General features: G+C 42.3%; 2 protein-coding genes across 11 annotated transcripts; both read right to left on the bottom strand.

The window, feature by feature from the left end:
• Window positions 1-27,063: 27,063 nt before the first annotated feature.
• PARVA (parvin alpha) lies at window positions 27,064-90,148 on the bottom strand. 5 transcript variants are annotated; one of them, XM_032112484.1, is made up of 13 exons: window positions 89,864-90,148; window positions 51,213-51,302; window positions 51,043-51,113; window positions 50,324-50,426; window positions 48,285-48,425; window positions 46,213-46,328; window positions 40,772-40,830; window positions 39,929-39,948; window positions 38,647-38,708; window positions 37,893-37,961; window positions 36,062-36,163; window positions 35,215-35,287; window positions 27,064-31,900 (listed from the first exon to the last, which is right to left on the bottom strand). In XM_032112484.1, the coding sequence occupies exons 1-13, from the start codon at window positions 89,997-89,999 to the stop codon at window positions 31,824-31,826; spliced, it is 1,119 nt and encodes a 372-aa protein (XP_031968375.1). In that variant the 5' UTR covers window positions 90,000-90,148; the 3' UTR covers window positions 27,064-31,823. The 5 variants fall into 5 exon arrangements, with proteins under 5 accessions (XP_031968375.1, XP_031968379.1, XP_031968378.1 ...); XM_032112488.1 differs by lacking the exon at window positions 89,864-90,148 and adding an exon at window positions 79,886-79,910; XM_032112487.1 differs by lacking the exon at window positions 89,864-90,148 and adding an exon at window positions 73,146-73,176.
• Window positions 90,149-97,588: 7,440 nt separating this feature from the next.
• MICAL2 (microtubule associated monooxygenase, calponin and LIM domain containing 2) lies at window positions 97,589-215,645 on the bottom strand. 6 transcript variants are annotated; one of them, XM_032111132.1, is made up of 36 exons: window positions 204,520-204,707; window positions 191,777-192,134; window positions 173,997-174,204; window positions 173,238-173,354; window positions 172,143-172,244; window positions 170,164-170,319; window positions 169,126-169,226; window positions 167,264-167,521; window positions 166,331-166,446; window positions 165,143-165,269; window positions 164,863-164,953; window positions 164,624-164,771; window positions 161,996-162,195; window positions 161,402-161,514; window positions 158,272-158,343; window positions 157,549-157,698; window positions 156,326-156,430; window positions 154,886-155,104; window positions 154,575-154,676; window positions 153,851-153,979; window positions 148,208-148,306; window positions 147,711-147,791; window positions 146,159-146,345; window positions 145,015-145,103; window positions 144,590-144,689; window positions 127,676-127,868; window positions 124,520-124,692; window positions 123,395-123,469; window positions 119,393-119,490; window positions 116,355-117,684; window positions 109,881-109,975; window positions 107,905-107,997; window positions 106,491-106,584; window positions 101,024-101,123; window positions 99,752-99,825; window positions 97,589-98,868 (listed from the first exon to the last, which is right to left on the bottom strand). In XM_032111132.1, exons 2-36 carry the CDS (start codon window positions 192,038-192,040, stop codon window positions 98,684-98,686), a joined length of 5,844 nt encoding a protein of 1,947 aa, XP_031967023.1. In that variant the 5' UTR covers window positions 192,041-192,134; window positions 204,520-204,707; the 3' UTR covers window positions 97,589-98,683. The 6 variants fall into 6 exon arrangements, 5 of the variants coding, with proteins under 5 accessions (XP_031967023.1, XP_031967024.1, XP_031967025.1 ...); XM_032111133.1 differs by lacking the exons at window positions 147,711-147,791; window positions 148,208-148,306; window positions 204,520-204,707 and adding an exon at window positions 215,557-215,645; XM_032111134.1 differs by lacking the exons at window positions 147,711-147,791; window positions 148,208-148,306; window positions 153,851-153,979; ... (2 more) ...; window positions 156,326-156,430; window positions 204,520-204,707 and adding an exon at window positions 215,557-215,645.
• Window positions 215,646-243,725: the final 28,080 nt, after the last annotated feature.

The following is a 243,725-nucleotide window of genomic DNA, read 5'->3' as shown; positions in this document are numbered from 1 at the left end:
TGTTTATTGATGAATGGCTTCTCCAGGCACACAGGTGCGCTGAGAATTACAAAAGCTGGAGAAAACAAAGGGACATGGGGACAAGCCCAGGCAGGGGCATTTCCTGGGGACAAATGCTTATCTCAGCTAGAAAGGAGACATACAAGTGGGGAATATGGGAAAATGTGTTAAGAAAGGGAAAGAATGAGATTCAAGAGACAGACGCCAATAAAAGGACTTCAGGGAGAGAGATTCGGGAAAGAGAAAAGACAGAGAAATTAGGAGAGAAAGTGGGAGAAATTTTTGAGACTACAGACAGAAGACAGGAAAAATGAAAAAAAGTTTAAAAAAGGGTGATAAAAATGGAGAAAGGAAAAGCAGAAAAAGAAAAAGAATTGATGGGGCAGAAAGAACAGCTGAAAGGAAACCAGCTGGGAGAGCAAGGGAGACTGTAGTTTAGGAAAAGAAAAAATAGGAAGTAGTAGAAACAGGAGACAGCAGTGAGGAAAGGGAATTAACTTCACCTTGAAAGGAGTAAGGTAAGGAAGGATAGAAAGAGCAAGCAAAAGAATTAGAGAATAAAGGTCTGCAGTAAAATCAAGTCTTGCATTTGTCAGAGAAATACTATTTAGAGTGCAAGTCCTATTGAGTCTGGGGCAGAGGCAAGTGTGAACACACTTAGAGATAAGGTGGAGGCTGGGCTGTGCTTTACCTACAGAAACCACTTTTGTCTTTATTAATGAGACCGCTGATAGCAGGGGGCACTAGGTACAGGGACCATGGCTTACACATTTCAGCTCAGCCACCCAAAACCAGATGGTGCCTTTAAGTCTCCAAGAGATGAAACAGCACCCAAAGATACAGGGTTAACAGAATTCCTTGCTTACTCTAGGAATAAGTGAACTCTCATCTGTTTAGAGAGCACTGGCAGATGAAAACAAGACGGACTTTGCAAATTCTAGATCCAGAGCCCATTTTGGACTTGGAATGAACCTCAAAGCTCAACAACACTTGGAATCAGTGTTTTGGTTACAAACACTGAAAGAATTTTAAAACTTTGTATTTGGATTGCAGTTCAGATTAGGAAAACCGCTAATCCCAGGAAATGCTTAAAGCAGTGCATAGATTAGGGTTAATCTATAGTGTGCAAAGAATTAAATATCCAGATCAATGTGCTGCTGAACATGCCAACAAAAAAATGCTGTGGGGATGCTGTAATGTAACGGAACAGAGCTCTCCATATTACAAATCCAGCTGCTGAGCTTTGTAAAGCAGCAGACAGCGTAAAGAATGAAAACAAATAACAATTTAATAATGAATTACAATAACTGAGTCGAGAGGAAGCCAGGACATGAACCACAGCCTCAGAGCCCAACTGAGTTAAAATAGTACAGAGAGTGGAAATGTATAATTTCAGACAATCCTGGGTGCTTATTTCTAAAGGTGAACTCAGAGCTTTTTAAAATGACACGACCAGAGTCCAGGGCTGTGTATTTCTCCCACTGATGAAATCACAAACACCAAAATGGTGTGGCTCTCGTCCTGCTTTAGAGCAAACAATATAGGCACAGCAGCCTATTCCTTCTCCTGACAGCAATAATTCCTAGTGCCACTGATTGAAATTAATTGCTATCAAAACCACTGGTGTGGTTGGGCTTTAATAAATGTATTTTGCACTACAAATTTTGTGATGTTCCCATCATTTTGTGCTGGCAGAAAAAAAAATGGAGAAAACAATTCCCATTCAAATTCCCAAAGTATCTATTTGATTCATAAAAATATCAGGTTTTTGAGCATTTCTCAGCCTGCTTAATATGCAAATGGCATAATTTGTTCTCTCCCTTCACTTTGGCCCAGATTTCTAATGGTGTTTAGATGCTCGATGTTAGGTGCAGGTATTTTTAGTCCTCTTCAGTATCTAAGTACCTAAGTTATTTTGGTTTCAATGGAGTTTAGGTGGGTACCTCTTCTGGGAATTCTTCATGCTTATCTAGACACATGAATAATAATAATAATAATAATAATACAAATAGCAATAAAAATAACAGTAACAATAATAATGAAAGACACCTTAATGTTTATCTTAACCACCAAAGTACCGTTAGAGGCTTCCTTTGGCTCATGCTTGAAATCTACATCCAAAGAATATTTCAAAGCACTTAAAAGCACCATCTGCTGCGAGATTGGTTGCCCAAGGTCGTTCCCAAGCGTCCACTTATCTCACCAAAATGACTCCACAGGTGACTTCTGCAGGCAGAGGCATTCTGCCATCTCAAGAAATGGAAGATGTTTCACTAGAGAAAGCGCCAGGCAGCTTCACAGGGACATGATGCGATCCTGTCACACCAAGAGCAGCAGATACAGACTTCCCTGGCTGCCGCTTCACCTAGTCCCTGGAAAGCCACATGCTAAGGGAGAGCTTGCCATACATGAGGAAAGGCTACCAAAACCAGTGAACCACAAGTGACAGTGTCTAAAGTGAAAACAAGCTGTCCCAGACATGGAAGAATTGTTTAACAGCCCTTACCCACACAAAACCCACAGTGTCACTGGAAGTTCTGATAAATACAAACCCAAACTTCATGCGCGTGGCAGGGGTACCCAATATGTGAGCAAGGCAGGTAGGACAGATTGGCACACTAAAGGCCCAACTAGAATACAGTTATCCTTATTTTGCACTGATTTTTCCATTTCTCCACTCATAATGCATGCAGAATCACACATGTTAAATAAAATTTAGAGAAAACAGAAGCGAGAAGGTCTGAGCTCTGCAGAGGCGTTAAGGGCAATGTTGCTAAGAGGGAAGAAGTCAGAAGATATCTGTCCTCTTGTCACACACTCTTCTATGTCATCCGCATAATGAGACTTGCAAAAAGTACCTGAGTTTCTCCTGCTGCATTATTTTCTCTTTTCTTCTGCTCTAATAGAATACACACCAGTTCCAGCCACCTGCAAAGCTCAGGGTTTGTTCAGAACAGAGCAGGGGAGCTGAGAGAGCACAGCACCAGTTCTCAGGCAGCACAAACCCAGTAGGATTCAATCTTTCTATTTTTGAATGGGAAAAGGGGGGGGGGTTGGAAAGAAAGGGACTCTTACAAGACTACATTCCTATTTCCCATTAAACTTGACTTTTTAGATGTTCAAATGAGTATAAAAGGAAATCTAAAGAGAGGTAATGCATTCCTTAGTGCGACTAATCCTTGAAGGCCAGGTTTACATGGTTTTTTGGTAGGAAAATTATGAAGACTAATTTGGAGTTGATTGGTAATGAAAGAAGAAAAAATTTCCAAAAGTTGCTGGGAAACCCTAATGGTGTATGGGTATGTAGTTAGATGGGCTCAGTTCACAGGGATGAGAACCACTGAACCAAGTTTCTGGAATGGCTATTACAGAATTTGTAGTAGTAAATATCACCATGTAAATCCCGACCTTTCCTCATCCTTCCCAGGGGGAACCACAAATGCTTTTCATCTAGCCGGTATTTCGGAAGACAGTTTAGAGACAGGGGTAAGAAAGAGCCAGCTGAAGATGTAGGAGCCACTGAGGCTGGGTGGTGCTCTACCCCATCAGAATAGGATCCCCACTTCTCATTTCAGCATCAGACTGTCTCTTCTCTCACTGCTTTTTCTGTCGTGTTCCAGAAATGACAAACACTAACTGGACTGACAGTGTTAAATGAAATTAAAACAACTGTTTAATGCATTTAAAATTCAGAGTTTTGCAGCTTTGCAAGCTCCAGTGGATATAGTGGCTGCTATGAAGCTTAATCCTGATTGCAAATGCTCTCTTTGTTCTGGCTTTGTTGCTCCTATGCTCATGGTGTGTTACATCCCATCGAGAGCCAGTCAGGACACACTGCCAGTGCTTGGAGTGATCCATGCAAGTGGAGGACCCTCCCAAACCAGGGTCCTGCAGGAGGAGCAACGCCTCCCAAACGTGGGGGAATAGCTGTCCAGTCTTCATGGCCAGGTTTTGTCAGAAGGAGGCCAGGGACGAGCACGAGTCCCACTGGTCAGTAAATGCTCCCAGCCTGGGGCCGTGTGCTCTGCCCACAGTGGTGTCACAGGTTCGTGGGACACACACACCTGTGAGTCACAGGGCCTGTAAATGCTCATTAAAGAGCTGGGTAGAAGTGTCAAACAATGAGATGATGTAATGGACAAATGTTTATCACAAACATAGAGAATCCTGACCTCATTTCACATGTGATTTCATCTTAGCTGACCTCACAAGCCCAGTTACTCTACCACCTGCACAGCCTTGTCTGTTTTATGCTTCTTTTACCCTCTAGATCCTGAGGAAATGAATTAATTTGTTATTTTTCATAATCAGTCCCAGATGGATGATAACTGTCAGCATTTTCCAATTACATAACAGTTATCATTTTCAAAGCACTTTATACACATTGAGCAGTTGATCCTCACACCACCCCTGTGCCCTAAGCATTAGAATTTCCTTTTTACCAACTGAAAAATGTAGTGGGAGGTCAGAGCAATCCTCACAGTAGCTAAGGTAACAGCAAATCTCTGTACCATCCAAATACACCTGTAGCACCTCAGAATTTCCTAATGCAAGCACATACACCACACTGCCCTCGAGTAGTTCTTTTTTCTTTCTTATTTGCATATAAAAATCCTCTCTGGTAGTTCTTCCAACTTTTTGGTGTCTGGTAGAGTTGAAGAGCCAAGCTCCCAACCTGTTCCCAAGTCAGCTTCCAAAGTATTCTAAATGAGAACAGCTTCTTTGTGCCCTAAGATATTTTATCCCACATGTATTCCAGGTACAATCAATAGTTTTAAAAAGTTATCTTTCTAATTTATTCACTTACTACGAGGTCACAGAGTCATCTAAATTCCTTGTGGGTACAGAACTGAGGTTCACTGAAAATCAGGCCCCAGCTGAGCTTTAGTGAATTTTTAAAGTAAGCAATTAAACGGCTTGTAAAAGAGAGGTATTTCCAAACTGACATCAGTAACTCTTGGAAAGAACTGAAACTCAGAAGGGCTGTGTTCTCAGCTGCAGCAGAGCATTCAGCACGTTAAACTCCTTCCAAGCACATACAAAGGGAAGTAGTTTGATTTACTAATAATAATGGCCTTACATACATAGCTGTAGGCAAGTGAAGGCGTTTGAGTCACTTTTAACAGCCAAAGGCAAGTAAAGAAGAAACCCTGGGTAGTAGTTAGACAAAATTAGAAGCCTGTAACCCCTTCCTTGGGCACTGTTTCCTCCTCTAATCTTACTAATCCTCCTCTTGTCCATACTAGCAATGAGTAGTGGTACCTGGCTGAACTCTGCCTGAACACCACCACCTGCCACCCCTCAGCACAAAAAGGTTCTGTGAGCCAGCCCACTGCTTGTTTGAGTCATTCACACAAAAAAATCACCTGAATAAAACCTTAACAAAAGCACCATTTTTTCATGAGAATACTTCTTCCTTCACTCCTTTTTAAAATGTTTTCTCTGTACTGGCCTAAGTGACCCCAGACGTGATGCTCTTAAGGATAAACCTCCCCTACACTCAGTGTTGCAACCTTGACTGACGCATTTGCTTTCGTGTTTGACAATGCTTGGGAAAAGGCAGGTGCCTGAGAACGAGACTCAGCACAGGCAAATTAGAGGTACCAGTACCAGCTAAAAGGGAAATCCGTAGGAAACCAGTTAGAGGTCTGCCTTCTGTCAGCACAGACACTTGTTCGCCATAACAGGAGCTGCTCTCCTGCTGTGACTTGGACCCCAGTGGCCTCTGCTGAGGGTGGGTGTCTCTGCTCTGCTTTTCAAACTGGCAGATGGCCTCTGTGCTTTACAGAGAGGAAGAAGGGGACATTGCCATTCACTCCCTTGCAGCAAAATAGTTAAGCTTCAGTCCACTCAACACTGAAGGAAACTTAAGTTTAATGTCCTCCTCTGCCTGAGATAAATCCACTCCTCCAAACCTCATGGAGGGATCACTGCCTAGCAGGAGGCTGCTCTGTGAGACGATAGTAGGTTCTCCTTCAGAGATACTATTTGCATTTTACTGTGTTCCTTGCAGAAGAAAGCAGTGGGTTTCTTCTAGAATTCTCGGCAAGATTAGTGGATATTATATCTGTTAGTGGATATTTCCCTCCAAACCGGGAACTGAAATGGGAAATAATCTCCCCTTTCCATGAGACCAGGAGCATGGCCACCAGTGTACCTCTCAAAAAGGTAAGAGGGCTCCATCAGTTGTGTGGCCTCAGCATAGCCCAGGAAAAATTCACTTGTTGGCTTCATCTGGACGGGAATTAGACATTAATGTATCTCTGCATTGTAACTCCTGCTCATTCTGCTCCCTTTTGCAATAAAAGAATTAAAAGTTGAAAAAGGGCCAGAGGCAATGAGAAATCTAAAGCCAGTTGGAAGGAACAACTGCTCAGAAGGAGCACTCATTGACTTTACATTTTCAGTCCCTAGGCTGGACTCCTTCTGGCCATGTGTTACAGCAAAACAACAGGGAAAACAAACTTGCATGGGATCGAGTTGTTTTAGTAACACATCAATATAAACATCCTACATATGAAGCACTGCAATACCTCTTTGTTCTGTTTTCTTTTCTCTAGGTGACTGTTGTCTAACCTGCCTCATTAATTCAGGCCAGTGGAAAACAGTAAGTAAAAACTGTTTGTTTGAGACATGGGCTTGTTCTGCTGCCCAGGTTTGAAGGGTTTGTGGCTATTTCCCAACATCTCATGAGCATTGGCTCAGAAATGTGAGCCAGTTGCAGTGGCTTAGCAAGGCAATGCACATCAGCTGAACTATGGCTGCTCAGTTATGTCAGAGCTTTTCATGGCATCCATGTGAATCCTGCAAACAGGGTATAAATCTGGCATCCAGGCTGCAGGACTGGGGAGGGACTTCTATTTCTGCTTAATTTTTAATCTCCAAAAGCATGAAAAGATCAATTAAAGTGTGGCAAATGGATGACACATGCTGTGGTCTTCTACAGCACCACCATTAACAACTGATGGCTTATGTTATTGGTGAGGAGGGGAGTTAAGTGATTAAAAAGCTAATTTACGTCTCTTTCTTCAGCGTGTGACTCAAACCGGTTTTGCAATCAGTTACAGGTTAACTAGCCAGGGTTCGGCAGGGTGGGGCCTGCAGCAGATCGCAGAACTGGTTTATTCCATTCACAGCGCGAGAAAACATCCTTAAGAATAGGCATTCGAGAAGAAGACCAGATACCTTGCTGTCAATTACGGCGCGTCATGCAACAAAACAGATTTTCAGGCCCCTCAGCTCTGGGTGCCTCGCTGGCTGAGGCGCTGCAGCTGCAGAGCTGCTGTGCCCGCAGCCCGGGGCTGTGCTCGGGGCACGCCCTCACCTGCAGCCTCCTGTGTGTGCCAGTGCAGCGGGTTAATGCATCACCCATCACCCATCACCCATCACCCATCACCCATCACACTTCGTCCCGGCCAGCCGCCTCGGCACACGGGCACGGAGCAGGGCAGCGCGGGGCTGCTCCGCAAACTCGCGGCGTGCGGCTCTGGAGCTGCCTGGACATCCACAGGTGATTCCAGGTAGGGAAAGAAATGGAAAAGACCTGTCCTGTTTTCAGCAAAACCAGAGAGGGACTGCAGTCTCTTGTCTCCTGCAGGGCAGGGCAGGCAGAAACGCAGGAGATGAGCTGCAGATTTACCCGTACAGCTCCATGTGGATGTGGGATGTGCCGCACAACAGGTAAAGCTCTCCTTCGGTGCTAAACTGAGCAAGACGCAATGCACAAAGCACGGGGGAAAAAAATTAAATTACTTCAAAAATCTATTGTGTATGTGTTAAAATACATGCCAGATGGTTTCAGAATCTTGCACCCTCTCTTGTTATCAAGGCGGTTCTTTTTATTATGTCCAGACAATACAAATGTTGGCATTGTACGTACAACACTCTCAGAGAAAAGATGAAGTATGTGATCTACTTTTCTTTATGCAGCCAATAACATCATTGTACTTAGAAGTTCTTCCAGTCTATAACCTTAGAAATGCCATCAGAAACTGAGAACCCTGCTATCACTTGCATTAGTGGGCCTTTCATATTGCTCCAGCAATGTAAAAAGGTCCTAAATTTTAAGTTAAAAATGCACTTTATCTAATTTCACAGCTATCACAGAGTATTCTGAGTTGGATGGGACCCACAAGGATCATCGAGTTCAACTTTTATGTGTAACATTATCATATTTGAACGTTTGTTCTAGTGAGACACCAGAACAGCCTGACTGGTTGGCCAGAGGAGCTTCCCTCACGGGAAGTTTTTAGGAAGTTAGGATGTGCGTGTGCCAGGGTGGTCTGGGAGTATTTGATCCTACCTCAGTGCAGGGCTAGACTGAGTGATTTTCTGAAATCCCTCACAGGCCTACAGTTCTAAAGGTTTCTGGTTTCTTAAGAGACAATTTCTTTGTGTGTCAGTCAGCGCAGTCTGGTTTTATCCCCAGGATACTGATCCATATTTTTGCACAGGCTATCAGCTTCCCCACTGCAGTAGTGAAAGTTAAAAACTGCGTTCCTGAAATTGGCCCATTTCCTAACAACATACCAAAGAAAAGTACACGGAAAAGGTATCACACATCATCTAATTAAGATTGTTTCTTCTGTGTTTGCTACGGTGTTAACACATTTTCACTTCTTGCTCCCCCAAACGGTCCAGCCCAGCTGAGTTGTGAGCTGTGATTCTAAGGACATCCCACTATTGTGCTTTAAAAAAATGTAATTAAAGATTTCTCCTTTCATCTATAAATTCCCCAAAACTGTTTGAAGCCCTGCTCTGTCTACATGGCAGGCTGTTTTCTTTTTCTCAGAAGATGTCAGTTTTAAAATGAGGCTGCTGCCTTTGGTTCTGAGCACAGTAGCCCCTATTTGTTTCAAGCAACAACTGTTGGGAAGGCACCTTCGCAATGACTCTTAGTGAAACTCCAGATTTAACAGTGTTAACATCTAGTCCAAAATCAGTGAGATCAAGTTAAGTGTTAATCCACAGCTCTCCTGTCCCTTGCCCATGGAAGTGGGCAGTTTTAAACCAAAGGTGTTCAAATGTCCTCATGCTGCCCTACAGAAGAGGCATGAGAATACCCTCGCTGGAACCTACATTGCAGCAGAGAGAGCCAGGTGAGCAATGTGGCTTGGGAAATCCCTCAGTGGTGTCCCACAGAGCTGCTTTGCAGGGTAACCAGGCCATATGGTGGTCTGGGTTGCAGTATCAGGGACCTCTCAGTGCCAGTGTAGCCCAGCTCCCAAGTTTCGACATTGAAGAAGAAACTTCAGTTTGTGTGGGCATTACTGCCAGCCTTTTGTAATGCCACATTCGTGCTAGAGGCATCAGTCCCTAGGGAATCAGAGCAGAGCTGGCATTTCCCCTCCCTGGAAGGGAAGTGGAGCAGCCCTTGGTCAGAGCTGCACTCTGGGTGACTGAAGTAATGAGGTTCTGCAGTCCATAGCTTTTCACTGTGCATTTCCTCCCCAAAGAGACGCAGGCTGGTTTACTGCAATCACACACAAATAGTGCATTTCTTAGTGGTAGATACTAGAAAAAACCCCTCAGATAATTGTGGAATGCTCTGGTGGAACCTGAAGAATCGGTGGCTTTATTCATGGCTTTGGGACTAGCTGGAGGCTTGACTTCAAAGGAATCTTTTTAACCCCTTTGTGTTTCAGCTTCCCTCCACTGTAGAAGAGGGGTACTCACCTGCTCTGTGCTACTCTCATGCCGGCATGGGCCGAGCTCCTTCTGGGAGCAAGGCTGGCCAAGCCTACTGCTGGCCTCCCACACCTGTTCCCTGGACAACTGGACAGCTTCAGTTCCAGTGGCAGCCAGTACAAGACCTTTACCAGCATCCTATCCATGGAACAAGTATGTATTTTTATTGTTGTCATGACTGCAGCTGGCTGACAGAAATCCCATAAAGCCCGAGGCTGTAAAAAATAATAAAAACATTTAACATTACAACAAAGTTACTTCGATACTGTGTGCCAGGCTGGCATGGCCAGAAGTGAAGCATCACAAACACCAGCACTACTCATGCTCCTTCCACTCATGGAGAGGCTGAGGCCACTCTGGACAGATCCCTTGGTCCTGACACCACCTCAGCTCACACCTTCCCAGAGAAATCCTCAGCCAATCCTGCCCTTCCTCCACTCTCAACTCAGGCTACTTCAGTAGCTCAGAAGTGGCTCTGGGTTGTGCTGCTCAGCTCCAACTCAGAAACTGCACTTGGTGAGGCAAAAGATGCTTTGCCAAGACCTCATGCTCTGGACCCTCTGCCCGTGTAATGGCCATATCTGATCATTTCATGGAAGCCAAGGTCCTAATTTTTAAACTGCTGCTCTGCAGGTCATCATTAGAATTGATCTGCATGTCTTGTCTTGGGATTTTCTTTTACAGCATGTGAAGTATTATGAAAGTTAGCATTTTTCTAAGGCAATAAAATCTGCCTTTCAGAAAATTTATAATAAATATTTATGAAAAATAAATTAGGTAAAGTTTAGCTTATTTTAATTTTTATGACTCCTCTGGATGGCAGGACAGCTGTATTGGCTGCATAACATATTTTTTGGGGTTAGAAATATATAGCCATCTGTTCAGCTCATAACAAGTGTTAATAGGTATCTCAAGTTTCAGTTCAAGAAATAACCATCTTAATAAATAACGTAACAGCAAGGAACTTGGGTTAACTGATGGAGACCTAGCTGTAGCAGTAGTGCATCTGTTTGAGTTACTCATCACAGAAATATCCAGGTACAAAGTACTTGGCTAAATGGGACCCTTTGCTAAGAAGCATTAAAAAACTGCATTTCCTGGAAGTTTGTGACTGAGACTAAGAAAAAAGACCTGGCAAAAAGATTTCCAGCTTTATGTTGACACTTGGATACATTTTAGAGAGATGAGAGATTTTTACTAACCATTTACTTACCCAAGCTTCATCAATTTCTCCTAGGACTTGGTGGCACAGAGATGGCCCTTTAGAGAACTTCAGACCCAGTTGGAATTGCAGTTCAGACCCCTAACTCTAGTGAAAGAAAAAAGCCCTTGCAAAATACATGAGTTAAGACCACCATTAAATTAATCTCAAATCGTACAGCCCCTGTAGGACAATATCCTGCTTAAGTGGTCTCAGTGCAGACAGCAGTCAGCTCTGAACTTGTTCTGAAAGGTGAGTTAGCACTGGATGGTTGCACTGGATAACCTTGCACAGGTAAGCATGAAACAATAAAGTAAAAATGTGGTGTGGGGTTTTTTCTGTTTCAAAAGACTCTTTTTGCTGCACGGTAAAAAGAAGTGTAAAGAGCTGTAACTCCAGGTCTTTGGTTGCCAAGATGAAGAAAATGTCACTCTCAAGCAGATGGTGCTGCTGATGCAGAAGGTCAGGGACTTGGAAATTCATTTGAACAACCCATACCAAAAGCAAGGGAATGGTAGCAACAGTCCGTTATCATCTTTGAATATTAAAAACAGGGTTGAGGAATCACAGGAGAAAATGAAAGCCAGCCATCTTATCCTTAGATCAGCTGCAGAAAATATATTTAACTTCCTTAATAAGAACTAGAGGGAATCATTAGGCACCAAAAGAAATCCTGATCAGATCCTCAGACCTACGGATGCGGATCATACCTGAGTATGGGGAACCACAGAGGACACGGCGTCACTATAATGAATGGTCTTTACAGCATGTTTCATTGCAGGGATGCATTCCACTTCCCCAGCAACCAGCTGGGTGCTGGAGAGGGCTAAGTGCCCTGGTTGATGCTGCTCCTGGCTCAACCCTTAATTTTAGGACTGAGAAGAACACAGAGCAGCTGATACCTTCTCCCATCCCCAGACAGCTTCCAGCTCCAGCTCAGCAGACTGGTGAATTCCAGTCCCTTGTGGCTAGTGTGGGGCAGATGTGATACTGGAGAAGTCACAAGAATATGACTTTATGATTTCATAAAGTACCTTCACAGGAACTAATTAGGGGGTAAGTTATTAACGGAGAAACCACCAAGTTATGAATGAACTGTCAGTTGCTGTGCCAAGTAGCTTGCATCAGCAATTACAGTCCTAAATGTTCTGGGTAAAAGCACACTTAATAGGACCCTTTCACGGGCTGTGCAGTCTCTGTCACAGGAACAATTTAGTGGTTCCTTTGTTTGTGCCAGCCACAGAAGGGCCTGGAAGATCTGTGATCTCTATTCAACTTCTGTGACATGAATTTGCACCCATCTTATTCATTAACCACTGCCCTCCCCTCCCCCAACTTTTTAGCTCTCCTGCCTGGGGAGAAAATGTGATTCAAACATATTTTGAAACAGCAAGTTCTCCCTGAGTCTGCAGAGAGCCTAATAAGATGCTTGGGAATATAAACTGCCCTATTCATATTGATCATACCTTCATTGGTCTCACAACCATAGAACTGCTAATTTTTCAGCAACATACCAAAATTAATTGAATTCTTCATGTGGGCTTTGCCAGGGACACAGGACTTTACTCTTTTTTTTCTCTACTCTGCTGCAATCTCCCAGCAGCAGTTCTTATTGCAGTGGTTTTCCTAGAAGCAGGGATCTGTGGGATTGTGGTCCATCACTCCCACTCTCTGCATTCAGTCAGGCAGCTGCATAACTCACCTCTGGCTCAGCCCCTGGTGGTGTGGCCACACTGAGGTGACACCAGCAGCCCACACCAAAGTTACAGCTCCTGGCACCCACGCCATGCCTTTGGATCTTCAAGATTGCTTATAAATGGGTATCACCCTGTGACAACCTGCCAGGCCACCTATCTACAAGAGGCAAAATCAAACAGTGTGCTGTATTTTTTCATGCTCTGCTTATCCCTAGAATAGCTTGTAAAACTCCAAGCAGCTTTTAACAGTTGCACAGTACAACACAAGCATCGACAAGCTTTTGCAAACGCACGGCTCCGAACAGAAATAATTCTCACACAAATTGCCTGTCATAGCTCAGCAGCACACACAGAGTTGGAAAACTCCTGCAAACAGAAAGAGATGTGGCATCTGACTGGAAAGAACAACTTTCTATCTTATTTTAAAATGGAGTAAAAAAAAATTATCTTCCATTTTTATCTGTTCCTTAGTAAGAATCATATCAGAAAGAGAAATATTCATCGTAAAGTTTCCTAAGTAAGAAACTAGCTGTTGGTACAGTACTTCCTATGTGTTAGTATTCAAGTACTTCCAGATTATGATTAAAATATTATGAGCTGCTTTATGAGAACTGAAGTCATGTAAGGAGATTTATATAGGCTATTGCAACCTTCCTATCAACTGCAACTTTGCTTAAGGCTACTGTTTATGCTTTCAGAAAATACTGGAGATATCCAAGGTCTAAGGCACCAGAAAAAAGGAAAGGGAGACAAGCATCTGTCATGCTACATGGAAAATGAATCCTTCTGGCAACTCCTGCCCAGCCCTAGTTTAATATGGATTTACAATTAACATCATCAGTGAATCAAGCAGCATTGTAATTGTTTTTACAGCTATTCCAAAACTTTCTTCTGCACAGACATAACCTAATTCCAACTTAGTGAGACAGAACAGCTTGACACATTTGTTATCTAAAGACCACTTCAGCCAAAGAACATAATGAAAAAGCATGGGAACTTGACTCAGAAGCAAAGGATCTTCTTTAATATTGGTTCTGAAAATAAAAAAGCCTCTCCCCCTTACAACTCTCATTATTTCTTATTCTTGAAGGTCTAATTTTGCCCCAAGGACTGCTTCAATAATACATTCTCTTTGATAGGATTGCTTAATACTGCTCAGTCAAGTGGGATTAGAGCCTTCTGAGGGAAAGAACGTATTTCTTACTCATTTTCTTGACTAATTAGTAAAGATTACTTTGGGAAACCTTAGTTATAGATGTATCACTCCCCTCTTTTTCACAGTGGGGATTAACAAGCAGTGGGCTCTTGCCCAAGAGCAGTGACAGGCATTTCTGTGACACCAGAGCCTCGTGGAGTCAGCGCTGTGGCTGCTGTCTTCCTGTAGCAGCTCTGGTTTCATCCATGTCAGGAGCAAATCTGTTATTCCCTCTCACAGGCACACTCCCACTGACTTACCAGCACAGTATCTAAGGGTTCTACAAAGGGGCACTAACCAAGCATAACCCCTTCTGGAGTTGTGCCTCCAGCCAGTCTCCAGGGAGAATCAAATGAATTCTCATCTTATGTTGAGGGTAGGGAATATACTTGTGACCATAGCTCTGGAAGTAAAGTGACAGGAAGATGAGGTGGAAAGAGCAGACACAATGACAGAATCAGTTTCATGTCCTTTCTTCTCTGTGCTGTGGCCAGACATATCTCACTTGTGAGAATTAACCATGTTCCTCCAAGTTTCTTTCCTTAACTAAGTTTCACTCCTTAAACTCAATGAATTCGTACAGACACACACAGTAAATAAAAAGAACGTGCCTGAGTTTGTTCAGCTATGAAGTCTGAGAAGAAAACAAGGACTCTCACTTTGTGTGGTGCTTTGTTTTCACTGTGCTTTACACCATCAATACATTAAGGTATTGACACTTGAAATAATTTCCAATAAGGCTGAGACAAGACAAAATCAGACCCATGGATCTGAGTCTACAGTTCTCATTAAATCAAAAGCAGGACTGTTGTTGACATTTATGCTAAATAATGACTCAGACCTTAAAAATCCATGATGTTGACTTACATTTGTGATTTTTTTTTTTTTAATATACCCAACTGTATTTAGAGTTCTATGCATGGGTCCAAGAAGAAGACCCAACCATTGCATTTCCTACAGTTGATTTGCTGGAGTGTTTTTGTAATCCAGTAGATAAAACTGTCAGGGTGTGAGGCAGAAAAAGAGGCTTTAGGAAAAAAGCATGAGACAAAGCTGAGACGAACTTCCCAGCACAAGGAGAAAGGGGTTTTTCCTGTTCCTCAGCACCACTGCCCACCAGCTGAGCTGAGACAGCCACACTACAAACAGCCACCTCAGATATTTGGTTGAGCCATGGCACTACATGGCACTGCTCCTGACTTCCTCGGAAGGCTGTTGCTCTAAAATTTGTTGTCTGGCTTTCTGGGTGAACTGTGGATGTCAGACAGATGCTCAGAATTAAGAAGACAACACAGATCCTGCAAGAGGTATTAATCTTTTTTTCTGAGAGAGAAAAGTATTCTAGAACAAAACTCCCATTCTTTGTGGCACACTTCCACTCTGAATTTCTGAAGAAAGGATTTCTTCCTTTGTCTGGTCATTAGAAACACACTGACAAGTGGTCTTTTTGGTCTTTTTGTGTAGAACCACATGCACCAATCTAGGTAACATTAGGGTAACATGTTGGGAACTGTCACTTCCTTATGCCCAAACAGCATCGTTCACTTGCTGTCAGAGGTCAATAGATGAAAAAAAGAAAAGAAAAGAAGAAAAGAAAAGAAAAGAAAAGAAAAGAAAAGAAAAGAAAAGAAAAGAGAAAAGAGAAAAGAGAAAAAAGAAAAGAAAAGAAAAGAGAAAAGAGAAAAGAGAAAAAAGAAAAGAAAAGAAAAGAGAAAAGAGAAAAGAGAAAAAAGAAAAGAAAAGAAAAGAAAAGAAAAGAAAAGAAAAGAAAGAAAAGAGAAAAGAGAAAAGAGAAAAGAAAAAAGAAAAGAAAAGAAAAGAAAAAAGAAAAGAGAAAAGAAAAAAGAAAAGAAAAGAAAAGAAAAGAACCAAAAGAATCCAAGAACACAATTCTTAATGCACTGTCAGAGCTTCCACTTAGACAAGAGCAGTTGGGTCTATTACAGCAGGTGATGAAATCCATTTCTCTTCACTTGACAAAATGGGACCTGATCATAGGATTTAACTTCTTGTTTCTCTTTCTTGAAGAAGTTCTGCCCTGAAAAATGGTTTCTGAGCTTGACAACATTAGTACTTGCTTGACAGTATTTTGGGACTTTCACAAGGACCCCTCAACTAGAGCTGAGCTGTAAAAAAATCCTATTTTTCCCTGAATGTAGCAGAATGTGATGTGTTGCCATGTCCACCAACTGAAGACATGATTTTTCAACAGCTACAGGGATTGATGTAATACAGCTGTAACCATGAAGCTTCTGGAAAGCCTCCCTGACACTTTGAGAGAGGGGTTCTATGTCCAGATTTCTCTCTTAGGACTAAAACCACCACATCAGGCAGAAAGGAATCTGTGAAGAGCTTCCAAGTCTGAAAGATTGCAATGTAACATTTTACCTTCCCCCAAAATATCAGAGCTAGTCTGAAGAGACTGCTGTGTAAACCCCTCACTAACACACCTGCACAATGCAAAAGAACATCCAGCAGGGCCAATTTGGGAAACACTCCAGCACAGGGCGTGTGATGTCCCTGCAGGAGCCAGCACCAGGGGGAATGTGGCACGTTTGGCTCTGTTTGGTTGTACGCTCACCGTGGATCACGCGAGTGGCTCCGAGTTCGCTGCTGTGGAAGCACAGCTGGCATCTCTGAAGCTTCTGCTGAACTCTGCACAAAGGAAGAGGGCAGCCCCTTTTCCTGACGAGCACCCCGTTGTCATGAGGCTGCTGGGGTGTTGTGCAGGCTGCTGGCAACACCTGGGTCTCTGTGTGTGCGTGAACCAGGCTAACAGGAGTGGATCTGGGAGGAGGAGGAAAGGGCAAGGCTTTTGCTGAACATCCTGTGAAATTCCCAAGGAGTTAAAAGTTGGAAGATGTGGATTTTCATAGGGCTTGGCGTCCAAAGATGCTGAAGTAACAATCTAGAGGGCTATGAACAAACAAAAACCTAGCTCTTCAATGATATTTGGGCATCTAATTCCTATCAGTATTGACAGGCACTTGAAGGATGTAGAACAGCAGCTCAGATTTAATTAGGCCAGGAACCACCACAGTCCTATTGCTTCAAGCTTCTGCTTGACTCTGACTTGAAGCCAGACATTAAGGAATGCCTGACATTGGCAGTGAAGTGGGCATATCTGGAAAGTCCAAGAAAATCAGCCATGGTCTTGATGGAAACAGGGTGGCAGAGTAATGGAAGGAAATCACCTTATTGCTAGAGACATGGATCAATGCCTAAACTTCAGTATCTATTTCATTTCAGAAGTCATGAGCAGTCGTAACAGAAGAACAAAACCAATCAAAACCTTTTCAAAATGTTTCACTGATAATAATGTAACTGTCTGGTTCCTTGCTACAACCAGAAACAGATGTAAATAAGAATAGTAGTATGATAAATTGTTAATAAAGAGTGAAGTTAAAACAGTAATTAAAACCAAATCTCTATATAGCAATGTACATTTGGTTATTAATCTTGCTGGGATAACATTCCGGCTAGGAGGCAGTTAAACTTCTGTATTTTGAATTTGATCTTGTCTTGTCATGAAATGAATTTGAAAATTCTGTAGGTGGTATCTATTAAAAAACTTCCAGTCTGAAGCACATGATTAGCATAGGACACATGTTCTACATTGATATGCATGAAAGATTTTCTTTAAATCAGAGCACTTTAACAAGCAAATGTTCTCTACCCACACATTGGGAAGCAGGTCCTGTGGTCAGGTAGAGCACTCTGGGCTTTCTCACAGGGAAATTGTTCATGTGCATCACAACAGACTGCCATGCTTTAGGAAAACACAGCTCTGCCATGGTGTGTTCTAAATTACAGGCAGACCTCAAATGGTCTCCAGATGCCAACTCACCAGTTCAGATATCCCATCTGTCTGAATGTCTGTTGCATTTCTTCAGAAATTTGGGTACATAAAAAAAAGGTTTTTTTTGGTTGCCTCTCTTCTCCCTCTCACCCTCCTCCAACAATATCACCTCCTTTAGGATGTTAAGCCTACAAATGGCTTTGGGGGCAGCTTTTGCAAAGGAGTCCCATTTTGGATGCTGTTCTAACTCACCACAGGAAAAAAATAGTCTTTTCTCCTCCTCAGAAGAATGTAGTGTGCATTCTTAATTTTGCAATACAAAATCCATGATCCACAAACATCCCTAATGTAACTCTTCTGAAATTAATGACATGACCTCAAGAACTGGTTTGTCTGTTGATTTTAATACCAGAAAAGTGCCTCATCCAGCAAGAAAGCAGAAACTTAACACAAACTTTGGTGTGTTAGGCAGCCTCGTCACCACAGCTCTGTATTTGCTTTTGAATGGGTTTATTATCCATATCCATAACTTCTAAATCTGGATATTGCATTTGTTACTCAAAAAAAAAGAATTAGTTTTACTGCTCGAGACAGGGAGTGCTGAGACAGCTAAGTTCCAGCATATGTTAATAGTCTGACTGTCCTCATTTAAAGAGATATTCAGACTTCTAATAAAATCTTCGTTTTTAAAGGTTTCCTCGCCCAAAGTACACGTAACTACCATGTACCATTGCCATCTAGTGGAAAGGTAAGTAAGGACACAGGTTTTCTTGACTAATAGCTATCCACGATGATCACTGAGGATTATTTTAGCTAATTTGGGAAACCTCTAGAAAGTGTATTGCTGGAGTCCACACATATTTCAATGCCTGCCCTGCTCACAGGGAAATTGATACCTTCCCATTTTTCTTATCTTTTGTTGTGATAAAGAGAAGTGTTTGATTGCTGTTAGCCACCTACTGAAAAGAGGGGTTTTCTTCTGAAACAGAGGAAACTTAGCTTGTTTTCTTATCTTTGATTAAAAGTAACATTAAATAACTTAGCAGAAATACAGCATGTTAGTGGATACCCAGGGTCAATGAGGATGTATTTCAGGGACAACTGCTGTGAAAGGGGAGGTGGTGGAACAGCAGAAATAGAAATAACACTGCAGTAATGCAGTTTCTCCTTGGCTTGTCTAAAAGAATGGAATTAACGCCACTTTTTGCCATTAAAAGCATGCGGAAGTTTTGGGAAGGCTGGCAGATTAAGCAGTAAATTGAGGAGCTTCTATACAAAAACTCTAGTCAGGCTAGAAGACTCATTTCTTGTAGCCATTTGTTTAATGAGTTTACATCTGCTGTAACATTCAAAGAAGTCAGCAGAGCTCAAGTGTTTGACAGCTGCTCTTAAAAAACCCAAGGAGGGTGCACTTTGCTCATCTTCCTCACAGCCTTTAGATAAGGATGAGAAATGTTACAGAGATCCACTGGAAAGCCTCAAAGGCAAAATACACGATATCTAGTTTTACCAGATTCTTATCATTTACAGTTCACCCTAAAACTCCCACACATTTGTTTCTTAATGTCCCTCATGCTCCGTTAAACCTCACTACTGCAATGTTCCCATAGGAATGTGGCCACTTGCCAGACTCTCTCATGAACATTTCATTAATCTTCTTGGCTCTCATACAAACTACAAAACATTATTTGTTAGCAATTTAACTGTTTTGCTCCCAAATGTGCCAGAAATGTGATCCTTGCTATGCTTTCATTGAAGAATACAGGAGGATAATTACAGAGTAAATGAAAAGAGGTTTTTTACATTTAGCAAGATACAGTGCCAAGAAAGGTAAACTGATTATATCTTGTTTCTGGAATTAATTCTCATACTATCCTAGATGCAAAATCAATCTCAAATGTTAAGATCTAACTGAAACGTAGCAAAGCACATATTTAGATACAGTTTTATTTCATTGCATTACACAAATATCTCTGACTTTTTTGAATAATTCAGACCATACCATATAATCTACTTACTTCAAATAAAAAGAAAATATTATTTCTGTTTTCCGTAAGTCTGGCCTGACCTATGCCCAGTGGTGTTGAGAAAAGACAATTACTGGCTTTGCAGTAAGGAGGAAGAGTCTTGGAAAGCCTGCAAAGCTTTCCAAGCACACATGACTTGCTAAAGAGAAGGAAAGAAATTTAAAGGAGCTTCATCTTCTGCAGAGCAGGGGAATTAATTCTAGACATACAAATATACAACTTTTATTTCATAAAATGGGAAGCTTCAGAGTGGGATCAGTGGATAAAGCTGTCCTCAGGTGCATATGACACTGTTAACTAAAGCAGCAGGTTTGATCACTTAATTTCATCTGGGCTTAAAACCCAACAGTATCACAGACAGAAATGCAACTCAACTTCAAGTGAGAAGTGTAACATCTTCATTTCCTAACTTCCATAACCTTCATATGTGTAAACTCCATGGGGTTTGGTTTTTTTTTTTTTAACTAACCTATAAGAAATTCAGTTAATGCCTAAAATCCCATGTTCACTTTGTAACAATGGGACTGCTTTAAACAGTATATGTCCATGGCACTGAATGCACAGAAATGTGCATCAGCAAGGGAGGGGTGAAGAAAAGAGTGAATTGAGACTACACCCATTTAAATGGACAGGAACAGAGAATTAAAGGGAAGGGGAAGAACAATAGCACTTTTATAGGCCTTTTTGTTTCTCTTCTGACTTCTGTAAGTGCACACAAGAAACCAAAACATTTGGGAGGTATCCAAACACAGGCTCTTTTGAGGTTTTCCCAGCACATTTCTGATTTAATATTGTACTGTAATGTAATGGGCAGAGACACGGAGCCACACTCTTCATGGTGTGCAGGCACTAAACTTCAGTCTGTGTGAGCAGACACGTATTTGACCAGCACGGAATGAAGCAATGGCCACAGCCTGTTTGCTGGCTCAGAATTTGGATCTTTTCCTTGAAACAATCCTTAGGAGAAAAGAAGAAGGTATTGCAAATTATGTTGCAGGATGTGCTGGGTTGTGGCAAGAAGGGATTGTCACAGTTCTTTCAATCCTGCCTTTTAAAATTATAGCAGGAGGATGAGTGAAAGATTGTCTTCAGTGTGTCTATAGAACATGAGAGGCTGATGATAGAAATAAGAAGCTCTATCAGTTGTTACACGCAGCCAGATAAAGAAACCATTCAAAGCCCCTAATGTGGCCTGGAGAAAAGAAACAGGAATGACATAGTGTTTAAGAACAGTTTGGAAAGAACGGGGGTTTGGTGAAACAATGGCACGCCCAGCTGCATGATTTTGATGGTTTGATGTTGGGTTAAGCAACTGCCTTAACCAGGGAGAAGGGACAGATAGAAAATGAGGTAGGTGGTAAGGTACCAACAGATGAAGGGGGCTTGGGGAGCTGGGAATTTTTGAAGGGTTACAGTAGTTAGGAAAAATTTGGTACAAAGGCTCATACAAGATCTCAGGAGAGTCAGTCAAGCAGGAGATAACCAGTGGCACTGAGGAAAGTTGCTCTTAGATGGTGACGGGAGAGCTGCCGCAGCTCTTTTAGCCCTGCACCAAGAGCACTCACCTGCAGCACTGTGAGGGTTAAAAGCAGAGACAAGTCCACAAGACCTCTGTCCATATGCACAAGCCCAGGGACAAGCACATATGTAACTTGCCACTCGGAATGAGCACTCCCAGTTCAGCTTTCAACCGGTGGCAAAGCCCAGTCAGAGCAGTGAGATGCCAAATACAAATTTAGGCAAAGCTATGCTGCTGTACGCTCCTGAAAGCTGTAGGACCAGGAGTCAATAGAGTATAACTGACATAATTTCTTATTTTCATTTCATAGCTAAAAACAACTCCGGGGAACCCTGAGCACAGAGTCTTGCTCAACCCACACCATAATTGGGCTGGCTGACTGAACTAGCTGGTTGGCTAAAATTGTATTCTGATTAAATTGTAAGACTCTTTCTCCAAATGGCAAAGCTCTCCTCCCTGTAATTCCTGAGAGACCTATTGGAGAATTACAATCTAAAGAAGAAGAGAGTGCAGTGTCAGGCAGCCTCTGTTGTTCCCCTCAACAAGTTATAAATAAATATAGAATACTTACACTGCTCAGTACTAGAGAAAGCCAAGATCAAGGCCAAGTGTCACAGTCCTCCCTGAAAATAATTGCAGCATGCAATATAATCCTACATGATCCAGCAATATGTAGTCTAAATAGAAATGAACTGCATAGAACTGGATTGTGGGTGGTGGAATTGTACCAGACCTTGGGAATTTTATGTTAATTAAGAAATGCTGATTAATAGAGAATGGTAAGTTTTAATAAGCCAGTAATAAAAGAGAAATTGCGTTTAAATAACAGGCGTGTCTTGGTTCCTTGGAACAAATCTTCTGATTTTTAATTGGGAGAATTCACCTAGTGGAAAATTTTGTCTGACTTAAGACAGCAGTTTTCTGTTGGTGTTCCTGTGGTTTCATTCCCCATCCTAGAGGTCTGCCTGGGTAACTGAGCCATTGGGAAAGAAGGCTTAGAAGCAGCAGAAGTTAACGGTCTTGACACCAAAATTACTGGGTGAGGTCGTGTCACACTAGAGAAGAGAACAGAGGATCACAAGCCTCCTGGGGTTAAAGTGTTGGAGACCCAGCAGCACAAGATAGTTCAGCTTAAATTCCTGGAAGTGCTCAGAAGGCAAGTTACAGGCTTGCTAGGAAATATTTTAATAAAGGCACTGGGACTGCTGTGCCCAGCAAGATCCATCCTCTTTCTCACATCAGGGTACAAATACTTCTGCCTCCTTCTAGTAGCACAACCACACATAATGTCCTTAAGTTCAAAGCAAAGGAGAGCCCTGGATCTTTTCCATTACTGAGCATGCATGGTGATGGGAACATCCTGAGTTTTGATGCAGATTTCCTCGTACAAATATCCCCAAAGGAGGGAGAGCTGACTCAGAGTAACTTGCCCATTAGTGTCAAATCACCACATCATCCTCTGCACCCTGGTGCAGATCTACAATGCTTTCTAGATTATATAAAGGAGCTCTGTCCAATAAAGGGACATTATTGTAAGCATAAAAAAGGAATCCAGACAGGTTTGGTAATCCAACCTCAATCAGTGTTGGCATAAAAAATCCACTGTAGCAAAGGAAAAATTAAAAGCAAGGTCTAGTTATCAGCAATGGAATTTCAGAAGTTAATGCTCAAAACTTCCAACTGAGGAATACACGTCCCAGAAAAGCAGCATAACTGTTCACAGTATCAGTAGATAAATCTGTGCCCTAAATCTGCCTCCTACCACCTCGGTAACTTTCTAGAGTGATTGGGAAGTGCACATTGTAACAATTCACTGCCAAACTGCCCTTTCTTGCATGGGAGGACAGTGTCCTCCAAGCCAGAAAAATCTCTGGGTCTGGATGTGGAGCTCTGGCTAAATGAAGCTGAGTCTGCTACGTGCCCTTAATTTCCTTGCTTTGATGAAAGTGTTGATGTCACCACTTAGGCAACGAGAAGGTGAGTTAGGGCTTTATCAGGACTAACAGGCAGCAGGCAGAGCTGAAGGCAGATCTCCATTAAGTGCTCTAAGCCACTGGAATTAAACTGTGGGACTGCAGAGTCTGGGAAGTAGTGGTCCCCACGCAAGTTTTCATTTCAGAGCCCCTCAAACTAAGCCTCTCTTAAACCTGACCTTTTCCCTCCAGCTCTCCTCTCCATGCTACAGGTAACCTGGAACCTGCCAAAGTAGAAGCCTCACTTATTAGTCACCAGACAGATGGTGGCACACAGAGCATACTCCTGATTAATTTATCACTCTGGGTTAGTTTATGTCCAGCTGGCCCACCCTTCTTGTGTTATATAAGCATGCTGCAAACTATAAAGTGATCACAGAAAGATACCTTTCTCTCTCTTCCCCTCAGTCTCTCTGCTTTTATTCTGTGCTTGGTTCTTCAGAGATTGTGGTGGGGTGGGATGGCTCCACCAATATCTGAATGCCTGCTTCTCATTTGCCTTAAGAATCTCTAAAGTGTCATGAAGAAAGGTTAGTGATAAGTAAGATTCATGCTTTGATTTCTGTCAGGATTAGAGAGGGGTGGTTTTGTTTCCTTGTTTTTCTTTTGATTCTTTTAAAATTGTGTAAATACAATTAGTATCGCTTCTGTTTTGACAGTATTCTCAACTCAGTGGCTCAGGTTACCCTCCCTGCAATTTATATTTGAGGAGTTTATTTGATTTTAGTATTGCTTTATGAAGAGAAGGCACAATGACCCAATTAGAAATACGGATACTGACCAAATAATTCTTTACATGTTATCTTAAAAAAGAATGAAAGAAAATAAAAGTTTTCAGGCAGCAAAATTATGAAAATCACAATGGGAAATGCCACTTAAGACTATACTTCTACTGAAGTTCTAACCACCACAAACTTGTTTTCCATTTATCTGAATCAAGACAAGGAATATTTTCCCAAGGTATTAGAATTGTGAATTTCTTTTTTTTGTTCTTCCAGTTTGCAAGGCAAACAAACCAATCAGATTAATTACAATACTTCAACAGTCTGTCAAATAAAGCACTTCTGTCACTTACCTTTTAGGCTAGTGCATTCATGGGAATCTGTTTTTTGCAGCATTATCTCATAAAAATACACATGTAAGTTTAGCACAAACCATAAAAATGTGTTGTACACTTCAGCTAATCTAGTATCTTTCATTTCTAAGGAGGATTTGGGTGGAGGCCAAGTTAATTAAAACCAGAATAGAAATGTGTTCTATTCACATGAGTCATAAACCTCTGACTCACAATAGAGTCTGTGCAGCTAATGGGTTAATTTGTCCTGATAACAGAAAAAATTGAAGCTGGAGGTTATGACTGTTTGGAGTGAGTGCTGGTTTCAGACAGTAGATGCACAAGGTTTTTATGCAATTGAGAATACAGACCTGCTCTAATGATGTCCTTTCTGTCTATTCAACTGCTGTAACAAACAGTTCAGAAAGATCTGGAGGTACAGAAGGCTCAGAAACCCAGGACTGACGCCTTCAAAACTCTATTATTGTAACCATATGCACATGGACGTGTTTCAGCTACTGTCACATAGCGGGAAGCCTAAGTCACATGCAAGCAGCTTGTAACGCTGGCAATATTCCCCCAAGCTGGTGGCCCTGCAGCACTTCAAGGGGATTAATTCCTCCCCCAGCCACCTAGGAAAACCACACACTTACTTACCTCAGTGGCCCAGTGCTGAGCACCTACATCTTCACCACAGAAATGTGGAAATCTTTTAAGCTAACAGCCTTCTTACCTCCTCTGGTTCCTTTGCCCCTGGGGACTGGTACCCACGCCAGCCTCACAGGTCACCTTCTAGCTCCTGGTTTTTACACCACAACTTAAAGGCAGAAAGATACAGAAAGGGGAACTCCATTCCTAATCCACACCTATTGTTCCTATCATGAGATAGAGAAGTTCACAGCTCTTCTCCTGCATTCCTGCAGGACTGTGAGCCTTTCAAGACAAGGGCTGTGTCATCATATCATCATTCATGTATTCAGTGTATCATTATATATGTATTTTCTATACAAGTAGGAAACAGTCTGTGCTGTCTGCCACACCATGGCAATGCCAGAAGAAGAAGATGCTCCTCCTGTTTTCCCTCCCCAGCCCACGTGAGTAATACTGCCCCAGGCAGATTTTCTGCTCTTTGCCCAGAATGTAGGCACCAAGGTTGCACCAGCTTCCCCTGAAGCCATCTAAATTCATCCTTGGTTTTCAGTTGTAAAGTCCCCGGCATGGTCTGCCTGCATATGTTCAAAGCTGACCAGTCTCAATGGGACTGAGTAGTTCTGGTTTTAATCTGGCTAGGATCCAAAAATGAGACACAGCACTTAGTCCAGTGCTGTGCTCAGAGAAGCTCCCAAGAAACCTCCACTGGCTTTACAAAGTGCAGTGGTGTTTGCCATTCTCCTAAAACACAGCTTGGAGATGATAGGGTGCTCACCTTCCCACCAGAGCTCACCTAATGGCCAGAGGACAGGTAGGAAGCAGGGGAGGAAACTATTATTTGTTCTGCCTGAGGAAATGCAAACCTAACTCAGGCTGCAGGCTGTGTGGGGTAGGAATACCTTCTCTTGGGGCTGCTTTGACAGCAGGCCTGGCAGAGAGGAGTGAAAGCAAAAGCTCAGCAGGAACTTTGCACTGAAACAGAGATGAGTAATGTTAGTCTGTTTTCTCTTCAAAATGTGTTTGGGACCTTTAACACCTTTTGATTGACTGAAATATAGAAGCAGGCCTTACAGGAGGCCCAGAAGACACATTCTTCCCCCAGATCCCTTTCCACCTTTTAACAGCTCAATCACCAGCTATGCTCTCTCTTGCGCTCCCCTTCTGTCTCAGTTAATGTGGAGTTACTCTACACACTGAGTTGCAGCTAAGGTGTCAACAGTGCCCCTCCAATACTAAAAACACTGTTTCACCTTCATTTCATGCCTCAGGTTTCTAAAAAGGAGGAGGAATAACTCCCAACGGCTGCAGAAGGGTATTACACCCCAATCTTTTACCTTCTGTGTGAACAGTGATGAAAAAATTGAGGTAGGCAGGCCGTGACCTTCGTGTTGTACTGCAATGTTTGAAGAGCAGCAAGTCTACTTCACTCTTCAAGACAAAATCCATAAAATTCAGGACAAAAGCTCCAAGTGCATATGGTGGGGGTTAAGAATGTGGATCCTAAGCAGGCAGAATTACTTCTATCCAGCCCTGAGGAACAGACTGGGATTGAAGACTAGCCTTAAAACTCACCCTGTCTTTAGTGTTCCCTGTTGATCAGGCAGCTCTGCTTGGTGGTTTCAGCTTTACAAGCAGACCTAAAGATCAAACACCTGCTTCTGGATTCAGTCCAGTAATTCAGAGCTATAAATGTCGATCTGGAGCACTTTAGACATCTATATTTTGGACTGGTTCCAAGTTCTGCATTGAAGCTCCTGCATTAAAGGGTCACAAAAAAACCTAAGTTTATTAACAAAATAGATCTCAAAATCTTCCAAAATGCCATTATTTTCTGAAATGGACAATATAGTTTCAATCATTTTAATGTTTCACTAACATTTTGTTAGATTTGAAATTAACAAAATTGCCCAGCAGAGAATTGCATTCTATCCAGCTGCGATATCACCACTGAAGTGCTCATCACAGCAATGTTAAAAGTAAAGGTAGACTTTGCTACTTTGAGTCAAAGACTGCATTTTCCTGACCTGCTGCTGTTAATCATTTCAAACATATGTTTACATGATTGCTTTTGCCAACCCACTTTCAGCTGTCGCCAGCCCCCACAGAACATAATAATAAACACCTTGCACACCCACAAAGGGGTTACTGGGAAAGGGCCGGATGCATGGAGAGGTCTGGAAGTTTCCAGAACATAAAACACACAGCCTCCCTAATTTTTTGTCAGACAACTCATCCTTTGACCCAACAACAACATGCTGTGTTGATTTTCAGGTGCAAATTTTATTGTGGATCATAACAAAAGGTTTCAGAAAAAGCACAGGAAAAAAAATCAGCAAGAGTGTGTCTTTTACTTACAGAGTACATATATTCTGTGAAAGCTACTAACTCTGCAGTTGAAGGCAACGCAGCTTAATTTCAACTAATAATTATTTTCGGATACATGTTCAGCAAATTTTGAAAATATTCTTTCTTCTCAGTTAGTGTGATATTGAAATTGAGGACCAAATGTTTCAAGGACTCTAGCATTGTTGCAGAGTGCATGGTATTAAACTGTTAGACAGAAAGGAGAATCTCATTATTGCAGAAAGAAATAGTCACACAAAATATTTTCAAAATACATAAAACTAGCCCTTGTAAATGTTGAATGACCCAAAACCTCTTCGGAAAATCTGTGGATGCTGAGGTATGCCTAATTTTAACATTTTGGTGATGGTATCTCAATTTTTCATGTGACAAATCAAAATAAAATATCTTAATGCAAACTAATTGTAACTTTTTACAAAGGATTTCTTCAGTCTGTAATTGTACTTTGACTGTAAAGAGAAAGCCCACACTAATTCTTACAGTAAAATGACAGAAGTCTACTAGGTAATAGTGTAAAAATCTTGCAAGAGGTCTTCAAGGCACTGTTTTCTCTTTGGATGCTTGGCCATTGATGACAGTTGTTTTGGGAGGAAGACAAGAATAACAAAAACTAGACCTAAGGCTGGTATCTAGTATATTAAATACCATATATCTCTTTCTCAAATGAAATAAACTTCTAGAAGCCATTCTGCTTTACAACACTGTGGCTTGCAGTAAGGTGTCTGCTAAATTAATCTGAAACATGAATTTAAAACCAGAAAAAAAAGTAGGAACAAAAGTCAACCAAGTAGCATTTACCTCAGTCATCAAGGTCTGCTTGAATGCAACCATTCTCAAGCACTGCAACCCTCTGTAAAACAGAGGCTCTGTTGATTTCCTGCCACTGGTTCATATGGAGATGTGCCAGTGGGCAACTTTGTCCACAGTTCATTGAAGTGGATTAGGACCTTATCCAGCTCCTGCAGGTCCACTTGAATTCCTGAGCTGTGTAGCTGCAAGGGCTGCTATCCTCTGCAAGATGGAGATACTACTGACTAGGAAATGTAAAGAACTGGATATTCTACAGTCAGCTCATTTAACAGGAAACTTGGTTTGTCTGTACTCCATCAGAAATACAGTGCAATCCAATCCTGGGCTTTATGAGTGTGTCTTGGGTAAAATTATGCAAAGACTCCTTTTTACAGGGCCTGATCTTTATGGAAAATAACAGCCAGTCAGCTGAGAAAATCTGAAAGGAGCTGACCTCAAGACATTAGGATTTTAGGTAATTATTTTGACAACACCTTATTGACACACTATGAAAAATCTGTAGCTCCTCTTTAAAAAAAACCCAAACAATGTTTTGTGTGGTTGAAAGAGCACGCCAGGACCCATTAACAGGGAAAGGATGCCCATCTCCAGCCACAAAAGAAGCCTAGATACCATATTGCTGGATGCAATGGATGAATTAGAAGTCACACAAAATGGTTCTTTTGGTGGTTTCATAATGCCTCAGCAGCAGCAATGTTTACTGCTTGTTTGCTACTCAAGGCAGACCAAGAACTGGCCAGGTTTTGGTAGGCTCAGCTACCTGTGGGCCTTTATGTGACACAGCACAACAGACAGGCACATTGGTCTGGTGGATGGGATCCAAATACCACCACGAGATCTTCAGGCAGTGGCTTGGACTTACCCTACCTGGCTTTAGGATCCAGCCAAAGTGCTGAGATAGCAGTCTTGAGACCACAGGCTCTCTCTGGGACCTCTAGAGGAACTGGCCTCTCCAGGTGGCTGCTCGTGTCTTACATGAGCTAAATCGGGTACATTTAATCATTTAAAGTAATTATAAATAAACCTGGGATTGACAAAAATTTAAACAACTTCTATCTTGATATAAGAGTGAGGAAAATTCTGCTTTCAGCAGTACATCAGGGGGCACTGCTGTGTATCAAGAATAAAAGCAATGCAGGTGGCAGAATTTGGCCCAGATAACTTTTCCCTTCCCTGAAGGAAAGGGCTGGCCTACACCAACTGCTGAAAAGCAAACTGTCCACAGTAGTATTCTATATTTCTATAATATTCTGAATCAAAGCAATAAATATTAGATATAATCTCTATATTAGATTTCATATTTATCTGATAGCTATTTAAATCTACACTGTCAAAAATATAAGCAGTGACCCACTCCTACACGGCAGCATGTACTATTTGTGTGTAAGTGTTAAAACTATCACACAGATCTATATTTACATAGGACACCGTTGTCTATATAGCAGATTTTAATTTACATAAATTCTTACCATAGGATAGATAATCCTGTAAAGGTTGGATATTGTTTAAATGTTTCTACAGTTCTGCATAATTGCATTTCAGCATGAGGATTTAATCATTCTGTCTCAGTTTGTGTTTTTTAAGGGTGGAAATGGAGTCTGACAGATAAATCTCCAATAATGTTATACCAGTATCGCACAAGAAATACTTATTTTGAAGTCTAGGCAAAGAAAACAGTTTCACTGTTCACTTTATGCATATAAACCTCCTCTTTAAAGAAAATGCATTCATGAAAACAAAGGCAATCAAAATCTTTCGGCACTGTCGAAATGTAAAAGCTGAGCAGGGTCTGCAGAAAAAACATCATACATTTTTTAATTAGCTATGACAATTACTATTAGGTGTGCAAATGAAGAAGTTGCATGTTAAACATTAAAATAAGCTGAAATTGCTGCTGCTATATACATGAGAAGTTCCGTCTCAGTTTGCTCAAAAATGTTTGGTTAATTCCTATTGTTTAGCTTCTCAGATATTAAAGATACAATGAAAATGTTCATTCTCACTGAGGTCAAAATGTCCAGTTATTTCTCCCTGTAAAAGGCAAATAACTGTTGTTTTCTGTACCTCTAATTTCAGAAACTCATTTAAAAATACAGAGGTAAGAAAATATTTTAATAAAGATATTTAGAGTGCTTATAACAATCAGATAATTTCTGAGTTCAGAGAACATTCAGATACTGTCCTTTGGATTGAATACTGACTTCCCCTTGAAAAAGTTCATATTATTTCTCAGAAAAATAATTTTGTAGCCCCCCAGCAGAAGTCAGTATCACCTTACATTACAAACATTAGTTGGTGTTTACCAAGGACAAAGTAATTGCTGGAGTTCCCTCTGTGCTAATGTTGTACTGGAAAGCTCTACATAAAAAAAAAAAAAAGCCCTGGAAAACTGAAAACTATGTAATGCTTTACATCATAAGTAACATCCAGCTGCTATTGACTGTTCTTGCCAGCACTGCCTTTCTCCTGACGAAAGACTGAAGAACTGACATTGCTTTTCCTTTTACCTAAGCCAGCTCTGCCATCATTGGACGGCTGTTAACAACTCTCCCTCCTGCACTCCAAAGATTTCTGAAGAGTTATCTAGGAATCTCTGCCTAAGGATTTTTTTCCTGAGTGTGTAACCCAGGATCCCAAGAATTTGTGGCTGCAATGGAACGCTTTGTTTCGGAAGTGATCCAGGCAGTCTCTACCAGCTTCTTCTGGAAGCATAACTGGTGCTTGGTACCACTCTAAGGGAAGAATTAACTCCCATTTCCCTTTTGTGTCTTTGCTAAAGCTAAAACCAAACAGGTAACAGCTTAGAATTGGTGGTAATCAAATAAAAAAATCTTTGTAGACATGTAAAATCGCCAAATAACTTTACACTATAATGGAATCTTTGCAGATGGGAGTAGTTTTGACCATTTCTAGAAAATGAATCTCATTTTTTTGTCTTGAAGATTATGCAGCAAAATACATTCATCATAAAATCAACCAAAGGGACAGTTCTAAGTTCTGTTTAGCAACCAATCTAAACTTGCAATCTGATAATTCTGTGATTAAGCTGCCAAAATAAAAACAAGCCATTCTTCTACTTTCTAATACTATGTAATAATAGAAATATTATAGAAAAACTATATTATACAGGTGTCTCTTCCTGAAAAGCGTTCTTTGCAAAAAAGATCTCTGCCTTGAACAAAAAGAAGTGACAAGCTGCAAAGTGTACTTCTGTGGAATGCTCAATTGCATATATTGAAAGCAAAGTATCACATTTTAATAAGTCTGAAGGAATGAGTAGCCACTTCAGTTTGTACCCAGAAAATGAAAGCCTAATAATAGCACTGGAACTATATATTCATCAGGCTAAGTTTCTTCTTTTTAGCTGTCATGTGAACAGGTGTATTTAGCTGTTTCTCCCTATGCACATTCCTCACAATTAGAATGGAACTGTCTTATCATGCATAGAAAATATTCTTCCCCTTCCCAGATTAAAAAAAGATATATGTAAAAATTATTAAAGTACTCACTACAGAATATTCCTATGATTGGCTCCAAAGGCTGATTTGAATTTAACTTACAAAAGTTTTTTTATTGTTGCTTCACCTATAAAAAACAGTGAAGACAACCGAGACATGAATTCTCCCAGAATATACCCAAATACCTTCCTCCAAACCTTTTTTTCTTTATAAGTTGTACAGTTTTAAATCCACTATGAAAATAGTAATGCCAGAATAATCAATTAGAAGTTCTTCAGGTAAATGGTTTAGCTCCTTTCAGGATAGAGGTGCAGAGGAATACTGAGGAAAGATATGCTAGTTATGATGCTTTTTTTGTTAACACTCCTTTGTGACCCAAATCAATTCTTCACTCCACGTTCCTGTATTTGGAAAACAAATTGTACAGTACTCTCAGCGTAGACTTCAAGTCACAATTTACAATATCTAGAAAAAAGACAAGGGAAAACAAATTAGTAACTTTATTAGCTCCAAATGTTTTCCAGAAATAGTGTCTATTCTCTACTCCCTTCCCTTGCTCACATTAATGCCCACGAACATGAGATCACAAGGAAAGCAAAAAAGAGTAGAAATATCAATAAAATACAATTTTCAAACTGGCAACTCAAAACTTGGTGTTCTAACCACTTCTAGTCAGGGATACAAATAGCTACTGCTGCTGATGTTGAAATGCAACCAAGCTCAGATGCTCCTAAGTCAAAGAGTGCCCAGGATTACATATACTTATATGACTTCATCTTCAGTCAGTTGTGGCTGAAAAGTAATGATTTTGAAAAAAATCATCAGGCAGGAACCAATGGAACCTTCCTCTTATGTAAGAATTGTAGGACTTGGCACATTCTGAGCTGCAACATCCTTTACTAGGCCTAATTTCAGCAAGATAGCTAGAGGCAAGTTTAAATTTTCCAGAGGACCTAAAGAAGCTAGGTGTACAAGTGCTCCTCGAACAAACATCTGAAAATTCTTGGAGTTAGCTGACATTCATGGCTGAAATCAGTCCTCAGAAACCCAACATCTAAAGTAAAGGATTTATATGAAACAAAAAGCTAACGAATACCTTCTGTTTCAAAGAGCAGTTCTTGAGAAAGTCAATATTATTTCACAAGAAAACTATAAAACAAACTGACAAGTACTACTGCAGCACTCTACACTAGTGCTTCAAGGAATAGCCAATCTCAAACAGGGACTCAGAATTGCCCTCAGAAAGAGCAGAGGGGATTAGAATTGTCCTGTCTCTTTCTGTTGAATGCATTGGAACTCGAATTCCTAACTTTGGTTTTTGGAATTGGCCAAAACCTCCAAGTAAGTCCAGTAAATGGTGGATGTAATCATCATTAGCCATTATATTTATCTACACTGATGTTTCTCATAGATTGTGAAGGGGTCACACTTTGAATAATTAATCCAATCAAACCTATGCATGGTGTCCTGGCTACATGGCAAATTTACATCCGTGGACAAAGGGTGCAAACACTCAAGCCTAGATTTTATGCTGAGCCTATGCACGGTCATGAAACCACAGCCAGCATGGGTTTGTGGCTCTTTATAAATCAGATGAAAAATGCTTGGTATAAAACGAAGAGGAAATGCCAAAAGCTGCAGGAAGGGTGCATTGCACCCACAATATCCCGTTGCAATCTGCATTACTGTTTGCATGTAACGCCAGAAGTTTCCTCCTCCAGGCCAGCAGCAAGGTGCAGAACAACTTTTTTTCCAAATACAGAACTTCTATTAACAAAGAGGTAACTTTGTTAGGTCTTTGCAAAGATGCAAAGAGACTCCACCACCACCACAACAGAATTCCACAGAAGGGCTCAAAGTAAAAGAAGCATTCTCCCAAAGAAAGATGGGTTATTTCCATTGCTTCACAGGTTTGACCAACACGTGTAACATTTTACTGGTTGCAAGTTTCTAAAAGAGAAACTTGAGTTTGGCTTTGATGTACACATTCCAAGGAGTAATCTGAAAAAGCTCAAACTGCAAATGAATTCATTATAGACTCAGCAGATTAATGCTCCAGCCATTTTTAAAGTAAAAGGTCACGGAAAGCTTTTTAAGACCTTTTCAATTATATTGCAAATAACCCAAATAAACTGTTCACCCCATAAAAATCATCGGTTTTCATACTCATTTATTTAACTGCATTCTTTTTTTTTCCACTAAATATGTTTTTCATATTCTAAAGCACTTTTCAGCATATTTTTTCCTCAAGAACCTCAAAGAAACAGTGTAGGAATTTAAAGAGTATTTAGTGTACACATTTAGGGTAAGATCCTTTTCAATACTCTTTTGCTCACTGGAAATTTTAAGTACAGGCATTGTGCCCAATGTAACAACACATAAAACAGATGTGTTTTTCCATTCACATTGGGCAGGAAGTTTCATATTAAGCATTTCAATAATTGCACAAGAAATGTCTTATATATGCTGAAATATCCTTATGGCTTGATTTATACTGGAAAAATTAGCTGTCCCCTAGAGCAATAAATACCTGAAAAATTAAATGCCATAAGAATTTTAAACCTCCACAGGGAGTAAGGGATCACAGATACTCTGTGTTTTACTTGGATCCCTCGATTTCACTGTTTCCCCCTTCTCACTTTGACTATTTCAAACATAAAGGTTTGTGATACACTCACCAGCGGTTTAGTTAAGCATGACTGTGGATAAGAGTTCAAGCAATCAAAAGAAGCGGAAAAAATAGGCTGGGCAGGTCCAGGTTTAATGCACAGGCTCAATCCTGAGATGTACTATTTTGTGTGTGAGTGTCTCTGTGGCTGTTACAATCAGGAAGTTGGGAGGGATGGAAAAAATCCTGAATGGAGCAGAACCTGATTCAGCAATGAGTGCCTGAATCTCCAGGGAGTTCTTACTGTTAGAAGCAACACTCTGACATTAGCTTATGTCAACTCCTCAGGGAATGACAATCCAATATTGTGGCAGGAAGAGACTGTGAGCACCATATAATGTGAGTCTGAAATTGGTCTTGGAAGACACAGCCACGTTGATTATTATGGTAGGTAACCAGCAGGAGCCCAGATACCATTCTTGGTAGGAAGAGTGGAGCTGCACATCCAGCTCCTGCATGGTAAGAAGTGGTAACTTCTCACAGGAGGAGCTACAAGAAGTACCCATTAACCTGGTGAATCAAGGGTTCTGTCTCCAGCCCGAAAAGCTGGATTTAAACACTGTATGTATATGAACAAAGAGGAGTGGAATCCTGATACTGCTAAGGTCACCAGCAAAACCTTTATCCTCCCTGAAGCACATTCTATTTCCAGCCCCCAGCTCTATATCTAATTTAAGTATGCATGATTAGGTCCTGCACTCAAAGGCAGTTATGTGAACATTTGAAATTCTTCTTCCACAACATCTCCCTCTTTTTTGAAAAACTTGTAAATTACACTGGAACACTTGAAGTTTAGTATGAAAATGTGAGATGGAGGAAAATGAAGCAATTGGAGCAATTCACTTCTGCCAGTGACACCAATCACAACGGTGTTCTCTTTCTTTCAGGGAATATTGGAGTATTACTGCATATGTTTGGCCAATGAAGAAAGGAAGCATTGCAACATCTGAAAAAGTGCATTTAAAATACAGAGTTCCTTGGCCACTACAAAATGAACCTTGCCTTTTGCTGTTGGATTAATTTATAATCTTCATCTAGCCATACCATAACCTTGTAAGATCTGGACCCAACACAAATTTTGAAGCAGATACAAAAAAGGTAGAATAGGTACCTTCTGGTCTTGGCTTTGGTTTTTCCAATCCACCATCCTGCATGAGCTCAAACGCAAAAGATACATTGACGACCTAGCAATACAATGAAGGCAGTCACTGTTGTGAACTCTGTATAGTACAAATAGTCAAAACAAGACATATTTAAAGCTGCAGACCCAGATATTCAGAAGGAAAAAATAGTTAGGGCTCTGTATATCTGGTCCACGGAATCCAGACAATCCATTGTTTTGCTGTTTCTGAGTGATGGTGGTTTTAGAAATATAAAGGTAATTGAAAGTTAACATGAACTAACGTAACCCATAATAAAATTACTTACAGGTAAGAATACCCCACCTCCTGCAAGCTCAAAAATTGGAACATGATGGCCCCTGAAGTGCTCTTGTCTTGAACAGACAGATGAATTGCCTGGATAGCTACAGACACTGACGTAATGTTGGTCTTAAATTGACACACTGTACATATATGCCTTTATGTTTCCAAAACCCATTAAACCTTTCCAGCGTTAAATTCTTGGATTTTGGACACACAAAAAATCAGTTCTGTCATCAATGCTTGTGTGTAATCCTATATACATTAATGAACAGTAGGTCTTGTTCAATGACAGCACCACACAATGGCTGCCAAAATCTGTAACACTTGCTAACCACCCCATCATTAATACAATTTTCTGTTTTATTCTGGGTAAGTACTAATACTAATTTTTTAAAATACTTGGAAATGGTTACCAGTACAGTCCTTTCTTGATTTCAGCTATTAGCATCAAACTTATGTGGAAAAGTTGGTGTTATCCTTGTACAACTAGACATATTTATGTTTGTTTTTGACAGAAAAATGCAATCTAGTTACCTTTTGTTCAAAACTATCGGGAGTCAAGAAAAAGCTGTGCAGAGGAACAAAATAGCCTTCCAGGAGACCCATAAGCAGGACTAAGTACACTCCATCTGCAAACTGTGAAAAAAAAAGTTTCTCAGTACATTTTCTGAGAAATATCTCATTGCTCTTCTGATTGAACAAGGTATGTATTGTCTAATGCAGAACAGGCAACAAACTACTAAAAAAATATTTTAAATTGCAACTAAAAGATGCCATCCCACTTCTTTGATTTTATTTATTTAGTTAAATGCTATGTCTAATTTTAAGTGTCTGTAATTACAGTGGAAGGTATCAAATTGCTATAATATATGTTCATTTCTATCTGAAAAAACAGCGATGTCCATAAGAACGACATGGATCTCTTGGAGCGAGTCCAGAGGAGCGTGATGATGATGCTCAGAGGGCTGGAGCACCTCTCCTGTGGAGAGAGGCTGAGAGAGCTGGGGTTGTTCAGCCTGGAGAAGGTTCCAGGGAGACCTTGTAGCACCTTCCAGTACCCAAAAGGGGTACAAGGGAGCTGGAGAGAGACTTTTTACAAGGGCACAGAGTGACAGGACAAGGGGGAATGGCCTTAAGCTGAAGGAGGGCAGGTTTAGATTGGATATTAGGAAGAAATTCATTACTGTGAGAGCAGGGCACAGTGGAACAGCTTATGGATGCCCCATCCCTGGAACTAACCAAGGCTGGATGAGGCTCTGAACAACCTGGTCTTGTGGAAGGTGTCCCTGCAGGAGGGGTGGCACTGGATGATCTTTAAAGTCCCTTCCAACCCAAACCATTCCATGTTTCTGTGGTTTTGTCACAGGCCTCTCACTCCTACCCCAGCGGCACCAGGTCTATTAGCAACCCATCACCTTCCTGAGCTAGGTAATTTTCTTTTAATTGATGGAAATACAACCTCTCATCTTAGGGAATACTGTTTCAGATAAATGCTTAAGGAGTTTCCAGGTACATTTGAATAATGTTTTCCCCCAAAGTAAACAATGCAATAAGCAGAAATAGGGAATGCCCTTTTGAAAGCCTTTACACATTATTTCCATCCAAATCTTAATTTTATCTTTGAAAAACCTGTATCAGATTGGTAGGTGTTTAAATAAAGCAGAGATTCTTAATAACATGAATCAAGACATAAAATAAAGCCTGACTTGAAGACACCTGGGGATTTTTGACAGTGCAGATCCCATCCCTTCCTGCCTGATCCCGTAATTTTCTTATGATAACTGCTGCAATTGTTCACATGGGGAGGTATTAATACAGCAGGATTAAGCTTTTCTTTTAGCTTCTTTTCAGCCAATTTAGCAGACGAGAGCAAGAAAGAAGAGCATGTAGCACATTATTTCTGTGGTGCAATCAAGCCTGCAGCCCAGCTGTACAGCTGCCTATACACTTGAGTAGCTTTACTCTCCAGAATCCGTGAATTCTCCCTGAATAGAGCCATTGTAATCCCATGTGGCTGCGTGGCTGTGGAAAGGTGGGCAGGAAACAACTGCTCAGCCTGACGCTGGAGCAAACCAAGCGGACAGAATTCTTTCCGGACGAAAACAAGCAGGTTCTCCTTACAGCACTTGGCAGCACCCAGAACATAGCATTTGTTAATTAATTTTTAGGCTAATGAAAGTACAAAACTGTTATAGATGCTTAATTGGTAAGGACTTCTTCATAAAAACGTGTTTAGAAATGAAGGGTTTCCTCCTGAAATAACATCTTAGAGCTCATTCAATAAAATTTCTGGATAAAGCTGGGGACACAGTGCATAACGTAGTGCAGCTACCTCTCCCCTCTAAGAAAGGCTATAAAACTCTACCTGCGTGTCCAGTTCAGTCACCTCCAAATTCAGTTTATTCAGATGCTTGTTCACAAAGGTGATGAGAGTCTGAAATATGAAAACAGTGCAATGAAGGCCTATTCAGCAGGGCAGAAGTTCAACACCAGCAGTATGAACTCCACTCAGAAGAGAATTTGCATGAGTGAAGAGACTGCAACACAACCTCCAAGTTTTAAAACTGAAATGTGACATTAAAAATTGTTCTTATTTTTTACAAGAATGAAGAACAGAAATAAAATGAATGTGATATATATGTATATATATATATATATATAAAAAAATACATTGTTATAACACAGAAAACCCCCAAACTTATAGCAGACTATGGGGAAGTAGGCAATTGGACTCCACTCAAATCTGACAACAGCCAAAATACTCTAGGGTCAGACCTCTGGCAGCTGTAAACTGGATATCTCTTTGGCATCAGTACAGCCAATGTACCAGCTGGGTTCTACTCAACATACATTTTGTGAGAACTTTTCTGATGAAAACTTTGATAACTATACGTTGTTTCGTGTTCCAAAGTTAAGTTCATGCTGCTAAACATTAAATAAAAAGTAACACTACAATCATGACTTTGTGTATTTAAGCATAAAGCTTAATTGTATTTAATGTATGCAAAGCACGCCAGTTATACATTATATCCACACACACTCACCACATACACACAATCTGATACACACAAGCATGCACATGCACAAATTATGTATTTTAAAAATAAAAACCTTCCAACCTTTTTCACTACATTGAGCTTGTCTGGAGCATGGTCAAATAAAGTGTCGAATGCATCTCTTTCTGAAAAACATTCAGTGCCATTAATATACTGAGCAGCAGTTGTTCCAGTGCAGAATAAACACTTACTGAGACACATACTCATTTGAGACAACACAGTCAGCAAAATGTTTCAATATACTCTCTGTATTCCAAGTACCAAGTAGTTTGCATACTTCTCTCTTGCTGCAAGCTGCTAGTAACTTATTCTCTATTATTCACAAAAAAGCATCATTTTCAGGCAGGATCTGGATTACCTAAAGACTCTGTTTCTCAAAAATGAGGAAAGAATAGTATCTTTACGCATAAAATCTTAAACAGACACCTAAGTAACCAAATCATTTTCTGCAGAAGAACATGAATTTACATTAGTCACTACACCTACAGAGGATTTTCCCCATGGGCCACTGACTGCATTATTAAGCATCTCAAGCAGGGTTGTGGTTACACATTTGCAGTACAATCCTTTCTATAGATGCTTCCGGCCATTCTCATATGCAATTTAGGGCACTGTCAGCAGGACAGGCAACCTAAGGTAGCGTGACTGGAGTGCTACTGTAGTCACCTTCTGAAGGAAACAGGAAAATACATATAAAAGGCACCAAAGCCTTTTCTGAGCAATATCTGTTTTGACAATCACCTGAATGACAGCAAATGACTCAACAAATATTCATATTCCTCAATTTAAAAAATCCCCAAAAGCTAGAGTAGATCCAAAGGCATTTGTAGAAGGCAGACTTTGTACAAAGCAAGACTCAGGTGAGTGTTTTCTGTTGGCCAGGCACTTGGCTATTCCCAATCCTGGCAGTCAGACACACATGGCACAGGTCCTTGCATGGTGTGCAGGCCTGCTGAACAACGACTCAACATCTTTAAAGAATAAAGTAGGTAATGGATGTAAGAATATCAACACATTCACCAGCTGGTTCATGATAAGATACCACTTCACATCATGCTGGGAACTCATGACCATTAATACCACTGTTATGTTCTGGAGGTTAAACCACAAAGCACCTGCAAATTAACATGTGCTGAAAAGCAATGAAATGTGTTTAAAAGATGGGCAGAGTGATTTTAATGGTTTTTTCCCCTTTTATTAACTGCCACAACAGCCTGTGGTGCATATTTGCCAGGGCAATGTGAAATCCTCTACATTCTTGCAATTTGATCAAAGTGACCACCCACTGCAGAACTCATGTACACTTTGGCTGCCCCAGAAAGAGACAATAATCAAATGAACTTACCATGCCTGCCTGATAACGCCCTATGGAAAAAACAAAGGAAAAGAACAACACAGTTACATATCATTCACTTGCAGATATTGTGCTGCAAAAGAAAACAGCATACATGGTAAGATCTTCAGCTTGGTGAATACTGGAGTAGATTCATGGAATTAGGAAAACCTTCACCAAGTTACTCCAGCTGAGGATCTGGGTCAGTCTGGAGGCCATCAGTATCACATCTCTTGGCTTCACTAAAGTCTCACAGGAGGCCAGATCTCATACTCCCTACTTTGAACCTAATCAACACATCTTGCCTGAGTAAAGGCTTTTTCACGTTGATTTAGTGAAAACTTTTCCCTCTGCTTTGAAGATGCATCTACCACACCAACTACAATACAAATCCAGCCAAAACAAGACTTGGGCTGGGTTCTTAAGGACTGCAGCATTTTGCTCCAGTTGATCCTTCATATAACTACCACAAATAAATCCATACAGATTAATAGTAAGTCAACAGTGCAGCTTCTCTCCATTTAATTAGAAACCAGAATATTCTGCTAGTGTTCTCTTCTGGTTTGGAATAACTTTTCTCTTATAAAATGTTCAGTGAGATGGCACATACAAGGCTTACCTCATTTTACACCCCTAAAGTCCTGCTTTTAATTCCCCACCTCTCTATTTCTTCCCCCTTTTGTATTTTTAGATGCTTGTTTGCAGCTCTTGAAAAGGCTAAAATACAGTCACTGGCTGATGCATCATCTTCCCTGGAACCCCAATACTGAAATCTAAATATCAGCAAATGTTTGAATTTCTGAGACACATCTGTGTTCAATTACTGAACTGCTGGCCAAAGTGGTGTTGACATACTCAGTGTTACCAGTTATTTCCTCTTGGATTTGTCGAGACTGGAGGATTCCTTCTCGTTTCTGGAAAAAGTAAAAAAGTGACATTTTTCTCAGCAAATGCTTAGGGTACAGTAAAAATTTGTGATCTACAAACACAATTAGATAAGAAACCTGCAGAGTAAGAATTTTCCTTAAACAATTTTTCAGTAATATATTATTTTACCTTGCAAGTATTTCAGAGAACTCTTTTGTACATTAACAAGAAACCTGAAACTCCACCTGTAGAAGGAAGTATTTCTTTTCCTTTCTCCATTGTTCTTAATTTACTTTTCTTTTAAAGGCCCCAATTCAGCGAGACATTTGAAACACCCAAACACATATGTAAGTATTTTAGTAGAGGTATGTCTAGGTGTGCTGAATTAAGCCCTGTATTTCAATGAACAGCTTGGCAGATGGTGCCCATGCTTCTCTTTTGCAAAAATCTTGCTCCCAGGCTATTTGTTCTTTCTGCACTGTTCACACTCTATCTTTTTTTTTTGTCTCAGTGTTTCCTTTCTCTGCAGACAAAGAGCTCTACTGGCTTCTGACAAACCAAAATGGAGCTTCCATTCACATTCCCATCCTGCCTGAGCACTGACTCTGATGCTCTTCGGATGGGAGAAGCCCTTCGTTCCTGGTGCCTCTGTCCGGAGGCTGTGCCCAACGCAGCAGAAGCCAACTCCAATCACTGCTGTTTGAATCAGCTGCAAAATGAAGCACTTGAAGAGTTTGACATTGTTTCCAGTTTACTGATCACAGTCATCTGGGGCCCCTGTAAATACCACACATATGTTTTGCCTCTCTTTGTGTTCTCTCTGCCAATTCTGTTCTCTGGTATTACCAAAATTTTGCAGTACAGAAAGTGAAGTCCGGCAAATGCTGACAACTCCATTTAAAGTCTAGACATTAGGCAATTATTCATGATTCTTCACTCTCTGCCATACAAAGAAATGAGAAAAGTAGATTTATGCTGATCCTAGACTTGTCTTCTATGTGGAAAAGAGAAAAAGAAAATAACCTATTAGGAAAGTCCTTCATGGCATGTGAATTGGGGCTGCTGCTTTTTCCTGCCTTGGAGAAGACAGCACATCCCTACCTGAGGCAGTCCTCGGTGTATGATGTGCTGAGGAGCTAGCCAGGCTTGAGCCTATTCCTTCTACACTGCATTACTAAAATATATCAAAAATGTATTTATATCTGCAAGAAAAGCTGAACATGGCCCTCTGGGTCACTCTAGACTGGCACTTGGAGCAATCTGAACTGTCCTTTCAGCTAGATGACAGTTTCAGGGGGTTTCCATGATATATTTTAAAGTCCTGTTTCTAAATATCTTGCACACGGTAAAAAATGCATTCAGGGAGGACCTCTGAGCGTTTAAAAGAGGTGTTACACACTGAGAGAGGGGGCACAGAACAGCTGCAGAGGCATTTCCTGTCACACACCTTGAAAGTCTGAAGAAAAATGACATAATTTAGGGCTATCTTCACTTTCAGCTTGTGTAGACAGCAGTTAAGTGCTGTCTTCAGTACTAACTGAAGTAACTTCAAATTACAATCTAGTTCATACTAGCTCAACTTGGAATTCCACTCTGTTTGGGATTTTTGTTTATCTTTCCCTTTGCTGCAGGGTGAAAGAAAACTTTTATTTCCTCCTCATGATGACTCTGACATGCCAATGATGCCTTCTGCAGCAAGAGCCCTGCTGCTCTCATCTCCTGGAGGGGCTGAGCATCACAGCAATGCCATCTGTAGTTTTCAGTGACCAGTCTGGGGATATGGCAGCAGAAACAGGTTTCTAATGCTCTACACCTTCTCTCTGCAAGCACACAAAAACTGCCTGAAACATACTCCAGTACTGATATAAAAAATATTTCCCTTTTTGATAAACTGCAGCTAATATATTAAAATTAAAAAATCTGCACCTTGATCTTGTTGTTGATACAATAACAACAAAAACAAACAAAAAACCCAAACCAAAATTATGCCAAGCCCTAGTTTTGTGTCTGGCACCTGACCACGAACATTTTTGGGACTTCCACACTGCCCAAATACAACATGCATCCTCTGGACACTTATTTGACCTGCACATGTCAAGACAGACCTTCCTATACTTTCAATTTGTAAAAAGACTGGTGAATTCCCAACGGAATGGACCTTAAAACACTGGTCTAAGCACCTTCTCTGAAGGCTGCTCTCATACTTGCACTTTAAAAACTCTTCACCTCAAAACTGACCCTAACACTGATGTCACCTGTTGTGACCTGTTGTACTAGACAGAGAATGACACAATATTCCTAAAAATACAGAGAGGTGCTACTGAGGACTGAAAGACTGTCCAGCATGTTCCTTAAAGGCAACAGTGGCTAAAATTGAAACAACAAACTATAAAAATCAACATCAACTATTTGAAAGTCACTGTGAAAAGAGGCATGAATTAAGGTTCCCCATTAAAAAGAAAAGCTGGACATGCATTCCAGTGACAACAGAAGACCTTAGTGAACAGGCTTGGCATTTTCTTCCCTCACAGCTGAAAGACTTCACAGAAGGCCCTGAAGATATTCCTAATCACTTATCATTTAAAATTGGCAACTACCCTTAGAACAAAAAAAACCCCAAAAAACTGAAACTTGGGTAGTACATCTGGAAATAGAGATCTCTTCTTATCTCCTTTTGTGTCAGCATTTTTGTGTAACTGAGGGCCAACTACTTAATTTCCCCCACAAAGTCCCAGTCTGAAAAGCTTGCCATTATTTGGATGGCTTTTTGCCTATGCCTTGTTACAATCCATTGCACCTGGAGGATCATGTTTTATAATTGCCCCACCAAAGTGAAATGCTGAATTATTCCGGAGCTTGAAAGAACAAATATATTTGTCACACGTTCAGAGAAGACTTCTTGGGAACCTGGAGGCTGTGCTGCTCCAACACATTTCAGACCTTCCCAGGTAGTGGGACCAATGACCTCTGATTAAGGTTGTGATTTGCACACATCTAATCTCAGTAATTTCCTATCTTTGCCTAAGAGTAGTTTATGCACCCAAGAACTGCTGTCCCAGAACATGCTGAAGCCATTCTGGCTGCTCTGCCAATGCATTCTTACACTCTCTGACTTCCATCTCTTGGACACAAACAATCTGTCATCTAACTATTTGTGGATGGTATAAATACATAATTAAAAAAAAAAGGCAAATTGATGACAAGACCTAGCTCTCCAAAAAAGCTCTCAGTCATTTCAGCAGATACAATCAAACAAAGCCTGGGCTTTGTTCAAAGTTATTTATTCTACTGGTATGGCATGAAAAGAAAATAATATAACAGAGTAGCTACAAAAGGTCTAACTATCAGATTTTTTCCTAAATCAGCTTAAACCCAGATTTCATATTACTCTCGTTGCTAACAGCTTTTGTACAAAACAGCCAAAGGAAACAAGCTTCCATAAGAACTAGGCTGATTACCTGTTGGACATGAGCACATTTTTTGTTTCACAAATATCTTTTTTTCTATTGCAATAAACTACATCTAGCCAACACAGCAACCCTCACATTTTACGTGTTTCTATGCCTACCAAAATCATGAAATGAATTAAGGGAGTCTTCCTTAAAAGACTTCATAAAAGTACCTTGTTCTTTTACTTCTCTCTCTCCTGTTCCCTTTATCAAACCATACACAGCAGAATTTAAAAACAGCTACTGCATAGTCTGTTAAGCTTCCCTAGGCTTGATCTTTCTTTACAGAATGCATGAGTGTTTAGAACATGAGGTATGCAAGTCTGACCACTAAATTAGGCTTTAGGATCTGCTGATTGTTGATTAAAACCCTCATGAGTTCAAAGGGTACATGATGCATGATACAGAATCAGTCCCATGGGGCACAAAAGAGACTTAAAAATTAAGACTAAAACACCCAGCCACCATAAAATAAAAATGAGAAGTGTCTCAAACAATTACAGTAAATATACTGGCCCCCACCCTCTGTTGATAGGAACCACCAGAGCTCTGGAGTTTCACTGACTGGCTTTCCCAAGGTCAGGGTCTGCAGGACAAAATCTTCCTCAATATTACTTGGATTTTATTCTGGTGCAAACCACTGGCGCCTGAGCTACAGCTGTCTAACTAAGAGTGAGTCAGATTCTCCCGCTACTTATTGTTTCAAATTGGTTTATCTGTACCGACTTCAGCAGATTTGCTGTTGAACCACATTAGCCTGTTTAACAAGAGGACAATTACGCCCACTGATTTAAACTGGAAATTTGTCTGGAGGTATGGAATGACAGCAGAGGTTCTGATTCTTCATTTTAGGACTGTGTTGTTTTCCTCATTTAGTTTCTCATCATAAAGATGCCCTGCTCACTGTACTCCAGATTTCTTAAGCTGGTTTTGGTGGAACTTTGAGATAAACCAGTGTAAATAATACATTTATAATAGCCAAAGGAACTGTGTTTCTTTGACGCCTTAGACATATAAGTGCAGATTTTCAGGGATTCTCCTTCATGATCTGTAGAGAAACCCAGGAAGCAGAATCTGAGAATCAATGAGTCACTACCAGACATCAGAGATACATTTACCAGAGACTCTCCTTCATATTTCTCCCTAAGTTAAAAAACTTGTCCTATTTGAATTCTAGAAGAGAGAATGTTTACTTTCTCAGATCCGTCTTGCAGATTTTCAGCCACACAAAACTTGAGCAATAGCTCTTTCAACCCATTATTCCAGGGTAACATCAGTTAAAAGACATAAATAAAGACAGTTGCAGTGTGAAAAATAAAGGCAAAGTTAATTGGAGAGAAAGAAAAGCAGATTAAATGGGAAGAGGCCAAATAAGATAGAGCAAGCACAAGTTCAGCTGAAAGAAAAATGATGAACACAAAAACATGAAGAGTGAATGGATGAGGCTCTAATAAGGAGACTGACAAAAGATTCAGTTGATGGGGTTTTTTTTGCATGCTTTTGAGAAAACCAATACTGTAATCAGACTAAATTAGGATGCACAGGGCTGAAAAAGGATAGTTAGTCACCTAACATGAATCTGAATGTAATAAACAGTGACAATCCGTCATTCTGTGCCAAGCATGATTTGAATCTCTACACAAGTGAGAAAAGCGTCAAAAAATGGGGAAAACAATAATTCTAGAGATCATACGGGGTGATAAACACATTCCAACAATAATAATGTTTCATATATTTTTAATGTCACAGTCTGGCCACTTCACAATCAAAGTAAGATAGCGTGAGCCACAGCTGAATCTGGGAAAGCACTTGTGCCTTCTTCTGGTTGAAGCAGTGTCGGCAGGGAAGGTGCACGCGTGTTTCTTGTCAGCCAAAGAGACACATACATGCCCGCCCAGCCAGAAACTCCAGATACATTTTTCAAGAAACCCCTCAATCAACTTCACAACACTACCACGAGCTGTGTAAGGCCCCTCTTACCTGCACAACAACCACCTGAATGGACACATGATCAGGGAGTCGGATCGGTGCTCGAAAATACTGAGATAATGCAACCAGAAGATGAAGTATCGCTACGAGACTTTTAGCATGAACAGCTGAAATAGATATCAAAAGCACAAGTTACAAACTGCAAAGTAACTAGGGCACATATTTTTACTTCTCCTGAGGATGTAGGGATTATGGGATTCTTTTCCTCTTGCCACGTGGAGCCAGGGGGCACCTTTAAGGCACCTTATCTTTAGCGGTGTCCTGCAAGATGCGTCAGCACCAACGCGCTACTCTTTGCAACACGTCTGGATGCCACAGGCTTGTGGAGATGGAAATCTAAAGCTAATCCAAAAGGCAGATTTTATGTACAACAGTTTAAGCGCTGTCTCTGCATCCTCCTTGCCTCTCTTTTATTCCCTTTATTTCAATAAGGATTTATGGGCTATCAGAAAGATATTTTTGTACTCATAACATGCACTTACTCATTTTTAAGTGTCACAATGTCTGCAGGATGATAAACGAGCCTGTTTTGGCACAAGCCTTATGCAATAACTTACTAAACTCAATGACTCAAACATTCCTCATGAAGTTGTTCTAGTTCTGGTATTGAAGCTTTTTTGAAGCAGGTTTCATATACGGGTAGTTAACACTAACACAACTTACAAGATACCAAAAGACAAACTGTAGGAAATCTTTGATCAAGTATCAAACCATTGGCATGAAAGTGGATAATTTCCAATCCTTTTTACTGCCTTTCTTCTTCTTCTATTTTGTTTTTGCATTCCCCAGAGTAGTATTCCTAAAAGATCTTTGTTAGCTACACTGCAGTGCACTTACGTTTTTTGTACTTGAACTAATCATTAAGTACTACCTTACTTCACTGCTGAAACACGATCAGATTCACTAAAATATCCTTCTTCATTATCTTCCAGTGCAAGTCTCAGCTATGCCACAGAGATACACATGCATATAAAATGTGGCATTGCTGGCAAATGGTGCTGGAGTGCCAGTGGTCAGGGCTGAGGTGCTTCAGCAGAACACTACAAAGGTGCCTGTCTGCCTACCACTGGTGTGTGCTACAGCTGGGCCCAGCTGCTGCTCTCTATCTCTACTCCAGCTCTAAAACACATGTAAAACATTAAATTAAAACTAGAAGTTAAATTGTCAGGCAACTCCAAACACCCTGCCTCCAGCTGCATAACAGACAATGGAAAGAAAACTCGGGGGAGGTTGAAAAGAGAAGGGGGCAAAAAATTCAGCAGGACCACAGAAAGGGGAAAGTCAAAATGCCTAATGTTCACTCTTCCTCCCTCAAGATATTTCTCTCCTTCTCACTAATTTGTTGTGAATGCAACAGGATACAAAACTGCTCAGCACAAGACAGGTACAGGAGACAGGGAAAATGTGATGTACTGGTGAAGGTATTGAACAGCATGAAATGATTCTGAAAACCAAACTTAAAACAGATTAAGAGGCCTAATTTTCTAAAGCTGATAACCTGCTTTCTGCAATACACATCCACTGAAGTGTCTTGTGTTGGGCCACTGAAGGCATTTCTATTAGATACCACTATGTTCATTCTTAATATAATAAAACAGGAAAAAAATACAATAAAACTAGTCTTGAGAAGAGTTTTGTAATCAAAACTAGTGGTTCAGACTTAGCCTTAAATGATCAGAAACATGATTCATTTCTATGTTGCAAATTTCACACAGAGTTCTAGGACCTGACTCTCCTTCTGCCTATCCACTGCATTTCTGCAGGTACTTGCCTGTTTCAACAAACCAATTTGGCAACACAAAACTTAAGCTGGTATGCACATGGACCTCAGAGCAAAACCGCCACACTTGGACAGACTCTGAAAAGACACCTAACTGAACTGAAGGCTGAGCACCAGTAAAGAGGGTAGAGTGGCACATCTGGAAGTGCCCTTCAGAGCAGTTCCCACCATAAATCCCAGGTTTCAGCCCTCCCTCATCATTGGACATTTCAGATTTCCAGAGGGCACCTATGAACTCCCAGCTGTCAACAAATGAGAACAGTATAGCAAACACAAAACTTACAGTCAACATTCCACTTAATGCTTCTTGGAGGGAGTTTAAGGGTTTCATTGATCTTTTCAAGCACTGTCTGTAGCTTCTGTTTCTGAGCAATTTCAGACTGAGTAACTTCTGCAACATTCAGCTTCTCACTTTCAAGCTTCTCTGAAGAGATAGGAATAAAAATGGAGAAAAAACAATTTTGAGCTCCATGAACACAAAGACATTCCATACACCCAGAGGTACATTCAGGAGACATCAGACTTCCTAATTTTACATCAGTTGTTTTCCAGAGCCACTTTCTCTCCACACTTCTGAGCTCCTAAAGGTAAGTTCACATTTTCCCTTTAGTTACACATTGACAAGGGGAAGGCCAAGTATTGCTCTATGCCACACCACTGGCTAACAAATACTTGCTGCAATTCCTTTTAGGGAGCACCAGATGTGGAGGTAAGGCCCATTACTTCTATTGCTACTGGATAAAGGTTATTCTGCATGCAAGTGGCTTGTACAGCAGACCATCAAACCTAGGAAACAGACACCAACTTTAGGATTTATTCCACCAGTCTCCTCCAGCTTCTACCTCAGATGCAGGAGATAAAAATTTTACTTGGCCTACTAGTGATAAAACTGAGTGATTCCATATTTATAGAGGCAGAGGATGCATCAAAGAAAGACAAACAAGTTTTCATGAAAACAACTAAAACCTCAGGCAATTTCTCCCTATGAGAAAATTTGCAGTAGATTTTAAAATACTTTATGAATTAGTTTGTTACTAATTAGTACAGATTGCTGTGTATATACATACATGGCTTAGTGTTTACCCTAAGCAAAGAAAGCATAGCAGCTCCCAGCTGACAACATCAGAAACAAGATGCTTGGTCACTTACCAATTTACTTCTACAAAAGAGTATCTTGTCAAGAGATATCTTATTTGGTAAGAGCTGATCTTGTTCTCATCAAAGCCAACTATCTTCCCAAAGGGAGGGAGCCTAAACTACCAGCCTAAGAGACTGCTATCTCCTAATCCTGCTATATCCTAACCCGGCCTAACGGGCTGCTATCTCTATAGGTTTCTTAGGCCTCCTCAGAAGTCAGTTTGTGCATAGTCTCACCACAAGACCAAAGGTTTAGTAAGCAGAGACCTGATCCACAAGGAATTAAGGGTAATGGAAAAGATTCCCCTGAAATCACTAAATGCTGGATCAGTATATGCATATTTAGAGTCAGGCTGCATCTGACACACATTTTTGGAATGTTGGGTGAAGTCACTGGAGGCTTGCCCATGACAATCAAATTGCTCAGTCTGGGCATATCCAGTCCATCACAATACATTCAATAGCTTAACCATTCATAGAAGAGAATAGTCTGTGAAGTCTTTATTAGAAGTGCTCACATGATGTTTTAAGATTCATTTAGGATACTGGAAAGAAATTTACTGGAGACTTTATGAGCTGTAATAACTAAGAAAATGGCTTTCAAGCCAACAGTGTAAAAAGCACATGCCAACTCTGCATTAGCAGTTTCTTTTCTCTATCTGTTTCTCAGCTGAAGCTCAGTTTGCAGCCCACTGGGCACCATTACCTCAGTCATGTTAAAAGCCAGACATCAAACCAGAAAGAAATTCCAACTTTCCAGAGGAACCTTGCAAAGTGAATAAACTATAGTATGGAATGAGCAGAGATTAAAAACATCCACCGTGGTACTGAAAATGCCCTTGCCTTCAAACTGACTTTCCACTTGTAACATGGTGAAGTTTGTGCAGCCCATATGCAGATAATAAATTTAATTGGAGTGAATACTGCTGCCAAGATGAGAGTCCCCTCTCTCCAGCAGCCCAGGTAGGATTTGTGCTGTTCTCATCAACTGCAGAGCACCACACATTGCACTGCAGCTATGAGGACTGTGCATACAGCCCATTGCTCAGGGGTCTCATAACACATTGCTATTTTTGTATCACTTAGTGGCATAAATGTAAGATGATACCAAGGCTCCTGAGCAGGAACAAGAGATCCACTTATTGACAAAGTGCCTCAACAGCGTGCACGTGTATTTTTTCTTACCAAATAATTTCTGCAATACTTGTCCATCATACAGGTCTTCAGCCAAGTCTTTCACAATAATCCTCTCTCCTACCAACACATCATTAATCCAGTCAATTAATACCTATACGGGAAACACAAATTTGGCAGTATTATACACTATTCATTTGCAATTTAAAACACATGTCATTTTTCTTAGCAGAAAGAATACCAAAGCTGCAGTGGCTCAAAATACAGTCTGACATACCTTGAGGAGCAAACAGGAAAGACTCAGGAAGGACTCTTCTAAGGTGGCTGTGCCAATGCACCGCGAGGTCTAGACAAACACTAATTGACGCAGTGTCTTCTGGAGTGAAACCTTTCCCTTGCTTTTAGTAGCATTTTAACATCTTATTGTGAAGCAAAAGGTGCTGAAGTTGATCTTACAGAAGCATCCTGCTAAAGCTCTAATCCCAAGAATCACAAGGATGAGGGAAAGTCAGTGTGATCTTAAGACTGGGGGTGGGATGGTACTGAGACTCCGGACTCAGGACTTTAATAGAAATTCTTAAGTCTCCCTGTGCCACGTCTAGAGAAAGATACTGCAACAGATGACCTCCCCATTTCACTGGGATGTATGCACCACATGGTTCCAACTAATCAATATTTAACTCGTGCTTTGAAGTGTTCAAGTGAAAGAGGCAGGGATGGCATTAAAAAATAGTTCCACTTTCCTGAGAGGGTTTACATGCTTTCATTACCTTCATTAGTTCCTGTAATTTTGGATCATTTCTTGAATTTGGATCAACCATTGTTCGGACTTCATTTTCCTCTGGAAGGTTTAAAAGAAAAACATTAGAAGCTATCCCAGGCACACCACCTTATTTTACATCAGGCTTTCATGTTGAGGTGTAAAATTGTTCTGAATTACCTAGCATAGTGTCCTCGGGGTCTAGCTCAAATGGAATGGGACTGAGAGGTAAGTTAATGGCATTTATTCCTTCTTCCTGTAATTCAGACACTAGGAAATAAAAAAGAAAAACTTGGTCAAATTTCAATTTAATTTTACTTACAATTTCACTCTCACTAAAAGTAGCATTAATTGTCTTAATTTCTTTATAAGAACATGATTCTATTAGATAAGCCACTGGGTGTAATTACAGCAATAAAGGAAAGCTAACAAAAATGGGAGGTGCAGCCAACAAACCTTTACTTTTATGAGTACATTTTTCATGGATAATGGTGTTGGAACCAACGCAATTACCTGAAATCTTTTCCAGGATACGGCCCAGTGTCCTCAAATTTTTAAAGGGCTCACTTGCATTTTAATGGTCCTGACATTTTAACACTAATGAATCATTTTAGCTGAGGGAAATGGTTATTGTTCTCACTATGTCACCATGGCTCTGGAGATGCTACAAGTTTAGCTGCTTGAGAAGAGCTGGTCTGGCTGGGTACCCACACAGGAGTTACCAGAGTGAGGAACTATTCAGGACTGAAGGTGCAGCTGCAGCACACAGCGCATTCCATTGTCCAGGATGCTGATGTGTCTACACTGTCTAGCTAGGGCAGGCTCTAGGATGCTTCTGGCCTGTGTTCTTGGTCTTTCCTTAGCAGAAATCACAGCAGCAAGACACAGTGGAGGATGATAAACCCCCAGAAATATTGCCTTAGTGTGGAGTCCAGACATAGGCTGAGAAGGACAGACATAGGAATGGGGAAGTAATCCGATGTACTGAACCAGGAAAGGGGCTCGCTGTCTTGGCAATGTTGCTTTGACCACTCAATTTCCAGTGCACAAATCTTTAACAGAACTGGTTGTTAGCTCATCTATACCAATCAGAATTTAAACTTAAATAACTTAATCCAACAATCCTACATATGGCCTAAAGATTCAGGCAGCTGTCCACAACTTCTGACATGAACTGAAATATATGACTTATGTGCAGATGCAGATTCACCATCCAACTGTTCAGATTTACCAGCTGATGCTGTCCTCAGATTTTTCTGAAAATTACAGAGACAATTTGGTTTCTAAAAAAACAAAGAAGTACTCTAAAGATCATCTGTTTTGTCTCTGCCCTCATGGCTGCCTTGTAAGTTAGCTTTTGGAAGTTTTACCTCTGTGCCTTAACTTCCTCAGTGCAGTATGTATAGCTCAATTCACATGAACACTGTGATAATCAGTCAGTTGGTGTGATAACAGGACTTAGAAACTTCCAGGTATTTTCTACGCTTCATGAAATGTTTTGTGGTCTGCCAGATGAAATGTCTGTGCATGCTTCAAGAATCTGTGTAGCTGTATTCAAGCATCTATGTAAGACTCACAGCAATAATGGCTGCTAGAATGTTTATTACTTTTAACTGTACACAAATAACTGAAAAATCCACTACCTTCAACACTGAACCCATAACTTCACTCCATACACTCACCCTGCTTATGTGTCTGTAAAATACAAATACTGAGCAGCTCTAGAGAGTCATAAAACAATGCTGACAATAATAGTTCCCTCGATTGTTATATATTCTCTAAAACTAATGGCTGAAAGCAATGGACCAAATTAATCCCTCATGTAACTCCACTGAGTTCTGAGGAGTTACAGCAAGGATGAAGTTGGTCTAGCGTGTACAATCTCGGGAACTGCTTGCACTTAATGGCAATTGTTGGAAATGCTAGCACTCCTTAGAGAAAATCACTGTTGGTTTTATTAACCTCTTTGATTTTTTTTTTCAGGTTTTTTTTTTTTTAATTTTTATTTTGGTTCAAAATGGTTATGGGCATAAAAATGTCAGTGGGTAGAAAACTTCCATGTGGAGGTCCTTCTGCGCCAAAATGTTTTGCTCATGGAGGGCTTCCACACAAAGCTTCCTAGGCAGAAAATGTAGGGTTTTTTCACATCAGTCCCAAGGGGGAGTATAGAAAATAAAATCTATTCAAGCCAACTGCCTTCACTGAGCTCTCCTGTCTCAAAGGGCTGGATGCTCTGCTTGGGTGAGACACACTGGAGAAAGCAGTCCGCTCACTTTCCGAGTGAAGGACAGTAATGAAAGCTTTTGGTTCGTCCCTCCAGGGAGCAACCCACTGGCAGAGCTTGCTGACAATTCTCCAAGGAGACTGAGTGCACCTTTCAAGGTTGAAGGTTATGTAAGGAATTCTTTACAAGGCCCACTGAACCTCCCCATATCTATCCTCTAACGTGCACAACAGTCTACCTTTAATAACATGACCTCCATCACATTCTCAGAGAAAATAAGAGAAAGTAAACAAAACCCTGCCACATCTTTGCATGAAAAGGGAACATAAAATGCAAATAAAATAATAATAAATATACACGGGGAACTAAAACATTGATATGTACTCAAATGCAAGTGCTGTATTTACTGCACAGCAGGGACTAAGCTCTGCTTTCTGTACACTGCTGTAAGCACAGACATTTTGCACACCTGCCAGAGCCATTTGCAGAACCTACCCAACACACCTCTAGATGATCCAAAGATCCCAGAGGGATTCAGTTTTTAGAGAGGACAGCTCCTCTTCAGCCTCTTCATTCTGCAGTGCACAATCCCTGCCCCAGGTTGGTATTAGTCCCATAATAAAGACTCCTCCTGCCCTCCTGTCCCCCACAAGCAGAAAACATTATGGAGAAACCAGGAGCCTGACAGTATCTTTTTCATTTCTTTCCCAATACTGAAGAGCAAAGATTTAACTACAGATTAGTAATGTTACTAAATGGAGCAGGTAAGCACATGCATTATATCAAGCTGTATGTAAATTAAGAGAAAATGTATTATGAAGTACAGCCTCACTTTCTAAGAATTTCCACCAAAAGAAATACCATGACAGATCACTGCTATACACTTAGGTGTTTATAGAGCAACCACAAATATGTGATTGAGGTTAAGAGTTTGCATGCCACAGTTTCAGTAGAGAAGTCCATTTTTCAGCTCCTTTTCATTAATTTGCTTTAATTCATTTTCATGGAAATCACTTCAGCAACTTAGTATTTTAATAAAACGAAGGAACACAGTACTGGGGCAATTTTTGCAGCAGCTGAAATTAACATAAAATAATCTAATTTCTTGAAATACTTTGAGGAATGGCTTTGGAGCACCAGTAAGACCTGCACTTCGAGCCTTATAGCGTAAAGCCCAGGAAGGGAGGAGGGGATGGGATGTACCTGTAGCAGCTCATCTCTACCACACCAGCTGCCAGGAGACAGATCAGTGCACTGGGAGCTGTGGCAGCTCCTGGGAAGGACAGCATCCAGGGTTTTGTGCTGGACACAGGGCATGCCTGGCCACTGGACAAGCCCAGCAATTAGAGCTAAGGCCCCTTTGTGTTCTCACCCTCTGCTGTGACCCAGATATAGCCCAGTTCATCAGCTACCATGGGGCTTATGCTCATCGTGCTTATATTGGGAAGATTAAGGACTTCATCCCTTTGGACATGAGAGCAAAATCCAGACCTTCAGGGTTTTTTTTCAGTCACCATGCTGAATGGAACTGCAGGAATGCACTTTTAAAGCAAGACCCTTAAAAGCAACAGCTACATATGGGCCAGACAAATCTCTGTGGATTGGCAAAGTCAAAGTCCCAGTTTTAACTCTGGATGAGGAATGGACATTTCTGCTCAGACTTCTGATTCAGCTCCACGTGCCAAATTTCTTATGATGTAATCAAGTGCAACTCCACTGCTATCAGCTGTCAACAGACTTCCTCCCATCATGCCAGCACCAAATTTGGCCCCAGAGCTGGGGAGCCCGCGAGCCTGTATCAACAGCAACTACAGCAGCTATTTTAAGCTGGATGGAATTCTTACTGTTTTAGATGCTCTAGGATTACAAGGTCATAAACCTATGCTATCAAATCCAGGCGTGTGCTCCGAGCCAGCCCTGCCCTGTGATGTGTGCATCCAACTGCCATTGGAGCTGCACATCTGAGAGTGCAGTGCTGCCCATACGGTTTAAATTGCCTTAATTCCTCCACTACATGCAGCCTGTTGCTCCACATTGTATTTATTAGACAGTATCATCTGGGTTTTTTACTTGTTTATTTTGTGTGCTGAAGGCTTTTTGCTGCCCTATTTAGTATTCAGGGCTTAGAGTTATTCTGATTTGAATGAAACACATCTCATTATTTAACTGAGCTCGGCAATGCCACATCACCCAGTGCACTCTCTGTGGTTTAGATGTATTTTAGCATACCCATCTGAAGAATCATGAAACAAACACAGCAAGATGCAGTGTAAAACAGCCTCTCCTCTGAGTGCTACAGCCACATCTTCCCCATGTAACTGGTTCAGTACTTACAAAATTAAAATTACTCAAGTGCTACGACAGGAATGGATGAATTCTGAAAGTGTGGGATTAACTAGAACCAAACTATAAAGTTGGAGGAGCACAATGGCATGCTGCTTCTAATCTTGATCTTTCAAACCCAGAAGACTTAAATAGATGCACATACACCTACAGACATATATACATACATAACATTTATGCAGGTCTTTAATTGTCTTTCTTTCCCTAGCATGTGGGTTTTGCAGTCAAGGTCTTCACCATTTTTAAGGTTTCATGTACTTTGGGGTTGGGGTTTTTTATGTTTTGTTTTGGGTTTTTTGTGGAAGCTGAGATTTGCTGACATTCACATGGCTCCAAGAGTTTAAGCTTTCTATAAGAAAGTCATAATCTACTCGATATTTTAAACTGCTATGGTAGGCAGTAGCTTTACATGTCATGTCTCTATCTTAAGCTATTTTTTCCTGGAAAAAGCACCATTTGGAAGGTCAGCTGCAGACATCACGTTGCCAGAATAGCAGTAGACATTTGTATGTATGCCCACATTCAAACATGCATGCCCATGCTACATACATTTAGACATCCAGCCAGAAAAAACAGCCAGTTTAGAAGAATGCAGATTTTCAGTAAGAAATGTCTTTTTACTGCTCTTGTATAAGACATACACTCAATTAGAACTGAGCCAAATTTAGATTAATTGGGTTTTGGTTTCATATTCCCTTTATTGGGTGCAAATTTCTGGTAAATGCCCATGACCTCGATGGTTTCCTTTTGTAACCACTCGTGCACAACAGCAGCTTTAGTTCTTCTACTGACTTGATAGCCTGTAATGCAGACTTGAGTGTAAATGACTCTATCCACACAGATCTCAGTGGATTTATGCTGATTTATACCAGCTCACTGGCTCAGCATGATTCCTGTTCCCTCTCACATACTCCAGTTCTATAAACTGATATAATTCCAGTGGGGTAGTTCTGGGTTTGTACCGGTAAATGTGAAAACTGACCAAAACAACTTAAGATGGCTAGAGAATGAGAGAAAAAAACAGCAAAAATATTTTCAAAAAGTCATAGTTCGGGCTTTTATAAATGATACTATTTAGTCAAGCAAACTTATCTAATTGCTTTCTGGGCCACCTATCCAAAATGTTAATTTCTAATACCTGTGCATGTGCATTTTATAAGTCCACAAAGGGTAAAGAAAATACTAATCTAAAATAATACTGCCTAATTTTCTGGAATACATAATTCATTAAACATGGATTCTGGCAGCTCAGCTTTAACTCTGAAACAAAAGAAATCCACACAAAAGGCAATAAATCTGCATTACACATGGTACTAAAATGATCCAATGGATTTATAGATGTTTACAAGTTTGCAGAGTGTGACACAGCGTCCACCAGAAATTTGATACTCACAGCACAAAACATCATAAACATATGTCTGCAACTACAAAAGGGCCTTTTTATGTGGGGATCATTGTTAAAATTGTCTTCAGAACATAAACCTTAAGTTGTAAATGCTACTCCCCATTTATTCTCCAAGACATAACAAATGAGGGAAGAAAAGCAGAGATATGTTTGTAATTGAAAATGTGTCTCAGGAAATGATCTGTACAGGAACATCATTCTCATTCCATTAACTGCTGACTCCAAGCCAACCATTTGTAAAAGTAAATAAATATGCAAACTGGCTGACAACAATGTGCCTGCCTTTAATGTTTCTGCATTAGTACTCAGTCTCCAAAAAAGAATCTATTTTCTTTTCTCATTTCTCCATTAAACCAAACATGGCATGCACACAAAAGGAACAGGAGTAATACTGTTCACAAAAAAAGATGGGAGAAATGCTATGATTTGATTTTCATGTATGCAACACAAATTAAATGCCTTTTGCCTTGAACTTTCTTTAAAGTCCAAAGCCACTCTGAAGTACCTCAGTGACTAGTTTGCTGTTCCTTTCTTTCTTGCAATTAGCAGGGAAAAAACCCCTCCACAGACAGACAGATGTCTGGTCTGGGTAGGTAAAAAACAACAAATCAGGAAGCAAACTCAGTCCTTTTTTAAAAGAGTACATCTGATTCTCTTTCGCCATATCACAAGTAGCTTCATTAAGCCTTCCATGCTTTCACATTTCATTTGGGATGAAGGTTCGTTCTCAGAATTTCCCTGTAGTTTCTAAGAGGTAATAAGCAGCGAAGTGCCAAGCTAACACAGATGCCAGTCATTCCATTCATTCCTTCTACACATCCTCTCAACACATCTTTTAAAATACATAACCAGTATCTGCAGATGTTTTGAAAAACCTGTCACCCCACAGGAGTGTTTAAAACCCTACTGAAAAATCCCAAAAGGCAGTTTTGGGAACAAATACAGACAAGAGTTCAATTGATGCTGATTCTTATTCACACTGAAGAACAAACCATGCACATGAGAAAAGCTGTGACCATTCCAAGTTCTAATCAAAATGTGCTGTGTGGAATCTGATCCCAAAACAAACTCCAAAGACCCTCAGATACTTTGGTAGGGTCTTCGTGCAACAGACACATACAGGTTGTTAGCTGGTCTGCACGTGGCATCCCTACATGCAAAACACTTTATTGAAACAAATTCTGGGACAGCAAAATACTTTATGGAAACAAACCCTCTGACAGTTAGGATTTTCAACTTATTGAGGTATGTACTGAGAGATCTCTGAGCTGATTTCTTGAGGCATCTCAGAATTGCACAGAGAACGTGGGGCCATACAGAGACAGAAGGGAGAGCATCTGTATCCTCCTCAATGACACTGATATTTCTCAAGTTGTAACAAATCTGCAGGTAGCAATATCCAGAAGAGAGGCAGACAGACCTCTTGGTGTAAGTGGAGGCAATTGTTCCTCTTACACGCTCACCAGCTTGCTGCAATAAATTTTTCCAAACATTGTGGAGTGGAGAAGCAGATTTTATAGGGCTGACTTGCCTCATTTTGTGAATCACCAACCAGCTAAGAGCAGCTATTCCAACATCAACAAGAGGCGCTCATGCAGAGAAGACAAAACCAAGGATCTGTTCCAAGAAGTCTTTCCCAGCTCAACAAGTTCTAGCTATTCCTAAGAGAAAACCCAAAAATACTTCTTAGGAATGTGAGGGCACACTAGTGGCAAGCTGAGGATTTCCGGAATTTCTTGTTCTTTTCTTGTTTTCGAAGGAGAAAAAGTTAAGAGAGACCCACTGCATCTCAGTAATCTAGATGACCCCTTTTTCTTGAAAGAAATGGAAAAATGCCTACTTTTACTGGAAAGTTAAAGTTCCTTCTCAGAGACTGTAAACTGGTTTATGTCTCACACATGGCCCCCATTTTCAAACTGCAGTTCCTAGAACTACCTGTGTTTTGAGATAAGCATCTCATCATCTTCAGGAAAAGACTCTGTGACAGAGGATCAAAAGATTTGTAGTAAGAGGCCAAGCATTTCTGCATCCCAGAAGGAAAAAAAAACCAAAAAAGCTTCTCATGCTTCCAAGACTTTTCTTTAGTATCAAAGTCCACCAGGATGAAGTTTGGGGTTGACACCAAGGCTGGACAAGTAGCAAACACAAGAAAGGGGGGTAAGAGTCACCCAAAGAAATTAAAACAATAATGAATACAAATACGTAGATAAAATACTTATTTGCATAACTGGTAGTTTGCAGTCCATTCCTTGCTCCCTTGTCCATCAATCCTGAGCATCTAACCATGGTTCTCAGATTCAGGAGCAGCATTAACTTGCAACATCTAATTCTGTTTTCTCCCTGCTATGTTTAATATTTGTGCCTAACACACAGATGGTTTCTTAAAGTCTCTGCAATACGTCCTAGGGAACTGGAGTTTGTAGTCAAGGACAGAATCAGGATTTAATTTGGGAATTGGGATCTAAAGACAGGCCTTCAACATGGCAAAAATAGGCTGTGGCTTTGGCTGGATCAACAGAAACCCAGCTACATTCTGAAAGAAAAAGGGGTGGATTTGGTAAAAGTCAGCAAAATGAAACCTGAAAATGGAAGAAATATATCTTCCAGCATCCTGAAGACTAAACAGCCCTTCAGGGGTCTCTTGGCCAATGTGGAGGTTAACATGCATTTGACAGCAGACAAGCTTCAGGCTTTGACTGCTACAGCAAGGACCAGAGAAAAGGCAAACTTCCTTCCCCATCCTTATCTCCTATGAGTGTGCATTATCAAGATGCACATCTGATGTGTGGAAGCCCCTCTGCTTCCCAGCCATACAGCATTAAGGGCCAGTTCAGGGATGAAAAGGAACATATCAGGGCTGTCTGTGGAAATCCCTGGCTAGAGGAAGGACTTTGGTCAGCTGGCATAAATCACAGCATGGTGTGATCAATATTGTGGCTGTGCTAGCCTCCTAAAACACATTTACACAAAAGTGTAAGATGATGATGCAACACAGGACTTTGGTAGCACAAACTAGAAACTGTGTTTGGCTTAGGAAAGCAGAATTTGTTCTCAATTTGCACAGGAAAAAAATCAACACTCTCCAGCCTAGGTTCTCAAATCCCTCAATCAGAATTAATTAATTTAACAGAAAAAACCAGCAGTATCCTCATTCTGCAGCATAGAAAAAGGCACAATTCTAGTTTAAGGAATACATCTACATGTTTCCTTTCTGGAGACAAATTGCACTTGTAAAATGGAAGTCTGGCACTTCAAATACAGCCTTAAAAGCCTGTCTCTAATGTTACACTTAGCCTGACAGAGTGGACAGCAATACCTGTACCTCTTGCTTTCCAAACCCATGTCATGGCAAAGAAAACACCCTTCTTTCCATATAAACCAGTACCAATGATTTTCATCCAGCCCTGTGCCTTGCCTTTCACAGGCCCCACCTGGTACCCTCCGTGCATTCCTAATTTTGCTTATTTCCTTATAAAACTCAAGCAGCTGCTCCAACTTCCAAATGCCCTGTCTAAAACAAACCACCTCACTGAACTGTTCATCTGATCGTGGCGTTTCTGTCAGGACCAGCATTGTAAGGGTAAAGCCCCAGCTCTGAACTGCACGTGCACTGCCACTGTCTCTTCCAAGAGATCTCAAACAAGCTGGAATTTTGGAGCAGCACTTGCTACACCTGTCAAGAGCTGTCAGACAAGGGAAACACCCCTGTGGGAACTCCTACCTGTTAAATACATTTCCTGGGCTGCTGTCACTGCCAATATACCAATTTCATCATGAGGAACAATCACACCAACCATACCTGCAGCTGTATTTCCTACTTTGCAGGTGGACATACCTAAACCTGCAACTCAATCATCTAAGTAAATAACCTCAAATGGGTTTTACTTCATGGCACTAACACATCTGGAGTTTCCCATAAATAGTCTGCAGCCTTCAGCTTTGATGTCATAAATGAGTTTGTGTTACTGTTCCTCTTAGAAAGTGCATAGTATAATGAAGGTTTTATTTCAATAAGCATGAATAGTAAAATTTATCTACTGCATAACACATAGTCCATTTGAAAATTGCTATCCCAAGCATGTTTTTGACTACAAATGATAACTTGCACTGAGTGGAAATCAGCTGATAAAAAGCATTATTTTCACACTGGAGCCAGTGTTACACAAAGACTGAATTTGTACCAAGCTGAAGCTAATAGAAACACATAATCTTACGAAACATCACTAGGATGAAACAGCTAATTCTGTTTCATATTGCAGAAATATTTTCATGGAATAACATTAAATATTAAAAGACTGCTGTATTTTCTTCTTCTTTTACCCAGGAAAAACAAAGTCTGACAGGAGAAAGAAGAAAATAAACTCCCATTCTTATCTTCAAAATGTTACAAACCAAAAATAACTACCATTGTAAAAATACAGGATCAGAAAGCAATAACCAGAAAAGAAAAACAACCAGATGAGTCGGTCTAGTCTCCTACCTTTAGGGCAAAATGCTCCACAGCCCATCATAGGGTCACTGGGCCACCCTCATAGTGCATCCCAGGGGGAACTGCAGTCCTTGAGGTGTTCGAAGCTCCTGGCAGGCCCCTCTGCTGCTGCTCTTCAGAGGAGCTGTTTTAGCTTTAGAGCCTGTTTTCCAACAGAATGGTCCAAGCACATCACAACTCTCGGCTCAGAGCATCGCTTCAGAACAAGCGACTGACTGCCTATATAATTTAATATGATGCCACATGAGACTCATAGACCATCTGCAAAAGAAACTAAATCTGCTTTTTGCAGCTTGGTGAGTTGCGTTCTGAAGGCTGGGATGCAGTTTTGATTGTGTGCTTTTGTTATCAGTCATACAACTAAACAAAGTGCTCAAAGGGCAAGTGTAAAACACACATTTTTAGCGATCCCAGCCTGTTTCTGTTCTAGGTAACTTGTACCTTTTCCCCTTGTAACTGAATGAAGTCACAATTCCCCTCAAAGCATAGGAAAAGTCTATGCATAGACACTGCAACATTGGAAGGGAAGTGTCTTTTTCTTTTCCCTTTTTTTTTAAATTTTTATTTTTTAGTTGTTGTGAAACAAAGTCTGATCAACAGGAGTTACTTGAATCCTTTGAATCCTGTTGTCTGAATTGAGATGCACGTGTGCTATTGCCAAATATTACCAAATCCAGATCCTGATCACAGTATTCTTTTCTCTACAAATACTTCCCTACTGAAATAATTAGCAACACTCACATGGAACAAGGATTAAGCCCTGAAACAGGCAAAAGCATATAAAAAGCTAAAAAGTAGAGGAAGGGAGAGGTATGAGCCATCAAAAGAATAATAAACTACTGGTAAGAAATAAACTAGTTTTATGGTCTATGGGTCCTTCCAAAGGGGGACAGTAATGAAAATATAATCTAAAGCAATTACTTATTTGGGCTAAAAATCAAATTCTTATGAAGTTTTCTACAGACTAAAACTTTTCAGAAGCTGTAAAATGTCTAAGTGTTTGTTTCAACTTGGAGCAGGAGGAGGGAAGTGACACATCCCTGGCTCATTTCTAAGTCATGGAAAGTAGTTACCTTTCTAATTTCCAATGGAACTTCATTTAAAATACCAGTGCCAAAAGACAAGTATGGAGAATGGAGTGGTATTTATTGTCTAGGGTTATTCAGCTGTGCTACTCAACATTCCTCGCCAGGTTTCATATCAGATGTGATTCCTTGCAGAAGAAGACTCAGAGCTCTCATCAGTTTTCTCACACCACATTCTTTGCCAGTTCTAAGGAGTCTCTGATACACACTGGTCTGCAGCTTTTGGGTCATTCCAAAAAGCAGCTTTCCAGGCAACATTTCTACTTCATGCTGCACTCACAAGTGGTAATGGGGCTCCCCACTCTGACTCCTGGAGTCCCATTGCCTTCTGGCACCGAAAACCTGCATTGCTGGACTGCTGAATAACAGCATTCAATTACAGGACAATACTGAGCCGGCAGTTCTTTTACCAAGCTTTCCTTTTCTTAATTTCTGAATAGAATCATAAGTGTCCCAGATACTTTATTATGGCAATCCTGTTTGGGACACAAGTACAGCTAAAGGAAAACAATGCTTCACTTGAAATATCAAGAAGGAGGCTGAAAATTACTATATATTAAGAAAATTCACCAAGTCTGAAGCCACAGCTACCTGCATTATCAACTTATTTTATAATTGATTATTTATATCTGTTTATAAAGTGATTTTTTTTTCCATGCACAAAAGTAGTTATTTTACAAAAATAGTAAATGAAATTTGTTTCTTTCACGCTGAGTTTTTACACCTACAGAGGTAGACAAAAGATCATGCCCAGGTAATAGGTGAGGTTATAGCAGATTAGCTAAAGCAGAGCTCTTTTCTCAGAGGGTATAAAACGGCAAGAAGTTGACAACAGCAGGTCTGAAGTGCATAGCTTGGGGACCCAGTAGAGGAATTTCTACTCATTCTCTCTGTAATCCATTTTCACTTGCCACTAACATAAACTCAAGCTGGGCTTGATTTCTAATTCCTGTAATGTAACAACAACAACATCATCTTTCAAAAAGCCTGTGCACTTCCCCCTTCCCTTAGCAGAGATCACTGCAGGGAAAAATCCCAGCACATTGGTAAGATGCTTTGGGCCTAGAGTTTCCCAAACTGTTCCTAAGGGCTCATTTTCAACCCTGCAATTTTCAGCTTTGTAAAAACAGAAGTATAGCCAGGGAGGACTAAAGTCTTATTCAAAGCCATTTTGGCCATCAATACAGGAAACAATTCAAAGGCAACATGACACTAATAGCTTAATTTGTGAAAATGGATAAATACTGGATCTGCCACATAGCACATTAACCCATGTAACAAATAAATACAGAAATAGCACTGCAATACTTGGTTAAAAGGTTTTGGTTCACAGAGGAGGAAATTAAATTAAAGCATGTAATGTCAATTACTGTCATTTGTAATTTTATTTTGCTTCCCCAGAAACAATACAGATGCAGGATTCTAAAGTTACCTGCATGTTTGATGCAAATGGGATAAAATTATCTAGGTTCTGAGAAAATCCAGATAGTAGTAGGGAAAAAACCCACAGTTTTACCTAACCTCACTCACGGATCTTCTTCAAAGTGCTGGTCACATGAGGACTGACAAGCCTTCAATTTAAACATATAAGCCAACAACCTGGACCTGAAACAAGACTTTCATGTATAAAAAATTATGTTAAGTCATCAGAAAGGCTGGGAGGAGAGCAACAGCTTAATTCTCAGCTACTGCAAATGGACACAGCCTTACTAAAGCCAACAGAAGAGCATTGACTGATATCAGAAGAGAATTTGGCTTATTGTTTATACTGATTGATTCCAATTGGAAAATTACAGGGTCAGGTCCTTAATGTTTCTGTCTCCTTTGCTCTGCTCTGTGTAAAAGTGACAGAGACTAAAAGCCATGTGGAAGACTCCAAGCATCTCACCAGCACAGTAACAAACACTGCCAAATCTCATCAGTCCTTTTCCCCTTGGCCACATGAAATGCACTGCAGCATCAGCACTCAGTTCTGCTTTCACACAAACAGCTGTGCAGCAGTAGAGCTCAGTGCTGCACAGAAGCATCCTACCTATAGCATATTCTGCTGAAGTCAGGAAATAACAGCAAAAATGAATTAATTATACTTGGTGAAATAAATGCCAGACGTATTTCTACCCTGCAAACTATAATCTGAGCTACATCAGAATAAGCAGAAAATCTGCTGTAAAGACCTCCAAGCCATTTTCCTTTAAGTAGGAAAGGAAGGCAGGAAGCATCCTTCCTTTGAAAACCCATACTTTCCTCGATGGTGTAATGCTACAGTGAAATGATGATTAGAATTATAGGAAAGAGCTAACAAAAGAAAGACTAAATCAATCAGATGCTTTCTTTTGCCTCTAAATGATACACATAAATTGCGTCTATCAGGTTCCCCCAGGCTATTTCAGGAGCAAGCAGAACACAAAATGATGCAGATTCATTACAAAAAGTCTAAATCTAATCTACCTGAATTTAAAATGCCAGGAATCATGTAAATGGAAGAAGAGATGACAGACCTTGCATGTTATACATAAGCAGAAACAGCAGAAACAAGAGTCATATAAACTGGGAGTCACATAAAGTGCTCATTTACCAAGAAATTACAGGTTAGATCCCTGGCAGTGCCAACATCTACTGGTACACAAGTGCTGTGAGGAAAGAGGTGTCTCCAAACTGCCCTCAGGCCTTCCCTGCCCTCCAGAGGATGACATGAGCCTGGCACATGGGACTTCAGGGGTGGCACTGAGGGTATGGGTGACACTTAACCTCCCCTCCCCACTCACTAGGGCTACAATCCAAAAGTGAAGAATTGCAACACAGGCTGCGTGATGCAAAGGGAGAAGGTAGATACCAGAGTTATGTTTTTAGACATGCAAATCATCAAATGGTGTCCTTCCCAAATAACACAGGTGAATGTTACCAGAAGTCATTTAAAAAGGGGAATTCCAACTAGATCTAGGTGGCAAATGCAAGAAAATTAGACTACTGAAAAAATAAAATACCACTGACATGACCCAGTTCACCTATAACTGACAAATGGCTAAAAATATGTTGACAAGAACCTGAGGAATTCCAGCTCTCCCAGAATGTTACTATTATTTGCAATGCACCTTGCAAAGTCCAAGTGTTCCTAAACACAGGCAGGCCCATTGCCTTTTTCCCTAAACACACAGGAGAAAGAGAATGATGTTATACCTATAAATACACACACTTTTTTTATGCCTCATATCATAAACAAAATCTTTACTACAACCATACATGCACACAAAATCGGATCATTTGGAACACTCAATAATACAGCCTCTCTCTCCTAACAAGCCAGCCTCATTCCTTGCCATTAAATCAAGACACATTCAGGTCTAAAACCTTCACCTGGAGCCAGACTTCTTGACTTGCTATGTGCTGACATTTTAAACTGAATGCTGGAATAACTCTCCTCTCATTTTCTAAGCTATGCTGGATCAAAATCTAAACATCAGCAACGCTACTGAAAATACAGAAACAACTTCAAAGTCAACAGAATCTCAGCAGCATAAAACCAGTATGCAGATCAGACTTAGATCATAAGTCCTGCAGATTTCTCTCGTGGCACAAAAATATTACTCAGCAAAAGGCAACACAATTGATTAGCAGTGTTTACTCAGTGTTATGTCATTATTTCTCAAGTGGAAAAACTACAGTGTACCGACTTTCAGGGATGCACTAAACTGGCTCAAAGTTTGTGCAGGAGCAAGAGGAAAAACCCCTTGATTTATAGACCTGCACATTAACAAGTGCCTCTTTCTTGTTACCCTCTCTCTGCCTTCCATTTAGCGTTCCTGTTACTGGAGTTGGATTTCCTCTAGGCCTGGGCCCTATTCAGTGACTGCATTACTACCCCAATTCCACTTGAGATTCCATTTCCAGAATCCTGCCAAGCTGGCAATATGGTTCCTGAGAGACTACTTTCCCTGACATGCAGTAAGCTATTTATTGACACACCACTGTTCCCATTCAGTTCTGCACCTAAGCACTGAACTGGATAGCAGTTCCATATGTTGGATCTGTTACACTTCTCTGGAAAATTATATTACTTTGGGTAAATAAAAAGCTAAGAGCAGCAGGAAAAATATCATAAAAATGCAGCCGAATTTGTTTCATCCTGCCTCCATCAGCAAATTTGGTCTATGACCTCTGTATATGAGTCATGCAAGTGCTTTAAAACTTGCAGTGATTTATATTTTCAGGATAGGAAGTTCAAGGCTTATATTTCTGCTCCCCAACCATACATTATTTTCTTTATACACAATTTCTTGATAATTATCTATGAACTAAAATATATAGGCATCTTACTTTCCTACTTTGTGGTGCACATTAACCAAAACCATTCATCTCAACAACCAGTCTCTGGGTTCTTGGCAGAGGAGAGCTGAATGTGTAGGTTATTCCTGGAACCACACTAGGCTGATGCTCTCATCATAGTTTTAGTCATGGAAACAGGCTTCTACCAAGGCAGGCATTGTTTGTTAAAAAGGAAATTCCCAGAATATCTGTCAGAAAAAAGGAGTAGTAGGACACCACTTAAAAATGTAATATTTGCATGGGGCTGTTCATCAGAAGGCTTTAGTCTGTTCTACAAATCAAGTGATGCTTTTTGGAGCTTTGGGCTTGTGTCCTGCTGAGAAACCACTCTCTGTATTCACAGTCCCTCTGCAGCACAGCTTCACTCCTTGAGACTTATCTTTATAAAAGAGCAACAAGTTACCTTCAAGCTTTGAAGAGAACTAGCAAAAGAGCTGACCAGTTTCTCTAAGCATTATTAGCAGGGCTTTTGGATCCACAAACCTGTTTTTCCTGTGGTCTGTTTGGCGTTTACCACAACACTTGCAAGGTTACGAGGAATGGAGGAACGTCTCACTGCCTTGAAAGGGACAATTTGTTTCCTTTGTGATTCAGGCCCATAAGAACCACAATGCAGCCCTGGCCACATCTATGTTGACTTTACCATGTAGGGACCAACTCTGAATTGCTGCACTGGTGAGCTGCCACTGATTAAGCACTCTTTGCCTCATTCCTGTCAAATTTAACAGAGTCCCTTCATTGAATAAAGGTGTAAAAATCTGTCTTCACAGATAAATTCTTTGGGTCTCTGGGTCTTCAGCACTTGCCTCTGTAGGATATTTTATGACAGCAAAAGCAAAGTGTTTAGCTCATCAGTCTGAGGAGTTTGTGTGGCACTGGTGTTTATCCTGTTCGCTCTCTTGGACCGGTCCTGCCCAGGCAATGAAAACTTTTTCATCTTATTTCTCGAGAGTATTAAGAGAGATCAATAACTCTGCTTTATCTAATGGAAAATCTCTGGGGTCTTGTGAATCATGTTTTGGCAGCTTTATTTAGATGGAAATCTGTGCTCATCCCTGGGAAGTCTTGCTTTAAAACAATTTTCTGTAACATTCAGACTTCAGTTGATCTTTCAAATAATTTCTAGTCTGAATGAGTTAAAACACAGGTGAAGTTTCCCTGCTGAATGATCAGCTCAAGCACAAAACCTGACCTGACAGATCTGGATCAGTTTTAGAAGTCGGCTGCAAAATGTTACATCAGTGAGCAAGTTAATCCTAATCCAGGACCTGAAAGCTTCTGTTTTTCTTCAAATGTTTCCATTTTCATTAGTACTACAGGGCATGTCAGGCGAATCCTGCCCTTTGTTACTTGTGCAGCCCGATTGTAATTAAGCTAACAAGCCTGCTGTAGTACAGGATGGTGTCCAAACCCTTTTCATAGCTGTGGTTGCTCAGGAAGAAGAAAGCAAACCCTTAATTTGTCACTGAGGTAAGCATTTATCAACTGTGGGCACAAAGGAAGGTCAACACATCTCTGCTGTTTCAGAACTACAATGGCACTTTAAGCCTCCTGATACCACTTTGATGCAGACAATGGTCATTATCACTATTTCATGAATATGAAAACAGACACAAAGAAAAAAAAAGAGAATTTGCATGCAGCCTCAGAACAGAACAAGATTAGTGCTCAAGGGCTGCTGGCTCCCAGGCACAGGCTCAGAGCACTTCAGCAGCAGTTCCCCACACACATCACTCTCACCCAAATCCCTCCCCTCTCACCCACTTTCCTGATTAAAGCTGGTCACATCCTCCTCAACACTACTCTCACCTTGTCCATCTCCCCTTCCAAGGCCCGTGTTTGTTATCAGCATTCCAACCTCCCACTCTGGTGCTGCTCCTGCCACTTCCTCCCAACGGCTTTCCCCTTCTCCACCCTACAGCTGCAGGCATGGAGCCAGAGCTGTTATGTCCAAGTGATCTTGTTTTCCAGATCCCATGGATAGGTAAATGATGAAAAACAGTGCCCATGTTGCCAATCTAATTTATCCTATTTTGAATGCAGGTATTAAAAATATGAAAATTATTATTGACTCTCTCTTGTCCCACTTAGTGGCACCTTAGACTGACCGTTTGAACTTTGCCTTAGAAATCTGTTTTCCAATGTTAACTGCTGATTTTACATGACATCCTAGATTGAGTATTTCTCACCATAATCTCCAGCCTTCTCTGTTCTCTGTAAAACATTTCTTCCTGTCAATTTCTGAAAAGTCTTTAAACAATATTAGGAAGAGAATCTGATAGTCTACGCTTCTAGAAACCGGTGTAGGCAGAACCAAGTTTAAAAGCACTGCATAGGCAAAAGAAACTATTTCCTGGATCAATCAAAGCTTAGTGCAAGAAAGGGAAGATGTTGCCTTTAACAGTCAAAGGAATCTACCACCTTGTGAAAGGGCACCAGGCAGCCCAGCCGTGCTGAAGAACAAACAGAGGTTGTCAGTGCCTGGCCCCTCGCACGGCAAACCTGTTGGTTTATAATTACAGCTCCCTGCCCTGCCAGGGCAGGGGAAAGGCCAGGCCAGAGCCGTGCCCCACCACAGCAGCACCTGCATGCAAATGCGGCAGTATCAGCTTAGGGGCTCCGAAGGGAACCACTTGCCATAAGTAAATGCACTTTGACAGCAGCTCCTAATAAGAGGAAGGAAATGAGTGAGAGAAAGAAAAGTGATAGGAGACAAAAGGACTTTATAAACCAGGGCTTTATTGCTTTCATTTGTAGCATTTTCCCTTTGTTCTGTTGAGCCCTCCAATTCCAGATACTAAACAAAGGAGATACCTGTCTAAAAAAGTTTATTTCAACCTGAAACTGACTTGTAAGATGCTTCACTAATTCAACAGCCCATTATCAGGAGTAACAATGAGCTACCTCTAATTAATTTGGTGCAGCCTTTGCTTCTGATACCAATCAAATCAATATTAATGGGGAGTTTGTGCTCTCTCATTACAGCACAAAATGGGTACCAATCTTCTCATGAAGACTTTTGGACCATAAACTGTGTTTGAGGTCAGCGTAGTTGGCTTCTTCCCACACCCTTTTTTTTTCAACCAGGATGGAAAAACATATATAATGATGTGCTATTTAGTACCTGGATAAAAATCTACATTCAGGCTGTCCTACACTGAAAGACTGAAACCAGTTCAATATGAAGAAATCTCAGTCTAAGAAAATAAAGATTTTAGTAGCTCGCAGAGCTCAAATTAAACACTTAAATAGGTAACATTAGATATTTCTCATGCTGCCTCACATTTCTCTACTTATTTTTATCTGCAGGATCAGGCGCGTTAGAGAGGGAGGCCTGGTAAGAATTGCCTCAGCCATCATTCTTGGTTACTTACATCTGTGGTCAATTTTCCACACTTTCTTCCATAAAAGGTAAACGAGGCACTGTACTTGCAACAGGATAATCTAAACAATATGAACAATGTTACTGTTGAAGACCATCTGGCTCATCAAGCACAGCTCCAGACTTTTAACTCCTTGAATAAAGTGCGGAACCCCGCAGTGTATTTTTTTTTTCCCCCAAAATTCATTTTTAAAATGGTAAAAGTAGAGGTCCTGGAATCATGAGGGATTCAGGCAGGGAGAAAATTCAGTTTCTGGTTTTATCCTTTCTGTATCTTATGTATGTCGCAATCCAGGCTACAGACAAACACTCAGACGTCAAATTTTTCTACAAAAAAAAGCCCTCCGTGCACAACTGGTATGTGTGGGGTTGGCGTTTCAGAGGGGAGACAAGAGGGTTAAGTATTTCATAATTCACTTCAACCTAATGGCCTGATTCTACCACTTCTTAAAAGGTAATAAAAGTCAAAGAAGGGTCACCAGGAATTAGAGGAAAATCGGGGGGAGGGATAAGGGTGAATGCGACCAAAGAAGGCTTTTGCTAATTGTACACACAATTTCTTATCTGTAGACAAATTAGCAAGTGGCTGGTCCCTGGGAGAAAAATGTTAAAGCAGCGTAGGAACAAAATAACCTGGAAGAGGGCAAGCCAGTAGGGAGAAAGCAGTGATCCCGAAAGTCCAAAGAGCAAAGGAAGCACTGGAGCTGGCTGTGCTCTGGGCTCCAGAAGCCGGACCAAGCGTCTGTGCCTCAGTTTCCCCACCCACCCATTGCCAGGGGAATGGCAGCCCAGGGGAGCAGTGCCAGGATTCACCTCAGCGCCGCAAGGCGCTCTGGAATACAGAACGGCAGCAAGCTCATGGCTTACAGCAGGACAGCTCCACAGACATACAGGAGTTAAATATTCTTACTCCTCTAAAAGGCTACAGACTTCAAAACACACTTGTTTTTCAACTGAGCAACAGAAAGAATTGGATTTTGTCACGGGTCTTTGTTCAGTCTTCGCTCAGCTCTGTGATCTCTCAATTCTGTGATTTCTGTGCACTGAGCGGGTTAAAAAGCCCCGCAAGCGTTGGCTGTAACAGGACAGGGTTTTGGTCCTCAAGAGGGTTGTTATCCTCCAAAGAAGTTTTAATGGCATTATAAAAAAGAAAACAAAACAAAACAATAAAAACATCCAAAATAAAACCAAAAAACCCACAACCAACTGGTTGTTGAAATACTTCAATGCTTTTTATTTAATTTCTAAAAATATTTTTGGAAAGGAAAGCAAAGAAAATGAATTAGAGCATAGTTGGATTTTTTCTTTTTGTGTAAACATGAAAATTAATTCTCATATTCAGCGGTTCCTTGCTTTAAATTCTGCATCTTGCTTTAACTAGAAACATCACCCTATCTGGTTTCTAGGTAGAGCACACACAGGGCTGAACCTTCCCCTACAGTAAGTTCTTCCAGCCACTCCCAAAAACATGTGCCCACAACCCTTTTTCAAAGTCTACTCTAATTTAGATCTAATTTTCATTGAAGCTATTATATCATAAGCCCACTGCAATATGTACTGACATACATATGCTGAATTCTTAGCTTACAAAATCATTTTAACATGCAAGAAGGACTTTCTAAAAATTATTTTAAAGAAATAGTTTTTAATATATGCTCATGACTCATCAACTGAAAAAAAAGCAATGTTACAGTAAGCAAGATAGGTCAGGCAGTTTTATGATTAATGGGGTCAAAAAGTTAGAATTCATTTTTAAAACTTTGGTTGCTCACACTGAAACAATTAACCCTATCTACTGAGCACCAAGCCCCAAAAAACAATGCAAAATTTCAGAAAGAAGCAATACTATGTTACAAAACACTTTTGATGTGTGTTCCTCCACTTCAAAAACAGAGCAAAAGATTTCACCCATTTATCAAGAGATTTTCTGGGTGTAACTCTTCCAAAACAAATTTGGCTTTGAAGTATGAGATGTTAGAGTACAATGTGTAAAGTAGGCATGCCCTAATGGCTACTTTGCTGCAAAAGCATCCTGTTTTCTGCTGTACCAAATGAAAGTCCCTTTCCTCCTACTTAAGCTAATATTAGGACCTGAAAGATGAAAACAGAAGTCATTTGATCAACAAGGAATCTGCTGCCGAAACCTCCCGTACGTTAATGACAACAGCAGTTACAAAAGCGTCTGCCAATTATACTGTAGCTCTGAGAAAAATCATTCCTTTAAATTTATTTTGCTGCTAACTCGACTGAGTGCTCATGAGAGCGAGCATCAAATGCACTGTAAGCAGCTCCTGGATTTTAATTAAGAGCATTCCACAGGAATAATGCTAACACTTGCTGAGTGATAAACATATAAGCACTAATACTGTTCTGCAAAGCCTTAAATTACACGCTCCAGTACGTTGGATTTAAATCCTAGAAGACACTGGCACCAATTGCTGGGATTACAACTTTCAATTAAACCTAGAACTAAATTACTGGATTTCAAACCATTTCTTTAAGCCACGCCTGTCTGCTAAGCATTATACCACATTCACACTTAATAACCCTTAACATTTTTCATCAAGAAAGCTCAAAAGTTCTTCCAAATTTAATCCCCATCACCGCTCCATTTCACACATCTGGAAACTGAGGCACACAATAGTTAAATATCCCAAGCTAACACAGGAACCTGTGCCATGGCCACTGCTTTTGAAAGGGGCAACTGCACCTTGCTCCCAAACTTGTTGATCGTTCTCATTCCCACATGATCATCATCTCTTGTGCCAGTATTCCCATGGCCTTATGGTAAATTATGCCAGGGAAGAGCTTCAGATTAAAACTGAGGGGTAAAAGGAATGACATGCATACAAATTAACACACCTGAGTCTGTAGCCATTATTTATGAGGCACCTCTAGGTGGGCACCTTTCCAGACTTGGTAACTTGACTCAGCACAACAGAAGTCTACAGTTGCCTTTGAAAACCTCAGTCATGTTTCCATCTAATTGAAAAGTGATAAAAAAAGAAAGAAAAAAACCAAAATTATTTTTCCTCCTGATTCACGACTGTTCTCTATTTGAAAACGTGGTTCATTGCTTTTCTAAATAATGTTAGGCTTACTCAGACTAAATCTCACCAAGAAGCATTTGGCCAACTTCATATGAATTTCATATAGCAAAATACTCAAACTTTCTTAAAACCAAACGTCCATACTCTTGTCCACACCACAGCTGAAGAGCTGCAGGGATGCTGTGCATGGTGGAAAACTGTGACACAGGGGAGAGCTCTGCACCTGCACTTCCACACCCAGAGTGCTGTGCCCAGTTCTGGGCTCTCCAGTGCAAGAGACATGTGGAGTTTCTGCAGAGAGTCCAGTGAAGGGCCACAAAGGTGCTTAGTGACCTGGAGCATCTCTCATGAGACCCAAAGTCCCAAAGCTCTGGTGCACTCAGTGATTCTCCAACTCAGAAATGCTCAGAAGGTTCGACTATTGAGAGAACTGGAGAACAGGAGCACAGAACAGGACAAAGAATCGACTCAGCCATGTGTACCCTCAACTACTCTCTACATGCACAGACATCAAAAACTAATTCAAATTAAAGAAATCTAAGCCACATGAATATACACAAACACCTCACTCCTTTCCTGCACTCCTACAAAGAGTTAGATTCCTTTAGTATCCTGGTAAAAAGTAGTCTATTGCACAAATATGCTCTGGGCATAAGATCTGTCACTGATCAAAATTATTGAGAATGATTCTTTTATCTAATGTTTGATATATTTCATTAAGTACATTGAAATTCTTGTACACACCAGGAAGTAAACGGCCTGAGTATTTTGAGAAGTGTGAAACTAACATGTATCACTTCTGAGGAAAAAAATGATCCTCTCCTTTTCTAGCAGTTGTCATTACAAAAGCAGGTAGTTGCTGCAGATGAAATCCCTGAAACTGCACATTCTGGTCCATACTCTGTAGTAACTGCTTCGAAGCAAAAATAAAAACGCTTGGGTTGCTGCTTCTTGTGCAAAGTTTCCATGTCAGTAACAACAATGTATGTAACGCTTCTAAAGCCTGATGAACTCAGGAGGACTCTGCTAAACATAAAATCCCTTACAGTGCCTGGATGAAACAACTGAAGAAAACTGCTGCAGCTGCTTGTACCGTCTCTAGGTTTTGGCATTCATTATTTAAGTTCAGTGGAAACTGTTCAGCCTTGAAGTAGACTGACTCATGCACTTTAACTTCCAATTTCCTGCAAACAATCCATTAGTTTTTGGCAAGTTTCATAGTGCACAGTACTTCCCTGAAAAGGGCAGCTCCCAAACTCTTCTGATTTCAACAGCGTTTTTTGAGTTTGATGAAAGTAGAATTTGTACTCATGCCCTTACAAAACTGAGTGTGATCCCCACCTGAAGATGTCTGACACACTTACCAAAGGTACATGAATGACTTTGCTCAGAAAGATTCTCTCCAAATGTACTTGTTGGGACAAATCCTACTGGGCTGTACTATATGGGCATTTCTCAGAGAACACGAACTGACTTTAGACGTGCACTGTCAAGTTTTACCTGACAAGGAAAGCAAAAAAAAATATTTTCATACTACCTACACCTCCCCCAAAAGTACCCTACCTACTCCTACACTTCTCTGGTTTTATAGCAGCTGAAATGAGCTACTTGATAAGTAAATGCTAATTCTGTCATTTGTAGCTACAATGGTTTTAAAATTTATCATTCCCTTCAAATATTTTTTGTCCCCAAGTGGTATCTGAAATATGTCAGTAACTCAGAATGGAAAATAACTGTGGTATCTCAATCACCACCAGTTGGTAACTGTAGATAAATGTGGTCTAGTAAACAGTGACTAGTAAAATAATTCTTCTTCCATCCCCAGGATGCAATTATTTAAAAATGAGAAAAGAGATGAAAGCATCAACATAAGTACATGTGCCTACAGCTTTCAAAGTACTCAGTGGGATTCCAAATCTCCAGTTCAGCTGACACGGTAGAAGAGCTTTCCACACTAAAATTATTTTTTTTAATCTGTGCACCTTGCAGAGTGTGGTGCTGGAATCTTGTGTTTATCCACACTCTAAAAAAGCTACAGTAAACAGCAGCACAGATTTTCTCACCTCAGCATATCAAATCTCCATCTACACAAGGCAATCATAAATAGGTTGCACAGTTCTGTAGTTTTCATGTTCATTCAGGTCCTTAGCCCTCTCTCCAGGTACTGTCAGCAAGCACAATTTATTAACTGAGATCTGCAAAATACTCCACTCTTCACAAGAATTGACCCAATCTCATCCCAATGATTTCACTTAAGTGATACAACCACCAAATGGGCAGGGGCCACTAGGGGAAAGTTCACATGCAACAAACTAAACAAGAGGGTCTAGTGGCAAAAAAGTTTACAAAATTTAGAAGCAAACTCCAGGATGTTTTGAAAGGCTTGTTTAAAGTTTTTCAAAGTACATTGTGACTACCAGGGGATTACACATTGTGGGAACTTAAGTGGCTATGGCAGTGGAATTAAGCACCTAGACCCACTGTGTATTCGGGTGTTCAAAAGACACCTACCAGCAGCTCTGCAGGTGCCTGCACTCCAGCTGGGAAAGTCCAACAGGTATTTAATTCCCTGCTGCTGTACATGAACACTGACATAAACCTGACTCCAACAGCAGGTGCTTATTTCCCAGCTTCCTTTCCCAAGCTAGACTGGGCACAGGTATTCCACTATAAATAAGATGTATAAAGATGGCAGACCAAAGTTGTAATTATTTTTTTTACCTTTTTTTTTTTTTAATTACTGCTGAGGGTACCTTATTTTCTGCATAATTATGTGATGTTTCATAGCAATGCTAAGTTTGTATTAATTTCTTGGTAGGTGTGTTACTATTCTCCACCTCAGAAAGAACTCTTTCCTACCTTGCTGAAGCCCCTGGGATGTATCCCCGAAGACTGGTTAAATGTTCAAACAATTAGCATAATCCTAACCCTCTTCTTTCTTTCTTGTTTTTTTAATAGACTCTCATTTCCTCACTTTTAAATATGTGCAATTTCTTGCAGCTTTACTTAAGGTTCAATCTGACAGACCCATTCCCTCTTCCCACTACAATTCCAAGCCTTAACAGAGAATGTGCCTGATTTAGTCCTTAAGATCTGCTGTACTCTGACATGATCATGTATGCACCTCTTTGAGCACATGAATGGTTTCTTGACTTGTCTCCTTGACTTGCCTCCTTGCATGCTTATTGTTAAGCAGGGAATTAAGTGGTTTGTCAGACTGATCCCAAGTGCTTAGCATCTGAACAGCATGAAGTTTTACTCTGCTGAGTAAGAAAACATTTCCCAGAACTTCATCTCTCTATCCATGCTAACTGCCTACATACAACTCTACTTCCTTGACAAAAGAATAAAATTTACAGACATCCTTATCTCCCTGGGATAAGATATTTTTTAGTGAAACTGGAGACCAATGGTTTGAACCAGGGAAGCAAATGAAGCAGCGCTGGTACACTAGTCATCCAGGGGTTAAGCTAATTTGTTAGTGCCCTTGCTGTTTCTTGCTGTCAGCCACTGTGCATCCACTCTCTAAACTCTGAAAAGAACACTGACCTTTAATCTGTGGTATTAGTTCCTTTGACAAAATGGAAGATTATTTCTTTCTCCCACAAGCCTTCATGCGAAGCTTAGCCAGCTTCCATCTGGTCTGACTAATTAAATGTAAGTTAACATTAAGTTAAGAGCCAGCTCCAGCCCACAGACCTTCTATTCTGCAACAGCAGATTTATTAATTAGCTAAACTATTTGAGTATTTAATACCAATTTTTGATTACTTCTATTTTCTTCGCTGTCTCATGAAAACAGGGAAATGTTTTTGAAGATATCTTTGCATAATTTCAGTTCAGAAACACAAAACACCAAGACGTGCTAATAAGATTCTGAGCAGCCATAAACTGTCAGGTTTTTTTCTTCTGTATTTGACATGTTAATAAAATACCATCATAACAGTGTGAAGGATCTGCCTATTATGCACAAGATGTGGAATCACTGGAGCTGTACACTTTAAGCTGGCCCTGACCCACAATCTGGCCCTATATGTACTAAAACTACAACCAGTTGTTGTATTCCTTATTCAGTCAAAACCTTCTTTGACCCTAATGGGCGTTCTGTCTGAATGAAGAACAAAGGGATTAGATCTAATATGGGGAGCTACTAATTAGAATCATGCCCGCAGCTAACTTTTGATAAAATTCATTTGTAAAAATGAAAATACAAAGAATTTACTAAGTCCAAATGGTGCTTTGCACTGTTTTAACATTAACTCTGTGTAGGTCTGGTACCTAATCTATTTCACTGTATTTAACAGTAGATGTTAGAGAAGAAAACTATACACTTTTAAAATAAATAATACAGCAAATTTAGATTTATAAATTTGTTTTAACATCTCACATTACTTTGAGAAAGACTGTTATATCAGGTAAAACATTTTAACCTCTTAACCAAACCTTCTTTCTTTGGGATAGAGGCAAAGATCACATTAAGAAATGCTTTTTCTTCATATATTTATTTAATATAATGACTACTACTGTACATAAAGTATATTTAAAACTTCAAACCCCAGGAAATGTCTACCTAGCTCACATACAAAAAAAAAAACCAAACCCAAACAAAAAAACCCCCAAAGAAATCCGACCAATTAAAAGTCGTTTAATACAAAAACCGAAACTGTTTCAAGACATGCATCAGAGAGTTACAAACCAACAAAAACTGTGAATGGCACAAAGCTGTCTAATGGAGCAAGACTAAACACAGAAATGAGGAGACCACAGCTCCCTTCTACTTCTCTGCCTGCAGAAGATCACATGAGTGAATCAATTCACCTTTTCTGCCTCAATTGCCCCAAGCAGATGGTGCAGGCAGAACAAACGTTTTCCCTTTTCTGATCTCACCTTAAAATTCTCAGGTGTTTCAGTCAGATGAAGATGCTCTGTGTAAGGGCAGACTGTTAGGAGCTAATATTATGTTGGAAATAGAAATGGACAAGCAATTCACTTCTAAGAGACTCTGAAATCAAAAATGCTGTTTTATAGGGTGCAAGACCAACAACAGACAAAAAGCATTTCTGATTGTTTATAATATGGGGTTTTCTTATCAATTTATTCTGTTCTCTCATTTTAATGACCTGTTTCAAAAAAAACCAAACCAAAACCAAACCAAAAAACCCAAACCCTTTCTCATTAAGCTTTCAACCTCTGTCCCATCTTCTGCCTAGCTTACTTTACATTTGTGTTCTCACTGTACACACCAACTCTTGTTTATTTCCACAGCTTACCCAGGGAATGCTGTTCTACACAGAATTGTTACCTTTTACCCAGGCAAAAGCAGAATGTCTGATAAAATCCACTGGGGTAACTCCTTCAAAAATGAAATACAAGACCCAAAATGCAATCTAAATGTACTAGTCTGACTCTAAGGCTAGCCACGGGTTTCCTCTAAAGGCCATTAAGATTCAGCCCATTTTCAGAATACCAGACGTGCGCAGAGAACTGCTGAGCTCCATTCTGACACAGCAGTAGCTGATTCCTCTGAACTCATTGCTGGCACTTGGGCTGCTCACGCCAGCTTTCTTCGTGAACTGGAGCCACCTTGTGCCCTACAGAGCACCTGCACCCTGAGGTCTGCTTAGGAAAAACCGAGTTTACATGCTGGCATTTTGTGTATGAGACAACAACTAAAAAATACTTATTCGGCTTCTATATAAATCGTTTCATTTGGGAGTAACTGTTTGAAATCAGTTAAAGATAATTTATTTGTGGGTAACTATTTCAAGTCAGTTAAAAATGAACAAATTAATAAAGCCGCAAATCAACTGGATGCTGATTTTTTTTTTCCCAATTCAACCCACCACTGCAATAAGGTTTTACGAGTTATGCAAGACACTAAGTCACTTTGAACACTCGTGGTATAATGAGGAATACCACCACTATTTTCCAGTTTATTATGTGTTCTTATGTATGACTGAGAATTATAACAAAGCAGTGACAAGAATGCAAGACCATGAGCTGCTCTGCTGCATGTTTTACTTTGCAGTGAAACACTGAAGTCTCTTCCTCTGCAGTAATGAATTTGAGTGCACAGCATAAAAATGTTTAAAAATTCTGCAGTTCAGATTTGGCCTCTAGCCATAAAATTCAAATCCAGATTTCAAACATGCCTAAATTCAGAGTTGAATTTTTTTGGTCTCATTATAAAATAGGGGTCACATGAATCAAATAGGTCTGGACATACTTCCAGAGGCTACTGGGGCAAATTCTGACTCAGGGCCAAATCTACCATAGTCATGTTCTTTTGTTCTGACAGGATCAATATCAAATGTGTTGAGGGTACTGAGCCAATAGGTATTTCCTTTCCTTCCCAAAGCAAGAGTGATGTTCTTTATTCCAAGCACGTAGGACAGATGTGACCGCACCTTCTAATAAAATTAATACTTATCATTTAAACACATGAGACCTGACATTTCTTCTTAAGCCTGAAAGCATAGGCCACAAAAAACCCCAAACAAACCACAAAATCCAACCCCCTGAACTACATAGTTACAACAAAAAGTGTTCTGACCTTTTACCATTCTTCTTCTTCATGCACTCTGACGACAAGTTAGGCATATCATCTTTTGAATTCAGCTCTGCAATACATTATACTGCATTTACTCTGAGCACTCTGACACTCTGACATTATCATTATCTTCTTTTGTGCCCGACAGCAACTGCAGCTCCTATAATGCCATTATTGTAATTAAGAACAATCTGAACCATTGACAGCATTGCCTCGTTTGCTCTAGAATCCCCTGTGCATTAGTGTTCTTCTAAACCAATATTTCTCTATTAATAGTTTGCTACTTTAGAACTGCCTACGGTTAAAAAAAAAAAAAAATTAGGCCTCAGCCTAACTCAATGGCCAAAGAAAAAACTTGCTAAGAAAAAAATTAATGAAAGGCTGTGCACTGGCAAACCGTTACACTCTTCCTTACACTTGCTGAAAATGGATTCACACCCTGCCAACCTATTCAGGCCGTTACCCAGGTGAGGAAGCTAATTTTGGCTTCCTTCAAAAGGACCACCTGTACAGATACAAAAGAAAACATCTCTTCTCCCACTAAATGTACCCAAAGTACTTCTCTGTCTAAACTCTCCCTTTCATTAATCCAGCTCACAGTTGGATAAGCAGGGCACGGCAATTCAGACATTCTTGTCTGGGAAATTCTGACGTGAACTCCCAGCCCTGCAGCACACGTGCTCTGTAGGCTGCCTGCACCCCATCCATCTGTGTGCTAAGGGTGACACCTGCCTGTCCCTGAGCCAGGAACGTGGTCAGCCACAGCCCTGTGATCACCTAACACCCAGCCTTTCCCTACTGTAATTCCAGGGAAACAATCCACCGTGGGCTAAAGAACTGCAGGTGCAACTGGCAGGACAGGACTGACACATTAACATGGACCTCTTAGAATCCACAAAGCCTACGGCCAGGCCATCAGAAGCAACTTCAATTTTTCCTCTGCAATAAATGAGAAGCTGGAGTACCAAGTCCTAACAGAAAAGAACCCAGCAATCATTACGTGCATGCTGTCGGAAAAGGGAGCATCGCTGGTCACATGGAGTTTTATGTATTTTTAGTAGATGTGAACACAGGAAAGCACCCTATGAAAATGACCAAAGAAACGTGGCCAGTGGAAAAGAGCTGGTATCTCCCGAGGCAATTTAGATAGATGTAGTGGCAGAGTTTTTTTTCTTGTGAACACATATCCCATTAAAAAATTATGAACCTTATGCTAAAGAAACATTCAGGAAATTATAATGTTTAGGCTACTTTTGGAATTTTTTATTCTTTCAAAGCTTCTGCAGTATGAGATTGTATTTTCATGTCTGGGACATCACTCTACCACACCCTTCAGTCTCTGCCCAGAGCTGAGGAAGGGGAACAGTGCTCAGTGACAACTGTTGCATCCCCTCTCCTCCTAAAGTCCCTTTTTTCAAGTGGGATTTCATAGGTTTCACTATGAATAAAGGCTAATATCACCCATCACCGGGTCAGTGCTAGAGACTGCTCTACCACTCCACTGGAAGGGTAAAGAAAAGGAGCAGCTCTATGCTAAGCAGGAATCAGAGAAGCCAGGAGGACTTAACCATGACTACAACTACCAAGAATGACTCACAGAAATTCACACTCCAGGTGTTTTCTTTCACAAAAATAATTATCTAAGAAAAACGTATTGTCTACCATGGTACGCTATGTGCTGCTTGACACAAAGATCAATAAAAAGTCAGGAAGAGAAGTGCAAAGACTAAAAGGAAAGCAGTTTTGCTAAGTCATGACTTATGTCCTCTCTAATTTTGTATTAAAGCCACATAAATGATAAGAACATTTCATAGCACCACATGCAATTATTTCACATGGACTACTACAAAACTGAAAGGAAACCAGAGCATTTGGGAGACTGTAGAGCCTTGTTATTCAACCATGCAATTCTTTAATATTTTGAGTAAGATCACTGCTTGATGAACAGTGGCACAGTCTAGAGCCAGGTGCAGGATTTGGGTGAACAGATGGTGGCTAATCTTCCTAATACTGCTCTGCGAGTACAACTCACTCTTGACCAGTCACATCCCTGGTTTTTTTCTGGCCCTTGGCTTTCTCTGGCCTGAGCACAGCTTTTCAAGGGGTAGTTGCAGAGTAGGCTAAAGATTCACAAAAGGCTGTTGATCTGATTTTGCTTTTGGTCCAAGATATCTTTTGTTTCTATTTCAGTTTGGTCACTAAAGTGAATTAACTCACTGGGGCACTCAACACACACATACACACCCAATTCCAACAGGGACAAAGGTATTCAAGCCAAATAATGTTATCTATTAGTAAGTATTAGCACACCAAACAGAAAATGCATGATGATACATGCAGAGAGCACAGCTCTGAGTGCTTTGCTACTCAGTGCTCCAACTACAGCCACACACTCCAAAGCAGCACAGGAACTACTACGGGCTGGAGAAGGCACACAGAACACACGGAGAGCAAGCTACGCCTTCAGCCCCACCCCAGCCCCACATTTGGAAGAGCTGCAAGTGAAAATGTGAAGCACTGGAAAACATCCTGCCTTCCAGCTCATCCTCCCTCACAAAAAAATGAAACCACACTGCTTCCAGCGCAGCACTGACTGCACCACCTCAGCGGCAACTGTCCTTCCAGGATCATCTCCTTTTGGGTTGGCTGCAGTTTAGCTGATAAAACAGCTTAGGGATACAACATTATATTTGAATAGGAACTGGTGTGGGGAGGAAAAGGAAGAGGAAAGAAGAAGCAGATGGAAAAGCAACACAATTTTAGGTATACCTCAACCACTGGTTTTTTGAAGTTTCATTTCACAAAGAACTGTGTCCCTACAACTGCTGATTTCACCTTCAGCAACACCAGCATTTTGCTGAAAAAGACTGCAGAACTCTGGATTAAGTTATTAGGAAGCACTTGATCTTGGATACAGTGACATAACAAATAAACTGGACTGTCCTTAATCTCTGTGAGAAAGGCAGAGAGCCCAGTATTAAAGTATTTGGTCTGCTGGGAGGGCATCATTCAATGGTTGTGAAAGGCATGAAGAAAGAAAAATTAGGATACATCCCAGAGATCCTGTCCAAGGGAGATTTCCAGAGGCACAGACCTGTACTTACAGGAAGCTGCCTTTAAGGTGAGGGGTTTCAAAGATGTAGAGCCCACAAGCAGTAATCAAATCCAGTAAGAACTTTTCTCTCAGCCAGAACCTTGGTCCCTAGTCTTCTCTTACCTTCAGGGCAGATTCCTTCAAATGCTACAGGAAACATCAGAGTTCTAAAACCCCAGATTCCTGACAGCACACTCACTTCACTAAGGATGAAAACCTCATCCTCAGTTGAGTATCTCATATTTATTCTACAGCTTTACTTGGTTATATCCACATTCACTCTGCAAAGTGGATACGTGCTTTTATGAGGATGATATAAGGGAATGCATGTTTTAAATCTGGAGATGTAAAGAAAAAATTAGCACTGAAACAAAGGTGCATCAGTCTGAGCTGGTCTCTAGCTGGTTTGTTTTTTTTTTTTCTTTTCCATGGCTTCATCCTGTAATCTGAAAGCACTGGAGGCTCTTCAACCACTTGTTCAGTGCATGGTTAGTTTTAGCTGAAACCTCAGCTCAGAACACGAAGGAATTATTTAAATAGGAAAAACTCAGGAAATAAAAGGCATACTTCTGCAGCAGCTGACTTCCCCACGTAATTTAGGCTGCTTTTGCAAGTCAAATGCAAAGACGGAGTTCAGTGACTCTATTGCTGTCATGCAGGTAGTCAGAAAACAGTAGAATTCATGGCTGTTTTGGGTCAGAATAAGAGCTCAAAGCCCAAGGCCCTGGTCCCTGGTATAAATGCCTTCTTTACAATACAAACAGGGAAGGGCAAACCAACAGAATTTTGTATAAGTTTTGTAACAGCTTCATAATCCTAACAGATGCCACAAAAAGTATGATTTCTGAACACAAAATGTCTGTGAAGGCCTACGTGATTCATAAGCTGGCCACTGGAGACACTGGAGATTTTGTGCATTTACGATCCACCCAGACCCACTTTTAGCCCCCACCCCCCACTCCCTTTAAAAAACATTTCTGGCATCCAAAGCATCCCACAGCAATAAGTTTCAGAAATTAATCATGCACAGCCTGGCTCTGTGCATGCAGGGGTCCTCCGGCCTCCAGTGAGACAGCTCCACAGGCTCCTTTGCCTCATCTCTGACACAGATGAGGTTGGCAGTGCTGTGCCTTGTCAATACTGTCAGCACACTTCATATCCTGTGTGATCTAACCCTTTGCACCTGCTAGGAGGCACTCGCAGAAAGCAGGCAGGGATACACTCGGCTCTACCATGATGACTCTGGATATTGACTCAATAAGCTGTCTGGCAAAAAAGCTGCACCTGGGACTCACACGTTCCTGCAGATTTGATTGCTGTAGGTGAAACACATGGACCAAGCATAACTGGACTGGTTGAAACAATGAACTTTTTAGAATAATTTTAGGATTATCTTTTACTTTTGAGATTCAGAAACGCAGTCACAATATTTTCATGCCTTCGCCTGAACCAACTGGAGCCAGAGGCTATTAAAAAGAAGGGGGGTAAAAAATGCTCCATCCCGGCAGAGCTCGGCTCGACAGATGCCGAACAGCCTCAAGCAGGGCGGAGCTGTCATCTACATTTGTGCCCGGGAGCTGCATCTGCAGGGCGATCGCCATCCCATCCTGAGCAACAGTTGGGTGTTCAGCTACGCTTTCAGAGGCAATTATCTTCCTTCCCACCGAGCAATCCCTTCCTCCGCCGCCACACAGGCCTCCCCAGACATCCCCTGACAATTCGGCTTCAAAGCACGCAAACAAAACCCCGTGCTGTCCTCCTGAGGAGTTCCTCTCCCACTGCAGATGTGCTCAGAAGGCTTGAAGCAGTGAAATGACAACAAACAAAGCAAGTGGACCTCCCCTGTATTTTTCTGGTTTTCCACGTTCCTTCCACAGAACAAAAGTATTTTATCTACTTAACAGAACTTGCTCTAAGGCAATAATTACTTCAGTGGTGATGCTAACAGGTTCTGTCCAGCAGCAGCTCTGCAGCTGTCTTTAATGCGCCTGTGGCAGTACACCAGGGACACAGAAATATAGGGAAAAGATTATAAGCACATTCCAGTTGCTGTGCAGTGAGGTTCGTGGTAAAACACGTTCATGTCAGACAGCAAAACCGGCTGTTCAGCTACTCTGATGGCACTAGAAGGCCGAGGGGTGATGTACTGATAAGCTGCAGTGAAAGACAGAATGTGAAAAATATTGGTAAGAGTGACAATAAAGCCTTTCGCATGTCTTCCTTTTCGCAAGAGACACCACATGCCATCTCCTAAACACCAGTATGAAATTAGCATCCAGTGGTTCATTTTCATGCTACATTTTAATGCTACACATTAGCAAATATGATGGTAGGACACAGATCAGTTCTTCCCGCTTATGCTTTAAAATACCGCATCAGGGGAGAGCAGAAGAGAAGAAAAGCCTGCAGAGTGTTTCAGCCAGCCTAGAACCTCTCACACAAGAAACAGACAAGCACAAACATCTACTGACATAAAAACTAGTCATGTGCATTAGTTGTGCAGTAAGTTGCAGAAACAGGTCCAAAGAAAATGAGTCAATTAAATATTAGCAGAACACTTCTTGTATACCATGAAATAGATTTATTTCATATAGGAAAAGGCCCAGAGCAAGACCAAGGCATGATCTTTCTGTCAGTGAGTCACACAGCAAAACATTTTACTCAGGGATTCCAGAAAGACAAATGTTTTACTTAAAACACCTGAAAAGCTTTCATCACCCTACATTTACTGTTACGTTGTATTCTTAGATTTTTCCAATTTCATATTATTACATAAAATGCATGAAGTAAAGATTAAGAAAGTTAAGGTTATTATCAAAAACCACCAGAATCTACAGTATTTTACACTGTTAACATACTCTTCCCTGAGGCACTCAGAGAATACTGCCTACTGTGACCCCACATATGAAAATTAAATCAAAACAAGACATACAACACAAAAAGAAGAATCCTAAGTGGAGAATGGCAGAAAATTCATTCTTTCTCCTGCGCATCAACCCCAAATAAACTAAAGAGCAGTGAAATTATTAAAATTGATGTCACATCAATTGGGAAACTGACTGAGCCCATACAATTGCTCTCCACCAAATTCACGAGTCCAAGCTGTCTGTTTCCCATCTGCTCCTCTGCAATTTAAGCAATTCTGAACTTCACTCTCTGTTCCCAAATGTGTCACAGATTTATTAGCATGTCAGGGGCCAATTCTTTACATTCTCCACTAAGGTAAGCTATTAGGGGGAGCAAATTTTCTGTGTTTATAATTGCCAGCCCAGGAAAATTAAAGGAGGACAATCACACATGACCTTACTAAACCCACCATGAAAAATTCATTAGATAACACAACCCCCCACACACACAGTTACTTTTTTTAAAAGGCCATTCTGTTCTCTTCTTACATGTGTTTAAAGACAAGTTTAGTACACAGTACAGACTACTACAAGGAGCTTACAAAAAATCTAATTTGTGTGGGGTTTTTTTTGCTAATATGATGAGCTCCACCATACATCTGAACCCCTGACAGATAAGGACTGGGATCCTTCCCTAGCATATATGCGGTGGCCCAATCTTTAAATGCCTTTCAGCAATGAAGGGGGATGGAACCTTACTAAAATCTACAAATAACTTTTGCACACCACAGTTCAGTCTGCAGACAGGCCATCAAATATTCTAGTATTAGTTCACAATTCTCTCACCACCTAAAAAGCTGATTTAATTAATTCCAAACATACTTAATAATTTGTAATTTTGCTACCTTAACAGAACATATACACCATTTAAAGATGCAGCTGCAGATGCTCTCACAGGGAAGACTGAAGTACAATGTTCTCATCCTTGAATTACACCACTGGCAATGAGAGATTGTAAATGAAAACCAGACTAAGGCTCTACATGACAGATGACAACATAAACAAATCTGAGCTCTAAATTCCAGATTTTATCAAATATTCTCTAATATTTAATCTGTTTTCCATATTATCATATGTCTTCTGTTATGACTAATCCCTGCTTACATCATGTGTGATATCTCAAGTATCTCAGGTTACTCTTTGTTTTGGTCAATAACTCATGCTGTTATATTAGAGAACTCATTTCACTTCTCTAGACTGCCCTCACCTCTACCACTGGTGGACCTCTTACCATCGCCAAGAACATTGAAATTCATAAGCTAAGGTTTGCTATATTTTTTTTTATATATTTATACATATATATTAATGTCAATACTGAAATCCCATTTTATGTTGTATTATAAACTATTTTTGTGACATCTAAAACTACATAAACTTTACTCTCTTCATAAATTATCTGGATTACTCTTCATCATAATGTCACTTCAGATCCTAAAGGATTTTCATCCTTGGTATGGTGGAGCATTTTGGCAATAGCTCTATTGTTGTAATATATAAAAATGTAATTCTGACAATGATCAAAACGCCTGTTGCTGCCATAAATACAAAACTCACAGATGTGTAATCATGTATCACCTACAACAGTTAACTACACACATAGCAGAGACAGTACTGAAGTGGAACCAGCATCGTCCCTACAAGAGATAAAATATCTTTGCATTATTAAAACCCACCAGTTCTTAGCCCTTGTGGTAAAACACTGGAGTAAATCAGTAAGTTTCTGTCCTCTATGTAGCAGCCGAATTTACACCAACTGAAAGACATGGAAATTTCCAGTTGTCCCTCATTTATCCTGACTTATCCTGAACATTTTCCAATACATCCTTTGTGCTAACAGTTGAATAACCACATGCCCTCCTATGACCAAGACCCATCTCCATAGGAAACCTGCCACAGGTTGGTTAAAGCAGGAAAAAACCCCCAAAGAACAGAGCCTGGATGAACAAGCAATCTGACCTCTGAAATTCCCAGCTAGGCTTTAAAAACACCTGGAGCTCTACAAAAAAAAAATCAGCACAGCTTAAGACAGAACCTATGTGTGCCACAGCCAGCAAGGAAGAATGCTCGTTAATAGTTTGCAAACTTATATTTATTTTTAGTAGAGAAAAAATTAGGAAGTAAGAAGAGGACAGGCTTCACAGTAAGGCTGAAGCCATCAGAATGTGTTAAAACCAACAAATCAATAAACAGAAAGATAAGACAGAATACTATCAATCTCACCCCTACACAGACTTCCACCAGAGAAATGCCATAAACACACGCCCAAGTAAAAAGGATACTAAGGTGAATTTAAAACAATACTTGTTTGTCCATCAGTAAATAACGAAGTCCTTACTAAGTTAATAAGTAACCCCAAACTCTCTAAACCATTGTTATTTTTAGACAGAAAACTGGGAAACACAAAAGACAAGGACAATGCAGTTTCAAAATTTCAAATGGCTAGACAATGATAATCTGCAGGTGCAGATTTTAATCAATAAATGTAATACATTAAAGTAATTATAAGAAATATGATTTCACAGAATACATCTTTCTGTAAGATTACAAAGATTGTGGATAAAAGTAACTGCTGCCTCTAACAGTTTGCTGGAGATTTGTTGAGTTCAAACATCTGTCACTAAGGAAAATAGCATTTAATAGTAAAAACAATAATAACAACAATATAATGGACATAACCAAACTGCAACAAATAGGCTCACTTAAAGATCTCTAAACATACCTACAAAATGGACTCATCAAGGAAGAGTTACTAATAGTCACAAATACTCAAGCAGAATAATGTAAAAAACTTGGTAACTAATGACGTTTGTCATTCTTTACTATTTCATCAACATCTGATCCATCTGCAATGACCAGAAAAAGCCAAACAATGCGAGCATAATTGTGCAACATGGATTGAATTGAAAAGCAAGGCCATACATCACGGAATGATGATGTGATAGCTACAGAATGAGGGGCTGTACTCTCCCAAGTTGTGTCATCCTTGTTCACAGCACTGGTGCTACTCTGAAACACAGTGTGCCTGGCTTCAGTGCTGAGCACAGTACCCTTCTTCACAATTGCAAGCAATGAATGTTGCTTGAAAAACCGTTTTGAAACGACTGATACTTTGGCTCTATTTGCATCACATTTAAATTAAAATCAGCTGCGAAAACGATGGGTGGGCGAGGTTAAATTCCAATTCCCTGTCTCACGGGATTTCATACAGGCATATTCAGCGGGGGGTGGGTATTAATTCACGTGTACGGACAAAGACCCAGGCAACATGTTGTACACGTTTGGCGTTCTGTAAAGGTTCATTGTCGCAAGGCTAAAGTCTTTTGCTCAGCACCGGGACAACTGCGTTTCGAGCCCCTGAGGAACGATCACTGCTCTGAACATTACATCAGTCGTGCGCATTACGCAAGTTTCCCCGAGCGCTGTGTGCGGACCACACCGCACACCAACACAACGCGTTATGAGTCACGGAGAGCTGGAGCACCGGGTTTTTGGATGTCCGCACCGCAACTGCGGAGGCAAAACCTGCTGAGGGAAAATCCCCGTGCGCTCCCAGGCCTGCGGGGCCCGCCTGGCCCGCTGCGGGCAGCGCTCCTTCCCCGGCCGGGCCCGCACGGGGAGCAGCGCTGCCCGGCCCCGCACACAGGCTCCGCACACAGAGCTCGGGAGCGGCCCCGCACACAGGCTCCGCACACAGAGCTCGGGAGCGGCCCCGCACACAGAGCCCGCACACAGAGCCTGGGAGCGGCCCCGCACACAGAGCCCGGGAGCAGCCCGGGAGCGGCCCCGGAGCGGCGCCGGCGGAGCGGCGGGGCCGGGGCGGCTCCTCCCTCGCCGCTCGCCTGCCCACCCCACCCCGCACGTCCTTCCCCGCCAGCCCCTTCCTCCCGCTCCCCAGAGCCTTTTCCTCTCCTCCTGTCTCCTCCCTCCCTCCCCCCATAGTAAGGTAACTCCCAGGAAATATGCAAACCTGTTAATTTTTACCTTCTTTGGCTTTTTTCCTCCTGGCCAGCGTGCCGCCGAGCTTGCCCAGGAAGGAGTCATCCTTCTTTCTGGAGGGGGGAGATTTCGGGGTGGGGGATTTGGGGGAAGAAGGGGATTTCTGCGGGGAGGTTGCCATGCTGGGCCGGTCGCCGCCGGCGCTGGGGGACGGAGCAGACGGGTCCGAGGCCCCGGTGCCGTGGGAGGCTGTTCCCGGCTCTGAACGGAAGCGGAATTATTTCAAGCATTTGAGGCAGCTCCTGCTCCGCTCTCCCGGCTCTCCCGCTCCTTCCCTCCCTCCTCCCGCCCGCCCTCCCGCCGGGGAGGGCCCGCTCCCCTCGCACGGCTCCCGGTAGCCCCCGGGCGGTGCGAGAGCCGCGCTCCGCTGCCGGCTGGGGCACGCACCGCGTGTGGGGGCCCGGCCGTACCCGGGGGCGCGGGGCAGCGCCTCGCCCCGGGCTCCATCCTCCGCCCCTGCGGAGGAGCCAGGCGCTAACTGGGGCTGGGTGGGTAAGTGCCCCAGGGTGGGTGACCACGCAGAAGGGGGCCAGGTAACGTGGGTGCCGAAGGTCAAAGATAGACGTGGACACAGTGTCAGGGCTCACACAGCTCAGTTCATCCACAGCTACTCCGAGGTGAAGGCCCTGAAGGATAGGAGGGTCCCTGCTGCCAGCAGATGTTTCTACATCCTGTGCTCAGCACTGATAGAAAAATAGAATCGTGGTCAGGGTTGGAAGGGACCTTAAAGATCACCTAGTTCCAACATGGGCAGGGACACCTTCAATTAGACTTGATTGTTCAAAACCCCATCCAACCTGGCCTTGAACACTTCCAGGGATGGAGTGTCCAGAGCTTCTCTGGAGAGCTTGTTCCAGAGCCTCATCACCTTCCCAATAAAGAATTTCTTCCTAATATCTTGTCTAAACCTACACTTCTTCAGCTTAAGGCTGTTTCCCCTTGTCCTGTCACTACCTGCCCTTGCAAAAAGTCCCTCTCCAGCTTTCTTGTAACCACCATTTAGGTACTGGAAGGTGCTAGAAGGTCTCCCTGAAGCATTCTCCAGGCTGAACAACGCCAACTTTCTCAGCCTGTCTTCACAGGAGAGGTGCTGCAGCCCTCTGAGCACCTTGGTGGCCTCCTCTGGATGCGCTCCAACAAGTTCATCTCTCTCTTGTGTTGGGGCCCCCAGATCTGGACACACGAAAGAACTCATGAAGTAATAAAGTGTCACTGAATAGTTTGCTGCAAGTTAAAGTTCAAGCTTACTACATACATTTCAGTCTTGATAACATTTTGCAAAGCTCTTTTGCCTGCAGTTTTCAGCTATGTCTGTGGTGAGAAGCAGTGGGCATTGTCACATCCACTTCTACAAAACAAAACAACTGTTATAGTCAGACCAGTATAAAAAGCCTGTGGAAGGAAAGGTGACTTAACACGATAGATTGCCTATACCAATGCTGCTTTGATTTGCAGATGAGCAGCTTAAGGGAGAAGTATGTTTAAAACAGATAATTTGCTGTGACTGGTTCAGGAGGCATCCAGGACTGGAACAGCATTAATGTCATCTGGATGCACTACTTTCACTTACCACTTAATCACTTGATTAACAATTCAGGCAAAAAGCCACACACACTTCATGCAAATATCTAGCTATCCATTAGGCATAATAAGTGAAATGAAATTACCATGAGGATATTTCTAAATCAGCTAATAATTGTTGTGTTTTTACAAGCCGGTAACATTGGTTAGCTGATGAGGGGTAGACATCAATGCCTATTTGTTGCATGCAGTTAGTATGTGCCCTGGAGAAAAACTTTATTCATCCATCCTGCCATTGGTTATAAGCAGGAATGAGCCCAAGCCTCAGCACAATCCTTTCCTTAATGTTTGCTCTCTGGTTCATAGCACCAGTTACGTTTAAGCTTCTTGTCTACGAATTTCAGCCTGAATTTCACTTCTTATTCTCTTTTTACAGAAATGCTGCTTATACAGTCTATGTATTAGGAGATGAACAGTTTTGAATAATTTTTAAGAACATAATAAACGACAATTTCGAAAGAAGAAATACACACATCAAACCCTTTAAAAAATATGCCTGTAAATCTGTGGCATTTACAAACAGAGCAGTGACCCAACTAAATCTCCATTTGGAGCCAAATGACTATACTATATATGGATGTCAATATAGGATTTTGTGGGCATAGAAGAAGAGAGAGCACTTTGGCAAGCACGAGTGTGCTTGCCTTTGTACCCCTTTGTTTGTGGTAAATACAGAAGGAACAAGCCAGATACCTCCCAAAAAGCAATGGGTACTGGGCTGTGCAAATACAGCATAGTCAGAATTCAACATGCATTTGCCAAGTCCCTCACAAAATAGTTGAAAAGACCCAGAATCTTTCCTATTTCTCAACACTCAGTATATGTAAATTAATGATAAATACAGTATTAATTATTTAATAGCCTCATGAACTATGGTAGTTTCACGTCGCAAGGGGAAAAAATTAAATGAAACCATGTGTTTAAGATGAACTTTATCAGATCTGGAAACTCGAATACTGTGTGCTTTAAGTAATGCTGCTAAAGCAGCAGCCAGACCTTAAGTTTAGAGTTTTGATTTGGGGTTTTTTAATGGATTTCTTTCAGGATTTATGTGCAGTTCATTGTGTATAACATTATTGCAATGTTTTTCCAATTGTGATGTTTCTCTTTGAGGATAGTTACAACATTTTTCCCCTGTATCTTAAATTTAGAATTACGTATGCTACCTTTTTTTTTGTATTTATCTAGGAATATACCTGAACATATGGCCTTAAATTAATATTGCATTCATTACAAAAGGATTTATAGATAAACACAAGGTCTAAGTTATAGTAGCTTTGGGGATGGGGTTTGCTCTGCTTTGTATTTGACAATGGAACACTTCCAGGATCATGCTCCACAATCCCAGCACAGGACACAGCAGTCAGCAGGCTGCTGTTCAGGCTGGCCCTGCTGCACCTGGTATAGAGAAATCCAGAGCAGACCATGAGAGCTCTCACCACGTTCCCTGTCAGCGTCTTGTTCAGACAGATGAGCCAAACATTACATCAAATTAATTGTATCCTGCTCACATATGTACTCTTGCCAGGCAATAAAAGGTAGCTAAGTCCCCTCCCCACCACACTTCAAATATTTCTTGTTCACCTGCATATCTGTCCATGCACAGCTGGTTTTTATTTCTTTTAATATGAGGCTCAGAATGTTCAGGACCAGAGTTTTACTTTCCCAACAGAACAGAAGAGGCAAGGTATGTAATATCCCAACCACGGGCTAGGCTAGTAAGAAAGAGCAGCCAAGCTGGTTAAGACTGTGCAAGAAATCATTCACTTGCCTTAGAGTGTTCCCCTAGCATTTTTCTCCTAGGTGTAGCTCTGCTCCAGTCTTTTGACCATTTGGTCATTTAAAGAATGGAAGTGGAATTTTTAAAAGCGATTTATCAACTTACTGCTACTGCTTTGCTTGCCTACAGGAACACCCTTTGCTGACTTCAGGAAGAGGAGAACTAGACCAAAGTCTACACATTTTGTTTTCCTAAGTACCTGCAGTCAGCCCTGTACTATGCCAGCTCTGTGTGGTGAATTGCTCAATGTGCCCAGCCACCCCGAGTGATAAGTTAACAGCACAGTAAAGGAGCCTGCTGAGCAAAGAAGGTGTTTCCACACCATTTCAGCGTGGCTGCATTTTAACAGTAGAAAGCATCGTATCAGGGATAAAAGGGCTCCAGATTTTCATTGCCAGCATCACCTAAAACTCATGCTTGAGGATAAATTTGTTTCCAGCTCACAAGGTGAGAATAAGATTGGGCATATACATACGCCTGGATTTAATACACAGCTATGCTTTCTGCTTTAACTTCTTTGGTATAAGAATATTCTCTTTAAATAATATGACAAAATAACATAGTTTTATAAAAGTAACAGAGTATTTCCAACCAGATTGTTAAAAAGTACAATGAATTTTTATGGTACATTGAGGAGCAAAAAAGATAGACTAAGATGTGATGAGGAAAAATATGCATGAAAGACAAAAGATAACATGTTGTATACAGCCACAGAAATTAATAATTTAAAAGCTTCAAAGGAAAGAAAGTGGGTTTAAAACTTTTTGGTAAAAGGGGAACATCATCCTGGTATTCACCACCTGGCAACATGTTGTTACATCAATTAGTTATTTACAGAAACTGGGACAAGTGGACTTGCATTTACAACTGTCCTTCTTGAGACAGTTTTAGGAAAAAACCCCAATATGTGATTTTTTTTTTTCCTTACTAAGCTTCACTTGTACCCTTCATTTGGGCCTGTAGTTATGTACAGGTGTGTTACATGAATATTCCAGCAGGCACAGTACTGGCATGCAGGGCCATCAGGTCTCTTCATAGTTCATCAGAAGCAACAGAAGAAAGCACAATTTTTTCATAAATATCAGGCAAAGAGATTTGGGTGAAATCCAGCAAATACCTTGCCCATCATGAAGTATTTGCCAGGATCCAGGTTCATGAGATGTGGCTGCGATGAAAACTGCAGGGATAATATTTCCATGCTACCACGGCAAGCCCATTGTGCTAAACGATGCCAAAGTGTACGGTCCAGGCAAAACCCAGCAGGGACAGCTCTAAATCTTAACAGAAGCAAAGTTTTGAAAGATAAACAGAATCTCCAATCTGCTATGCCACATCCTGTTACTTGCTCAAGCAAGAAAGAAAACAGTGTATCTTTCTGGAAAAAGACTACTAAACTAATGTGAAAATCCTAGTTGAAATGCATTGGGCTACAAAGCGGAAGTTTCAAGGCACAAGACCTCTAAATTTGTTTCCTATGCCCAGAGAAACCTGGTCAAACACACTAAAAGTGAGTGAGGTGTCCCTTTACCTTGGAGGCAGATGGATCGGTCTTCATTCAAACAGTGGTTTACAAAATCATTTTCACAAACTTTTTATAGAATCACAGAACTGTTTAAGTTCGAAAAGACCTTTAAGATCAAGTCTAACCATTAACCCAGTACTGCCAAATCCACCACTAAACCATGTCCCTAAGCACCGAGTTTCTTTAGACCTGTGATCTTTTGAAGAGGGGACAAGGAGGGTGTGTGCATGCACTAGGATTAGAAGAACTTCAGTAAATTCCTGTGGTGGCATTTCTACCCTGCTCCTGGGCCAGAAAATTCCACAAGATGGAAGGGAAAGGTCATGACAGTAAAAGGAAAATCTCAGTTCAAAGATGCCAAAAATTACCTTGACCTCTGTAGAGAAGGAGCTGTCCATCTGTCCTGTGAGGAGGAGAGACCTATCAATCAGTTCAGAGTCATTGAGCAGGGAACAGTCATGCTGGCCCCAGTCTTGCTTATCCTTGTCTCTCCTCTGGGCAGCACATTGTCTTGCCCTGTAAGACTCTCCCACTGGTAGAAAGCAACAAAACACAGTGACCTGACAGAGGTAAAGTTAGTTGCATTTGAAAATTGACAATTATTTGAGAATTAAGATTTTGATCACCCTTTGATCAACACTTTTCCTTCGAGTCTTCAAGGAGCTGTTATAAATTGTGTGTCAAGCCTAAGGAAACCAGCTGGTGAATTCCTGGGTAAGCATGTGTGGAAGTTGTTGGTCTCATGGGGTTTGTAATCTTTTCTGTTAAAGGTGCCCCCTAACTTCAGAGTGTTGTTATTTCTGAACTACAAAAGGAATCTGTGTGTGATTTACTTACCAGTATATGAGCTAAGAAGATGATTTAATTTCTTACCTGTAGATCTTTCCTCATCACACATTATTACGCTGTAGGTGTCAGTGGAGAGAAATTTCTATGGAAATGATTCGGGGACTTCGAAGAGTGAGACAGAATTTTATTCTTTCCAATAGAAAATTTCTCACAACCAGCCCATTTAGACACAGTCAGTACAGTCCAGCACATCACATTATACCCCGAAATGATAGTGCCATGAACTTAAAAATGAACAAATCTATTACAAATTAGTGAGCCAAGTTACAGAAAAAGACTGAGCAGCAAGAAAACTCATAACCAAACCAGTGTTTAAATACATTTCTAATACAAGCCAACCATATGAAACTGACCTGTGAACAGTGCACATAGCTTCTCTTTTTTTAACCCCCTTCTGTACTCTCACAATACACAAAGACCTGCTTTAAATGACTTACGAGTTTATGATTTTCTAAATCACTTGCACAGTTTATTTTTGGATCTAATCTTGTGAGGTACTTAATATCAGGCAGGGTAACAGTAGCCTGACAGGTTTTTCCACCCAGGAGCAGACAGTTTTGGGTGGGGCATGTGTAACAACCACAGGGCATCCAGAAAAGTGTTTCTTTAGCCAAGATGATTTTGTGTGTCCATTAAGTTCTGATGGCCCTCAGCTTCTGTGGACTCTGATACTTCAGCTTTGGAGCTAAAGGGAAAGCACCCTTTGGAATTTGGTTTTATAGCTGAACAGGTATATGCTGTAAACTGAAATCTCAGGGCTTATTTGCAACAGCAACACAAATGTGAATAGACTTTTTAATTGTAAAATGAGGTGAAAAAACCAGTCTTTGATATAACTGGAGATTTCTGCAGAATTCCCCACCTGTGCAAAGCTTTAAGAATTTTGCTTTCAGACTTTTAAAAAATATCTTGAAAACATTATGACTCTCACAGAAAACTATGATAGATTTTCTAGACTGTCTTTTTCTACAGGACTTCATGAGGCAGTGATAAAACCCAGAATTTTTCTCCACAGAACTGGAAATACCAGCAGATCTCAACAGAGAAAATTAAAATATTTATTGCTTCTCTGCCTCTCCTACTTGTGTCAGTCTTAAGTAATAGATTTAGTTTAAAAAATCAATCACTGCAATCCATCATAGTAAAAATGTCATCTGAAGATCAGGTATGCTTAACCTATGAATGACAGGGGGAAAAAAGTCTGGTGGTTATTTTGGAACACATTTAAGGATTCTGCCCTATCTTCCCAGTATGATGAAAGACAAATTATATGTTAAAGCCCTGAATGCTGTGTTTTAAGGGTATCCCTTCAAGTTATGGTCACTGAGAACATTGTTTAAAATCTTAATTCATATTTTATTGCTAATTATTTACCAAACCTATAAAGCTGTCTACTCTACAATGCACAGCTTTGCTGTACACAGCTGTTAGAAATACACATTTATCAATCAAAATTAGAGACAACATCCAAACTGTAAAATGTAACCAGACACTCCTACCCTCTTTAAACAGTCTAATAAATAAATATGAATAAATACTGCAGAGCAATAGTATAAAGCTTGCACCAACAGAGGTATATTATTTATCTGTGGCCAATAGCAAAAACTTGCTTTTACCTTTAGAAAGGGTATTTCAAATTTCTTGCAAAACAGCAAAAAAACCCCAACCCTGAAGATAATTAATAAATTATTGTGACAGGATCCAGTGTGTCTGTTACTTTACCTGTACTCACCAAGAGGTTTTTCAGTTTAAAGCTTTTTTAACAGGAATGCTTCTCTCTTTGGCTGTACCATAGGCAGATGCTGCAAATTAGCACCATTCATGAAATAATGAGAACATCAAATCTCAGAGCACGAGGTAAAATGATATTCAGAAAGAAACAGTCTTTCAGTTTTTTTCAGTTTGAAAATCTAGTGCATCACACATACAGTTGGGAATGTTACCAATCTTAAATTGCAGAATTATCTCAGATTTAAGAAGGTACTTAAATTAGGAGAATTTCTGCACTGTTTTGCCAATATCTACAAATGCATGTACCAAAAGGATAGGAGATGGTCCCTTTAAGCAAAAAAAGTGCATATATTCTCAAGCAGCAAGATAAATGTAATTTAAACATAGCACAGTATTTTCTATCAAATGTTGATATTAAAAACTCAACATTTTTTGCAGTCATTTTAAGGGATTATTCTCGGGGAGGTCTTTAAATGCTATACCATTCATCACACTCAACAATACAACTTGAGATGTATGTTCTGAAGGAATTGTAAAGTCTGTCATAGTAAAGCTTGCCCTATAAATATCAATTGGGTGAATTACTATTTTAAAATTATCTTTTATCGTATTTTAAAGACTTTAATAATCTCTGATATACAGAAACTTCTTCGAGCATGTAACAGCTGAAACGATAGTCATCCCTTTGATAATCCCTTACCATTTTACAAAATGCAGGGATTTAACATTGCTTTAACTTCTTGTTCAAAAATACACAGTGCAATAAAACTTATAAATACCTGAAAAATTAATTTCTGACATTGCATTTACAGTAGTTTTAGTAAGTGCTTATATGTAGTCATTAGTCAAATGACTCTTCCTCCACCAGAAATAAAGACTAACACTATTTTTATGAGATGCTTGTTTTCTGACGTTTCTATAGTTGACCATGGCTTGGCTGTGCCAAAATATTAACAAAGCCACACAGAGATTCAGACAAACAGATGGAAAGTAAGGCTGTCTCAGGAATACTAAATGATGTCATCATGTTCCTCAGAAACTCTACTCTGAGCATTAAAATAAAATTCCAAGAGAATAATAGAGCTCTGATTTCCCTTTCACAGACCCTGGTGCCCATCAGACAGGCAAATTCAGTCCAGATCTGTATCCCAGTGATCCTTTGAGCTGACAGTGAAACGGCTGTCTCTGGTGTGAGCAAAAGAACGACTTTAAAGCTTTTGATAACAAAATGATGTGTTTCCCAAATAAGCTGATTTTAAATATGAATTCCTTCATTTGCCACAAGACTGTATCCCCGTGATAGGGAATACTGCTGAAAGGATGTTTATTCGCATGTGGCTGTTTAAATCCTGCTCAGATGATAACCTGTAGATAAGATAAAGCTTTCGAAGTGCTGGTCTTCTGCTCTTTCTTTCACTCTCTGCTCTTCTAAGGTACAGACGAGTCTGTCCCTTTCTTCAACAAGTTTCATCATCTCAGTAAAAATTTCATCCTCCTCATTCAGATCCATCTCATCTTTAAGGCTGTCTAAAAGATCACAAAAAAGAGGTTAAAAACGAGATCACTGTTTGCATTTTAACTGTTAGTGCACAGCTTGAATTAACATTATAGTCAATGACTATAATGAAGTCAATAGTAGTTAGTATTTTTCAAGTTAGAGTTCCGGGTTCAGGGAAATTTTCTCCTGGGTTTGGGCCATTTGAAGTTGACCACTAGGGCTCATAATGTCTAGGGTAGATCTTTTAACAAAAGTTAGACTGGAAGGGATAGGAAAAGCACTAGTTATTTATAAAAACTACTAAGCTGTAGTTTAAATTTAGTTTATAAGGTAAAAATCCCAACATGAAATGTAGTACCTGTAAGAAAATGGAAAGTATTTTTCAGAAAACGTACTGAAAGCTGCTGTCACTTGCAATCCACATGCCTAGAACACAGCAGGATATTTTGGGGTACTCAGTGCTATGGAGCCACTCTTCTCCCTGCATTCCTCCTCCCCATGCTCCCTTTTCAAATGCCACATGAAAGGACAAGCCCAAACTGTAATCCCAAATACCTCAAAGCAGTTCCAAAACACTGTGGTAACCAGCAATGCTACATAAGAGCAGATAACCTCCTTTGTTTAGGTGTCTGAAGAAGTTTCTTCCCATTGCTGCCCATCATCAGCTGGACATGGCTGCCTGGAGAGCACAATTAGTGTAATTACACGTGCAGTGCTTCTGATCCCGTTCAGTGTAGAACTGGGCAGGTCAGCTCAGCTGTCTTCACTAGGAGTCCGAGGAGATCTCACATTTTGCTGGCTGAGCTGCACTCAGAGGGAGCACAGGAGCCTTGGCCACCCTGGTCCTTTTTGGACAAGGGGTTGGCACGGTCTGTCCCTGCGGGCTGGAGCACACTGTCCCCTTTGACTTACCATCAATGGCCATTTTCTCTCTCAGCTTTTGTTCCAGCCTGCTTTGGTGGTCCTCCAGTTCTAGCTCTTGGGCTCTGGATGCAGCAAAAAATATGTTAAAGAAGAGGCTTTTTTCAGTGAAGACATACATGTTATTTCAATTACGAGATTCTGTGTTCTGCTTATCCAGTATTTTCTCCTCATGGGCTACCAAGGCTAAAAGGTTTGCCTGTGCCAACATCTCCGGAGCAGCTCCAGAAGTACCACTGCCACCTTTTACATTATGTATGGCATTAAACTCCCCCATACCCAGCAGTGCTTAAGGCTTTGAACCATCTGTGCTTTGTTGGTGGCACCCACAGTGTAACTCTGGATAGGGCTGAGCACTCCCACACGTGAGGGGCCTCACCAGGCCCTCTGCACAGGTCCTGAGGGAGAGGAATTAACACGTGAACACACCCAGACCACAACATTCTGTGTCCTGCGGTGCTAAAAGCAGCCCACTGTTGCTTTTTTAACTCCCGGTGTGAGAAGAAAGCATTGCTACCACAACACCCGATGACAAGGAGAGGGGCAAGAAAGGGTCGGCCCCCCGCAGCATCAGCACAGCCGGGGAGAAACTGGGGTGCAGCTGGAGCTCGTGGCTGGGCTGGGTGATATGGGAATGATAAATGGCAATGAGCAGCCTGCACAGGTGGGAAATCCAGGCGTGAGTAAGGACTGCTGAGGCTCCCATTGCCTTCCCACACTGCCCACAAACAGTGGAGAAAATACCCGAGAGTCACCTCGGCCTGTCTCCAGTGTGTTTGCAGGGAGGCGAGGTGAGGGAGCTACAGCAAACATTGTTTGCATCAACCACAACAGTGGCATCTGAGGTGGGGTTTATTTGCTTGTTGTGTTGCTGTACCTGCTTGTTTCATTGCTGTAGTGAATTTCTAGATCTTTTTTTCCTATGTCCAGTAAAACCAGATGAATTTGTCAGACTATTTTTCTTCCCAGGAGAAAGCACCCCAGTGTTCATTAGACCCATATTATGTGAAGGCAGAGGTCTCTGTGCCACACTGGTTCAGAGTATCATATAGGATTGAAATATTTGAACCACTGAGAGAGGGAAGGACGAGGAGGCCCCAGCTACAAATCTGTGTTCAAACAGGTTGTAGCTACTCTGGGTTTTATTCCACAACTGTCTGGAACTGCAGCACGCAGCAAGGTGTTCAGGTACATTGTGAGATGTGAGTACACTTTTTTCCTCTCCCCTCCCCATCTTTAATACTAATGCTTGTCCTTACTTACATAATCAGGAGGTCAGACTCATAACGCATTAATTTATTCTTCTCCATGACCAGCTCAAACCATTCATGTAGCATCTGATTTTCATCCTTTGTGCCTGAATCTGTGTAAAATAGGAGACTTCAGTGTGCTTTACCAGCTTTCTTTCCAATGCTTTTGCCAACTAAGTTCTCTTTCAGTAGTCCTCCTTGTAAGCCCACATTATTCAAATGGAGATGGTTTTGCTGTATGCAGCTTCCACCAGTAATGGCTGGGTACAACAAGTCTAACATTTTTTTGTCTCTTTTTTGTTGACTGTTGTGGCTAATTGCCGTTAAAGATGCACTGGATTTTAAAACACTTTTGTCTTAAAGATTTTCCTTTCAAATAATCACATAGACTTTAATGGGCACTATTTCTGTCTCTTAGCTCTGCCTTTGATAAGAGAGTTTTCTCTGTTGAAACTGGGCTTCAGAGCTGAGCTATGTCTAAGTGGATACTCCATTAACACAATCAGCCTTCAGGATGCACATGCTGGCAAGTATCAACTTAACCTCTGCTTCCAGTGGACATCAGACACACAACCAAATCCTCTTCAAATTTCCCTTCCCTTGTCAGCTGGCCTCTAAATCTGCAGCTGCTTTGAATGACAAATCTATGATTACTGGGTGGGTTTATAACACTTTGGGCTGGGGCATCACTGGTAGACAGTCTTCCTCCCAAAGAGCTCACAGCTTGACTCTGCCTTGCTGAAGAAAATGATGGATCTCTTTCATCAAGTGAGGACCTTTACTCTCCTAAAATACCATCTGTACAAAACTCTTTGGCAAGGAAGAACCCCTGGGTGTTTTCAAATGGCAAGTCAGAGAACATACGTATTTCTTTTCCTTGCTGTCCTTTGTAACATCCTCATGACCTCACATTTTCCATTCATTTTTTTCCCAAAACAAAGCCACCCCACCTCCCTTTGTTGCAGAATTACAGTGGCAGTGATGGCACTGCCAACACACCTCCCACTTCTGTTCTGCCCATCCACTGCCTGCTGCGACAAAATGGTGATCACTTGTAGGAAGCAAGTATCTTTCACTGCTCCAGGTTGAGGCAACAATCTAAGTGACACACTGGCACCTTCAGAAGCATAAAGCCAACAGCCAGCCCATGCTCCTGCCCCAGCACATGGTATTTGCACTCCCCACCACACATGGAAGCAGGGATGGCCAGACTTAGGATGCAGCAAAAGGAGTACGGCCAGCAGGCAGGGGAACCAGTTCTTTGCTCCTCAGTCCTTACACCACAGTGCTAGATAAACAACAATAAAATCCCCACAAACCAGCCTGGCTGTTTTCTATGGATGGAAGCTTATATGATTTCTCGTACTTTAAGAGGACTGCACCTGTATTTTATGTGACTCAGAGCACTGAAACTTAACCCAAAATGTCTCAGGTTCAAGCTCCAGAGACATCAATTACAAGAGTATCACTAAACTAGATTACCAAGGGGAGAGACAGACAGAGTCCTGGGCAGTTCAGCAGCGTTTCTGATGCCTTTCTTTCTTGTCATTTTGAAATGTGCTTTATTTTTTTGCCCCAGGTATTACCCTCTTGTCTCTACAACTTAAGCTGCCCCTCACTCTTAGGTCAGAGCCAGGATTTGACTCCACTCAAAAGCAGCAGTTTAAAGCCCATATCCTTGGGGCAGCAACGATGTCACCCAGTGAAGCCCTTTAGCCATCTTCCTGAGCCAAGAGAAATTGCTGGGTGTTTGGGATCACCAGCCCATTTGCATGCCTTCACCAGACACCATCATCCCAGGGAACCCAGGTCACCTCCTGCCAGCACCGGAGGAGTTACCTGGGCCCATGCTGGTGTGGGTGCAGTTCTGCAGTTTGTCATCAGGACTTGACCCCAACTGGAAATTACCATGAAACAGGAGGATAAAACAGCAGGAGGAGGCAGAGCAATCCCTCTTCAATTTCTGCCTGATTCCATTAAAACTTGGCAGTAATGGATGTGTTCCTGTGGGATCTTCCAGGTCAGCAAGCGGTGATAAAAAGTGTCTTCTCAGAGTGACTGCAGGAGCAGTCCTTGCTGGAACATGCCAGTTTCTTACAGATCCAGTTCAAGGATGCAGCATCAGTATTCAGAGCCTTAGGTCTTTGTATGCCACCATAAGAAGTTATCATCAAACTTTGATTTATTTTACTGTCAGTAAAAACACTGCAATCGCTGTTATGCATTAAGTGTGGCACAGACACAAACTGTTACTGTTCCATTTTTGTTGTTTCCTTGTTTAGGCACTTTTAACTTTTACTCTTTACACGCTAAAATCATTGTATCTCTAATAAAAGACTGTGTATTGTAGGTTGATTGAGGTAAGCAAAGATAACACACTTTGCAGAAGAACATTCATTTTTGCAAAATCCTCAGTGCAAGATGAAATAAAAGTAGCCCTTGTTTTGCCTCCTCCTCCATCCCACAGAACGCCCCCTAAGTGTTCCCAGGGGCATTTTTTCCCTGAGCTTTTCAAATGTTTGTTACTACCAATGTTAATTGTTATTTAAGTCTGATGGAGTGCTCAATGCCTTCCAAGGGCAGAACAAACCAAAGAAGCATTTTGCATAATGCAGTTCGACAGATCTTTCTAAAGGTTAGAGGGAAAACAGTTTGTGAGTTTGTTTTGTGTTGGCCTTTCCCTACAGCATTGCTAAAGCAAACCTTTCCTCCTGGTTTATCCAAGTCTCGTTTGACTGAGATCCATTTGAAAGTCAGACATTCTTCTAATTACATCATAGGTGTTTCTATTTTCATCACTTTGGAAGGAATTGTACAGGCTGTGGAGGAGTATTTACTGAACACTCCTCTCAAAACCTGAACCTTCTGTTCTCCGGATTGACGCTCCACTGTCCTTCCTTACAGTCACCACACAGTAAAGGGGTCTTGGCCAGTTTGCACCATTATAGGTACAGTTAAACCTCATATTCCTTACTTCTACAGGTTTACAACTGATTTCTTTTGACTATGTTGAAAATTCCAAGACACCTTGGATATGTTTTTTATGAAATCAAAAACTAGCTACAACATGTGCAGATATTTGTTCGCCTTCCGAAGCACCGAGACATTTCTTCATGTTCTCTCTCAACGCAGGTTTTCTTCTTTACCATCATTGTTCATGATTTGTTTAGTCAACTGAGCCATTATGCTAATTTCAGTGGAAAACGTGTTTTGAGATTTTTATTTCTGTATTTTCTTGTAGGCAGAAGCTCTCCATAAGCCTTCACAAATGTCAGTGGAAAACAAAGCAACGGTACATCAGTGATTTATTATTTGGTATTTTGAAGTGGAATAAAGGAAATAACGAGCATGAAAAATTACTCATTTTTCTCAGGTTTTTTGGGGTGTTTTTTGGGGTGTTTTTTGGGGGCCTTGTTGTTTTTTTTTTTTAATGCATGAATTGTTGTCACTACAATTAGAAGATCATCAAAACCTCATTTTGCTCATCAGTCTTCATGGCAGTTGTTTCGCACCCACGCATGTTCTCTTCTAATTCAGTTGAGGAGCTAATGAATAACTCCCCCTAACAAAGGGGCCATTCATCCCAGGCTTACAGAATTATTAGAGGAGAGTTACGTAAATGTCACTGAAGACTGGTGTTTGCAGGCCTGCCTCTAAATTTGGTTATTCACAACCTTTGCAGCTCAATATTATTGCTGAACTGTGATCGTTTTCTAATTACCTTAATAATACCTATTAAATCACTTGAATTGCATAAGCGCAGACCTGCTTAAATACAACTTAACCTAATAAACACTGGTCATTCATTAAACAATAATGCTCATTATTTTTAGGAAGCTTGAACAGAATATTAAACTCACCAATTCCTGCATCATTACACATTTGTTATTACAAGCAACAAAGCACTCACATTTTGTCTGGGAAACTCACAGCTTCGTGCTTTTGCAGCAGAAGAGTTATTGAGAGACAGTAACATCCTACGTTTCAGTATCTGCCCTATTTGTAACTGGCCACCTACACACAAACAATCAACAGGGAGAAAAAAACAGTACTTTCACCTTAATGAGGGCAATCCAATTACCAAGGATGGTAAGAGAATGAGAAGCATCGATCTCTTGGCTGACAGCCTTCTTTAGGAAATGCGATTGTCAAAACAGCAACAACAAGAAGTGGCTCTAGGCCATTTATCCTGGTATTCGGTGTCTATCCCAAGAGCTAGAAGATTCTTGTCCCTCTCTATTTTTGAGGTTTCCAAAAAACAACCACCTTTATACAAATCAGAAGAAAAAAGCTAACTCTCCAAATCCTCAAAGCATTTTTAGCAGACTTTCTCACGGGCAGTAAGGTGGGTGCTGTTTGATAAAGGGTTATGATTTCATTTAAGAAAAATAGATGCTAGCCTTTTAAATAAAATTTGGAATAGACTGACACGATCAATTCTAGGAAATTAGTTAATAAATATAAAAGGTTGGGCGAATGCTCTCTTGCCAAACTGATTAGTGCAGTGTCAGAATAGGGGTGAGAGCAGCTATGAAATATGGCATTAAAAAGGCCAGCATGTAGCGTTGGACTGGATTGCCTGGTTAAGACAACAACAAGATCAGGTGCCAAAATATATCTGGGTTTTCCGTGTTGTGCAACTGCCTGTCAGGAAAACACAAGGCTCAGTTTTCTAAAGTGGAGGTAAAGACATTTGCATTCAGGCTGTCAGTCCCTCCCGCACAGAACCCCCGCCCCCTCTGCAGTCCTTTACGTGCATGGTTCACACGCCCATCCCCATTTTGAGCCTGGCAGGAGCCCCAGGTGTCCTGTCCCTGTGCTTCACCCCGTGTGTGCTGGGGAGCAGTGCCAAGGCTGGGCCAGTGGCAGGATCCTACAACCCTCGGGGCTTGGGAGTGTCGGCTCAGGTGAGGGAAAACCTTGCCTCTGGCTGGGGCCAGGGTGACATCCCTGTCATCTTCTGCCCACTGGGTGAAAAGCTGTGCTGCTGGGATCTCTGTGTGTGCTTGCATGCTGCTGTTGCTATAGCATGGCCACTGGCTCTAATCATATTAATGGCATTTCACACTCCAGGAAAGTCATTAAGGACTCTGTTACTAGGCATGGGCTGCTGCTGGCTTGGTAACTGAGATACAGCTCCTGGAAACCTCACTGGTTCCCTCCACAAGATGAAATTAAGCTCAGGATGGGACTTAAAAAAAAAAAAGGGGGAGGTGAGGGGAAAAGTAAATTCAGGTTCAATAGCATTGTAAATCATTCCAAATCTGTGATAACCAACAGAAAATTTAAAGCCTTCAATGTAAAGGTACTTCAGCTAACAAAGAGTTTGAGAAAATGCTTAAAGAATTATTTTTGTCCTGCCAGTTATTGTTCCTTGTCAGATTTTGCATCAAACTATTTCCATGACAACCATTAAAACCCTCTGCTTTGAAACAGGTTGAAAAACCCACCACCAAACAAGCAAACACTGCTTTGTGTACCTGCTTCTCCTCTTAGTTCTCTCTCCAGTTCAACACCAAAAATCTCCAGAGCTCTTTGTCTTTCCTCCAGTTCTTCTAGTTGGCGCTGGACTGCCTGCAAAAATGTAATGATATAAAAGCTACAGACAGAGCTTCAAAATTCGGAGACAAAAGATGGTCTCAGTGCTTAGAGAAACAGCTTGGAAAGGTCTTGGAGGAGTCGTGGCTCTTGCCAACTCATGGAGTGTTCCAAGCACCTAAGCAATTTAAATATGCCACTAGATGTCAATCACAATTTTATGGGGGTATCACAGGTACCAAAAGAACCTCAGTTTTTTCTGAGTTTTAGCTCTCCCATTGTAAAAAAGAGATCGTAATGTTTCTCTGTCTCACAAGGCATAAAAAGTCAATGCTTTCATATTCAGAGACATACATTCTGAGATATTACATTGATAAAGCTCATATAAATAGGGAAGGTTTACAGCTAGAAAGCTCTGCTAGCTATTTTATTGTCCATGGGATTTTTTTGGTTTTCTTTCATATTTCACAAGCTTTTGACCCAGAAAGAAAAGGGTCTAATAGCTAAGATGTGACAATTCAGTGGCACTTCAGGAAGGATTTCTACATCCATTGTCCATTCCCTTTTAAATAAGATTTTCAGAGGTGTGGTGGGGATAAAAGGCATGAAACACCTTAAAAGGTTGAAATGTCAAAGACAGATGCTCAGCAGTTCCCATTTCAGGCTGTGTTAGGGCATTCCAAGCCAAGCCCTCAGCAACAGCCTAATACGAAAGATCAATCAAAAAGTTTGGACTTGATTGTCTCCACAAAGCAGTAAAATAAGAGTAGTCTGAGATCAAATTGTGCAGAAGTGCATTTACAAATCTTAAACTGTAATTGGGAATAATAACACGTCAGTAGAGTCCAGAGCTTTCCTAGCATTTTCTGAGGAGCAGGGCCTGTATAAAATGAAGTGACTTTCCATCATTAAGGAAAAATATGGTTCACTTTCATTGTTATGGCAGGGAGAGAACAAAAGCCATCACTGTATTTTTGTATCCTCCTGTAATACACAGAGGTAATCGCCGAGTTTCTTACATTCTGTGGGGTTGATGTTATTTCCCCTTTCTATCTCTTTCCCTCTTCAGTGTATTCTTATTGCCAGTCACTATTCCCTCTTGTTCTTCATCCACAATTACAAAATTATGATGATAATTATGATGATCTCCAGGGACTGACATGGATTTGTCACTCAGAGGGATGCAGGGCCCTGCCACATGCACTTTCCTGCCCCTGGTGGTTGGGGGGATTTCAGCACAGAAGGCAGTGAGCCACAGTGAGGACTGAGGGGAGATGCAGAGCCCATTTTGGATACCCCCATCCTCACGAGTCACTCTTGGGAGACAAAGGGGACATCTGCGAGCTACATTTTCACCTGTGCTTTGTGAAGCCTCTTCAGCTCCTCTTGTTTAATCAACTGCTTTGTCTCCTTCTCCAGCTTCCTTCTCCTTCTGAGAGCCCTTTTTGCCTACAAAAGACACAGAGAGAAAGAAAAAGGCAATCAAAGCAGAAGTATGCTATTGCAGCTTTCCTCCAGCCTCCCCCAGAATCACGGAGCCGCTGAGGTTAGGTCTGCCCCGATCCCCTGCCCAAAGCAGGGTGAGCTACTGCAGGGTGCTCGGGGCAAAAGGGAAACATTCCTGCAGGAACATTTACATGCATTTGCTATGTTGGCTTGAAATCCCTACAAGCTCTTAATGCAACCATAAGTGAGTGGGAAGTGTGTCAATAAAAAGTGTCCAAATGACAAAGCTGACTGTATATAGCATCCCACTGCACATGGCCACGCACAGGCTGGGGAAAGCACCAGTTTAAGGAAACTCAACCCATTTCCATTGCTATAGCTATAAAGTAGTAAAATTTACATCATGGGACAGTACCTGAAGCCCTGTGAAACCCTGCCCAGTGCTATTTCTGTGCTGCATTACAGAGATTTTTGCTTTTCCCCAGGGCACTTGTTGCTGCTGCCAGGAGAGCAGGACAGCACATACTGCAAGGCTGGTCAGGGAATCACCTGCCATTGCTCCAGCTTGCCTTTAACCTAAGCTATCCTGATGTGCTTCAAGGCTGTGGTGTTCCCATTTTTCAGGAGACAGCATACATGAGCACCATAGGCCAGACAATTAAAAAATTAACCAGCCAGGAAGTCACTAAAATTTTTCCCACCAAGTTTTGCCAGATACCAGTGGTGGTACTGGCAAAATAGCAGCCAGAACTGGCATGAAAAGGGATGGGTAGGAGGCAGCTGAAAGAAACACACTGAGTGGGGAATGTGCATCAGAACTGAATCACTGCTAATGCCCATGTGCAACAGCTGATCCTTCTCCCCCTTTCTGGCAGCTCCCCTGGAGCTCTGCCTTCTCCCTGCCTGGTCCTGCCCTCCCTGTGACTGCCTCAACTGCTGGGGGTTGCTTTTATCCAGTTTGCTCTCATGCCTCCCTTCTTTTCTCTATTTTATTTAAACCTTATTTAATTCACCATAACATGATCATACTATAGATTGGCTTTCCTGTAACAGGAAAGATGAATGAAGAATCCTGACATCTCAGTGCATCCTGACACAGGGCCACTGGTGACAAGTGCTGCTACACATTGCTGTGTTTTGGTTCCTCTGTTTCCATTCAAAGTCCCACTTAGCTTTCGTATTTTTCAGTGTTTTTCAGTACTTTGCTTTCCTTCCTCTTCCTCCCGCCCCCAAAGGCAACAAATCAAAAGGCCACCTCATACTGTTAACTCCGCTTACTGATATTCTCCACAGGAAAGAGAGAAACACAGTTCTGATGAGCTATTCAGACAAAAAAGCTGTGTTTCCTCACGTCAGAGCTGGGTATGGAGGGTTCAGGGTGCTGTAGCCCCCGGCTCCCACTCCTGCAGTCAGCTCTTTCAGGGTACAGGGCCTGAGTGTGATTTTGTGGCTCACACACTTGTGCTGATTAGGATAAACAGAGTGTTTTCCAGGCAACCTGCCTGCAGCACTTCTCAAATGAATCTGTATTCCCCCAAAGGAAATCTGCATCTGGTCTAATTTTTTCAATAGTTTGCTTGTTGGGCTACGTATTAAGGCCACTTAAGAATGAAGCTTCAAAGTGATTTCAGTGAAACATGTCTGTTTGTCAAATTAAGACCTCCTCTGTCAGCGCTGCTGTAACCTGGGGGAATTAAAGATCCAAAGAGGTAAAAGAAATGTTGATGTTCATCTGTCTTAATGTATTTTCTCTCCGTGACATGTAACCTCCAGCGTTCCGATCCCCACTTTGAGGAATTGCTGCGTGTTTTAGATCGGAATCATATGATGAATTCTAAATACAGCCCAGCTAAGGAAATACCTTTCTGTTTCCAAGTCAAGATTACCTTGTGTGTTAATGAAGGCTTGGATTCAAATTCCTCATCGGAGGATGAAGTAGAATACTCAGTAGCTTGGTTTCTGACAGATAGGTGTTCATGTCCTAAAATGCAGGAACAAAATTGTCAGTGAAGCAAAGAATACTGTTCTTTAACTTAGACACTTTGCACCTGCCCTGAGTTCTAATCAGCAGCACCTAGAGCAATTTGGAAATTCAGCTGACAGCACTAATTAAATTTTTGATCCCTGTCAAAAAATGTCTGGCTATATATTTTATTTTTTTTCTAGGTACTACAAACAAATAAATTAATTCCTTGAGCACTCTGCATGTAGCACGTTGTTCTGAATGCACTCAACATTCATTAAAATGTATATCTGAAGTTAGCCATATTACCCAAATGATTGTATAAGGCTCACTATACAGTGTAATTGAATGCACAAAGTCTGAGCCAGCTCTTAAACAAATTACCCTTATGTGGCTTGTAGCATCTGGCACCCATTTTTACTACATGACATCTGCTCAGTGTAAAATAGTTGGCGTCAGAATGTCTGGTCATATAAAAAAATCACAAATGTAATCAGAAGCAAATGGACTAAGAGAACAGGGCTTTATCACACAGCCTCATGCAACATAAATATTTCATTAATTATGTCTAAACAAACGTCACTTATTTTTCTGCTTTAGGAATATTATCACATCATTGGGCTGTTGATTAAAATGCCATAAGAAGCCAGGAAAATCCATACATCACAACAGTACACTCCATAAGGAAAACTCAAAGGCTGCCTTTGGAAGAAGCGTGCTTTCAGAATTACAAATTAAATTACATTTAATTGCAGCAATTTTATCACGCCTGTTTTTCCAGCATCTTGTTTCAACTGGGTGTAAATATTTGCATTTCTTCTTAATTTGTCTAATGCATAGCTTCATTCTCTTTGTTTCAGAAAATAAAACCGCTTTTGGAACATCTGTCTCTATGCTTCAACCTGCTACAGGGTTAATGGTTAACAGCTGGGCATCTTGGAAATGTACATTATTTAAAGCTCAGTGTTAGTTTTTCTTTGTATCTACAAGGTAACAGTTGGCTTTCTAGGTGCAAGCTGCATTCAGATTAAAATCACCTCCCCTTCTCCCAGTGTAAATGTTTCTTCTTTGCCTTGTTCTGGGTCCCACGGCTGAAGCAGGACTTTTGCCTCCAGCCCTAATTTAAACTCAGGATCCATGAAACATGTTCATCCCAGACAGTAAAGCAATAAAAGCAAATCCAAGTTAATTTGAGGCAGAAATTCTGAATATTTTTCTTTTCAGTCCTTGTGCTCAGTGAAGCTGCTAGCTCCGAGGGCTCAGAGCAGCAGACTTGGGTCCTGCCATCCTTTCTGGGATGCAGGTCCTTGAGCACGGAGGTGCAGTAGCGCTCCAGGTGGGTCTCCAGCCTCACAGGGGCCTCTGCTCCAGACCTGCCCAAGCTGCCAGCCCACACCTCCCTGCCTTGCAGTGCTTGGAGAAGGGACACAGCTCCTGCTCGGACCTGCCAAAGGCTGGTGGCTCACGAGTGCTGCAGCCACACCACTGCCACACGCTGCCCGTGCTCTGCACAGGACTGCTGCACTCCACCTCTGTCCCCGGCAGGGACAGTCAGACACAGCCCTCCCCAGGTGTGGGGGCATCAGCCACTGCTTCTTTTAATGAGGAAACTCACCCACCTTGCTTCTCCCTGTGCAACCAAAAGTTTGCAGTAACTACCCTGCGGTCTTGCCACTGGAGAAATCAAATTCCACAATATGCAAAGGGCAAACCTTGCAGCCCAGCAGAGCTGGAAACACAAGCAATTACACACTCCCTTTCTTCTCTCAGCTGTGCTGGGAATAAGTGACCACTTCCCCTGTCCGCCCCTTTGGGGGGGATATCAATAATTTAGGAGGCGTTACAAGGTCTGGAGGAGAAGCAGCCTGCTCCATCCAACACAAGGGCACCTGCTTCCTCCCTTGGGCGTGTGCCTCGGGAACTCTCTGCCTTTCTGGAACAGAGAGAGGGTCAGTGACCTCCCCAAAGGCTTCCAAGGGCCGTCTCATGAGCACAAGGAATCTGATGCCTGTGTACAGAATAGATTCACAGCATTCCCAGTCCTCCCAATGCCTCGCTGCTGTGGAGAGCCAGGTATTTGCACCTTGCTCTGCTGAGAAAAGCCATTCAGATTGCTCCAAAACACCTCGCCCTTTCAAGGGACCCCAATATCCAAATCCTGTTTTCTTCGGCTGTTTCTTTGTGAGAGAGACCAGAAATATGCTCTAAAGTGTACCCCAGATGCAAAGTTCAACCTCAAGGCAACAAAACCAAGACAAACAAACAACAAAAAGCCCCAAACCAAAACCCAAAAAACCCCTCAAACTAAACAGGGTGGGATAGGCAGAACTTAGCCAACAGCTGTGAGAATTTTGACAAAACAAACATAAAAACATTCAAACTTCGGGACTTTTACTGAGTCATTAAAATCTGAAACTTAGAACTGCAATACTAAAGTTAGATGATAATAATTTGCCTCCAAATATGCCAAGCCTTAAAGCTCAACCTGCTACAGAACTGATCTCAAAAAAGCAGGTTCTTTTCCAAATATTAACTCAAGTCTTCTAACCTTGGATTTTCACTTTCCAGGCATCTCATTCCTTCAGCTTGGGAGTTATTTATTATGTATTTCTTATTTCCTAAGTACTCTAGCATCTCCTAATTTCCCAATTAGCATATGTTATACTAGAGCTTTCCCTCCCCATGTAACAAGGCCTCGGATGAAAGTGCAATGCTTTTGAGAACCTCTTCTTTAACATGAACATCCAAGGTATTCATTTTCCCAGGAAACCTGAGGTCCTCTGAAAAACGAGGGAGGTGTCACATGAAGAAGCTTATAAGGTGATCCCTTGTGTTAGATGTGGGAGCACTACTGATTGTCCTGGAGGTTTCTAGGGGAAACGACCACTGGTGTCAATCTGCCTGTCACAGCTCACTTCCCTTTCTTTCCTCGGGTGTTTTTGTGTCATGGTAGTGACTGCAGCCTAAATACACACGATGTTTTGGAGCAGGAACTGTTTTGATAACATAATGCTATATTAATCTGTTGGCTTCCTCTGTAACTGTCCAAGACTGCATATTTTTATAAAGTCGTGGGAGTTAATCATGACCACTGTAAAAACTTCAGTGTTTTACAAAAGAGAGAGATAAAGTTACACATATCTCCAGGGGGACTGGTGTCCAAAACCAGATGGAAGCTGGCATGAGGTAGGAAATGAAAAGAATGTCCAGTAGAAATTCAGTAGAATGACCACTAGAAGGAGAGGACTTGGCTATTTGGTTTCACATCTTTGCTTCTCCACAGATTTCTCCTGTGGTCTTATGCATGCAATTCATCTTCTAGTGCCTCAGTTGCCCTTCTAAAATACAAAATCAGTGCAAGAGCAGTGTCCTCACTGAGCAGAACACTGCCAACACACAGACTTTCCGTGGCACAACGATGCAGCAATGGGAACCTGAAACATTTGTAGGCAATCCCTTCTCAGTCTAGGGGTGCACAAAATCAGCAAAGTGAGTTCATAGCACATTAAATTTTCTCATCAGCTGAATTGGTTATCCTGCTTAAAGTATCAGTAATTAAAATGGCACTTCGGCATTTTTTTGAATTTCAAAAGGGCAAGTAGGATTAGGGGGGGAACAGTTAGCCATGTAATTGAACAATTTTATTGATCAATTTTTTTTTAGTGAGGGAGTTTACTGCAGGTTGGAACACAAAGGAAGCATCAAAGGACAAAAGCCTTCAAGATATTTGTGCAGTAAATCAAAAATCTAGAACAGCACTTAGGAACCCCAGTGTGGTTATTTGTGGACAGCTGTATATTCTACAGGCAGGCTTTGGATTTATTTTTTTTAAAACCAGTCTCTCCCTGAAAAGTGTGCATGAACCCCTCTTAACTCAGTAAGCTTTGTCTTTGTCCCACACAAGTTGTCTGTTGGATCTCTGCACAGCCCCAAATTTCCAAGTGGCTCTGAGGACGAACTCTTATGAAACAGAGGGAAAGTGTTAGGCAGAAAGCCTTAAAATTAGGTCTGGATATCAGAAACTAGAATGACCCATATGGGAGGTGCAACTGCAGGTGTTAAGTTTGCAACAGGCAATCTGCTGCTAAGATGCTTCATTTTTCTGAAGATTGCTTCTTCCTGCTGAGCTTCAGCTGGGGGCTGAGCACGTGGCAGGAAAGGACAGGAAGACAGAACATATTAGATATCAGAAGTGGTTTCCAAATATTTGCCTACTCCCCAGGGGATTTCTCTGCCATGAGCTAGCCCAGGCTCATCTCAAGCCCATGGACTTTCATCACCCAGCTCATCCTCTGGATCCACAAGCCACTGAGGGAGAAAACAGCAGTGTGATGTAATACCAACCATACCTGCACAGAACAAGTTTGGCCCCAAACAGGATAGGAAAGCCCTACTGCAAGGAGCCAAGAGGAGTATTAGAAGGAGTCTCATTAAATTGGCTTCTGCAAGGTGCTGGGAGTAATTGTTTTTTTCATTAAAGAAATTTTCTGAAAGTTGTGGTAAATTTCAAGAGAGGAAAATAATAACAAGAAGTGTGGGCTAGAGCTTGTCATCACTTCATGACTAAAGTTTGCCAAGCCTGGGCCTCTGACAAGGGCCTGTATGAGACACAAATGCCATTTTTGAGAGCCAAGAAGGACTCAGCTCTTTACCAGTTTGATTTACTCAAATATGAATGTTTTAAAAACTTCTGAGAGCTACAATGTTGAAACACTGAAGATAACAGACTACTGGGCAAATGGCTAGATTAGAGCTTCATTTTCCTTTTTTTCCTAAACAGACTTTGCATTTCCTATATTTAATAAGTGTAATAATTTAATAATTACTCTTCTGGCTTGCACAGCAGAGGAATGCAACATGTTACACCTGCATGTTTTTCCAAAATATTCTCAACATCAATAAGGCATAGCATTATTCAAACCTTACAAGAATTTTTTTCCATATTAGTTGGAGCACAACATACCAATTATTGTAATGCATTTAGTTAAGAGCAAGTCAGGTTGGCTCAGCTGATGGGCAGTGATGAGGCACAGACTCTGAAAAGGCCTCCCATTTAAGACCACAGGGAGAAGTGTGAACTAGCAACTCTCTGTGGCTTCAGTGCAGTCCTTAGCATCTTCTGGCTCAGTGGGAATGCCTGGTTTTGTGAGTTGTTAGATAAAGGATGCTCCAAGAATCCAATCCGAAAATTCAGGAGCGACAGCAGGAGTTGTTCTATCAGTTTTAATGAGCTCCAGATCAAGTGGCTTACACACTCTATCTTCCCCACAGTGTGTGGCAGTTCTGAAGCAGAAGGGATGCAAAAGGATCTGGCAGCTCACTGGGAACATTACAGTGACTTTACGTTCTGCATACAGATTTTATTGCTGCTGTACAGCAGCAATTTTGGGGTTACAGTTTGGGCTGCAGTTTAATAAGGTAAGAAACAAACAGGTATGTTGACAAAACTCAGTAGTTATTTAGTTATATATGAGACTCTTTGCAGTGGAAAGATGGATCACAGAGAAAGACAGGTGGGTGCAGCCCTCATGCCTCATGTTTCATACCTGAATCTGTGCTGCACTTAATTCTTTCTGAGCCTATGCTCAGATTACTCAGATTGCTCTTGGTCTGACATCAATATTTCTTGGACTTGTCTGCAATTGTAATACCAACCTTGCTCTTGCAAGCAAACTTGAAAATTGATGCCTTTTAATCACTGCCCAGATAGACTCACAAATAGGTCAGAGGAGGTCAATAAGTTGCTCTCTCCTCTCAAATTAAAGGGGATATTAATGACACTGCAAAGCTCCCAAAAGTATGTCCACAGTTCAGTCACTCTGACAGCAGAGCTGAGGAGACACCTGCTGAGAAAGCACAAACAGAGCAAAGCTTCTTGCTGTTGCAACCACAGTGCTTCAGTCTCTGGTTCCTCACAGGAAGAAAAACAAATGTACCCTGCACGGCAGAAACTGGAGGTTTTGGTGCTCATCCTTCTGCTTGCCTGCTGTAGTCCTCTTTCCACCACTCAGTGTCACCACAGAAGCTGCTCTGCCCAGCATCCCTTGCTGGGATGCCTTGCTACCCTTTCCACCTCTTGAGTAGAATTCCCTGATCCAAATGTGTCTGAACAGCAGAGAGCAGCAAACCAAACTTGGGTCCAGTGAGCTGCATTCTGCTTGCAAATCCACTCTGCTTCTTTAAATCTGTAGCAACTCCTAAACTCTAGCCAAAAAATGTATTTATTAAGTGTCCTTAAGTAGAAAGTACCTAGAAATCAAATATAATGCACAATAGATATGTGCTTGCATGATCACGCACAGGTCTTCTGAAGGTTAAGTGCAATTACACAATAATAATAGTAATAATAATAATCATAACAGTAATAATAACAAAGTAATTCCACTCAGGTCCTCACCTGTGAAAGGATAACACAGCCTTTCTGGAGAATGGTCCTTCATGACAGGCAGAGATGACACCAAGGAATTCCGTTCCCTTTCAAGAGCTTTACTTCTCACTCTGTGGAAGAGTGACCCTTTTTGTGCAGAGTCATCCAGACTGTTCTTGAAGGAGTTCTTGGGCTCTGGAGATGAAAGAAGCGTGGACTTTTCCTTACAGATACACATCTCATCCATGGGAGCCCCTAGAGGACGGTCTTCAAAGGTAAACCTTTCTAGGAGTCCTGGGACTTCCTCCATCCTAGTGCAAACTGATTTCTGAGGTATATGGGTTGTCTTGGAAGGTCTGCAGGGTGTGAAGGATACCTCTTCCCTGTAATCCCTTAGAGATATCTCTTCAGAGCCAAAAGAAGAATGAGATGGATTTGAGAAAGGGCTCCCATCTCCTGAATATTTTCCTGCCCACTCCCTTACTTTAGGATCCTGTGACTGAGTGTTGTTGTTGTTCCTGTTCCTTTGGCTTAGGGAATACCCAGGAGTGCTGGGGAAGCTGAAGAAAACTTGTTCTGAAGAGGCTTTGACTTTGCTCTCTGAGTCCTGCTTTAGTCCTTCTGGAGTCAAGGTTAGAGGCTCCCAAATGGATCTTTTGATAGCATTGGCTATGAGCCTCAGTGGGGATTTTGGCTGGCCGGCTGCATGCTCCCTGGAAACCACATCTGGAATCCTCAGAGCATCCTTTGTGTCGGCTGACAAAGTTGGTGGAGCACCATCTGCAGATAAGAGAAGCCCAGGACAACGGGATTGTTTGAACACTTCTTTTGTCCAGCCAGCATCCTTCTTCTCCAGGGTCCACGGGGCTCTGTTGTTTCCATACCCTGGACTGCTCCCACCCAAGTCTGTCCTGTTTGAGCCACACAAGGGTTGCTGTTGACTACAAAGCCCCAGCCTCTTTTTTGCCTCCTTTAACTCTTGCTCAAGCTTTTCTTCTGGCTGCCTGGTATTTTTGCAGTTTTTCTCTTTCAAATCCAGAGATGACAGCACTTTTGTCTTCCTGTTAAAATCCTCTGGTTCAGAGGTAGATTTCTGTGGTTTTTCCATCCAGTCCCAGGCTGAGTGTGTCCCAATGTCACTATCTGTGTCTTCGGGCTCATAAAAATCAGCAGCTGGTGTCCCATTCCCAAGAGGGGTCCATGGAGAACCTGTGGTGCTGCCCTGGAAAGGACAGTGGGGAACAGAGTGATGTGTGTCTTCAGGCATCATCTCCCTGGCTGCTTCTTTTCTTTGAAATACTGGGCTGCAGGGTTTGGAATGTCCTCTTGTAATTTCTGGTGGCTTCTTGCAAGAAACCAACTGTGAAGTGCATGAAAAAAAATTACTATTTTAGGGATATAAAAATACTGCTTTGTGTAGCTTCTATTTCATAAAATACTTTAATCCATTTTAATCTTAATAGTAATGAACATAATATTTAATTTGTACACAAATACATATGTAAATGATAATGTAAGAAAAGCTTTTCCCCCTAAAGGACTAATATTTCTCTAGGAGTGGAAATCTAATACTACTGGAAATTTTAATAGTCTAAAAATAATGTTATCCATGCAGAGAATCTGTCATATCTTTATGAATTACCTTTAATATTTTCCTTAGAAAGAAACAGTCCTATCCCCAGGAAAACAGACAAGAGCAGATCTGCTCTATTCTCCTGTGTGTGTTCCAGTTGCATCACCTTAAGAGTTTTGAGCAAGCACAAGAGACCATTATCCATCCTCTCCAAATGTTTTTATAATATTGCATGTTTATGTAGCACAGGTAGGAATGAAAGAAGTGACCCAGAGAAGATTATAAAATGCAAAATGGTAGTTTTGAACAATTCAATTAGTTCCCTCTCATGATTATTTTTCCTTTGGTAAAGGTTTAAATTCATTACTCCAGCCACCAAAATCTTCTGCTGAAGATAGTAACAGGGATAAGTACCCATTTTATGTAGCCAGCAGACAAAACTAGAGTTCTTCATTCCGTCTTAAAAAAGAAGCATTTTATCATCAGTGCTGTGTGATAATGGATGGTGTGAAGATTGAATTCCTGCTTCCATTTATGTGCCAGATACCCAAATTCACATGGGTGAAGCCATTAATCTGACTTTTCATTTCCCAGAAGCATCAGAAGTAAGGCAATAATGATTCCACACCGTTTCACGCTTCTGTTTGATGACTAAAATTATTATTGGCCAGGACCTCAGATAGCAAAATGTAAGAAACACAATAAACAAATAAACACCCTCTTATTCCTCGCTTTTTAGAGTAAGAAAAAGGCCACTAAGCAGTGCTTGTAGAGCAGGAGCTGATGGAGTCCCCTCTCCTCATGCACAGCATGGCCAGGGAGCATTGCGCAGCTCTGCTCTCCTGGGACATTCCTTTCCTGGCCCCATTGTCCTGCACCGGATTTCAGCCACCACTGTGGATGTGGAAGAGCTGATTTTTTCCTAGCACAGGCCCTGAGGTCAAGCAATTCTAGCTATGTTTAACCCAAGGGTGAGGACAACTGTCCAGGGCATGGAGGATGTGGGCTGGTCCCTGCTCCACCTGGCTCCGGGAACCTGGGAACGTGCTGCCCTTTGCTCGGGATGGTCAGTCATGACTCCTCCTGCTGCAGTGCTGCGCTGATGGCAGGCCCACCCTTCCTCATCCTTAAAAAAACCCCAACATTAAAAAAACCCAGAAAACACCATGGAAATCCTAGGTCCTGAAGGACACAGAAGATGTTCCTGAGCAGTGGGAGATGTGAAGCCCTTTTCCATTCTGTGATTTTGTGACTGGTGCAACAGATTAGTGGCTAACTCCTCGTGTGATCAAGGCCTGAGTCTCTCAGCTGCTTGATTTGGGAATGATTACATCAAATCCAAGTCTCTTCCCTACTTGCAGCACAAGTATAACGCCAACCTCAGTGGTTACTGTGAGGACCAAAACTATCTAAGGGAGCAGAGACAGCCTGCTGAGAGCAGACATGCCCTATCAGCAGCTACAATCATTCTGCCCTGCACAGTTCTCCTTCCTACCTGTGTTTGGGAGTGCTCCTCTTCAGCACCACTCCGACAGCTGGCTGAGCTCTCCTTCCAGCGGAGCCCAGGTTTCTTGCTCGACAGTAGAGGAAAGCCTGCAAGAGACACAACTTTTACCCTCACATTGGTATTGACTTTGTCTTAAGTGAAGTCTGCAATTAAAGAACAAGAGTAGAAGATTAAACAGCCGCCTGGATAGAGTTAAACCTGAAGAACTAACCTACAACATGGAAGTTTATGGCCTCGCTCACATGTGTGTGTGCATGCTGTGCCAAACACATGTGGATATTTTCAGCAGTGGACCTGAACTGCTTCCACTTTTTGGCTGGATGTAGTGAAGCAGCTTTTGAGTTCCAGGAAACTTTCTGGAAAACCAACCCTCTTTAGAGGGCCTTTGGGCCTCAGAAGCACAGGCAGTCAAAACAACCTGTGACTTTTGAACTTTGGGTAATTCCAAGAAATGAAGGAAATGGATGACTTCTGAAAGGGCTGTCCATCAGAATGGGAAAAAAAATGAGAAATGCATCCACCTGCAGGCAGTAAGGACAGAAAAAATGCTGCAGTCTCCCAAGCAGGGACAACAGGCAGCATGATGGGGGCTCCCCTAGGACAGGCAAGGTAAATAATTGCTAAAGGAGGCAACTTGCACCTGAAGGAAGTCAGGAGAACTTTCCAATATTTGTGCCTGTGGGAATTTTGCATAATAAATAATCTTTGGACAAACAAAAGTATCCCTGATCCAAGATATTATCATGTCTAGCTATAACATGACAAGTATATTTCTAGCTCAATTATTAACTCCCAAACCCAAGCATTAGTTCTGAAATCCATGCAGGTTCCCAAAGCAAACTTTGGGTCTTCTACATAGGGATTAAAAGCTGCGTAAGGACAAAAGCAACACTCCAGAGAGAGAGAGGACAGCTCCTGCATGTGGGCTTCAACAAAGGCAAGCCAGGCAGGGAGGCCGAGTTTCCTTTCCTCTCAGTGTCTCACCTCTTCATACCCAATCTTGATGCAACTTGTCATGTTGGATCAAGACTAGAGGGACACACTCTGCTGGAGCCTGTTAAGGAACTCCTGCAGGGATGGCAACCAGGGGCTGACCTTTATATCCTGTAACTGAGTTACAGGAAAACATGGCAATCCACAGTTAGGATAAAAAAGCCACCACCACCACTTGCATAAATGAGCCAGGTGGGTTCAGCCTGATCCACTAAGGTCCTGAGCCTCCTGACACGAGCAAATGCCATGGTTCAGGACACTGAGGGGAAATGCAAGTGCTGCAGCAGCAACAGCCAGAACACTGATGAGGGCATAAAACCCCCAGCCCAGGAGTCTGCTTGTGCCCATGGGGAGAACTGCTTCCCACCCCAGCTCTCGTGGGCGTGCTCACAAGGACAGGGCCTGCGCATGGGAGAACATTGCTCCACACAAAGCCATAGCCCACCATCTGTCACAGGGAAAATGGTTTCATTCCCACCAAGATGCTGAACCTGTATTTTCAGCTTTGCTTTCAAAACAGGATTTTAGAAAAAAAAAAAAAGTTCCCTAGGGTACTATCATGATCTGCTTGGCCCAAATTCCCAAGATAAATTAAGAGCACGGCGTTCCCTGTGGCCGTGCGATGGGGATTAAAGGTTTTGAAAGGTAATATCCTGCTCTGAGCCTCGCAGCCAATACAGCCGTGACACTGATTTCCTCTCCTTGGCTGCCTACCCCGTGCTGTTTATGAAACATATGTGTTTGGGGAAATATGTCTGAAAAGGAGACAGATTTTTTTTCATGTGACTGATGATCATATGAATTCCTGTAATCAAATTGGATTAAATATAGAAACTATGACTTACAGTCTTCCTCCAGAGAGTAAAAAAAGCCTTTATTCTGCTCCCAGTGTGTGCTGACTGTGCTTTACACCTCATTTTGACAGCATACTGGAGGTTCAGGCAGACTCACGCAGCACATTGCTCCCCTCACAAAGGCTTTTAGCTCCCTCTAGAGCCCTTGAGGCACATGGAAGATTTTAACACCATGATGGGAAAATTAATTGGCAAACCATTAAGTGATGCCCTTGCTGAGAGCAAGCTGAAAATCAGTCAAAATTAAGAGTGACACCCCATCCAGTCTTCTCTGCTTTCCTTTCTCACAGTCTGTCTTACGCCGCGCTCAAACCTGGATCAAGCATCATTATTGATTGATCTTTTAAAAACTGAGATCAATTAAGGCAAGACTTTAAATCCAAGCCTTTGGTGGAGCCAAACTCTGATGTCTATGCCAATTCCCCCATGCTTTACAGTTCTCAAGAGGCAGAGCCAAGGCTGACACAGATGCCATGAGACTTTGAGGACAGTCTGTTCCACCTTCTCATCCTCGGCATGGGGGAGCCTTCCCCTGGGTGAGACACCCCATGCAGCCTCTCAGAGCATGGCAAAGCCTCATGGCTCAGATGTGCAGGGAATCCCAGGGAATGCAGCCCTGTCCTGCCTGTCTGCCTGCCACAGCTGCCTCTCCAGGGACAGACCCTCACAGGGGAGGAAGCTGAGCTTGGTGGGGGCCTCCTCTCAGGACCATGAAACAGCCCTGTGCATACTCTACTGAGATTTACTGAGTTATTCCAGATGTGAGGCACTGGAGGCCTCCCAGAGACTGTGGGTGGGTAGCGACAGTGCTCATGTGCACCTGACTTGAAGGCAAGGCTGATGCCAGGAAGAGGAAATGCATCTTATCTCATTGTTTGAGATATAAAAATTCATCCCACAGTAGGTACTTGCAAATAACCTCAAAGCTTTCTTCAGGCATTCAAAGCAAGCAAGCCGAAAAGCCTCTGCTTGAGCACTGGTCCCATAATGGGCACAGGGATCCTACTTGTTTCAGAAGCAGAGCCATAACTTCTCTGAAAGCAACTGGGACCCTAAACAGCAGCAGAAATCCCCCTCGTTGCAGAGGGCAGCTTAGGGCAGGGCTAAAGAGCAGCTGTCACCAGCATTCCCCAAAACCCACTGTCTCCATGCTCAGAAACCATGGCACTCGGTCACATGCGCAGATCCCGCCCTCCTGCTGCTGCACATCCATGTTTTACACTCCAGCCTGCCAACACCCCAGTCTCCCAGGTACAACTGCACTTCTGGCAGAGCTTTGAGGGGCTCTGGGATGCTGGTAAGCTCACCCAGCCCCATACTGGTGAGGCCAATCCCAGCAAGAACCTGCCAGTCCCTAGGGGCTGGGAGGAAAGCACGTGCACTTGCTGAGGAGCTGTGCCAAGGCAGGAGGGCAACACAGCCCCAAGCAGCAGGGGTGAAACCGAGGGTGGCTGTCTTGTTTGGGGACTCCAGCCTAGGAGAAAGGTTACCTGGATGCAGCCTCAGCTGGGAGGGGTGACCAGAAGTGAACAGAGCACAGATCCAACCTCTGTCAAAATCACTGCCCTCCTGTGTGATTCCCACAGGTCAGCCCAAACCAAGGGAAACTGCTAGAGGACAAGGATCACTAACACTTACTTTCACCAGCTCATCTCTTGGGATTGGCTTTCTCCCTTTCACCAACCCAGAAATATCACCTGGGGGTTTTTTTCCAACAGAAAAGAGGTGACAGAGCACCTGTGGAAGTGTGTCAACAGGCACCTCCAGGAGCATCTCTAATGAGTGACACCAGGTTAGAGCCAGCGTCCCACCTGATCAAAAGCAATCAGTGCAGGCAGGGCTAGAGACAAAATATGCAGCTCTGGGATAGGAGTGAGTGTTCTCATCTGGAGAATTAAAGTGGACACCACTTGCTGATGGGTATAGTTACACAGAGAACTGTGCATAGTCACACAGAAAGGGAATTTTTCTTTTGAGGGTAAGAAAATGGAAAAGAAACATTTGGTGTGTTTTAGATATCCGTTTTCTCAACTAGTGACACCAAAATATAAAAATCCTAAAGGAAAGGAGGGGAAACAGAAAACTAAAAAGGCAGGAAAACAGAATGAATAGAAAATACAATCACTTCTCAGGCTCTACTCACTCGTTTGGATTTTTCTCCTCCAATTCTGATACTTATTTAATGCCGTGGACTGAAAACTGTTGGCTCTCTGGAGTGCTGAGCAGAAACAGAAGGGACACAGGGTCAGCTAATGCAGCAAAAGCCAGAGGGCAGAAATGGAGCTGGGGAGAAAAGAAAAGCGGAGGAACAGAACCCCAAATCCCCGGCGGCGGGGGGTCAGCTTTCCAAGCAGCCTCCAGCCGGGAGAGGGCAGCGCGCACCCGCCGCGGGATACCGGGAGCAGCTCCCAGCGCGGAGCTCAGCGACCCTCGCACTTATCCCAAACCCACTCGGGGCTGGGGGCAGGAAAACGACCTCAGCAGCCAGGGATGGGGGACAGCGTGAAACTGGGGAAGAAAGAGGATAAAATTCTTTAGTGGCTACATGGAGTCACATGCTGCTGGGCACATTTTGGGGTCCGCTGCTGCCCTTTTGCCTTAAACAAGGACTCCATTATTCAAGAGTTGATTTAAATTGCTGTATGAAATTCCCTCTTTTCTGCTTGGATTAAAAATGCATATATGGCTGCGGGGGTAGTGGGAGATGGGAAGAAACGAGTGCTGGTGGCCTTTTATTTTCTGCAGAACCATTTCTTTGGCTGTTTTTAGCACATCTTTTAGTTCTGACCAGCTCCAGACAAGAGTTTCCATTTGAAGGCAGATTGTTCCCATACCTCTCCCCACCTCCCTACTAGCTATATCCTTTCCTCCCTGTGCTTTCACTGGATACAAAAACCTTAAGCAGCTACTTGCAGAAACATAAATTTTCCCAAGCAGAGCTCTCTAGTGATTCCCAGCATCACCCTTGCCTAGGCAGTGCTGCAGATACTGCATTGACTAATAACATCCTAACATTTTACCAGTGGGAAAACATTCACCCCACCCCTGCAAGCCAAGCACGAGGCACAACTCCTCCAGGTTATCCTGCACCACGGAAATGGTGCTTCAGTTACAGCACCAAAAAGGCAGAAACCCCCCCAAAAGACACTATTAACAGGCACAACCTGGCCACACTGCAGGGAAAAGCCTCCACTTTGAAACATCTCCCCCAGACCTGCCTGTCTCAGGAGAGGCTGCTGGAGCACCCCCAGGTCAGGATACTGCTTACCATCAGCCACTTTGGATGTTTTGGAGGTTTCCTCCGGCACCACAGGGCTCCTGATGAGCTGTGCCCACCTCTGGATGGGGCTGGAGCAGGCGGGGGGTTCCAGCAGCGAGGTCTGTCCTTCGCTCACCTCAGAGTTCGAGGAGTCACCGTTGAAATCAGACTCCAGCTCAGAGCTACAGGGGAAAAGGGCAAGATGGAAGTGGCACATTTCAGGGGGTGCAACAAGCACTGGCATCAGCACTGACAGCAGTGTGGGTGTTTCAGAGGAAGAGGTGTTTGGCACCCAGAGCTGATGTCCTCATTTTCCTGCTTTCATCACTGTTATTACAGACTGTAATTTGCTGTAGGCACTCCACAGCTGAGCTACCCCCATTCCCATCAGACTCTGGATTCACACCCAGAGCCACTACGTTCAGCACCTGGAATCAAAGTGCTGCTGAGAGGGACTTGGGGTGAAAGCCCTCACTGCTTGGTTAGCAAGGCCAGGCCCTTCTGCCTCCAAGGCTGTACAGCAGGATGAAGTAAGGGAAACAGCATTTGCAACGCTGTAATTGGCCTGGAAACAAGGTACGAGGGGCAAAACTCTACACTTTCCACATTTTTCCTGCAGATTTTTGAAAATAAGAGGAGAAAGGAGTCCGGAGGAGAGGCATGAGGAGAGCCATGGGCCCAGCAAGCAAGGCAGAGTCCAGAAGGTGGAGAAAATTGTAAGCATTAGTCTAGAGAGGGAGGATTGAGTGAAGCTACCTAAGCAGCCTTCAAATGTGCAAAAGGTGTCTGCAGGGATCAAGGATCCTCTTTTGCAGGAGCCACTGGGCCAGCCCATGCAACACTGAGCAGCACAGGGAGGCACCTGAGCTGATCACAGAGGCAGATTGTGGCATCCCCTTGTGTAAATGTAATTAAAAATACACCACACAAACACACGTGTGGATGACATGCACATCATGACCTTGCCTCGGGGCAGAGCAACTGTTTGAGGTGATTATTAGCCCTTTTTCTAATAATCAGGCCATTTCTTTCATCTCTGAAGTCCAGACTATGGGGAACAGACACCGTCAGCCCTTCTGATGTGACCACATTCCCACTGCCATGCATGAGTGCAGCAGGATCCCACTCAGCCTCTTTTAAATGCAAACAATACTGCCAACCTAATTCTTAGATTTACTGTGATGATTAATAGCTGTGCCTCAAAAAACGAGGAGCTCACAGCACGAGCAGTCCTGTTGGCGTGGCAGGAGAACGCTGCTTCGTGTTTATACAGCAGAAAGCAAAGTTTTGTTGGGACAGCCCAGGGCATAGCCCAGGAGGAAGAAGAGGTAAAGGGCGGGTGCAGACCCTATAAAGCCATGCATTTGGGTAGTACCCACCAGTCCTGTGTCCCAGCTTCACCCAGAACAAACCAGCAGTACTGGGAGGCCAGGGCAGGCAAGACAGCAGGGAAGGGAGCACCTCTCCAGGTGTGCTGCTCTCTTGGCAGGCTGCATCAGAGTGGCCATCCATTTCATGCTAAAACATGCTTTTTAAGCTGACTTTCAAGCAGTGTCAACCAAATAGATAGATACAGATATATATATATGTAAAAATATACGTATGTGAAGGCTTTGATAGCTGAGACTCTGCGTGGATGGAGAGATACCACACTGAGATCAGGCAGAGGGCCACACTAAAGGAAAAAAAAAAGCCCTGCCATTAACATTGATTTATATCTTTCTGTTTTAAGGAGCAGAACGTGTATTTTCCTTGGCCAGCAAGGAGCTGAGTGCTATAGCATGAGGTTTCTCCTCTCATCTCTGCTGGAATGGGGGTCATTACTCACAGTACCTAAAGCCTGAACTGCAAAGCTGTGTCACCGAGCTGCTCGTTTTCCCAGTCCCACCGAGTTCCCTGCAGCCAGCTCAGCAGTGCCATTTGTCACTTGCTGTTTCTCTTGTCCCCCTTTCCAGGCAGGGGCAGTCCTGCTGGAGCAGCCCGAGCCGGAGGGTGCAGCGGGAGGTTGGCCTCGGAGCCCCTGGCACCCGCTGTGCTGGTGACAGATGTGCTGTCACCCCTTGTGCCACATCCTGCTGGCAGGGAGCCAGGGGCCCTGCTGTCCAGCCGCAGGAAAGGAGCTGATCCCTCAGATCAGGGGATTAGCCAGCTCTCATCACTGCCTGGATGCCACCAGGGCACCATGAGCCGGAGGGTGTTAGCGGAGGATGCAAGCACATGCTCTGCAGGGGAGCTGCTAAGCAGGCAGGAAACCCTTCCCTGTGTTCATCTCTTCCCCATGGATAGGTTCATCCTTCCCTGTAAGAGCAGCCAGACCCACGCACAGAGCACAAACCCTGTTTCAAACCACCTCAGGGAATAGCAGAAAGTTGCTCAGAGTCCTCTGAGCAACCTCAGAGCCAGGTTGCTCTCCAAAACCTACACACAGCACCACAAACAGGTGTTTGGAGGGTGTCAGGAATCTGAACGAGCTTCCCCACAGAGCAGCAGTGCTTGCAACAGCTGGTCTTGGTTTGGGCTTTTTTTTTTTTTTTTCACTCTCCTTCTTAATTTTTAGTTCTCAGTAAGGAAAACTGCTTTAGTCAGGGGATACCAATCTAATCTTTAGATGGAACAAACTCCCACAGAATCCTGCCCAAAAGCAAATATATTCTAATGTGTATGTAGGAATTGGGCTTCCTCTGAGAGCTCCCCAAGGTTCATCAAATTTCAGATTTCTTAGGGATGGGCAGGCTCTTAAAACCCAGGAGAGGCCCAGGGTGTGGAGCTGCAGGATGGTGCCCAAGGGGGGGAGGTGGCCAGGTCACAGGATGCACCTTTGGCCACAACACACCCACTGCCCAAATCCCTGCGCACCAAAAACCATCAGTTCCAAGAGCTGAACCCAAGCTGATCACAGCAATGGTTATCCCTCTGATTCAGGCCTCTGTGTGGGATGTGAATGTTTGAAGATTTCCTGCAAAGTGATTCATGTGCCTGGGGGGATTTGTGGCTGTGGTTAAGAACAATTGTTATCCTGAGCATTTGTGGGGGATTTTTTGTTTGGTTCTTTTCCCCCACCCACCCAGTTGTACATACATCCAGTTCTATATTTTGTTACGATTTTCTTTAGCATTCTAGAGAACACCAAACTGCTCTTAGAGGTTTACTTGTATTTTAAAGTACCTGCTAGCATCGCTGGTGACCATGACTCGAACAGCGAGGAGGTTGTGCTCAGTCATCTCCTCCTCAGGGATGACCCTCACGATGGCCCACTCGGGGGAAGGGGGTGAGAACCAGCTCTCCAGGTCGTGGTGTTTAGGGATGCTCTTCGCCTTCTTGGGGGAGGTGGGCTCGTGAGCCACGGGCAGGCAGCAGCCTGGGAAGGCACAAAGGTGACAGCAGGGTGTTAGGGGAGGAGGGAGTCCACAGGGGACCTCACCCCTGCACTTGAGTGGTCCTTGGCTGGTGGTTCCTGCGTGGGGTCCTGTGCTGTCCCCAGAGGCACAGGAAAGGTGCGTGCACAGACAGCCTGGCGTAGCAAAAACACCCCTCCAGCCCAGAACAGCCCTGTCAGAGCTCCTCAGCTTGGATCCAGAGAGAAGGAAACTTCAGGAGCAGCCTCAGCTTCGGCAGCTGCGGGTCTTCGCGCTGCTCAGTGGGATGGACATCAGCCTGGTGCCTGGTGGCAGCAGTGCCACACGTGCCAGCCACACAAGTAGGGATTTATGGGCTCTTTTCCAGCCCCTTATGGACCTGTGTGTGTGCCAGGAGGCAGATGAACCAGCCTTGCTTGGGTGGCTGAACCTTCAGCCTCACACCGAAAGTTTAGGTCAGTTTAGGACAGAGGGAGTGAGCAAAATAAACGCAGACCCTTCAGGTTAGTTTTGATTGCATACAGCAAATACAGACCCTGATTTGTGAAAAGAAGCAGCATCCCAGCAGTTAAACAGCACTATCCCTGAACTTCACATTCAGACAGGGGGAATAAAGAATAAAGCCACGTTTCCCCGCGCACCCCAGGCGACTGAGACAGGAGTTCATCTCTCCCTGTGAAATCCTCAATTTCTGAGCAACCTCACCTATCCACAATCTCCCACCCAAGCAAATACAAACATATCAGCTGCAAAGCTTCCCTGGGGCTTGGTGCAGAATGGACAAATGACAAGCTCCAGGAGAGTGGCTCTGCTTGGTTCACTGCCCCTGTGTGGTGATTTTAGTGCATCCAATTCAACACTGGTGCTTCTAATTTACACCTGTATGAGCGGGGAAAAAAATCTAACTTGGTACATGGCTTATTTTCTCATCGACTGGAGCAAACCATCTAGTTAACATCAATTAAACTCCTATTTAACTTGCAGCGCCTCCATTTATTGCAGGAGTGCACTCACCCCATCCTTCTCCTTGCAAGAGCTTTTACCTAGAACAAGCTCAGCCTCTACACCCAGCTCAAGAGCACCACAGCAGCCATGTGTTTCCTGACTGCAGGGGTTTCATTTCCTCTGGGAAATGGGAAGAAATTCATGCCTCTCTGATTTTTATGTCTGACTTCTACTTTGGCCTAGCCAGGCCACCCACCCAAAGATGCTGTGGGCTCCAGCAGCTGAGTAGAAACCAGTGTTGTGAGCCAATTTGTAAAACTCAAATCATTCAACCCAACTTTCTCCTTAAAAGATGGTGCATTTTACATGCAAATCAGAGCAAGCAAACCCAAATAATAGTTTGCCAGCTCTTTCTGTAAATTCTGTACCCATGCTGGCAATAAGCACTGCCCAAAGTCACTTCAAGTGGCTGCTAAAGAAAGTCAGTTTTGCCATTTGCTTGCACCCTCAGCGTGTTCCCTTCCCACCCCACGCACTAATGCTTTCCCTGCCACGCTAACAGGAAAGAGGAGAAAACATACTTATGACTAACAGACACACAGCTGGAGACCATCAAAACCACAGACAGACAGACAGACAGACTGACTACCTACAGTGATTCCCAGCATGGCTCCTGAACGTGATCGCATTTCCAGTCAACCCATCCCTCTGCAATAGCTTGCTACACATCCAATTTCCAATCACTAGGGACATGTAATAGTCAGAGCTGGTGAAGGACCTCAGGGTGTCATCCAGGACACCAGATGACAGTGATAGATGGCACCATTACCTCTCTGAAGAGGTAAATTTCTGTGCTTGCTTTTTTTCCATTGCATTCTTCTGGTTGTTTAAATTTCTTTCTGGCATCACAATCTCTCCCCTTCTTGAACTCCACAAGCTGACCCTCTCAGCAATCTGTTGGACAGCCAAGTCCTTTCTGAGCAAGCTAAGTTTACATCCACAGTGATACCAACCAGGATGAAGATCAGCATCCCGCAGCAGCATCCCTGCCCATGGCAGGGGGGTTGGACCAGTCCTCTGCAGGTCCCTCCCCACCCAAACCAGTCCAGGATTTGAAAGCAAACCCACTCCTTACTAACATATTTTATCAGTATTTGTATTGTGACATATAAATTGAATAAATTATGTTGCACTGAGCTCCACAAAAGCAGAGACTGGACCATCTTGGTGTTTTAGTGTGTGGGACACCCACATGAGCACATCAACACTGGCTCACACAATCTGCAGGGCACTTGGAAAGTTTAAAGTTAGTACTGCTGTCCCTCATCGCAGCACTGTACCTCGGCTAACAGGCCCAAACAGAAAGCAGAGATGTCCCAGATGCCCCATCACCAGAGTTTTTGTGGGCTCTGAGGATGTTACGCCATACAACTGGTCCCTCCTAAAAAGCAGTGGAGTTTCCAATCGCCGAGGACAACGGGGGTCCGGACCGAGTTCAGGGCAGCAGGGATGTGCTGCTGCTGGCGTCGTGTAAGCACCGTGGGGGAAGAGTGTGGCCAACTCAAACAAAAAAAAAGCCTGGAGCTCCACAGGCCTGGATCCCACCTGGCAATCATTACCTGCTCCCCCACAGCAATGCAAACACATCCAGCCGGCCACCACTGCGGCTCTGCCGCGGGCCAGCGCTGCCGCTCGTGTTTGAGCAGTACCAAAAAAGAGAAGTTATGTTCTGATACAAACAAAGCGTTCAGAAAGAAACCTGGGGCTTCTTTAAAGCTCTTATTTTGCACAGTTAGATAAGAAGGGCTGTGGGAACTGATTTCTGCTGAATCAGCCCAAAGGCTGAGTACTTACACAAAGGTGAGGCACACATTTATGCGCCTGAACTGATGTTAGGCTAAATTAGAAACAGGAGATTCAGAAAGTTCCAGCCTCGCAGCTCTCCCTGAATCCTGAACAGCCACCCATCCCTGCAGCACCAGCAAGGAACTCAGTGAGACGGCAGCACAGCAAGGCTGAGCAGCAGGACCCTGATTTTCTGGAATTCTGCCTTCAGGGTGGAAACCAGGCTCTAAACCTCAGTGCCCTGATTCCCATCATACTGCAGGCTGAGACTGCTAGGACCTCAGGCTGCTACTACTTGAGTCCTTCCCTAAGCCTGTGCCTGGCTGTACTTGATGGCTCTTGAGTATCTCCAGCGAGAGAGACTCCACACCCACTCTGGGCAACCCATTCCTCTGCACAGCCACTGCACAGTAGAAAAGTTCTTCCTTGTGTTCAGGTGGAACTTCCTGTGCACCAATTTCTGCCCACTGCCTCTTGTCCCATTGCTCAGCATCACCAACAGAGCCTGGCTCTGCCCTCTTTTCACCCTCCCTTCGGATACTTAGAGATTTTGATGAGGTCCCCTCTCAGCTATCTGTCCTCAAGGCCCAAATCTCTCAGCCTGTCTTCATAAGAGAGATGTTCCAGTGCCTTAATCACTTCCTCCCCAGGACAGGAGATTTTCTATTAGAAGCCAAGAGACTGAGTCAGAGGAACTGAACTTTATAAAAAGTAAAGCTAAAGAGGTGTCCCGTGTGCAGGATGGAAAAGGCACAGCCCTGTTTCCTGCCTGTGCACACTGGTGCCATGCCACTGACCTCTGCAGCACGGGGCGTTATCAGAGGAACCCCAGCCCTCAGGAAGCAGTCCCTAAAATAGCATTTGCGTAAGGTCTGACTTCATTTCCATCGTGCTCACTTCACATTTCCTATTCCCTATGCCTCAGCATGTTAAAGACTTCCAGCAGGGGATTTGCCTGCTCCACAGCACGGTTTGGACAGGAGTCCCTGCCAATCCTTTGCCAAAACACTCACTTTACCCACGGAAGGGGGTTGGAGGAGCACGCACAAGCCATGGGAAGGTGTCACAGTCAGAGCAGGTCTGTCACACAAGCAGGGCTGCAGGGACAGGCAGCACATGCCACGGGTGTCCCTCAGCAGCCAGGTAAAGGGAAACCTCCTGACGACGACTGACGCGTGCTCTCTGGGTGCCGAAGCTCCCTGAGCCAGGCAAGGAGCCAATCTGCTAATTCCCAAATCCTGCCAGCGCTTTGGGGCTGTCCTGTGCAGGGGTGAGGGCAGCCCTTGGCTCTGCTTGGCCAGGAGCTGCAGGTCCTACAGCCACCACAACTCGGGGTGTTCCTGCTGCTTTAGGGTCTACACTTACACAGCTCCAGCTTGCTGTCCAAAGGGCTGATAGGATTAAGGGAATTCATGTTTTCCACTCCTTCCGCTGTTAACTTCCTCCTTACTCCACTGTCACCCACATATGATGATCCTTCTCATCCTGGTCTTTGACTGACTTGCAGTGAGGGCAAATAACATGGCTTTAGGCTTCATGGGGTTTTTTTGTTTGTTTGTTTGGTGGTTGGGGTTTTAAATTTTTCTTTAATGCAAGTGGTAAAGCTTAGCTGCCTTCAGCTACTTAAACAGCAGCAATACAGTCAGTGATTTGAACAGAACAATCATGTATTCATCTGGCCTTCCCACTCAAACATGATGAAAAATGTGGATAAAAACAACTTCTCCTTTGTCTGTATTTCAAAACTCACCTCATCCTCCTCACATGGGCAGAGAAACAACTGTTCCTTACAGGGCAAGGATTTAGCTAAACCCTGTGGGGACTGGGAAGTATTCCTAAGGTTTCAGCTTGCAGAGCTTATATCTGGGTTGGCTCTCACCCAGAGGTCAGGGCTGGTCAAAACTCACTGCAATCTATGGGCTTAGCCTAAGAGCCCCTGCAGACCCCAATGACAAACATAAACCCCTTCCCAGTAAAACAGTTTTTCTCTGCATTAAGTGTCATGCCAACTGTTTCAATTCAATATTCTGCCAGCTCACCTTTGCATTTGAGACAGCAATGTCTGCACTAGGCCTTGAGTGAGTCAGAGATGCAGCAGTGAGGGACAAAGACATTATGAAAGACCTTTCCCTTCATCTCTCTGGAGATGCTCTCCCTGCCTGAGCCCTTCAGGAAGCTCATGCTAACCAAAAGCAGGCAAATTCAGCACGGCCCCTCTGCTCACTCAAAGTTCAGTGCAACCCTGATTCTCTTAATGACAGGCTTGCAAAATTCACGTGCTTACACAGCGATAATCCACCATAACCTAAAAAGCATTTTTGCCTTTTTTCTTCTTTAAATAACTTTCTGTAACAGCAACCTCAGTGGTCTGGATGCATTTCAGCATCCAGCAAGGCCTTCATGCAGCATCACTGTCCTGCAAAGGCTCTGTATCCAAGGCAGGAACATTGGCAGTGAAATCTTATGTCCCCACAGTGGGGAGAGCCAAAGTCATCCCAATGCCCAGAAACAGGAATGGAGAAATCTCCTGGGCTGTGGGATCGGGGACTCTGGGATCTCAAGAGGTTTTGCTAATGCATTGGTTTGCCTTTCTTCCTTGGGTATGAGGGCAGAGCTGACAGTCCACAGCTGTGGAGAGATCCTTCTTGTCTGTATTGTGCTGCCTGTTACAGACATGAGCTACATGAATATTCCTACAGCCTGAAAGCTTGCAATAATTTTGGAAGCAATTACTCACTCCTGGAGTGAGTTTAAGGCAGTTTATGCCCGCGGATACACAGGGCAGGTTTCCCGCGGGGCTCTCAGGCAGCTGTGCTGTTCTGGCTCAAGCCAAGCGGGAGAGGTGCAGCCATAGGGACCCTCCCTGTGCCATGAACCCCTCCCCACACCGCAGGCTGCCACTGCCCGTCCCTGTCGGGGCCGAGGGAGCGTTTGCAGGGGGCACTGAGCTGCACAGACCCAAATCCAGGACTGATGCTGCCTCATGGTCTTGCACCAGCTCTCCTAGACTGCTCTGCCAAAAATCTCCAGCGCAGGTTTTTGAAAGCCCAAACCTCTGAGCTGTTTACTGCCCCTCCGTGACTAACAAACCGCTGAACGCCGTCCACCAGCAGGCAAGCTCCCGCTGCTAATGCAAACCAGACAAATGCATCACCGCATCCCTCCTCCTGGTCCCAGAGGCTCTGCCATCGCACCAGCCCGGCTCAGGGACAGAGGGGTCCCCGTCTCGCACACGCCGTGCCCATTCGGCTGCACGGAGGAGCAGGATCGGTGTCAGATCCTTGTCACGCCAGGCTTGGAGGCGCAATTGCAATGGGTTCTGCTTAGCTGATGAGAACACCGCGATCCCACGGGAGCCCCTGGCACGGGTCCCCTTGAGAAAGGCGCCCAGAAGCAGCGTGCCACCGCAGCCGCGGCAGAGGAGCGGCCCTTTCCGAAGGGCTTAGCGCCCACCCACCTACGCGGGGCTTCGCGGGCGGCTCTGACACCTTCTCTGGTTACCACTTGTAAGGCGCTGATCGCTCCAGCATCTGAGCGCCCCGACCCCCAGCGCCAGGGCCACCAGCCAGAGGAGCAGGAGATGCTGTCCCTGCTGCGAGTCCTGCTTGACAGGGCAGCCTGGCTCCGTGCGGGCTCTGCTGCTGCTCCTGAGTCATCTGCCGAGCCAGCGCCGGGCAAAGCACACTGCTGTGACCTGGCAACGAGGTGACAAGGGCTTGGGACCCAGCCAGCTTCGGGCAGAGCCAAGCTCCTGCCGGGGCAGCTGGACCGGGTCAGGCGTTTCCTCCCCAGCGCAGGCAAAGCGCCTGCCGCCCACAATGGCACAAAGCCTGGACTCGGCCAAAAATCACTCCCCTCCCCACCAGGAGCGCCGTGCCAAGCGGCTCGGACACCAGCTGGCTCAGGGCAGCTGGCTTTGATCGGCTTTTCTCAGGAGCGGCTGCTCCCCACGTGCCTCTGTCCAGCATGGACAAAAATGGTCAAAGATGCTCCACTGAAAATCCCCAGCCAAGGCAGCTGCAGCTGTCTCCCCATTAAGCCAATGCTGCTGGGCCACAAACAGCCAGAAGTGTTCACATTTCTCCTCCCTCCTCCTCTATAGCTGGTTTTAAGTCATGTTAGGGGAATATATTTTTAAGGAAATCCCGTGGGATTTCTTGGCTAAAGTGAGTCAGACCAAATGGGAACCCCACACTAAGAAGAAAAGGGGAGCGAACCTCACTGAGTCAACCAAAGTATGAAAACTCACACAAACCCAGAGAACATCCCTGAAGGCAGGTGAAAAGCACAAACAGAGCCAGGAAACAACAAATTTTAAAATTATATCTACTTTTCTTCCTTGGGCGACAACATGCTCAGGATACTGGTGGTCAGGAACAAAGTATTTGTGGGGAGGCTGGTCCTGAAAACAACTCCAAGAACTCCTGATCTGCCCAGGCTGGGGGTCCCCACACACCAAACCACAAGGTCTGGTGGCTGACCAGGTGGAGACCCCCTAGCAGGGCCCTCAGATGGGACAAGAAATTCTCTCTACCTGCTGCTGGCAGTGCAAGGGGACCCTGCCACAACTGCCCTGCCCCAAGAGCAGGCAGCTCCACCCCTGCCCCACAGCTATGGAAAAGCAGACAAGAAACAACCAATTCCTTGTGGGCCTTGTTTGGGGAATAGGGAAGAAAACTGAAACCTCCTGGAATCAGTTGTCCCAACCTGCAGTCGGAATGTGATGTTTTGACACCTCTGGCCCACCCTGAGGCCTGTGAAGCAGGAACAGTACAACAGTACTTACCCAAAACTGCCCCAGCCATTCAGGACTGGCACAGGGCTTTCTGGTCCTCAGGTGAAAGGCAGCACCAAAACCCAGAGTGCTGCTCTGGTCAGTGGGATGTGGGTGCCTGGCACCCAGCGCTGGCACAGGGCTCGCTTTCCCTGCTGTGCAGCTGGTCCCATCCAGCACAGTGCCCCCCATTAAAGACTCCAGCCTAACTTGCATCTTGCATTCCTGGCTGGCAATCCCAAGGCTCTTGGCCGGCCACTAAACTGTGTCACCTCATAACTCATTCACAGGGTAAGTGGACTTTGCCTGGCCTTGTATGGAGCTGCTGACTAAGGCACTGACAGGAGTGGGCACTTCTAAAGTGGAGTTACTCACACACATGGGCAGCTCTGATGGTGAAAGCAAACACCAGCTGGCATCAAGACCTGGCATTAAGAAATTCAGTCATCAGACCACAAACTGATCCATAGCACACCCAGCCCACTTTGCTGCCTGACTTCTTACTGTGCAATAAATCAAAAAATAATCTGAGTCCAGCTTACAAAACAGCAGTGCCTTAGGAAAGCTGTGGAGACACAAGGAAGGTGTCCTAACACCAGAGCTGTGCAAGCCCAGCTGAAATGAACCCAGTGAGCTCAGGGGCGACACCCCGAGCAGAAGGCACTCCCCTGGGAAGCACAGCCCACGTGGGACTGGGACAGTGGGAATGGGGAAACACCTCCAGCTTGGTTAGACCTTGGTGTTGCTGAAATACAGGGCTCAGCAGCCCACACGAGTGAAACCCAACCTCAAACCTGTCCGAGCTTCAGCTGCATCCTGTAACCTGAGCTCAAAACACACAAGGCTGCATGGGAGCGCTGCCTGTGTCAGAGCTGGAAACTGAAGCCATCCCACTGAGGTATTCCACAGATCTACCTTAGGAGACGACAAGGCTTCCAGCAGCATTCCCAAACTGATGTCCTGTCCCAACTTTGACTTTTCATCTCACCTGAGATACCACCAGGCAGGTTTTTACCCTTGGAAAAGGATTCTTACAAAAGGTATGATAGCTGACATTTCACAGATTTCAGTTCTTGCCACATCTCCCCTTCTTTTTTTTCCTCATACTTGATCCACACTTCTAACAGAAGTAATTCCACTTTATTGAGGCTAACACACAGCAAAGAATAAAGGGTACTGCTGCTCCCATTATCCACGGGGTGGCACTCAGCTTCCTGGGGCAGTGGGACCAGATCACCTGCCTGCCTTCCAACCACCAGTGCCTCACAAATGCTTTCCTGCACCCTCTTCTGCGTCCATGATCCAGGGATGAGCCCCCTCCTCCTGTCCCCACACCAGGAGACCATCTCCCCCCACTCTCCTGTGAGCCCACACCAGACCTACACAAGTTCTTCAGCAGCAAAACACTTTTTCCAAATCTCCATCACCTACTTCATAAACAGACGCTTCTGAATTCTGGCACAAAATACAGCCAGGAATTTGAAGCTCTCAAAGCCAGACAGAGCCCCCCATGATTTTTTAATGCATGTGAGAGAACAGTGCACATTAGCGTGCTAATACAACTGAACAAAAATTAATAGAGATAAAAAAAAGAAACTCAGAAAGCCTATTAGATATACTGAATAAGTATCTTTAGGAAGAATTGATTCTCAAGCAAAACGTGCTATGATAGCACACTACTTCTATTATTTTAGAGTAAATAAATATTTAATCAGAGCAATCTGTGTTAGTCTGGTATATTAAGGCATGCATTAATTATGAATTTGGAGTGCAGCTGCAACACTTTCAGTTTCCAGTGTCCGTCAAAATAGTATTTTTGGACATAGATTCAAAGCACCAAATACCTTAAAACAAAGACATGAATGAATGAATGAATGAATGAATACCTGCAGAACAAATGCTAAAAGAGCAAATTCAATACTATAACAACACGGAAATTTCTTCATCATTTCACATTTCAAAAAACCATTTCAGAAATTCCATCCATTTCAAACAGGTTTGGAGCCCACCACCTGATGAGATTAAAGCCTCCCTTCTTTTTATGTGAGCATACTTCATGAAGGAAAGGAAAGAGACTTGGGGAAATATTTACATGACTAATATGTATACTTGCACCAGGCATTAATACATAATGTCTTCTGATCTTCAGTGACATGATCTTTCAGGCAAAAAAAATCAAGTCATCTGCAAACATGTCATGTCTTCGAAAACATAAATATTAATGCAGAATTTAGTGCATTTCAAAACTCACTGTTTTGATTGGAATGTGAGGAATGAGTGAGCCAGAAGTGAATGAAAGCCAATCATAGTAACTAATTGCCATAATGCTGTGGAAAAATGCAGACCATACTCTTTGCTTGTGGTTGGAAGACACATAGAAGCAACTTTCACTGGCATTTTACAGCTGTAGCAATTTAGAAGAACTCAGAGGAACAGAAATTACTCTTCATGGTAGAGTTAATGAAAGGCTGGTGTTTGAATCTGAGCAATTTTAAGAAGTTCTGTCTATATTCTTCTATTCAAATGAAGTATGTTTAAAACCAGCAAGATCTTTTTAATTTTAAAGGCTTAGCATAATTATAATAAAGGTGGGTTACCTTTAGTGAATCCTGACATGTTTGATTTTCATTAACAGACATCTGGGCAGTTAATGCTGCCTGGCTTTGAGAATGAAAGGTTAGCCTGGCTTTCCAAAAAAAGAAATTTAATAAAGAAAATAGGCACATCTCTGTACTTAGTTTCAACCCAAATGACCCTCGTGGCAACAGACAAGCTGAGAACCCATTTGAAGCAGTGTAAAGAGGAGGAAGGACAGAGCAGTTCCTGAGCCTGCCAGTGTCACCTCTGCCGTTCTCATGCTGCAATGGCATCTGTACCATCAGGTCTCCGAGAGCATTAACTGTGCAAAGAGGCATTAGTGCCCTCTGCTCCAAACCCACGGGTTTTGGGCTCACCCTGCCCTGGGACTGGGTGCAGGGTGAGCCCAGAGGAGCAGCCTGTCTGCCTCTCAAGTAACTCCAGCAAAGGGACACAGCTTTGGGGGGCACTGCTGACAGCACGTGTGGCTGGGAGCATCCCCAGCTTTGGAGAGAACTCCAGAGCAGAGCAATAGGAAGATCCAGCTCTCCTGCTCACAGGGAGCTCTGCTCACACACCAAGATGAGGACAGGAGTGCTGAACCAGCTCGTTAAATTCACACAGAACTTAACCCACCAGGCTCTCCCTTCAGCAGCATCACCAGGAGCAAACCAGGCAATATGTGGTTTTATTGTGTAATGGTTCTGACCAGGAGTGAGGGAACTAACACAAACTTCCTCCCCTTACTTGGATAATTTGGTCTGGTTTATTTCTTATCCATATACTGTGTCCTGTCTTGTCCACCAGTGCATGGATTGTTTACTGCAAGGTATATCCCTCTGCTGACAGGATTGTCTAGTGATGTGACTGCTTGGGGCCTTCTGCATCTCTATGAGAAATAAATCCAGACTCTAACATTACTCCAATTCCAAGTCATTGTACTGGTATTTTAGCAGGAATAAGTAAAACTTCATGAGAACAGCATGAACATCTGTCTGATGCCTCTCAACGCTCCAGTGCCAAACAAATCATCACCTTCTGCAGGCAAAAACTCTTCTGATGTTTCCCTGCCACTGCCTCTGCCTAAAACTGTAAATTGTGCAAAGAGTAAATTCAGTTTTACCCGAATTGCTTCGTCCATTACAATTACAGAAGTGCCAGGTATTGTCCTCAGTGGCATTTGTTGCCCTGTGTTTTCATTATGGGTATCATCTCCCCCTTGGACAGCAAACTTTTTACTATGCATGGTGGCTTTTCCTTTGGCAGGGAAGATGGAATAGTTCACTGAGAACATTTGTTCTTCTCTGGCAATGTTGTCTTAAGCAACAATTTAAAAAAATTCATTTCTGTCATTCAAACAACCCCAGTGAGGCTTAGTTTTAATTCATTAAAAAAAAAAAAATCACACAATCTTTCCATTAAGCTCTTGGGACTATTCTTACTGAGACTTGTTTTTTTCTTAAAATGCAAGGGAAGAGAATTGCAGAGGAAGCAAAAGAAAGAAAATGAAGGGGAGGAAGACCTAGGAAAGCTCTTTTGGAGAACCTGCTGTTTAAAAAGAATTCCACCACCAGCTTAAAATACAAAAATTAAAATTAAAAAAAAAAAATTAAATAAAGCAAAGTATCTGTTAACAGGAAATAGGTCACCACGAGCTGCAGCTTCCAGAAGATACTGGGAATAGCACTCCAGAGCAAGTAGCAAAGGCAAAGATTTATCCTGGATTACTACCTGCTTTTCCTGAACACAACATAAAATCTAAACACATTAACTTATTACCTTTATGACATATGTTAATACGTAAAATAATAGCATAAGGAAAGGTAGCTGAGGCCAAAGAGAAGAGGACAAGTGCTGTTTGTGTATGCAATACAAGCAACCCCCGTGCCCACCAACACCAGCTCATCGTTCCCAGGAAGGGTAAATCCCAACACCAGGCACCTTGGATCTGCAGCGATGGGATAACTAGTCAGGGACCTTGATGTGTACCCTTCCAAAAGGGACACACATGCAATTACACCACCAGAGTGAAACTCTCGGGCCTTGGGCTCAGGCCACAAGCAGGACAACACCACAGCATCCACCACAAGAGGAATGTGCAAAACCAGCATGAAGTCACTGCTAAGTCTCTGTACCCAGGAAATTTTTATAAAAGGAAGAGATGAAACAAGGAGACTTATAAAGAACTACATTTATTTTTGTTTACAGCAGATATCATAAATAAAGCTAAAACAATGTTCACCGTGTGCAAAATACAGAATTTCCATGTGAAAATTCAAATACAGAGTTAAAAACTATTTAATAAAAATATTCAGTTAAGATTATAAAGTAAAATGAAGACAGAAGATTTAGGAGGAGAAGGACAGAATCCTCACTGGGCAGGAGAGCAAGGAAGACTCTGCAACAGAGAGTAAAAAACACAGCAATAGGAAGTGGTTTGAAATGGCAGACCTTTATGTCATGATCTTCATATTAAAGCATGCAGAGCTTTCTAGCAACACACTGCAGCCCTGAAATACACAGGGAGTCACATCCCAGCCATTTGTGCAGGAAGTGACATTTAAAATACAGAGAGATTTTGTGTGGGCACAGTGTGGGGACTTTCAAAGCCATCAAGTCATTTTAGGATACCCACATAAATAAATATTCTTGGCTGAGTCATGTGAACATACAGACCAGCAACATAAGGAGCACAGGGCTCTGACCCTGCTGCCCTTCCACATTCCCTGCTGAGGTGTGTGAAATGGGGCAAATGGCAGAGGATGTTTGGCCCCTCCTAAAACTGCTCCTAAGATCAATTCCCAAAGGCCCTTCCCTTTGAAAGGGATCCTTGGCAGGGACAGCTGGGTTATGACAACGTCAGCCAGACCCTCAGTGCACTTGCTGGTCAGCTTGAGCCCTTGGTTCTTCCTGGGATTCATTTCCCCTTCTACACTGTCACCCTGTGACTATGCAAACTGGAACTTATGTTAAAAATACATACAAAATAATGGTGGAAGTTGGTCCTGGAGGAGGGGTGGCCAAGACAACCCCAGACATCAGAGTGCCAAATGAGGCCTAGTTAATGAAACCACTCAAACCAAAACACTCTGCTTACAGAAACCTGGCATGCTGATATTTCAGCCTGAGAACCACATGCACTTTTTAGGCCTGTCTACGATGTCACTTGGGGTGGCAGACTAGAATTTGCATCGTTTTGGCTACTTTTTCTACAGAACCTTTTTATACCATACTTTTCCAGTAGGAAAGCAGGGAAGTGCTCAGACACTGCTTGCTCATTTTGTGTTTGAGTTTGATGGAAATAGGCGCTCATGTTAACCAGGAGAATCAGCTGGGTAATCACACCCTGACCTTCTTTTAAATCTTTCCTTCAGTCCTTTGAAAGAAATAAGGCTTTGTAAGTTCTTTCAAGAAACCCTTTACTTGCCTAACTTACCTTAAAGGCACAGGGAAGCGCACATGCACAGACACAGAGAGAAAAACATTCCCTACAAAGAGCACAGACGACACGTTTTCTAGAACTGTGGACTCAGCAACAGGTTAAATCATCATGCCAAAGCTCCATTAATATACCAGACACACAGATTGCTCCAACAGTTAAAAAACAACCCCAAAACACACAATGAAATGCTGTCAAACAACAGGGTTAGTCATGTAATTTTGGATCTGGAAAAAAAAAAGTCACCTGAGAGCAGAAAGGCTTCAGCCAGTGAGCGGGTGCAGCACCGGAATGTTGAATTGGACTAAAAGCAATGAGGGAGATTGCAGAGAAGACAGCAGGGAAGAAAACACAGAACTTCACTTGGTTATGTAGGAAAGCATCAGGAAGATTACATAGGTACAAAGAAGAACTGGCCAAAATGAAACTGCATTTTTCGTCACTCAATTATCAATGAGGACAAGTAGGTATGAATGTTACTAGCAGAACAGTAAGATGAAGAAGTGAAAAAATCAACTAGTTGGAGTGATACCAATGAAATAACCCTCCCAACAGAATCACCAGCAAAATCCCAGTGGAATACGCATGGTAATTAAGATTCCTCAGGAAAACATTGTCACTATGCAAGTTCCTGAATTCTGTTGTGGAAATGTAGGGATTTTATGCCCCATTATATAAATACATATAAAACCAATATCGGATTTTAAAGGTTTTTTTAAAAAACTTATCTTTACACTTTCTACTAGTAAGATTCATTTGCTTTAAGTTCATTGGCCTGAGATTTCCAAGTTTCTTACTACATCACCATTTTCTCTAAGTTTACCATCATGCTCACTCTGCTGTAGTAAACAGCAGGAGAAAACTGTAGGAAAAAGCATTCCTAAACACTCTCCTACTGACAAACTGAAATCAAAACTGATGGCAGCCCAAATTTAAAAACTTTACCACTCAGCAGTTTGCTGTGTTGCAGGAGTAACATGGCAAATTGCACTGCAGATTGTCTCTTTTTTAGGGTGAAACAGTTACTATCATTAACAAGTAATTAAAAATAATAGTGTTTCAAAGTCGGATTTTTTACATGCTTTAAGAAAGGTACAGATACCTTAGATATATATAGATGCCCACCATGTTACTGTAATTATTGGTGCGTCCAGTCAATGTAAAGTTTGGCTGAAATACATGTTTGAGCATTAATGGCAATTTATGTCAAAGGAATGCTACCTTATATCAAACAATTTTCTTCAAGCACTTTTTCAAGTTCTGTGCATAAAATGAACAATGTTTTTCTCCAAAATACATAACCACTCTAAAATGTGAAAAGCTCATCCTCATCGTTTAAAGAAAGTCAAACTATCTAGAAGAAAGATCCAGTTAGTCATTTATTTTAAACAGCAGACACATTTCCTTTTAATACCTAAGAGGCAAAACAATTCAAATCGTCTTTTCCCACACTATATTAAAACAAAACAAAACAAAAAACCAAACCCCACGACCTGCCAGCCCATAAGCAGCACAGTCATTTGGGACCACTGGATGGTGATCCTCAATTTTGGTACTAACTGAATGCAACAGTATTTCCTATTGCTCATGCCACATTCTTTTGGCTACAAATAAATGCTACAGGTGCTTTTCATTTTAAGCTACACATATTGCCATGTTTAAGTATTTACCCAGTTCCTGGTAAACTTCTGAATGTATATAATACTTGAAAGGCAGTGAGCATGCTTACCTCCCTGGCTAACTAGCCTGAAAGTAATCAGAATTGGGATGTCACTGTGTCCTTGCTGTTTAACAGATTAAGGCAGACCACCTGATTAAGGTAGACCTCGTTGAGGGACATCTGAAAGAATCTACTTATCTGCTGCTCCAGATAACAGAATTTCACCTTTCTGCCACTAACATTGAAATGAATTACCCAAGTAAGAAGTTATCTCCTAAGAATACATTTATAGGCTTTTGATGTTTGTTCTAAACTTGTCTCTTTAAAAAATTCCAAAAGACACGGGGGGAAGTGCCTGCACAGAGGCACAACAGGAGAAACTTCAGATACAGAGGAGTGCTCCATAAATTGGTATTCCTTGTATAAGCCAAGGAAGTCTTGACTTGAAGAGTGTCTGGTCCACCTCTTTCTACCAGTTCCTTTGACTTAAAATTTCAATCAAGCCTTCACTCAGCTAACATTTGCTCTTCAAATTTATTCAAAAACCTTAAATAAATTAGTGGAACAGGTAACACCCACTATTAACAAAAGATATCAATCACATGTAAAGCAATGCAAAAGGGAGGACTAGGAGCAATGTGAATTATGTACATGATTTTTTAAAAAACATATTCATGCATGTTATAAACCTCATAACCCAGAGGAAAGCAAGGAAAAAAAAAAAAGCTGCGCGCCATACTCAGGTTTCAAAACCCAGTCATTTGTCAGAAATACTCCCTGAAAGAACATTTATTCTTTCTTGGTCTAACTGAAAAAAGAAAAAAAAAGCTGGGGACAGGAGGCAGGGAGAAAAATGGTTTCAAAACGTACCATCTTCCCCAATGGCCTGATCACAGAATAAAACAGGGGGGAAAATAATCTACAAAACATCCTTCATCTGTCTCCATGTTCTGGAAATGTGTCTGGACACTGTCCTTCATGCTCTAACATACAGTACATTTTATGTTGTAAATTTCGATTGTACCTCATTTCCATCAGAAGGGATCCACCGTTCAATGAAGTCATGCATGAAATTGCATGAAAAGCAAAAACAAATCCCTCCAAACCAAAAAAAAAACCCTCAAGAAAATAATTAATTTTGAAATTAATTTTTTGAAAATCTGAAAGGCACAACTGAGCAGGACACGTAGAAGGATTCAAACCCTACAGAATCTTTTCACCCCTTCAAGCACATTTTCAAGTGATAGCTCTGCTTCCCGGTACATGTGAGTGAGTACCTCTAGGAGAGCACAGAGGAGTGGCACACCAAGGCTCAGGAGTTCGTACAGGTAGGTATAGTTATATGCATTGTCCCTGAAATGGAGGTGGGTAGCGTGCAGGAAACCATGCATCCAGTTAGACAGGCGTCTGGGAATGTCAAGCAGATCCCTTGTCACCCGCAGGGGCCAGCTTAGCGTGCCCCTAAAGAAGGAAGTCAGGATACCTGGGGACCTGGCCTCTGGACTGCTAGCAGTGGACAAAGTGCTTTCTGTGGTGATCTCTGTGGGTTTGGCTTCCACTTTCTTCCATGCTTCTATCGCCTCCTTATAAAGAGCATTAAAAAATAAAAAGTGTTAAATATGCTTTTAAAGTATGTAAGTCCAGTTTCTGCTACTGTCTTCATGTCTTTATATACATTTTCATTTCCAGTTGCTCTTAAGTTCAACTTTACTTTGCATAGGAAAAGCTAAATTCCGTTGAGAACCAGATTATAAACACCCCAAACTCACAGAACCAGGAGGTTTGTATTTTAGCACTGGTTTTACTGCACATTAGGCAGAAAACATCCACACAGACATGTAAGTAGTGCACCCTGCTCCAGATATAAAGCTGCCTCAACAGTGCATTAGCAATATAATCAATCCATACCTTTCCATGGACCTGTATTGTTGCTCTTCTCTTTCTGTGTTTCGTACTGATTTTGCAGTGTGTAAAGTGAGGTTTACAGTAAAATTTACCTACAAGAGGGAAACATCAGTTATAGGACATGTTATCTATACATATATGGAAAAAATCACTGTTGCATCTCTAAAAAAAATGAAGCCAGGATAATGAACAGTTGGCAGCAAAAGGAATGGGAAACCTGGCACTGACACTGCTAAACAGCTCTGAATAGGTTTCTTTTACAGATTTGCACATTAGTTCAATAACACAAGGTCATTTATCTACCTCTCAGGTATAACATTAATAAACAGCAAAAAAACAACATCCCATAAATACAAAGTCACAAACCAAAACAAGACATCAAGCAGAAAAAAAAAAGTCAAATAATCAGCTCAAAAAGATGACTTTGCAGATTCTCCAGACCAAAAAAGAACCACTTTGACCTTGAATCTTTAATCCTTTTGCAGAGGGACATCAGGTTAATAAGCGGATCTACTCAAATAATTTGGAAGGGGCAAAGGAATTTTAATTCGGTTTGATAATTCCATTCCAAACTAAAAAAAAAAAAAAAGAAAAAAAGAAGGCTCTAGATGGGATGGAGCACCCAAGATCTGAACCTCCTGTTCTACAGCAGGCTGGAGCCTGGAATAAATTACACTGTGCTTGGCCAGTCCTACTGCTCTCAACTCCTGACCATAACATCTTAAAAGAAATAACCTATATTCCCTGCATCCATGTAAATCTGCCATTACTATGGCTTGTTCTTATAGATCACATTATTTAATGGCCAGTTTTAAATGAGAGATAAGAATAACTCTGTACTATTAGAGAAACCTCACTCCCTCTGCCTCCCCTTACTTTGACCTGTGATTGGACAAAGTGCATTTTGGTCACTCCACTTATTTCCCACTGAGGATTTCTTCATTTAAAGCTCAGGCCTGTCATAACTCAGCTCTTTTGAAAGACTAGGACTGCAAGTACAAGGACTCAAAAGATCAGCACGGACACAAACACCACACTTGGCAGACCTCCTCCTGACCGTGCTACTGGGCCAGATTTTTTCCCCAGTTCCACTAAAAGCACCAATACTTAGACATTTCAAAATACTCTTAAATAGCTCCTACATTACCTTCTTCAACATCAAAGGCATAAATTCCTAGGCGGAGTGTTGTAGAACATATTTCACACTTGAAGCACTCCCTGTGAAAGAAGTGGCCTTCTGCACTCAGCCTCTCCATGACATAGACCCGCTTCTTGCAGAAATAACAAATGTCACTCCCCCCGATAGACATGGGGAACTCTTTTCGCAGAGAACCCTGTTAAAAGATAAAAAGAGAACATAAGGCTGTGGCCCCACACCCAGATATAAATCCTGATGAAGGGGGCAGCTGCTTTAGCTGCTTGAAGCGTCGCACGGCACCCTCCAAGCACAATTACAGTAAGCATCAGGCAGCTTTTTTTATTACTTGTTATTGCAATTCTGTAGGTTTATGCAGCAATTAATAAATCTGACATCACGAGGACTTTAAAGGGGTGACTTTCATGCTGGCCTTGCATCCAGGTTCCCTCTGGGAGTTCACCAGCATTTTAGTTACTCAGGTCCAAGAGCAGCACCATCCCCAAGTGCTCCCTCGTCACCCTGCACCGCCCTGGGTCAGGGACTCGTGTCTCTCTCAGGAGGTGAAGGCACACTTCACCAGCCTCAAACAGATTTGCATCTGGAGCCAAGCAAACAGATGCCCTGAAGACTCAGTTCAGACACACTCTGGAGGAAAATGCAGGCTTGTGCTTTAAGGTCCAGGAGGAAAAGCAGACAGTCTTCAACGCTGCTGTCTGAAGCACCCTTCCCATTGCCACAGATGTGCCTCCCCTCTCAGCCGTGCTCCTCCTGAAACTACAGCCCAAGCTGGGGCTCGGTTAGCTTTAAAAATCAGTTTGTTTCCTACCACAGACATTCAGAACACTTTTAACACATTCAAAATATAATCCATATTAACAACGTGAAACTATTCTGAAAGTTTGTTGAAATTAGGCTGGCAATTAACGTTCTTTAATTGTCACAAACCTCATCCCCTCTTAGATATACATGCAAAGGGTACAGAAAAGTGAACTAGGAATTGATTAGATGCCACTGGACTTCCCTTTTCTTATCAGAGGCAGGTATGAGGATGTTACTTTGCATTACTGCATTATGGTTGGTACAGGTGAGCATGCTGTGTCAGCCACATCCACCACCACCTCCCTCCCCTTCCACCATCCCTGCTGCCACAGGAGAGGTACCACACGTGGGATTCAGGAGGAAAAGTCCAAGGCACATTCAAACAGCAGCACAGAGTCCACACAACTCATCTTTCATTTGCGAGCAGAAGGTGGCCTTGGAATCATTTTTAATGTTAAGTAGAACTCACAATTGTCATTGCCACGTTGTCCTGGGCTTAAAAGTTGAGAGTCCTATTCCAGATCTGCCATTAGCAGTCCGTTTTGCTCTGATGGATCATTTTAGAGCATCAATCTTTCCAACCAACCAACCATGCAAATGGAAAACCACACAGATGTGTTCTTAAAAACAAGGTGTTAATAGATCAGATAGTTACAACGAAGCTGAAACAACTGAGTTTAGTGCTGGCTGGTAAGTAAAGTGTCATCACCACAACACAACACCTTACTTAGCTTCCCAATACCTGACAGCTCTGAGCAGTGGAGGCAGCAGATGGAGAGTCAGGAATGGGGCAAGAACCTGCAGCTCTGTCCAGAGACCGCTTCTGAATTCAACACAGAACAGTGTCAGAGTTGAGAAACAGCCCTCTTCAAAAGGAGGCACGGTGATTCAGCACTTTTGTGTTAAAAATAACTGCATAAGCATGCACAAAACTTTCTTTAGAAGCCACCCTGAGTAATAATTGTCTTCTGTTACTAATTCTACAGTAATTACATTTAATAAAAGCCTCCTGAAGTTTTAATTCACACAGTCAAGTAATAAAAATATGAATAGAAGATGTGGTGAGCAACATTTCCATCAGCACATTGTGCCAATGCGCACTTGACTCTTTAGTAAGTGTTAGACTAAGACCCTTCATAAGGCTTCAAGTGCTCCACAACTGGGGTCTTAAGCAAGGATGGCATTCTGGGAACACCACTCTTAAGTGAAGTTACTGTTTCTTTGTGGGTTTAGTCTTACCAGTTCAAGCTGTGGCTTGGGCCTGTGATCATTCACATACAGATTTACAAGAACTTCAGCCACAGCTCCAATTACACATGAGACCTTTCCTACAGTCGTCTAACCAGGAAAGGGGAGAAGATGAAGAATAGAAGGAAGAGCTTTAGTTACCCTTGAAAGAGAATTTAAAGACAAAAAAGGACAAGAATGATTTGGACACGTGCAAACGTCGATAAAGGGAGGCAGGAGAAAGAGCAGAAGGCAGGTCCAACAGAGCACAAGCACGTTCATGCGTGACCAGCATGGTCCAGGTGGGGCCACAGAAAGCTTCTGTGCAGCCCACATACTTTTCCCTGAGGCTGATGGAGAAATTCCTGATGGGAGCAAATGCTTCTCCTCAAGGCCTCCTGCTATGTTCATGAAAGGCTGAGCTGGGAGCTACTGCCTGGCTATCTGAGCTGGACATTCTGACATTAAAAAAACCCTATTGTTCACTTCAGCTTCTCTGGGACTTGGTTATTACATTTCAGAACAGGAGTGGGATTGAGCTCCACATTAACACTCCACAAACTGTGACATTTCAGGGAACATTCTAGGAAAATGTGCAAGCCAAGTCCCACACAGAAATGTTTTGTTGATGCTCACAGGGCAACCATTCGCCCTCTCCCCAGTGACTCATTGTAATTCCAGGGAAAACTGAAGAAACTACACTCACGAGAGGGAAACATCTCCTTTAACCAGCTTCATCACACTGCTGCAGCCATGAAAGTTAGGCTGTTTTTAACCAAATTTATCAATCTGGCCTGCAAAGACACAGCAGTTGCTTAGGCTGTGGCTCCAAAAGCACAGTAGACAGACTGATAGTCATCAGCATGACCCATTCTTCCCTGCCAGAACACGTGCCTGGGCACTGGAAAAGGGGAAGGATGTGTGTGCAGGAGTGTGCGAGTGGTAGCAGGTAGGTAGGTAACTCTGGTCCTGAAAAAAAGACAGTAAACACTTCACAGATTTACAGAAATATTTTCTACCCTAAATCAAATTTCCTGTAGTGATTTAGATTTTTGCTTTCTAGTCAATGTAAGATCCCACAACCCCTCTGGTAGCAAATGCAGCCAGGGTCATCCTGGTCTGGCCAGGGATCTGGTACTCTGCTTCTGAAGCCAGGGCATTGCTTTTCCCGGGAGGATAAATACATGATATCATATCTTACACTCCATTTGCCTCTCACAGAGCCCAAATCTTAAGGAAGTCCCCCTCTTCTCAGTGAAATGATTTCTCTACTGCCACCACACCAAGTCCTGCTAATTGAAAGGTTTTAAAATACCAGAAAGTTACCATGAAGAAGGGAGAAAAATATAAATGCAACGGTATTTTCAGTACTTTAAAACTATTTTAAAGCATTTTCTATCAAGTTTAAAAACACCTATAATGCACTGTGGGTGGGTTTTCAAAAATTAATATGGATAAAAAAAATTCAAGGGAACATGTCCAACCCTTTACTGCTCCCTTTATCTTTTGGGAATTATCTCATAATTAACTTGATATCCAGGCAGGTACAAAATATACATGTTAAGAATACAAAGGCCTTTTAAGGAACAAGTTTCTGTACTGTTTGGTTTTGTTTAACATAAAAAGACTTTAAAATATTATTCAATATCTGGACAACTTGTGGGTAACCACTGCAAAGGAAAATGCTAATTACATACCACAATGCTGTCCTAAGTGGTACACCAAATTATAAACCAATACAAGAAGTGCTACTTGCTGCTACAGGACAACTACATTCCTTTCATTTGTTTAAGAACATGGAACAAAAAAATTTTCCTCCCCAAATTCTGCACCTCTGAATATGCTGAGCAATCTCTAGGCCACGTACAAGTTCTTGTCCACAAGCTCCAAGGTAAAAGAAAGTGTTCAAAGTCAGGTGAAGCAGAAAGTTTTCCTTGAACTAGATAAATGCTGGAGCAGTCAGTTAAATAACAAGGCTGTGCATAAAGTGCAAGCAGCTGAATTTCAGGAAAAGTATCCTTGAGCCCAAACTACACCTTGAAATTAATCAGGTTGCCTGATTGCTGTTCTCCACCCATTGGAACAATCTATGTCAACATTAAAGCAGTCAAAACAAGAAAATTGCATGTTTATACATACTTCAAAAATGTTATTAAAAGGAAATGTTCCTGTAATGAATGTGAATTCACATTCCAAGTAAAAGCAAATGGGATTTCAATTTAATTTAGTGTCAATGCCCTCAAAACCATGCTTTAACTTTTGGTCAGCCCTGAACTGGTCAAGAGATGCTCGTTGTACATCCCCTCCAACAGAACTATTCTGTTGTGTCCTGTTCAAGTGCCACTCAATCACCAACAAGAAATATCAGGGCAGGATGAGGCTCCACCAGGGCAGCCCCAAGGGCAGCTGGCACCCTCAGAGACATGCAGAGAATGTCCTTACAGCCCCTGAGGCTACTGCTGTACGTGAAGTCACACACACAGCTTTGCCATGCTGAGGTCACTGTCTGCATGGAACAGGCCACTGCTCACAGTTCAGGCAGGTTTGTGCCAGCAGCTTTAAAGCCTTTATGAACAGGAATCTTAAAGAGTTACCTTACATGGCAAATTTCAGAGAACAACCAGAAAACACTTAAAAATCCCAGGTGTTGGCGATTTACTCAGACTGCTGACCTGTCAGTGGCACGCTGCTTTTCAGCAGGTTGATCAGGGTGGCTATTCTGTATTTCCTTGTGCTATTATTCAGAACTGCACAGCCAGCCAAGTAAACCTCAGTAGCATTCTCATAAAACAAAGGAAACATGCTCTCTGTCTCCAAAAGCATACAATGCTTTCCCTTTGTTCTTTCATATCCTTAATGATTTTCCTGGTCTTATTTTGCTTTGAGGGTGATTTATTTACTTTTGGTACAACCTGCTACGTCTATTTTCCCTCTGAGATAAACAACATTTGAGTAATAAGTTACTGTGTGTAGGAAACACCCAAGCCCTGCTTACTGCTGGTAATTAAGAGTCACGTCACTGAAGGAAAGTAGTTGGTCCAAACTCTGCAGGGAGCACACTGATTGCAGGAACTTCTCAGTTCTTACGACACACTGTGTGGATTCACTCATGCAAAGCTCAGATGAACAGAGTTTTATGAAGGTCAATCCAACCTCAAGCAAAAACAGGAATAACCAAAGCCCAGCCTGTAATCGAACATAGGCTGAGTCACAATTCTAGCTATGTGAATTTTGACAGCTGATTGAAGCTAGAAGGTACTTTTGATTATTACTGGCATATTGCACATAAAAGGCAATTCTTAATAAGTTGTAATGACTGCATGGCCTGAAAGAAACAATACAGTCCCACAGTCTTCTTTTCAAGTGCTCCTTTCAGGACTTACACTTAATAGCAAGTGTCTGTAATTAGACAGTATGATTTCATAGCCACCCTTTTCAATAACTGTGTCACCAAAACTAATACTGTTCCAATGAAAACTTAACAGGTGCAACGGATCATCATGTCTGGTAACAACCTCAGAACTCACCTGAAATTAAAATGACAGCACTAGCTATTTAAAACCATGGGAGGGTGCTGATATTTATAGGTCTTATACCATGAAGCCTTATAGAACTCAAAACACTTCTATTACCTTCTGGTTTTCTGCTGGGGAAAAAGCAGAAACACTGACAGCAACACACAGGAGCTCTTCCTGTTGGGTTATCAATCCAAACCACGTTCTGATACTGAAGTCTAGTCTTACCTAGTGATAATTCTCAGAACAGAGACTAGAAATACAAATTCTGAAACCTATAACCCCCCTCAAGATAACACAGACACAGGCAATTCCTGGTACACATTCACAGCAGAGAGGTCCAAACGTATTGTTGAATTATCATGCACAGCACTTGAAAATGCACACTGCATCTGAAATACTCTGGATTTTTATTTATATAGCACGGCACATTTAGTCAGTGTTTTTTAGAGTAGGATAAAATTTTCGCATTCTGAAAAGCGTGCAATCGATAAGGATAACACACAGGGACAACAATTTGACCATGAAAGGGCATGGACAGATTCTATTAGCACAGCTGTCCCACACAGAAGGAGTAAAAGATCACCTGATCATTACCAGACCTGCTGTTTAAAAGTTCTCCAAAATGCCACACAAAATGCACCATATGTACACCTATGAAACACATACAGTGTACAAGAGGCCCTGAGCTGTACAACCTATGGAGCTGTGTATGCAGGCATCAAGATGCTCATGCATGTAGATCTGCCAAAGCGTAAATGCAGTCCTACTTAACCAGCCAAATATTTACCCAGTGAGATGAACATGTATTTACTGTGCTGGTGACAGAACTAGATTTTCTTGCTTCAGCTGTGCTGCATTCTGCCAGTATCTCTAGAGAGAGCACTTTTCAACTGAAGCAAACTCAGCCTAAGTGAAACCAAGTCACAGCAAACTATTCGTCTACTGTTGTTTAAATACAACAGTAAACTAATAAAGGCTGTCTGAGCACTTAAAACAAAATGCAGGTTTTAAAATATCCAAAAAAAAAAAAAAAAAAAAAGAAAGATTGCACAGGACAAAGGCTTTCCAAGAAAAGATGTTAAAATCCCAATGAAATTACTGCTCACAGAGTTTCCATATGATTAAAAGCCTAGTTCTCATATTCTAAAGGGCTTTTCAGATAGCTTGGGTTTGGGGTGGTTTTTTTTTTTTTTATTCTCTTTGCAGAGTCACAATAGCTCTCCAAATCAAATGAGCATCAGCCCCCAGTCTTTTGGAAACCATGACTTAGCTTAAAACCCATCACATGCATTACCTCTTCGGTCATAAAAAGTAAGAGGTAAATCCAGGCAAAGGAATTATTTGGAAGCTGAAGGGAATTAGGGGATTACTGCAGCAAGGCACCTGCTGAGTTTGCAGTGTCCTTGGAGGGCCGTGTACATTGCATTTCCCTGGGGATTGAGAGCCAGGCAGTCATTTCAACACAGCCCATTAACATCAGCCTAAGTAGGAAGAACTGAGTATCTCTGACTCAAGTGTCATCTCTTTCATTCAGAATATGCATGTTTCCTTTCCATAAGGTCTGCTGTTACAAAGAACTGAATTCTAGCTGTTAGTATGCAGAAGCAAGTTTAAAGTACAAATCATTGACCAACCAACAATAAAATGTCTGCACTGGTAAGCGCTCATACAATTCTAAGACGTCTTCTGGTTAAAATAACCATTATTGTGCAGGTTTTCCCCTGCAGACGAGACAGATATTCTTAAGGAAAGAAACACAAATGCCACCCAAGAACAACTAACCAACCCCACAGCATCCTGTTTGCTTTATAGTGTGAAGCTTTCTTCAGCATGCCTGTGGTATTATCCAACAGCAGACCATTTAAAATAAGCAGCAACGCAGAGTGTTCAGAATTGAAGTAAAAAAATGTTAACTATTTGCATTGTTCTTCAGCTTTTACCTGAGCCATTTCTGATGACGACATTTCTCTTACAAACATGCAGAACTAACAACAGTAAACAAAGTTACATTTGATTTAAATGTGAATTACAACCTATACAAGAGGTCTGCTGGCAGCACCTTCCATCCAAGCCATTTCTCAAGCAGCTTGAGTACAAGTTTGGGTTTTACATGAAAAATCTCTTTATAATAGAGTACCTGTTGAGAAGAAACAGCAGAGGAAGCTGAACCAACAGATGATGAAGCAGCAACAGCTGAATGATGAGGTGGAGAGCAAGAGGGAGTTGGGGGCTGAGAATAGGATAAGCCTTTAGTAGGTAGCTTATTCTGTATAGAGCAGAAACAGGAGAGTTATCCAAGAGACAGTGACATCAACACAGGTTAAGTTCACGATCAGGCATCAAAAAAACCAGGAAGGTAACAATGACACAGTTCTACCCCTCTCTCTACTTCTGCACAGTAAGGAACCATGGAAATCATCATGGCATCTTCATGGTAAATGATATTATTGTACTGATTTTTTAATAGAAATATTCACAGTGCACAGTAAGATAGTGCTGGGAGAAAGCATAATGAAATCCAGGAAAAACTAGAGTGCGCCAAGTACCACTGCTCACCAACTGATTAGGAAGTGTGAGCCACCAGTGTGTGCTTAAGCACAAGACAGTTTATTTGAACACACTTCTCTCCAGCCAAAGCACTCTGATTAGCTTTGTGATTCAGACTGTTTTACCTCAATTAAATTATGCAATAATATTTAAACAACGCTTTTTACTAGTTTCAGTGGAATCCACGTTACTTTTCAGATCCACACAGAATGAAAGGAAAGTTAAAACCAAAACCACTGAAATTTTTTTCCCTTCATGAATTCTTATACGTCTTCCAATTCAGCAGTTCTTCAGGTGCAAAACTTAAAATTCACCTTCGGAAACTCCATGTATCCAAACATTGAGGCGAGATGTGCTGCTTTCTCTTTAATGTTCTTTTTATGGAATTCCCTATTTGCTATGGTCTGAGCTCTTTTCTGCAGTGACAGCCAGGGAAGGACAGCCAAGAAAAGAAAGAGAGAGATTTCAGTTAAAACCACATCCATCAACACAGCATAGAGGTTTGTAGAAAGACTTCTTACTGTCTTAATACAACCTACAGTCAACAGAGAAAAAGCCACCAAAAACAGTACACAGAATATCACAGGCAGTTAAGAGACAGAAAGGAAAAGAATTTGCTTGTCACCTGTTTCAGTTTTTCCTCCAGGTGCTGAAGACGCTCAAGCACTCCAGAAAGTACAAATGCAGCAGAACAGGCAGATGCGAGATTTTCAGAGGTTTCTGACAGACTGGGCTGGGGATCTGTTTTTTGCACAGTCTTTGCTCTCCTGGCCATATGATCAGAACCATTTAAAGACTGTTTGGGTTCCCTGACCTCGTGTTCACTCCTAGCTACCACCTGAAACTGGGAAACACTGGAAGTGAAAAAAACTCTGCTTTCTGCATTCCCATGCAGCATATGCAGCTTTTAAGGATGCTTCCGAAAGCGCGGCACAGTCATGCACATAACTAGAAGTAAAATGTTCTCACAACACTCTTTGCACACTATCTACTGCACCTCTGGTGCTTGTGCACATGCACTGAAATAAATCACAACTTATGCAGGCCTTGACATCCTTCCCTAGGTTTGTGAGTTTTTGTGAATAACCTCAGACAGCATCAGTGCAGAAGAACTACATCTCCTTCTAGGGCTTATAGAAAAGGTTTTGGGTTGTTTTTTTTTAGCATCACATCTGCCCAAAACTAAGCTTATAATCAAATTATATGTATGAGGATTTCAGCAGTATTTCTTGCCATAGTTCTAGATCTAGTCTGACACAAGTCAAGATATACCCTATTTCAGATTTAAGGCATTTTCTGAGGAGTTCAGAACACATATCTGAATTTGACTTTTCATATAAAAGAGCTTCTGACCTGCAGATTTCCACATGCAATACAGATCTCATTTCACTGCAGACTGCTCTTGAAATGCCACTACAGGATGTTTACTTCGATTTAAAACTCTGATGTAAAGTCAGTATCAATACTGTTTGAGATGAGATTGCTTTCATTGAAAATACTAAGAGAAAAATTTAGATTACGTCTTCAAAAAATTTTCCCCATATCTGTGATGCTGCAAAAGAGCTTTCAGCAGAAATTCTTATCACAAGTTCTGCTTACAGAAATAAAACACCTGGGCATCAATATCAGCTTTTCAATGCTCAAGATTTTATCTTAGACATTTTTGCCAGGTTTCTGTCTTAGCCTTATCATTACAATAGCCCAAAGCATCGAGTACATGCACAAATTTTCAGGTACTGCTGTAGTTTTCTCACATGTTCAATGTAGCTGTGTAATTACATTTATACAATTTGAAGCCTAGATGTGATAACATAGAAATCAACACTTATGTTTTCAGGGCATTTCTACACTTTCAGAGAGTTTTCTCATCTGGAGAAGCAGGCGTAAAACAGCCTTAAACTTTTAATGTGCTTTTCACAATTCTCAGCTCAATGTGTCTGTGAACTCTGTGCAGACCCCATCCAAACATGGCTTTGTATACTGTGTAGCTCTGCAATGACAGTGAGTTCCCAGCAGTAAGAGAAATGCTGTGCTTGCCAGGTGTTACCCATTTTGAGCTTCCTACCTGCCTTTTTGGTTGAGGTGGAAGAAGGCTCGGATCCAAGGGTTTAGCAAAGCGAGGATTAACAGGAGGCTCAGAAGAGAGCAGGGCTGGTCTATCTGTTAGCTCCTTGTAAAGCATTTTTAAAATTGCAAAGACAGAGTGAAGGAAAAAAAAGGAAGACAGTAAATAGGATTCAAAGAGTTTTTGAGGCAGAAAGAAATAAAAGCTGCTTTTAAAGACACAACTATGAAGCTTAACAACACGTTCTGCAGATTTTTGCCACCCACCCATTTTATTAGCAACTTCTACCATCAAATATATCCTTGAAGTTGAACACGTTCAGTATTCTTTAAAAGAATTTTTCATCAAAATAGCTTCCTTCAGCATGGCCAAGGAAATCTCTGGCCACTTATACCACACAGAAAGCTCAGAGCATTGAAAGGAACCAGGTAGTGTGCAAACAACTTTGGTTCAAGGACAGAGAAAGTCACTGGACATCTATAAAGCCTACACTACTGGAGGACCTAAATATTTAAATAAACAAATGGATACAAGGAAAAAGAATTAAGCCACCATCTTTGTCAAAACATCAACACCTCGCTCATCTCCTTCCTTCAGATCTTTCAGGTGACAGATCCAAACTCTACTGATTCAAACTATTTCTGGCTGAAGTGTGATTTTTAGCTTCTCATCCCTACCTTTGCAGCATGGGATTGTTTTTAAAACACCTCTAGTCACACTAGAAACAAACCATGAAAACACTGCACAATGCACAAGTGCGTTCCACTCTGCCTAGTTTTGCAATGGAAATGGCAGCCAGACGTTATCTTGCAAAAGATTAGGTTCCCTTTTAACGCTTCCTAGATTTTCCACAAAGAAAGAGTCCACAGGATATGCGGTGTCCTTTATTTGAAGAATATAGGCAACAACAGGCCTTCTTGCAATACTGTGTGCAGCCAGCTTAGACTTCCAAATAACACAAATTCTACAGGCTGACTTACATGAGATTTCTAGACACTATAACACACAATAATACATCATATACACATTAGTCAATCTATATGAGTTGTATTTGTTCACCAAGAATTGAGAGAAATACTTTTAATTTGCATGAAGTATTAAAAAAGGCAGCCCATTTGAACACCTAACAAATCCCTTTCTTCCCTTGGAAATCTGCATCACTTTCACAAGGAGGGACTACAGTTTAATTCCAGAGATGACTTTCATGTTCATCCATGACCTACCTGTCTCCGCAAAATTGTATTTGAAGAGTTCTCTTCAAACTTTGCCAACAGCTGAGTTGCCATTGATTTCACTTTGTTCTGGTTCGTTCCTTCTCTGCCATCACTCTGTTCTTTCCCAGCATTTGTCCCTTGGCTTGGAAAACCCGAAGTCTGCAAGGAAACAACAAACTGTGTTTTTCTTAGGTTTCCTACAACACTCATGAAGAGAGAGGAGGAGAGAGATAACATCCTTATCAGCAAAGGGTGAAAGGAAATACAGTCTACAGTATACTAAAAATGACATGTTTAGCGTGCAAAAGTCACCAAAAATATTTTCTTGGGTCCCAGAGTACAGTAAAATGGAACATTAATCAGTGCTGCTATTCATAAAACAGAGTCACAAAGGTAACTAATCAGAGAAGGGATAGAAACCAAGCTGCAATGCAAACTCTTCAAATTAAAAATTGTCTAAATAGCTGAGTTAGGAAAAGGAAAAAAAAACCAATACCTTAAATGTTCTTGTGTCAGAACAAAAACTAGTGTAATTCAGTTAATGCTCTACTCCCTACCAAATGATTTCAACTAATTCAGCTCTTCTTTAGTGCATGCCACAGTAAATTCAAGGTTTTAGGGGAGAGGCTTTTTGTTCCTGCCAAGCTCCAAAGGCCCCCCAATTCCCACTGCTTCCTCAGCTCTGGTGCCCATCAAGGAGCTGGACACAGGTGGGCACCACGGAACACCGACCTCCTCGAAGACACCGAAGAGCCCTTTCCGACGCCTTTTGTTCGTCTCATTTTCTTCCGTTTTCCCTTCAGCCTGAAAGGGCAAAGCCAAAACAAGTTCCTTGGATTACTGCAGCAGCTTCCAAGTTTACCCCAGCAGCTCCTCCCAGGATAACAAGTTCCATCACCAGCCAGGTGAGGTCTGGCCTGTGCTCAACCAGGCACACACAGGTGAGCAGTGCCAGCATAAGGGGTCTTGCTGCCCTGCCAGACCCCCCAGCTCAGCAGGATTGCTCCTCATGGCTGGTGTCAGGTCAGTAAAGGCTGTCCCATAGCCCCTGGCTGTCCCAGAGCTCTCACTGGACTCTAATGGGTGAGAACACATGCTTGTACACTTTGCTGAACACAAGCCTTACAACTCGGGTGTTTATCTTTCCCTCTTTCAGTACTGGAGAGTTTATAATTCATAAAGCACTAACACATCCTTGGAGAAAAAGGTTTTACAGCATCAGTTATTCTGTGAATTTTCAGCTAGACTGCACTGTTTTCCAGAGAAGTAACAAAATCCAGAAGTAACAAAACCCCTCACTCTTTCACTATAACCCCCAAATCTCTCTTAACCCAGCTATCTGCACGCAGATCATGAATTCACAGCACAGTCATACTTCCTTTTTGGAGCAATTACTGACTGTCTTAAAGGTCTGTCTCCCTTCTAAGTTTCACCTCCCTGATTATGGCTGAACATTACAATACTTAAGCAACCAAACTGCTTCTTTTGTGCTCGAACTATGCACATATTTCATTATTTTACTCAACTAGACATTACAAAATCAGTAATATTTCATACTCAGTCTGCACAAACTTGAAGAACAGTCAATACTTGGAAATTTTTATCACTTCTTGTAACATTCAGTCGTGAAGATTTCATACAGTGATAATTTATGAACAACAAACTACATTCCAATTATTTGCATTTGCCCATGCTGTAACTCAGTGCCTGCTCAGTCAACTTAAAAAAACCCAAAAAGGAATAAAGAGAGAAAGATCAAAGAATGCAGGCTTCCTTTTTACATATAGACTGTTTGCAATAAATCATTATGCAGTGAGTACGAGTAATCCCAAACAACTTCTGGGCAAACACCAAAAGAATCAGATGACAATATTTTGATTACTTTATCTGCTTTGCTACACTGCCTTTCAAGCAGCAGCTCAGTATAACCCAGCTCTGCACCACCTATAGTCTTCAGTCTACCCAGAAAGGGTGAACACAGAGCAGCACAATGTATTCTGCATAATAGCCTGTGCCACATAAAAGCAGAATTTGCCTGAGTGAATGCAGCAAGCAAGATGCTGCCTTTCAGAAACCTGCCATAAAGGACTCTCAGTAACATGCTGACAAAGAAGTGAAAGACAAAGCAATTTAATTGCCGAGCAGGACTCCAAAAGGACTGCACCCCGTATTGTGTAAACACCTCCATTCATTTATTAGTCTGGAGCACAGGAAATCTCAGTTCCTCTCCAGCCGGGCTGACACTCAGAGGAGAATGGAAAACATGATCCAGCTCAGCACAGGCTGCCAGAACAGCTACAGCCAAACCAGCTCCAGGCCCTGCTTCCTGGTCTCTCACAGCCTGTGCCCAGATAAGGATCCCTCCTCCAGCCAAATCAAAGGACAAACTACAAGCCACGGAAAGTTCAGTTAGCAGCACTCTGTGCTTTCCTAAAGCCTGGATAGAACATTTAATAGATATACACCTGGATAATGCTCAGCACCACTTTTTGCAGGGGAAAGAACCGTAAAACTGAAGACACAGCCAAACTCTGAACTCAAGCAGGTGCTTTACAAGGAGCTTCATTTCCCAGCTAGATGGTTGTGGCACTCCCAAGGCTGTCCTAACCCAAGCACCCTAACCCATGTTGCTTGGTTTCACACCCTATCCATGACAGAGCTGCAAAACCTCACACAGAATGCCTTGTTTCCCAAGCTGATTGGGGAAATACCACTTCCACTTCTCATTTCCAACGAGCCCCTGCAGCGTGAAACCAGAGGGGCCCTTCAAGCAAATCACCTCGTGCTTTCATGTACTGCCAAGAACTACAGCTCCTGCTAGGACAGGAGGCTTATTTCATGACAGGAGGTTAATCAGAGGCTGTATGGCTTTGTAATGGAAAGCTCTCCCCACTGCTAAAAGTCTATTTACTTCTGCAAACAACTCATTGAAAAACAACACTGTGGTCATGATAAAGATTTTTTTTCTAAAGAAGTCACCCACAAGAAAAAGCAAAGTTTATTTTGCCTGTTTGGTTTCTCACTGTTTGACTATCTGGGAACCATGTCACTTGGTTTCGTGTATATGTGGGTGGCAGGGAAAAATAATTTCCTAACAAGGATATATGAAGTTACTGGACAATTGACTGTCCACAGGTTTTGAGAAAGTGTTTGTGGATGGAAAATATTCAAGACAAAAGTCAGCACAGGAAGTATCTGGAAATTCTAGAGTAATTCTTCAGGTGAAAAAAGAAATCACATTTTTACAAGACAAGAGAGCAACAAATTTAAAAAGCAGTATATTAAAATACTGAGAAATGCAGTAGATGTGTACATGTGTTAACTCAGGCCTCTGTAAAGGTTCAAGATTCTGAAGTCTTTAATCATAGCATGTATGGGCATAGATTTTTTTATAAGAGAGGGACATAACGGGGCCTGTCAGTAAGTTTTCATTAATAAGTGACCAAGAGAGAAAAGTATACAGGCATGACTAAGAGATTGTTATCCCAGAGCTGCTGATCAATCTGCCCACTGTTTGTTACCATTACAGGACTCTTCTGTAAGAGCTGGAAAGCTTTCCTTCAGAACCTTGACAGCATCCACAAACCATGCACATCACTGCTTTTTTGAAAAAGCAGCACTACCTCCCAATCAATAAACAGTCTAGCCCAGGATGATTATTTGAACTGGTATATAATAGAATGGCTGTATATTTAACTCCAGGAATACAGAGCTACAGGAATCTTTTTCTTACAGGTAGAAATAGCCCAGAAAATTATAGCAGTGTATATATAAACCCCTTATTTCTGAGCCTGAAAGTTTATTTTCATCTTTCCAAAAAAAAAAAAAAAAATCAGAGGGCAAGTCTTCCTTCACAACTTACCTTTGGTACTCGTTTTCTTGGTAGAGTTAAATTGATATAGTTATTAAAGATGAAATTTGATGATTTTGCTGAACCAAGATCATTATTTTCTCCATTTTGCTTCTCAGCAGCATCTGTCCAAAAAACAACTGCTTAGGATATTTACTTAGATTTGGTTTTAAATTATTTTGACTAAGCCAAAGCTTTCCAGCCGAGTGCTGGCAGCAATTATATATAAGAAACACAGGCAAATAAAAGTAAATACATAGAATGTAGGGTGACTTTTTTAAAAAAAGAAAGATTAAAACGCAAGCATGAATGTGCTGTGTGCAGTCATCCCTACCAGGAAATCACACCAACAACTTGATACACAACCTTCATGATGTCAAGCAGCAGTTATCCAGCTGCTCCTGTTCTCTGAAACCACCAAGGACCCACAAAACCTTGGTCTTCAATCAAGTTTTTCCCCCTTTCCTTGGTTAAGCCCAAGGTAACTCTTGCAGACAGGCATGCCAGAAAGGCTCAGCTGGGAAAGGACTCTTGGCTCCGGAGCAGTGCTCGTCAGCAGCCTGGATGAAGTGCTTCCCAAACCTGCAGGGACTGGGCGTGCCTTACCCACTGCCTGCAGAGGGGTGCCCCGGAACAGCTCGTAGAACTTGGACAGGTACAGGACCATGCTGAGCTTGTCGGGCTCCCCGGCCGAGCCCAGCTCCTGGCCCGTGGTCACAGGGGGGATCCCGAACTCCTGCTCGGCCACGTCGAACGCCAGCTGGTTGTTCTTGACCACATCCTCTTCGTTCAGCGCGTCGAAGTCGCTGCGGGCACAACACGGGGGCATCGTTTGTTCTCTGTCCCTTTGGGAACACACAGTGCTCGCCTGCCCGTGGCAGAGGGGCAGGGCAGCACCAGGAATGAGGGCACAGGCACTTCCCCAGGTCAAAGCTATAGAGTCCACACAATGCCAAAGGTACGAGCTCACACAAATCCCATTATGAGAAATACTGGCTTTGCCAGAAATGTAATTTAAAAGCTTTTTCACTGAACTGGATCTTGACACAGTCCCACAAAAAAAGATCCTCTAATTTATGGAGAAATGCAATTCTTCCTCAGAAGTGCTAAGAAACCTTTTCCTTCTCCAAATACAGCTGAACTACTACAGACTTCATCCATTAGGAACGGATTACTTAGGTTCAATTAGTTCTGTAAATCATCAAAGCCAGGAGGACTAAATTTAGGATAGCACTCTATGGAAGCAGCATGTTATATGTGCGTGTGCACACACATGCACAGGCACCACCTTTCCTTTTTTAAGGTGTTTACACACACAGTTTGAGCAGGGACCTCCTGTCCAGGTCATAACCGAATTTAGCAGTGCACTAAATAAGTACATCACACATCTGGAACTCTGTTATCCACTCTCTAATCCCTTTTTCTATGGGACCTATTCTAAGACTCTGATCTTTTGAACAGCTTCCAAAATTCATGATTAAAATAAACATGTGAATAAATTACAAAGCTCCAGGCAGGGTAGTTTCTTTCTCCTCACAACGGAATGTGAGTTTTTGATTCTCCAAAGAATTTCTTCTCTCACCCACCCACTGCCCATTTCTGGAGCTGGGGGCTGGCCCTGGCAGCCACCTCTCTTGCCTGCCTGGCTTTTATCTGGCCAAGTCCTACAGCAGGCTCACTGGATACAAAAAGCCAACAAAACCCAAACACAATGTTAATTAAACAGCAGGAGGTCTGTTAGCTCAGGAAGATAAATTTATCAACTTTGTAGAGAGCAGTGTAGAGAACACGTTTTCCACAGGCAGCAAAGATTACTCTGCTTTCTACACCCTTTCCCCCAAAAACATCCATAATTCTAATTGTTTTAAACTAACCCAAGGCAAAAAAAAATATCCTACTCTTAAAATCTCAGTTCCTCCTCTGGCAAAACTGTACAAACAAGCACCCTAGGTACTGCTCCTATTTTTTCCAATTTATCACACCTCATAAAAGAGCTCAGTCATTCCTTTCATTTATCCACAATAAAGGGAGGTTGACAGTAATCCATGTGTGACTCCTAAAGCTCTGTAGGAAGACAAGAGAATGCATCCACTGCATTTTGGAGACAGGTGAGGAGAGAGAGTCACCCCACTGACTGCACCCAGCAGTGCTGGCAATTGCCATTTCCTGACACTGTTACACACTGACCCCCTTGTATCTAAGGGACATTACAAAATATTCAGATGCATGAAGTTTGGTCATGCAGCACTAGGGCCCCAGAAGCACTGCTAAAAGGGGAATGCTGGCTTACACTCAGTCCCTAGGGCAGTTAATTTTCAAGGGCCAGCCCTTGTTGTGCCCACGCGAAAGGGCTCTGCGCTCTCCTGGACAGAGAGCTGTGCAAAACCTCCACCTCCATGGTCACACAGAATCACAGATTCACAGAATGAACTAGGCTGGAAAAGACCTTTCTTTAAGATCATCTAGTCCAACCTCTGACCTAACACCTCCTCATCAACTAAACCACGGCACCGAGTGACACATCCAGTCTTTTTTTAAACACGTTCAGGCACGGTGACTCCACCACCTCCCTGGGCAGACGATCCCAGCACGCAATACTTTTTCAGTGAAGAATTTTTTTCTGACGTCTAACCTAAACTTCCCTTGGCACAGCTTAAGACTGTGTCCTCTTGTTCTGTCAGTTGTTGGCTGGGAGAAGAGACCAACCCCAACCTGGCCACAGCCACCTTCCGGGAAGTTGGGGAGAGGCAGTTGTCCAGCACTTCCCTACTTGAATGTCACAGCAACCAGTTCAACACATGGAGGATGGCTCACTCCAGGTTCACCCAGTATTTCTGTAACACATGACTGGGCCTTATGGCTGTGGTTTCAAAAGGACACTGAAAACCTGTCTCCAGGGATCCAGGAACACAGCTCTACACATTCCCCCGGCACTGCAAATTTCATTTGAAATAGACACATGACTCCCACAAACATGATCAGTCATAGGGTTCAAAGCCTTCCTAGCTCCTTGAAAGCATTTATATTTCATTTTAAATGGTATGCAAGGACATAAAGAAGAAACAAAGCAAAACCAACCCCACCCTCTCCACCCCTCAAACCCAGCCGTGGTGTGCACCTCCTTGCAGAAAGCAGCCATAGAAGGGGACTGTGGAGTGTCAGGGTTGTTGTGGCTGGTCTTACACTACACTTTGGTAAATGCCTCACCCAACAAGCTCCACAGATGTCACTTACATGAGGTCAGGCCTGAAGCGATGGATGATTGCACACAGAGCGAGGCCACTTTTCCAGGAGGTGGTCAGGTCAGTGACATTAACATTTCGGTATCCCTCTGTCTGCTTCTGGCACCACGTCAAAAGCTTGTTAGGCCGAATATCTGACTCTGCAGAAACAGGAGAGCAAACATTTCAGTCAGTTTTTGCATGCCCAGAAAGCCACAAATGTCTCCACAGCAAACAGGAGATGCCACTTACCTTGTCTTGTGAGATTCACTGATCTTCTAATGGAGCTCACTCTTGCAAGAGGACACTGCTGTAGCTCATTGGTAACATATAATTGTCTCACCTACAAGGAAAAGCAATTACCAGCATAACGTCAGACAAAAAAACAAGTTCTGATTCCAGGTTAACTTTATCAGCAGCTGGTTCTGAATTAAGGAGTCTCCTGAAGATTTTGTTTACACACTCCTCACAGCTCTATTTATCCTAGACAAAAAAAGAACTGATTTCACAAGCAAGCCTTTTAAGTACTGACCTGGTGAGGTCGAACACAGCTCGAGTTCAAGTTCGGGTATCTTGTTCCCGGGTCAATGGTGTACTGGTCAAAGTTCTTATTAATATTTTCAGGGGTTGTCTGAGGCAAGAGTCGATAAATGCTCTCTCTTACAGAGGAAAAAGATGCAAGAATTATGTATTAAAATAAATATTTATTATATAAAGAGGTTGGGGGCTTTTTGCAGCTGCCTGAACCTCATTTTGATTCTGCCAGGACAAGTGTTACAGACTAAATGCATAATGCATCCATCCCATTTTTTATCCCCACTCAACAGAAGGATGCCAGACAGAAAAAGGACAGCAAACAGACACTTAGAGCTTATGGCCGTATTTTCCTGAGGCAGGAAGTGAGCAAGAAAAAGAAGGAAGAAAAAAAAAAGGAGGTTACATCATCCAGTCATCTGGTTTTGCTTTAACATCCACTCAAGGAGTAACTTCTTTACCACATAACAGCACTAAATCCTGTCATCCTGCAATTCCTATAACCACCACAGCTTTTTACTATGCTGTTCAATTTTCCATTTGGGACTAGGCCGTGTTTGAGTCATCCCACAGGCTTCTATCTTAAAACTTCTCAAAGTGCTGCAGTTAGTAAAGCTCCTGCTTGCATTACCACAACCATGACTATTCCTATTACATATCTGCCCCAGAACAGCCTGGGCAGCTGTAGCAGAGCAGGGTGGCTGCCAGCAGGACCAGAGTCAGCAACTTCAACCATCAGACCATGGTGACACCGGGACTGCTGCTGTACTTAACAACAGATTTTTTGCTCCAGTCAAAAAAAGCTTCTGGTGCAGCATTATAACAATTCTCCTTTGCCACATTTTATCAGCCTAAAGAGAGCACCACTAAGCCAAACTGCAGAGTTAAAATCACAGAGACCAACTTTGAAAGCGGTTAGTGTTGAAGAATTTATTTAGAGTCCTTTCAGGATTTTTTTTTATTTTTATGATAAAAAACCAGGTGTTGAGATGGTTGGAGGTTTGTTTTTTTGATACAAGGTCTCTTTGGTTTATTTCCTTAAGGATCACATTTAATTAAGTGATACAAATCAGTGATTTAAACCCTAGTAATATTTCTCCTGATAGCATTCTGAAATCCACTGCCTTCCACCACTGCTGTGGCTCTCTGAAACACTGGAAATGCTGGAGACCAAAGCAGCACTCACCGTTCGGCCAGGATCTCTAACGGGGGCTTCCCCTGAGCCCAGCTCCGCACCATCCACGCAGTATCAAAGGCAGCCAAGAAGCCTCTTGCACAGCCAGTACCCATTGGCCAGAAGGGCTGTAAGAAGCATTTACACTTTAACTCCTTGTATTTCTTAACTTCTTATTACAAAGGTAATTTTCAATGCGAATTTGGAGTCTAAGATTTCATACTGTCTTGGAAAAATAGCCCAGAAAGAGTCAAAATGCAACACAGGCAACACTTGCAGGTTTGAAATGTGTCTCTCCTCTAAGTCTTAGGTAAGGAAAAAAGATTACTTCTTTCAGTTTTTCCTTTTTTTTAAACTTCTATATTTAAAAACAAATTTCTTAGCCTCAAAAGGTAAAGGCCGAGAAAAAAAAAAAAAGCCTCAAGATTTATTCAAGGAAAAAAAGGGAAAAAAAAAAGGTGCCCTTCTCATCTAAATTTGCTTTGGAGTGTTTTTTTCAAATGCCTCAAGCTGCCAGCACGAGATGAAAAAAAAAAAAAAAAAGTTGCAGAATACAGTTTTCACTCCAGGAAGAAAAAAAGGGAACATACTAGGGCAAAGAGACTGCAATAATAATTTGGATCAAGTTTTTGTCTATGATGGAATTCAGGAAAATTATGCCATGCACCCAAGCTGAGGACACAGAGCTCACGGTTTTCAGACAGAAACACAACTTGCATAAAGCAAAATGGGATCTCAGCCAGAGGCTGCCAGCTATGACAAACTGTGGCATAAAAAAAAGAGAAAGGAATAAAAGAAAAAAAAAAGTCTATTCCAAAGAAGGTACCACTGTTTCAGGAGATATAGAAGAGGACATTTTATACTGGAGGGTAGACTGAATGGTTGGATAAAGGAAATAAAATTAAAAAATTAAAAATACTACTTGGAAGGCATTCCAAAATATACCTCAAGCAAACTATCTCCAACGAGAGCCACCAGGAGCTGATGTCTGTGCCTCTCTCTCACCAGCGCAGCGTTTTCAGATGCATACATGGAAGTAAAATCAAACATTGCTACATCTGGTTGGCCATAGTGATTAATTGCAAAATCCAAGGAAGGCAGCTGGTAGTTGGTTGCAAAGTCAGCAGCTTCTCTGGCGTAGGACAGCAAATTGCTCTGGTTCACGTTTTCCCCACAGAGCAGCAGCTCAGTATCAATGGAGTCCTGCAAGGAGAAAAGGATGTGGGATGAGACACTCCACTATCCTCTCTGAATTGGAACACTGAGTCTCACAGCACGACTGGGAGCCATACAGCAACAAGAAACAAGCAAGACTTGTCATCTCCTCCAAAAAGCCAATGCACAAACACAGGTACCACCCCAAGCAGGAACTGTCCTTGCCGACACTGAACAAGCAGCTTTCTTTGCAACAGAAGATTATAGCTTCTCCCAGTTCCTTCATTATGTGTTACTTTCAGGATATTACTTCCCTCACATCAAAAAATGTTATCAACATCACTGCAACGCTTTTCTGCACACGTGCACCCCACGTCTGAAACGACAGACGTGGTTACTGATGCTGTAACATGTGGGGCTCAGCCTCAAGGCTTGACTCGACACCTCAGTAACACCACCACATACAAATTTGGATCGCAGCAGCTTTTCTGTTGCTCCCTTTTGGGTTGGGGTTTTTTTTTTTGGCCAGAGTGGTGAAGGACCCTGCCTTTACAGGTCATCCTACTTAAAGCCAGTGGTTATTAACAACGCAGGTTCTATTTCCAGCCTAATCGTGGATGAGACCCCTAATCACAGATGATACCACAGAACCGCTATTAGCCCAGTTGTTCCAGACAGACTGGGGTGGTTTTTTTTTCCACTCAGACCTGAGTAGGTCAGGAAAACAGCTCTGATGAGCCACAGCTGCTGCTCCTCTGCTCCAAACCCCACACAACCCCTAGGACTGCCCCCACCTACATACACCAGCCCCACAACCCCAGGGCCCACCACCCACTCCCCCCCAAGGGATTCCGCCCTTCCTCTCTTGCCCTGGCTGGTCATGGACAGCAGCTCTGCCCTGGGAGCCCCTGGCCTCCAAAAGGGCAGGGAATCACAGCACTGAGCTAAGTGGTCCCATCAGAAAGCCAAGAGGCCTTCTGAAAGTTCCCCACAAGTACTTCCCTCAGGAAATTACACTTGGCTGTTTTGGCACTGTCTTACTTTGCAAGAAAAATTGACCTCTCTAGGGTTTCCAGGAAGGGAAATTTAAGTGGTGCCATAACACTTTCTAGAAACAAATGAAAAGAAACCCCTACATTTTACAGAAGAAGAAAAAAGAAAAAAAGAGAAAAATACCTCAAAATCCCAAGTACCCCTGAAAGTTCAGGCCATCAAGTTTATAGCCTTCTTCTATCATGTTTCACCCACTTTAGAGAATTTGCAATTTAGCCTAGGGTAGGTTTTTATGCTTCCTTATTTTTTTCCTGATAAAACTGGACATAGCTGTGCTAAGTTCACCCTTAAATAATTGAGGTTTTTACTTACTGGTGTCATGATCCCACAACGTATTTCCAAGGTGAGTCAAGATCCCACTTCAGCCAGTTTCAGAACTGATAAATTTAGGAAGTATTGTTTTCAGTTCTCTATAGAAACTTTGAGCTGACTGAAAGCAAATTCTAAAAATATCAAAGTAAGATCCAAGTGACCTGAGCTTGAATGAAGTGATTAAGTGTGCAGACACCCTCTTTACCATGCAACAACATTCATGCAGATGTTCACACTTATTCTGCACCAAGTAAATAAAATAGGGTTTAACCAGCATTTTTACATACGTTAATAATCACTCCTTTGTCCAGAAGACTCTGCTTTTTTGCTGTCATCACAAAATAATGAGTGCTGTCTTTATAGTAAACAATATTCTCCAGGTCAATCCCTGAAAAGAGATATACATTTGTTACCAAGTGCAGTGCCATGTCTGGGTCATTTACTAACAACATGTGATTGATCCTGACAGGTGCCTTTCCTTCTTGGGATGCACTCACTTTCCCAGCTGGGAGGAAGGATTAGTGGGCAAAATGCTATGGAACAAAACAAGAGAGGAGATTGGTCTCACCCAACAAGAGCTTTTCTCAGCACAGTTTAAAGTTATTCAGCATTCTTCCAGGGACCCAGTTAACTCAGCATTAACAGTTTCTGAGGTAGAACTGGGTGCCAAGGCAACAAAGTGTTTTTCGGGTTGCTACGGCTCTGGCATTGGGTCTAACCAGGGGGTTTGGTTTCAATTGTAACAGTAATTTAAAAAGAATCAGCTGTAAATCAAGAATAGAATTGATTGTACTGACAGTGAACACAACTGTTCTGAAACACCTTTCCATTAAGATGTACTTCACAGTTTATGTTTTTAGTATTTGTGGCAGACTCTAGTTCTTCTCAGTTTATCAGCTCCACACATCAAAAAGCAAGAATAAACTCCTCCCAGAAGGGCACAGACTTTGTCAAAGGGTTTAAGCTGTTCAGCATGTGAACAGATAGAAACAAAACAAATCACATCTTAAGGGAAAATCTCTGGGCCCTTAAAATGCTCTTCCAAATTTGTTCAACATAGCAGACATTTTTGCAGCTGAGAAAAATTTAAACATTAAAACAAGCCATGATGTGGCAACACCCAAGCTAAAAAAATATCCCACTGTACCATAAATGGATACCTCTATCTGCAAGCTTCTGACATCAACAGCATTTTATCACTTGGAAATTTTTTATACAGATTATTCAAAACTGATGTTACCAGCAACAAGCGGGTGGCCTGGCACATAAAGAGCTCCTCTCCTGCCTCTTGTATTTGGTAGTGGAAAAAATGAGGATGCACCCACCCGTTTCCTCTTTGAGGTCCTGGAAGAACTTCTGATTGAAGATGAAAGCAACCCCGCTAATTTCTTCTACCTTGGCTTCTGCAGTTGTATTTCTGTTTATAAAATTGGCAGTGATTGCTATAGCCAGCTTTCCACGAAATTCCTTCCTCCTGAAGCCTGGTGAGCAAAGAAAAGAATGAAAACCACTGGAAACTTCAGACTGGACTTCCAGGGAGGGTCAGCTCAAGGCAGCTCAGTATCTTCCCTACACTTCACCAAACAGCACATCATCAGTAGATTCTACCATTACTTCAAAATTCCCTTGAATGTAAAGAGTCTTTTCTGCCCATTTTCAGCTGCAAAACTGGAGCTGTGCTGCATTCAAGATAAAGTCTCATAAAAAAAAAAATGGTTGGGTGGGGAACTAAGGGAAGAAGTTAAGGAAAAATTATGACTAAAGAAAAACATGGAAATTTTTTGGGACATGTCTGGGAATAGAACAGATCGAATTCAGTGGAGGGAGACATTTTTAATATGCTAAATGGCAAATTAGATATTTGTTATATAGGCAGTAAACAGCTCATGAAAAAAGACACAAGAGATCAGCAGTCAAAAGCAGCAGAGAATGATGTGAAAAATAGAAACCTCTGCAGGAGTGCTTAGGTGCACACACTACCAGCTAATCAGATTTTTCAAAGATATTCGGGGTTGAAAAATATTCAGTGGCTTAACTGTTATATTCCCAAGGTGAGACTGACTGAGAAGCTCTTTGCTCTATCCTTGCTTCCACTTTTCACAGAAAAAAGCCCACTAAGCCACAATCTTGCAATCACACATTGAAGTTTTTCCATCTGTATGTTCCCCTCATCCGTAATTAAATTATGAAGTAGGACAGAGGATCCTTAGAGTATTTTTAGCCCATTGCAGATGACTTCAGAGAATATGTGTATTTTATAACAAGAAATAAATTGGTTATGAATTTTTGTCTCTGTGCTTCTTGATATGCTCTCCTTATTTCACTGGCAAAGATTTGATATGACAACACCAGCTTCAGTGCACCAAATACTCCCCTAGAACCTGGTATGATGGTAAACATTAACCTCTCGATGGAGTCTGCAGGTGAAGTAAGAATAATTAGGTTTTGCTGGTACCTGACTATTTAAACAGTCTTTTATGGGGGACAGCTCAACAACAATGTAGGGAAATTTCCAGTACAGCATTGTAAGGTATTAACTGTAAGTGCATTGTGGTTGGCAGATAAAAAAATCAGCAGACAAACTACGAAGCTAATAAAAAAAAGGACGAAGTGTACCTAATGAACGGAAACTAACATGGATATAATTAGAGTTAAAAGGGAAATACATCATTAAGTAACAGGTTTGTTGGTGTGATGCAGGAGCAGCTTAGCCAGGGTCTCTCTAAGAACCACAGCTCAGATGGTCTGAATTCTCAGCAGTGACTCAAGCTCAGGAAACATTTACCCCCTTCTCCTCCCACACACCTTAGAGCTATTTATTATCTTCTGCTATTGTTTTTAAAGGAATTACTTCTGAAGCTCATTCTCATTTACAAAGAAGCAATGCCTGTGTTGCCTTCATTAAATACCTGGCAGCCACCTTTTGGTCATTAGTTCAAGCACACAGGGCAAATTCACAGCACAGCAGCAAAGGCCATGCAATTCCTGACACCTATCTTGTCAGCCTCCTTCAAGTTAAATCATCATGTAATTCCTTAACCCTGAAGCAAGCTCAATGGCACCATGATGCACTCTGTAGGCAGTGCAGATACACAGAGCTCAGAAGTAGTAATGACATTAAATGTCTTTTATTTTGAGCTACAACTTAACAACAAAACCAAAAGGTACCACAAAAAATAATAGCTTCCACACAGACTTCAGTGGATTGAAAACTGACCTGCTGCTTTGTGTTCTCCTCTGACTTTCAGGTCTTTCAAGACACTGTAAAGACCACTCATAAGTCTAAAAACACACATTCACCCACCTTCTAACGTGTTCCTGCGGCCATCCGCACCAATGATAACATCAAATTCATACTCTGACAAAGGGTGATCCATGGGGAGAAATTCAGCCCTCCAACCTGTCTCTGAAAACACAAGTAATATTTATTCATTCTTCAGTATTATAATGCAGAAGTGATTTCAGAGTCTGAGGAAAGGGCACTAAGATAAAGGGTACATTTCTCATCCTCTGGATCACCTCACGCAGTAACTCCCTCTCAGACCCACACCACAAGAAGATGCTCAAGCACTTCATTCTCACAGAAATAACCCCACAGCCACCTTACCAGGACAGTACATACATGTGGTTACAGCAAGGAAGAGCTGGCTCTTAAAAGAAAAACAGCATTCCATCATCAATGCTTTTAATTGTCTTTTAAATAGAAATTCAATGGAAGCATAGTCACAAAGCTAAATTTGATCTTTTTACAAAGCTGATTATGTGAAAGTGTTTGTACTGTCCATATTTTAAAATTATATATGCTTCAACTACTTAAACCAATATACTTGTTCTACTGTCATTATATGACCCTTTGAAGAGATACCATAGTATTTTAATTAAAGTAAAACTTTAAAATATTTTAGTGATGCTACATCCTAAATACTAATATTAAAAAATATATAGAAAACGAGAAATCTTCTTCTATTGTTTAAAAATCTTGCATAAGAATGCTGATAAGACTCTGTGTGCCAGTGGGAGTTATACCAAATGTGAAAGCAAAACAAGGCCCTGGGTGCTTAATCCATCCTCAATATTTATATTATCAATCAAAATCTGTTTTTGCAAGAAGATCCCAAGAAGCCACACCAGACTCCCTACAAAGCCTCAAACACATGCCAGAAGGCATAGTGCAAAACCTCAGCTTCTCAGCCTGGGTTGTATTTTAAGATTTATCAGTGCTCTGTCACACTGATACTTATCATGCCTGTAACTGCAGAGAGCAGGGCTGGCTGAGGAACAAGGGCAAAAAACTCTTACTCTTTTTAAACAGAGTTCAGCTGCCTTGGATGACTTCACATAACACCTGACACAAAAAAAGAAGTTGCTGTGAACAGAACTACATTATGATAAATAATACTTTGGTTTTCTTGATCTTCAGGAGGCTCCAGGACTTTAACGAATTCCAGGTTCACGTGGATTTCGACTCCCAGGATAAGCGCAACTTTGAAGAGGATGAGCTGAAGCTGTCGAATACCTGTGGACAGCAAGTGACAATGATGTGTTTGATAAGTGAGCAATCACAGCTGCCACCAGCCTGCTGGAGAACTGAAATTCATTGTTAACACCAGCATGTAGCATTTCTATTTCCCATATTGTAATGAAAGCAAACTTTGCAACCACCACAGGATGTTATTCTCTTCCGCCTCCTTTTCCTCTTGCAGCACAATCTTGTGGGCAAACTCATTTGAGTTTCTTAGAATACTTTTGTAGAGGTTAGCCTCTTAATGATATTTAAAGGATCTGCTAACCAGCATATTTTAGAATACAAAGTCTTACAGTACATTTCCTTGGAAAATAGCCGACTTTTGTGTATTTTCTCATTAGATCAGGGTTTTATCTACCTTCAGTGTACTGGAATGAGTATCAGTATTGTTCATACTTCATAATCAAAATTTACTGTTTAACAAGTCCAGCCAGATTAATAAAAAATCTGCTCCATAAGACTTGTTCTATTGTCACTTTGCTTAAATGAGGCCATTTTTTCCTCTCTGTTGCACACATGCACTTGCACATGTTTAAGGCAGATGAACTTTCTGCCAAACCAAGAAAGTCTCCATTAACGTTCTGATCCTGGTAACCTCTTCTCCAAACAGTGCCCATGCCCTCAGATACTTACTGATGTGATCAATAGATCCTGCACAGAATTTTCCATAGAATTTCTTTGCTCCCAGTCCCCGGAGGTCGTGGATGGTAAACGGCCAGAGGTGCAGCACATTGTTCCTTGAGAAAGTGTCCCGCTTCTCCACAACAACAACTTTGGCTCCCAGGAAGGCAAGTTCTATGGCAGTCCGCAAGCCACATGGGCCACCTCCAATAATTAAACACTGGCAGAGAAAAGGAGGAGTGTGACACAGGGTTTTGTATTACTTCCACAGAGTTTCCAACTTACTCTATTGGTATGACTTGAAATTCAACTGGACTTGCACTACTGAGAGCGCATACAAGTCATTTATTTAAATCAATGAAAATGAAAATTTTTTTTGCATGTGGTGTTCAGCCTATTTAAAAAAGGGGATAAACTGTGCTTAATGCAGACACAAAAGACTCTGGGGAAGAGAAGTAACAGAAGAAACAGCAAAAAAGCCAAACACTTCTGAGCATCTGCTCGCGCATCTAACCCCGTTTAGCATTTCTCAAGTGCTTGCAGTAAACAGCACTACAGCTGGGTAAAAGGGAGGGGAAAGGAAGTAAGCGGTCTCAGTGTAGGCTTTTTTTATTTTAAAGAGGACATGGGTGTACATTTTCTAGATTTGTTAGACAAACCTACAATAAGCCAGTAGCCTTACGGGATTAGTTACTCTCTTTCAAGCAAGGGTGGATGTAACAGCCTGGTTCACTTACTGATGTAAAGCAGGACATGCCAAGGGAACTCAGCAGACTTGTCCTGGCTTCGGCAGGGCACTCATCCTGCCCTATTCCATTTCACCCAGTGATAAACATCCTCACTCTTAGGACAATCACATTTTAGGAGCTTATGCTTCTGAGCATCCTCGGAAAAACCACTTCCAAAATGATTACAGAGGATTCCTGCCCAAATTTTAGTTGACAGCTGTAATTTTTCACAGACTAACAGACAAAGGATTTCCAGAATGCAAACTAATTAAACCCCAAGCATATCTCATGCTTACATTTCCTTGACTGATTACTAAAAACTGATTAGAAACAGTCTTATAGCTGGACAATGCTGTTGCTCCCTACCTCCTACAAACTCCCTCCACTCCTCCAAACCCCCACAGGCTTCACAAAATCCATGCCGTGAGTTCCAGCTCTGCAGTGGCTGGAGCAGGGAGATCTGAGGTGGGTCTGGGAGGATGGGAGAGCTCCAGCACAGCCATGCTGCAAATCCAAGCCCATGATGTCAGAGGCCAGACACGCTCCTGTGCATCCCGCACACAGAGCCAGACAGTGACTGCAGCTTCAAAGCAAGCACAGCCTCTATCTGCAGCTCGCTGGATTCCAGCCTGGTTCCCATTACATTGCAATTTCAGAAAATAGAGTCATTATTTATTTTGGTTTGGCCATCATTTGTTTTCAGATTTAACAACTTAAGCAAAAAGTATCTGGTGCTGACTTTTGTCCAATCCAAATTATAAAAGTGCAAAAATGTCTTTTTTAAATTTAATAAATAATTTGAATAAATTCCCACTGAAAGAAGAACTCCTGTGAGGTGCTTTGGCTTCGCTTTAGGCAAGTGTTTTGTTAACCAGAGATATTAAAGTTAGGTTGTTGCATTAGCCACTTGGCTTTGTTCCTCTTAAAAGAACATATTTAATTCACAATTTCAGAAGAACACTCCTCACTGCATGATGAATATTAAAGAAAAAAACCAACAAAACAACAGATGTAACAATATAAAGGAAGACCACAGAGTGCAGTTGTAGCCCAGCTGAAAAGGATCACCGGTGGATCTGGGTCAGACTCTTTTGCTCATGCTCCTTGTGATTAACATGGGGACTCTGGGCTCTGATAAGTGAATGACTCCGTTGAGCCTTCACAGCTATGGGCTTTTCCAGGCATGTTGAGCAGGCAGTTGGAAACACATCACAAATAAAGCCCCTACATGGTCTGATAACGCGAGGTTGGTTTTTTCACTTACAAACGGTATTATATATAAATAAATGCAACTTCAAAGAAAATTAAAAATAAAAAGAAACTGCAGTCTTCGGAGATTTAGTCATAGTGGATCCTGCCAAGTAACAAAACCCACACAGAAAACCCTTCCCTCCTCCTGGTGCTTTGCAACACAGTATGTTAGAATTTTAAGGAGGATTCTGCCCTCTCCCCTCCTCCTGTCACCACTGACAAAGTAACTTCATAATTGCCTGGAGACACCAGGAAAAATGGTTGTATGTTTGCCATCATCCATGGTTACCTCCAGAAACATATTTATCTACATCACAGAGCTATTTGTTCTTTGATTTATTGAGGACACTAACTGCTGGTGTAGGACTTACTCTTGGCACTTTTTCATCTAATTTTGAAACGTCTGGGGTCAAAACCAGCACAAAACCCTTGCAAAAGTAATTCTTACTATATTTGTGTTCCTATCTTTATTAAGTAAGGGAAGGGCCCTTGCCGCTCCCCAGCGGTCTGCTTGCCAACAAAGTCCCGGAAGAAACCTTCCTGCAGCCGGTCTAGAACAAACTTTGAATGGCATCTTATTTTCCTCTCCTGTTATCCCAGTCTCCTGGCTCATCAGGGCCTGCTTTTGAAACTAATTTCTTGCAATTTAACACAGATCGTGACAGCTGGCATCACATAAGGGAATCTCAAAACAATCAGTCCTGAATGAACAAATGCCAACAGCTCCTTGACATCCACATCACTATTCACACATCAACTGCCTTTTAACAGTGCCAGATCATCCCCTACAAAGCTAAAGGGCAACTTGACTTTTCAAAGCATCTCCTACAAATTATTCCAAGTAACAGTTGCTGAACAGAACAGACAAAGAGCTTTTGCATATTTCTTGCTCAAGCTGGAAATGAAGAGTCTTGTATAGTTTTACAGGGCAGCTTATGAAAGAATAAGATCATGGCGAGACTTCTGCGACCTGCCTGAAGAATCAGTATCATGTTGGATGTTACATCTTGTTTTACTACTGGGAGTACACCGTGTTAGTGCAAGATAATAATATTGAGAGAAGACAATTTTCTTGGTGAAAACCTCTTAGTACAAATGGCTGATCTTCTGCCTGCAGATGTATGTGAATATTTTCTGTCAAATGAGACGCTTCATTGAATTTAACACATTCCTCAAGAATAGCACCTACGTTAAGGCAAAATTACAGAAAGAATGTGGGTTCAAAAATTCCCATTGAACGAGACTAATGCAAGTTTCCAGGCCAATAACAGTTGCCTAGTGACTAACTTATGATTATTTCAGCTTAAATTCATACTTAGTAAGTAAAGCATGGACATTGTTGCACTTCACAATAAAACACTAATAAATCCCTGCATATTTTATAAAAGTTGTTTACTCAAGTTGCTGAGTACATACTATGTTTCTATGATACTGCTAAAAAGTATTTTACTATGCCCTAAAAGATAATTGTTTCTGTATGAATCTTGTCCCACGCTATAACCAAGCACAGTACACAATGCATTATTTATCTTCAGACTGAAATAGAGCAGAACTTCATGGATTTCTTCCTGCTACAGTTAAAATGTATCAGAAATTTTCACTTGTACTAACAAACACACACAGCATTTGGTAAGTCCCATAAGCTTGATTCCACTCAGGGGTTAGTCTGACTCTAAGAGATGCTACTTTCTCTCTATGAGTGTGTTTAGGAATGGCCGTGCCTTGAAAATCTCCAGGAAATATTCCTAGTGCTGAGCTAAATGGCAGCACAAGTTACCTCTCCAACAGCACAATGGCTTCTGCGCCAGGCACAGGATTTTGAGATGACCTCCTGTATATAATGTACAAATATATGACTCAAAATAGGAGGCGAGGAAAGGGAGAGGGATACAATGTAGAGGCCTCTTGCAATCCCTCCTTTTCCCCACTATTAAACTGGCAGCCTGTGAATCCAGGCACCTGCATCCCATTCTGGAAAAACCATATGCAGTTTAACAGCTGAGAATTTGCAGAATGCCTCTGTTGGTTCTCACACAGTAAAGTAAGCTTGCAGAAACAAGGGAGGGCTTGGAAGAAAGGAGTGAAAGGGCAAAAATACCACCACTGTGTTTCACAAAAAAATCCCAACAAACCCCAAACCAACAAACCAAAAAAAAGCCCCCAAACAAACAAACAAATCCCCACAACAACAAACACCAAAAAAAAAAAAAAAAACCTCAAAATAACACTCAACAACAACCTAGTCACAAAAAATCTCATCCGCTATAACTGCACAGCAGAATCTACTCACTGACCTTGAAAAAAGTAAAAAAAAATCAGCTGTCAGCGTTTACATGCTCAAGGAATCTACCAGTTGGTAGTAGCATGGGGCTGGGGGGATACAACAAACAGCATCTCTTTGCATAGTTAAGAACAGACAAATCCTGTTGTAGCCCAGTGCATTATCCCACTGTTGTCATCCCACTCTAAATCCCTCACTCCTCTCCTGCCCAAGGTACCCAAACATTACATTAATCCTGGAAAATAAGAGGGTGTTAAATAATGATCCACTCCCTGTATTTTCTTGGGATGAAGACAGAAGCTTCAATCACTCCAGGAATCCAAGACTTCCTCATTTCTGCCTTTCAGTTGTTTTGGAGGTGAAAAAGAGGATATTATTTTTAGCCTCGAGCTCAACAATAGCTGCATAGACACACACACCCCCTTTGTTGTCCTATGGCATGCCAGGTGAGAAGCACCACTGCTACTCTTCAGTGAAAATGCACACAGAGAGTGGTAAAAAAACCAGCAAAAACCATCCACCCAGGTTATTTAACTGCCTTTAGCTCATACGCAATTTTCAGCCAAACCACCAACTGGAAGCCAACCTACAGGCATGGATCACACTCCCAGAAAGGAGCACCAAGGGGTGGCTTTCCCCACATGCTTCCAAGCCCCCTGACCCTCGAGGCTGCACTGTCCTCGGCAGCTGTCGGCCCCCCCACCCAGTGACAGGAGGCTCTGCCTGTAGGATGCAGAGGGACAAGGCTTTGCTTTCCCATGGCAAATCCTCTTCCATCACTTGCTCTGCGCCTCAGGCACCTTCATTTCCACAGTTAGCAGATCTGGGACTACGACAGAAGACAATTTCACACCGGCCCTGGCCTTTGTGCAACACCCAAAGTGACAGGGGCGCACCAAGGACTAATTTGGCTGATTCCAGAGGGTCACATCCTACATGGATTTGGACAAGTGTTTATTAGTGATAGGGCTTAATGTGCTGCAACGTGAGACAGGCACAAAATGTAATGAAACAACACATTTTCTGGAACAGCAGCGACTGTTCCCCTGGAAAGGCTCCAGAGAAAAACAGCTGCATAAGCAGCTAAGGCAGACAGCTACCAGAAGCTTTCTCCACCACAATGCCTTTCAGTCCATCCCCTTTACTAGATATGAAAATGCTTCTGGCAAAAATAGGATGGCTCAGTGGGACATTCTTGACTTACTGACTTACAGTTCATCTCCCATTCGCAGCCTCAGATTTTATCACACAACTTCACTGACAGCCACCGGATACAACACTGCAGCCAAATGTGCCCTGAACCCACCGAATAATCAATTTAAAGTTTGAAACATCATCATGGAAGACACTGAAAAATGAAAATTTATATGCCACTTCAGACAACATTAAAAATGTCACAGGCCGAAGCTTTACTTTTAATAAAAATTAAGTCTTCAATCTTCCACCCCAAGAAAGGGGGGAGAAGGCCCAGAAGCTAACTAAACTTGCACTACAAAGATTATGTAATCTTTAAAAGGGTATTTTTCTCTGTTGTACTATTTTATGAGCTCCTCATAGAATTAGTGTGTCATTTGACAAAAATAATATTCACTTAGATGTATTTTAATGAGAGATCCCAACTCTCCAAAGAGTTATGTGGACACTCCTTAAATACACTACAGATAGTTCTGAAAATCTACTTTAAAATATTATTAAGACTAGCTGGATCTTGCTGAATGGGCATTTTTGGAGAGTGAACACCATATAAATACCACTGTTGGGGAAGTTCAAAGGCAGCTGGGAACAGCGAGGCTCACACACCCCTAATTGCAACAAAACCCTGCGTCAGGGCATGAATTCAGTGCATCACTACGAGTCCACTTCCACTTTCAATCCCGCCAGTATTTTACCCTTTGTACCCCCAGCTGAGCACCTCAGAAATGTGCAGTTTTATCCTCTCCCAGATCAGTGACTGGCACAAAAGAAGTCCCAGCTTTATTTTTTTTCTCCTTCTAAGACTCTAACATGTATCCAAGGCCACCTAACACAGGGTGACTTTAGCCAGAGTTCTGTCCCCTGCTCTGTGCCCTGCAGCTGCTGTGCTCACAGCTGGATGCAGCACAATCCAGGGATCAGAGGATCTATCTTTATTGCCCTCCTGTTTTATTGAGTCAAAATGCCAGAAGTGAAACATTAGTACATTTATTGCATTCATTTGGCTCATCTTTACTGGGATTTTTTTATCTTTTTTGGAAGATAAGCTTCTGCATGGAAAAAAGCATGTGCCTTCATTTTTCCTGGATGTATTTGGACACACTTGTCCATCCATCCTCTCTGTCACATGGATATAGGTTCTAATATTAGATCTGTGTATTAAAAAAAAACCCTTTCCATAGTTTGAAATTAAAACAATGGTACGAAAGACATCCGAAACTTATATTCTGCTATGTCACACATTAAAGAGGGGCTGTGTGCACTCCGGGTGTTGGAAGGTCAAGAGTACCTTCCATGATGCAGCAGAGCTGTCAGGACTTTGGAGGTTTTCTGAAGAGCTCCCTCAGGTGGCATTGGTTGTATTTAAATATGGTAACTTGATCTCAGATCTTTTAGAACAATTTGCAAAAATACATCTTTAAAAAATTGGAACTGATAATCATAACACAGGAAAGTATTCCCAGAAACTTTCTGTTCCCCTGCACCAGTTACAGTTATCCAAAAAACCTAGACCTTACTAACAAGAAATGTTCTACTAATTTCAGTAAACATATCCACCAGAAACCAGGCAACTGCTTTAACCCCAAAATCTCCTTAAATAAAGCACAAAATAAGCCCTCTAACATCCTTTGGAATTAAGTGTGTTTGCTGTTTTCTTACCTGCCTTTCATTGTAACCAAAACACAAGGAAGAAAAAAAAAAAACAAACAAGCCCACACCCAAAACCCAGAAGAGATTGCTTTCTTTTCTTTTTTTGGCCAGTTGCTTAAACAATCAAAATGAAAACAAGATAAACCTTGCAGAAAGAATGTTGCCTGACTATCCCAGCCATGAACATGGTTGGCAGCATGTAAGTACCTGGCCTGTTTTTTGTAGGCTTACGCCTGTCACGCTGAGATAGTGCTCCAAGGCTATACTTAAAAACTTAGTGTAGAAAACCCAAAACAAAACCATGAAACAAAATAATTCATCCAGAAATGAAGAACTGATGAAGAGAGATAAAGGAATAAAGGCATCAAGAGCCTCACCTCTGAGCACAGCAGAGGCCAAGCCTTGAGTCTTGGGAACTTTGTGAGTAGTGACTGAGAGAAAATGGTTAATTCTCTGCATGGTTTTCAGGGGCAAGGGCTGGCCAGCCAGCAAAGGACTTGTCTATGTACCCAGAGGAAAGGATTTCTCATGCTCTATGGCATCTAAAGCATGCAGGCAGGTTGGTCAACAACCATGGCTTTGCTACAGCAAGAGGTTGGTAACACACTTTAAAAATACACCCCCGTTGCTCCAGCCTGGCCCTGGAAATTTTAGCCAAACCTCACAACAATCTAATAAATGAGCTGAGCTTCCACTTGGAAACTGGCTTTTTCAAGTGAGTGGGGAGTCAAGTTACTTTGAGGGCATTTCACAGAGTATTTTAAAATATGATCTAAAATACATTCTCCTATTCGATGAATCATTAACCAACACCCATTTAAGACGTGGCTTTTAGAAGCCAGTCCTGGGTAAATGAGCTCATATAGAACTAGACATCAGGTCTGAGTCAGAATCCAGATTTTTAAATTATATTTATTTTTAAAGATCTTAATCATTTAATCTCATCATTCCTAGGGCTCCTAAGCAGAATGACTGTATAACAGTGTACATCAGCTTATAGGTGAGCTCAAAATGCAATACTGTACAAGAAGGCAGCAATTCTGGGCTCCTGGGGTCTTTTTTTTTTCCAGCTCATCATGCAGCTATCAAAGTCAGTGCATTTCCACTGCTAGCACTCATAGACACTTAACTAGGAAATCTAAATATAGCTCCAGAAAGAGTGATAATCTGGTTTTTTTTTTCCAGTTTAACTGGTCGCTTGCACAAACCAATTTACCATGGGTACACAATACCTTTACTTTTTAAGTTTTTCATACAACTTGAGAAGACTATGAATTATCAACCAGCACTTCTTAGTAACATAGCATCCAGCAGTGCCAGCAAGCAAGATGGACTTGAATTTTTCAAACAACCAGAATTAAAAATATTTACCTTTAGCATAACATTTTTTACGAAGGTTTCTGATAGCGGAGAAAGTTAACAGCACTCACAGAACCCACAAACCAGGCTGCTGGCAGCATGTCACACAGTGAAAGTTAAATTTCAGCACCTCTAGTTCTTATTTCCAAAACCTTTCCTGGCTGAAAACAGGAAAAAAGGTGGTACATAATAACCCTTATTACTGAGGGAGAGAGACTTGAAAAAATAAAATTAAATACAAAATGGTGAAAAAACATAAAAAGAAGCATGCTTCAAAAAGAGGGGCAGAGAGCTGAGGACATAAAATTTGGCAGCAAATTACACATCATGAGGTGCAACCGTCTCTTTTACACAAACATCCGACACAACAGAAGGGAGATAAACATACAGAGAAGACCAGCGTTTATTTACACGTACTAATGAGTCTGTTTTCACATTCCAGGCAGGCAGAAATTCAGATGGAGGCACCTGCCTCAACAACACCGGCTGTGCTTGTTCTGCCACTATCAGGGCTGTATCTGGGCTGGCAGGCAGTGAACTTCCTACCCCAGGTGCCTCCAGCCAGGCAGGACACGCAGAACCATGGCTGGCCAAGCAGGGAGCAGACCCTGCAGCAGCCCCAGCAGCCAGGAACGGCTTCCTACTCTATGCCATTATTTCCTACCTTGCAAAAGCACAAATAAGAGAAAAAGTGGGGGAGAAGAAACCTGAGAGAAATGCCTTTGCCTTCCACTGAGCCCTTGCTGATGTGCTTAACTTGTTATTACTGCTCTGAGTGTGCAGGCCTTGGCAGGAAGCTCAGCGCCATCTCCTGCAACTGTTTTCTAATCCGAGTTGCAATTCACCCCGGAGCAGTGGTTTTATCTGAATTGTAAATCCTGCAAGGATGGCAGAGTGCAGCTGGGACAGGACCGGGAGGAAGGAGCACTTGCTGTTGCACAGGTCCTTTCAGAGCTGCTCTCGTAAATCTTTCAAAGGGGGAGGAGAACGAAACAACACAAGGCTAACTCACAGCGTGGCAGAACCACATGGTTCCTGCTCAGACAGTATCTCAGTCAGATGAACAAATCCAGAGAGTGATGCAAGACAAGTCAGGCAGTATCTCTGGGTTGGTTTGTCAAGTAGAAACAGTGCACCCTTGGAAGAACACGAGCTATTCTTCAGGAGTAGCAATGTCCAGGGCAAAATGCAAACTTTGGAAAACTGATCAGAACTTGATCTATCAGCGTCAGCAAGACTACAAGAGACAGAAGGTGAAATGCCACAGCAGTTCTGGTTGTGCTCCAAGTAACTCTGTGGTATTCCCCTTGGGGCCTTCTCTAACACAGATTAGGTGAAGGTATTGAAGCCTCTCCTGGAGGTCACATTCTCCAAAGCTCTGACCATTCCTGCTGCTCTGCTCTGGACTTGCTCCAGTTTATCTGCCAGACTATTTTAGCTGGAGTTTCACCTGCACCAAGAAGGTGGCTGGATTTGTGGGTCCTTACAAGCACCAGATCATTTTCTGCAGCATATTCCAAATCTTCTCCAGGTATTACACTCCTCTGTTGGAAGGTTCATAATCTTCTAGTAGGTTTTGGCAATTTTACCCTGTTTTTCTCAGGTTAAGACACACATAATCCAGAGATGACAAACAGTTTGCAGAAACCTGGCTGTTTGTAGACACAAACAAATTTTGTAAGTGCAGACTTGTTAGGGAAGGTGGGAATTTCAAGAACTGTCTGACAAAAATAATCCACCTTTAAACAGTGTAGCAAAGAAAGTAAAGCAAATTAAACTAATTTCAGGTGCATTAAAAAGGAATTTCTACTTTTTCTTTTCAACATACACCAGCTAAACTTCTTTTTTTCACCGTGAACACCATCACTGTTACGGCTTGTTAGAGAGAAAACGCAAATAGAAATATTCTTGTTTGCTGAAGATAATATATATTTTCTGTTCTTATACAGCACCTTAGAACTGTGGTATTTTACATTCTATGAAAAGTGTATTAAAAGCTATCTGCACTAAGACCTAAACAGCAGATAATGTAGAATTACATTTGTCAGCAGAAAGACAGCAACCACATCCCAAAACTCCCTGTTCTCAGGGCAGACATGGGAACCTTGGGAAGGACCTCAGCTGCAGGAGACAGGAAATTGCCTTATTGTCTGAAATCTGGGGTTTAGCAGCCAAGTGTTTAATCACTTCTTGGTAGCAAAAGTTATGTATTTCCTTACTTATCAGTACACAAACATTACCAGAGCGAAGCTGGAAGTGTAGCTAACAACAAACCCCTAACGACCACATCTGGCACCGACCCTGTAACATCCACATGGGTCTCTTGGAAGGCAGGAGAAAGACCTGATCAAAGGTCAAAGCATCCCGCCCTGGAGCCCCCCTTGTCCCCCACACCAGCCTGCCTGGTGGATGGACACGGCCCAGCTGCCTCAAAGAACCAAACCCCAAAGCCCTACAAAGCCAGGGTCAGGGGAACACACCCTGTCATAGCCTTTTGTTTCATTCAGACCTAATTAAGCCACTTGCGGTGACAATAGTGGTGGTTTGTGTGAAAGTAACTGCATGTCACTCCCTGTGGGAATCCTTATAAAATATCTAGGAAATCAGGTCAGGGTGGGACAGTTCCCTTCTCTCGATTACTAGCAAAGCCATTACGTGAGGGACAGAAACAGCACAGTTCTGTTAAAATACAGATGCAAAGCTACTGTTACCTTCCAAGCCAAAAAAAATTTACATTCCAAATGCCTAAAAAGTCTTATCTAGACTGTCTGATTACTCTGCTTTGGCCAGGCTTCATTGCTTTTCATGACTGATAAAGCTGAAAAAACTGTATGTTTGTGGAAGTGTCTCCAAGATAATGAAAATAAAGTGATTTCATTACCAAATCACATGCCAAACATTTGCTTTTGCTGATGTAATTTGGCCTAATCTCAGTATAAAACACATCACAAAGAGTCAAATACTTTGTTTTGTTTTCAAAGAACTGTCTGCTGTGTGTCCTGTCATCACCCCAACTTCTCCCTATCCCCTCTCTAAAAATCCTTCGAGAAATGAACACGGATGCAGTGTTCAACAGTTGTGGTTTCCCTGCATGTTCATATGTAATTTACTGCTTCTCCACTCATCTCAAGCAAATCTTCCTTGCCACTCATCCTCATTAGTCCCATATTTTCTCCAGCTTTGAAATAGAAGTTGCTTATTAAAATCCTTTAAAAGAAATCTACAATGGAAATCCAGTGCAATGCTTTAGAAGCCAAACAGGCAAAAACAAAGGAGCACCAATATCAAGATAAACAGCTTGTATTTCAAGTACACCAAACACACCTAGGTGCCACTTAAAAAGTCAATAGAACATGTGGCCTTTAATATTCCCAAAAACCTTGACAGCTTCTGGACTCTACTACTCAAGCACTGTTTGTTTCGTTTTTTTTTTTTTTAAAAACGAACAACACACACACAAAAAAAAAAAGCAGCTGAATGTCTCTTTGTAAAAAGCCACAACCTTTCATTCATTCAACTTCCTAAACTTGGCAGTCATCTTCTAGCCGACTAGTTCAAGTCTTGTGGACTTCACAGAGAACGCCTTTCTATAAAGATAAGCAAGATAGCAACACTATCTAACAAATCTGCAACAAGTTTGGTGTGTTCATTATAAACCCTGGTTGTCAGGTTCGGAAATCTCCCCATTCCAATTATTATTTTGAAAAAATTAGTAAATCTAGAAAAAGGGATGGGTTTACTCTTTATGGAGTAAAGAGGTAAAAGTTTTCATTATAATATGGATATTTTTCCATTGGAGCATAACTGGCTTTCCTTTCTTTCATCTTACAATTCAATTACTCAATTAAAAACCAAATGTTTGTCTTGAGGGATGCAATCAGTCAGGTCAGCTGAACACTCAAACTCAGTGGCTTCTGTACTGGTATGTGCAGCACTGGAGAAACCTGGCTGAAAATCTCAGTTGCCTCTGAAGGATCAACAAGTGTCAGCCCTTGGAGAGGAAATTTGGCCACCTTACCTGCAGGTTTATACACGCTGGATGATTTGCTTAATTAAGAGACAAGTATTTGTCTAGCACGACAGAGGAAGGTGGGAAGACTCGTGGAAAACAACCTCCCTGATTTACCACAAGGGGCAAGGCTGCAGAATAGGATGTTTGTAAACAAGTGAGGACTGGTAGGAAGCCAGTTTCTACCTCACAACAAGCAGAGAGACCTGGCACCCACTGCTCGTCCTGTGATCACCCTGCGGCTACGGAACACGGCAGCACCCGGCACAGACCAGGAGCTCCTTTCCCTTTCTCAGCTCTGTGGGAAGGAGAGCACCAGCAAAGTAGGCTTGTTAACTCCCAAGGCATTCATTTGGCCATCTTTAGAAATGGAGACAATGTGAAAAGGAGTGGAAGGGGTTTGCAGATAAAGACCATCCCCCATTTTATCACTCATGGGTACACCAGTGTGGTTAGGACGGGGGGGCACGGCTCAGGTTCAGCCACAAAACCTCCAACCCCAATTCTGACCCAGGGCTCCTCCTCTGCTGACTCACCCTGGCCCAACTCCCCTGAAACCGCAAGCTCTCTGTAATGCTGCGTTGGCTGAAGCATCACCGTGGAGCCCTCTGTGCAGCAGGGACACCGATGCCACCGAGTCCCGGTCAGACTGACAGCACATGACAGTGCCAAAAAGAGCCACTCCCTTCTTATGTAAGTCCTGGAAACACGGTTAAAAATAATTTTAGAGTCATTCTCCTGCAAAAAGTCTCCCAACAGGAGTTTTTGGAAGGAAAATTCATCTATTGTAAAATAAGATTTGAAAGGCCAAGTTCAGGAGTGGGTAAAACAAGAGAGGCATTTGGGGACCTGGTTTAGTGGTGAATACAGGTGGTACTGGGTTAACCAGTTGGACTCAATCCTAGAGGCCTTTCCCAACCTTAATGATTCTATGATAGACTTCAAGATCATTGAATTTGTTTTTCAGGATTTTATATGATTCCATATACACATATACCTACAGATGCATATATGTATATTTTTAAATGCACAGCTGTCAAAACTTCTTAGCTTAATTTTATTTCCTTGCTTTATGCTAATATTGTTCAGCCTTGAAACAGCAGCTCAGACTGTACAAGTCCCCTGCCCAGAAACTGTGCCCAAGGTGGGGTCTAAAATACAGACAATGCTCAGAAGACCAAAGCTGTGCCCAGGAATTTGTCCCTCCTCCACTGATCCAAAACTTGTCCATCCAGAGAGAAATGCCAGAGTCTACCAAGGCAGCTGATAATTATGCAAAGTTTCCTTAGTTCTCTGGTGTAAGCATGTGTTTTGCAAAAACAGCATGGACCTTTGAAGGGGAAGGCAACACTACATATTTGCATGCTTTAGAGAACCAACACCTCCTCTCAGAGTAAGCCTGGGATGTTTCCATGTGCAGAAATCTCTGCTCTCTTGAAGCATGGGAGTGACAGAACTTCAGGTGCACAGCATGAGCCAGGTCCTACCCCCTGATACATATTTATACCTATCTCAAACATCAGAGGGAGTCTCATTTATATGTGCATGCACATATTGGTATCATTTACACAGGTGAACTGAAAGTAAATGTAAATCAAGTGCAAGTAATGAATCTGCTCCATACAGAGAGGAAACGCTCGCAGATGTCTTTAAAAGGCTAATGAATATACTAACACTAGCTGGATGAATTCTTGGTCATCACTGCATCATGTTTTGCACGTTCAGAAATTCAGCCTAACATTCAAACTGCTAGCATAGGGAACAACATGCATTAAACCTTTAACGTTCTTCAATTGTCCACTTCAGAGTCCAACTGTGCTCCTCTGCATTAATTAGTAAAAGATGAAAACTAGAGAGAAATTTTGTCAGCATAAAAAATTTGTGCTTTTTATGGACATATTTGCAAAAAGCACAGTGTGGTATCTACACTTTTGCCTGATTAGTACAAACTTCTGTTTCTCTCTAATACTGGTGAACTGGGTAAGTACCAGCTCCAGAAACAGATTTTGAACAGGACTCATTCTCAGCTTACAAGCTCAAGAGTGAAGGAAGCTCATGTTTTGTACAGATTTAACACTCATACAGGTGGACTCCTACAGTTTCAGAAATTTCATTTCTGCCCCAATTCTGTGCATGTCTTTTTACAGGACTCTGGTTTTATTTTGGGGCGTTTGTGGGGTTTTTTTCTTCTACAAAGAATTCAAGGCAAAATAATGCCCCCAGTAAGACAACTCTGAAAGAGCAGTGGGTTTGAACTTCTTAAAAATTGCTCAACTGGTTTTATTCATCCAGCTTAAAATTGTATCATTGTAGAAACTTTGAGAGCCATATTTGGCAATGTTCTTCAAGAGCAGTTAAGACACAGGATTATTGTTATTTAGCCAGACTGGAACGTTCTGTATGTATAAAACTTGTGTATATTGCAATGAGTAACTTAAGTGTGGCTGAAGAGTTTATAAGCACAAAAATCAACAAGTACAGCATTCAGCTCTTAAATACCATGCAAAAAAAAAAAAAACCCACCCAAACAGTTTCGGGATGAAGCAGCAGATTTTCATTTCGTTAAAAAAAACAAAAAAAACCAAAAAAACAAACAAACAAACAAAAAAAAACAATCAAAAACCTCCTCTGAGTAATTTAGAACCCAATTACATTATATCTCCCATATCTCCTCCAAAGATTAGGAAGATTGCAAAGTCGTATCTAAGAACCATGAGCTGCAGGCTCAGCTTGAGCGTCCAAGGCCACAACCTCATTTAAAGCCTTCAAGTCATGTATTTTTTTTTTTTTTTAATAATGCCTACTAGCAACCTTGGCTCTGTTTACAGAGCTGCAGTTGCAAAAATCCACTTAGCTCATTGCTCCAGTTGTGATCCTGCTTTAACAAGTAGGATTTTTACTCTGGGCTGATCTCCTTCAAGCAGTCCCCAGGCAGTCCCACAGAGGTGAGTGCTGGGCACCACCGCCAGGATTTAGCTGTGAACTCCTGTTTCACGGCTGAAAACAGCACCTGGCACAGCACACAGGTAAGACAGAGCTAAAATCACCAGTTGCACTGGAGAGAAAGGGTGCTATGCATGCTGCAGCCTAATCTCTCTGCACTGGCTGGGGCGCCAGCATTTCTGAGAATCTCTTATCTGTAACAGGGGCTGTCAGAGCCCACCACCACAATGATCAGGGGGTCCACACTCCTCTCCCAGCACATCAGGCCTCCTCTCCCCAGGGAAAGGCACAGATAGGCTTTGCAGCAGCCTGTGATTCACACCCGAGGAATGTTTGGTAGATATCCCCACCAAGCCCGCAGACTGTGGTTGCTGCTCTCCTTCCCAGCAATCTGAAGATTCATGTTTCTCTCGTTAAATCAGCGATGACACAGTGAAGTGCAGGTCTGGGCACGGTCCAGGTTCATGATGAACCTCTCCAAGTATTTTACGGAATATCTATACCCACACTCTTCACATACAGACATTCTATATCCATTTGCAAGTTGGTCTTGTGCGCATCATTGAAATGTCCATTAATTTCTGCAAGTACTCATTACACCATGCCACTAAAAATAAATCTTTAATCTCAAGGGGCAGTAATACCATACTTTCAACACTGTGGAAGGTGTTGATTAGCATTCTTCTTGGCAACCTTGTAAAGCATTACTTACACAGGCTATACATTTTATGTACCAACCCATTTCCACAAGACTTCTCACAAAATAAAAATTAATCGCTTTGCTTAGAAAGTTTACAGAACAAAGCCTTGGCTTTGTAATGTCACCCTGAGAGAAGACTTAGATTTTATATTTCACATGGGTCTTAAAACTGCTTTTTTGCTTTGCAAATACTTCCTCAAACTCACAACCATGGAAATTTGGACCTGGGGCTGTATGTGTATGGCGAGGTACATGTGGAATATTTCCTATAATTGGTTGATCATCAGACACTTTCTCATTCCTTCCCTTTCCTGTCTGTTTTCATCACAAAGATGCTCCATGACATATGTTCAAGGACTTTTCCAAAGAACAAAAAAGGAGGAAGGAAGCACAGGTCAAAAAGGGAAATGAAGGGAAAAAGGAAAGGAAAAAAACAGAGCCTGCCAGGAAAACAGTGCAGATAGCTGCAGTGATACTCCTTTACTAAATAAAACTATATTAAGGACCCTTATGACCTTAGAAAACATTAATAATCATTGGGAGCTTATGAAAAATGAATAAAAGCAGAGGACTCTACATGTACTGAAGGTAACTTGGTGTCCTTCTCCCTTGTGCTTTTGAGACTTTTCGGTCAATGATGCAAACCAGAAGAAAGAGACCTTCAAAACTGCCTATCTACTGAGTCCATGAAAGAACACTTCAGTGACAGTTTTAATTAAAAAGTCCTCCACATTTTGGTGTCTAGTTATCCCTCAGTATGTCCCTCCTCTCTGTTCTGTCTCTATACAATTGAGTAGCTTCTTACAAAGTTACCCTTCTTGGGTAACATTTAGCCATCACTTGGCAGTAAATAAGTGAATTGCTCTTGGGACAAAGCTAGTAGAAATACTCTATGATAGCCAGATGAAACAAGTGGCAGGAAGTAGAGTATTTTGTACAGTTTTGTCAGCAAGATTTATACCAGTGTTCAGTAGTGCTCTCTATCAAAACATGTATGGCATTCTCTGTGAAAAGAAGATAATTTCCTGTCCTCTCCACAACCAAGCCTCCTTCAGTAACTACCACAGAGCAATCAGCCACATTCCGCTTGCAAAAAGCACTGCCAGGAAAGGACTTCATCAATAGTGCAGGATTTTCTTTTGTTGTTTTTTAGCAACTAGAGCCAATGCCAGGTGACAAAGACAAATCCCCACACCTCCAAGCAGCACTTTCAGAGAGCAGCTTAGGAACTGCTGCTGGAAGACATTTGGCCAGGCCTGATCTCTTACGGCACGCACAAAGCTGAGGAGCCTGCTGAATATGTTACAGTCTGTACCTTGCAAAGCCCTGTTTAATAAAGTAAGTAGTTCTTGAGAGCCTGGAATGAATGCAGCCTACTTCTTCAGAAGTTTGCATCTCATGCCTGTTTGGTGATGATGTATAAAAAGGACAGAATATCTGAGACAGACCGGAAAGCAGGACGCTTTAAGGCCCACTCTTTCATATAGTGTTTCCACAGAACTTTCAGAAAAAAAAAACCTTAAAATTCGACCAAATCAGTTGATAACCAGTTTCAGCATATTAAAGGAAGGGCTACATGAACAGAGACACTGTATGTGATGGTAGAAACCTTGCTTCTGCAGAAAAACAAGCTTAAAAGTTTCCAAGCTATGAAATCCAAAACTGAACTCCACTTACCTTAGTGTTCATACAAGACTTTCCACGTTTATATTCTTTGTGACTCGCTCTTTTATCAAGCTTGTTCCACAAAGCTTTGGCCTTCCACGTGGTCACTCTCGATTTCAGTTTGGTGTAAAAGTTTCTATTGTCCAAAGGGTCTAACTCAAGTTGGCGAGTGAGAATATTGAACGCCTGAATGGTGCCTTTGCATGTTGATGCTTGTACGAAGTTTTCAAATATCTGGCCAGCCTGATTGTATTTTTCATCATCATTTTCCCCCATGTTCTAAGAGAAGAGTTTGAAGAGGATTAAGCTGGAGCTCTTGTGCCGGGGTACAGGTGATCAGCAATAGCAAGTACTTCCATACATATTATCCCTAGAAAAGACCAATGCAGGTCACATTAGAGCAGGTTCTGCATGATAAAATTAAACACACAAACTGCACATACAATATGAACATAAAAACCCAGCATACAATGAATAGACAAGCAGGCACAAAAAGTCTAAGGAGTGACACCCAAGTGTTACAAACATAACATACTCGTGCTGTCATGACTTGCACTCACAAAGACTGTTATAAAAACCCTGCTAACTCAAGCCTACTGCTTCAAGAAAAACCAGCTTCACTGAGAGCCTGAGCACTTCTTTAATTTTCTTTTTTTTTTTTCAGTCCTAGATTACTGATGAAGAAACCCCAAATGTCCAGATTCTTTCCCCAAGCAGAATTTATGTATCAGCAAGTGACATTTTGGTCTTAAGAACTCATGAAAACCTGCAGCCAAAAGTCAATGCTGTTTGATTGATTTTTTTATGCTGTTGCACAAGTTAGGGCCAAGAGTGCAGCTGACCCCGAGCAATTTAGTATTGGCACAATCACTTGCCACAAGCAAATGCACAAAACAGGCGAAGCAGAAACATCATCACAAGTTACACCAGAACTGAAGAAACCAGAAAACAAGTAATCACAGAGAGCCCCCCTTTTCCTAACACTCTTGCCAAAATGAGAAAGGGTTTGGTGCTCCGGTGCATAGAAAGGAATTTTATCTCCACGTCTCCACATGTTCAGTGCTGAAGTTATGTGTTTGGAGTCTTACCTTGTCATGTGCTGATGATATAAAGTAATGATGTTTGGCCTGCTAAGCCCCACTGGCTTTTCCTAGTAACATGATCACTGTCAAACTGTGCCTGATACTCCAGATAAATACCCTTACATTCTGCAAGAGCAATGCTATTCTAAATTAACACAAGTTTCAAACAACTAAAATACTTTCATTGCGGCACTCCCTTATCCTTCTTTAACCTTGTTCTCCATCTCTAATGGGGAGCATATTAGAGTCAGCCAAGGTCCACAGAAAATATCCAAGTGGCTTTCACATTTTCCAAGAAAATTGTTACAGGTTATGTATAAACTTGTCCTCAGAAGAAGCTTTACCTGGACTCAAGCTCAGAAATTTAAGTCATGTATTCTTTTTCTTGCTATTAAAGAATTATCTGCCAGTCCAAGAAACCAAAAATTAAATCAATGCTTGCTTAACTTCCTACATAATTAGTTATTTTACTTGGAACTTCATCTGTTGGCTGATAGTTTTAGAATAAATTGTTAGAAAGGCCTTTGAAGTCATGCTTTTCAGTTTAATACTGTTCACAAACTATTCATTCTCTGCTTGCATTTCCTTCAGGGAAGAAAAGAGAAAACATAACCAGTGTATTTAAGTAGAGAAGAGACCCACCATGTCTATCTTACCATCCTCTAATACAGAAAAAATATTATGCACTTATTAAAGAAATCCCACGGAGAGATATAAGGAAGCATTTGGAATACTCACATTCCCTGTCTGAGCTCAAAATAAATAACCTTTGTATGCACATCATCAGTCTGTTGTGGGTTTGTGGGTAAAATAAACGGGCAATGTTTAGAGTTTGTACATTTTCTTAGACCAAATGTCATGATTAAATACTTGGTGCCAAGAATAAGTCAGGAAATTTTTGTTTTCCCCTCTGAATACTTCATTTATAGTACATTTCATGCCCTTTTCTGAAGAGCCTTGTGGCTTTGTGAGGCAAAAGCACAAATGTTTTGTGTGCCACGCCTTTCAGAAGATCTAACTTTTCAAGCAGCTGAGTGCCACGAACTCCCATTGACTCAAAAGGAGTTTAGGACATCCTGCACCTTCCCAGGTTCGAGCCCTCAAAGATCAATGAGCAAACCCCTCCAAGAACTATGTGCCAGCAAGAGGGAGCCTGGCTTTGCCACCGTGGTGCGGGTGCGAGGGAGGCCCAGCATTCCCCTCACCGGTGTTGGCTTTGAGAATGCAGAGCTACACAATGGGTTTAGGTCACTCCAAAAAGGACCAACAGATCCAAAAGTTCCATGGGAAAGACAGGGAACAACTGTGCAACACAATGCAAGACGCTACGATGAGGTTTGAACAGCTTGATACACATGAACCTCAGGATGTGAGGGCCCATTTAAAAAAAAATACTTAAAATCACAGCTAAACACTTACTTCACCTGACTTTTATACTTGCCTGAGCTATTTTTATAACAGAGAAGTCAAAGTATTTTCCTTTTCTCTCAAAATAATTATGAGCAGCTCCTCGGGGAGCAGGGAAGAGTCAGTGAAATGTCCCACCGCGGACACGTCAGCTGAGGGATTGGCAACCAGATACTCTCTCCTGTGTCACCATAAACTCACATTATGCTGCCTCACTCGGAGCTATGAGAGACTTTGACCAACACAAGAGCTATAAAACAGTGCTTCCTCTCCAATGTTCTATTAGCTCACCCCAAGACTGTGGTCGTGCTCATAAAACACAAGTATCTTTGAACGTTAACTCTTGGCACAACTGATAAGCGAGTGTGATCACAAGCTCTTTGACTCAGTGCTTTTTTCTGCTCACAGAGACAAGAGTTTTATGGCCTCAGCTGTTGCCATCCAGCAAGGAAGTGGGGGAAGAGCAAAGCTAAGAGATGAGAGCAGTATCTGAACCAACCAAAGAAGAAAAGAAGCGTGTGACAGTGCTGATAACAGCGAGGACAAGGCAGGAGCTGCTGTAGGCAAAGGGAAAGGGACAAAAGCATTTTTAGCATGGAGTGGAAGTAGGTGTTGCACACATACATGCCTGGCCTGGCCCTCCTCTGCCTTTCCACTGGGGAGGACAGTCAGGACACCTTCTCCAGCCTTAAAACCTCCCTTCTCCAACACCACAAAGCCAAAAATTAGAATATTCTTTTCTGGGCACAAAATCTTCTCCTCATGAACTTCCAATACACTCCCATCTTGTCCATACTGAAAAACTGAGGAGTGGCATCTCAGTAGAGACATTTGCTCACTAGTGAAGCATTTCTCCTTGCTGTGTCAGAGGTCATACTCTCCAAAAAACTCACAATTTTGTGGTTTAAAAAGCAGGGTAAGACAGGAGACTTTGGTTACTAAGGTTTCTGGATTGCTGGAAACACCACTTATTTTCTTCTCTTTTTTTTTTTTTGGCATGAACAATGTGTTGACAGATGACAGAGCTGAAGATGGTGCTGTAAGTATATGCAGCTGATGAAAAAGTATGCATTTTTTTGTGAGGAGTCACTGATATTTCACTGCAGTATTGTATATAAGTCACCAGAAACAATGCAATAAGGATAAGAAGTTCAGCAGAGTCATTCTTGACTATAATTAAAGTTTCCTGTCCTGTAACAGTCTCTGAGACTTAAGAGGCAATGCATTAACTGCTTACCTGCAGTAGAAAAATTAACAGTGTTTGCCAAAGTACAGGAATTCTTAGAATATTATAATTTATCCTTTTACTCCATCATATAAATCACTCTAGGGATGAAATACAGAGCCAAAAACTTCATCAAGGTGAGTACTGATGCTGAAACTGCAAACTATGCTTTTTTAAGTGACTATTGAGCTTCCTCTAGAAGCACAATCCAAAAATAAAATGCATTTTATTTGAAACTTCACTGAAGTGCTACAGAGCCCAATAAAAATTTGGGCCAGTGAAAGGAAAAGAACAAGAGAGCAGGAAATAGTCTGGACAAAAAGTTCTTTTAAGTCAGAACTGAAGCATCCGTGGGTTAGGCACAAGAATTGCCATTTTTGGTCCCATGCATGATGCATTAAACACATACAAGAACTTGGCCTTCCACACAGCTTCCCATGGGATTACAGGAGTCTCTGGAGGGCTCCAAGGCACAAAACACACTGGGAAGAAGGGTTCCGTTTCGATGGCCCCCTCCACTGTCAGAAGTTATCCCTGCCTCCTTTCTGCCTCCAGCAGGGCAAACAGGAATGTCAGATAAGGAAAGCTGAGAAGTGCTGCTCATGCCTGGTGGCTGCCCAAGAGAAAGTGAAGATCTTGTTACAACTAAAAGGAAAGCAGTGCCAAAGGGGCAGAGAGAAAGCAGAAATTAAAGCAGTGGTGCATGTACAGATGTATACACAGGAAAGCTAATGTCTCCAGTCCTGGCTGATATCTCCTGACAGAAAAAAAAACCCAAGCTCTGCTACTGCAGACAATTTTGAGAACACTGAAAAAAGCAGCTCCACTCTCAGGGCAATTCCACTAAATATCTCTAGTCAGATGGATGTATGGAGCTGGTTCACATCTGCACATGGAGTCTGTCAGCAGCCAGCAGTAAAGCTGACACATATGAGTCGTTACAGGAAAATAATAAAACTTTTTGACAGCAGCACCACGCAAATTGCTTGTCAGCAAGGTCTTGAGGTACTGTCTGCAAAAATTAAAAACCTCTTTTGGCTTATTTGTCCCACTGGAATGAGAGCAAGCCTAATTTAATTCAAACTTGAAGCACTTAAGTTCTTCCTTAGTCCCTTAAAGCGCTGTTTCTAATACTTGAGAACATGGTCCTCGGGGAGATCGGGAAAAGATTAAATTCCTTGCATTTCAATACTACTAATCCTGATTCCATTTTCAATACAGCCCTAATTCTGTCATGTTTACCAAGAATAAATTCTTTTATTAAGACTCCAGTTTGGCATGCAGGATACAATACATTTATTGTTTGCTTAAGGTTAGAAACAACAACAGAAACAAAAGGCTGGGTTCTGCAATGTCTGTGGTAATCATAGTACTCATCTACTTGGGCCCTTCCTCATCATCAGTTATAACCACAATATTTCTGCTGCCTCTTTCCCTGGCTGAACTGTCTAACAGATCAATACCACCACAAAAAATGAAGTTTGCAAGTGAAACTGGCCATGTTGCAGGACCTTCTGAGTTTTTCAGCTTAGTTTCTACTGTGATGCACTTTTTTTTGGTGGAGACTATTTTAAATGTAAACATTTCTATCTGGAGGAAACACAGCTTTTTGATGGTTTGGTTTCTTTGCATGTTTTCCTAAAAATGACATAAAAGGAAAATAAAATTATATGTGATTCTGGTGACAAGTGAAGCTCTCATTTGCTTTGCTCATAAAACTACTTTAAAAGCACGTTGGTCTGAAATACTTGTTTAGTGCTGGCGACAGACAGACAACACATTCCTTAAGATGCACAGTCCTACCAGAAACATCAGTGAAGGGAAGCTGCCTCTGAACAAAGCCTCTCCAACTGTCTCTGTAAACAGCCAGATTACTCTTCTGTATTTTTATAAAAAGCTGACTTCCACAGAACTCCTGCAAAATAACTTTTCGGGCCAAGTATGGAATTCAAAACAGCTCCTACTGCGACACTCTGTGCCTATGAACTTACAAGGTTACCGTGCACGCTATCAGCTTGTTTTGCAGTGGTTATATGAGACATTTCAAACACAGGCCTTCCAACCAGGGCTGCTGTGCCCATTTAACCTGCTGCAGCTGCAAGCATCCATGATAAAATACAGCTGGAAACATGTGCACGAGTACACTGAGGCTTGGCAGTGAATATTTTAGGTATGTTCACAGGAAGCATAAAATAAAATGACCTATCTGTAGGATTTTATCTGCCACACAGACTGAGTCACATTCCACACATTTTAAAGCTGGAAGCTTTAAAAATAGTCCAGTTTGTTTCTGGATGTTCCTGATTGGAGCTTTACTGTGGGAATGCACTAAGACACTGACAAGTAAAATGAGATCAGCCCCGTAAGCCAGCAGCTTGCACGTGTCGCCATTCACAGAAACATACAGTGCTGGCATGGGGAAAGCATGGGGTGCTGCCCCAGGGTCCACATGTGCAATCCCAGGGATGGAGGCTCAGGCCTCTGCCCCAGCTACTGGTGGGCCCAAGGACACAGCATTTCCCAGGTTTCAGATAAATCCCAACAGAAAACTGGCAGCCACAGGGGTGACACCCCTCCCCTGCCTGCACAAGAAGTCCTGTCCTGTGAGCATCACTAAACCCTTCGATGCTCATTTTGCAAAGCAAAGGCACAGGTTTTTCAAATGAATGACAATACGTAGCTTTCCAGGCGTTTTTGTGCAGTATATACTCAAACTACTCATCAGAAATACCATAATTTCTGAAGAATGAGCTGTAAAATAAAGAAATTTTCTTTTTTATTTTAAAGCAATGTTGTTGTACCCACACCAGTAGAAATTATAATTCTAAACCTTCAAATCAAATGGTTTTAAGGAGAAATGTCTGTAGCTCTATTATTTTGTGCATGGATTACAGTAAGTAGTTAAAAATCTTTTTTTCACAGGGCTGCTAAAAGCTCTGCTGCAAAGTCCCAAGTTTTCATATAGTCTACATCTTCAAAGGTAACTGTAGATGATTATGCCACAGTCATTTGGGGTTAATGCTATGCATAAACAAGATATTAAAACCTGACTCTTGTTTAGACTGGTTACAAGGAAGAACATTTTTCAGCTCTGTTGTAGTAGATCAGAAACACAATATAAACAACAGTATAAAGTTTATGCTGATGTTTTCCTAGGTTAGGATGACAAGAACAAAGGAAGAAAGTATACCATAAGGGTAACATCAGCCTACAAGGAAGCATACCTCTTAAGAAAAAGCACCTGTTATTTAAGCTAGAAAGATGTTATGAAGTAGTCTCAGTGAAAACAATTAAAAGGACAATCTTTTAGCCCTTTGAAACTCCTGCCTTTCTTTTCCTATAGTGACACATAATTTCAAGCTCACAAGTTGGAACAGCGTAGATATTAAAGTTAATCACAGAATAGGCAGTGCTGGTTGTCTTTTGATCAGCACAAGATTTTCTACTTTCAATAGGAATGTAGCCACTAAGCCAGACTAATTTGGAGGGCAAGTAATACCCTGTTTTCCATTCCCAAAATCACAGGAGCAGGGAGATGGCAGGGCCAGACACATTGATCAGGGATGGATACCACGAGGGGATGATGGAGAGGGAATTCTGGCACCACTCCTGCCCAGCTGCCAGTGGGAACTTCAACATCCCACTTCTTCTCACAGCCCTGTGTCCTCCTCTCTGTTCCTCACCCTCAGGTCACAGAGAAAACTTGGATGGCGCAACTGTGACCATGAGGAACACCAAAAAAAGTGTACCCTCTAGCTGACAGAGCTCTGTCAGCAAAACCCCTGGTATATATATGCAGCTATACCAACAAAACCGAGCCACATTTGGCAGCAGTTCCTCTAGTACAGCTTTCCCTTTGTATGCATGGGGACATAATTACAGATGTAAATACACCATAAAAGAAAACAAACATATGAAGCAGTAAAAAGCAGACTCTCTTAGTCAGCAATCATGGGAATAATGTTGGTTTATGGCACTCTGAGAATAGGAATAATCCAGAAGGATGGGGCAGTGAGATAGGCCATGGACTGACACAGCAACGTGGGACTGCCAATGCCTCTGGGAGCGCCCTGGAGGAGCCATCACATTTCCGGCGGACCTCAGCAGGGAGCAAGCGACAAAGAGTGCCACCAGTGTTGACTACTTGAAGCCACCCAATGCCCAGATACAGCCTGTCTGTCCCCTTACTGTGATCACTCCCAACCCAGAGAGCAAAGAAGAGCAGCAATGCTGCTTTTCTAACTGAGAGCTGCCCAAAAACGTCAGCTGGAGACACTGGAAAGTGCCCTCAGAGAACACTGGATGCCAAAGCAAGGCTGTCTTTTGTTACTCCTCAGGATTTCTGTGAGAAAGGAAATTAATATTTGTTCAGGGTTTTTTGAAGCAAAAATATGAAATTATGGCTGTGCTGAAGCAAACACTCCAGGTTATGTTTTGGGGGAGAAAAAGAACAGCACCAGTGTTAGTTTTCACAGATATGTGCCAAGAGCTCTCAAGAGTATGTTTCAGATCATCTTTCCCAGCATGGATCTGTAGATCTCTGCTCTCCAGCATGTGTCCCTCTGGTTACTCCGGCTGTGGCAATTACCCAAGAGGAATAAACAGCCAGCACTGGGGCTGCAAGACCCTGAGGGCTCCAGTCCACAATAATTCATTTGGCAGAGCTGCCCTCATCTGCAGACATCAGACTTCCAGATCAGTAGTAAGGATTAATCCATTGAAAACACAGACAGGATTGCTTTGCCAATGATCAAAGAAACAAAACGTTCTGGGCAATATTTCATATGCATACACACACATTTTTAGGAATCAACACACTCCATTACTATTTTTTTTTTTTTTTTAAACACAAGGTAGCACACAGTTCTTCCTGTGTTTTATTGGGACATTAATGTTATCAGTCACACTGAAATCCATGGGAATCACAAAGTTAAAAAATCAAAGAAACCCAAAAGCAGTTCTGAGTCGTAAATGATAGGTTCCTTGGTTGCAGCAATGCCAATTCACCACCAAAAAACAGCCATTGAATGACAGTGGAGAACTGAGAAGCCGCACCCAGACAAGTCAGCCAGAGGGTGATGGGAAACCAGAAGATTAGCTTAAACACCAAACTCTGCTCCAAGGAGAATTTACATGAAAAGACAAAAACAGAAAGAAAGCTACTGTGTTAGTTTTGTATCTGTGTTATGTTTTTTGTCCTTGTAAACTGGACCCACAGTTACCAGAAGAGATTGGAAAAGACATAGTTTCTGAAAGTAGAAACAGTATTTTTGGAAGAAAATGTGCAGGCCAATTTCTACCCTCCCTCTGCCCAGACTTCCCAAAAAATGAAGAAAAACAAAGTATTAAAAAAAAAAAAAAAACAAAGATGCCAAGAGAGTTACAAAAACATGATCCATTTCTGCTGCAGAAAAATCCTCACAGTCAAATTATAGAATACATCTTGAAACATTAGTTTTGGGATATCCACCAGAAAAAGAAAAAAAAATTTAAAAAAGACCCATGGGAGCAATACGTTAGGAAGCAGTCCCATCAAGGAACAAAAAAAAAATCCAAATGAGGGCAGAATATCATTAACCAACAACAGGAGGGATGACACATGAATCACTGTTTTCATAAGGCAAGCTGAGATATAGTCAGGATTAAATTATGATTCATCGTCTCCAGCACAGCGAAGTTTACCAGAATCTGTGAAATACCAAAAAAAACCACTTCTTGATAGTAATTGTCCATCACACAGCCTGGCTCCAGAAGCCTAAGGTTTAAATTCTCTGTGTAAGTCCTGTCAACAGAGGTGGTTGCACCTTCTCTATTGAAGGTTTTATGCAACAATGTCCATTTGCTTCCAGTCATCAACCAAACTGGATGACCTGCGCTGTAATATGTAGATGTTATCATCATGCTCTTCATTAGTCATCCATTCATTTGGAAAACTTATTTTATCAGGTACCTGTATTTCATAGCATGTAAGGGGGCAGACACTGTAGGAATGCAAGCACTTTTGAAGTGTCACAACAAAGGAGAATGTCAATTTTTTTGTAAAAAGCTAATTTTTATCACTGTCATCTAGTCCTAACATCCATTTTACTGTACATAAGAGTCAAAATTTCTTAGTGAAATCATGCATCTGTGGCAAGCATCAACACACATACCTGAAAGGCAACGTGAACAGTGCATTTAAAGAGTTGAGCCTGTGTAAGTGCAAAAACATCACAGGTATGTTACACAGACCCAGGAAGTTTTAAGGCAGTGATGCCGGTTCATTCCCATATATTGACATGAGGTTATGTGGAGCAGCCACAGCTGTTTGGGGATCCTGAAATGCTGCCATGTGTGACTACATGGTGCTTACTTGAGCATGGTGTTTTCAGGACAGAGTAGATAAGGGGCATCACATTTCTTCCTACAGCAAGACAGAGCTAAAGCTGCTTTGGTGCCCCAACTCCCGAACCGCCTGTAAATTTCAGAAAGGGAAGGGATTAACTGGTTCTGGGTTCACAGAGTGCCCAGTGCCCAAGGTGCTGATTAGAACTGGCTTTGTTAGAGAAACCAACAATTTGGGAAGGCAAGTGGTTTGCAGGAACACCTTGGGTCAAGTTGGTGTTGCTTTAGCTGAGCCTGCACCACTGATCCCCTGGGCACCATGCTCCTCCCTCACTGTGCCTGCTCTGCCAAGAGCAGGGACTGGGGAATGGGAACTGTCAGAATACTGGAAGTTTTTATCCAACTGCTGATCAGGAGACCCAAAATCCATCCATCCAATGTGCCTACACAAAGCAGATCAACTGAAGATATGAAGATGTATTTCACTATTACAGTTCCTTAACGTATAGTTCCAACAGCTTTAGTATTCCCCAATTTAGAGACACCAAGAAGGAAAACAGAGAACTGACCTTCACAAAAAGGACGGAGAGAAAAATGTGTGAATCTAAACTATTAAAAAAGAAATACTGCTTAGTTCTCCACTTTACAAATACGATTTTTTTTAAAAAAAACCATTTTGTTACTGAGCCCAAGACCTAATGCTGGCTTGGAATTCATTCTGTTTCCATATTAGCAGAGGTTTCTCCCTCTTCTGCATACAGGTAAACAGTACTGCTTTTATTTCACTGAAATGTGTAACCAGATCTTTATCTGTGCTCCAGTTATCAAGGTTTAGCTTACTAGGAATAAGGAGCTGGCTAATGTCCTAATACTGTATTAGCACTGTGATTAAATACCAATACAACCAGTGCCCCAAAAGCCATATGCACAGAACAGGCTTTGTTGCAGCATCTTTCAAAAGTAAGACATCCTTGGAGCCCACTAAACAGGCTCTGAGCGGTCATAAACCCATGAAAACAGCACAGAAACTCATCTTTTCTACCAAGACAGGGATTTTTTTAATATATTTTATTCCCCACCTCCCCCCCCCCCCCCCCCCCCCCGCTGCTTGGAACTGCTACTTGGATTACCAAAGAGATCAAGCAAGCGATACACTGCATAAAAAAAGTTTTGGACAACTGGCACACCAGGTCCAGAAGGATACAATTTGCATGTTATGAGCTCACCCCCATCAAGGGGGAAAAAAGAAAATTGAGTCAACATAAAAACTAAATCTCAGGTGAAGTTTAAAGGGTACTTATATCAGCTTTGGAAGCAAAAATTTCAAGAAACAGTGCTTTCTTTTGTGTGCAAGTCATACTACAGCCAGGTACTACTAAAAGAAAACTCTCAAACCAGTAGCCAGACAAAAAAAAAGAGAAGAAGAAAAAAAGGCACAGCAACATAAAAAAAAGCTCATATGCCAGGCCAGGTATTTCCATAATGCATTTCTAAATCAGAAAACCTTATGAAAGAAGTCTGGAAGTGACTGCAACTACCACTGAATGAGTCCCTTTCCTTAAGGTACAACCTGTGAGGTTTTACCCCTGCCAGCACAGGGCACTGTGAAGTACATTAAGTTCAAATCCTCCAGCAACTCCCATGTGCAGCACAGATTATCCCAGCACAGGCTGGGAACATCCCAGTCCCTTTGGTGCTGCTCCTGGTGCCTGGTGCAGCTGGGCAGGGCTCTCATGCTCGTACCAAAGCCAGACTGAGCAGACTTCTTCACTGATGCTATCAACTTCAGGGAACTCCTTTTAAACGGGACCCATCAGACAGACCACAGTCTGTGACTGGGGAAAATGGGCTCCTCTCTAGCCAGATCAACCTGCTACCTCAAACTGCCGTATTTAAAACCACACACACAGATCCAGGGAAGATTACAGGGATTTGCCTTGTGAGCACATATCCCAGCGCTCCTGCTGCCACCAATGATGTGCAGCCTTCCATGAGAAACTTTTGCTGTATTTTGTTTGATGGTTTATCTGTCCTCCATGATCAGAATTCCTCCTCCCTCCCTCCACACACAGCAGGGGCTCTTCCACCTCGGCCCTTTGCTGACCACCAGTCCTGCCAGAGACCACAACCAGTACCCTGCCTGGGGGAGCAACACAAGAGAACACTTGAGAAAAACATTAAAAGCCTTGGTAACGAAGGGTTTTCTTACCAGATGCCTTAATGTATAAGTCAGTGACATCCAGAGTAGTTTATTCCTAGTTTTCTGTGATTGACAGGACAAGCTAATAGTTCTAGAATCCTGTTTTCCTCACTGGACAAAAGATGCCATAGGTTTGCATAACAGAAGACTGAAAAATTGTGAAAAGGTACAAGTTAGAGATGTTGAGTTGGCCGCTACAAACCCTCCTTATGTTGCCAATGAATATATAAACAGAGTTTAAGAGAGGTTGCTAGGAAAAAAGTGCACTGGATTCCTAATATCCAGCATATCAGCTAATTATGAATCAACTTTTGCAGAGCCCATTTCCTCAAGGCATCTTGGCAGGCAGTGTATGGCAACACACGAACAGTTCACCTCAGTATTTTCAGGTCAGTGCAGCACCAGGCAGAGAGCACCCTTGCTTTCCAAAAACAGAAGCTGACAGCTCTGCACAAGCCCCTTCCAGCCCATCTTCTGGCTGCTGGGGCAGCTGCTCTTACGTGCCTGCTCCTTTTACCTTTCCTGGCAGGGCCGCTCCGGAGTCACCCCGTCTCGTCTGGCAGCTCTTTGGCAGAGGTCTGATCATCTCCAGCGGGTTAAGAGGTCAGGTGAGTAAATCTGCTTAAGGCAGAGCCCGGCAGGCAGGGGCAAGGATCACAACAAGGACGCTCAGCACGGCCACTGCTGTAACGCGGCTTCACTGCTCCGGGTCTGCAAAGCGCTGGAGTGGGGAGAGAAAACACCCCGTGCTCACAGGCACTACAGGCACAGAGGGAAGAGTCCACCCAGCTCTGCCAGACTGTATGACTGCACAAGCACAGGCACTTCTGGTGTTAAATACAGTAAATACAACCTCCTTGTACTCCCAGACAGAAAGCCCAGATTTTAGCAACAGCTACCAACACAATTACCAGGTGGCTTTCTCCCCTTTCTTGCCTACGCCCTATTTTTCTGATCCCTCTGAGGTTGCACACACCAATGCATCTCACAGCTCAAAGATGACAATTTTACTGCTGGAATTATAATCAAAAGTGATAAAAACAATCTAGAATACAGGCCTGGAGGAGAGAAGAAACAGGTAAAGGCAAAGAAACTGAATGAACAATCAAAATACAATTTTGGTGGAAGAAAGAAGAAGCTTTAGCCCAACTCTCGCTGCCACTCCGATACTTTCTGACAGAAGTTCACAACAGTCTTGTAAGTGACACTGACCAAAACATTCAAGTCACAGTATCTTGAGTGAAATTTTTAAACGTGCTATGCAAGCAAAAAGTTCAGCTGTCTCCACCTCCCCTGAGCGTTGGCAAGGTTATCATTACACTGTCACTGCTGTAAAACAAACCCAGTCATCTACAATTGCACCACGGAGAGATGGCTCTGCAGAAAACAGGGGAGGGACTGCACCTGCCAGGGTGTGCCAAGCGAAACTCGCCATCAGCACAGCACATGACTAAGCACGTATTGGGTATGCCAGAACCTAGCCACTCATCTGAAAATAAAGGCAATTTCTCCTTATCTCCTGCCCTCCCACTAATCTGTGAATACGGGAAAGACAGAGCATTGCAAATGAAGTTTGAGAGCCTTTAAGAAGAAAAAAACCCCAACATGCAAAACACACAGGACAATGACTACAAATACTCTTTGTAAGATTAAATTTTATTAAGTAAGAAATATCAGAAATGTGGATCCCATTTCCAAAAATAGGAGGGGGAATGCAGATACACTTAACAGAGACTCTTCGTGTGTATACTGATCTGTTAGGTAATTAAATAAATAATGTAAATGTTATCTTTTTTTGCTTCATTCTAATTGTGAGAAGTAATATTTATGTCGCCAATATTATTTTCTAGTGATGAGGTCCACAATAATCTATTAGTTTTCATTTTAAATTCCCCAGACCTGGCAAAAAAGAGAAAAGCTCTCACTCATCTGCATATTTTTCCCAAAGAAATCAGAATCATCATTAAAATCATAATAGAAGGATTTCAGCCAAAAGGAAGAAAACACTGTTTGACTTCATCTCCTCCTCCAAAATTAAAAAACACATTTATTTCAGCCCTGTGACTGGCACAATATCCCAGCTAAATATTATTCAACAGACAAAACCCAAAAGAAATGTAGAAAATTTGGATTCCAAACACAAGCTACTCCTTAGTATGAAAAAAAGGTGTATTTTTTTTTTTTTCATTACAGAAACAGTCATTAAAAACAAATGTAGGGAAGGCTTCCATGAACTCATCAGAAGCACTGATCACAGCCTTACAATGCCTCTTGGTACCCAGCAGGAAAGTCAGATAAAGTCATGAACTAACCTGGCTTTGTTGAAGTCCCAGTAACTCTCTCTTGCCCACACTTTCAGTAAATTTTACATGTGGGTTGGCCTACTGGCTGGATAACAACTGATTAGGCAGAGAGGCAAGGAAAACCTTGCCATCCTTTGCTACTTCAGTAGAGCCAATAAAACTGAAAACTAGTGGTTCACATTCTTTGTTCACTAGAACTACTAAAGCAAAAAAACTTGTGATACATCTGCATTAATATTTACCTCTAAATTAAATCTCATGTGCAAATGCAAATCTGCTGTACTATATATGTCATTCCTGGATTTATCTTGCAAATTAACGAACTAAGAGAGATACTTAGATAATTATACAGTTGTTTTCCAGAAGCCAGTGTTCACAGATCTACTGGCTTGCGATTTCAAACGAGCCAAATTGCCTCACAAACATGTATCTTATCGAGTTCTGGGTCAGAATCCACAAAGCTTCACCAGAAAGGGCAGGAGTTTCATATTGAAACTTTGCAGAACCACCTGACCATCCAAAGGGTGCATACAAATGCTCCCTTAGAAAAAGCTGAGTCAAGAAACTCTGTCAAACACAGCATTACATCATTCAAGTATTTTATTGAGCATCAGGTAGAACCTTGGACTTATCTTTGGAAGGGAAAAGCATTGTGAACAACACAAAAATATCTCACCTTGCTCTGAAACAGCCATGTAATTATTTTTGGTCCCTATTAATGCCTGATAAACAAAGTAATTGGGAGACATGTTTTGATTCCATAACTGAGTTTGAAGATGCTTCTACACACAAGTTACTAATACCATCAATCATTAAGCCAGGTAGTAGCTGACAAAGTAGCTATAGACAGGTGTGGTGGTCTATATCTAAATGCATGTGTAAATAAGGCCTTAAGATGTCAAGCTTCTGCATTTGTGATGAAATAGCATCAGAAATACTGCTGGAGCCCTCTGTGTGCATGCACTCAGCAATGCTGGAGTCCTCTGTGTGGATGTGTTCAGCAAACAATCACAACTCCTTCCTCAGCCAAAAAGAAAACGGAGAGAAAGAAAATAACACTGCCCCTTTGCATTTTTGCATAGGTAAGTGTGAGATAAAAACCTTGTGGCTCTCCTTTCCCACATAAACACACAGAGGTGAATGCTCCACTGTGACTTTTCATTCCCAGGTGGGAAGGAAACCCAGAAAGAAACCCTTTTCTCTTAGTGAGGCGCCAGCACCCAGCTCTGCCAAGCTCCCAGTGCCTGACACTGCTCCTCCTGCTCATGCCAGCACCTACTGCACCACATCTCCCTCCCAGGGCTGTCAGCCCCAGGACACCCTAACTCTGCTCTGAAGCACAAACCTGCACTGGCCGCAGTCAGCATCCCACTGAGATGCCGGGAGAGAGCAGCAGGGGAGAGCCAATGCTGCCAAAGGAATAACCCTGCTCCCCTCTGTTCTATTCTATCTTTAACCTGAAAATTGATATGTGAAGTAGTCATCAGAATTACTCCACAGGGGATACTAAAGGCAGTTTTTTCCCCACGACATGCACAAAGCTGGCCTGGTGCACATTAACCTATTTTCCTGTCTGCTTATCTAAGCATCACAGCTACAAATAAGATGTGGCTGACCTGTGGCACTGCATGGTTGTGCCTTCCTGTTCAGTGCAGAGCAGCTCTCCACCCATCACCCCTGTGCTGCAGCTTCAGCTCGGACACCTGCTCCCAAATAAAGCCCAGGTGCCCAGGACAAGGCCCAGCACATCAGTAAATATTTGGCACAATTCCCTTTTTTGTCTCCAATTCCCTTTGCCACACAGGGTTATTTATACATCGAGGCACGAGGCGTGCCTCTGCGACAGGGCAGCATCACACAGTGCTGCATGTCAGCAGTGCAGCAACAGATTCAAACCAATCCCTGTCCCACGACACTTCTACGAGGAAGCAGGTCACAAACTGAGCAATATCCGCTCTGTGCACTGAAAAATGTATGCTATTCATTTCCAGGAAATAAAGTTAACCACCCTAACCCTTCTTCCCTCTCACACACAGCCCCCCAACAACAACAGAAAGATGGTTTCTTTGGTCTGAACAGGTTCACTGGGATGTATTTAGCTCTTTACACAAGTCTTACTCTTCCTAATGCATTTGCTGGGACACCTAATGTTGACTCAGTGCAAGGGCAGAGTTTCAGAGAGTAAGTACAGCAAGAGGTACTTGATTACATCCACAAATTCAGTTTTTGAATGGATCAAAAGTTCGTATTTATGGAGCTTGTGTCCAAGCTTTAACCACGTGCATGTTTCTAACATTCATTCAACCACGTTAATGTTCTGAACACAAATACTGTACAGAGGGGTGGCAGCTGTTACTTCTAAAAATCCCTAGATTGAAATGGGAGGAACCTACACTCTGCATTCACTTTGAAATCTTAAAAGAGGCTCCAGACTTCAATATTCTTCTGTCCCTACAGCCATGTAATTACTGAAACAATTTTCTGAACTGACAGAAACAGCTGGTTGCATAGGTGGTAACCATAGGAATTTGTAGCACTCAGTGAAAGGGGAAAATCAAATACCAAGCAGAAGGCCAGGAGATCAGATCTGAATGAGAACTCGCTCACATAAATTATCCAAGCCCAAATATCACATTCCATCAGAAGTTCTTTCAGTTCACCTAGGATGGAAATGAGACATGGAGAAGTAAGCTCTTGTGTCAGGATGCTCACTCGTTTACTGCCTCTAAAAGGAGAGGAGCAATGGCAATTCAAGCGCACAAGCAGATCCTGTGTCTGACCCACAGCTGGGGTGAATGATGACATGGGGGTGATTAGCACTGACTACATATTTACTACCAAGAAGTCAAGCCCAACACAAGCCCTCTATTTTCTTCTCATCAGCTCAGATTGCTACTTAAAATTACTCCCCAGATCAGCTCAAGGTGCCATAAAGACAATCCATAAAAAGCAGCCTGATAACAAGCACATACAATAGGTAAACCCGTATGAAAGGAAGTCAAACTCACAAATAAGCAGAAACCAAAAAATACCCGGTATCTTGTAAAGTTCTTGTTTAACCAGAGGGTTTCTTCAGCTAGAAAGGGTGTCAGCAAGGAACATTGCATTCCATTATGAATTCCTCCCTTTGCTTTTAGCAACTGCCTTCAGAGCCTGCATTTGTTTCTGTAAATCCTTCTGTGCTGCTCCCTGCATGCATGAGTCTAGAGAGCAAGGGTACTGCACATCCCTAGCACCACTGACAGATGGGGCTCACCTCAGCCAGTAACACAGATTAAGGTCTTTGCAATACACTCTTATCTGATCACACGGGAAAAAGAATTCCACTATCTGCCAAACACGAGTCTTCTCAGAGCGAGAGGAAAATTTGTCTTCTGCTGCATCTTCTGCTTTGCTGTTTACAAAACCGTTTGTATTTTTTTTGCTGGACTCCATCATATATGATTTGCACATTATAGGCTAGGAAAAAAAATCTTGGAAGATTTCAAAGCCTTCCAGATAGCTATGGGAGTCACCTATTCAGGTAAGAAAATGACAAAATATGTTATCTGAACCAGGTATTTTAATGTTCTTAGTCTTCTAAAAGAAACACTATATAACAAAAATATCATAGTTCCAGTGTCTCACCACCCCCACAGCAAAGAATTGCTTCCTGACAGCTAATCTAATCCTGCCCTCTTTCAGTTTAAAGCCATTACCCCTTGTCCTACCGCTACCTGCCCTTGTAAAAGGTCCTCTCCAGCTCTCTTGTAGCCCCTTTTGGTAGTGGAAGGGTGGTCTAAGGTCTGTTGAGTTACCATTAAGAATATTTAAAGTTGATTACAAAACATCCCGGTTTACTCCCAACAAAAATTTCACATGGCTTCGGAAATTCTATTTTGATGCTTGGCGATGGCAGCAATACAGGATGGTGAACTGCACCACCCCTTTGGGCATTACTGCAGTCTAAACAGGCAATAAGCTGCAAGCTTAAAAGGTCTGAGAAGGATTTATCGTGGACTAACGGATCCAAAGAAACTGCTTTTTAGGAAGCCAAAACTCCACAACACACACTTACAATGTCAGGCACAGTCATTTTAAAAGCTGAATTGGTAATGTCCCCTTGGCTGAATGCAGCCATTGGAGAAACTGCTGCCGTTATTTCTCCGGGCCACGGCGGAGGAGATGCCAGAGCCAAGAACAAAAGCTTAAATCTAGTCCACATACTTCCATCACACAGTTCCTTAAACCAACTGCCTCGCCAGGTTTTGCCATCACAGTTCTAAGAGGCCAAAAGCAAGAAGAAACAAACCCAAGTTTCCTCCTAGTTACATCAGTGCTACTGGGACATTGAAATAAGGACAATCAGTATTTGAACTGAATATAAGCTAGGGCAGCAGCGTCTTCTAATTTGTGTTGTGGTACCACCTACCTTTCCCAACACAGATGGGGTTGCTATTGTTCCTCTCCCCACAGTAAACTGCCCACAGAAATTTGGAGGAGATAATAAAACCCCTGAAAACATAACCCCCACCAAACACAGGGTTATCAACCCAGAGCAGGAAGAGGGCTCAATGGCACACACAGCTCAGATTTAAGGACAAGTCTGAAGTTTTTTCCTTTCATGGAACTAGGAGTCTGAAGATAATTTTGGGGAAGTTTTTACTTGCTTGTAAATGTAACTATGCATAGATGAAAGAGTTAGTCATCTTGTCCATGTCAAAAATAAACACAGCAATTTCCAGAATGTGTCACAATACGATATTAACTGTGTGTCTGCACAGTCACTGAATCAGTGGACACTTAATAGCCTTAGTTTATAATATCTGTATTTTCTGGAATCAGTCTAATGTACTCTGAACTACTAATACCACTTCTGAAAGAGTCAGTTTGCTGTATAAACACCTCTAAAACTGCTCCCAGTGACAAGAGCCAGTGTGCCCTCCCTGCACAGCTGAGCTGCCCAATACAGAGCAGAGGCTGCGCTTTACAAATTCACGGGCTCCTCACACAGAAGGAGCTTGAACAGGAAAGGTGCAGCCAAGAATTTGCTCACACACAAAATGCAGATGCCAAATTCCTATTATACAGGTACACATCTATTATAAAGATGCATGCAAGCAAGGCTGCCAGCAGCCCAACACATCAACCCCTCAGCGTTTCTGTAGCTCCTTTACTCCGGATCCAACACGTGAGCAAGCTGAGAAAACAGGACCATTGGGAGGCAGATCTGAATTTCAGTCACCTGAAATTGTCTTCATTTTAAGAGAATCAAAACACACCATGCCCCTAAGAAGCAAAGCCTCTTCCACTAAGAAAGAGAGCTTTTCTGCTGATGCCAGGGGAGTCAAAGTGAGGTGAAGGAACAGATACAGGTTACCAAGGACTCACAACAAATGTCACAGCCACGTGGAAGAGTCCGGATGGGAAATATATAGCATTTGAAAGTTTTCCCTTGAGTTTTCAAGATACTAATTATACAATACCAGAGCAGTGAGACAGCTGGAGCAGATACAAGGTATGTGCTAAAAGAGGTGAAAGACTTAAAGCATACTCATGGAGAAACTGGATAGCAATCACCTCTCCTATTTTATGGTTTCTTACACTTAAAGAACATCTCCACCAAACACATAGGCTCTCTCATCTCCACGAGAAATGGGATGTCGACACAAGACTAGAAAACCCTGCTTCAGCATATCTTAGTAAAGACAAAACCTTTTCAGATCATACTTACTTCTAGATGAAACTGAAGGAAAACTGATCTCCCCACAAAGAGCAGGACCCTGATGTCAGGGATGTGGTACTGCTATACAACTTCAGAACAACATTAAGGCAATTAAGAACAAACAAACAAAAAAGCAATTCAGAGTGAAACAGAGATAACTTCCCATTTCTGTATACTTCTCTTTACACTTGTTGGTTAAGAATTCACCTGATTTTACAGACAGGGCAGGAAAAGTAACATCACTTGCTGCAGACCACATGGCAAGAGGAAGCGGAATGCAGCATGCTTCAGTTTCCCTTCAGAACTTCATTTCTCCACCACACACTCTAAGATACAATATTTTTTCCTAGTACTATGAAGAGAACAGCACTAAGAAATGTCGAACAGCATTTTAAAAGCTGTATTTGTCAGGTATCAACACTAAAGGTCTGTTTAGCACAGGAAAGGACATATTGCAGCAACAGTGCTGAAAAGGAGAACTGAATCAAACATATGAGTCAAATGCCGCGTCACAAAGCAGCCTCCCAGCACACAGACCTGCAGTACACAGGAACCAAGATGTAGGAAAAGGACTGAGAATTTAGCAACCCAAAGTTTTAGGTGAAAAAGACCCTTGTGCCTGTGCTGTAAGGCAGCGTGTCCACTCACAGCAGCTGATCTATGGAATACTGGTGTCTTTTGGTGTGTGTTGTAGGTGACCCCATCATCCCAGCCCTGTGCTATTGCCACCGCAGTCTGTTCTATCTGCCCGAGGGGAAGGCAGCAATGATAAGGAGGAGGTGGGGCAAGATTCAAGTCAGGGGAGTAAAATGGCTAATTACTCCTTTGAGCAGCAAGCAAAATGGTTAAAAAGATACATTTTATATTCTAAAGCTTGTATTTTCAAGCAGAGAACTGTAAAATTGTATGTTTTCCCTATTTCTAGAGAAGTGAAACATGACAAAAACTGAGACTGCCGTAAGATTCAGGCAGAGTAAGACTTAAGATCAGGGACATGCTGAGAGTTGAGTCAACACAGTTTTAATTCTTAAAACCTTTACTGACCTCATAATACACAGAGGAAAGCTGTGTAGTATCTCTAGAGTCAGGAGCAAAAGTCTATTGATGCTTCAATGCGGTACTTTAGGAGCAAATTTCTCAAATGCATCCTCTAGAAAGGATAAACGCCACTGTTTTTAGAGAAACACCCAGACACCTCAAACTAAGCATAAGTGGGCATACACTTTAACTTAGAGTGCCTGTGCCAATGATAACAGACACGAATTCCAGTTCTGTTGTCAGATAATCTGTTTTCCACCCCTGTAATATAATTAGCACCCAACATAAAGTGGCAAAATGAGGGAAGCAAGATGCCCTCTTTTCTCCCAGATCAAGGCAGTTCATGAGCATCAATTAGATGTTAATGTCCCTGGGAGGCAAGCGTGACAAGTCTTATTAAACCATTTTAAAGATTAGGACACTGAGTCATAGGGAGATTAAGAACTTCCTCAAAACCAAAAGGAGAGTCAGAGAGGGGGCAGCTACACCCCAGCAGAGGACTGCGCTGCTCCACCTTACTGCAAGGTTTAGAGTCTCTAAAGCAAAAAAAAATTTAAAAAAAATAAATTAAAATAAATTTAAAAAAAAAATAAAAAGAAGGCCACGCTCCCATGAAGCCTCCTGGCCATGCCAACATGCCTCCGTTTTGACCTGCAAGGGACCATCCCTAGGTACAAGAATGCAGTCCCGTTTCCACGCTCAGATCTCTTTTTGGCTGAAGGTACCAACAAGGCTGCCAATTGTAAACAGTTTTTAAAGTCGACAGAGACCTCCAGATATTTCCCAATTAAGACTTTTTGATACTGGTTCAACTTTACAGGCATAGGGGCAAATAAATCTACAATCACCAGTCCACGAGCCAGCTATCTGAATTCAAGTCACATGCTGAATTTACACATGAAAAACGGAATGAACGTGACAAGACAATCACTATCACAGGTTAACAAACACTTCAAAGCGCGAGGAGAAACTCAGCAGATGCCATCCTCAATTAGCCCAAAAGGTGAGCAGAGAAGGATGTTATGCTGATTAACACACTCATTAGGACGCGTCCACACTAATAGCCCGCTCCAGTGCTGTAACACATTTGGAAAGCACTCGGCTGCCTTAATCGCAAGGTACTCACGGTGCGAAAAGATTATTTTGACTTTTCCTGTGTGGCCGTCCGAGCCAGCGCGGCGTCAGCGTCCGGGACGCGCGGGGCAGGTACAGCCCTGGGCTCGGACAGCGCTCCGGGAGGGCTCCGGGAGGGCTCGGGGAGCCCCGCGTCCGGACCCGCCAGTGGGGCACTGCCCGGCACGGCCCGGCTCCGCGCTGCCCGGCACGGCTCGGCACGGCTCGGCACGGCCCGGCTCCGCGCTGCCCGGCACGGCCCGGCTCCGCGCTGCCCGGCACGGCTCGGCACAGCCCGGCTCCGCGCTGCCCGGCACGGCTCGGCACGGCCCGGCGCCGCGCTGCCCGGCACGGCTCGGCTCCGCGCTGCCCGGCACGGCTCGGCACGGCCCGGCTCCGCGCTGCCCGGCACGGCTCGGCTCCGCGCTGCCCGGCACGGCTCGGCACAGCCCGGCTCCGCGCTGCCCGGCACGGCTCGGCACGGCCCGGCTCCGCGCTGCCCGGCACGGCTCGGCACGGCCCGGCTCCGCGCTGCCCGGCACGGCTCGGCACAGCCCGGCTCCGCGCTGCCCGGCACGGCTCGGCACGGCCCGGCTCCGCGCTGCCCGGCACGGCTCGGCTCCGCGCTGCCCGGCACGGCTCGGCACAGCCCGGCTCCGCGCTGCCCGGCACGGCTCGGCACGGCCCGGCTCCGCGCTGCCCGGCACGGCTCGGCTCCGCGCTGCCCGGCACGGCTCGGCACAGCCCGGCTCCGCGCTGCCCGGCACGGCTCGGCACGGCCCGGCTCCGCGCTGCCCGGCACGGCTCGGCTCCGCGCTGCCCGGCACGGCTCGGCTCCGCGCTGCCCGGCACGGCTCGGCACGGCCCGGCTCCGCGCTGCCCGGCACGGCTCGGCACGGCCCGGCTCCGCGCTGCCCGGCACGGCCCGGCTCCGCGCTGCCCGGCACGGCCCGGCTCCGCGCTGCCCGGCACGGCCCGGCTCCGCGCTGCCCGGCACGGCCCGGCTCCGCGCTGCCCGGCACGGCTCGGCTCCGCGCTGCCCGGCACGGCCCGGCTCCGCGCTGCCCGGCACGGCCCGGCTCCGCGCTGCCCGGCACGGCTCGGCACGGCCCGGCTCCGCGCTGCCCGGCACGGCTCGGGTCCGCGCTGCCCGGCACGGCTCGGGTCCGCGCTGCCCGGCACGGCTCGGGTCCGCGCTGCCCGGCACGGCTCGGCACAGCCCGGCTCCGCGCTGCCCGGCACGGCTCGGCACAGACCGCCCGGCCCCGAGCGCCGCCGCCCGCGGAGCAGAGCCCGGCTCGGGGCGCTCCCGGCAGCCCGCGGAGGGACCGCCGTGCCCGGCGCCAGCCCGCGGGTCCCGCTCCCGGCCCCGCTGCCCCTCCCGGCCCCGCCGCACCTGCTCCGCCTCTGCCCCGGACCCACCGGCTGCGGCGCCGCCGCTCCTCATGCTGCCGGCGCGGGCTCAGCGCGGCTCGCCGGGCTCGGGGCGGGGCCCGCGGCCTCCCCGCCCGCCCCGGCCCCGGCCCCAGCCCCAGCCCCAGCCCGGCCCCGGCCCGCCCCGGCCCCAGCGCCGGCCCCGTGCCAGCCCCGCCGGGCGCGGTGTGCCCGCGCAAGGTGCGCGTCCCCCGCTGTCCCCATCGGGGCTGCTGTGTGGCTTTCCCGCGGCCGCGCCTGTGTTTGCGGGCCCCGAGGGTCTGGCCCCAGCGGGACGGAGCAGCCGCCGCCTGCCACGGGACAGCGCGGCATGGGGAGCTCGGGGCGCTGGCTGTCGGCTGCTTAAGTTCTGTGTTTGGGGAAGCGTAAATGTTGTCACATATTCGGCAGGTTCAGAAAGGTTTCGGTCAGCAGGCAAATAGAAAAGCGCTGGGGAGAAAGTTTCAAGATCAGCTCACAGCACTGACGCTGTGACTCCCCGACTCCCATCAACAGGAACATCTTGCTGGCGGCAGAAGTGAAGTTGCATGAAAAGAAACAGAGCAAAACAATCAGGAATCACTCGAAGTGCTGCAACAGGGAAGGCAAATGAGCTAAAGCTCATATCTGCTAATCTAAAGGCTTGACGAAAGCCCCAGCAGGCCCAATTTATCGGTAACCTCAACCGGTCATACCTATTTTGACGTGCCACACAGTCACTACACTTAAGTGACGCTGCAGAAGGCTGTGGCAGAACAAAGGAGCGGGACCCTGGGCTGCCACGACATGAGCTCTGACCCTTTTCACACTTGAGCCAAATTTGAAGCGGCTTGGGATAAGGTGGAGAGAAAACAAGTGTGAATGTGGCCCTTTTCATCCATGCACAGCTGAATGTAACATAATCTCCAATGACCCAAGTGGTTTAGCCAACTCTCTAAAATAATTTGTTGATCTTAAGGAAGGAATTTTGTTGTAGAAAATACCTCTCATTTGGGTTGAAATTTGTCTTCCAGTTTTTTGCATCATGCTTGGCTGAACCCAAGTTTTACTCAATCATTAACTTTGAATTGCAGTATGTTTGTCTGCTTATTTAACTTCAGGAGATTAACTGTACTTTTTCCTCAAAGTGATAAAAGCAAGAATATAGAAATAGTGGTGCATACAATTTCCCTGTTATCTAAAAGACTTATCATCTTTAGCAGCCTTGGGGAAGGCAAAAACAAGGAATGAGAAAATCCTCTTGGCAAACTTCCAGGAGAAAAATGATCTGTAGTTAGCAAAGGGGGATGTGTGTACAAAAGAAATCATATTTATATGATTTTTACAAAGTCTTGCTAGTTTCAGTCCACCACTGAGAGCCAGAGAACCCAAAAAATATGAAGTCTAAAGAATTTAGCCCCTACTGGGAAATATTCCAAAACTTCAGTCTTTAGGATAGATGGTCCTTTTTGGTTAGGAAAGATGGTTACAGCACTGGTCTCCCACATGTCTGTTCACCTTCCCAACTGTCCTCTTCCCTCCATGACTCTCAGAAAAAGTTAATAAAAGTTAATAACCAAAATTTATCTGCATCGTCGGGGGCTGCATGAAGACCACCAGGAACCTTGCTCTTTATTAACTATAATTAGTGTATTTACTCATCATCCTTAACTATTTGATCTTTGAAAGTGGCTGAAAGATGAATGTATAATTCACACTAATCTTAACTATTATCACAACCATCTTTAAAAATTATGTTTCATTAGATGTTACTTAACCAGAATTAAGAAATTCTTTATTCACAGTCACACCTACCTCCAAAGGAAAACATAACTGAGATACAGTCTAGTCACTCTGGGCTAAGATGAACACACATCAGTTAAAGATTAGATTAAAAACATTCATCAGGAACCACCAATCTGGCATTACTTGGGGCTCTGTGGGATATCCTAGCCCACCCTTCCTTCTTTGAGGTGTGGGACCCACAAGCATAAAGGGAAATAGCAACTTCTCCGGGTGCTGCACAGCCTCCCCTTCCCCTGAGAACAAGTTCCTAACCCTTGTTTTTAACAGTGCAGCTGCTTTGTAATTTTTTTGTTCAATCCTATCCATTGAAAGGATAGGAAAAAGGAATAAGAATAGTCCTTACAAAAACCATCCAGCCTTATCAAGTGGTATAAAGCCATGCCTGCTAACTCTGCTGTAGGATGTTGATCCCTCTCTGTGGCTGGCGATGTGCAGCGCTCCCTTTCCTGACGTGTGCAAGCCTATCTATTCAAATTCTTGTAAATGGAATCCTATCTACATATCCAGCACAACAAAAGCCCTTCTTGTGGTATTCAAACAACTTGTCTGATCCTTTCTGAGGAACTGTGGATGTCTTCAAAGTTAACTGATTTTTTCATACAAAAGAGGTGGCCTGGCTCTCAGGAGACCATGCTGAGCTCCCTCTTCAATTATTTATTTCCTTTATGACTTTGAGAATTCATCGTGTATCAGTTTGTGGTCTATAGGGTGCAGGTAATAAGAATTCCTTCCCTTGTGGAGGTTATGAGGGTGAAACCCCTGTTATGAGGGTGAAACGTTGACATTCTGCTGCATCATATGAAAGGCCACTATGGGTGGCTTGGTATTTTCCTGCTCTTGGTTTGAAGTTGCTCATCATACTCATCTCTGGTGAGGATCAGTAGTTAAATACAAATTTTCATGTTCTCTTCCTTCATTAATGCTTTTTGGTTTACATCAACATAGAAAGCCATTAGAGTGGTTCTTTTAAAGGAATTTTGCTTTAGCGTGAGGAAAAGAAAACAGATCTAAGGAAAGGAAGCTGGATTCTTTACGTGGGAGCATATACTTTTCCTGGAGCTTGGAATAGCTGGATTTTCTTACCACATGTGCAGGAAATAGCTCTTCCTACCCAATCCTGGGTGTATCAGATAATACCCTTAGCATATAAAGGAACTATTCTATTGTGAGACACCTTCTAAACAACATTTCTGTTCAAGTTTCCAAGCACATTAACAGATTTACACAGGTCTATTGCAGAAGAGTTCAAAACACTTTGGTTCATTAGAAAAAGCAGACAGAAGTACCTCTGAAGCCTGCACAGCTAATTTTCTAGCCTTCTTCCCACGGGAGACTCCAAGTTCATTTGTTAGGGAAGTTTGGGGATGGGTCCTTCATCATCCCACCTTCCTCCCGTGAGCAGCTTCTCACACACTCAGTGCTTCTGCTGCAGAAACAGGAGGGAGCTTCTCCCACGCTGCCAGGGTTTGTGTTTGCCCTGTGTTGTCTCTGTCCTTTAAGAGCTTTAACAAACCATCCCTCAGCACACCTGGTCAGTAACACACCCCTGAGCTGGTAGCATTAGTCCTTCTTCCCTCAATGTGAAGATTGATGTTTGGGGTTTGGGCATGTGTGTGGGTGGTTTTAGTTTTTCCATGTGTATTTTCTCTGCCTTTTTAACAAACAGGAGCTAGAGCTTCTGTGATGCAGATTACTGACACAAATCTAGGAAATTTCACTCCTTGGGTCACATGCCTTTGCTGGCTAAATCTCCCTGAGGCTAAGAAGGATTTTACAGTTGTGAAATTTCTAATAATACACCAAATATGGGCACAGGATGATATCTTGCCCCTCGTATTGTTCAACATTAATTGATTCATTCCCTAAGACACTTTGCTAAATGCAATTTCACAGAGAGAGGCCAGCTAGCCAGCACCAGCCCCTTCAAAATCTTCAGCTCAAGAATCAAAAAAATTCCTGATTTTGAACACAGAAGAAATGAGCCTCTCAATCTCTAGGATAACTCTAATTTCAGTAAGGCATGGAATTATGGTCCCATATTTATTCCTATAATGGAGTCACATCTCAGTGTCATTTTATTTCATTAAGGGATAATGTCAGCGCTGGTGATGTTGTAATTACAAATCATGGAAACATTTTTAGAGTTCTGGAAAGCAACAGTCACAACCTTAAGAAGTTTCAAACCTCTCATGGGGCACATATCGTCTTGTAAGGTGTGTTTGAATTTTGAGAAGATTTGACAGATAATCAAAAGAGGTGGACATTATGAAGGGTGGAATAAACCATTCTTACAAAGGGTTACATCTTTTTCTTTCCTTCTTGTAGCCAGTCTTTTAGTCAGCTGTTAAAAGATTAAGTCTTTCATAAGGGTATGTTTTCATTGTTACCCTTAGGAATACCACTAAAAGCCTTTATTTTATTCATGTTGAGTCATCAGAGTTTACTCCACAGATATTTTATATTTTCATTTCTGACACTTGGGTTTGTGTGCTCAAAAGAATAAAAAAAGAAGCTTTTGATTCTTTGATTTGCAGAAGTCGGTAGTCTGAGAAATACATGAGAGATATCAAAGCCATGGAGCTGCTTCTGTTGAAATAAATGTCAACATCTCACTGACTTCAGAGAGAAAGGGATCAAGTAATTAAGTGTTGTTTTGCATGGATTCCAATAGGCTTTGGATCAGGCCTCATTTCCCCAGCCAGTGCTTGCAGCTTTGCTGCTTTGGATTGTGCTGACAAACGACTCTCTGTAAAACTAACCCACCGAGCTCAGCAAAGCTGATAAGATTTCCTTCCTGCACTGCTGTGCTAACACCTTCCCTGCAAATGTGCTCTGACTTTGGTCATACTTGATTTCAGATTAAGACTTTGCAGAGAAAAATGAAACTTCAATGTGATAAAGTGATAAAGGAATTTAAGTTAATGTTCACTCTTCCAAGCCAAGTGGTTCCATGCTGTGTGCAGCCGGGAAATAGATTCTGCTTTGTTGGGGTGCTAAAACATCTGCATGAGCCAGTAACTGCCAGCTGCTTGAAGGATTGTCACAGATTGTATCAGGAGAAAAATACAGGAAATTTTGTGAAAAAAGGAAAAAAAACCCCAAACACACAAACAATAGAAATAACTCACACACCTGCATGGAAACAGTTCCTAGAATGTGACTGCCAGTGAGTAAGGGGAACATTCTGTAAACATATTCTTAATACAAATTAGCTTTTCTGTATGTGTTGTCAGCAAGAACCTGAGATTATTTCTTGTCTGTGGGAAACCTTCTGTCAGAGACAAAGATCACTTTCCACATGCTTTGATCTTAGCATATTAAATCTTAGCAGAGACTTTATTTAATTAAATGTTATTTATGTTTTGTGGGTGTTACTGAACAAAGACTTCCCTGAGTGTCATTAATGGAAGAATGACAGAGAGTTTGAACCAGGGAGGACCATCACAATAAGTCTGAATGCAGAGATATTTTAGGGAAATCCCTGTTTCTCAGACAGCTGAACACAGACATATTTGCCTAACTCAAGATGAAACCACAACACTTCTAAGTGCCATCCTTCCAGTCTCAGATTCTCATCCTTCATTTTTAAGTTAAACGCTTGTAGTTAGTCTGTGCTGCTGAAATTTTTTCTTTAATGACTGTGACTCCATACACGTGAGCAAACCCATGTTAGAAGGTCAGTGCTAAATCTTGGGGAAGGAGGTACTTTCCTTGGCAATGCCAGAGTTTACTTTGGGAGATTCTGGTGACTGATCATTTGCTGTGCTATATTACACTGTATTAGAGGAGAGGTGACCTCACTTCTCATGCTCAGCCAGGAAGGAATGGCTAGGAAGAAGATACAGTCCTTTTTAAAAATTATCTAGCACAAATGTTTCTGACTTGCTCTATGGAGATAATAGAAAACAACCAGCAACTGCTGGGCATGAGCTTTGTCTGTTATACATTACTATCTGTCCTGACAGCATAAAATTAATAAATTATATGTATTCAAACCCCCTTTGTTTAAAAAATAAGGTTGCTAAGAAACAAGAGTTATGCACGTTTAATGCCATTTATGGATTTTCAAAGGATCCTGTCAATAGGAGGGGAATAACTGAGGACCTACAGGTTGCACATAAGTTTTGCTCATTAAAGTACTTCAGCAAGAAGTGTTGATAATTATAAAAAATAGGTTTACCTATAGGTTTGCATTTCAGTATGATTTATATATGTTACAGATATTGTATTTGTAAACTTTGTTCAAAACTGAGCAGTTGTCATGGTCCAGGAGTTAAGAGGGTATGCCCAGTGAAATGTGTATATTGATATTTTTCACTACTATTCTTATTGTTGACAGAGAAAATTCATCCAGCCCCATACATTTCACTGCAGTCAGCTCTATGCCCATTTAAACCAGTAACCAACTTTTCTTCTGAACTTGCTCAACTACCAAAAAAAAGAGGAAAAACAAAAGAAGAAAAAGAAAAAAAGAAAAAAGTATGACAAATGGCAGCACAGCGACACAACTGCTAAGCCTGAAGGTGTTCCTGGCACTGGCAGGCTGCCCACAGTACAGACACACAAGAGACTTTCCCCTAAACCTGGTGTTACAAAGTTGAGAGCTATAGGTCTCTAATCACTACCTTAAACTTAGGAAAATTATCCTCAAAAGATTGCACTTCTTGCTGGGTGAAAATACGACCGTGTTCTCAACCTGCTACTCAGGAATACGCTCTTCAAAGTTTAATTGCTTTTTAACTACTCACCGCAACTCTAGGGGTTTTCTTTAAATTTTGTATCCATCTACAGCAGCCCTGAAGATTTCTCTTTCTTATCTGATCACAGAAAAAAAAAAAAATGCAGCTTATTCCTGTTTCCAGCCTTTCATCCCTGGTTTCTTAAATGGAGCCTAAAGCCATTTACCTGTTTAACCTTGTGGGATAATTAAGTTGTTCAAGCTTGGTCAACTTCAGTTTTCCCAGTTAAACTGGCCCCGTGCCAGCATTGTCAGTTTTCCATAAACCTGTAGGGAAGGTTTACATAACATCTCTGCTCCCAGGGAAGCTCAGCGCTGCCTCACTGATGCAGGCCACGCACGTTCATCGGTGCTGCCAAAACCCCTCTGCCGCGTCCGGAGTGGCTCAGGAGGGTACAAGCCTCTTCAGCACTGCTTATGAGAGGGAAAGCCTGTGCTACAGCCCACCTGGCACAGCAAAACAAGGTTTTTAGCAAGCATTTGACAACGTTGAGACCATGTGTGGAATAAGGCCATGGTCATTCTCCTCCCTGCTGTAGTTTTGGGGATGTCAAGGATGCTGCAGCTGCTGCCTCCCCTGGGATGCCAGGCTCTGCAGCACCACGTCTCCTGCTACCGCTTGGCCATTAGCTTAGTACTTGGCAAGGAGGTGCCACCAGCTCCCAGGGTAACAGCAGGGCTTGTTGAACAGCCTCCTTTCCCTTCCCTGGCTTTCCTCAGCTCACGCCATCTCACCGGATCACAGCACAAGCAATATTGCTCCTGACAACCTGCAAAATATTTTTATGAACTTCATCGTTTAGTGTTTAAACATGTCACGTTAGCAACTTCAAACAAACAAGCATAGCTTGCAGGGAGACCTTTTCAGACTTGCACCATCTGCCAGTAGATTTCCTGTGTCAGTGCCAGCATTAAAAAAAAGTGTTCTCTAATTTAAAAAAAAAGGTCCCGTGCATCTGCAAATGTGTCAGCAGGGCAGATGGCATCCCTTCCTGCTCCTCTACACCCAGAGTTTGAAACAACAGCTCTCAGCTAGTGGAGGAAGAGCCTGAATACACCGAGAGCAAAACCACTTAGACCTGCCTGGGATGGCAACAGGAGCGCTTGGGGAGAAAACAAAGCCTGGGCACAAGAGCGTTTCCTCAACAGCTGAAATGAAGATTAACAACGCCACATTCCCAGGGGAAATCCTGTTGAGCAGAAACTTAGTCCATCATCTCGCTGCAGGATTGTTCCGCGTTGCTCACAGAACTGGCGTTTCTTTTAAGTGCCCTTCATCTGGCAGTATTTGCAATTCACACATGGGGTGGACCTGTGAAACTCAGCGCAGCTCATAAGCCTTCTTTTGCCGTTCAGCCTTCCTGATTTGCAAGCGCTTCCTTCTGCATGTGAAGTGCTCCTTTTAGCTCCCTATACTGCATCCTTGCAATTTCTTAATGAGCAGCAATTATGCTGCTCTTTCAAGATAAGCATCTGCCATCACCCATTCACCAACACACTGTTTAGCAATGTATAAGATAAAGACTAAAAGGCATTTTCAGAATTAAAAAAAAAGTCAGTTTGAAATGTTTCCACGGGATTTAAATGGTTTATTTACTTCCTGGTGATCAAGAGATCACTGGCCTTTTACTTTTACCCACAAATATTTGTTATCAGATGGTAAGCAAAAGTTCAGTTGTACATGGATAATTCATATTAAATTTCAATACAATATGAATGCTATCCAAAACTGTTTCAGAGAATGGTTTATTGTGAAACTCCACAGATGAAACTTCCTTATTAAAAAAAAAAAAAAAAAGTTCTGCATTTCGAGCAGATTCCCATTTTAATGAATTGAGTTAAAGAGCTTGGTTTCCTTCATGCCACTTCTCTTGTCATGTACTCCAGGCAGTGACAGAGCAGGGCTTTTTTCGTAGTGCACAGTATTAGGATTTTTAGCAAGCACGTACATTTCGCTGTGTGCTCGTGGAGAGAAAGTTTATATTTTTGTATTTTTTATTTCACAACATATCCAGACTTTGGAAATTTGCCCACTCTTGCCTTCTGTTTTGCTTAAAACATTAGTCTACAAAGCACCAATAAGCATCTTAAACTAAACTAATGTTTGCATGTCATTATTTATAAATGTGTAGGTGCTTGCCTGGAGGCAAAGGAGCCCATGATCTTGCTACCATGTACTGTTATTTATATGTAGCCTTTTATGGTTTGGAGTGGGTCTTTCTGCAGTATTTTTGTGTCCCAGAATTTCACTTTGCCTGCCCCTGGTACTGTGTGTAGCACCACTCTCACCCTAACAGCTCTGGCCAAAGGGGATCAGCTGAGAACAAGGGCTTGGAGCATCTCCCAGGGCCTGGCTGGGCTCTATTACCAGCACTTCTGAGGACAAATATGCAAAGTTTGATGAAGTCAGTGGAAAGACTCCTACTGGCTTTGGGTTAGCTTTGGATCCAGCTGTAAATTATGGGAGTCTGATTTTATTTCCATTATTTGTCCACAATATTTTTTGCCTGTGTTAACAACATAGCTCCTTTTTAAACAATGACAGAACTGCTCTTTCCAGTCAAGTGATCCATTTGTCAGTAAATTACACTGTAATAGGACCAGATAGGCATCCTAAGATTGCTGCTAGATGGAAAAGGGAAAAAAGAGGCTCTTTCTAGGTTTGTGGACAATCATTGGCTTCAGGGGAATCACACAGTATCCTCTTATTCTCTGTATTCAGTGTTCTTAAATGGGGGAGTAGAGGTTATCGTACCTTTCCAGAAGAGCAAAGTGAAGATAAATCACAGCTCTAGGAAATTATAGGGAAATTATAAGAAAATGGGTCTAATGTGACTCCCTAGTTTGACAGTGGCAGAAGTAATACCAACAGAGGAATTCCCAGCTGATGCCCCATTCCTTTCTCTCCCTGTACGAGTGACATGTGGCATACACAGACTGTGTCACAGAAGAGAGCACATAGGAAGTGCACAGGAAATCAGGATTTTGACAGTTTAACAAGTTTAATGAAATATGTGTTCTTGGAATCAAAAGTATAGGCCCTGAAAACAAAAGGACAGCTATTGAGGCAGTTTATTTTGAAGTTATAAAGTGATTACTCTCCCTATGCATTCATCTAAATAAAATAAAGAAATAGTATTAAGTATTAAAGGGATTTCAGTTAGAAAAATAAAAGGAAAGTTTTCATTAAAATACTGGTGGTGTACAGCAGACAAGGTCTGTGCAGTCATATATCAACAGATTTTGCTCTCTGAGTAACAATTTTCCCTCAGAACATGTTCTATTTATAACCCCCCTAAGCCTTTTGCAGTATGTTTCCTGTTCAGACACCAGAAAATGACTCAGCCAATCAGTCCAGTCACTTCCCAAACATGGGATTCAAAACTAGGGAGAAAATCATGAGCATGCTCAAAACTTGACTGATGAGTCAAAACACTGTTTAAACTGATTCTTTTTTTTTTGGTTCTAAAGGTACATGTTAGAAATTGTTCACCTTCTCATTGGGAGCACTTAGGTACTTGTTCACCAAGAATGGTAATATTTTGCTTGTTCATTCGCTGTGAAATGCTTTCTGTCTCTCTAATTACTCTACCACAATATTTTATTTCAGAAGCAATGGCCAAAAACTGTGACATGGACAAGTCTCCCACTGCTCTTCTTTGGTCTGGGGTGGGCATTATTATGAAGAAGTACTTGATCCTTTTAGCTTGCATAAGAAACTGTCTTGGAATTACAGACACAACTGGCTAAAATTGTAATTTTCAGCTTATTTACTAACTCACTACTTTTTTTTCCAGCTCTAGAATATGAGAGATGTTGCTACATTTCCTATGCACAAAAATGAACACTATTTAAATAATCATCCATAAACCTCCTCCAGCACATTCATCTGCAAAAAAATTAAGAGATGGAACTGGAACACAGAGCAGAAGCATTCTCAATTGCCCTTTCAAGAGCAGAGGGATTATCAAAAATTAAAGATGGAGTTCCATCCTAAAACAGAAACTCATGCATAACTACGATCTGCATGGTTCATCATGGCTACAACCGCAGAAATTCTTCCACACTCCACAGCTGAAAAAAGAGAAATATTTCCTTTTGTCCAGATGTAAAAGCACCACATTTCTGGCATTTCAGCCATTTAGCTTAAAGACAGCCTCACCTGCATATCTTGTCCTAATGTGTTTGCACTAACAAAACCCCAGAATATTCCTGACCCTTTGGAACCTGCATAATGCCTTGGAGTTTATGAGGCCGTGGTCTATTGAGCAGAAGAATACCTATGATTCACAGCAAGGGAATTACCTTCATTTGGTATCTATTTCAATTTATTTAGGATTTTTTTCAGAGAGACTAAACAGCCTTTCTCGAATCCCACTGGCTTTCTTTCATGCAGGTCCTTAAAACGGGTTGGAAGTGGTAGAGGAACATGGTAAATATCTACACATGAGAGAGAGCTTTTGAAATTAAACCTTTTCCACATTAACTAAGCTAAATTCATATTGAGAGTCTTCACAGGCCATTTATGGGCATATGCATGGCATGGCAATAGATGCCCCCATCCTGCCCTGCCCTGATTTCGTGCCAGAAGTGGTCGGCAGAACAAGGATGTGGCGTGGCCTGACTGACAATGTCACTGTGATAAACGGCCGAGGTCGCATTCCAGCACTATCACTGCTGCTCTTTCCTCTGCAGGAGCTGCTCTCTCACTGCCACAGCCAGCACTGCAGCAGGGGCTCCAGAGCAGATGGAAAGCATGCAAGGATAACTACCATAGAAACGTCAGGGGCAAAGTCAAAATACCGGCGTGTTTTGAGCTACAAGTGCAGTTTCTAATGTGTTAACATCTATCTCTGCTCCAAGTTTTGTCCCAAGTACCAACTTTTCTGCATCACTGCAGGCTCACTGGGAGTTCAGGATGGAAAACTGACAGGTGTGAGCAATGAACTTGCACTTACAAAAGCTTTGTATATCTCAGTATCTTCAAAATGCTGTGGTTTCTCCCATCTCTCCTTGGCATTTCATCTTCCAGTTTTCTGCCTCAGATACTGAGTGATATTATTATGGTAATAGTGAAACTGCTCATTAACTCTGCAAAATCTAGACATGCTTTGCTAAGTCTTTGCTCTTAATCAGGAAAAATTATGTTTCTTAGGTAAAATATACCTACCTTCCCTCTTTTTTCCAAGGCAGAGATCTTTCAACTGGTCCTATATGGGACAAGGTGACCTTGACTTCTTTTGAAAAATAACATTTTTATAGCTTTACATTATGCACGTATTTACTGGGAGCGGACAGAGAGATGGGCCTGCAATGTCTTCACAAGTTTTCCTGCTGACCCAGGGCAAGCACATGTGACCCTTGCCCTATAGCTGCAAGAAGTTTTGATTTTAAATTTTGTTTTAAAATAGATTTGGACAACTGCCTAAGTCTGAATGCCTGTGCTGCATTCTGCAACAGAGAAGAAAGAGGCAAAGAAGAAGGAAAGAGGGAAAGAGGGGGGAAATTGGATTAAAAATAAAAGTCTCCAAGTAAACATAGGTGAAATAATTAAAGAGGGACCTTGGAAAACTCATCTGCTTTAAAGTTCTTAGGAAATAAGGATTTGGAAATACATGCAAGTCAGCCAAAGTATAATTAAACTGTTTGACAGTGTACCTTTTATTTAACAAAAAGTCATTATACAACTGCATTTTTTAGATTAGATGGAGCAAAATAAGTTGTGTACAGAACAAAAAGTAACACTGGGTACCAGTGTTACTTTCCAAGGCCCTTGTTTCTCTTGTGTTCTTAAAAAGTCCTTCACTCTCTTCTGTGCAGGGTAACTTGTTTAGTTTCTCCTTTGCACTTTCCCCATGCCCTGATATGGTAGGTTTGGATGTGGATGCAAAGAGCAAAACTGCTTGAGTTCAGCTTGGCTACATCCCATCCACAGTTAATTCCATGTACCTTTCCTGGGAAACCACAGCAGCAAACTTCATTGAGACAAGGCAAATTAAGATACACAACAAACTGCTGTGTGTATAAAAAATATAAATATTTCCTGTCAGATAGAACAATGAAACCCCTCACCAAGGAGCAATAGATCCAGTGGTCTTTGGTTAAGAAATGCTTAGGAAGCAAGAATCTGTGAATTGTGCCAGAAATAGTGCCAAAAGAAGCACCAATACCACAGGAGAAGAGGCAGACAAGTCAGATTAAAGCTTCTTCCCTAACTTGCCCTGGAAGATCCTCGCTGTCCCCTGAGGGAACTCTGTCCCCTAACCTGCAGGGATGCAGCCTGAGCACATTTTTGCACACACAAAATGTTCACAAGACTAATTAACACCCGTTTAGCCTCATCCCACTTCCACAGGCTTCACTGCTGCAGGATCAGCTTTGCATCTGGGTGATGAGAAAATAGCTTATTTTCTTACAACAAATTATAACCATATTCTTCAATGCTCTTTGGGGAACTGGTCACATATGACAAAAAGGAAGGGCTGTAGATAGCACAGGTTAAGTGATTTCTGAACTCAGTTATGTCCTGCTGGCTGGGGGTTGCTACTGCCCCAGATGAAGCACCTCATCCGACAATAATGCCATTGTCAGGCAAAGTTAATGGATCATCTTAAGTCATGCTCTAATGAAACTGGACATAAAAACACTCAAAGTATTGAGTTCTTTTAAAACCGTTCACTACTTCACTGGTCCTGGTAAAGTTCTGTGTGAATTGTTTTATGTGTGTGTGGAGATAGCAGGAATGGAGCCATGTCTTTTACCACTTCAATTCATGTTGAATATACCCCTGGCAGCAGAGATTAGTAATAGTCAGAAGGAAAATAGAACTCAAAGGAAGATACATACATAAATGAATATCTGAGGAATCTTAATTTAATTTGATTTCCTATCTAATGTGGGTTGTTAATTTTTAACCATACACTTTCTGTATATAGCATTATAGTACCCCTTTTAGAAGTCTTTTAGCCTTAATTAAAAAGGCTGAAGTGTTAAAGAAGCTTCTGAATACCAAAGAAAACTGCACCAAGAGCTAGTGTGCCTCAGAATAAAAAAACCCCCGCTGCTGCAGGTTATTTGTAGCTTGAACGTATCTAGTTTCTACTTCCAAATTTAGGGTGTTTCTTCTGCTGCATTATGGAGCTGACCGTCACCTTTCCTTTACTATCACTTAACCAGGTATTGAACATTGCATTTCTCTCTCCCCCCTTTTTTTTTTTTTTATCAGAATGTCCAGTGTTCTTGGGACAATTGAATCATGTATTCAATCAACACAGGTGTGTTTATACAGCACACTTACAAATACACAGTTCATGTCTGTTGTCAAGCTCTATCACCCATAAAACTTTGTCAACTGATATTGTTTATGTTACCATCAATTATTTATTTTCCTCTTGCAAACTATCTCGGGTTTTGTCTGATTTTGCGTCTGGCAGTCTTCAAATAACTATTCTGAAGTTCCTTATCCATACCTTTTCCCAGTTTAAATACTTATTTGTCATCTATTTTTATCCTACAATTTGGTAAAAATGCTGCTTGATCAAACAATTCTTTAATCATTCCAGCTATATGCCTGAATTATTAGACTACAATCAAAGCTGAAAACGTGTTTTTGTGTATAAAATAATATACAAGAGGGACATATGTCATCCCACAATGCAAAGAATCAATAAAAAAGTGACTTGAAAACTAAAAAAGATTATAAATTTCTGCTCTCACTATGTTGACTATAGTAAAACCTTCTAACAGCAGTGTCTGAGCAGGAAGTTTGGCAGGGCTCACAGTAATCCAGTCTGAAGTAAATAAAGGTGTGGGCAAGTTTCAAAACATCTCGGGTGGTGACAGGGTCAAAGCCTAGGACTCTCCTAGAAGCGGTGAAAAGAAAAATGTTCAAATGCTTGAAATACTGTTCTTCAGTGGGAAGATTAAAAAATAGCACAACAGCCTGAACCCAAAAGGGTACAGTAGCTGAAAAGTAATTCCATATAAAGAAAAAAAATAGAATCAGTAAATTCAGTAAGTGGTTATATTTAGAAGGCCTCAGTGCCACATGGTTTTCTGGCAATGAATTGTTGCCAATCCTATTCCTTCTAGAGATAAATAATATCAAAGAGGCAGTTTTTGGTCATGAGAAACAAACAACAAGGATGGTCAAGACTTTGCAGAAGCAGATAGTGAAAGGCTGCACTAGATCACACACAGTAGCTATGCAAGGGATCAAAACCTGGTATTATGGATTTGTGTAGCAGAGTTACACATTTCTTCCATCAGAAGAAATAACTTCATTTACAGGCTTGACACTCTTGGCTCAGACACTAAGTCCACTTTTACACTGGCCCTAAGCCCGTTCACCTTTGAGCATACAAGTATGACACTAAAAACCAGGGCAAAATCAGCACACAGAACATGACAAATAGTGCTTGACTTTTCAAAGTCACAGCAGTATTTTATCTTTTATGAAGAATTTAAATCTTCCAGTAACTTGCAGTTAATGTTCTGAAAGCTTTTTCTGAGTTAAGCTCTGTTCCTGTCCCATTGATAGATTTTGTTTGTATGCTTTGTACAGAATGATTGAGTGGATTAGGAGTCACTGATTATTCACATGGGAGAGGATTCTTCATCTGGTTAAGTATTATTCTTGTTCCAAACACTGCTGGACTGATATGCCAGAACTGGTAATGCATACTGAACAAACTCCAGCTTGTGAAGAAAGCTGTTTGTGGAACAAGCAAACAAGACAGCTGTGACGACACACGTGACACAACAGAATTATTTCTCTGCAGAGCAACAGAACTGTGTCAGCTGGAGATCCTAAATTTAAACCCAGCAGCATCAGGTTTCAGATATGCACCAAAACCACCTACATGTCAATATTTATTTGGTCTTTTGGATCTGTAGATACATTTGAAAGGAAGAAAGATGCTCAAGGACAGCAGATGGACCGAGTTTTAATCCCAGTTCCTGTCTGGGTAAACTTGGCTTCTCCTCTCATCTTCAACAGGATGTAAAAGTATTTAGAAATGTTTCTTCTCTTTGAGGAAGACTTTTCTCATGTGATTAGTGGGTTAAGAGGTAAAGATTAATGACTGTAAAGTGCTTTGAAATCCAAGATGAAAGGTAAAGGTATTATGCAAGAATGGTTATTTTACACCATTTAATATCATTTGTTCATGATGATGTAACATAATGAGAAAGGAAATATTCCTAAACTAGACACTGAGATCTGGCAAGGGAGCTTGTATTCTGGCTGCCACAAAATTTTCATGCCCATATGCTACACAGCTACACCACAGACCCTCACCACAAAAGAGAAGTGATAAAAGGGTTTTTTTCCCTTAGTGTTCTTAGCAGAACTAATGTGTGTTTGCGACGGGTGCAAAACTGCTTGGATACACATACACACCATATAACACATCATAACTGGGCTGTTATCACATCAGAAAAGACAACATCGTTTCTGTAGGTCTGAAATAAGTGGCAAATCACATGGGAAAAAAAAATACCCTTTCTTTCTGCACATGAAGTTTTTCAGTCTGGCATGTTGCTTTCCTTTTCTGGGCCTCCAGCCTTTCTGCTGCAATAGCAGATTTACAACACACAGAAAAAGAACTCACCACAAGAAAACAAGAGATTTTGGGGGGTTTTTTGCCTACTCTTCAGTCACCTGGACATTCAGGGCATCGCTCTCCCACTGTAGGGTATCTTGTATCTCCTGCCAGCTGGTGAAAGAAAAAAGAGCCAAATCTCTCCCTGTATCGTTTCCCCCCTTCTGCTTGCCACACCTGTGAAACAAAGGGAAGTTTCTCCTGACACCAGGAAGGCAGAGAGGTAAAGTGAAAGGATACAAGTGGATGGAGGTGGTGACCTCCCTGTCACTGCAGCCGGTGACCCACTTGTGTCAGACAGACACTGGCAAAGCCCTGATACTTCTCCAGGACACGGCCTCACACACTATATAAGTAAATCCATCACTCCTTGTGGAGCCACACAGAGGAAATATTTACACTGCTAAGCATTTGGATTATGAAAGCATAAATAAAGAGAAAGCTACTGGAGCCACTGCATCCCATCAGAGGGGTGCCAGCCTGGGCAGGGTGAGCTGCTCCGTGTGATGTGCCCTGGGTGTGGCAGTGCCAGGACACTGGACTGTGCTTTTAGTCAAACCATATCTTCAGTAAGCACTGGCAGCATCTTAATCCCGTTAGTATGGCTCTGATACACTGATCACCAAAATCTAGGGCAGGCCTCTGAAGTAGCTGGATCAGGCTCTAATACTCCTTTAGATCATAATCCTGCAAAGATTTAACATTTGCAAATAACTTCATCATGTGAGTGGTTAAATGGGATGTTGAAGGACCAGCATCAGAACTGGAACATTCAACAAATTCCAACTTTGGTTATATCTATCAAAGACACAGCAGAAGCAAGAAAAAAGTTAGGGTGGCTGTGGAGAGAACCTGACTCTTAGGAATACGCAGCATTTCAGGACTTAGATATCAGCTTAAAGTCACCCACAACTATTCAGTCCTATCAGCCTCAAAGGATTTTAATCAGCATGCAAAGCTAAGTAAATCTGCAAAAGATAGGGACTGGACTCTAGCAGCCTTTCTTCTGACACAAATATTCTGGACTCTGCCCTGACCCAATGCCTATTTTAGTGTTTTACCACTTTTGTTTCTAAGCCTCCTTTTTGCTTAACCTTCATCCTCCAAACTGGATACCTCAGCATGCAAATGCTGTGAGGCTTTTACCTCTAACAACCATCAAGATAATGCAAGAAACAGGAGAGCTGAAAGGGAGAAGCTGCTCTTTAATTTAAAAGCTGAGCAATGAGTGTTTGCAGCCCTCAGCTTAGTTAGGCTACCCTGCCCTTGCCACCTGAACAATTTTGGCTGTGGATTTGCCCTCTTATCTTCTGTGTAAAGCACTGGAAGTTTAATTTCAGGGAAAATAGTTGCATTTCTTGAACAAGTTTCGTGTGGTTATGTGGGGGTGGGGAGAAGAAACTGAGCAGGAAAAGGTGTCCAAACAAAATATATTCTAAAAAATTGGGCAGATTATGGATGTACCAGGTGAGAATTGTTTTCTTGGTCACTGCTAAGTTTGATATTGGATAATGAAAAAAGGTTATCTAATTTTCCATGACTATTTCTGCTACAGACTTGCTGTGTTTAGGCTGGTGTTTGTCATTAAATAGCCTCTGCCCTGTTGCTTACACATCTTCTCTCACTGAGAGAATAAACACTCACAGAAAAATTTAAAGTATTCTGGAAATAAAAGAGGAAGAAAACAATGACTTGGACCTGGAATCTGATTTATTCAATTTATGCATGAAGGATGAATGCCAGTTATTATAAATATTTTTTTTACTTTTTCATTGTAATAAAAATGAGACCAGAAACAAACCCCAACAGTAATTAATGCTGGTTTTGTAGATCAGTGTACAATGAAGATTCAGATACTACTGGAAGAAAAACTAGGCAAGACCAGAGAATGAATGGTAAGTTCATAAATTCCTGCCTGTCTGAAAACTACATGTAATTGTTCAATTACTGAACAGTGCAGCATAAAGGAACAATCTTTAGCATGTAATTAAGAATCAAACTTTGTTCCGAATCTGTCCTTTATTTATAAAATAAATCCATCTATTTCATAAATCACAAGTCAAACATGCTTGCCCTGGTGAGGGAAACATTTGGTACAGATGTTTCTTTAGAAGTCATCACTTCCTGTTGTTCCTCTTAGTTCATTTCCAATAGTTGCATAATGAGTCAACTCTTGCTGATAGGCTGCAGTGATACAGGGCTTGTAAAACTGAGGTTATGAAATGAAAACTGTTTTACAACAGCATGGCCCTGCTCCCACAGCAGATTCACAGATAAATGTGTCTTCTGTGCTTGTGTATTGATTTCAGTCCTGATAAACAAATAAAATTCCGCCTCCCTCATTACACGAGGTTTGATGTAAAATTCAAGGTTTTGAACAAACCTTCACATTAAAGTAATTCATTAAAAGCTTCAATCCTAAGGTCTTGAAAAGCTGCACAAGTCAGAAATACAGGAGTGTTGGCTAAGAGCAAAAATGTCACAGTATAATGAAAGAACTGACCTTGCTGAATTACATCATTATAGTCCATCAAGGTCCCATATGTACTTAAATCCCTGCAGGCTGAAGGTCTGTAGTAATACTTTTCCAGTGCTTCAAACAAGTTTCTAAAACTTAGTTTAGACAAATGAAAAATCAAGGCACTAATTGAAGTATCTTTCTATACTTTCTGTCTGAAGAGAAGGAGATGCAACCATTATTTACTGCACAAAACTCTGTGTTAATTAGGTTAGAACTGAAAACTTGAGTGCAAAGTTATTTGTTTAAAATAAATGTGACAGAGTATAAAAATAGGTTGCTGTTTTCAAGCCACGCAATAGCTTTGGAAGAAAAAAACACCCTCATCCAAGCAAAACCTTGAATGTTGAGGGGTGTTTTTTACAATTCAATATCTAATAAAAAATTTTATTTTCAAAAAGTTATACAAACCCTATTTTTTCTAGTCATTCTTTAAAATACAGTGTTCATTGTAGGTGTTTCCCAGTAACTACAGGCCACGCTCATTAAGTAACTCAGATATTCCTGGTTTAGAAAAACTCCTAAACAAGAGATCCTCTGACCAGCCCATAAATACATTTAATTTTTATAGTAATTGGCTAAATTACTAGTCACATTTCTAGATATGCTGAAAACTACCATGTGCCTGAGACAGCACAGTCAGTAAGTATGTCTAAATGGTCATTAAATTCCTAATCCAAAATTTCCCAGTAGTCCTGTCTTGTTGCTTGCCTGCTCACAAACAACAAACAACTGTGAGTGAAATATCATTGATCCCAAGCATTTTATAATCATGGCCCTAGTCTGAAGCTTTCTCGCAAGAAATATGCCTGTAATTTGCTTTTCTCATAAAACTGAGCAGGTTATTCCGTCCTTTTCAGCAACCACGACAGCTTGATATGTAAGCTCTTTTCATGTTTATTTTAAGGTAGAAAATCCAGAAGCTGGAGCTCAACAAAAAAATCCCCTCCAAAAATCATGACACTCCCGTGATGTTGTGAAAATCCATTGATGAGACTTATGGAAAAATGAACTGATCCAAGGTGTAAAAAGCTGCTTATTTAGTTTCGTCCTGGCATGGAAAATAGACCTATCCAACAATTTTAGGAGGCATGATAAAAGGCTCTTTTATCAAAAGGAATTAAGGTAAGGCAGGCAGGCTGAAAAACAGAGTCCTGAGACATCAAAAGGAAAAGGGAAACTATTTGCTGGCCTGCAGGAAAAGGAAAACCTCATTTAACTAAACACCCAGGGGAAAAGGCAGCACGTACAGAGCTTGAGATCTTCCATCCATGGCACAATTTATCCTCTTGATTTCATCAAATGGTGGCTGGTGACTGACTGGACATGCACATGAGGACAGGCAGCCACACTCTGTTCCCTGCTGCAGCTGTGCAGCCTGGGCCTGAGCAGCTCAAGCAGAATCAGAGCTCCACCAGCCACGGCTGTTTTACCTCCCTGCGCTCAAACACGCTCCCTGTTTATGTGGGTGTAAAAGTTGGCACTGCTTGTTCCTTGCTGCATCTCAGGCCATTGCTGTAAGACAGGCTCAGGGCTCTGTGGAGAGAAGAGCAAGTGATACCTCCCAGTTCCCTGGAGAGATGCTGGAAAGGTGAGCTGTAAGTGCTCATCCAGCTGTGCTCCAGCCCCGTCCTCACACGCAGCCTCCCTTCTCCACAGCTGCGTTTCGCAAGAGCCACTGGGGCAGAGTGTAGCCGTTGGATTGCAAAACATTTGCAGAATGTTTGGGTCTAATTCTTTGAGGAGGATTTAATTTTCTTAATGAGTCTGAGTAAAATCATTAGCTTCCAGAGTGGCGCAGGGAATACTTTGGGAGATTTTACGAGGTATGCTTCACCAGAGCAAAACAACACAGACAAAGTCATGTTTGCTGGACACATGATCTCAGAACAGAGTGAGCTGTTCCTCTAATACTTCTACTGCACAGTGTGTTTTTAAAATACTAAACAAACCAATCACACTGATTGATTTTACTGCACCAGAATCTATACATAAATTTTTTCTTTACTATATAATTGCTATTCCTTTTCACGTCATGTTACCATGAACACCCATAACTGAAGTGCCTTCATCCCTGGAATCAAGTAAGGAATTACTTTGGTAAATGGAAAAGTGGCAATCTTATGCCTTTGGAGCCAGGTCCTTCTTAGTGTTCAAACATTTTCTTGCTCTGTTTCAGTGGCCAAAGATATGGAAACTACTCTTTGGAAAATGACTGTCACAGTGCCTGCATGAACTGTATTGGCCACGAGTCCAGCAGTTCTGGAGTCCAAGCATGGCTTGGCTGTGTCATTCTCCACGTCACTCTGCCTGACTCACCTTTCTGACACTTTCCCTGCCCTGACTGCTCGTACTCTGCCACCTGCTTGGCTGCTCTCAGCAGAACACCACTTGTGCAAGCAGCAGGCTCTTGCAATCTCTCAGCGAGAAGCAGGAGGCCCATGGGAACAGTGGCACCCTGCAGAACAGGGCAAAACACTCCCTAAAATAACCATGTGTATGACCTGCTGTAAAAGGTGACCCTCCTGGGGTTTGTTCCTCATTGCCTCGTGCCTGGCAGCAAAGAACACAACCCTTTCCAATCAGCACTGACTTAGGTGGCAGGGAGCCGCAGGAAAGGTGGCACTTCAGGCTAGCACTCCCTTTCCCCTGCTCTAACCCTTATAATCAAATATCAAAAAGAATGAAAACAAACTGTGGCCACAGCCAATGGTGCATTACATTTTCTGTTCTCACCAGCACATTTTATAGGTCACTGTTTGGCCAATGAAACATAACACATAAAGTGGTGTTCCTTCACCACTTCCCCCTTGCCCCCCCTTTTAAATTTGAAAACAGGTGTCTTCTTCCAAGCTAAATACTTTAAACTACTGAACTTCACAGGAAAAGAAGTTCACAAGCTGACTCATCAGCAGCCTGGACTCATAAAGAGCCTGGACAGGCCACAAGGGCACGTAAGTTGTTAAGTGCCAGGTACAGAGCTACTCACCACTCAAGGAAACAGGTGTATGTGTTCTTAAGGTTTCCTGTGATTTATGAAGTAATAAACATATTATGCCAGGCCAAAATGTCCTGGGCCTGATCTTCCACTGCTTATGATCATGTACATGTATATACATCTTCTACAGCCCGTGCACAGAATGAGCTGTCAAATAAATCGGAGCAGAAGGGGTCATATCCCTTGGTGTGAGGCATAAACACACAACAGTTGACTTTTAGAAGCTGACCTGCTAAGTTCACTGAGAGTGAGAAGGACAGTTGCTAAAAAGAGTCTAAGTTGTTTATCCAAACAACTTGTATTCCAAGCATTCAAAATACAGAAAAAATGACCTTTGCAGTTACTATTTGGCACCACCAGCTGGATGCTCTAAGGAACTAAAATCGAGATTTTGTTTTACTACTTCAAACTGGAAATACCAGCAGCGTGATCCCGTGGTTTACAGTCCTGTACTTTATTTTGTCTTGCTGGTAATGTATAAATACCTGGTACCTGCTTCACAAGAGGGGGACCCTGCTGAATTTCATGTGTGTTGAGCAGCAGTGAGGTGGGTTGGCACAAGGTGCCCACCAAAGCTGCTCTGTCACTGCCATCTGAAGCTGGATAAGGCAGAGAACACACCAATTACCATCACAGGTAGAGTAGACTCGACTTGGGGAAAACCCAGCAGTAGGTCCTGGGCAGGCAGCTGAGCCCTTGGTGCCAGGGCAGATGCCCAGTGCTGAGGGTGTTTCACCTGGGCAGATCTCTGCAGCACATGGTTGTTTCCTGCAGGGCTGTTTCTGACATCAGAGCTGGCAGGGGGCTGCTGAGAGTGACACCGGGAAAGCAAGAGAAAAACTGTTGGAAATCAGCATAACAGCTCACACGGTTTTATACAAAGGCCAAACTTGTACTTTGTTACTGTTAAGAGTACTTGGCATATTTCACTTCTTCGGTGTAATATGCAACCTGAGCAAAGTGGGAGCAAAACATGTCATTCAATTTCTTTCTTGTAAGAGGCTGTGCTAGGAGTGTGTAAGCTGAGGGATGCACAAACCTCAGTTCTCAGTGCAGAGCAGTACGAACCCATCAGTCGCCCAGCAGCGTTCTGCTGCCCTTATCCCTCTGCCACGGGTGATGAATGCCGTGAAAGGAAATAAAAGTGACCTCCTGCGGATTCAGAATAGATGTGGTGGTGGCAGGAGATTGTATCTCTACTCCCAGTCCTGGGGGCAAAACTCCTGTACCCAAACGTCCATTTTTTCTGAAACTGGATCCTCCTCTCTGCTCGAAAGGTGAAGTTCTGCTGCAAGCACAGGAACAGAGGGGTGAGCACCTGCATGATACCATATTTTACGTCCAGGGAGCTCGAAGGCACCATCCCTCCCCCCAGTGACTTTTGGTGTGAGCAGCTGGCCCCTGAAGTTTTCCAGAGCAGTTTCCCCTCCTCAGACTGAAGTGCTGTGCAATGTGAGGCAGGCACAGAGTGCAGCCCTGAGGAAGCAGGTCAAGTGGCACCGTGACAAGGACTGAGGGTGGAAAAGGATTAGAGAGGCTGAGTCAGTCATCATAAGCAATGATTAACTTCGGGGTTCTCTGCTTTTGGCATTCAGATCATGTAAAATCATGGGATTAGTGCAGTGCCAGTCAGCCTCGTGTCTGGGCCCTTCCCTTCATAGCAGGCACCGTGGAGGAGACAGATCCAACCAGCAGAGGAAGAAGTGAAAGCAGAAAATGCACAAAAGGTATTCACAATAACTTCTGCTTCACTGTAAACGCTGCCATAGCTGTAAACAAATAAACTATAAAATTTGGCACAAGAGGCGCCCAGGATTGGCTTAGCAGGAATGCTGCAGATCAAGATTAATGTGCATTGGCAGAGCTACCCAGAGAAACACGCATGGCACCCGTCCCCACGGAGCCTGCCTTGAGCTAATGACAGTACTCTCCTGCTTTCACAACCCCAGCGTTCAAACCTGCAGTTTAAAACAATGCCTTGGGGATTGTGAACCATTTTGAGGGAGATTTTGCTGAAAAGGAAAAACACGGCATACATGGGACAAGCCAGAAAGCAATACGTATTTGTAAATGTGTTTGTAGAGGAAGGATCTTATCTATTCTTAGGAATATATATGTATATGTGTGTATAAAACTAGGTATGTTCCATGTACTGATAACAGGATAAGCATTAAAAGGTGGGACAAGAGAGATGAGGATATTTCACAATTCCAGCCACCTGATGTGCTTCATATTTCCTCTTGGAAAACCTTCTCAATTTCTACCTAGAGTGTGCTGCTGGATGAATGGCAGAAATTCCTAGCCTGGATGGGATGATGGAGGATCTGAAGCCTTGCTGACAAATATCAGCAGTAGGCATCTGATTAGTTAGATGCCATTATGTTGTTCAACCATCCTTAAATAACTATTACACCACTGTAGCCACTAATCCTTTCTGAGAAAGACAAGTAAGAAAGCATTAACAGGGTGACCATTGCATGAGTACTGAACTTTCTTTGGGACTGAATGTTCTGCAGTTTTTGCTGTGCTGTATTCCTTCCTGAAATATTCCTCACTAAGCCCTAACTCTATTAATGTCAAAACTCCTACTAATTTTAGTGGGTCTAGGAAAAAACCTTTTTTATTTTTTTCCCATCAGCTAAGAACAACTCCCTCAAAAGATAGGGGAGAGAGTAGATATAGGATTTTGTAGCCATGTTTCACATTAGAATAATACTGTATTTTCATATTTTCACATTAATTTGTCTTGAAGACAGTAACAAATAAGTACAAACATACCAGCTCTCAAACCTTAATAAACTCCTTCTTCTTATGTAAAACATATTCTGAGAAAAGCAAAACCTTTACTTGTGGGGAGGATGAGTCAAGCCTGAAAACTTTTCAGTGTTCTTCATTTTCATTTCTTTTAAAACTCATTCAGAAAATTTCTGGACAAACCATCAGAGATACTTTTGTGGGTTTTAGGCATAATGGGCTCTGCAGTGAAAAAAGCAGAGCAGTCTGTAATGGAAAGTCCATACTAACTATCGTATGCTGTTTTGGAATGCCCGTGTAAAACTGGAAATAATTTTACAGACAGTACAAGGTTCCTAATTTCGTTTTCCTTGAGGAAAATAATAGATGTGCAACTGCTCTAACAACAGTGAGCAGGCAACGTCCTGGTGTGTCCGTAGCCCGGGGACACCCACTAGATGGGGATATTTCCATAGGACACTCCTGGCTCCCGGCAGAGCTCGGTGTGTCGCGGCTGTACCAACACCAGCTCATTCACGTTTCAGATTCTCGAGTTTTAACCAGCGTTAATTTGCTATAAATACTAATTCAGGGCAGTAACAGGCAGTTTGGGGCAGGCTTTCTCTTTAAAGAGCAGCCAATCCAAGTAATGTTTTCACATGAGAAAGAGCAGATGAGCATGGGCCTGTGCACACACACACACACACACACACACACTTGCACACACACTTGCACATGTAGATGTATTCAAGAGCCTGACTGGAGCAAAAATCCTACTGCTCCTTAGCTGGAGTGAGTTCTTCTACAGCCTTTGAAAGTCAGGCAACTCAGACATGCAGGACTTTGGGCACAGACTAGTTTTTCAATGGCCTTCTGGTTTTTGTCAAAATTTGAACTCAGTTACACTTTTTAGAAGTATTTGCTGAATGCTTCTAGAAGGTTTTCTTGCGAATCAGAAACTTTCATTTTGTTTACGTGCAGGATCCTTTTCCACAGCCCGGTATTTTTCAGTCTGCAAGAATCTGGTCTCTATGCAATGGGAATAAGGCCTATGTGGGGTAGTCACTTTTGCCAAGAATAAGAAACTTACCAAAATGCTGAGATTTATGAGGTCCTGTTTTCTTTATAGGTGCTAACATCGGAACATGGAAATATGCCTTATTTTCACCCTGTGTGGCACAGTTTTGGGGATCTGCTAGACCCACTCACCTTCTGTTTGCAAGATTCACAGAGCCACTTTTAGGTTGGAAAAGATGTCTAAGATCTTCATTCTGTTAACCCAGCACCGGCAAATCCCACTAAACCATGTCTCCAAGTGCCACATCTACACATCTTCTAAATACCTTCATGGATGATGATTCCACCACTTCCCTGGGCAGCCTGACCATCCCTTCAGTGAAGAAAGGTTTCCCAATATCCAAACTAAACCTGATGCAACTTGAGGCCATTTCCTCTCTTCCTATCACTCGTTGCCTGGGGGAAGAGGCCGATCCCCACCTGGTTACATCCTCCCTTTCAGGCAGTTCTAGAAAGTGATAAGGTCACCCCTGAGCCTCCTTTTCTCCAGCTTAAACACACAGTCATGATTTTAAAAGATTTCTATCTTCTTTACAAGTATTTAATCTGTGCTCTCTCTGCCTCTCTGTGTTCCTAATGTGTCATACCCCAAATAACTTAAAAATGCATGTATTTCTTGAAATCACTTACAATTAAAATCATCTTTTTTTCTGTGAGCCTCAGGGAAACCAGGTCATACATGAGCTCCACAGGTCCTGCATGAACTTCACACACTCCACAGCACAAAACAGATTCCAGAGACCTAGGAAGTCATCACAAATACCACTGAGCTGAATCACTGCATAAACGTTGTCTTTGTTAACTATTTATTCCCTAAATGTTATCTTTGTTAACGATTTATTATTCCCTCACACCTAAAACCTGGATAAGAGCACAGGAACCCACACCTCACTATCAACAGGGACACACTGCTCTTTTTTTTTTGTCTCACCTCTTTTCCATTGCACTGATAACTGTGGATTTTTGCCAGCTGCAAGTAGTTCTTGGCTGGCATTTGAGAAATAACTCAGCTGGTGGCTGGGAAAAGTATGTAGGGATGATCCACCAGAACAAATTAACTCCTTGGTCTCTGCTGTATTTCTTTGACACAGCCAGCTTTCCTTTAATGATCAGGTGCTGTTCAAATTCTCTGAAGTGCCTTCTTTTGTCCCCCTCCTAATTTGTTTAATCAGAAGTATTTCAAATGGCAAATTAGAGGCATAATTTAAGCTGGAGTGTATAATATATGGAAAAAAACCCCCAACTTAAAACCCTCTCTCCTTACTTGTACACAGCATGAGTAAGAAATCTGACCATGTATCCACAGGCTGCAGCTTTTCTGAAATAAACCATCAGTCAGTAAACAATGCAAGTTTGATTCTGGACAACTTTCCAGCATCAGTGATATAACCCAGTGGAACTGCCAGAAAACATTGTCCAAGACAAGCCAAATAAAATGTTTATTATAAAGCAAGGTGCTCTCTGAAACATCTCATTTTCAGAGAAGTATTTGCCCAGTCTCTTTTTGTTTTTATCAGCAAATTGCTACTTCTTCAAACTGTAATGTCCCATTAAGTTAAAAACACAAGTGTTGTGGGGAGCATCTTATGTCTCAGTTTGACTACACACCATTGGAAGAGAAGAATCAGAAGCTCTGTTTTAAAGGCTTTTCTTGATACTTACATGTTCTTTTAAAAGAAAATACCTAAATTAACTTCATGCATGTGCAATGCTGAGGTCCCTTCTCCAATATGTAGAGTGAAAGACTCCCAGAGACCAAAATAGCATGGGTGAAAGCCTGCTATGAAGTAGACAGAGAGTATGAGATACAAACTACAGAAGGGAACACCATAATCACAGCCCAGCAGTTGTGACCAAAGGAAAAAAAGGTCAGCACGGTGGGAGAGGCAGGATGGCAGTGATGCCTTGATGGGGCTACCTAAAAACAGAGGCTAGACAAAATTAAGAGAATAAAAGGGGTTATATTTATTGAAGGGCCTTCAGGTACATTCAGGGCAGTCAAAGCCCCTGGGGGCTACACCCAAAAGGGACAACGAGTCACGAGTTTTTAATACTTTTGTAAGTTTGATCCATTTGCATATGGGGGGTTAATCCTCCAATTACAGCTTCAGGTAATGAAGTCATTACCCCAAGTTTGCTTCCCCCCAGCTCACTCTTGTTTACATTTGTCAGCGCCTGAGACAGTAAGGTGTCCTTGAGCTTCAGGCCTAGAGAGGAATTATTTTGTCTGACCAAAATGGGAGAGCAGCAGCTAACAGTCTATATGGAGTTTAGAATTATACACTAAAGAATTAAAGGATATGAAAAATATAAAAGCTAAAATCCTAAGGCATCAGCAGCACCAGGGACACAGTTCAGCAGCCTTTGCATTAAAGCAGGGATGAGTCTGTGATGGTGCAGACTCCCAGGGACCGTGACACCCTCTGGGGCATTCTCAGGCATCAGGGAGCTCAGCCCTGCAGTTCAGCAGAGGTTACAGAATCCCTCAGATTAAAAACCACTTTTGTTTTCTAGCCCTGCAGAGCTGAAAAGAGAGTGGTGCACAGCAGTTGAGAACTAGCCCAAAGCAGCATGTGAATTATAGAGACGAGAGTCAAGATAGTAATTTATAACGATTCACTTTTAACACTGGCATTTACAAAAAAAATATTACTCACTAGAGAATGCTTTTGTTACAGCTTTGTTGTGTTCCACACTGCAA

This window comes from Corvus moneduloides, chromosome 6 (genome assembly GCF_009650955.1).
Source record: "Corvus moneduloides isolate bCorMon1 chromosome 6, bCorMon1.pri, whole genome shotgun sequence".
Classification (NCBI taxonomy): Eukaryota; Metazoa; Chordata; class Aves; order Passeriformes; family Corvidae; genus Corvus; species Corvus moneduloides.
The sequence above is the reverse complement of the archived record's forward strand: the minus strand, read 5'-3'. Positions and strand labels throughout refer to the sequence as shown.

Excerpts from the sequence above, each read along its gene's own strand:
- PARVA (XM_032112484.1), bottom strand. The coding sequence starts at position 89,999 with ATGGCAACCTCCCCGCAGAAATCCCCTTCTTCCCCCAAATCCCCCACC. Across the intron at positions 36,164-37,892 it reads TGACTGAACTGGACACGCAG|TTTGCAGATGGAGTGTACTT; the intron begins GTAGAGTTTTAT and ends TTTTTTTCACAG. Across the intron at positions 35,288-36,061 it reads CCGATAGTTTTGAACAAAAG|GTCGTCAATGTATCTTTTGC; the intron begins GTAACTAGATTG and ends TTGTATTGCTAG.
- MICAL2 (XM_032111132.1), bottom strand. The coding sequence starts at position 192,040 with ATGGGGGAAAATGATGATGAAAAATACAATCAGGCTGGCCAGATATTT. Across the intron at positions 153,980-154,574 it reads GATACATGGAGTTTCCGAAG|AATAAGCTACCTACTAAAGG; the intron begins GTGAATTTTAAG and ends TGCTCTATACAG. Across the intron at positions 148,307-153,850 it reads CTGCTGTTTCTTCTCAACAG|ACGACTGTAGGAAAGGTCTC; the intron begins GTACTCTATTAT and ends TTTCCTGGTTAG.